Consider the following 263,746-nt stretch of genomic DNA (forward strand, 5'->3'; position numbering starts at 1 on the left):
AAAAGCTCTGAGATGAATGAAAATGAAGATAAAACATATGAAAACATATTGGACAAAGCTAAAGCAATGCTTAGAGTGAAACTTAATAGTTGTAAATGCCTCCATTTAAAGAGAAGAAAGATCTCAAGTCAATAATCTAATTTTCTACCTTAAGACAATGGAAAAAGAAGATCAAACTAAACCGAACCCAGAATTTGAGTAGAAACGAATGAAACAGAGAATTGAAAAATAAGGAAAAAAATCAATGAAGCCAAAAATTTGTTCTCTGAAAGATCAACCATATTGACAAACCTGTAGCTAGACTAATGAAGAAAAAAAGAGAAAAGACTCAAATTATTAAAGGCGGTATTGAAAGACAGAACATTAACACTGACTTCACAACAAGGATTATTAGGGAATGCTGTGAGCAACTGCACGCCTACTCATTAGATAATTTAGAGTAAATGAGCAAATTCCTAAAAAAGACATAAACTACTGAAAACTGACTCAAGAGGAAATAGAAAATCTGAATAGACACACCTTACAAGTAGAGTAAGGCATTAAATAACTAATTACAAATTAGCACTTTGAAAGGGAGAGGGAAGTGGCAACCCACTCCAGTGTTCTTGCCTGGAGAATTCCGTGGACAGAGGAGCCTGGTGGGCTGCCGTCCATGGGGTCACACAGAGTTGGACACGCCCGAAGCAACTTAGCATGCATGCATGCATTGGAGAAGGAAACAGCAACCCACTCCAGTATTCTTGCCTGGAGAATCCCAGGGACAAAGGAGCCTGGTGGGCTGCCGTCTATGGGGTTGCACAGAGTTGGACACGACTGACGCGACTTAGCAGCAGCAGCAGCAGCAGTATTTTGAAAACTACCCACAAGGAAAGGTTAAGGCTGATGGCTTCACTGATGAATTTACCAAACATTTAGAGAAGAATTAACACCAATCGTTCTCGCCCTTCCAAAAAATAAAAGAGGAAGGAACACTTTCTAACTCATCTTTGGAAGTCTGTGTTACCCTAATGCCAGAGTCAAAGAACCACAGCAAAATCACAAACTAATATCCCTTGCAAAATGTAGATATAAAAATCCTCAGCAAATGCCAAAAAGGCAAATCCAATCACATATTTAAAAAATTATGCACAATGGTCAAGTGAGATGGTTCTACATAAGAAAATCAATTAATACACCCCCTTAACAAAATGAAGGAAATGGAAAAAAAAATCAAGATGCACATAGCGTATCTGTGGCAAAAATGGACCCAGCTGGTCAGTCTGACACCAAGCTATACCTCTTGACCACCACAGTACTCTTGGCGTACTTGAGTTGCTGAAATGAATAAATGGCCCAGCAAGAGTGCTGGCTTGAAGCTATTCTTGTGGAAAGGGAAGCCTTGGAGGCAGGCAAACCTTGCTGGGCTCGCACCTTGGGTGGGCAGTTAAAGAACCCTGTGAGCAACGGACAAGCATTTGACCCTCTGAGCCTGTTTCCTAACACTTGTAAACATGTAGGCAACGTGAACCCTTGGCCATGTGTTGTAATTAAACAGGACAGTGAATGTAAAATCATAATTAGCACAGGGCCTGACACAAAGTAGATGCCTGACACCTCTTTGATCTCAACAGAGAGGCTGCTGAATACCATGGAAAGGCCAGAGCTGGGGCTACGCAGACAGGGAGGAAAGTTCCTTTGGAAGCCTAGGCAGCTCTGCTTCATTCTATGGATAAGGTTTTTAGCTTTGTGATCAGCAGGAATGCTCTTAAAACAAAAGGGGTCTTTGGAGTATTTGCTGAGAAAATAATTGGCAGGGAACAAGCTTGGAAAAAGGGACAAGAGAGACTAGGAGATACTGAGAAAGCAAGAATATGGGTAGCAGCTTTAAAAAGGCAAGGACCCTGGGCTGAGACCAAGGTGTAGAAGGAAGACAGAAAGGGGCTGCTGTATGGGATGTGGTCCAGCGAAGCTCAAGGCCAAGAAGGAAGCTTTGAGGTCCTCCCAAGCCAGGCCCCTTCCCCCTAATCTGCCCACTGGAGATACAAATGGCTTGGTTCAGTAGCTCAAAGGAGCTGGATTGTCTTGGGCTTCTCGCTAGTTTTAGAACCCTAGTTCTTAAGGCCAAAGGATTCTTTTGTTCAGTTTGCTCCCTTGAAGAGGGGAAAACCTCTTCTAGAGGGTGACTGGCTCTGACATCTTCTGCTCAGGAAGCAGAGCCTCCTCCCAGCCTTCACAGGCTGTCTCTGCAACCTTGTCCCAGCTCTCAAGAGCCGAGCTTATGTGCTGAGTCAGTCTGGCCGCCTTCCAGTCAAGAACAGAGTGGAGGCTGCAATGCAGGGGCCATCAAAGGAACTATTTTTAGGCCCCATTTCAATCTTATTCAGCACAGGCAGTGAGATGCAAGGCTTGAAGGTGGCCAGACCAAGGGGGATGCCGGCAGAAATCGTCTCAGGCAAGTAGGTCAGGGAAAAGACAAAGAAATCTCAGTACAGGAGAGAAAGAAGTGCCCGGAGGTTCAGGCAAGAGATACAAGAGGGGTGCTTCTTACAGGGAATCATTACTGCATTACTGGAGGAGTCACGAGAAAAAATGCGGAAAGTGCAGTGACTTCCAAAAAGAGGCTAGGACAAAGTGTACCTGGGGAGCTCGTTAAAAATACACTTCCCTGGCCCATCTGAGGTCGACCGAGTCCAAATATTAGAGTGGGGCGTGGGAACGTGTTTCTAATCGCTCCCAGGGTGGGTGATTCTCACACACAATACAGTTTGAGGACCCGTTGGCTGGAGAGCATCTACCTCTGGAATTTAAAGGAATGATCCAGGCCGAGGGGAGGGAGAAGCCCCGGAGGAGCCTTCTCTCCTCACTGGGCTCAGGCTTCTGTCAGTAAAAAGCAGGGCCCTGGGGAGGCCAAGAACCTCCTAGGTTATGCCTCAGAAAATCCTTGTCACAGGGATACTCAGAAATCAGCTGAGAAGATAGGAGCAAACAGCTCTTATACCAGAGGCCCACAGTACCCAAGGGTAACCGGTAAAATTCCATTTACAGGGGCCCTTCCTGGCGGTCCAGTGGTTAAGCCTTCACCTTCCAATGCAGGGGGTGCGGGTTCAACCCCTGGTTTGGGAGCGAAGATCCCATTTGCCTTGTGGCCAAAAAGCCAGAACATAAAATAGAAGTTAAGATTGTAATAAAATCAACAAAGACTTTAAAAATGGTCCATAATGGGAAAAAAAAAAATCTAAAAAAATTCCATTTATAGTAGAAACCAAACTTCACCAAACTTCAAAGTGTGTTATGGGAAGGAAAAAATCCATGTGATTGGTAATATCATGGTAAATAAGATTTAAGTATATTATATCAATTTTGTTGTTGTTAGATTTATGTATGTTGAAAACTGCTAAGAGAATAGATCTCCAAAGTTCTTAGCCCCACACCAATCTCCTCCCTGCCCCATCTATGTAAGGTGATGGATGTGTTAACCTTATTGCAATAATCATTTCTCAATGTATCATGTATCATGATCCCTCTGTACAACTTAAACTTACAGTTATATGTCAATTATATCTCAATAAAGCTGGAAAAATAAAACTTTATTTCATTTTCTAATTAGTGAACTTTATACCTGCAACTCTGTAATAATGCTTCAATATTTTTTACATCTTTGTATCTTATTTCTTAAAATAAACCAGGAGTTGAGTATTGATTTTTTGGTGGGGGGATGGGGCATAATTTTTCTGACAAAACTGTTTAAGAGCACTGTATGCTATCCTCTGTTTCTGTCTGACTTTTGCAGAATTATAAAGGAGATTTTAGAGGGCGTTACCTATTTCCTCAGGGCTTCTCTTAATCCTCTGAGAATCAAGCCAGTATTTCCTGAGGTTCCTATCGTGCCATCACCCTGAAGGCCCTCCTCTGGAGTCACCTGCTCTCACGCTGCCAGAGCATCACTGGACAGCAGCCCTGCCTGAGATCCTCCGGCGTCACTCGCATCAACTCCACGGCACCTGCAAGATCCACACTTGTTCTCTGGGACGTATTTGTCTGTTTTCGTTGCAGGTGTTCGTCAGATATTTGTAACATCCACCAGCCAGGGGAATTTGGCCGCTGGAGACACTGACAGGGTCAAAGAGTGAGGGGACGGGGGAAGAAGAGCTTTTGGTTTTTCTACTAGGCTGAGTTTGGCTTCCCCTGCCACCCGCTAACAGCGGGGACTTGGATGACGAACGTGAAGACAGTGAGGGTCTGCTACAGAGCTGGAACAGTTCTCTCTGCTGTTCTCAGCCAGCCAGGGAAAGCTATCCACACGTGCGCTTTCACGCCGTGCCTCGCTCCCACCTGCCCTCTCGGACTGCAAAGCCACCCCCTCTCCCCAAGGAGCCGCAGACAAAGGCCACTTGGTCAGGTGACATTTTAATAGGCTACAAATAGAAAACCTGTCCTGGGAGACTATCAAGAGCCACGTGTGTGCCCGAACCGGAAGCAGAGGCACAGCACTCAGGGTCTGCGGCGAAACAGGCCGAGAGCAACGTCAACGATGGCTGAAGAATCCTTGAGGGTGGTTATATTTAAATGGCTTTATCCTGCTGGGACCCCTAGAGAAATAGAGGAGAAGGGAGGCCAGTTAACACCATAACCTTTGGGCTGATATAACGAATGTATCCACACAAGGGACTACTATGAAGCTGTGAAGGAAAAAAATAAAAGACTGGTGTAAGGAAAGCAGACCACAGAACAGCATGAAAGATATGACAGCAGTTCTGAAAAAACGTCTTCATGTGCCCCCGAAGGCATGAAGCGCCCACACGAGCCCGGAAGTGCCCACTGACGACGGGCACTTCAGGGGGCAGGGGGCGTGGGCACCCTCACTGTTCAGTGTTTTTATGCAAGTTTGTTGCTGTTTTTATGTTTAACAATAAGCATGTTTTATTCACGTCTATGATTAAAAAAATATAAATTTAAAATCCTCCTTTGTAGGGAGATTCCCATGCAGGTAGGAGTTTACGTGAGAAAAGAATCTGTACTAAGCGCCTGCCAAGGGCCTTGTGTTTATACTTGCTACTTCAGAGATGCTATTTCTTTCATTTCAAAGATTTTAAATGAATGCAGGCTTAGGGATGTGAACCACCTGATATTAGATAGTCAGAGAGTCTCACAGACCAAATTCAAAACCAGGTCTGATGCTACAGCCTGCTGGCACAAGAGGCTAACAATCACAGCCAAAGCCTGGACCCTGTGACATTTAGGTGCTTCAGCTCAAGTCTTGGGCCCCTGGGCAAAAACTTCACGCAGGGTTCTTTTCCACACGACGCCACGGTGAACAATGTCCCGCTAAAGGGCCTCTTTCATTCTTCTGCCTGTGACTGACTTTCAGTGGCAACCAGAAGGTGACACCTTGGATCTTGGTCTGAGGGAGGGAGGGTGAGAGGTAGTGTGGGTGTTTGCCGGAGGGAGAAGATTGTATATCATTTTTGCCACACTGCACAGAATGGACTTAAAGGAGGGCTTATTCTGCCTGGACCGTGCTTGGCACTTGACAGGCTCCCCTGGTTTAATTTCATGCTACCAACACCACCTGAGTGGATACAGTTTTACTGATGAGGAATCTGAAGCTCAAGAGCTTCAGACCCAGATCACACAGGCAGCAGCTGCAATCAACCCAGGCTTTTCTGGCCCCAAAGTCTTTTCTTAAAATGATGTCATGAACCTTCCCAACACTAGAAGGGTACAGAGTCAAGTCAGGTAAATTGAGGCATACAGCTGATGGAGACCCCACAGCCTGCGGGTAGCCAGCCCCGGGCAGAGCCAGACCTCGAGTGTCCTGCGGCCCAGGCCAGCCCTTTGCAGCCCAGGCCCTTGACCTGATCCCAGGGGTCAGGGAGACTCCAACCAAGAATCTCACATCCCACATCTCATCAGTCATGGAATTAACTGGATCTGGGTAGCCAAAGGAGCACCTTCCCAGAACACATTGACAGACGAGCACAGCCTGGAGAACAAAGCAGTTCAGGAAACGGGTCCTATGGGAACCACCAGACAGCAAAGAACAGACACTGGCCGTGTGAGAATTTCCACCTTGGAAACGAGCTACAGCAGGCGGGCGCGGGGAAGAGCTGAGGTCTCACATAGACAGACCAGGGACAGCAAGTCCCAGAACACAGCACCACCTAGCCGTCAGCTCCACCTCGCAGCCACGGCGGCGCTGGAGCTGGCTATTATCAGCTAGCACAAGAAGCCAGGCCAGGTGGAGGTGCCAGACGGAGGCGGGAGGACGTGGGACAGCCTCCAGGGGCAGAGGCCGGCTGTGTGAGAAGGTGAAGGCGGGCAAGGCACCTTCCAGACTGTCAGAGAACACAGCAATATCCTCATTGGATACAGACTATAGCCCTTTGTGACACCATTCCTCCCCAGACCCCTGCCCCAAAGGGAAGGGATGCCTGAGGAGTGTGGGCTCCGGGGTTCTGAAATGGACTCGAAGAACAAGACCATGAATTAAGGGATGAAAGGGAAGGAAAGGACCCGATACCAAAGTGGAAGGAAAAGCAGCCAGAAGTGCGGGGCCTGCAGACACACTAAATACCAAGCCACCAGGGCCTGCGGGCATTTTCGGAGGCTCCGTCCGTGCCAAGATCCATTCTGGAAGGTCTATGTGAACTACCTCTGCTTCGTCATGAGTTAGAAGGTAAAGCTTCCATTTCAGCCTTTGGGAAAGGCTCAGAGCTGAGCTGAAGTGGCTCTTTCAGTCACCCAGCTGGTGAGCGGGACAGCGGAGGTCTGCAGTGTGTGTGTGTGATTTCACAGCTGGCTCCTCTGTGACGCCCCACTGCCTATAGCTGTGATCCTCCTGGATGTGGGAGCACCGCAGGGAGTACGGCAGACTCTGGGGACTGGGGGGAGGCATGTCTAGTCTGTATACAGGGCTACAGCCTGCATCTATTGAGGACATCCCTGTGTTCTCTGTAGTTTACAAAGTTCATTTGAATCATAAAAAACCTACTGGCTCCCACAGAAAGCAGAGAAAGGGAAGTGTAGTCAAGTCCTCTTGCTCATGCAGCATGAGGCCCACCTCTGGGGTATATGCGCGATGAACTAACTGGACTGGGCTGGGCTGATAGGACAGGGGCCACAGGCAAGTTTTAGGAAGGAGGAAGTGAGCTCTCTCCGGGAAATCTGGCAGCAAGATGTTAATTTCCACAGTGAAAGGACATCAGAGCACCCGAGGACACGTGTGCCCTCTGTGCCAGGCTCACTCTGCCCCACGTCCCTGTGAGAGGCAGGGCTGGAGGTCCCGGGGCCCTGTCCCTCACCTGAAAAGCCGCAGACACATCTTCTCCTGGGGAAATTCCTTGGGCCCCTCCACACTGTCGTCATGGCTCTCTGTCTCCAGGTAGACGTCCAGCAGCACGCACAGGCGCTGCAGCTGGTTGGTCAGAAGCTGGTGGCCGGGCCGCGGGCCGCACAGCTCCTTGTAGCACACGTTGACCTCGCTCTCCATGGCCTATGGCGGGGGTGGCGGGGGGGCGGGCAGGGAGGGTAAGCCAGAAACTCAGCACCACTTGCAGGCCAGCTGGGTCTCATGGTTTCACAAGAACCGAGCCTGGGCCTCTGCAGATCAAGCCAGGCTGGCTTGTCCTGAGGCGCCCGCTCCTCAAGACATTGGAGTCTTCCTGATCTGACCTGGAACATTTCCTGCCCTGCATGTCCACAGCCAAAAAGAGCAAGATGGACAGAGGAAGAATCTCAAGATCAGATCCAAATGGGAAAGTGTTAGGGTTCAAAGTGTGCTCCTTGGCTATGGAGTCAGATCCATGGCCATAACAGTAATTAACACGGGCAACGATTTCACAGTCTCGTTCTTGTTCATTTTACATTTCCACATAAGCCTGAAATGACCTTTCAAGGCTGGTCTTTGTATTAGCCCTGTTTTATAAGCAGGGTGAACCTGTGGATCCCAGGCTAGTAAGGGGCTGACAGGGGTCTGAGCACTTCACTACACCTTGCAGCCTCTAGCACATTCTACAATCCCAGCAGCATCTGCCCTGGAACTGCGCCAGTGCCCAAGATCCCAGCTACTACTGGTTCTGCCCCACCGGCCCCCACCCCGGCCCAAGGAGGCTCTCCCTGCTCCTCCCATCACCCTCTGAGGACCTTACCCGAATATTGTCATCGTTGTTGTTGGTTTTCTCCCCTTTCCAGTTCAGACAGAGCTGGAAAATGGGTGGGATGGAGGAGTAGCCAGGGTTCAGCACCACAGCGGCCTGAAGCTTAGCTGGGAAAGGTGGGGAGAGGAGGAAAACGCAGTTGAGAGCCGGCTTGCCAGCCATGACCACCTCCCTGCTGGAACCCTGAGGCCAGCTCTGTGTCTCACATTAGTCCAGGTGCTCAGAGCACACTCTGCTACCAACTTTTACTTTCCGCCTGCTGCTGCTAAGTCGCTTCAGTCGTGTCCGACTCGGTGCGACCCCGTAGACGGCAGCCCACCAGGCTCCCCTGTCCCTGGGATTCTCCAGGCAAGAACACTGGAGTGGGTTGCCATTTCCTTCTCCAATGCATGAAAGTGAAAGATGAAAGTGAAGTCGCTCAGTCGTGTCTGACTCTTCGCGACCCCATGGACTGCAGCCTACCAGGCTCCTCTGTCCATGGGATTTTCCAGACAAGAGTACTGGAGTGGGGTGCCACTGCCTTCTCCGTCACTTTCCGCCTAGAAACTCCAAAGTGGTATTGTCAGGCTGCAGAAGGGGAGGTCCTGTGACTGGGCCTCAGGACACAGAGATGTGGGGAATCCTGAGTCTGGTTTGCCCAGTTCTATTTACTACTTTGACAGAAGTCTGTTTTAACTGGCATTTATTTGCCAGCAGGTTAAGGATTTTCCCAGTGAAGGCGCCCTATCTGTTTTTCTTTTCAACAGTATTGTATACCAGACGTCACATTATAGTCAAATATATTTTCTCTATTCTGTTCTTTATCTATTTTGTTACGTGAAGCTTTTTGATAACCAGCATTTACCGAGCACCTACCGTTTTCCGAGCACAGTGCTGAGCCCTTTTGCCCACATTTTATTTCATTCTGATAACCATTCTCATCCCATTTCACAGTTAAAGAAACGGAGGCTCTCACAGAAACTTCCTAAAAATCATCAAACAGCCACAAAACAGCAGTGCTGAGTTTAACCAGAGCTACCTGGTGCCAAAGCTGTGTTCATAATCATTAAATGAGATACTTGTATTTTTTAACGTACTTATTTTTTCTCTGGTGACGGCCTTTGTCTTTTTCAATACGATAACCTCTCCATCAATGAGCTAAGTGCTTAGTCACCCTTTTTCATTATTTATGGGGGCGGAGGGAATGAACTCTCATTCACTAGTAATTCAAATAAATTAACAGAGAACAAGAGAGTGTAGGTTAAGATAACTCTACCCTGACAGTCACAACATTTACTGAAAAGTGACATTTTACTATTGTTTCTGTCATAATAGTTTTGAATGTATTTCTGGGTTTATCTCTCGTCCACCAATTTTTTTGTTTTTAATCCATACTATGAAATTATTGTCCACTTATTCATTTAAAGTTCACTCTTTAGTTTTCAAATTCTATTACAACACATCTAATAAAAATTTAAATGATCACACTCATCCTTTGTATGAAAACAGGATATTTGTTATTTTTCCAAGCTCTGTTCCCCTCATCCAGGAAGCAAAAGTGATGTCTTCCAATGATTTCCCACTCTTGGGGCTTTGGAAATTTCTTGGATGCATAGTTTTCTGTGCCCTTTCAAAACAGCACTCTGCGTTGTTTAGGGATGAGGTTTGAGTATTTTTTAAAAGGAGAGAAGACAGAAAGAAACGCAAAATTCCAAACAGCAGTCACCCATCATGAGGGTGAGAATGAAGTGGGATCAAGGAGCCTCCACTGTATCTGAAGTTATCTAATTTCCTCAGAATATTTCTAAAAACATGCAAAGTGAAGAAACAGGGGTAGACAAACGTGAACATCAAAGAGTGTAACCTTTCATTTCTCACACTATCTTGAAACTACAGACAACTCCCTCCGCCCTGCAGCCTCAGCACCGAGCCTCTGGGGTGGGATCCAGCAGGCTGAGCCAGACCCGCAGAGGCTGGGGCTGGACGACAGCCCCACAGGCACCATCAGGGTGGGTCCAGCTGGAAGCTTTGGCCGATCAGATGCCAGGACAGCGGTGAGGAGTCAGAGCTCTCAATGCCTCCCCAAGTGAGTGCAGGGACTGCAAAGAGGGAGTAGAGTCCTGTGCTTCACAGCCTGAGAGTGACAGCCCTACCTTGAAGAGAGGACGAGCAGGTCTCTGATTCTAAAGGGTGATGAAGCAAAGGGGCTCAGAACTCAGGCTCAGAGATTTGACTGGGTGTGTGACTCAGCATCACCTACAGAGCGGGAACGTCACCAGCGCCGGGACCGTGGTGACGATTAGCTGAGGTGGGACTGTTGCAGAACAAGTCCTGGCCGAACGCTGCCTCTCGTAGCCGAGCCTACTAAGTCCCCGAGGCAGGAGCTCAGGTCTTTAGCTTCCGTGGGCCAGCTCCCAGGAAGGTTTGCTTCTCAGCGGCTCCCCTCACCTAGAGCCACTGCCATCAGCAGAGCGGTTACCTGTGCCCCTCTCCACGAGTGCCATGTAGTAGAGGTTGGTGTCCCCGGCCAGTCCCGCCTCCACGATGTCTTTGGTGAAGTGCAGCTCCTGAAAGTCACCAAGGACAGGGGGGTGAGCTGTTGGCGCCTCCTGTCAGACTGCCCCGCCCTTCGGGAGGAGCAGCAGCAGAAAGGAGACACGGGTCTGCTGTCCCCAGGACAGCAACGGTGGCCTGTCGCCCCCCCAACACCTACCGTGTAGTCCTCATGGGCAATTGTCACCCACTTCACCAGGCGAGAGACGACCTTTGCAGGGAACAGGTAGTGGCAGTCGCTGGTGACCGGGACAATGCCATGCTCTAAGAGAGAGCAGGACAGGGGGCGTCACAGGTGGAAATCGGCCGCCACAGCTGGGTAACCGGCACCCTCTGAAGGGCTCAGATGGCCCTGCCGGCTGTCCAGTTACACTCGGTACTCAGGTTAACATGGGCCAGGAACGGAGGCACGTCAACCTGACCTTCGCCCAGTGCTTGTGCTTGCGGCAGGACCCAGCCCCAGCACTCACAGCGCTTCATCCTTAATGCAAACGAAAACCCCCTGCAGCCAGAACCAACGAGGTGCCTCCGTGGCAGTGAGTGTTAATTAGATCAAATAGCCGAGAGGGCTGTTCTCGCAGCTGACCTTGTACGAGGAAGGACTAAAGTCTTCTGTGCCGGTTCCTCTAGAGGAGAAGAGCAGGAGGGCTGCTCCAGGGCAAATTCCTGCTGGTGTTTCAATAAGCAAATATGCTAACATGGTACAGGCTATCCAGGATGACAATCATCCAACCTTGGGACAAAACAAACTCCACAATGCTGACGGGGAGCCTGGAGAAACCAGAGTCCACGTGGGGCCTCCAGACGGGTGCTGGGAACTCAAAGCCTTTCCTGACAGTGGCTCTTTTTTTTGACGTGGACCACTTTTAAGGTCCTTATTGAATTTGTTATAATATGGCTTCTGTTTTGTTTTGGATTTTTGGCTGCAAGGCATGCGGGATCTTAGCTCCCCAGTCAGAGATAGAACCTGCACCCTCTGCGATGGAAGGCAAAGTCTTAACCACTGGACCACCAGGGAAGCCCTGAGTGGCTTTTTTCAGATTGGAAAGATCTTAACCCTCCTTCACTCGAGCCTTGCACCTGACAGGCTGTGACAAGTGTTTACAGAATGAATAAATGAGAAGCCCCCACATGGCCACCATCTTGGTCAAGGATCAGAATCACTTGGGAGCTTACGGTGAACCCTGGGGTCAGCCCCGGCCTGGAGGATGTCAGCTCAGGAGTCAGTGGAGGGAGGAGGCATGGGTCACGGAACAGCTGTATTCAAGTAAGCTGAGCCCAAGCTCTGCAGAAGCAGGGCTCTGTCTTGTGCTCGTGGCTCCTTCCCCAGCACTATACTGGCGACCCCAAATGAATGAGGTTCCTGTTAAAATGCACAGCAAAGTCTGCCATGTGCTGACCTAGCATGAGTGCTCCCGACCAGTGCTCCAGACCAATCCAATAAGATGGACTCCCAAAAGGCTCTGGGAGGGCCGAGACGGCCTTGTAGCCCTGCGGGGAGCTCACACCTCTGCTTGGCGGCCTAGAGTTCTCCCCAGTGGCCCAGCTAACACCTCTCTTCAGCAAGAGCCAGGGAGCCAGCCGACTCTGTCATCAGGATTCAAGACGTCTGAGCACGGGGCTCCGTGGTCTTTGTCCTTGTGCTGAGTGGCTCAGGCCACAACCCTGACTAACACCGCTTACCCAGGGAGGCAAACTGCTTGTGGAGGGCCAGGCGGGACTGCACCCTGGTCTTCAGCAGTTTCATGGTGGTCTCCATGTGACTGGCGCTCAGAGAGTGGTCTGTGATCACAGTGTGCTGTGGGTGACAGAGCACAGCACACACGTGAGTGCTCCCTGTGCCTTCCTCCTGCCACCCCTCTCTCCCAGGGCCTGCCTGCCTGTGGCGGCCAGGACCACCCACGTCCTGGCGTAGATGTCTTCTGGGGATAGCAGGGTCTCCCTGAAGTGGGGGCCAGAAACCGAGTCCCAGCAGGAATGATACAAGCTGCTGGGATCTTAAGAGGCTGGGGGAAAGGAAGGCTTCTGCTGAGGTGCCAGTTGCCCTGGGGTTCATTTCTGGCACCTTTGTACATAAGACCAAGGGGAAGGAGCACCAGGAGCCATGGGACATGCAGGGCAAGGATCCAAGTTACTTTGACCTGGGGGGTAATAGGCTCAGGGTGAAAGCAAAAGATACCTAAATGCTTGGAGGCCTTGGACACTTTAGAGTGAAGGGAGGACAGGTCACAGCCCAGAGGGCTGGCATTCTGCTAGTTTCAAGTCCCAGAGGCCATCAGAAGCCCTTCTGGAGTCTGCAGAGAAGGAGAGGAACAGGGCTCCTCAGCCAAGGGGACTCAATCAGTGGACACACCTGAGGCTGCTCTTTGGGGAAGTGAAGGCCACCCAGCTTCTGCACCCACAAGTAGGGGTGACCGAGGTCAAGTACGTAGTCCCTCAAAGTCAGGATGCTGCAGAGAAAAACAAAGAATGGAATGAGTTTAGAAGTCACTTCCGCAGTGGTCCCAAGGCATATGCCTCATCCCACCCTTTCACCTCCCTTAAACAGAACGGTCCTGCAGGCTCAGCGCACTCATGGCCAGGCCGCCAGCAAGGCCACTCAAGTTCATCAGTTCCCTGCTGTGAATTTTCTCTCTCCCACAGCCAATTTTCTTCTTTTCCCTGGCAGTCTTCAACTCATTAGCAAATCTCAATGAAAAGGCAGTGTACTTTTACCTTTTCATCAGTCTGGCAATTTATAAAGTATTTTCTAAATTTTAGTCCTCAAGAGAACTAAAACGTTAAACACACCTCTTACCACATTCCCAGAGTTTTGACCCTTCCACCCTTCCCCATCCTTCTCCAGGGCCTCATGAGCAAGAAAGGACAGGTGTCCCCTTCTCTGGATGGAGCACTCCCTCTTGCTCCACCATTTCTCCACCCCCCACCCCCACCCCCAGAAGACCTCTGCTCCTAACAGGTCTCCTGCTTTGGGTTTGAGTCACCGGAGAAACTCTGAAGTGGACAGGCTGGAAGAGGAGGAAATGCTGCTGACTCACCCAACTTTATCGAATTGATACTGATTGGCTGGATTTGGAGTCTTCTTTCCATGATCCCCAGGGTACAAGCAGCTCAGGACTGAGTCAGGAGACAGCAAGTCACTGGAGGAGGGAAAAGACTGCAATGAGAACACCGGCCAAGCCCTTGGCTCAATGCAGATGTGGCCATCTGGGGGTGGTAATGCCCTCTCCCACTGATGAGAAACGCCACCTTTTACTGAATGCTTCCTGCAGTCCAGACCCTGTATATGCCTGCGGTCATCAGATCCTCACAACCCTATGAAGTAGGGAGGATTAGCATTTCATTCTATGGAGGAGAAACTTGAGGCTATGAAAGATTCAGCAAGCCCAAGCTGACACTGCTAGTAAGCGCTGGAGCCAGGATTTACACTGTTCCATCAAAGACAGTAATACTATTAATCACCATTTTTGTTTGTTTGTTTTTGGTGCAGATCCCATCTCTGGTTGAGGAACTGCGGCCCCTGCCTTGGAAGCATGGAGTCTTAACCACTGGACCACCAAGGTAGTCCTTTAATCACCAATTTCTAAAAAAACCTATCCCTTCAAGAAGTATACAGTGACCAGAGCCTTTCCTCAAGGGAGCAAAACCCTGTGACACCAGAAATAGGAACACTCAGAACTTTCATAGGAGCAGAACAGATTTCTACCCCAAAGAGATCCAGTGTGCAGCTCTGATGCTCTGTCTATCTCACACTTCACCTCATCTCATGCTGCCACAGAAAGAGCTCCCCTTGAACATTCCCAGAAAAGATACATCACACAGACCGGAGACAAGGTGACCTAGTGCTGTAAGCAGAAAGACAGTGACGCCAATGCCACCTACTCACAACGGTTAAACATGTAATTGAGAGTGACGATCAGAGAAGAGACAGCACAGGCGCAGAATGGAGTAATTTGATCACAAAGGCCAACAGGGCCCAATCTTTCCCTTCATCCGTGGGAGCTCCCCTTCACCTTCCCAGGACAGCATTAGGAGCGACTCAGGCAGACGGCGGATCCTGCTGCTCTGAGCCCGGCAGGCCTCCGGGAACTCGGCCCAGGAGAGTGGCAGTTTGTGGCTCTGCACTGCTCTGTCCTGCCAGAGTCTCCCTGCATCACCCCCACCCCCAAGGGTCTCTGTCCCCTTCACTGCTACAGAGAACTAGCTATAAAATCAGTAACCATCACTCTTTTAGCCAATATTCAGTGACTGATACTAATATACTGAATCAACCAAAATAAAACAGTAAAACTGCACAAGATTAGGACTTGAAATTGGCAAAACCTGATGGAATGATCAAATTCTGACAAATTTCCACCCACAACATGTGGCTCAGGACAACTGAATTTGGTGAAAACAATGGACATTAAAGAGCAGGTGACTGCATGTGCAGAGGCTGGTGAGGAGAGGGCTTCAGGGTTCAGTGGAGCCAGCCTGCAGCCCCAGGGCTTAGCAGGTGGGCATCTGAGAAGGGAGCAGGCAGAATGCTCACCACAAGGAGCTCCACCCGGCCCTCTGGCTGCGCAGCGCGACTGGGAGGTCTGGAGAAGCCAGCCCCGGCTCCCCCTGCTGGCTTGAGGTGGGAACGGGACGACAGCACCCACAGTGCTCGGGATGACCCAGCATCTCTCAAGCACAGGGACAAGAATGCAGCCAGGAGCTGGCACGGACGCTAAGCACAGGGTGGACGGCAGCCACCCTCGGGCAGCCCCTCGAAGAGCCCTGCCCCACCAGGCACCAGCCCTGCGCCTCCCGGTCTATCTACACCTGACGTGAGGACTCAGTGGGGGCAGGGTTGGGAGGCGAGCCAGGCCAGGCGAGCCTCCTTCACCCCCAGGCCCTCTTGGTCCTCTTCCCTTCCTCCCACGACCAGCGGCCACGGTCAGGGCCTTTCTGGGGATGCTGCCCCTGTGGCTGCCTCTATGTGCCTCTGCTCACCCTTCTCAAAACCCACCCACCAGTCTTCTTCCCACTGCCCCTGCCAGGTAAGGACAACCTGGGATTGAGCTGAGCTGCAGAGTAAAATCCCAGGCCCTTGGGACAGAAAAAGACAAGAGAAAGAGAGGCTTACATCTGTCAACCTGGTAAAGTCTGCCAAGTCTCACGTTCACACTCTTTCCACTGGTGTAAAAGCTGGAGCCCACCCACTCCATTTACAACAGGCTGCAGCCGTTTCTGTCATCGGCTGTGTAGCAAGAAGGCTGCACGGATTCCAGTCAGTGAGTGCTTTCTAAATATACCCTCAGTGAGCCAGGACTTCTGGGCTGTGTGGACGGACGCGACAGCAGAAGCCAGTGAGGTGGTGAAGCCCCTCCAAGTCAGGTGAGAGAGGATCCGGGAACAGCCCAGCAGGCAGGTGCCCATCACACCCCCGCCCACACCGCAGCCCCGCAGCGATACCCTGCACTGATGGGGGTGATCAGCTCCGTGGCGGTGGTCACTTTGGCTTTCACTGTCATGATGTTGAGGTTCATGAGGTAGTAGAAAGTCAGGTGCAGCACACTGTCATCTGGAGGGGAGGACGAAAAGAGACATCCTTTATGAGCTGACATTAGAAGGGAGTCAACAGAATCAGAGAAAATCAACGACATTTAAGATCTTTCACACAAAAACAACGGCAACTTAATATTGAGTTTAAAAAAGTCTCTACAAGTTCTTTACTACTCCTCCCTCCAAGAGGGGGAGCTTCATTTTCCTCCCTTCAGAGTGGATTGGACATAGAGACTGCTTCCAACTAAAACAACAAGGAAAAGAAGCGATCAAGTGATCACCAGGTCAGCAAGTGATCTGGGTTAACATCACTAGTACCAAGACGCAGTGATTCCATGGATCCCTAGTAATACAGGACGGTGAATACCCCATCTGTGGTGTGCTTTCTCCAAAACCCACAACCTCAGTCTAATCAGAAAACATCAGACAAGGCCAAACTGAGAGTCTTTCTACATGATACATAAACCTCATCTTCCAAAGTGTCAAGGTCACAAAAAACAAGCAAAGACTTGAGGAGATTAAGGGGCACAATGACCAAATGCACGTGAGATCCTGGATTGAATCTGGGAACAGGAAAAGGGCATTAGGGGAAAAACCAGGGGCATCTGAGTAAGTTCTATAGTTAACAGTATAGTACCAATGAAACTAACTCTGATTTTGAAAACTGCACTCCAGTTAAGTAATCATGTACAGATGTGAGAGCTGGACCATAAAGACGGCTGAGCACTGAAGAACTGATGCTTTCAAATTGTGGTGCTGGAGAAGACTCTCGAGAGTCCCTTGGACAGCAAGGAGATCAAACCAGTCAATCCTAAAGGAAATCAACCCTGAATATTCATTGGAAGGACTGATGCTAAAGCTGAAGCTCCAATACTTTGGCCATCTGATGTCAAGAACTGACTATTGCATAGACTATTTCTTGAAAATACACAGAAAACCATCATAATGGCTGCCCTTGGAACTCAGACCTAGGTCCAGGGTCTGGGAGGCTGGGGTGAGAAGGAAGCTTATGTCTGACCATTAACTCTTATCATGCTAGGATGCTTTATCACGTGCTCCAGTATCCATATGAAGCCAGTTTCAAAACCCACATTCTCTGCAGAATACAAAGTTCTACTTGTATGTATTAAGCAAGTTGATTATGTTGTATGTCAAGAGTATGTCAAAAGCTGCATACTCTTGGTGACTTGCTGTTTATCTGACCTGTCAAATTCAGGAAGATGGTAGCTTCATCAAGTGTCCCTGATGTGTCTAATGGTTTTGCTATGTTTTTAGGGTTATGATTCAGGAAGGGAAAATAAAGTCAAACTCCATGAAGAACAATAAAGGAAAACAGAAATATGAAACCAGAATCTTCCCATAGCCAAGGGGGCGTTGGTTTGCCAGACCCTGCGTGGCTGCAGCTGGCCGCACTCCTTGGTGTTAGGAGATGCCCCAGACCACAGGGAGCCAGACCTTTGCACTTCAGGTCCAGCAGCACAGACAGCGGGTGCCTCTTCAGCATCTCCTTGCGCTTGTCGTCTAGCTGAACTCCCAGTGTGGGTCGCCGGCGTTTCTGGACAAAGGAGGGAGTTGAGCAGGTTATGCACACGTCACAGGAACCCCCCTTTCCCTCTCCCTGCCACCCAGGGCTTCAGCACTGGGACCTGTGCTTCAGCTCTCAGGCTGCCAGGATCCCAGCCGCCCTCTCTTTCACATCTCTCTCTTCTGCTTCCAGGGAGGATGGCACCTGGCAGCTAGTGGGCCCCACGCTCTCACCGTGGTCTGCTCCTCCTCGGCGTCCGAGTCGCTCTCATCGTCTGCAGTGACAGAAAGAAAGCAGCTGGGGGATGAGGGGACTCCCCCAATTCTCCCCAGAGCACCTCCTCATGGCATGTAAAAGGGCTCAGGCTTTTGTCAATGAATTTCCTTAGAATAAATAATAAATCGCTGTTTCTCACTCGGTACAGTACAGCGATGCAAGGAAAAGGATAATGACCTATAATCCCATCACTCCTGAGTTCTTTCAGTGCTTTTTAATGCTGTCCTAGGGACATCCTAAGGTCCTCCGCTGGTGATGGAAGCAATAACAGTAACATAAACAGCAGCAGCAGCTCATGCATCTGACGATTACATGCCATGTGCTGAGGGTAACGCTGAGGGATCTACATGCCCGACCTCCTTTAACCCACATCACAATCCTAGATACACAAGCTATCACTACCTTGCTTTGACAGGTGAGTGAACTGAGGCTCCAAATGTTGAAGAGTTTCCCCAGCACAGTGAGCTAGTGAGAAGCAAGGCTGAAATCCAAAGGGAGGGCTTTTCCCTGTTTACCCCAAGCACTGAGACACTGAATCCAAGCTCCCTGCCACTCAGAACCAGTACGGCTCATTTCCACAAGACGAGAGATGGCCCTGGGTGGGGACCTGGCGTCCCCGGAATCAGCAGAGGAGGACGTGGGGGAGGACCCTGAGCACCACTTACCCTGGGAGTCCTCGGGAGGCTTGAACAGAGCCTTGGCCTCATCCACGCTGCCTTCAATCGCCACAGACAACATCTTATCTGGGAGCAAGAAAGAACCGCCTGTGACAGCTGCTGAGGGAAGGAGCTCACCACACAAGCAGGCCCGCCCTGGGGCCGCACTGCCCGCACCTGCCACAGCTACTTACTGACCGGGGCTGGGAGGCCAAACGCCCTTTCTCCAGATGCAGAGCAGCAAGGCAGGAAACCCAAGTCTTTTGTCCATCATTTACTGAAAACAAGGACTCAAAGTGCAGATTCCTGGCCAAGCATCACCTGAGACTAGATGTGAATTCTCTTTTCAGGTTTACACCAAGGCACAGAAATCCAAACCAATGGCCCAGAGCCACATGGCACAATTCTGCCAACTATCATAAAAGCTCTCATCTGGACCCTGTAACTGTCCACATCTTAGGAACGACAGCTCTCCCCTCAGTTCTTATTCTCTCTTCTGTGCTACACCAAACACCCAGCACCTGCCTGTCACATTTAATTGGAAGAAGGACAGTGGGGAGGAAGATGGAACCTGCAGTCTACTCTCGGGCCTCAGTCTCTACCCAACCAACTCCCAAACTCACAACCTGGGAAGTTATGTCACTGCTCAGAGCCTCAGTTTCGGCACCTGTGAAATGGGGATTTGATAGATGGGAGCTGCCCAGCTGGCTGATGAGGACTGAATGAGCTAATACCTGTAACTTTAATTTTAAAATTACTTAAAAAAATTCACTTTGAATCCTCACAACAACCCTACAGGAGAAATACTATTACTCTAGCCATTTACAGATGAGAAAATTAAGGCTAGGGATGTTAGATACAACAGCCAAGTAGACAAACTAGGATTCAAGATCAAGTCTATTCAACCTGAGCTTGGTCCTTCTGCTGCTGCTGCTAAGTTGCTTCAGTCGTGTCCGACTCTGTGTGACCCCATAGATGGCAGCTCACCAGGCTCCCCCATCCCTGGGGTTCTCCAGGCAAGAACACTGGAGTGGGTTGCCAATTCCTTCTCCAATGCATGAAAGTGAAAAGTGAAAGTGAAGTCGCTCAGTCGGGTCCGACACTCAGCAACCCCATGGACTGCACCCTACCAGGCTCCTCCGTCCATGGGATTTTCTTCCCTCTACCACAAAACTAAGCAGCCTGATCCCTGCACCAGGCCTGACACCTCACCGAGTGATGCCTGGATCTGCCTTTGTGGAACTCTGTGCGTCTGGTGCTGGGAGGTCAGAGAGGCTATAGCCCTTCTTGCTCCATTCAAAGCGGTGTACAGAGATGCACATAGTCATGGGGGCCGAAAAGAGTTTGCCCAAGAGTGTAAAGAAGGATGACAGACTTCCCCCAAGGGGCAGGCCACTGACGTATTCCCAGGTGGCTGACCACTGCTTATCACTGACAACCCTGCACGAACCATCATAGCTCGTTCCAAAGAAACTGGCCGCCCCCACCAAACATAGGCAAATGCCAGACTGTTCTTTTGACTGGTTTACTCCTGGAATTCCACAGTAAAATGGGTTGGATTTCAAACACAAAAGAAAAGAAAATTACTCACCCTGTCTAGGGGGCTGGGAAGATTTCCTATGAGCTGATGATGAAAACAGGAGGGAGAACAGAGGGGAGGGAGAGGATCAAAGGGACCGGGAAGACACAAGAAGAGAGACAGTAATGTGTGGATGCCGCGGCTGGGAGGACAGGCATGCACCGATGCAGCGTGGGTCTGAGGTGGTGGGGTGGGGAGGGGAGAAAAGTTTAGGTGCTGGGGGAAAGCTGCAGGAAGGCAAGAGGTAGAATCTCCAGAAATGTCCCCAATTCTACTGGAGTCACTGGCTGCCTTCAAGCTTAATAAGGACACCTCCTCTCCCCTGGTAATTCACTGTGACAACATGCGGCCTGTCCCAGGGCACGGCGGTGAAAGCCTGGGAGAGCTGGCTGGGACCTGTGTTCACCGAGCTTCTCCCTCAAGCGAGCTGAAGGCACCGATCCACCTGCCAAGCGTGCCTTGATGGGGGAAGCGCTTGGGAGCCTGGAGAGGCTGCCTGGGCACTGAACCCAACAGTCGACCAGCCAGGCTCATCAGAGATTCAAAGCCATCCATCCTGGAGTGCCCATCAGGTTAGTCCAGCCTCAGGCCAGCTGGTCAAAGCAGCCATGCTGGGCGGTGCAGAGGGGAGGCAGTGTCTGTCACCTGAGGGCTTCTGGGCAGGGCCCGGGAGCTTTCCTCGGCAGGCGGTGCTTCCAGTGCCTCCCTGGCCTCAGCCGCTGCTCCCACAGCCCCTCTTCCCCGCCCGCCCCACACTCACCACAGGCCTGCCCGTACGCAGTGGCTTGGACAAAGAGCACATAGAGGGGAGGCGGCAGGTGTCTGGCTGTCTCGTACTGCTTGTGAGCCTGGTCGAAGGGCATGAACAGGTACTCCTGCACCGGGAGGGAGGCCTACAAGCAACGGAAGAAGGGATTTTGTTTCTCTTTGGTAGGCAGTTCACACAGGAACCTTATCAAGGTGACAGCAACAGCAAACAATAAGAAAATGCACTTTAAACAAAGATACCCAAGGAGCTCAGCTCAGCGCTCCGTGATGACCGAGAGGCATGGGATGGGGGGATGGGTGGGAGGGAGACTCGTGAGGGAGGGATATATGTATACTTATAGCCGATTCACGTTGTACAGCAGAAACTGACACAATATTATAAAACAATTACATTCCAATTTTTTTTTAAAGGAAAAAAAAAAAGATACCAATTCCACTAGCTTCAGGAAAATATCAAGTACCTAAACATCAAGTGTGTAAACTTCTACACAAACACCTGAGAAATGAAAGGTCTAAATGAATGGAGATATACGCCACGTGTACACAGTGGCAGTCACTGTCTCCCCAGACTGTGAGAGGAATAAAGTAACTTCTGGAAAACTGGTAATGTTCTTCTCAATTCTGAGTGTTGATTACACAGATATGTTAAAAAATGTGCACACGGTGAAAATTCATTGACCTGCATGTACATTTACAAGCTGTATGGTTTTATGTAAAATTATTTTTTTAAAGTAATACGAGTATTTCTTTTTTAAAAGGTTGTATTCAAGTTTATAAGGCAAAAGTTCCCAGTTCCCAGCCACCAAAGGTAACCATTAATGGTCTGGTGTGAAAACATACTTTTCTAAGCACACAGATGACTTAACACAAACACGCATGCATTCAATACTCTGTAAATGAAGGCGCGTGTACAAGAGATTATACTACATGTTCTCCAACTTGCATTTGTTTCATAATTTTACAGGCAGTAATAGGCTGTTCCACACTTCCATCACAACTGTTAAGACTGAACCGTACAAGAATTTATTTACCCTACACCCTACTTAGGAGCATTTGGAGTGCTTCCAGTTAACAGGAAAAATTTAAGTACAACCAAAACTTTAAGTTTCTGACTTCTGTCCTATATGAGTATCTGTTAATTCTATACCTAGGGTTGAAGAGAGGAAACACAGATCTTGCCAAATCCTACAAAACTGAATTTTTAATTTCTCTAGGGTCCTTTTACAGAGTTCCTCCATATTAGCCATATACTCTGCTTTATAAAACTATAAAGATTTAAATCAAATCTGACTTCACAAACAAAAATAAGGTCACCCATAAAGAAAGACATTGCATTTTACAGGTAAAAAGTGGGGACTTTCCCTCCCGAGGTACCTCATGGCTTTCAGTACTAGTGAAGTTCTTTTCAGAGTGAGAGCTCTACTAAGCAGCTGGCCCCTGAGGTGCAGTCAGGGGACCGAGCATCCACAAGCGTGGGTCCTCGCGGACCACAGGCTGGTGGAGGTCATGCGAGGGTAAACTCTGCTTACAGTCTGTGACAGTGTTTTACCTGGAAGAGGCGCTGGTGAAAACACCCAGGTAGATGTGTATATGCGTTCCTGAGCCCATCCTGCCTGCATTTCCTCCACAAAGGACACAACCTTCCTATGCCAGCTGTGCGCCTGCAGACGGGACCATCCTCGCATTGTGCTCTAGGCTCACAGACCCGACAAAACCCACAGGGCGATGCGTCTGCTGGTGGCCTGAGGTCACTGGATGGTGAAGGCCAAGTAAAAGCCAAGGAGGTGGCGGGCTGTGGGGAGACTCTCACCTGCATGATGCTGTTGAGACGAGGCTGGAGGCTGCTCAGGTACTCCTTCTTCACCTCAATCTCCTTGAGGATCTTCTCCTTGTTGGACAGGCACTCTCGGTACTTCTCCGCCAGCCTGTTGAGGGAGGACAGAGCACTGTCCTGGGATGCTCTCCAGGGACAGCCCAACACACCTGTTCACCACCAGACTCTACCTAATGACCGCAGTCATGATGAACTGCTAACGTTTACCTAGCATTTACTACGTGCCAGGCACTATGGAGAACCTTTATAAACATTATGGCATTTAATCCTTTATAAAATCGCTGGAAGATGGGGACTTTTCTTATCCCTGAAGAAGGAAACCAAAGCTCAGGCAGGTGGGTAACTTGTCCAAAGTCGTCCAGCTAAGAGCAAGCACAGAGTTGGGCTCTGAATCCAGGCCTGTTTGCTCCAGAGGCCATGCTCTTAACCACTAGGGAATACTCCCATGTCACCTCCTGCTTCATTTTTTGCCTCAGAGGCTAGACCCAAAACTTTCACAAACATACGGACCCAGCAGTTACAGAACCTAAATGAGGCCCACAGACTGGCCTGAGTGGGGATGGATTCCAGGCCAGAGCCACAGGAAAGGAACTCTCATGGCTTAGCCAAGGGCAGGCTACATACTGGACAGGGGTGTGACAGGCCAGTCCCATGTGCTAAAAAGCTGAAACCAACTCCCTAAGATCCAGACTCTGTATTTAATAAATTTATAATGTAGACCAAAGGCACAAAATACACTCAACAACAGAAGAATGCAAGGGATTAAAAACACCACCTTTTCTGACAGAAAACAAAGCAAATGTGCCACACAAAAGCCCCAGAATTCCTGTACACATGGAAACAGGAAAAAGTCACCATGGTGGAAGGGATACAACCATAAAACGTCTAGGGTGAAAAATGTATATACATACCATATCCTAAGAAAACTCTTGATTAAATTACAAAGTATAGACATTCTATTTACACTTAATAAAGAAAAGCTCTTTATTAGTACAAAAAGTTTCATATGTAAAGGGGTGCCTCAATGCATTATTTACAATAGCAAAAAAATGCAAACAACTTAAAAGTCCAATCCACTATAGAAACAATTATGTGACAATTTACAATGGAATGCTGTATAGCCTTCTGAAATAATGTTTGCAAAGCTTTGCAATACCATATGAATATGCTTATGGGTGGGGGAAAAGGCAAAAAAAATTGAATTTATAGTACAAAAGGTATTTAAGTCTTAGGCATTAAAATTTTCAAGGAAAGGTTACCTCAACTTTCTTGTAACAGCCTTAAGCAATTCGAACCCCACTTACGGTACAGCCGGTCAAGTGTGAAATGCTAAGTGTGACTTAAAAAAAACGCAATTTGGTCTTAGAGGCCATTCTGCTGGTCCCACTGTGCTTTACTATTGACCCTGGGACAGGACAAAGCACTGGCCCTGGTGAATACAGGTTCATGTCTGTACAGGTGAACAGGTCAGGAAGGAGGAAACGCTACCTTTTCCGCTGCTCCAGCTCCCAGTCCAGACGTGCAAGGGTTTGCTGGTGAGGGTCTCCCATGGTGACTTCTGCCTTGCTGATATCTGGAGGAGCCTCCTTATAAAACTCCTCTAAGCTGACCAGATCAATTTCTTCGTGCTTTGACCTGTAGTCAAAAACTCAACGTCAAGCTGCTGTTCTCAGAAACACTGGCTCAAGCGGGCCCCCAGTTCCCCAGGTATGTGTACTCTGGCCTGGTCTACAGCCACTCAGGAGCCTGGAATCCAGGCTTCTCAGCAAATGCTCATTAGTAGGTATTTCAGTGTGAAGAGAGGTAGTTGGTGACATGCCACAGGATCCTTACCCACGGTGCCCAAGCTTTATACCCATGATTTAACTAAAGACCTAGAAAGCAGGCTTATGAAACGTATAGACCTCTCCAAGCTCTGCAAGAGAGCTAAGAGATTAAAGAATCAAATAAAAACATCATAGTTGGGCTTCCCTGGTGGCTCAGTGGTAAAGAATCCACCTGGCAATGTAGGAGACATGGGTGCAATCCCTGATTTGGGAAGATCCTACAGGCTGTGGGGCAACTAAGCCCAAGCTCTCTAGAGCCAGGGAGCAAGAATTACTGAGTCTGGGCTCCCCAGAACCCATGCTCAGCAACAACAGAAGCCACCACAATGAGAAAACCCCCCTACTGCAATTACAGAGTAGCTCCCACTTGCTGCAACTAGAGAAAAGCCTGTGCAACAACAAAGACCCAGCACAATCATAATTATATAAATAAAAAGAAAATAGCTTATCAAACAATGTATTCATGGTCATAAGGAAAATGAATTAAAAAAAAAAACAAAACAACCCATTATGGTCTAGGCCTAGAATGTCAGGTTCAAACCAAGAAATGCAATTTAGCGGGAATAAACATAAAGGTCTACATTTAAGTTTAAATTATTAACTATCTAAGCTTAACATGAGGAAGATTCAACATGGTAGGACTGATGTGAAAAGATCTAGAGGCTTTAACTATTACATGTATAGTGGCACATGTGTATAAAAGAAATCCAATCCCTTTTGCTACATGAACACAGTAGTGCTCAGGTTGTATAGCAGTGATAACAGGAGCTGCCATGTATTACGTACCCACTGTATACCATCCTTCAGTTCAGTTCAACTGCTCAGTTGTGTCCGACTCTTTGTGACCCCATGGACTGCAGCACGCCAGGCCTCCCTGTCCATCACCAACTCCCGGAGCTTGTTCAAATTCATGTCCATTGAGTCGGTGATGCCACCCAACTATCTTATCCTCTGTCATCCCCTTCTCTTCCTGCCTTCAATCTTTCCCAGCATCAGTATCTTTCCCAAGGAGTCAGTTCTTCACATCAGGTGGCCAAAGTATTGAAATTTCAGCTTCAGCATCCTTCCAATGAATATTCAGGACTGATTTCCTTTAAGATGTACTGGTTTGATCTCCCTGCAGTTCAAGGGACTCTCAAGACTTTTCTCCAACACTACAGTTCAAAGGCATCAATTCTTCGGTGCTCAGGTTTCTTTATAGTCCAACTCTCACATCCATGCACGACTACTGGAAATACCATTCTTATCTCACTTAATTCTTACAATAACTGAGACAGGGATCATTACTTCCATTTTTCAAATGAAACGGAGGCTACCATCAGTAAGCAGCTTGCCCAAGGCCACAGAACTAAGGAGGGGCAGAGCTGGGAGCTGAACCCAGGCTGTCCAGGGTCCCTGGTCCTTCCACATGGCCACTGCTTCGCCACAAGATTGCATTCGGCTGCATTCTGTGTTTGTTGGCTTTCATCTGAACAAGAGTAACAGGTGGAGCATCATACCCTTGGTGTTTTTATACCTTTCTTATTTTTAAATAGCAATATTTTAAAAACTTCTTGTGAATCTTAAACTAAAGAGTTTATTTCCTCCATGTACCCTTCTCCCAGGTTAGCTTAATATCTAAGCATGATAGTCAAAACCAGGAAACTGTCAACTTTACAACACTGTTAACTCAGTTACCTGATGTGGATTTTACTTCTGTATTTCAGCATAATTATGGGATAAATTTGTGGAGCAGAGAAAGACGCCTCTCAAAAATCAGCACACACCAGACCCAATGTCTAACGTGAGATGGCTGGATGACATCACTGACTCAATGGACATGAGTTTGAGCAAACAGGGAAGCCTGGTGTGCTGCAGTCCAAAGGTTTGGAGAGATCAGACACAACTTAGCAACTGAACAACAACAACAATGTCTAACGTGGTCTCCCTCATCTCAAGTTTATTACAAATAAAACCTGACTCCTTTCAGTTTACACAAATAGGTCTGACCAAGCAAGAACATGCTGCCCTCTCTTATTCTGTCTATTCCTTCCTCTTTCTGATCTTTCACCTTGGACTTACCAAGAGGCATCACAGTTTAAGAAGGACACTGACAAACTGTGGTTTGTTCACCTAGAGGAAGCCAGGCAACAAGGGGTTCAGGTTCCAAAGAATGAAATCCATTTGCAAAAATGAACTGCTGGAACTTCAGAGGGAAAAGCTGGGCCAAAAGGTTAAAAAGATGTAACTGGAAGTGAGCTGCTCACATACAGTGCTCAGGAATCAAACTGATAATGCGAAGACTCTCCCTGCTGGGGAGAGACAACTGCTTTTCACCACGGTCAGAGCTAAAAACTCCAAAGGGTCAGACAGGCTTCTGAGGTTCTTTGTGCAGCCTGGAACTGCTGCTTCCGATTTTCCCATTCAGAAGTGATTTATTCATCCTTTCCCCAGATCCTGCAGTCTCCAAGTGCATCTGACTCCTTTTTAAAGAAACTGGCTCACACTGAGCTACGAAGGAAAAGGCAGTTACCAGCAGATCACCATGCCAAAGCCCTGTGCTCCAAAACTCACTTAAACTCCAGACACTTGGTGATCTCCTTCTGCAGGTGCATCACCTCATACAACAGGTTCTGGAGCTGCAGGTGATAGGCGTCCACTTTCTGCTTGGCCTGCAAGGAGGACAAGGTCAGAGGGGAATGGGACAAGGTGGGGTGGGGAAGGGCAAAGCACAGCAGGCTGCAAACTCAGAAAAAGGGAAAGGGGATTAGGGAGGGGGTGAGAGGGAGGAAGGAGCAGGGTTAAATCTCTCAGCTCCTACCTCATGGGTCTGATCTCTTCCTTTCTTCAACCTGATGTGGGCTAATCGATTAAGCTTCTTTAGAGTCATGAAATGCACACAGCTCTGGATCCTCCGATCTTCTATCTCAACTGCCTGCTGGCCGAGAAAACTGATAAAGACCTTGACAAATGGAGCTGGCTCAGCTTCCTTCAGCCCCTCACTGCTGACCCAACCTCATCTAGAGTTAAGAACAGACACTGGAAGGAGCTCAGAACCATGAGCAGTGTCAGGGGGAGATGGAAGAATAACTGTATAAGGGAAATGCTTACAGTTTCCAGGCCAAAAAAAAAAAATTTCTGCTTGGACCAAAGTAACAGGAATCAAAGATGGAACAAATGCAGCCAACACACAAACCAAAGCTGTCTCTACATAATGTACACAGAGATCCAAATAGCGCCACTGCACTCCATAAATGACCTCTATAAACGCTACAGAATTAATTTGAACAAAAATGGTAGAACTATAGCTGTAAAACTTGACTACAGTCAAACAGATAGGCTGTAATAATCTTAACAATATTGGCCAGGATAAGCACAAATAAGTGAGATTCCTGAAAAAATATGGATTGTTTTGAACTTCTTACCCATTGAGTTTTCAGTCACACTGTTTTGTTACTCTGCCCTGAAACCTGTTTTTTTTTTTAAATTTAATATTAACAGTTTTTGGTCTCTATGACTTACTTGTATACATCTGGTCTTATATGTGCAAGGGTGACTGATGGTATTATTCATTTACTCCACACCTAGGAAAATGCCCAGCACTTAATAAATATTGTTTCAACGAATTATCAAATTACAGTTATGGAAAAAAAATGATTAATCCTATACTTTCATGACTGTTGTTGGTGACCATGCGGTGATGTTACAATAAACTAATAGGCAGATCTCTAGAGCCCTCAGGGTCTAATCCCCTGATGATGGCAGGACACAAGACCAAAATCAGGAAGGGCTGTGACAGGTGCAAAACAGATCCATCCATGCAGACCCACGTCCGCCCACGCCCGCTCCTTACCGCGTCCTTGCCGCCCCTGCTCTTCAGGTCCTGAATCTCGGCCATGAGCCTCTGCAGCTCCTGGCACGTGTACTTGTACAGCTCATAGTCTCTGCCAGGGTCTCGCAGGTCCACCTCAGCCTCCTCACTGTAGTATTTACCTTCCTGTGGAGGCAAGGATCAGGCCTTGTGGTGTGGGAAGTAAAAGTCTCTCCAGTGGAACAAGGGACACTTAGCTGAGATCAGTGATTATGAAGCCCCCCAAATCAGGTCTCTAAACAATCTGGTCCTCAAATCAAATGCTTTTCTTTCTTCCTCTTTCTGATTGTAAAGTAATGCATGCTTGGTGTTAAGAGATTCAGAGATTCAGAGTGAAGACTATCAAAACGAAAGTGAATAATTGCCTATAATCTCACCTCCCAGCCTGAAATAACTCATTGTTAATACTGTGGATAAATGCATCAAAATAAAATAAAATGGGATCATACTGTTCATACTATTTAGTACAATTTCTCATCACAATAAAGATCTCCAGTAAAATGGCTACACACAGATGAACCAGAATTCATTTAACCAAATTCCTTCTGATGGGTGTTTAGATGGTTGAGACAAGCTTTGGCAGAAACTAAAATATCCTAATTGGTCTCCTAGCCTTTGGAATAAACAAACACATCTCTTTCAGAGAGAGTCAGTTAACAGTTAAAAATATTGCATCTGTGTGTTTCAAAGTTGCTGAGAGTAGATCTTAAAAGTTCTCATCACAAGAAAAAAAAATTTGTAACTATGTAACATGATGGATATTAACTAGACATTTTGGTGATCATTTCACAAAATATACAAATTATGTTGTACACTTGAAATTGATATGTTGTGTCAATTATACTTCAATTTAATTATAAAAAAAAAAAAAGAGTGAATGGGAATCAATGCCTCTCAAAGGATAAAGTTCTTCAGTTCAGTTCGGTTCATTCGCTCACTAGTGTCCGACTCTTTGCAACCCCATGAATTGCAGCACGCCAGGCCTCCCTGTCCATCACCAACTCCCGGAGTTCACCCAAACTCATGTCCATCAAGTCGGTGATGCCATCCAGCCATCTCATCCTCTGTCATCCCCTTCTCCTCCTGCCCCCATTCCCTCCCAGCATCAGAGTCTTTTCCAATGAGTCAACTCTTCACATGAGGTGGCCAAAGTACTGGAGTTTCAGCTTTAGCATCAGTCCTTCCAAAGAACACCCAGGACTGATCTCCTTTAGGATGGACTGGTTGGATCTCCTTGCAGTCCAAGGGACTCTCAAGAGTCTTCTCCAACACCACAGTTCAAAAGCATCAATTCTTTGGTGCTCAGCTTTCTTCACAGTCCAACTTTCACATCCATACACGACCACTGGAAAAACTATAGCCTTGACTAGACGGACCTTTGTTGGCAAAGTAATGTCTCTGCTTTTGAATATGCTATCTAGGTTGGTCATAACTTTCCTTCCAAGGAGTAAGCATCTTTTAATTTCATGGCTGCAATCACCATCTGCAGTGATATTGGAACCCCAAAAAATAAAGTCTGACACTGTTTCCACTGTTTCCCCATCTATTTCCCATGAAGTGATGGGACCGGATGCCATGATCTTCGTTTTCTGAATGTTGAGCTTTAAGCCAACTTTTTCACTCTCCTCTTTCACTTTCATCAAGGGGTTTTTGAGTTCCTCTTCACTTTCTGCCATAAGGGTGGTGTCATCTGCATATCTGAGGTTACTGATATTTCTCCCGACAATCTTGATTCCAGCTTGTGCTTCTTCCAGACCAGCATTTCTCATGATGTACTCTGCATAGGAGTTAAATAAGCAGGGTGACAATATACAGCCTTGACGTACTCCTTTTCCTATTTGGAACCAGTCTGTTGTTCCATGTCCCGTTCTAACTGTTGCTTCCTGACCTGCATATAAGTTTCTCAAAAGGCAGGTCAGGTGGTCTGGTATTCCCATCTCTTTCAGAATTTCCCACAGTTCATAGTGATCCACACAGTCAATGGCTTTGGCATAGTCAATAAAGCAGAAATAGATGTTTTTCTGGAACTCTTTTGCTTTTTCGATGATCTGACGGATATTGGCAATTTGATCTCTGGTTCCTCTGCCTGTTCTAAAACCAGCTTGAACATCTGGAAGTTCACGGTTCACGTATTGCTGAAGCCTGGCTTGGAGAATTTTGAGCATTACTTTACTAGCATGTGAGATGAGTGCAATTGTGCGGTAGTTTGAGCATTCTTTGGCATTGCCTTTCTTTGGGACTGGAATGAAAACTGACCTTTTCCAGTCCTGTGGCCACTGCTGAGTCTTCCAAATTTGCTGGCATATTGAGTGCAGCACTTTCAGAGCATCATCTTTCAGGATTTGAAATAGCTCAACTGGAATTCCAACACCTCCACTAGCTTTGTTCGTAGTGATGCTTCCTAAGGACCACTTGACTTCACATTCCAGGATGTCTGGCTCTAGGTGAGTGACCACATCATTGTGATTATCTTGGTTGTGAAGATACTTTTTGTACAGTTCTTCTGTGTATTCTCGCCACCTCTTCTTAATATCTTCTGCTTTTGTTAGGTCCATACCATTTCTGTCCTTTATTGAGCCCATCTTTGCATGAAATGTTCCCTTGGTGTCTCTAAAAGTTCTTAATTTTAATTTCCTAAATCTGAAGAAAGCATCATCTTCTATTTAAACTGAAGCTGGTATGTTTTACTCTAGTTTAAAAAAAAGCCCACAATCAATCAATATAGTTAAGTCACACAACCTATGGACTGGGAGAAAATATTTGCAAACACTGCAATTAACAAAGGCTTAGTTTCCAAAATATATATTAGCTCATACAACTCAGTAACAACAACAAAAGACCCAATCAAAAAATGGGCAGAAGACTTGCACAGATATTTCTCCAAAGAAGACATACAGATGGTCAATAGGCACGTGAAAAGATGCTCAACACTGCTAATTATTAGAAAAATGCATATGAAAACTACAATGAGGCATGACCTCACATGGGTCGTAACAGATATCCTTAAAAGGTCTACAAATAAGAGATGCCAGAGTGTGGAGAAATATACTGTTGGTGGAATGTAATCTAGTGCAGCCACTATGGAAAACAGTATGGAGGTTCCTCCAAAAACTAAAAATAGGGTTGTCACATGATCCAGCAACTCTACTTCTGGGCATGCATGTATTGGGACAAAACTCTTAACTAGAAAAGATACATGCACTTCAATGTTCACAGCAGCACTATTTACAATAGTCAAGACATGGAGGCAACCTAAGAGTCCCTCAACAGATGAATGGATAAAGAAGATGTGGTGTGTGTCTAAATATACATACACACACATATATACATACATACACATATACACTGGCTTCTCTGGTGGCTCAGACAGTAAAGAATCTCCCTGCAATTCAGGAGACCTGGGAAGATCCCTTGGAGAGGGAATGGCTACTCACTCCAGTATTTTTGCCTGGAGAATCCGACGGACAGAGGAGCCTGACGGGATATAGTCTATGGTTGCAAAGAGTTGGCCATGACTACGCGAGCATGCATGCATACATATACACACATACATACACTTACACACAATGGAACAGTACCTAGCTTAAGAAAGAATGTAGATCGGCAGCAACCAGGATGGACCTAGAGACTGTCATGCCCAATGAAGTAGGTCAGAAAAAGACAAGTACCATATGATATCACTTATGTATGGAATCTAAAATATGAGACAAAAGAACTTACAATTCACAGACACAAAGTACAGATTTGTGTTGCCACGGCGAAAGATGGATTGGGATTAGCAGATACAAACTATTATACACAGAATGGATAAAACAACAAGGTGCTACTGTATAGCGCAGGAAACTATATTTAACATCCTGTAATAAATCATAATGGGAAAGAAAAACTTAAAGTTAAGTCATAAATCAGCTTGACAGATTCAAGGATAGAGAAACAGCAAAAGAAGAACCTTGCTGACCACAAGAGCACTCAGGCCATAAAAGGTTCTTTGGGGACATGGTTCTGGTACCATCTCAGGAACAGACGAGGACTGCACATCTCCCAAGCCCTAGGGGCATGCTGTGGATGGACTGTCTTCATCTGACCATCAGGAAAGCTGGAGACGCACACTATACTAGAATATTCATTCTCTGTCCAACCACTAATCATGTCTTATATAGGCTTGTTGGTTCTTGGGATACTGCAGCCAAATCTGACATGGATACTTAAGTCTTGAAGAGCCAAGGGAATTCCAGGCACATGATCAAGCAGAGGCCACCTGGGAGGCTGTGCCCATGACCCTCAGCTGCTGCAAACCCACAGCCAGGTGCTTGGCCCCAAGCTGCAAATTTCTCAGCAGTACAGCAGCCCTGGCTGATCTCACCTGCTCAGTGTCAGAACGAGTACGCTTCCCTTCAGCTGGAGCTCCATCACTTCGGATCACTTTGGGCTTTCGTTTTTTGCTTGATTCTGATGACATGGTTGTTTGGTAAAGTCAGGAGGGAACAGCAGAGACCTGTTAAGAGAAAGCTTTCAAGCTTTTCTGGAGTTGTACTTGGAGATTTTCCTGGAGTCAGAATACTGAAGTCTGTCTAGCAGTTCTGGCCGCTTATACTCTCGGTAAATCAAGAAAAGTCATCAACCCTCTAAAGCTCTGTAAAAAGGGGAATCATCCCTGTCTGTTCAAAATGAACTCGTCTTCCTCATCACCACCCCACTGACCAAACTCCTCAGCCAGGCACATAAGCCTCTTCGCAGTACTACTGACTGATCACTGTGCTCTGGACCTTCAGCTAAGCACTTTAAGGGTATGTTCTCATTTGGTTCTTAAAACAAGGATTCTCTCAGACACGAACAAGCATCTCACTTACAGGTGAGAACACTGAGGGTCAGGAAGGTGAATGACTTGCCCAGGATCACACAGCTAGTATGCTAAAGCTTGGATCCACCCCACGCCACAGCAGTGCTCTGGGTAACTACATTATTGTGTCTTGTTGTCTTGCCACCGTGTCATCTGGTGATGCCCTCAACTCCCTGGTTGGCCCGAAAATTTAAAAGAACGGAACGGACATTTCATGGGGCTCTAGCACAAAGCATCCTCACTCTGCTACCTCTATTGACTGTCACCAGAGACCCCTGAGGTGGGAAGCCCTATCCCCCAAATCCCAGTAAATCTGTCACCAACACTTAATGAGGGAGCCAAGATCTCCCGAGAGTCCAGTCACAGAAGCCCCAAGTTGAGTCTCAACTCCTCTATCTCATGACTGTGAGTTCTGGGACAAGTCACTTCCTTTTTCTCTGCATCTGTTTCCTCATAGATCAAATGAGAACAACAGTCCCTACCTCCAGGGTGGTAGTGGACATTAAAGCAGGAGGCGTTGCACTGGGGAAGGCAATGAAGATGATCTGGGAGCTGGGCATCAGATGGTACCCGAGTGGTTAATAATGTTGAATACCTATGGAGAAAGTTAATTCCTGTCAGTTCTCTTTAGAAACTTCTAAACTGCCTCACAGAGAACGTCTCATTTCTTTGGTTGGCCTTTAACATCTACAAATGCCAATGTCCCTTTATTAAAGAAAGGACTCTATCTCAGATCCTTAGATACCTGAAATCTAGTCACAGTCACTAATTTTTTCATGTTCAATACATTAATCTTTTTTTATCATTACATCCTGCATAGGACAGTGAAAGAAGTGTTCTATTTGTGGTAGAGATTAAAATTTTTCTTTCAAAGTAAATTTAAATTTAAACAATGACTCATTTAAAAATAAGTTAATTTTCCACAGAGAAGGGGCCCGAACGGCGTCAAGTGTGGGAAAGCCTGACTTTGACCGCACAGTCAAGAGTGCCTGGCACAGGCACGCGCATAATACAAGTGAGTTGGTACCACCACCACCTTCGGGGTCGTTTTCTAGAGGCTGCACTGTGGGGCCTGACGATGCTGCGGCCAACATTCTCCACAGGAGGAAACTGAGACCGCGGCGCCCAGCGGCTCGGGTCCCTTGGGAATGACGGCGGAGAACCAGGCTTAGACCCGAGCCCGGGCACGTCCTCGCGCGGCCCACTCCCCAGTTCCAGCGCGCCCGGCACCACCCCGCCCCGGCCCCCTCCTCACCACACGGCGCCCGGACGCGTCCCGGAGAGCGCGCCACTTCCGGCGTCGGGACTCTGGGGCTTGAGCACCATAGAGAAGCAGAAGGAAGGAGCGGCCGACCGGAAGTCTTCTGCGGAGGCCGGAAGCGGACCGCGAAGGAGCCCTACACAGCCGGCGGGCGGTGCAGGCGGCTGCTGGGCTGTAAGGGACAAGGTGGTGGCGGCAACTGGGTGGTCTGGGCGGGTCCCAGCCGGCTACCCGCCTCACGTTATCCACTGAAACCAGGAAACCGAGGCTCTACGGAGAGACTTGCACTTTGAACTTTTTAAGTTCAAATAAGGGCTCGTTCATTCTGTCCCCAGCGCCTAAAGTAATGCCCAGCAACTAGTAGGCGCTCTGCCAAGTATTTGTCAAATGAATTTGTCGTGTGCCCAAGGTAACACAAGAATGTAGTAGTGCCATGATCTGAACATTTGTGAATTTGCCTCCCTAACCTGGATTCTTCGGAGAAGGCAATGGCACCCCACTCCAGTACTCTTGCCTGGAAAATCCCATGGATGGAGGAGCCTGGTGGGCTGCAGTCCATGGGGTTGCAGAGTCGGACACGACTGAGCGACTTCACTTTCACTTTTCACTTTCATGCATTGGAGAAATAAATGGCAACCCACTCCAGTGTTCTTGCTTGGAGAATCCCAGGGACAGGGGAGCCTGGTGGGCTGCTGTCTATGGGGACGCATAGAGTCGGACACGACTTAAGCGACTTAGCAGCAGCAGCAACCTGGATTCTTAACTACTGTCATAGTTACAGTAGAACATCCCACAATAGCGAGGGCAGCAAGTCGGGGAGGGCATTAACCCCATCTTAACCTGCCCTTTCCCCCGATTTTTTGACCAAGGCAAATCTAATGCAGCATTTGACAGCTTCAAGTATTTTCTACTCCTGGTATGAATCGTACAGATGGGGTTCAGTACATTCTACTTAAGGTAGAAACCGAACCCCTGGTTATGCAGTGCAGTTCCTTCTGCCCCAGTGGGAGAAGTATCTCCAGGAATACTTCTCAGGAATACTCCGGAATTCCAACAGTATCTCAGGAAACACAATACCCACCAGTGGGACAGATGAGCCAGGTGGACCTGAGAGGCTGACCCTGCCTGAGGGGTCACCTGCCAAATTTCCTTGTAGATGAAGAAAAGACATCACGGTTTATAGTAAATATTTAATTGGTTCCATCAGCAACTCCAGCACAAGTTTTCCTTGAAAGGGAGGCAGAATCAAGCTACCCAGAGGTTTGTGAGGTGTGGGGATCACTGAGAAGGCCTCCAAAGTCACTGACCCCACTCCACACACCCATGGCCCAGGAGAATGAGGGTAGGGCTGATAGGCTGTGAAGAGGGAGAAAAGGAATTCGGGGTGAGGGAAATGCAAGACCTAGCCTGTAGCTCTGCCAGTAGGAGAGCAGTTGGGAGAGGAGGAGGCTTTCCCTACACAGAAGGGCTGGAACAACTCACTCAAGATCTCAACCTCTTTACGTGGGGAGCATGAGGTGCACCTCTCTCCAACAGTCTTGTATTAGAAGCCCCTCCCCAAGTGGTCGTGTGTCACCTCTGTTCTATCTTCCCCATTCTGTATTCCAAATTCTTCAGTTCAAACCCAAGTTTTGAGTTCTAAGTTCTGCCTTCTGGGTTTCTGTTCCATTCTGTTTCCCTCCCGCAGATTCTTCTCAGCTCCCATTCCTTTTCTCAGCCTTTTTGGGTGGAATATGTGGACATCCTGCCGACTTAGCTAATTTGAGGGCTTTCCCTTTTGCTTCTTGAGGCAGTTCTAGGCTTTTTTCCAGCAGGAGGGTCTTGGCTCAGACTGTCCAGCAAGTGGGTGGCCCAGTGGAGACCAGGGAATTTCTGAGAGCCTGGCCTAGCCTAACCTCCTCCCAGACCACCTTTAATCACTGGACACACTACCTTTTGTGCAACTTAAGCTAATCTAAGGATTTCCAGAGTGATGATTATGAACTGGTGACCTTGAGATGGGGAATCTGAGGAGGAACCTAGACAGCATATTAAAAAGCAGAGACATTACTTTACCAAAAAAAGTCTGTCTAGTCAAGGCTATGATTTTTCCAGTAGTCATGTATGGATGTGAGAGTTGGACTATAAAGAAAGCTGAGTGCCAAAGAATTGATGCTTTTGAACTGTGGTGTTGGAGAAGACACTTGAGAGTCCCTTGAACTGCAAGGAGACCCAACCAGTCCATCCTAAAGGAGATCAGTCCTGGGTATTCATTGGAAGGACTGATGTTGAAGCTGAGACTCCAATACTTTGGCCACCTGATGCGAAGGGCTGACTCATTTGAAAAGACCCTGATGCTGGCAAAGATTGAGGGCAGGAGAAGGGGACAACAGAGGATGAGATGGTTGGATGGCATAACTGAATCAATAGACATGAGTTTGGGTAAACTCCGGGAGTTGGTGATGGACAGGGAGGCCTGGTGTGCTGCAGTCCATGGGGTTGCAAACAGTTGGACACGACTGAGTGACTGAACTGAAATGAACTGAGGAGGAAATGTGAGAAGACATAAAAGGTTGCTGTTCCATTCAGAGAAATTAAAAACTGCTTCCTGCACAGGGGAAAGGGTGGGCAGGAAAGGCGGGAAGGGTCTGGGCAGGGCTGCAAGTTTTCATAACCCCATCATCCTTCAGCTCCCCCTTGTCTGACCTGAGCACTAACCCCCTAGAGTCCATAGGGTAGGAGAGAAAACCAAGACAGCAGAACTGGGAGCTCCTCTGTTCATGGCTACCCTGAGGGAGAGTGGGGAGGAGATGGAGGCAGCAGCAGCATCACTGGAGAGGTGAGATCTTCAAAGGGATCATGATCCGAGACTCCATGTGTCGCACCAGGGGGACTGCAGAGAGAGAGGCAGAGATCATGAAGGGGCTGGAGGTGAGCCAATCCCCCCAAACTGTCCCTTGAAGAAGGAGGCGGAAGCCTGGGATGCTGAGATAGCTAAAGCCCCCCGCTCTCCTGGAGTGGCCTACGGAGACAGCCACATCTCCCAAGTTATAGGATATGAGGGGACTGAAGTTATGACAAAATGCAGCTTTCAAAATTTGAAGAAAAAAAAAAAACGAGCATTGTTTATTAGTAAAAGTGACTTCACAGATATTATTGCTTAGCACAAAGCTAGGCAAAGAACAGGGTTGCTGCTGCTGCTGCCGCTAAGTCGCTTCAGTCATGTCCGACTCTGTGTGACCCTATAGACGGCAGCCCATCAGGCTCCACCGTCCCTGGGATTCTCCAGGCAAGAACACTGGAGCGGGTTGCCATTTCTTTCTCCAATGCATTTAAGTGAAAAGTGAAAGTGAAGTCACTCAGTCGTGTCCGACTCTTAGTGACCCCATGGACTGCAGCCCACCAGGCTCCTCCATCCATGGGATTTTCCAGGCAAGAGTACTGGAGTGAGGTGCCATTGCCTTCTCCGAAAGAACAGGGTAGGGGGATTCAAAGAAAGAGATCAAGAAAATAATTTCAGCAGAAGGAAACGGGCAGGACACAAGCTGTGAGGGTGTCCCCCAAGGGGCTGAAGTTTGAAAAACACTGATTTAGTTCAACTGACTCATGTTACAGGTGGGGATGCTGCAGTCCAGAGAGGGTCAGCCTCACCCAGGTAGTCAGACTCTTTCTTCCTGCTCAGTGCTGTTAAACTTGACCATGCTTCCAAATTTCCTACAGTTCTTGTTCAAGTGCAGATCCTGATTCAGTGTGTATGGGGTGGGGGGGGCGGATTGAGCTTGGGCATTTGTAACAAGCTTTAAGGGGAGGATGAGACTGTCATCTGGGACCACACTGAGTAGAAGGAGGCTCCCGCTTACTGATCAGGAGATGCATCTACCAGCTGATAAGTGTGCAAGCTCAACTATAAGTTCCTTCAGGAGAAAACAGGCTCCTGTTCTTTCTGCACTTCCTGACCCCCTCCCACCACGGCACACAGTGAGGGCTCAATGAGCATGTACTGGTTCCAGGTGGTTCTCAAGAGTCCCAGCAAAGTGGCAAATGCCATAAGCAAAAAACTTGCTTGAAAAAAATTGTGCTTCCTCTGTGCTGGAATCTGGGCTATAATTTTATAAATTAGCTCCTGGAACACTTCGAGCGAGGCACCATCACCATCGGCATCCTACAGCCAGGGAAAGCATCAGTGAGGTGAAAAACCAGGCCCAAGGTCACACTGTGTGGTCAACCACAACACTTCTCTGAGGCAGAGACCACCTGGCTGGGTTACTGCCCCTTCAAGGACTCACCTAGGACAGCCTGCATCCTGTAGAGCATGCCACCAGGACAGGAACCTATGAACTCACTGTCCTAAAAGTGAGTTCTCCATCAGGAGAGGTAATCAAGTGAAGCTAGATCTCCTTACAGAGGGGATTCCATTCTCAGATGGAGCTCTTGGCAGATGACTTCCTAAGAGGTGCTCACCTGTGTAGTAGACATTTTCGTCCCAGCCCCTCTTCCTCCAGGCAGCATTTCTGGTCTCCTCCCGAGACTGCAGGTCTTTATAGGCTGTGGGATAAGGCTTAGGCTCGTTTCTGGGGCAGAGAGGACCTGAGCCTGTCCCCAGCACGAGGCCCTCCTCCCATTGCCCCAAACCCTGCCCTGCTGTCTCTTCCTCCCCAGATGCTTCTGCTGTCTGCTTTGACAATCAGTACATTTGCCGACAACTCCCAAATGTATATCTCCAGCCCAGAACTCTCCCTCAGGTTCTGGACTCAAATATCCAGTGTCCACTTGATGTATCCACTTGACAGTGTATCTGCTGTCCACTTAGATGTGTCAGTGTCTCAAAGGTAACACTTCCAAGGACCAAATGTACACTCCTGACCCCTCCAACCTACCCTCCAGGGGTCTCACTAAGCAACACACAGCTGCTCAAGCAGGAGTCCGGGAGTCCTGGAGTCTCCTGTCTTTCCCCGCCCCACGCAGACAATTCATCCACGGGTCCCATTGGATCCACCTCCAGACCACTGAGTCTGTGGACCTCTCAGCATCTTCACTGTCCAGGCCAGCCTCCTCTCCCACCTGAGCTAGTGTAACCATCTCCTGATGCCCCACATCCTCTTTTGCTCCCCTACAAAGTGCTCTCAACGTAGCACATGGCAGCCAGAACAATCATTGGAATGCAAATTGGGCCATATCACGCTGCTTAAAATGCTGCAGCGGTCTCCTGTTGCATTTAGAATAAGTCCCAGCTCATCTTCATGGCCTGCAAGACCCAGTGCAATCCGGCCAATCCCCATCTTCCCACTCTCTTCCCCACTCCCTCCACCCTGGGCTCCTATGCATGCCTCAAAACCCTGAAGGCCTTGCCCTGCCACAGGGCCTTTGCACACATTGTTCCACTTGGATTACCATTCTCTGACAGCTCGCAGCTGACTCCTCATTCTGTAGCTAAGCTTACATTCACCTCCTTAGAAAGATGTTCTAGTCTATTCAAGCCAGTGAAGCTTCCCATGTTTGTCTTCCTTATTTCTCCCTGTCCCTTGATGATTTGTAAACATCCAAAATTATCCTTTTTGTTAGTTTATGTCTGAGGTGGTGCCTCCCCCTGCTAGAACGTAAGCTCCACAAGGACACTAATGTATTCGCAGTGTTGACACAGAGTGACAGTGGAGAAAGGAGGGGGCCACGGAGGGCTCCTGGGGGGTCCCCAGCCTACCCCAGAGATGGTGCACGACGTAGAGCTCTCCTATCTGCGAGAAGAAGCCGCCCACCGCCTCCTGGTTCTCCTGCCGGTACTTGATGGCCCGAGCCCTGGGGATGGCAGAAGAGTGTGGGGCCGAGGCCAGGGCAGGTGCAGAGGGCCCTCTGCGGGGACCCCAGGCTGGTTTCTCAGTCACACATTGAGGGAGGAGCCCAGGGTAGAGCCCTTGGCTCTCAGAGACGATCGGGGACTTGGGTGACGGAGATGCGGCTGCTGGCTGTGTGTTCCGCCCCAATCTTCTAGAAGATCCTCACCCCTTGGTTGGATCATTGCCTGCTCCTGGAGCCACAAGGCACAGAGGATGCCATGTTCTCTGCCACAGCACCCAGAAAAGGAGGCCCACCAGGTGATCAGGGTCCCCCCAACCCCCTGGCACGACCACTCACCAGTTGTTCCCCCACTCGATCATGGTTCCTGGCTGAAAGAGAACCAGAGCAGAGGGTGGGAATGAGCCCCTACCTGGGATTTCAAGCCTCACTGTTGGGTGGGGCTGGGAAACTGTCTCTCCAGCTCCAGGGGCCGCCTGGCCTCCTGCAGGGGCCCTGACTCACACCTGAGCATGCATGTACGCACATATGCGTACACACCTCTTCTGAGGCCAGAAGCCCCAGTCCAGGTGCTGGGGCACTGGGCCCACCCCCCACCTCTCAGGCTCCCTGGACAGCACACTGCTGCAGGGAGTGGGAGGCACCTTGAGCTTGTACGTCCTCAGCTCGTAGATGTTGGGGCCGGCTCTAGGCTGTGGCTCGTTCCAGAAGCTGAACTCAAGGAGCAGCTGGTTTCTCCTGGACAGCAGCATCTGGCTCCGCTCCTTTCGGAACTCCAGGTACTCCTGCGGGTGGGGTGGGGCCAGGCGATCTGGGCACAGCAGCCAGGAAGTGCCCCACCCCCCAGGGGTGTGCCCCAGGGGGTGGTGGAGGCAGCCCCCAACACAGGGCTGAGTCAGAACCAGCATCCAGAGAGGTGTGCCGAGTGGATGCCCACGTACCTTGTTGTTCTTGAGCTTGTTCATGCAGTCCATGAGGGCTGGGTAGCCCCCTGAGAATCGCCATAGGTGTACTGTTTGTGGGGACAGGGAGGAAGGCACAGGTCAGGGGGCTGCGGGGACCCTGCCCTGCTCTGCCCCCAGCAAGCTCCATGTGTATGTAATGGGAGGAGCCTCCAGCTAGTTCTCTGTAGCATCAAGACTCTCTGAGTTCCTCTGCCTTGCCAGGGGCAGTGCTGGGCAGGGGAAACCCCAGACACAAGCCTAGGAGACTAGGGTTTGAGCTGCAGCTCTGCCAAGTGGCCTTTGACCCCTCTAGGCCTCAGTGTCCTCATCTTGAGAATAATGCACCCACTCAATCTTCCTTAAAGAGCAACAAGAGGATCAGAATGAACTTGTACCCTAGGAGCTGCGGCATGTGTAAAGCTGACCTCATAGCAGGTCTGTGAGGGGTAGGCTGGGTCAAAGGAAGGGGCGGGTAGGCTGAGATGGATTACTCCAGGACAGTGAATTGAAAGTGAAACCAAGGAACAGAACAGCAGGTGCGGTGTGCTACCATGTGTGTTTAGGCAGGGAGGGACATATCCAGAGATGCTGGGCTGTGCACCGTCTCTCAGTGGAGACCCGAGAGACTGTGACAGGAGATGCCCTTGGGCCAGAGAACTGAGGCTTCAGGATCTCGAGCAGGAGGAAGGCTTACTTTCCAATGAAAATTCTTTGCGCCATTTGCATTTTTTTTATCACAGCCTCTGTACTGGGTTCTTACAAATTCATTAAAATGTGGATTCCTCAGGGAGTCTGCTCCCCACCTGATTCTACAAGGTGCACAACCCTTCAAGACACCCAAAATATAGACATGCTTTAAAATTCAAGCTCTCATTACTCAAAGTTCATTTCTCAATTAGCAAATACTTAGGAGAATCCAAGAAGTACTGCAGAAACTGATTAAGTTGTACCTAAAGATGGGAAAACTGTAAGGGGTGCAATGGAAGACAGTCGGCTTTTTCTTACCCCACTATCAATGTGTCAATGATTACTGAAACAGAATAAATGATTAAGAGAATCTACCTAACTGCAGATCACAGATTAAAAAAAAAAATCCTATTATCAGGGCAATTGAAGGATGAGATAGGTTGGCTTGTGAGATAGTGAGCTCCCCGTTGCTGGGAGCATTCAAGGGAAGCATAGAGGACCTTCTGTCAGGGCCAGAGGAGCTCCCTGTGCTATCTGCAGTCTAATCAGCACTGTCTGAAAGGACTCTCGACTATGATGGAAAAGTTCCACAGCTGTGCCGACCAAGGTGGTAGCCATGAGTCACATATTTCTATCAATGAGCACTTGAAATGTGGCTTCTGTTGACTGGGGAACTGAATTTTTCTTATTTAACTTTACCCAATTTAAACTTAAATAGCTGCATGTGGTTAGTGGTTACCTCCCGGGACAGCACAGATCTAAACGCCAAGGCCCCTCGGAGTGGCTGGGACGCTGTGAGTGAACCAAATTCATGTGTGGGTCCTCACAGCTGGTGCCAACCGACATGGGATGGGGCCTGCTGGGGTATTCCTGAAGCTGCACGGAACCAGCTCAGACAAGAGGCCCTGTTCATTCCATAAGTATGCATGGCATCCTGGGGATTCTGCGGTGAAGACAGACAGGCAGGGGCCCTGTCCGCTGGGAGGCAGACACAACAGGGCACGTGGTCAAGGCTGTGGAGAGGCAAGTCCTGGGGGCTGGGGAGACGGGAGAGCTGCCTCACCCAGCTCGGGTGGAGGGAATCAGGGGAGGCCTCCAGGAGGAGGTGATATTTACATCGAAATAAAAGGTGAGTAGAGGAGTGAGCCAAGAAAAGGAGGCCAGGGAGAAAGAGCTTCAGGCTGATGAAACAGGGGGAACAACAGCCTGGAACTAGAGGGAAAACCTGTCCACTTGAAGAACGGAAAGGAGTCCGGGGTGGGATGATGCAGTGAGCAGGAAGACGTGGTGAGAGGAGACCCGAGGCAGGGCAAGGAAGGGCTCAAGAGCCTCATGGGCCACCCCAAGGGCAGAGGGAGCCATCACAGATGTGAGCAGGGGAGGAAGCCCATAAGGACTGCACTGAGAAGGACCCCCCTGGGCACCACTGTATGGGGGGCGTGGAGGGCAGCCATCTGTGCTGGGGGGTGGGCAGCTCACCTGCCTGGTCCTGCTCCCCATACCACGTGTTCCAGTTGCCCACGAGCGAGCAGGGGTAGTCCTCATCCAGGTGCAGCTTGGGCAGCACGGCCTCCCTGTGGGTGGTGGGGGCACAGAGAGGGAGAGGGCTCACACCAGCCCCCAGAGCCCCTGGGTTAAGGCTTCCCACTCAGGCCCTCAGGACACTAACATGCAGAGGCCGCACAGGACGTGTGGCTCTGAAGTCTACAGCCCCCGGATTTGTGCACGGAGAACAGGGCTGGGACAGAGTCCCCCATCCAGGCAGGGGCGGGGACGGGAGGGTTAGGCTCACTCACGTCAGGCTGTTGTAGGCGTCCAGACACTCGGGCTTCACATTGTGAACTGTGACAGAGGACAGAGAACGGGAGGTGAAGTGACGGGGAGGGGGTGTCTGTGGGAAGCTGGGATGGGGGTAGCCCCACAGGGCCTGGGCTCCCAGCACAGCTCAGATGTCCCAGACCCTCTTCAAGTCCCCAGCAGGAGCCTTGCAGGCCCCTGGGAAGGCACGTCGGCCAACTCAGCAGCCACTCACACTGGATCTTATAGAGGTTGCTGGTCTCCTTCTTGGACAGCAGCGTGGAGTGGGCGTCCTTCCGGGGGTCCACCTTGTGTACGAAGAGGGACCGGAACCAGCTGCCTTCATTGTCCTTGGAATAGAAGCTGCGGGACAGAAGAGTTCAAGGGGGACCTGCTTCCATCTGCCCAGAAGCCTTGCTCACCGAGGCTGGTGACCCACTTTTCTGGGAATGGGGCCATGGAATCCCATGGCAGCTCCAGCGGATTTCATGTCATTGGAGCCAGCCACGGGGATCCTGGCTGCCCAGTTCGCTTCTTGAAACTCTGCAGAGCCTCAGGAGGCCAGGGGAGGCAGCCCCACTCCCGCCTCTCTCTCCAGCCTCCCTGCCTCCCCTTCACCCCCTTCCAAGAGGTCCTCCACTTGGACCCTGCAACTGTATCCCTTGCCAAAAGGGTGAACCCCAAACACATCTTGCCTGATGTCCAAAATCTGTGACAGCCCAACCTACCCTGGCAGCCTCCCCTCTGGTCCACCCCTACCTGTGTATCCTGCTCTCCAAGTGTGCCTCTCCCTGAACACACCAGATTCTTTCACTCTGTGCTTTCTTTGCAATTTCTGTCCCCTCTGACGAGAAGTCTGCACCCACGGTCCTCCCCAGTGCTCACACTACACCTGGCCCGTGCCTGATGCCAGCCCCCACAAATGGAGCGCCTGAGACACGCATGCCCTGCCCTTGAGGAGGTCACAGTCCGCTGAAAGAAGTGGACCTTGGAACACAGTTACACCCAGAGGTCTCTGGGAGAGCCCAGATGAGTGAGCCTGAACTTGGCCCCTGGAAGTCTGGGTGAGCTCTCCAATGGAGGTGATCTGGACAGTTTCCAAATCTCCAGGGCTGGTTTGGCAGATAAAGGCAGATAGAGGGGGTCAAAGGCATCAGAAGGCAAGGTTTCATTCATTCATTCGGCCAACACTTAATTGACAAATTCCTGCCCTGTGCACGTTGCTGAATGAATGAATGACATGCCTTGTTCAGAGCAGGGGGACCAATCACCAGGTCCTGCCAGATTATAACTGTACTCCCCCACACAAGGTCCCAGTGTGGGTGGGGTTATATTTAGGCTGCCAGAGGTGATAAATCATCTTACTTAGCAGCAGTGGTGAGGCTTGTAGCCAGGCCTGAAACGCCAGCCTCCTGCTAGATGAGTTCCAGCCCAGGAGCCTGGCTGTGGGGGCCCCATCAGCAAATTCTCTTCTTTTTCGAGCCTTTTCTGTGGCTAGAATAAATGTCTTGCAAATCAAAGTATTGCTTTTCTGCAAAATATGAATTGAGCACTGGGACTGATAAAATCTGAACAGCATCTTAAAAATGACGATATATTTGTATGAGCACAGAGGAAAGATAAGTAAGGATTTGTTCCAAACTGTTTTTTTGTTGGTTTGTTTGGTTTTGGCCATGCCAGACGGCCTGCAGGATCCTAATTCCTTGACCAGGGAATGAACCTGGGTCACAGCAGTGAAAGCATCAAGTCCTAACCAGGCCACTGGGGAACTCTCAGCCCCACGCCGTTAATACTGCTTACCTGGGAGAGGGAAGAGGAAGATGGTTAAACTCTTCGTTATTCATGATAATTTTTTGTAAAGCTAAAAGAAAAAACTTTTAAATATTTCTGAATTCATAGGCTTTCTATTGTTGTGTGTACTGCTTCATCAAAAACAAAAAGACACGAACTTCCCTGGTGGTCCAGTGGTTAAGACTCTGAACTTCCACTTCAGGGGGCTAGGGTTTGATCCCTGGTCAGGGAACTAAGACCCCGTATACCAGGCAGTCAAAAAAAAAAAAAAAAGAATATATATATATAAAGCCATTAAAAGTGTATATATATATATATATATATGTAAAGCCATTAAAAGTATATATATATATATAAAGCCATTAAGAGTGTGTGTATATATATATATATATATATATATATATAAAGCCATTCCTTTTTCCAGGGGATCTTCCTGACCCAGTGACTGAACCTGGGTCTCATGCATTGCAGGCAGATTCTTTACCATCTGAGCCACCAGGCAAACTCTACACTTCAATGTTTTAAAATTTTTAATTAAAAAAAAAAAAAAAAAAAAGACAGTTGTCATCAGATGGCCAATGTGGTCTGTGGAAACTGGGGACCAGAATAAGGGAGCCTCACTATGGCTCACACTGGCTGAGGATAGCCTCTGCCAGGGACCCGTGATCAGCTTGTCAGTACCAGGATCCCGCTGAATCTACACAACGAGAGTATAACGTTAATACTATTCATATCCCCATTTTTGAGATAAGAAAATAGAAGGTCCTGGGTGGGAGGGTTAGGAAACTTGTCCCAGACCACACAGCAAATTGGGGCAGAGAGCTCTGGCAAGAGCCCAGAGCTCTTTCCTCTAAAGCCAGCTCCACCCTCAGGTCAGGTACCAACCGGGGGAACTAGCATCAGGGAGATACTATAAAGAAGAGGTATTTTTTAGCAAAGCCACTGGTAGAGGGACCTGACCTTTGGTTTGAATGTAGAGAGGCTGTGTCCCCTGGAAGGGGTGGTGACAGAGAGGACAGCAACTCCTACTCTTTGTCAATCAAGACCTTTGCTCCAGGACTGGGCCTTGAGTAATTTATTAGCATCAGCATTGACCAGGATAAACAGCCAAGCGGCCAGCCCTGGAGAGAGAGCCTGGAACCTGGGTGCTGGGGAGTGTCCCGGAGTTCCCAACTCTTCCCACCTCCTCTTTCCTGCCTCCACATCTCAGTTTCCCCACGTGTCAAAAGAGCAGGGCGGCGCAGCCTATGTCCAAAGATCTTTTCTGCAGGTCCCAAGAAGATTCCAGAGCAGGGTCTGAACTTGAAGCTAGCATCTGTAGGTTCACATTTCAAGAGTTCAAATTTCACTTTTTCAATGAAATCACAACATCCTCCTGTCCTTGAGCTCCCCAACCCTTCTCACCCTGCTCCCTATTTTTTCCACAGCTCCTTCTAACACACTGCAGAATTTGGGGGTTTAGTACGTGCTGTTTGCCGTCTCCCACTGGCAGCAGCCCCATGTAGCCTGCGATGCTCTCTCTCCTGTGCATCCCTGCTGTCTCCCCAGGGCCTGGAAGAGTGCTGGGCACGTGGCACACGCTCAGCCCACGCCGGGGGAAAGAGTGAAGGAGTGTGGGGGAGCTAAGACAGAGATGCATGAAAATGATGACATCTGGGAGGTAGGAAAGCAGAGAGAGGGTGGACCTGGGCTCCATGTGGACTCAGGGTGCAGGGCCCCTTTGCATCCCCACCACCACCAGCAGAGTTACTGCTTAAGAGCACAGGTTCTGGACACACCCAGGACTAGTCCCAGCTCAGTGTCAGCTCGCTGAGCCTCACGTGCCTTGCAGAGGAAAGGGCAGACACAGCAGCGCAGCTAGCATCACTGTTCCTACCTACCTGATCTCCTAGCTCCCACTTGTCCTCTTTTTTCCTAACCTGCCCGTGGGTTTGGTGAAGTACCACGGTTGTGATGCTATCTGTCCACTTGAAAATCTTCTATCGCTCCCTACTGCCCGTAAACCAAGGCTAGATGTCTCCACTTGCTCTAATCTATTTTGCCAAGCTTTCAAGTCAATTTCCTCTTTTAAAAAACATTTTTCTTTTTTATTTGTTTTTGGCTGCCCCACTCAGCTTGTGGGTTCTCAGATCCCCAGCCAAGGATTGAACCCAAGCCTCCAGCAGTGGATGTGTGGAGTCTTCATCACTGGACCGCCAGGAAGTCCCCACTTCCCTTCTAAATTTGGTGACCACCAATCCAAGATTCCCTATCATTAGCATCACCTAAGAACTTGTTAGCCGTCTACGGGGTCGCACAGAGTCAGACATGACTGAAGTGACTTAGCAGCAGCAGTAGCAGCAGCAAGAACTTGTTAAAGCTTTTCCAGCTCCACCCAGAACCACTGCAACAGAAACTTCCGGGGGCAGGCATAGCAATCTGGGTTTTAACAAGTCTGCCAGGGGATTCTGACGCATGCTCAGGCTTAAGGATCACTGCTCTAAGGTAGTCCCAATTTCTTTCTTTTTTCATGTAATCTCAGTAAATTATCCCAGAAACACCAAAGATTCTGCTATCTAAACTATATTAAGAATGCTCCTTAGGCCCAGAAAAACCAATTCAACCCCTTCCATAAAAACACCTCTCCTGGGACTTCCAGCAGTGCAGGGGGTGCGGGTTAGATCCCTGGGTAACTAAGTTCCCACACGCTGCGTGGCCAAAAAACAAACAAAAAGCCCACCTCTCCTATTTCCCCCTCAGCCTGGAGCGGACATTCTCTACCCCCTAGGGCACCCAGCACAACGCTTTTAGCCTGGGAGCTGTTCAACAAATGTCTGCCCCAGATGAGAACTTTAGAGACACTGGCACTCTCAACAGGGATCAGTGGTCTGGTGCCACCCCACATGAAACTGCTCCGCAACGTCCTGGATTGATACGCTAGGAAGTTTGGCTCTACGCACATTCTCAAACACTCTTCTGTCTGGAGTCGGCTGACTTTACAAAGGGGCCACGTTTCAGTTTACTGCTCCACAAGCATGTTTTCGGGCTTCCCTGGGGGCTCTGACAGTGACGAGTCTGCCTGCAATGCAGGAGACCTGGGTTCGATCCCTGGGTCGGGAAGATCCCTGAGAAGGGAATGACTACCCATTCCAGTATTCTTGCCTGGAAATTCCATGGACAGGGGAGCCTGGTGGGCTACAGTCCATGGGGTCACAAAGAGTTGGACACAACTGAGTAACTCACTCATTCACACACACACACACACACACACACACACACAATTATGTCTTTAGAAGACATACAGGAAGAACTAAAGTCCTTTTAACAACAGGACTACTGATGTAGCAGTAACAACTGCTGCGTATTGAGCACTTACTATGTGCTGAGAACTGATCTTCACAATATGTTTTTGAGAAAAATGAGGCTCAAAAACAAACAAAACCAAAAGCAAAATAGAGAAAAATGAGGCCCAGAGATGTACCAGGCCTTATTCAGGGACAATTAACCAATGGCCAAGAGGATTCCAATCCAGGTCCATCTGACTTCAAAGCCCCACTCTGAGCTCAAGAGGCCAGAGGGCCCCTCTAAGGGACTCCAGAGAGATGAGGCAGACAGAGGTTGGCAGGAGGGGATGTTCCCAGGTATCCAAGCTGGGGACCAGGGCACAGGTAACTTCGCAGCAGTCCTTGAGACACTGCAAGTATGAATCCAAGCACCGGCACAGCAGCCCTGCAAAAAACACCTGGCAAGGACCTCCAGTCCTCCTTCAGAGAGAAGGAGACCAAAGGCCCTAGAGGTTCAGCACCTCGTCCAAGATTACTGAGCGGCAGGCTGCCTACACAGCCTATGTTCCTCCTGTGGCCTCCTGATGTTCTGGCTCTACCACCACCAGTTCTGTAAGGCTAGGGAAGTGAGGTCCTGCCCCCAGCTTGGATTTCCTCATCTGGAAAATGAGGGGATCATAGAACATGACCTTCCCAGAGCCCCTTCAGCCCTGACATTATAAGGGACTCATGAAGACATTGCTTGAGACATAGGCTTGGGCAAGGGGCAACATTTGTTACAAGTTCACCAAGCGCTGGGTTCCTTACACACATGACTGCTAATCCTCAACAACTCTGTGAAATCATTCTACTTTCTCACCCCCATTTTACAGATGAGGAATCTGAGACTTCAAGAGGCCAAATAATTCATGCAAGGTCACCTCACTGGAAAAGGCTGAGTTGGCTGTGTAGGTTCTCTCCATGTCATGAGCTTTCTCCCCAGTTACTGAGCCGTCAAACCAGTCAATCAACCCTGAATATTCACTGGAAGGACTGATGCTAAAGCTGAAGCTCCAATACTTTGGCCGTCTGATGTGAAGAGCTGACTCACTGGAAAAGACCCTGATGCTGGGAAGAACTGAGGGCCAGAGGAGAAGGGGGTGACAGAGAATGAGATGGTTGGATGGCATCACTTACGCAATGGATATGAGTTTGAGCAAACTCTGGGAGATAGTGAAGTACAGGGAGGCCTGGCGTCTCGCAGTCCATGGGGTCTCAGAGTCGTGCACAACTTAGCGACTGAACAATAACAGCAGGGTGGGTGGGGAAGCTGGAGAAGGAAATGGCAACCCACTCCAGTATTCTTGCCTGGATAACCCCATGAACAGAAGGGCCTGGTGGGCTCAATCCAAGAGGTTGCAACAGAGCTGGACACAACTTAGCAACTAAACACCGGAGTGAAGGCACGCGCCTGGCTCCTCTTCTCCAGCCTCCCCGACCCCACGGCACAACACTCTGTATCGTCTCACAACAAGGTCTAACAGAACTCACAGCTTCACACCTAGGCTGCTGGGCAGGACAGACCCCTGCCTCCTTTCCACAGGTGGGGGGACAGGTGTCCTCACTTCTTTGGCAAATCTTCCTGAGCACACACTGTCCTGAACCCTGAGCCAAGGGCTGCGGAAACAGAAAGATCAGGTGATGGTCCAGTGGGAGGGACAGGCAACTGTTTAGAGGGTGGGAAGAGCAGAGATGGGGGAAGAACAGGGCGCCAGAGGGAGGAGGGCGGGGCCGCCCAGGGCCAGTCAGGGAGGCCCAGAGGAGGGACCAAACAAAAGACCAGGCTCTGGGCCGGGTCCAACCAGCCTCCCTCCCCCAGAAGGCCACCAGTTGTGGCGCAAGGACCACAGGGGTGTCAGGAGGCCTGGGTCCAGACTCGGTGCTGCCACTGGACGGCAGGGGGAGTGACCTTGGGAACTCCCACCCTTTCTCAGGCTTCCTTTGCTTCCCTCGTGCTGTTTATGGTTGGGGAGCCAAGGATCTGTGCAGCCATGGCCCTTGGGAATCTCCATTGCTCCCCATGCCTCTGACCCCCAGAACTAACCGAGGGAGGAGCTGCCTGTCGTGGAAGTCCCCCGGCGTGCCCATCTCACAATCACCGCAAAGGCCAGGGAAAGGGCCACTGCTCCCGCCCTCTGCCAGTTCCCACTCTCCACGCCCCACGGCCTGCCCCTCCCATTCACCCAGTCCTTCAGTCTCTGCCCAGAGCCAAGTACCCAGCAGGGCAAAGACCCTGCGCCCACCTTTCACACCTCCCCCATTCTTTGCCCAGACCTCCTCCTCAGGCTTGGAGATTCGCCCTCGGCCTCTAACCATTAGACTGCAAGCCCGAGTCTCTGCCCATCCCCCAGGCCCAGACCCTGGCTCTCACTCTTGCAGCCCCCAGGCGCACCGCTCCGCCCCAGGCCTAGCCCGGTTCTTACCGCGCCGCAGCCACAGCCGCAACGTCCCGGGGGCCCGAGCCCGGGCCCCCCAGCAGCCGCCGCGTCGCCGCAGAGATGCTGCATAGACGGGGAGCCATGTTGGAGCGGTGCAGGTTGGAGGGAGGCCCCGCCCCCGAACCCGGCAGCGGAGGCGGGACTCGGGTAAGCCCCGCCCCACCGGGCCGCCCGCCTCCCTCGCCAGCTGGGCAGGTGGGCGTTGTCCCCTCTCTTCCCGCAACGCAGATGCAGGGCAGAGGTCCGGTTTCTTGTCCTTGAGCCTCGGCAGCTCTGCTACAGACTTGCTCTGTGGCCTGGAGCAAACCCTTCGCCCAGTCTGGGCCTCAGTTTCCACCCCGTAAAATGGGAGCATTGAACAATAACACCAGGGGTTCTTAAAGGGGACCTCCAGGGTGAGTGGCAGAGGGTCAGTAACCCCGCTTGAAATGGTATACAGTTCTGTGCGCCTGTGCCTTCCTGCGGGGATGGGGCACAGGTACCGTTTATCATAGTCTGAAAGGAACAAACCCCCTAACAACTTAAGACAGATGGACAAGGCTCTGGGTTGCAGGGACACTTTCTCTCCATCATCTCCTTTTCCCTTTCCATCCCCCTCTACCATCTCTGCCTGGGCCTCCTGGAGCTCCATGCCCTTCTCCTGCTCTGCCCAGGTCTTGTGCCTACCTTCCAAACTAGTCCTCTCCCAGCCCACAGTCCCCCAGGTCACAGACCTCAGTGGTAGCAGAGGGCCTGCAGACCCTATGGGGGGGCAGCAGGAGCCTAATAACTTCCAGAGAATATGTGCGTACACACCCCCCAAAAGACTGTCCACCCACTGAGGCTGAGGCTGATGGTAGTGCCCTCCCTATATGCTTGGGGTGGAGGAGTGCCCTGGCAGGCTTTAATTTTGTGATTCCTTCAGCAAATGTTGAATCCACGTGGCTAGACCATGTGCTGAGCCCTGAGACACCAAACGTGGCCAGAACGACAAGCCCCCAGCCCTCTTGGAATTTAAGGCCTGGCCTGGCTGGGGAGACAAAATCAAACTGGTGACCCCCCTGGGGCAGAGACCTTAGACCTAACCCCTCTCCCCTCTCTTGCCTGACATGCTAAAAATATTGGCTGCAAAAGTGAAAAATATACACAAAAATATTTTTTGCCAATTGTGATACAGGCTATGAAAAAATATGGAGAGCTATGAGGACTTATATTGGGGAGGGGGAAAGAGAAAATGTGAGGTTCTATATAGACTTTGAGGGTCAATGACAATTTCTATAAGGAAGTGAGGCCTGTACTATTTTTTTTCCCCTTGTGTTTTCTGAAGCTGCTACAATGAATATGTATTCTTTGCAGGATTTATTTTAAAAGGATACTGTATATCATCATGATAAACAAAAAACCTAAATCAACTGTGATACACAGGCAGAACCATCAGAATAAATGCAATGAAGATATTGTATCGCTGGTGCTTTATAGCTAAGGCCGAAGGTTACTCTATGTTAAAACACAGCTGAGCCCAGTTGCTCCTTGGGTTATCAGAAGAACCAAAAGGGACCATGACTGAAGTGTTCCCAGACACAGTCAGTCACTGAGGAAAAGCTCAGATGGGGAGATGGAGGTGCAGCAAGTAACGTGTCACTGGTGTCCTGCGGTGGAGGAACCAAGTGTGGCAGGTGTGGAGAGGCAGGCGTGACAACTCACTGGGCCTCACAGGTGGCCTGGTGTTAGACCTAGGCTGGGCTTCCCTGGTGGCTCAGACATTAAAGACTCTGCCTGCAATGCAGGAGACCAGGTTTGATTCCTGGGTCGAGAAGACCCCCTGGAGAAGGGAATGGCAACCCATTCCAGTATTCTTGCTGGAGAATCCCATGGACAGAGGAGCTGGGCGGGCTACAGTCCATGGGGTCGCAAAGAGTCAGACATGACTGAGTGCCTAACACTTTAAAGGTTCAGCAGAGAGAGTCTGCCAGCAGGGAGCAGGGCAAGGAGAGCCTTGGGCAGAGGAAGCAGTGTGTGCACAGTATGTGAAAGGGCCTCCAGGAAGGAATGGGTTCGGACTGTTCAGCATGATCGGATGTTATCAGAGGCTGGAGATGACGTGGAGGCATCTTCTCACTCAGTACAAGGAGTGCTTTTCTAACAATGAAGTGGATGGCTTTGGTGACCCATCACTGGTCTGTGACCACAGAGGCTGCACAGCAACTAACTGGTCATTTGGTTATCAAGCCATGGGGAGCCAGGACCCCTGGACAGGGAAGGGCTTATCCTCCAAGTCTAGTGTGAGAGTCCTCACCAAACTCTTGGTGTTCCTGGCCATCTCTGCTGGGGAAAATGAGGAAGGGCTGGCCCAAAGCCTCCTTCTGCTGGTCTAGGCATTTCTTTGAAATGTACTCATTTTTGACCGCACTGGGTCTTTGTTGCTGCACTCAGGCCTTCCCTAGCTGCAGTGAGCGGGTGCTACTCTCTAGTCGGGGTGCACGGGCTTCTCACTGCCGGCACTTCTCTTGATTCAGAGCAGAGGCTCTAGGGGGAGAGGGCTCAGTTGTCCCAAAGCAGGTGGAATCCTCCTGGACCAAGGATCGAAGCCTTATACCCTGCACTGGAATACAGATTCTTAACCATTGGACCACCAGGGAAGTCCTAGTCTAGGCATTTGTAAGGCCATCTTCCCATCTCCCTCTGTTTGAGTGGGATAGGAAGATCAAACTAGGCCTGCCATGAGCACGTTCTCACCCCCGACCAGATCAGATGGACAAGTCTCCATATCCAGGCCAAGGGAACCAGTCTGGCCGGCTCACTGGAAGTGCAGCTTTGAGACCTCCATTCCCACCCCAGCTAGGGAGACCAGCTCACTCCAGTTTACCCCAGACTGTCCCCGTTTGGACACTAAATGTCCCCTATCCCAGGAAACCCCTCTATCCTGGGCAAATTGGGACGTATGATCATCCTAACCGTGGCCCTTTCCCTCTCCCTGGCTCACACATCCACTCCACCCCCAGAATCTTTTCCTCACTTAACTAACCCCATTGGCTCTGCTGGAAGGAGCAGGGCAGGGGGGCTGACTGCATGGCACTCAGTGACATGTAATGCCTGTTAACTCGGCACCTGGTGGGAATGGGTCCCTGACCCATGGACCGTGCATTCTGGGCAGTAAACCAGATGGATGTTGGAAGACAATTCTGCAAGTAAGGAGTAATACAATTAGACCATTTCCAATTACTGTGGAATAAATTATCCCAAAATTTAGCAGCTTGAAACAATGAACATTTATGAGCTCACACGGTTCCAAATGGGTCAGGAATTCACGAACGAGTGGCTGGCTGGGCTTCTTCTGGCTCAGGGTCTTTCACCACATTGCAGTCAAGATGTTGGCTTGGGCTGTGGTCATCTGAAGGCCTGATGGAGGCTGTGGGATCTGCTTCCGAGGTGGGCCGCTCACACACCTAGCAAGTCAGTGCTGGTTGTTGGGGGCTCTTGGCCGGCGACCTCAGTTCTTTGCCACATGGGCCTCTCCAAGTGCTGCGTGGGTGTCTTCACCACATGGCAGGTGACTTCCCCCAGAGTGAGTGATCCAGGAGAGAGTAAGAGGGAACCTTCAAGGACTTTGTGAATTGACCTTGGAAATCATACCCTGTCATTTCTGAATATCTCTTTGGTGACACAGGTCAGCCCTGCTCAGTGTGGGAGGGGGCCTTACAAGGATGTCAATACCAACATGTAAGATTCTTGGGAGGAATCTTCCCTGGTGGTCCAGTGGTTAAGAATCAATCTGTCTTGCAATGCAGGGGATATGGAGAGGTTTGATCCCTTCCTGGTACGGGAAGATCCCACAGGCTGAGGAGCAACTAAGCCCGTGCACTACAACTACTGAACCCCGTGTGCTCTAGGGCCTGCATGCCAACAAGCCAAGCCACTGAAGTGAGAAACCCGCGCTCTGCTACTAGAGGGCAGCACCCGCTCACCACAAGCAGAGAAAGCCCACACGTAGCAATGAAGACCCAGGACATCCAGAAATTAATTTAAAGAAAAAAAAGATTCTTGACAGCTGGGTCCTATAGTTAGGTTGTGCACTGGGCCCAGCTTAATTACTGGGATTGGACTCAGACGTCCACGCCATCTTCTATGAGCACATTTCCCCAGCATCACTGTTTTTTCCGTCCTAGGGTCTCTCCCTCCCCTACCTCTCCAAGGTCCCCACCCGCCCACCGGAGTCTGTGACATCTCTTTCTCCTGAACCTGTTCATCCTCCCCTCTTGGCAGGGAGCTGACCCATTTTTTCTCCCTCCCTCCCTCCTTTCCCAAAGCCGCCCTCATGGAATCTGCCTTCATAACTCGTTGCCAAGCCCTGCTGCCCAGTCTGTGAAATGAAAAGACAGGAACCGGGGACAAAGACAGATGGAGCAAAAAGGAGCAGGCAGGTTCATAAGTGTAAAATATGGACAAACCTGCCATCGTCTGTTCCCTGGGACAAATGGATCATCACGGAGCGGGCTGCAGAAGAGCAGAGAGACAGAGCAGCCCGCTCTGGCAGTGTCGCCAGCTCCTTACTGATGGGCTTTCATGCCCGGGCCCGACTGCTCTCTGAGAATTGCATCCTCCAGCCATGAGACCCCCAAACGGGAGCGACAGGACAAGAACGCTTTTATGTCTCAGCTCGGGCGTGAGCCACACTGCCAAGTCCCAGCCTTTCTGCAGGATAAGTCATATGCAGACATGAATTGTGGGACTTTGACATAGTGCCACATAAAAACACGATCAAAGTGCCATTTCATGTATACATATTGGAAATCATACAAAGGCCAGAGAAAGAAAACATTTTCACTTGTTAAATACCAAACCATTTCAAGGCGGTTAGCGTGGAATGAATGATAAACTGCGTTCACTCTGCTGCCACCGGGCAGCGCTGAGAAACAACCACATTCTGTGTCAATTGGGAGCAAAGCACACCGCTGTTAGTGTGCTTTGGACTCCAGCGCCTGCTTTTTGTGCACTGAGCTGTTATTTTGCCGTTCACTGTCATTATAAACCCACTTTAAAAAGCTATAAAAATGTCATTTGACAACATCACTCACAAAGTAGGTACGCCAATGCTGAAAATCACGCCCCCAAATCAATAGTTTGGAGCAGCTATTGGATGTAATAACACAGCACAGAGAAGACTGAACCAGCTCTGTGACAGGTGCTGCTGTAAATGTAGGACAGTGGCCACAGGTAGAGATAATGCTGCAAAGATACAAAGCAAAAATGTGGGGGACTTCCCTGGTGGTCCAGTGGCTAAGACTCTGAGCTCCCAATGCAGGGGCCCCGTGCTCAATCCCTGGTCAGGGAACTGGATGCTACACGCCACAACTAAGAATTCACAAGCTGAAACTAAAGATCCCACGTGCCACAGCTAAGACCTGGTGCAGCCAAATAAACAATAAATTTTTTTATAAAAGCAAAAATATGGTAAGATGGGCTGTTGATTCACGAGCTGTATGTGCGCGTGTTTTATTGCCTCCTTCACATTCATTATACAGGGAAACATGAGTTTTTGAATACAACATTTTGAATCATGTGAAGCTTATAGAAGGCATCCTTCCTGAAAAATGTGACTTCTCTGGACCTCCCCAGATATCCTGGCATATATACAGCTCCTGGAGCCCACCCCTAGAAGGGAAATGTTATGGGTTGAATTGTGTCCTGTGAAATAACAGAAAATCTTTAGTCTCTGCCTCCAGTTCCCAGCACTGAGCTCCTAAAGCTCCTGTAATTTTCTAAGTGATAAAAGCACCAGGAGCCCTTCCTGTTCAGATATTTGGTCTTGGACCCTGGTTTCTGATACAGAGCCTCTAAATCACTGGGAACTGCCTGGGTGATGGGAACATCCTTTGCTCTAATGAGGTAATGCTTTGTGGGCTCCTGCATGGGGTGCTTGCTGTCATTTAGTCGCTAAGTCATGTCTGACTCTTTGCAACCCCATGGACTGCAGCCCACTAGTCTCCTCTGTCCATGGGATTTTCCAGGCAAGAACACTGGAGTGGGTTGTCATTTCCTTCTCCAGGGTATCTTCCTCACCCAGGAATTGAACCTGGGTCTCCTGCATTGCAGGCAGATTCTTTACCACTGACCACCAGGGAAGCCCCCTGAACGGGGGCTAGACTAGAAAGATTAAGCCATTGTTAGAAGTATGCAGCTTTTAGCTTTTCCAGCCCACATCCTCCTGGAAGGGGAAGAAAGCTGGAAACTGAGCTGATAATGGATCATGCCTACATGAGGAAGCCTCCATAAAAATCCCAAAAGTATGGGTGGGGTTTAGGGGGCTTCCAGGCTGGTGAACACATTCACATGCATAAGTATGAATAAGCATAAGCATGAATTTTAGGCAGTTGCTTTTCAGCGCCTGCTGTAGACAGGACCCCTTGTAACCTGCAGCACGCTGTCCTTGGAAGTCTATGGGCCCAGGCTAAAAACCTGGGTTTGGGATCCAGGTGGTTTCTCTGTTTGGTTGTGTAGTCTTTGGCCAATCACTCAGCTTTGGGTCCCTCTGTTTTCTTAACAGTCAAATGGGCATAATAACCTACATAATCATGAGAATTAAATCAAATGCATGCATACGAAAATGAACCCCAGTTAAAGTTCCACTTATGTGTGCTGTGAGGCTTTGCTATTTGCAATCCCATTTCCTATTCTCCTCATTAAAAAATAAAAAATTATTTATTTATTTGGCTATGTTGGGTCTTAGCTGATGTAGGCTCCAGGGCACACAGGCTCAATAGTTGTGGCGTGTGGGCTCAGTTGCCCGTGGCCTGTGGGATCTTAGTTGCCCAGCCAGGGGTTGAACCCACTTCCCCTGCATTGCAAGGCAGATTCTTAACCACTGAACCACTGGTAAGTCCCCTTATTCTCCCCATTTTAAGTGTGGATAAAATGGAGGTCCAGAAATGGTAAAGACCTTTTCAAGGTTACACAGCACGTTAGACACAGAGGGCACTCAATAAATATTAATTTGCATTTAAGAGAGGCTTTTAAACATGTCATATTATTATGCCCATTTTTACAGATGAGGTAACTGAGGCTCAGAGAAACTAAATTATGCCCAAGGTCAAGGTAAGGTAGAAATTCCTACTCAGGTCGGCTTGCTTCCAACACTGCAGGTGACAGCCTGGGCAAATTCAAGGATCTTCAACCCCAGGCCCAAAATGAAGAGAGAGAGCACCACTGAGCTCTCTACAAGGGTCCTGAGGCCTTGTAGGCTCTCACTCACCCTTATTCAGGTGGGAGCTGTTATCTGCAGATGCTTTCATCCAGGCTCAGTGCTTCAGGGAGGCACGTTGGAATATCCCAGCTATGACCTCAGAAGTCTTAGGTCCCAGGTTGCACAACCTTGACCTTCCCATATAGGGGACAGTCAGCACCTCCTGGTTGTCACAGCCAAAAAAAAAAATCTCCAGACACTGCCAAATGCCCTCTTGGAGGGAAAAGATGTCACTTGGAACACCACTGATCTTCTGAAAGAATGAAGGAACAAAATGTAAGTCAGGTGAGATCTGGATTAAAACAGTCCTATATGCACATTGCAAATCTACCAATCATGCTTTGGGGTAAATTACTTCATTTCACCCTTATCCAGTTTCCCTACATATAAACAAGGGATATATACCTACCAAGCTGGGTTTTGATAAAGATCAGAAGTAAAGAATTCATAGCACTTTGCAAAGTACCTTATGTAAGCACTTAAATATATGCCAGCTATTAACATTGTTCCCATAGTTTGAGACTGTATTTCCTCATGTCCGTCCCTTATTCATCCAACAGATATTTAGTAACTGGTGTCTGTATGTCAGGTCTTTCTTAGTGAGCCCTACCTAAGTTTTTCCTTCTCAAAACCTTATCTGCTACCTGCTATTACCGTCTCTATTTATTCTTTGTGAACAGCACTTTTAATGCCAGCATAATATTCTACCACATCTATTTTGACTCATGGCCCTGGCCTTCCTTCTGAGGTCCAGACCCACACATCTGCCTGGAGGTCCCCCAGGAATCTCAATGGTATGTTTGGCCAATTAGCCCAGCGCTTAGCTCCTAGTACGCCTTCCATAAAAATAAGCTATTACTGGCCATTACTGTCATCTTTAGTCCCTGCTCTCTGATCTACCTCCTCATGCTACTTCTCAGTGGGTTCCCAAAGTCACTTATTTTCTGCCAGCAATCTTGGCCCTGGGTTAAAGCCCTGATTAGTCGTCCCTATGGGGAGCCTATAGGAGAATCCAGCCTGGTTTTCCCACCTACAGGGATGAACCAAAGCAATGAAAATAAAGACACTCCCACGCTAAGCCCACAGTGCCCTAAACAATCAGTTTGGTGGGGAAATTTGCTAGCAGTTGGCAGGACATAAAGTTCCCCCAAAGCAGCCTGGCAGCCTTGCCGGGTGTGCCAGCCAATGATTCCTGTGGCCTGGCGGGTGCTTCACAGGCACCACAGGGGCCCACAGGGAAGAGCAAAGTTATGCTATTAGTATAGTTAGAGCAACAGCCTTCGCTAAGTGCTCTAGAACTGTAGTTCACCATCTCAGGGCTGAAACAGGCAATTTATAAGCCACCAATGGTTTTTCCAGGAGTCATGCACAGATGTCAGAGTTGGACCATAAAGAAAGCTGAGTGCCGAAGAATTGATGCTTTAGAGCTGTGGTGCTGGAGAAGACTCTTGAGAGTCAGTCCCTTGGACAGCAAGGAGATCAAACCAGTCAATCCTAAAAGAAATTGACCCTGAATAGTCATTGGGGAAACTGATGCTGAAGCACCAATACTTTGGCCATCTGATGCGAACAGCCAACTCATTGGAAAAGACCCCGATGCTGGGAAAGGTTGAGGGCAGGAGGAGGAGGCAGCAGAGGATGAGATGGATGGCATCACTGACTCAAGGGATGTGAATCTGAGCAAATTCTAGGACATGGTGAAGGACAGGGAAGCCTGGTGTGCTGCAGTCCATGGGGTCGCAGAGTTGGATACGACTTAGCGCCTGAACAACCAGGGGAGGAGAGCAGAGTAAAAGACCAGCAGCCTCTGGTGGGACAGGCTTGGGTTGGAGTCCCAGCTTTGCCTCTCACTATGTGTATAATAGCCAGCAAGTAACTCTGTCATGCTGACTTTCTGTTTCTTCACCTGTAGGAGGGGGTGATGCTAACGGCTAACATTTGTGGAATGTGTTTCGTTCAGCCATTCAGGTATTCAACCATTAAGTCTCATTTAAAATTGAACATTGTTTTAAATAAAGAAAACTATATTCCCCCATCTCTCTCTCTCTCTCACACACACACACACATCCATATAACTCTTGATGACAGTAAAACATATGTTTATGGTCCCAAACTGGGAATCACAGAGTAAAAAGTGAAAAATGCTTTCTTCTTTCCTTTTGTTTGGCTACGCCCCAGCAGCCTGCAGGATATTAGTTCCCTGACCAGGTACTGAACTCCCACAGTGAAAGCCCATAATCCTAACCACTAGACTGCCAAGGAATTCCCCCAGAATACTTTCATGGGGCGGGGGTGGAGGGGGTGGGGAAAGTATCTACAAAAAGAGCAATTTCATAGGATTCGACCTAAAATGACCAGCCACGTCCTAAAGCTTTATACGCCTCAACAATCCCGTGGGGTAGGTACAATTATTACCCACCTCCCTCCTTGGGATCTCAAAGACTCCGACACGACTTAGCGACTGAAGAACAACAATAACCCTCGGTAATAATTAAAATTTCTCCCTAAAAAGAAGCAGAAGGATTCCGGTGGAGGGCGATAAGTGCTGGCTACCTAAACGGCCTCCACAAGTGATTGAGTTTGAGAAACACAGAGGTCAGCACACGTAACTAATTTTAGGTGTTCAACAGGCTTATCCACCCGGTGTCCGAAACACGATCCCCTGGGGCGCCACACCTGGCGCCGACTTGGTCCGAAGGGCAGTCCCTCACGGGAACAGGGGGTGAGCGCCTCCCGCGCCCGGGTACCAGCCTCTACGTGTTTCCCCGGGAAAGGGTCGGCGGGGCTCAGACACCTCAACCAGTCTTGCTAGAGTAGGCGTACCCCTTAGAAAACAAAAGCGTTCGGAGTGACTGCCACCGCAGCCACTCAACGGCGAGCCAAGGCCCGCGCCTCCAGTTTAGATCTGAACTTCCGATTGGTGAAGTGATGCTGAAGAGGGTGGGACACAGCGGGAAAGTCCCGTCTCCTTCGGAGCGCTCAGCCAACCGCGGTATCCGGCGGCAGCAACCGGGTTTGGTTGCGTCGTGTGTAGTGATCTTGGGGGCCGGAGGGCGGGGCGGGGAGCAGGCCGAGGGCTGCGGGGAGGGGACGCTTCCCGCGGGCGCGCGGAGCGAGGACGGTGACAGCCACGCGCGCACGTGCGCGCCCGGCTGCAGCGCGGCCCTGAGACCTCCGTCGGCCGCTGAGAGGCGCGCGGGCTCTGGGAAGCCGCCGTCTAGGGGCCCCGTCCGCGGGCGTTCCCAGCGTCCCCGGCCCGAGTCCCGGAGAGCCGGGCCGTGCCCTCCCCGTCGGTCCTCGGTCGCGATCCTTGCCCGGGGCCGTCAGAGTCCGCCTCCGGGACTCCCCTTTCCGTTCCTGGGCAGGGTCCTCGCGGCCCATGCTGGCCGCTGGGGGCCCGCGCCGCTCAGACAGCTCTCGGGCCGGCCGGCCGGCCACCATGGTGGCCCTGAGGCCTGTGCGCCTCCTCCAGGGAGGCTAAAAGGTCCCGAGTGCAGGCTTCGGGGCGCGAGGGTCCTGCGCCTAAGCCCCGCGCCATGGCCGGGGCCATCGCTTCCCGAATGAGCTTCAGCTCGCTCAAGAGGAAGCAGCCTAAGACATTCACCGTGCGGATCGTCACCATGGACGCGGAGATGGAGTTCAATTGCGAGGTAAGTCTCCTGCAGCCCCGACGGGCTGCGGCGAAGGCGAGCCCTTTGGGATCCGGCCCTGGTTTGGGTCCGGCACCGACCCGGGCGCCCTTGCCGCGGTGACAGTCAAGGTGGAAGCTTCGGGATTCTGTTTATATCATCTCTGGGCAAAGATAGAGTCGGCCAGATCCGGAAGGGGCCATCTAGGCCCAAATCCTCACGTTAAAGATAATTACTGCTTTTTTTCAATGGGGCTTTCGGGTTTGGAAGCACTTCCTGAAGGTTTTCATTCATTGTTACAGCATAAGTCTAAAGCATCCGTGGTAGCGAATTCTAGTTCTCAGTGTCACGCTTAAGCTCCGGCTCTTTAGAGTTTCAACTTTATAAGATGATATAATAAATCATAGGTGTTAAAAGTTGCATCTCGTTGGGAAAGTCTATATTGTTTCCCTTTTTCACAGCCTAACTTTTCTAGAGAAAATTCTTTGAGGAAAGTGATGGTATCTTAAACTTTCCATACAGTTTCTGTCCTGTAATAGGTATCATTTATTGAATACTTAAGTATCTGACATTCATTCACTTAATTCTCCAAACAACTCAGATTAACCCCTCTGGAAATTGTCCTAAGGGCAAGCATCAGGTGAAAAAACATCTACTCAAGAAAATCTATGAAAATTCGGTAAGAAAGGCAAGAGTTTGGTATTTGTTTTTGTTTTGGCCGCGAGGCATGCCTTATCTTAGTTCCCCAACCGGGAATCCACGCCCCCTGCAGTAAAAGAGCAGAGTCTTAACCATTGGGCCACAGGGAAAGTCCCAGGAGTTTGCGGTATTAATATATGAACCAAGACCACTGCCACCTTCCTGCTTTCAGCTCTGGACGGCTGCAACCCAGGACACTGAGCTCCCTCCCCTCCCTAGCTCCCAGTCGGACAGCTTTCTTCCGAGAAGGAGCATTACTTTAGGGCTTCTCCTGCCCAAGGCTGCTTGATACTGAGGCTCAGTCCTGTGTACTCTGGGTGTTGCTTACCAAGAATACTGGATTCCCAGTGTAGTATCCCCATCTTCAGTTTGTGAGATGGGTGGTACCAACCCAGAGAGACAAACTGAGACGACTTCAAACTGACACCCCCCGCCCGCCCCCCACACCCCACCCCACCCCCACCCCAACTTCTATCTAGAGCTCAGAGATTTTGCCTGGAGGGAGAAGCAGGCTTTAAAACCCTTAGCTTCTAATCTCTTCCCAAAATCATCGACTTCATTTGCAGTAGTGAAAATCAGGTCTGACTCTGCGACCCCATGGACTGTAGCCTACCAGGCTCCTCCGTCCATGGGATTTTCCAGGCAATAATACTGGAGTGGGGTGCCATCTCCTTCTCCAGGGGATCTTCCCAACCCAGGGATCGAACCCAGGTCTCCTGCATTGCAGACAGATGCTTTATCCTCTGAGCCATCAGGGAAGTCCTATTTGCAGTAGAGACTGGAGAAATTTACGCCTAAGGGTGCTCTCCAGAACTGTGAAGGTTTTGGTGAAAGGCAATTGGAAGGAGATCTGTGGATTTAATGAAGATACTACTGTAGGCAGCTAGTTTGCAGGAGAGTAAGACAGCTGGAAAGAGCCCTCCTCATCAGGAAAAAAAAAATATCTCAGAAATGGTTCTTTCAGAAGAGCCACCTTTTGATTGGATTACTTTGTAGAACAAGTTATGCTCTAGGGTATTGTTGGAAATAATAGAGCAATATATCACAATAGTGGAGTGTAACAGTTGGGTGCTTCCCTGGTGACTCAGATGGTAAAGAATCTGCTTGCAGTGAGGGAGACCTGGATTTGATCCCAGGATTGGGAAGATATCCTGGAGAAGGGAATGGATACCCAGTCCAGTATTCTTGCCTGGAGAATCTCATGAACAGAGAACCCTGGCGGTCCTAGGGGTCATAAGGAGTTGGACATCCACTAACACTTTCACTTTCAACAGTTTGGTGTGATCAGGGAAAGAGAGGAAGAGTGTCCTACTAAGACCATTGTTATTATGGGTGACTTTCAGTTCAGTTCAGTTCAGTTTATTCGCTCAGTCGTGTCCGTCTCTTTGTGACCCTATGAATCTCAGCATGCCAGGCCTCCCTGTCCATCACCAGCTCCCGGAGTTCACTCAGACTCACGTCCATCGAGTCAGTGATGCCATCCAGCCATCTCATCCTCTGTCGTCCCCTTCTCCTCCTGCCCCCAAACCCTCCAGCATCAGAGTCTTTTCCAATGAGTCAACTCTTTGCATGAGGTGGCCAAAGTACTGGAGTTTCAGCTTCAGAATCATTCCCTCCAAAGAAATCCCAGGGCTGATCTCCTTCAGATTGTACTGGTTGGATCTCCTTGCAGTCCAAGGGACTCTCAAGAGTCTTCTCCAACACCACAGTTCATAAGCATCAATTCTTTGGTGCTCAGCCTTCTTCACAGTCCAACTCTCACATCCATACATGACCACAGGAAAAACTATAGCCTTGACTAGACGGACCTTTGTTGGCAAAGTAATGTCTCTGCTTTTGAATATGCTATCTAGGTTGGTCATAACTTTCCTTCCAAGGAGTAAGCGTCTTTTAATTTCATGGCTGCAGTCACCATCTGCAGTGATTTTGGAGCCCAGAAAAATAAAGTCTGACACTGTTTCCACTGTTTCCCCATCTATTTCCCATGAAGTGGTGGGACTGGATGCCATGATCTTCGTTTTCTGAATGTTGAGCTTTAAGCCAACTTTTTCACTCTCCTCTTTCACTTTCATCAAGAGGCTTTTGAGTTCCTCTTCACTTTCTGCCATAAGGGTGGTGTCATCTGCATATCTGAGGTTATTGATATGTCTCCTGGCAATCTTGATTCCAGCTAGTGCTTCTTCCAATCCAGCGTTTCTCATGATGTACTCTGCATATAAGTTAAATAAGCAGGGTGACAATATACAGCCTTGACGTACTCCCTTTCCTATCTGGAACCAGTCTGTTGTTCCATGTCCAGTTCTAACTGTTGATTCCTGACCTGCATATAGGTTTCTCAAGAGGCAGGTCAGCTGGTCTGGTATTCCCATCTCTTTCAGAATTGTCCACAGTTTATTGTGATCCACACAGTCAAAGGCTTTGGCATAGTCAATAAAGCAGAAATAGATGTTTTTCTGGAACTCTCTTGTTTTTTCCATGATCCAGCAGATGTTGGCAATTTGATCTCTGGTTCCTCTGCCTTTTCTAAAACCAGCTGGAACATCAGGAAGTTCATGGTTCACGTACTGCTGAAGCCTGGCTTGGAGAATTTTGAACATTACTTTGCTAGCGTGTGAGATGAGTGCAATTGTGCGGTAGGTTGAGCATTGCCTTTCTTTGGAATTGGAATGAAAACTGACCTTTTCCAGTCCTGTGGCCACTGCTGAGTCTTCCAAATTTGCTGGCATATTGAGTGCAGCACTTTCACAGCATCATCTTTCAGGATTTGAAATAGCTCAACTGGAATTCCATCAGCTCCACTAGCTTTGTTCGTAGTGATGCTTTCTAAGGCCCACTTGACTTCACATTCCAGGATGTCTGGCTCTAGGTCAGTGATCACACCATCGTGATTATCTGGGTCATGAAGATCTTTTTTGTACAGTTCTCCTGTGTATTCTTGCCACCTCTTCCTGATATCTTCTGCTTCTGTTAGGTCCATACCATTTCTGTCCTTTATCGAGCCCATCTTTGCATGAAATGTTACCTTGGTATCTCTGATTTTCTTGAAGAGATCTCTAGTCTTTCCCATTCTGTTGTTTTCCTCTATCTCTTTGCATTGATCACTGAGGAAGGCTTTCTTATCTCTTCTTGCTATTCTTTGCAACTCTGCATTCAGATGCTTATATCTTTCCTTTTCTCCTTTACTTTTCGCTTCTCTTCTTTTCACAGCTCTTTGTAAGGCCCCTTCAGACAGCCATTTTGCTTTTTTGCATTTCTTTTCCATGGGGATGGTCTTGATCCCTGTCTCCTGTACAAAGTCACGAACCTCCATCCATAGTTCATGAGGCACTCTATCTATCAGATCTAGTTCCTTAAATCTATTTCTCACTTCCACTGTATAATCATAAGGGATTTGATTTAGGTCATACCTGAATGGTCTAGTGGTTTTCCCTACTTTCTTCAATTTCAGTCTGAATTTGGCAATAAGTTGAACTTTAAGCCAACTTTTTCACTCTCCTCTTTCACTTTCATCAAGAGGCTTTTGAGTTCCTCTTCACTTTCTGCCATAAGGGTGGTGTCATCTGCATATCTGAGGTTATTGATATTTCTCCCAGCAATCTTGATTCCAGCTTGTGCTTCTTCCAGCCCAGTATTTCTCATGATGTACTCTGCATATACGTTAAATAAGCAGGGTGACAATATACAGCCTTGACGTACTCCTTTTCCTATTCGGAACCAGTCTGTTGTTCCATGTCCAGTTCTAACTGTTGCTTCCTGACCTGCATACAAATTTCTCAAGAGGCAGGTCAGGTGGTCTGGTATTCCCAATCTCTTTCAGAATTGTCCACAGTTTATTGTGATCCACACAGTCAAAGACTTTGGCATAATCAATAAAGCAGAAATAGATGTTTTTCTGGAACTCTCTTGCTTTTTCCATGATCCAGCAGATGTTGGCAATTTGATCTCTGGTTCCTCTGCCTTTTCTAAATCCAGCTTGAACATCAGGAAGTTCATGGTTCACGTATTGCTGAAGCCTGGCTTGGAGAATTTTGAGCATTACTTTACTAGCATGTGAGATGAGTGCAATTGTGCGGTAGTTTGAACATTGCCTTTCTTTGGGATTGGAATGAAAACTGACCTTTTCCAGTCCTGTAGCCACTGCTGAGTTTCCCAAATTTGCTGGCATATTGAGTGCAGCACTTTCACAGCATCATCTTTCAGGATTTGAAATAGCTCAACTGGAATTCCATCAGTTCCACTAGCTTTGTTCGTAGTGATGCTTTCTAAGGCCCACTTGACTTCACATTCCAGGATGTCTGGCTCTAGGTCAGTGATCACACCATCGTGATTATCTGGGTCATGAAGATCTTTTTTGTACAGTTCTTCTGTGTATTCTTGCCACCTCTTCTTAATATCTTCTGCTTCTGTTAGGTCCATACTATTCCTGTTCTTTATCGAGCCCATCTTTGCATGAAATGTTACCTTGGTAGCTCTAATTTTCTTGAAGAGATCTCTAGTCTTTCCCATTCTGTTGTTTTCATCTATTTCTTTGCATTGATCGCTGAGGAAGGCTTTCTTATCTCTCCTTGCTATTCTTTGGAACCCTGTATTCAGATGCTTATATCTTTCCTTTTCTCCTTTGCTTTTCGCTTCTCTTCTTTTCACAGCTCTTTGTAAGGCCCCTTCAGACAGCCATTTTGCTTTTTTGTATTTCTTTTCCTTGGGGATGGTCATGATCCCTGTCTCCTGTACAATGTTTCGAACCTCCGTTCATAGTTCATCAGGCACTCTGTCTATCAGATCTAGTCCCTTAAGTCTATTTCTGACTTCCACTGTATAATCATAAGGGATTTGATTTAGGTCATACCTGAATGGTCTAGTGGTTTTCCCTACTTTCTTCAATTTCAGTCTGAATTTGGCAATAAGGAGTTCATGATCTAAGCCACAGTCAGCTCCCGGTCTTGTTTTTGGTGACTTTGGGCAAACCCAAAGATATGGCTCCCTGAGGAGCAACAATATAGGCCTTAACACCATGAGAGGGAAATAGATTTCACTAGAACAGTCCAGACTGTTACTCAACAGCAAGCAAATAACAACATGCCCAGGGTGAGGGTGGAGAACCACTCCCTAGAGTTGCTATAAATATGTTCACAGAACTAAAGGAAAACATGATTAAAGGTAAAATGATACTTTTGCATCAACTAGAGAATATTAATAGATTGTTGTTCTTGTTTAGTGGCTCATTTGTGACTGACTCTTTTTGCGACTCCGTGGACTGTAGCCCACCAGGCTCCTCTGTCCATGGGATTTCCCAGGCAAGAATACTGGAGTGGGTTGCCATTTCCTTCTCCAGGGGATCTTCCCGGCCCAGGGATTTCAAACCCAGGTCTCCTGCATTGCAGGCAGATTCTTTACCACTGAGCCACCAGGGAAGCCCAATAAGAGAGATAGGAATTATGAAAAGAGCCAAATTAAAATTCTGGAGTTGGGAAATATAATGACTGAAATAAATTAATTAGAGGGGCTCAAAGTACATTCCAACTGGCAGAGGAAATAATTAGTATACTTGAAGATTGATTGATGGAGATTATGGAAGCTGAAGAGTAAAGAGAAAAAGAACGAAGAAAAATGTCCTGAGCCTCAGAGAAACGTGAGGATCATTCAGTGCATCAACATATATGTAATGCAACTACCAGAAGGAGAGGAGTGAGAAAAAATATCCCCCCCAAATTGGCCGAAACTTCCTAAATTAATTGAAAAAGAATAACCAGTATTTTCAGGAAGCTCAGTTACTTCCAAGGACAAACACAGAGATTCACAGACACATCATGGTAAAAATGCTGAAAGTTAGACAAGGAGAAAATCCTGAAAGCAGCAAGAGAAAAACGACGTGGCAATTTTAAGGGAACCCAGTAAGATTAAGAGCTGACTTCTCAGCAGAAGCTAGGGAGGGCAGAGGTGGTGGTATAACGTTCCAAGCACTCAAAGAAAAAAGCTTGTAAACTAGGAATTCTATATCCAACATAGCTGGCTATAAATGAAATGGACCTTTCAAAAATAAAGTTAAAATAAAGACTTTTCCAGATAAACAAAACCAGAATTTGTTGTTTTGAGACCCACCTTACAAGAAATATTAAAGGAAGTTTTTCAGGATGAAAGCAAGTGACCCCAGATAGTAATTCAAATCCAAATGAAAGAAATCAAGGAACACCCCTAAAGGTAATTAAAGAATTATAAAAGACAGTATAAATATATTTTTCTCCCTTCTACTTTTAAGTGACATAAGATGCAATCGTATAAAGTAATGTTGTATATGATATACAATGCTATTTGTATATAATGTACTGTTGGACCTATAACATAGAAATGCATGGCACAACAAGAGCCCACGTGCTGCAAGTAAGACCCAATGTAGCCAAATAAATTAATTAATTGAAAAATAAAGTAAAAATGATATGGGAAGTCTGCATTTGAAAAATTAAATGTAATTCTGTATGTCTGCAATGAACAATCTGAAAATGAAATTGAGAAATGGTATTTATAATAGCATCAAAAAGTATGAAATAGGGACTCCCTGGTGGCCAGTGGCTAAGACAGCACGCTCCCAGCGTAGGAGCCCGGGCTCGATCCATGCTCAGGGAACTAGATCCCACGTGCCACAGCAAAGACTAGGTACAGCCAAAGAAATAAATGTATATTTTTAAGTATAAAATATTTAGGAATAAATATAACAAAAGAAGTGTAAAACTGATACTCTGGGACTTCCCTGGTGGTCCAGTGATTAAGACTTCCAGCTTCCACTGCAGGGGACACAGGTTTGATCCCTGGTTGGGGAACTAAGCTCCTGCGTGCCATGCTGAGCAGCGTGGTGGGGGAAGAAAAAAAAAAAGCGCCTTTCTTGAAATGAAAAATAATGGATATGGCTTTTTTCCAGTAAAATTGTCTTTATGGATGTTGAGATTTTCGTTTCATATCATTTTCCCAAGTGAGGAAATGTTATTACTTTTTTTTTCAGTCACTTAAAAATGTAAAACTCATTCTTAGCTCTCAGACTGCACAGAAACAGGCAGTGAGTTGGACTTGTCATATGAGCCATAGTTTACTGACCCCTGATTGAAGTTAAATCCTGAAAGATGATGCTGTGAAAGTGCTGCACTCAATATGCCAGCAAATTTGGAAAACTCAGCAGTGGCCACAGGACTGGAAAAGGTCAGTTTTCATTCCAATTCCAAAGAAAGGCAATGCCAAAGAATGCTCAAACTACCGCACAATTGCACTCATCTCACATGCTAGTAAAGTAATGCTCAAAATTCTCCAAGCCAGGCTTCAGCAATATGTGAACCGTGAGCTTCCTGATGTTCCAGCTGGTTTTAGAAAAGGCAGAGGAACCAGAGATCAAATTGCCAACATCCACTGGATCATGGAAAAAGCAAGAGAGTTCCAGAAACACATCTATTTCTGCTTTATTGACTATGCCAAAGCCTTTGACTGTGTGGATCACAATAAACTGTGGACAATTCTGAAAGAGATGGGAATACCAGACCACCTGACCTGCCTCTTGAGAAATTTGTATGCAGGTCAGGAAGCAACAGTTAGAACTGGACATGGAACAACAGACTGGTTCCGAATAGGAAAAGCAATACATCAAGGCTGTACATTATCACCCTGCTTATTTAACTTATATGCGGAGTACATCATGAGAAACGCCAGACTGGAAGAAACACAAGGTGGAATCAAGATTGCTGGGAGACATATCAATAACCTCAGATATGCAGATGACACCACCCTTATGGCAGAAAGTGAAGAGGAACTCAAAAGCCTCTTGATGAAAGTGAAAGAGGAGAGTGAAAAAGTTGGCTTAAAGCTCAACATTCAGAAAACGAAGATCATGGCATCCAATCCCATCACTTCATGGGAAACAGATGGGGAAACAGTGTCAGACTTTATTTTCCTGGGCTCCAAAATCACTGCAGATGGTGACTGCAGCCATGAAATTAAAAGACGCTTACTCCTTGGAAGGAAAGTTATGACCAACCTAGATAGCATATTCAAAAGCAGAGACATTACTTTGCCAACAAAGGTCCGTCTAGTCAAGGCTATGGTTTTTCCTGTGGTCATGTATGGATGTGAGAGTTGGGCTGTGAATAAAGCTGAGTGCCGAAGAATGGATGCTTTTGAACTGTGGTGTTGGAGAAGATTCTTGAGAGTCCCTTGGACTGCAAGGAAATCCAACCAGTCCAACCTAAAGGAGATCAGCCCTGGGTGTTCATTGGAAGGAATGATGCTGAAGCTGAAACTCCAGTACTTTGGCCACCTCATGCGAAGAGTTGACTCATTGGAAAAGACTCTGATGCTGGGAGGGATTGGGGGCAAGAGGAGAAGGGGACGACAGAGGATGAGATGGCTGGATGGCATCACTGACTTGATGGACGTGAGTCTGAGTGAACTCCGGGTGATGGACAGGGAGGCCTGGTGTGCTGCGATTCATGGGGTCACAAAGAGTCGAACACGACCAAGTGACTGAACTGAACTGATGAGAGACTGACCCACAGGGACAGAAATTTTTAGTGACATTCCTTCAGCCATAATTTTGCAGTGAAAAGCTGTTAGTTTTTCTTCTTTAAACAAACCCCAGCCCCAAAGAGGATGGACAATACTTTCAGCAATACCAGGGTTTCTCAACCTTGTCACTATTGGCATTTTGGCTGGAGAGTTCTTTGTGGCGGGGCGTGCCCCGTGTACCGCAAGGTATGTCGGTAGCATGTCTGGCTTCTACCCGCCAGGTGACAGCAGCACACTTGCCTTGCCCCAGTTGTGACAACATAAAATCTTCAGGGACTTCCTGGTGGTCCAGTGGTTAAGAATCCACCGTCCAGTCCAGGGGACACAGGTTCGAATCCTGGCCCTGGAACTAAGATCCCACATGACACCAGGTAACTAAGCCCGAGCGCTACAATTACTGGGCCTGTGAGCCCTAGAACCTGTGCTGTACAACAAGAGAAGCCACGACACTGAGAAGCCTGCAGAGTTTTAGCCATTGGACCCCCGGGAAGTCCTGAGAATTATGCATTTTAAACAAACTGTCAAGTGTTGCCAATGCTACTGGTCCAATTAGTGTTAGTCACTCAGTCACGTCTAACTCTTTGTGACCCCATGGATTGTACAGCCCGCCAGGCTCCTCTGTCCAGGGAATTCTTCAGGCAAGAATACTGGAGTGCATTGCCATTTCGTTCTCCAGGGGATCTTCCCGACCCCGGGATCAAACCTGGGTTCCCGCATTGCAGGCAGATTCTTTACTGTCTGAGCCACCAGGGAAGCCACACTAAATGAACAAAGCAGCCGTAGAAAGTGCACGGACTTTGAAATAAGACACACACGGACTTTAATTCCAGCTGAACTGTTTATAGCTTGGATAAGATACTCAAGCTCTCCAAACCTCAGTTTGCACATCGGTACAATGGAACTAATATTACTGACCCCGCGAGATTGTTGTAAGGACTCATGAAATGCTTAGTGCTGGGCAGGAAGGACAGGACTCTAGTCAGCCTAAAACAGGAGGCTTGGGTCACCGTGGGCACCGACTGCCGTGACTCCCGATGCAGGGGGCCCGGGGTTCAATCCCTTTTCAGGGAACTAGATCCTAACTTGGCCACAACTAAGAGTTCACAGGCTACAGCTAAAGATCCTGCGTGCTGCAAGGAAGACTTGGTGCAGCCAGAAACATTTCTTTTAAATGCTTAAAAAAAAAAAAAAAGCAATATTCTGTTGAAAGTAACAATTGTTTGATTTATGGTGATACCGAGAACTCAGAAGTGTCTGGTCTTACTCTCCTACTCTATTTTTATGCTAATTCAGGGAGCCTGTAGATGTACTTTGAATCAAAGGAGAGATGGTACTTGAGTTCTTAGCTTCACTGAGGTCAGATGTAGGTGGCTTTCTAAGAAGGACTCAATGTCACAACCAGTTGGTAGTTAACATATGAATTGCGATGCCTTCTGCTAATCAGTTCAGACTTTTTTGCAGCAGAGATGGGGGGGCAAAAATCTCTTTCTTGCACCATTTGCTGCATTGCACAATTGGCTTGATGCTTTGGAGAATTTTTCCACTTGAAAGACTTGATATTTGTCATTTTGAAAAACTGGGTGCTGAACATAGTTTGCCAGGAGGCTAAACGGTTCTGTTATTTCTTATCTAGACTGGAATTTTACTCTAGTAATTCAATCTATCAGTAAGCAGAGTCAAATATGAAAAATTTCTCGAAATTGAGTTGTGAGAGAGCCTAATATCTTATATTGAAAACAAAGCTTCCTTCTCCTGTTGATTGGCTTCCGAAACGTTTTCACATACCCATGTGGAATTACATTTGGGTTAGATACCAACATTACAGATCATCCCAGCATACAAGTGGACATACACCTGACAGGTGGAACTTTCAAAAGGGGAAAGCAGAAATAACAACTCTGGTGAGTCCAGTAAGATGTTAAATCCTAGACACCCCAAGATTGAGGCCAGTGATTGTCTTCCAGGAGGGAGTTCAAACTGGTGTCTGAACCCTGGCTTCTCTGCGGAGCTCTTCTGTGACCTTGGGTACATCTCTCTCTCTCTCTTTTTTTTCTCCCAGGCTTCAGTTCTTCAGCTATAAAACAGGGAGGAACTCAATTTCCAAGGCCCTCAGCTGCACATCCTATTTTAGGTGATGTGGGCAGAAGCAGCTTATCACACAACTCTCTTTTCATATTTCCTTCCTAGGTAGGAAGTCATGTCAGGATTTGAGCATGCAGGTATGAGAAAAATCTGCCAGAGGGCCGGACAGATACCGCTCAGGGAAAAGAGCCAGCATCCTGGTAGAAGTGGCAAGTTGGCTCGGGTGGGAGGAAGCCCTGCCACTGCCCCCTACTCCCTGAGTGATTTTGGATTTACCGCTCTAAACCTCGGTTGTAAGATGAGAATAATAGTGTTTTCTTATAGGATTATTTTAAGGCATGAATAAGGTAGACCTTCATGGGCATTCAGCCCAGGCACTGACCATAGTAAGTACTTGGTAAACATTAGCCTCTTCTGCTTTTTTTTTTTTTTTTAATATAACTTTCCTACATATATGTATTTTTTATTTTACATATTCTTGGCTGTGCTGGGTCGTCACTGGCGCTCTGGCTTTTCTCCGGTTGTGGTGAACAGGGGTTGCTCTCCAGTTGCACTCTGGTTGAGCTGACTCCTCTTGCTGCAGAGCTGGGCTCTGTGCACGGGCTTCAGTAGTCGCAGCTCTAGAGCGCAGGCTCAGTAGTGGTGCATGGGCACCAAGTTTTCTGAGGCATGTGGGGTCTTCCCGGATCAGGGATCAAATCCGTGTCTCCCGCATTGGCTGGCGGATTCTTTACCACTGAGCCAGCAGGGAAGCCCAAACATTAGCTTTTTCTGTTATCTCGAGTCAGCAGAGTGGGAATAAAGAGGAAAGGTCTCATGCTAGAGGCACTGTGAATTTTCTCCTTGAATCACCTCCTTCATTTTCTCTGAATCTTCTTCAGGTTATCCATGCCTTGGTAATTGTAGACCTTCTAGACTCTACAGTTAGTCTAAATATAGTGAGCTTTATGCCATGTACTTAAGGATCTTTTTTTGTAATGTGCTCTATGATTGGCCTCTGTTTAGCTTGATGTCCGCAATGACAGCAGGACTCTTTTCTGCCATGCTTAATTATCCTCCATTCCTTTGTTCCCCGTGTGTCATCTTGGAATTTTTCTCTTTTGTTTTTCTCCAGTTATTCATGCTAGTTTTGCATTTTTACCCAAGAACATTTTTGGTACTTGTTTATTCCTAATTTCATAAGTTAATGCATTTGCTCTCTTAAAAACCCAGAATTGAGTTTTCTGCGAGCTGCTAATCATTTTTTTAGCCAGCTGGTGACGGGGCTTCTCTGGTTTGTTACAGGATGATGTGTTCCATCCTCCTGTCTGTGCTTTGTCTGAGTTAGATTCTGAGTCCACATGTTTTAGTACATTTTTAGCAAGCAAAAATTTATTACCAATTTAGTGCTGACCAAAGGGGAAAAGAAGCTTTTAATCAGATCTTCAGTCACCTGTGCCGCATTGAGGCGCTTAGGAATCTAGTTCAGGAATCCTTGGGCCCCACTAGGTGGAGTCAGAGCACATCATTTCCAAAGGAGTGGGGCCTTTTTCCTCTTCCCGAGTCTCCCTACTGTTCTTTTCTGCTGCTTTGTCAAATTTGAACCTCGCTTGGAAAATTCACAACTTTCTGTTAGTGAGTTACATTACTTTTGGCTTTCCCATCCACTTTGCCAGCTTTAGTCTCCTGGTTTTAGTAGTTTTGATAATTTGTTGTTGTTTTGTTCAGTCGCTAAGGCATGTCTGGCTCTTTGCAACCCCATGGACTGCAGCACCCCAGTTTCCCTGTCCTCCACTGTCTCTCAGAGTTTGCTCAAACTTATGTCCGTTGAGTCGGTGATGACATCCAACCATCTCATCCTCTGTCCCCTTCTCCTGCCTTCAGTCTTTCCCAGCATCAGGGTCTTTTCCAGTGAGTCAGTTCTTCCCATCAGGTGGCCAAAGTATTAAAGCTTCAGCATCAGTCCTTCCAATGACTATTCAGGGTTGATTCTTTAGGACTGACTGGTTTGATCTCCTTGCTGTCCGAGAGACTCTCCAGAGGCTTCTCCAGCACCACAGTTCGAAATTTGACTTTCAAGTAAAATTTAAAACCGAAGCCTGGAATCATTACTAAACTTATCTGAATTGATCTGTGGTTTTAAATTCACCAATCGTGTATCTATCTAGTATCCTACTCCTATTGATCTGTGATTAAATCAGTCTCATAAATAAGTTTAAAAAGACTTCAGCCTACAGTAGTTCTCATCTACCTGCAGAGTTTTTTTTTAAACAGTCCTACTCACTTGCACCTATGCCTCCCACCCTTGTTAAAATCAGTGTCATTCTCATTGATGACTGTGCGAGCATGCTAAGTCGCTTCAGTTGTGTCTGACTCTTTGCAACCCCATGGACTATAGCCCTCTAGGCTCCTCTCTCCATGGAATTCTCCAGGCAAGAATACTGGAGTGGGTTGCCATTTCCTTCTCCAGGATTGATGACTGTGAACCTTAATCAAAAGGTCAAGCCAGAAACAGAATGTTTAAATGTTCTTTCCAGGCTAGTGTCTGGGTTCTACTTGAGATGGTTTGCATAAACACATAATGCTTTAGCTCTCTTGTGTTGATAGCTTTTTTTTTTTTTTTTTGAAGAAGCACACTTTTAAATATAAACTACAGTTTTTGCAGAGACCAGGGCATGAGTTGAGTAACACTTGGTCATGGGCGATGTCTAAGTCTGTTCATCTCACTTCATGTTTAGGCATTTGAAATTGAGCTTTGTGCCACTGGCATTGGATTTCCTATTCATAGCTCTCCATGCTTCTGCTGTCGCTTGCCATGTCTGACTCTGTGCGACCCCATAGATGGCAGCCCACCAGGCTCCCCTATCCCTGGGATTCTCCAGGCAAGAACACTGGAGTGGGTTGCCATTTCCTTCTCCAATGCATGAAAGTGAAAAGTGAAAGTGAAGTTGCTCAGTCGTGTCCGACTCTGTGTGACCCCATAGACAGCAGCCCACCAGGTTCCCTGTCCCTGGGATTCTCCAGGCAAGAACACTGGAGTGGGGTGCCATTGCCTTCTCCGTAGCTCTCCATAGAGTTCTTATTCTCGGTTGTTGGAAACATTTGTAATTGTTGATAATTGCTGAATATCAACGGCAAGCTTGGTGCTAAAAAGCTTCTATTTTTCATTAGCATGATAAATGACAATTTTTGTTACACTAGCAAGTTCATTATTATAAGACAGCCCCTGATTATTAGGAGTAAAGAACATGATCGCAATGACAGAACCTGAGTAAGGGAAAAGAATGTAGCAAGAGCACAGAAATTAAGTGTTAAGTGTCATTGACATCCCCGAAAATGATTTTAAGATACAGAATGGAAAGTTAAAGGATTAAAAGAAAATTTATTATAGTAGCGAAAAAAGTACTCCATGGTTTATACAAAACCATCTGAATCTCATAGACTTGGGGGGTGTTAATCCTGAAAGCCCACTTGATGATTGTGGAAGCCGAGACCCAGAGTTTAAGTGGCCTTCCCAGCACAGCAGGTTGGGAGTTTTATAGTTGTTTGACAAGGCTGTGATTGCCCTCATGTTGTGAGCTAAATTCCAAAGACAGAGACGGTCTTCTTTGCTTTGGGAGGACTGTCCTGCTTTTATAGCATATAAATTACTGATTCTTTTTGCTTTGTCATCTGTCAGCTGGCTTTCAAAGCTTCAAACCCTCTTTTTTCATGGCGTCATGAAATCTAAGCCTTGCATGGGGGCCATGAGAGATTGACAGATGAAGAAATCAAGGCCCAGTTGAGCCGAGTGGCTCACCCATGGTTGTGGGTTGTTGAGGGCAGAGTTTGGGTTTGTTTTTGTTTTAAATATCTTTTGGCTGGGCTGCACAGCGTGTGGGATCCTAGTTCCCTGACCAGGGATCGAACCTGTACCCACTGCATTAGCAGCTCAGAGTCTTAACCACTGGACCGCTAGGAGGTCTTCCAGAGAGGGCAGTTTAGGACTTGGCTTCCCTTTCTGGGCTCACGGTTGCTGCCAGAACCTGTCTCCACTAAAGCAGGAAGCATGCCAGAAGCTGCAAACTTAAGGACTGTTCTCCCTGCACACCCCCCCACCCCACCCCTGCAAAAAAAAAAAAAAAAAAAAACGGCAACTACAATTCGTTTTGTTTTGAAAGAGTCCTTAGAGTTTAAAGCCTCCTTTTTGTGGCTCCCTAAGGTGATGCGATCTGTTTTCTACTGATCTCTTGTTCTGAGGAAATTTTTATTGGTTGGCTCTTTGAGATTTAGATTTCCTTGGCAAGGTATTTTTAGAGAGAGGAGATCAGTATGTGTCACCAAAGGCGGGCGGAGGGATATATACCTTCAGGCCCAATTATGCAATTAGAATTTTATTAAGGAGCACCATACATTCTTGCTCCATTGCCGTCATTACCTAGAAGATCGTTCTGCTCAGAAGCCTGATCCAGGTGTCGTCACCATTATATCAACATCATCAGCCCACCACAAGCGTTTGTGAAGTGGCCACAAATCGAGTATGCAGTACGTGCTTGGGTCCCAGGAGATTTAGAGAGAGAAGAGAGAAGAGAGAGAACGTGTATGTGTGTGTGTTAGCTGTTGCCTTCAAGGAGTTTATGATCTGCAGAACTACAGGAAAAGCAGGAATCTTGGGGAAAGACAGATAACCCAATTTTTCCATGTATGTAAGTACAAGAAGAGATAAGAAAGCCTTCTTCAGCGATCAATGCAAAGAAATAGAGGAAAACAACAGAATGGGAAAAACTAGAGATCTCTTCAAGAAAATTAGAGATACCAAAGCAACATTTCATGCAAAGATGGGCTCGATAAAGGACAGAAATGCTATGGACCTAACAGAAGCAGAAGATATCAAGAAGAGGTGGCAAGAATACACAGAAGAACTGTACAAAAAAGATCTTCACGACCCAGATAATCACAATGGGGTGATCACCCATCTAGAGCCAGACATCCTGGAATGTGAAGTCAAGTGGGCCTTAGAAAGCATTACTATGAACAAAGCTAGTGGAGGTGATGGAATTCCAGTTGAGCTATTCCAAATCCTGAAAGATGATGCTGTGAAAGTGCTGCACTCAATATGCCAGCAAATTTGGAAAACTCAGCAGTGGCCACAGGACTGGAAAAGGTCAGTTTTCATTCCAGTGCCTAAGAAAGGCAATGCCAAAGAATGCTCAAACTACTGCACAATTGCACTCATCTCACGTGCTAGTAAAGTAATGCTCAAAATTCTCCAAGCCAGGCTTCAGCAGTACGTGAACCGTGAACTTCCTGATGTTCAAGCTGGATTTAGAAAAGGCAGAGGAACCAGAGATCAAATTGCCAACATCCGCTGGATCATGGAAAAAGCAAGAGAGTTCCAGAAAAACATCTATTTCTGCTTTATTGACTATGCCAAAGCCTTTGACTGTGTGGATCACAATAAACTGGACAATTCTGAAAGAGATGGGAATACCAGACCACCTGATCTGCCTCTTGAGAAATTTGTATGCAGGTCAGGAAGCAACAGTTAGAACTGGGCATGGAACAACAGACTGGTTCCAAATAGGAAAAGGAGTACATCAAGGCTGTATATTGTCACCCTGTTTATTTAACTTATATGCAGAGTACATCATGAGAAACGCCGGACTGGAAGAAACACAAACTGGAATCAAGATTGCCGGGAGACATATCAATAACCTCAGATATGCAGATGACACCACCCTTATGGCAGAAAGTGAAGAGGAACTCAAAAGCCTCTTGATGAAAGTGAAAGAGGAGAGTGAAAAAGTTGGCTTAAAGCTCAACATTCAGAAAACGAAGATCATGGCATCCGGTCCCATCACTTCATGGGAAATAGATGGGGAAACAGTGGAAACAGTGTCAGACTTTATTTTTCTGGGCTCCAAAATCACTGCAGATGGTGACTGCAGCCATGAAATTAAAAGACGCTTACTCCTTGGAAGGAAAGTTATGACCAACCTAGATAGCATATTCAAAAGCAGAGACATTACTTTGCCAACAAAGGTCCGTCTAGTCAAGGCTATGGTTTTTCCTGTGGTCATGTATGGATGTGAGAGTTGGACTGTGAAGAAGGCTGAGCACCGAAGAATTGATGCTTATGAACTGTGGTGCTGGAGAAGACTCTTGAGAGTCCCTTGGACTGCAAGGAGATCCAACCAGTCCATTCTGAAGGAGATCAGCCCTGGGATTTCTTTGGAGGGAATGATTCTGAAGCTGAAACTCCAGTACTTTGGCCACCTCATGCAAAGAGTTGACTCATTGGAAAAGACTCTGATGCTGGGAGGGATTGGGGGCAAGAGGAGAAGGGGACGACAGAGGATGAGATGGCTGGATGGCATCACTGACTCGATGGACGTGAGTCTGAGTGAACTCCGGGAGTTGGCGATGGACAGGGAGGCCTGGCGTGCTGTGATTCATGGGGTCTCGAAGAGACGGACACAACTGAGCGACTGATCTGATCTGATCTGAAGTGCATATTGGATTTCCCAAGTGGCTTAGTGGTAAAGAATCTACCTGCAATGTAGGAGACACACGTTCCATCCCTGATCCAGGAAGATATCCTGGAGAAGGAAATGGCAACCCATCCTGGTATTTTTTTTTTTTCTACACCACGGACAGAGGAGCATGACGGGCTACAGTCCACACAGTCTCAAAAGAGTCGGACACAACTTCGGGACTAAAACAACAAAAGTGCATATTAACTCACATGTCTGGTGTTATATGCTGGGGAAGGAGACTGATGAGATAAGGAAGGGACCTGAGAAAGGGCTGACTGTGGGAAAATGAAAGCATATAGGTTGTGCTGAGCTGGGAGAACACAGGCTGCCTTGTCACAAGGCGGTGCAGTTGGTTGGAAGAGAGAGGAGGTAATTGGTGGAGGGCCTTGAAACCAATAATTTAGATAGAATGAGCATATTAACAGCAATGATTGGAGGACCGGGAGAGGAAGATTACTTGCTGTGGTTGATTATGGCAGAAACTGACAGGGCAAGATTATAGCTAAAATGTTTGTTTTGCATAAGGGCGGTTTCAGGTTTGTGTAATTTTGCACAGATCAAGATAAGGGATTCGGGGGTCATGATTGGTACGGAGCAGAGATACGATTCTTTTTTGGCTAAAATCCTGTTTCCCCTTTTCCCTCAGAAATAATGGCTGAGTAGGGGTGGTGTGTCCTAGCCAACTCATTGGAAAAGACCCTGCTGCTTGGAAAGATGAAAGGCAAAAGGAGAAGGGGACAGCAGAGGATGAGATGGTTAGATAGCATCACTAACTCAAAGGACATGAAGTTCAGCAAACCCTGGGAGATAGTGGAGGACAAAGGAATTTGGCGTGCTATAGTCCCTGGGGTTGGAAAGAGTCAGACGTGACTCAGTGACTGAACAACAACAAGTGGAAAATATCATAGTTGAGGATGCATTTAATTAACCTAGCCCAGGGAATCGTAGCTTAGCCTGGCCTAGCTTTGTTGTTGTTTATCACTAAGTCATGTCTGACTCTTTCGTGACACCATGTACTATATAGCCTGCCAGGCTCCTCTGTCCATGGGATTTTCCAGCCAAGAATACTGGAGTGGGTTGCCATTTCTTCCTCCAGGGGATCTTCCTGACCCTGGGACTGAACCCAGGTCCCTTGAGTCTCCTGCATTGGCAGGTGGATTCTTTACCACTGAGCCACTAGGGAAGCCCAGCTTAGATCTGCTCAAAACACATTAGTCTACAGTTGAGCAAAATCATCTCTTTAAAAATAAAGTGTTTTTTGAGACATCTCAAAAAAAAGGGGGAGTGATGTGTCCTCACCATGATAGGGAACACAGACATGAGACACCAGCCTGGTGGTTTTTTTTGTTGTTGTTGTTTTGCCAGACCATATGGCATATGGGGGTCTTGGTTCCCTGACCAGGGATTAAACCTATGCCCCCTGCATTGGGAGCATGGAGTCTTAACCACTGGACCATCAGGGAAGTCTGCAAACCAGAATAGATTTTAATGGAACTCATTATTCACTACTGCGCAGCAAAATCATCTTTACAGCTCTTCCCACTGTGTACATCTGCTAAATGGAGGTGTTGGGCTTTTTAAATTTTAATATTTATTTATTTGGCGATGCTGGGTCCTAGTTGCTCCATGCAAACTCTTGGTTGCAGCGTGTGGGATCTAGTTCCATGACCAGGGATCGAACCCAAACCCTCTGCATTGGGAGCTCAGAGTCTTAACCACTAGACCAGCAGGGAAGTCCCTGGCATCTGTTTATTTTTGTTTTTTTCAAAACAGACAAATAAAAGTCGTACTTAGGTTTGGATCTGGTACGGCAACGTCTTAAATTGTCAACTGTTCTCTGCCTCGGTTCTTGTAGGGCAGCTGTCATTTAGGGCAGAGGTCATTTAGGGATGAGCATTGAGAGAGGTCACAGCCCTTCTGGCTCTGTGTTCCTGAAACCATGGCAAACATGTGGCATGTGTCCTGAGCCCTGAGAGGTGCCGTTCCTTCTGTTGCTCTATCTGTAAAGGATCTGACCTTTCGACAGTTTTTACAGCAAATGCTGGGGCAGCTTGTGAGCTAATTAGGAGAAACCCTGATAAGTGAATGCCAGGTCCCTTGGTTCTCTGTCGTCTTCTGTGGAGTAGACAGCCAGTCGAATAGCCTCCCTCGGGTGGCTGATCACTCTGTCCCCTGACATCTATGAAACGGGGTGTCACCTCTCTGTCAGCTTCTCCAGGCTTGAGTCTTTTCTGTAAAGCTGAAGTGTCTTCTGATTCCCAGACATCTCACCCACGGCAGTCAAACTCAGTTCTGTTTCTTTGGGAAAGTCTGCCCTTTTCTGTCTGTGGCCTCTTCCTGTGTCGTGTCTGGCTTTCCACGCACCCTGCATGGTTGTCTGCAGCAGGCACAAGGGATTAAAGAGAGCAGTGGGAGAAAGACGACTCCATGTCTGCCAAAGCCCAGAAACCAAGCGGTCGTTTTAGGACTGTGAGTCTAAACCTGGCCCGTTGTAAGAAGAGGTCGTGGATTTGTGTTAATGTTTCCCCAGTTAATAGACCCCGATCAGCCCCATAGATTATTGGTGCCAGTTGCTTCCAACAGCAGGAAAAGTGCTGCATTCCTGCTACGTCCTCCGCCACAGAGCCGTAAGTGCTTAGCACTATTTCCTTAAACCATTCGAGGTTGATAAATGACAAGCACTTCACTCTGGGTAGAGCTCATAAATTCAGCCCCTACCAAAAATAACAAGCTGACAGCACTTAGTCCTGTTTATAAAGTTCATACATATCCATCTCTGATGGAGGTGCGGGGTGGATCTGGGAAATACCACTGCAGCCCGTTAAAGTAATGTGAGCTCGCGGCCAGGACGCAGCACGACGCACCGGGCACCCTGGCTCCCTGCCAGCTGCCCTGCTCACCACGGGCACCTGAAGGATAAGGCTGGAGCCCACACGCCGTGGAGTCCAGAGCCCTGCTCCTTCCCACAAACGGCCTTTCTCACTCCCTCCACCGCCCCTCTTCTTTCTGCAAGTGAGCCCCTGCCTCCTCTTCCCTGGGCTGAGGGGAGGCAGTGGGACACGTCCCTTCGGGGGGAAGAGATTTCTCTTTCTGGCAATCTGTTTGGGAAAAATGGCAAACCCTCCCAAAAGAAGGGCCCATAAGTGCAAAGCCTGAAAGACTTATGTTCTGGCAGGTGTCAGAAGAGGAAATGTTTTAATAAAAAAAAAGGGACTTCCCTGATGGCCCAGTGGCTAAGACTTGGCACTCCCAAGGCAGGGGGCCTGGGTTTGATCCCTGGTTGGAGAATTAGACCCTACATGCCACAACTAAGAGTTTGCATGCTGCAGCCAAGTAAATATTAAAATAAATGAATAAACAAGAGACTCATCCAACTGGTCGTGGCTCCTTAGAGACCTGGCAGGTCTTGCTGGGGGGAGGCTGGGAAACAGTGACCCAGCCCCGGTGGGCTGAGGAGGGCGTGAGCCATCACAGGCGGGGCTGCAGCCACGTGCTCAGTACCGCACTGAACATTCAGTACTGCAGACAGGACAGCCATGCTGCCTCTCAGACACCAGAAGAGCGCAGAGAACATTCCTTCCCTTTGCAACAGCTTGGACCCGAACCACAGACGTGCTGTTCCCTCCGGTTGGCACGACCCCACCCCCCCCATTCCTGTATCAGAGGACCAACTACCGCCTGGCTTTGGAGACCCAGCTCAGACCCAGCATCTTCCCCGGGAGGCCCCTCTCTCCCCACCAGACCCCCAGGCCTGAGCTGTGTTCCCTCGAGTCCTCGGTTCTGTGAGCATTGCCAGGTTGCTCTTTCCTCCTCCATTCACCTGTCTTCCCCGTCAGCCGTGAGCAGGGACAGCGTCTTGTCCCGGATCCCTCATTCATCCCTGGGGCCGAGCGCAGTGACGAGGACGTAGTGGGTGCTCAATAAATGTTTGTCAAGTGAGTGATGGCATGGTTAGCGCGATGAGAATTGATGGTGCCCTTCCTGATCTGCCATCCATCACCCGTGGAGTGGAACACGACTGGGAGGCTTTAAACGATGCCACTTTCGAATGTAAGGAGAAGAGGCGGGGTTAGAATGAGTAATCACCCCCTTTTATTGAGTATTTACTGCAGCGCCTTCTCAGGCTTTTAAAATGTATCAGTGCACTTAATCCTGAGATCAATCTGCTAAGACAGGTTCTGTTCATTATCCCCATTGCAGAGCACAGGGAAGTTCAATAACTTGCCGAAGGTCACACGGTGGCAGCGAAGAGATTCATACCGAGGTTAGATAACCATGGTTTCTCTCTGCCTTGGAGGCTGGTTCCTGGAAAGAATTAAGCTCGAATCTCCAGAGGCATCCATCTTATGTAATGGTTTAATTTCTCTCCTGTGCATGAAGAATGGGTACAAGTCATGTTCCATTACAGGGAGAAACCAGAAAACAGCCCCTCGGATAACTTTCTGTGGTTCACGAGACAGGCAGGGTTAGGTGACAGAGAATTGGTTTGTTTATTTATTAAAGTCTTCATCGAATTTGTGACAATATTACTTATGTTACAATATCATGTTCCAATTTTTCGGCCTCGAGCCGTGTGGGATCTTACCTCCCCAACCAGGGATCAAACCCACACCCTCTGCACTGGAAGGGGAAGTCTTAACCACTGGCCCACCAGGGAAGTCCCTGAAGAATTGGTTTTAGATGGTGGTTGAAAGTATGGCATCGCAAGTGTTCCCCAGCCACACTGAACTACAATACTGTCGTTTCCTGCAAGGACCGTCTAAGCTGTTTGGCCTCTAGACCCGATTCGCATGTGCTCTTCCCTCTGCCTGTCACACACTTCCCTGCTCACTCCTCCTTCCCCAAGTCTGGTCCTCACTTGGCTTCCCTTTTCCACCTGCTCAGATGCAGTTTCTCAGCCCTCCCAGGTAGAGGGTCCCTTCCTGCCCCCGATGTCCCTGTCATGGGCCCTCACAGTGCGGTAGCGCTGACAGGTACACCGGGAGCTGACCTGTGTGTGGGCTGAGAGGAATGATCACCCGTTCCTGACAGGTTCCCGCTCCGGGCCCGTTCTCTGAGAGCAGAGACTGTCTTCTGTTCCTCATTAACCTCCTGTACCTCATCTGGTGCTTGGACACAACTTGTGTTCTCTAAATGTTTGTTGAAGGAGTGGATGAACAGTTCATTTTTGCTTTACACTTTTGAGCCTCAGGTGCTTTTTTGGCCACACCATAGGGCGTGTGGGATCTTAGTTTCCCAACCAGGGATCAAACCCACATCCACTGCCTTAGAAACATGGAGTCTTAACCACCAGAGAAGTCCAGAGTCAAGGGCTTTTCCTTTTTTTTGGAGCCAAGGGTTTTTTAAGTGGTCAAGTGTGTTCTGTCGCGCAGCCATCATTTGCCACGTCTTGTGTGTACACACTCGGCGGGCGCCATGGGGAGTGGAGAGATGACCTGTGTCGCTCCTGTTCCGAGGTGCCCACCAGCTCTGTGGACCGGCAACAGAACTAGAGGCAGGTGTGGTCACGTGCTGGCGAGTCCAAGGACGCCCCATCACAACCCAAGACCTCCCTTCTGCAGGGTGTCCTCAGAACCCCTGGGAGCAACTGTGAGCAATGATTCTTGTCTGTGAAGAAGTAGAAACCCACATTGGGAGGACTCAGCGGGCTGCCCGCCAACTTTGGGGGAAGGCATGTTGAAAAGTGCAACCTCATGTGGGTAACAGCACGCTGGAGGTTAGGTGTAACCCAAGAGAGACTCTTAATGACTTAAGGATAGAACACTTTATTTTATAAATAGAGCGGAGACAAAATCGGATGTATTTAGGACACCTCCACCTGGTTTCCTTGGGCATCTTAGTTGAGCTTTACTTTGTCTAGAACTTAATTACTCATCTGTTTCGCTCAAAATTGGCTGCTCCTGCTTCTCCCATCTTCCAGCCCTCCTTTCCTGGAACCACCTGATGCTCAAACCCAGAAATTCAGGTGTTTCTCTCAACGCTTCTCCAGTTTTCAGCCTTCCTCTCCTTCCCACTTGCCTTCCTCTAGGTGGGAATTGTCCTCCCTTCTGGCTTTCTTGATTCCAGTCTCCTTTGGGCTTCCCTGGTGGCTCAGACAGTAAAGACTCTGCCTGCAATGCGGGAAACCCAGGTTCGATCCCTGGGTCGGGAAGATCCCCTGGAGAGGGAATGGCCATCCACTCCAATGTTCTTGCCTGGAGAATCCCATTGACAGAGGAGCCTGCTGGGCTATAGTCTGTGGGGTCTGAAAAGAGTCAGACACGACTGAGAGACTCACACTTGCTCCAACCCATTCTCCCCCATATTGTCAGTGTGCATTCTAGAATGCAAATCCGACCCCGTTATCTGTCTGCCTGAGGGTCTTTGGGTGGTCCCCTCCACACCCCCCCCCAAGTTCAGGCTGTCTTGTCTCACCTCTGCCAGATGACCTGCATTTCTTTGTAGAGATCAGGACATTTGTTTGTTTTAAGATGTATCTCCTTTCCTCCTTTACCTAATTCTCCTCTGTTCTTTAACGCTTTTCCCCGTGGGTCCCGGCTTGAGTCTCTGGTGGGGAGCATGCCTCCAGCATTTTGAGTGTCTAATGTTGCTGGACACATAGAATGCTCTGTGGTGCCTGCTGAAAGATCAGCTCAGAGGACGGGGGGGTTCACTGCTGGCCTAGTTAGGTTAGGATTCTGGGCTTTCGCTGCCATGGCCTAGGTTCGATCCCAGGTCCAAGAGCTGAGAAACCATGAGCCGCGTGGTGCCGCCAAAAAAAAAAGATTAGATAAGAGGAAGCAGAGACTTTAATTTACCTTGAGCTATAAAGGAATAATATCTGGCCCTTCCAAGAACAGGTTTTATTTTAAGGTGGGAGAAGAGTGTTAAGACCCCAGTCATTTATTGGGAAAGATGGCTGGGGAGTGCTGGTAAGAGAGCAAGCCAAAAGGAAACCCCACAGAGCAGAAAAAGAGGTGATCTGGGGGCGGTTTGCCTACCTTAGACCATTAAGAAAACAGCCCATGTCTGCTGTAGCAGGCTGCCAAGGAAGGTCTCCTTATTTATACAAGAAGGGGACAGGTCTGCAGTAGGTAATTAATGACTCAGACTCGTTTCCAATTTGACATCCTACAGTTTGTTCTTAGAGTCAAAGTTGAAAATCCAAGACAGGCATTCTGAGTCGGTGTGAGAACCACCCCTCCCCCCACCCCCACACCTCATTGCAAGCCCCATGGGAACAAAGACATTGTCTCTGCCTTCAGCGGAGATAGTTTTGCATTTCGGAAACAAAGAGGTAGAAAGGAATACCTTGATAGGAGATTGTGTTTGAGGATTTAAGCTCCCAAGTCAGGAAATCCAGTCAGCATCCTCTCGGGAGTTAGGACGCACCGCACACCCTGCAGCAGACAGCCCCTGCCTGCCAGAGCCCTCCCTGCCGCGGCCATGAGTTATGGCAGATGGGGAGCCTTCACCTTGATCTTCTGGGCCGCCGGGTGTTTCACTTCTCCAAGTTAATGTCGGCTCTTAAGCGTTACATTATCTGGTAGCAAGGTAGTCATTTATAATTTATATACTATGTGCCGGCTTAAAATAGAGACAAGAGGATCATCGGTGTTCTGAAGCTCCTAGTTTTCCAAAATAACATTTCTTCGGTGAAGTCTGCCGGTAGGAATTAGAAAAACCTGCCGTGAATTAAAAAGCCCTTTGTCCTGAAGTCAGGCTGGGATACAGATGTGCCAACAAGCATTACTAGTAAAGACCTCCACATCTGGGGTGGCGCTGGGGCCCCACTGAATTCCCAGAGTGGGGGCAGGGGCAGAGCTAGAGGGACATTTAGAGAAACGGCCCCCCTGAGGGACAGAAGCCAACCCGCATCTCCACCCCTTGTCTGCTGAGTATTTATTTATCTGGCTGCATCAGGTCGTAGTTGCGGAAAGCGGGATCTTTTGTTATGGCGACAGGGCTCAGGTGCTCTGTGGCATGTGGGATCTTAGTTCCCGGACCAGGGTTCGAACCCACATCCCCTGCATTTCAAGGCGGATTCTTAACCACTGGACCACCAGGAAATCCCTGTGCTGCCGCCTTTGGTGTCCTTCCGTGTGGGCTGCTCCTTTGCTCTATTGATGTTGACAGTACAGACCAGGATGTACCGTTGAGTTCCTTGTAGGGAACACACTGTCCACTCACATACATTAAAAATAGAAAAATCCTGCTTGAAAAGCCCTCTGTAGAGTCAGGTCTTAGCAGAAACGAATTGAATCTTAGAGGTCTTGCTTGTTTTTTTCTTTTTTTCCTTCTTTTATAAGAAGTCTCTGAACCTGAAATTTTCCCCAATGCTTTTTCATCATACATCTGGAATATGCCAGGACCTTGGGTGGAGATTTCTTTCATGAGGGCAGGAGAAGAACAGACGCCCCTCTGAAGTCTGGTGTCCTTGCTCTTCTGATGTTTGGTGACCTCGTAGTATTTGAATCCACCATCTGTGACCATTGATCTCCATGATATGGCTTACGCTCATCCATGTACCTGGGTATCCATTCAAATGCCCACCTGATACTTGGGGGCCGCTGGGGTTGGGGCGAGGGGCTGCTAAGGAGTAATGTGGGAACATCCTGGGTGATATAACTGGAGAGCCACAAGGTGGCCACATTTACTAAGCTGCTGGGCATTTTCTTCCCCTATTATGATATTGAACCTACTTTTCCAGCCATAAGACTGAAGAGCAGAGAAAAAGGGTTTAGCAGCCACTGCTTCAGGTCCTTCTAAGGGGACACTGTGGAATTAGCACACGGCAGTGTATTCCTGTCTGTTCGTCCCCTGGGTTTCCTGTGAAGTTGCTGTGTGAGCTACAGCCTCCGTTACACATCGTTACGGGGGGAGACTGTGATTTTGCTGGCTGGTCTCTGATGGTGCCTTTTCCTCCTGATTTGTGACTTTGATTATAACTTCCTCCCCTATATTGCTTTTAAAAATATCTAGTAAAACTTATCTTTACATTTTAAAAAGCTAGCCTTGTATCGAAGGGCAGAGTCGGGATTAAAAAGAAGATCGACAGTAAAATATCGAGGAAATGGATGTCCCTGGGAGCTCACCCCAGGTTAACTGGAGAAGCTCGACTCTCCTAAATGAGGATGCTGTTTACCAGCTTTCCAAAATTAGCAGCTTTGGGGATATTAAGATCTGAAAGGAATTGTCCAAGGGAGGTATTGTGTATGCTTTGCAGCGATTAAGCCATTAAGCTCTAATTGGTATTTTCCCACTCATGGTTTTGTGTAGGAAGCTTCACAATTATTTAGGAATTCTGTGCTCATCAGCCATCTCAGCGTCGTCCCCACCTTTCGGAACCTGAGAGCGGGGGGCACAGAGGAAAGGGTTTTTCCTGTGAGCGGACTGCGACTTAGGCTCAGCCAGCTTCCCCTGTGGGTTTCTTCCCTTGCAGATGAAGTGGAAGGGGAAGGACCTGTTTGACTTGGTGTGCCGGACCCTGGGGCTTCGCGAAACCTGGTTCTTCGGCCTGCAGTACACAATCAAGGACACCGTGGCCTGGCTCAAGATGGACAAGAAGGTGGGCCTGGACCCCGAGGACACTAGTGGGGCTGGCGTGGGCTCCGAATTTCCCCTGAGTGTGTGTCTAGCCTGCTGCTCATCATGGAACATTACAGGTGCACTGTAGAGAGGGGGCGGGTCGCAGAGGAAGTCACGTGGGACGTGGGTCTGGGGAGGCCCCTCCTCTGCTCTCCAGGCCCGAGAATCCCCCAGGACTGACCTGCCACCATTCCTGGCTTCTTCATTTGTCATTGGATGTCACCTGTTTGCTCCAGGCTTTATGCCGTTCAGTAGACTGAGCCTGGAGTCAGGCTTTGTGAATAAAAATTACTATTGTATTATCTCTCTCCCCACCCCCACCCCCAATTTATGTCTTTGAAAGATTTTCTCAGGGCTCGTGTTCTTTAGGGAATTTTTTTCGAGTCTTTTTGAGAAACACCAAGGCCCAACTCAATTTACTCATTACTATGATCTAAGGAATAAAGAGTGCCCTGGTCCCCACGGTGAAGGAAGAATGTCTCTTTTGTTCTCGTGTTTCCTGGGGCCTCTGAGGCCTGGTGGACGAGTCTGGGCTCCCAGCAGTTCTAATGTGGCTCAGAAATGGATATTGCCTCTGGGAACAGCACTCTGCGTGGGTTCTTATATGCGCATAGAGACACTGTCACCTACTTACCTGCCTACCTACCCGCGGAGATGCTGAGAGCAGGGCCATACATATTTGTCAGTAACTCCTAAAAGACCCCCGAATCTCAGAGTGAGTCAGTGTCAAATTCTTAGCCCAGATTACTCCCTGCAATTGCTTACCCGATCTTATTATCTGCTGCTTGGCATGATAAACAGTGCAGGCCTTCTGTCTTTCACCAGTTTGACGCTGAACCCAAGTGTTCAAATTGTGTTTACGTACGTAAATCCGAATCTTCACATTGGGATGGCTGCCAGTTATAAATTTCACGTGGAAATTCCCAACAATCATGAACGTCCCCAATCAGGTTTATTTTTAATTTCTCAGGCACCAAGGCCAGGAATTTGGGCAGGAGCCTGGAGGGTTACCCACCAAAGGCAGCAGAACCACCGGTATCATTTTATGGCTGTCGGCAAAGTAAATTTGCAATCGTACCTGAGTGTCGGCCAAATGGATATTAGATTGGGGGGCCTCAGGAGCCATGGAGCCTGCTGCTCAAAAGAAATAAATTATGACACATGTTAATGGAGCCTTGTAGCCTGTCACATGGCATGTTTATGTCCTGAGATGAAATTCATTCTGGAGAGCAGATGGCTCAAGCTTTCCAGTGGGTGGATGGAATTGTTAGACGATTAAAGGCCGCGTGGTTTACTGGCTGTGCTCAAGTAGTTCATGGGGGCCTCTCTCGAGGTTCCTTGAAACACAGGGTTGCCCCGATGGACAGGTTTCACCTCTTGTTGCTCAGTTAATGATGAGATGATTCGACAGAGGTCTAGTTTATCATCTCTAAGCTCCATTCCACTGTGGACTTAAATGCTGGAGGTAGGCAGTCAGACCAAACAGTAAAGGAAGATTCCACGACTTGAGAAAATTAAAAAACCTTCAGCCTACCATAAAGGATAGTGCCCAAGACCCTCAGGTTATAAATTTCTAGTTGTTAGCTATCTCTGCAGCCTTGAAAACATTGGTGCCTTAATATTCTTAGCTCCACTCACCACTTGGGGGTATTGATTCATTTGGTTCAGAGACGCCATGTGAGTGAACATCACCTCCTGTTATAGGTGGCTCTGTGAATGCTTCAAACTGTAGAATCACAACCCTTGGGGAATGTGACGAATTTAGAAGGGAGAAGGATGTTTATACACTCCCTGCAGAAGGTTCTTTGATGGTGGCCCCGGGAGGGAGAGGGCCCAATCTAGCTTGTTTTCCTTTCACTCTGCGATCCCACAGGTGCTGGATCATGATGTCTCAAAGGAAGAGCCTGTCACCTTTCACTTTCTGGCCAAATTTTACCCTGAGAATGCCGAGGAAGAGCTGGTTCAGGAGATCACGCAACACTTATTCTTCCTGCAGGTACCCCTTTCCATGCTACCCACCGATCCTAAAAGTACCCACTCCGCCCACCCCCCCAGAGGCGTGGCCACAGAGGCAGTCTGGACTGACCCCTGTGTGTTGACCACGCATGCCTCCACGTCCTGAAAACTCTTTCTCCCTCTGGAAAGCCAGTCCCTCTGGTTCTGTAATGAAAAAACAAGCTTCAGGACAGAACTCTGCTTGAGCGATGAGAATTGATATCAGATGAAATTGCAGAAGTGTGATGGCAAAAGAACCCACGCTGGTAGCAGCTTCCTCACTAGATCCATCTCTTTGGAGAGGGATCCCGTTTTCTTCCCCACTAACTTAAAAGTACTAGGTAGTTGCCCTGGAAGTCTGAACAGAGAGTCTTGCAAACAGGAGTTCTACCAAAAGTTCAAAATTCACTCTCATGAAGGTGGGACTTCAGCATTCCACCGACACTTGAGATTCATCAGGCTTTAAGCCGCTGTTTGTCCAGGGTTGTCTTATTTTCCACTCCAAGATTGTGAGCCTCTTTAAGGCAAGGCTCACCGAGTGCACGGTGGCCATCCCGTAAGTTGCTGTTCCATTGAACTGAAGAAATCAGGAGATCCATAATTGGAGGTTCAGAGACCGCTGGAGCTGGCCCCCTGGAGGGGCAGCCAGGGGACAGGAGCGAGGGTGAGAACGCTTAGTTTTGTTTGTGTTCCTGCTGCTTGGGCAGAGTGCTTCCCCAGTTCCAGGGTTAGTTTTTGTTTGTTTGTTTTTTGCTGTATCTTGAGGTATTTGGCATCTTAGTTCCCCAACCAGGGGTCGAACCCATACCCCCTGCAGTGGAAGCTCGGAGTCTTAACTGCTAGACCACCAGGGAAGTCCCTCGTGGTTGGTGCCAGGCTCTGGGAGATCAGCGACAGAAAAAACCCTGCAGGGGCATTAGCTATATGAGTCCCTGGGGGCTCGGACGGTGAAGCGTCTGCCTGCAGCGCGGGAGACCAGGTTCAGTCGCTGGGTCCAGGAGATCTGGAGAAGGAAATGGAAGCCCACTGCAGTGTTGCCTGGAAAATCCCATGGACAGAGGAGCCTGGTAGGCTGCAGTCCATGGGGTCGTAAAGAGTCGGACACGGCTGAGCAACTTCACTCTCACTTTTCCCAGAAGCAGGCATATAGGTAATCACCCAGTCCTCCTACAGGGCTTTCCAGGTGGCTCAGTGGTAAAGAATCCACCTGCCAGTGGAGGAGATGCTGGTTTGATTCCTGGGTGGGGAAGATCCCCTGGAGAAGGAAATGGCCACCCACTCCAGTATTCTTGCCTGGGAAATCCCAGGGACAGAGGAGCCTGGCGGGCTACAGTCCATGGGGTTGCAAAGAGTCAGACATGGTTTAGCAACTGAACAACAAAGCAACAAAGTTTACCCCCCCAAAAAAAGTGTATGTGTATATGCACATGTATATATATTCCCTCTACAACATTCTCATGTCAGACGGAAGCCCTCTCAGCTTTTCTGTGCTGCTGCTGCTGTTAAGTCGCTTCAGTCGTATTTGACTCTGTGCAACCCCATAGACGGCAGCCCACCAGGCTCCCCCATCCCTGGGATTCTCCAGGCAAGAACACTGGAGTGGGTTGCCATTTCCTTCTCCAATGCATGAAAGTGAAAAGTGAAAGTGAAGTCGCTCAGTCATGTCCGACCCTCTGTGACCCCATGGACTGCAGCCTACCAGGCTCCTCAGTCCATGGGATTTTCCAGGCAAGAGTACTGGAGTGGGGTGCCATTGCCTTCTCCAGCTTTTCTGTAGTGTGGCTTAAAAACCCAAGGGTTAGAGAGTTGCCCTGCTTTAAATGAAGCCACACAATGACCTTCTGGGCCCCAGAATGTCCCAGCCTTATAGAGATGGCTTTCTTGGAAGCAGTGCCTACTCTCCATTTGACTTTGGCTCAATTTCCCCTCCCACTGAAATGCTGGAGCACTCTCACGGCTGAGCAAGGCAAAATTTACTACTTTTATGAATCTGGTGACTGTTGACGTCTGTGAAAGAGAATTGGCTTTCCTGTTGTGTTTATTTCATCCTGCTCCCACTTGAGGAGGCCCTCCTGCCTCTCTGTCTGGAACATCCCCCCACCCCACCAGGCTAAGAAATTAAATGCCATGAGATATGTTAATTCAACATTATGGCTTAAGAATTATATTTCCTGGACCTCACGTGGACTTAAAGGTTTAATCGATCAAGCTTTTATTGCTTCCTTTTTTCCTTAGAGCAGGCATATTGAAAACGATGGTTTTCTCCCTGCAGTCATAACTCAGTGGCCTCGCTGACTTTGGGCTCGTGTTAAGACTTCAAAAAACAGACTCCATTTGGTCTGGTTGTGCGTGTGCTCAGCAGGGGCCAAGGCTGCAGTCTTGGCCTGTTCTTGACACCCCCTCAAGTTCACAGCTCTCCTCCGTCACAGCCCAGTCAGTCTCTTTCTTAACCACCACAAAGATTGTTTTCTTCTTCAGCATTTGATCATGAACAGAAGAGATAAGATATGGATTTTTTTTTTTTAATGCCTAGCCATCTTACCAGTATTCTCAGGGCTGAACTCCCAACTTGTCAGCAGCATTAAAAAAATTTTTAAAAATCATACCCTTTGTCAGAAAATCATTAGCAGGCAGGTGTGGCAGGGCTCGTTAGAACACTCTGTGGCACCGGCTGCAAGCCGCCCTCACGGCTTCCCTCCGCTTGCACATTGTCATGCCTCCCCTTTCACCCCCTGCAGGTGAAGAAGCAGATCTTGGATGAAAAGATCTACTGCCCTCCGGAGGCGTCTGTGCTCCTGGCTTCTTACGCCGTCCAGGCCAAGGTAGGCTCAGAGAAGACACAGGCATTCTTTCTGAATGTTAATGCATGTCACGGGATCATGCCAGACATCCACTTCTCTGGACTCTGTGGGCTTCAGAGAGACTTGCCCCGGAAAGCGGGATGCTCTGGGACGTGTGGGCTTGGGGACCACTCTCTCTGTCCCACTTTGGTACCATCTTGTGAGTGTGTGTGTGTGTGTGTGTGCGCGCGCCTACAAATGATAAGTGTACAGCTTGATGGATTTTCTTTGTAATCCTGTTTGCACATGTGGTTAATTATATTCGCCGCGCCAACCTCTCTTTTCATTAACTGGGAAAAATGAGTTTATCATCTCCAGTTTTGGCCAGACATGGCCTTGAGGTCAGAAAGGCTCAGGTCCTCACTGCAAACTCATCTTCTGAGGACCAGCAACCCTGTGTGACGGGACCACACCCTAGAGAATGTTCTGTTTCATGCCCCCGACGGGCGTGCTGGCTCTGCTTATGGTGGGCACTGCAGGCCCTCGGGCCCACTGAGCCCAGCGGAGCTGTCTGGTGACCTGAGTCTTTCAGAGAAATGGCTGCAGTTTGGGAATGGTGGGGCCGGGAGCAGTGTTCCCATCCGCTCTGTTTTTATAAGATGAACCGTAGGGTCTACCCAGGATGCTTCATGCCCCTCAGGTTTCCTGCTTTAGTCACATGCCACTTGCTCTTTTGTTTTTTCGCTTTTTAACTTACCTTGGAGTACAGCTAATTAACAACGTTGTGATAGTTTCAGGTGGATACCTGAAACGCAAAGGGACTCAGGCATGCATACACATATGTCCATTCTCCCCCAAACTCCCCTCCATCGAGGCTGCCTGTTCACATTGAGTAGAGTTCCTTGCTGTGCACACCAGGACCTTATTGGTTCCATTTAAAATACAGCAGATCATGGATGCACGTCCATCCCAAACTCCCTATCCCTTCCCCTCATCGTTTCCCCCTACATGCCTTTTGCCCTTGGTCCCTTCGCTACCCCCTTTCACTGCAGCATGGGAAGATGACCTCAGAACTGGGTCACTTGCGTTAGCTTTGTAATTTTGCACAATCTTTTTGGTTATCATTTTTCTTTTTTAATTAGAGGTCTCCATAAAGCCATTTCCCTGAAACGTTCCAGAAATTAATAAGACCCTCAACTTCTTAGCCCACTTTTTAAGGGGAGCTTAAGATAATTTCAGATCAAAGCCAGGAAGGAAAAAAACTGGTTCACCATTTGGAGGAGAAAAGGGTCTGTACATGTTCGTCACACCAACAGAAGCATCCGGGTCGCCGGATGACTTGTCTAATATTTGCTGAGTATTTGCCGGCCGGAGAGGAGGCTGTTGACTCTGTCATGGATACAGACACGAAGCAAGCATCTCTGCCCTCAGCGGTTTGTTCAAGGTCGTTCCGGCAACCTTGGGTAAAGCTCAGGGCAGAACCCACGGCCTTGGGATTACATCTTGTGCCTTGCCTATCCCGCTGCCCTGACAAATGAGTAATTGAGAAAACAGAATGGGCCTGGATTCAACTAAAACATATGCTTCCTTTTCTGCTTTGATTAAGAATATTAATAACAGGGGGAAAAAAACGTGTCCTTTCAGTCAGTAGCGCCCTGACAGTGATGAAGCGGTTGTTGTCACTTTCATTAAATCCGAGCACTTCCTGGCCCGGAACCGAGCTCCTCTCCCGCCCGCTTTCTCCCCAGCCAAGAGGAGGCCCAGGCTCCCAAGGATACCACCTCCCTCTGAAGGACTTCAGTTCTCAAAGGCCACACTGTCTTTGCACAAATTGGGGGAGCCCCCAAATTCAAAGGCCACTTGTGGAAAAAAATAACTTTTCAGGGAACCAGCAGATGTTTGCTTAAACAGGTTTCACCGTAGGAAAGCCCTCCTGATTTGGATCCTCCTAATTTAGAGATGAAAGTGATGCACAGACAGCATGTGTGGCTCATATGGAGAAGTGTGTTCTAGCTGTTTTTCCTGGTGTAAATTGTCACAATCGTACAAACAACGGTGATCTATGGCTTTGAGTCTGCATCTGGGAAGCTAAGGATTACTGGACCATACTTCCAGTTTCTAGGACAGCTGTTGATATGAATAAGGTGCCTCTGGTTATAATGTTGATCTGATCTTATACGTCTGTAACATTTTACTGTTTTACACAGTGTTATAACATGAATATTTCTTGAGATTCCTCAGAGGAGTCTTTTCCGGAAGCTAAGGATCAAGAAAGGTTAATAATTTGTCTCACAATACTTGATGTTAATTCTGTTTTAATTGGAATTTATAGCCCACTATTTTTTTGAGTTTTTTTTTTTAATGTGTGTACCATTTTTAAAGTCTTTATTGAATTTGTTACAGTACTGCTTCTCTTGTTTATGTTCTGTTTTTTATTTATTTTTTTTGCCCAAGAGGCATGTGGTATTCTAGCTCGCTGACCAGGGTTCAAACACATGCCCCCTGCATTGGAAGGCAAAGTCTTACCACTGGTCCACCAGGGAAGTCCCTCTATAGCTCACTGCCTGATGGACAGGATTTGAAGGAAAAAGGAGCTAGAGAATGGAGCCAGGATGAGAACCCTAGAGTCTGATTGTCTCACTTAGCTTTTGCTCATACCATGAGAGGGATTTCTGGGTACCACACTGGTACCACCCCTTTCACTAAATCCCAGGTTCATTTATATGGTCACACCCCTCCAAACTTTTCAATAAATTGTACCCGTTTCTTCCATTATATTCCATTTCTTCTCTTCCACAACCTTTCTGAGACAGACAGGAACTGTAAAAGTGTGGTGGGGAAAGTGAATTTGAGTGCATTAACACATGGGCTGTAATTACGCACCAATGTGTTCATTACAGTGTTTCAGCTGTTCAGCTGATATCGACACAGTTCATTCTAAAGCATAAACAATTACCCTTAAAGCATAAATACAAATATTAATCACATGGTTCAGTTAACAAGAACCATATTTCATAGTTGGAGTTTAGGTTATATTTCAATTAAAAACATGGGCTGTTTTTTTTTTCTTTTGGCCTAGTCATGTGACATACCAAACCATCTTGCAATGTTTTAAGCCACCTGTTGGATTTCATATTGACAGTTTGAAAATGTGTTCTTATTAAAAATGACTTGGAGAGGGAATGGTGTATAATTCCCCAGTCTTGCAGGGCTGGCCAGCAAATTCCTAGTGCTCAAAGAGAGGAAGGGCTGGTGGGAGGGAGAGGAGGCTTGTTGTTTCTTAGTGCGCTCTGATGCCAATCGGGCAGAGTGCCAAAAGCAACTCAGAAGTTGGGTATCTGTAAAGTGTAGGTAGAGCGAGTGTAAGAGTTGAGGCTGGAGAGGTCTGCTGGGATCAGATCATAAAGAGTCTTAACTTCATCCTGTGGGTGATGCAGAGCCAGGGAAGGGTTTATATTTTAGACAGATCCTTTGGTGGCTGTGTGAAGGACAGAATGGAGGAATACCAGTCTGGAAGCAAGGAGACCTGGTAGAAGGCTGCGGTGGTCATCCAGACAAGACTGTGGGATTCACGCCTTGGGCAGTGGTCAGCTGGATGGGAGGAGACTGACTTTAAAATATCCAGGTAAAAAGGACTTCCTTGGTAGCCCAGTGGCAGAGAGTCCATCTGCCAGTACAGGGAACATGGGTTCAATCTGTGGTCCGGCAGGATTCCACATACCAAGAAGCAGTTGGGCGGGTGTGCCACAGTTACTGAGCCTGAGCTCTCGAGCCCTTCAGGCCACAACTAATGAAGCCCTTATGCCTAGAACCTGTGCTTCTCAACAAGAGAAGCCACCACAATGAGCAGCCCGTGCGTCGCAACTGGAGAGTAGCCCCCATTTGCTGCAACTAGGCTTCCCTGGTGGCTCAGAGGTTAAAGTGTCTGCCAGCAATGTGGGACACCTGGGTTCGATCCCTGGGTTGGGAAGATCCCCTGGAGAAGGAAATGGCAACCCACTCCAGTATTCTTGCCTGGAGAATCCCATGGACGGGGGAGCCTGGTGGGCTACCGTCCACAGCGTCGCAAAGAGTTGGACACAACTGAGCATGACACATGAGAAAGCCTGTGGGCACCAATGAAGACCCAGCACAGCCAAAATAATAGTAAAATTAAAAAAATAAAACAAAAAAATATCCAGGAAAGAAATATAATATCTAGGAAAAAAAAAATTCAGAAGGCAAAACTTGGTATAAGTGGTGCTGTCCTCTGCATAGCTCCATTTTGGAGGGACTTATCATTTTACAAATGGCTGTTTTCTCTCTCTCAATGTTGATTTTGAGATATGTCATGTTGGACGTGTTGATGTAGTTCATTGATTCTAACTGCTGTGTCGTAGCCATTGATGAGTAAGCCTAATTTATTTTTCCATCCTCCTGAGGATGAGGTAGGTTTAGTTTCTGCTGTTTCCCTATTATAAGTAGTGTTTTACTGAAAACTCTTTATATGCTTCCTTGTGTACATGTGCTAAAGCTTTTTCCCCTTAAGGTACATCTCTAGAAGTAGAATTGCAGACACATCCTTGAATATAAAGAACTCATAAGTTTCTAAGAAAAAAGATAGCAGGAAAATGGGAGCAGAGGGTATGAATAACAGGCAGTTTATAGAACATGAGAAGAATCTGTAAATACAAAAAGACGCTCAATGTCACCAGTAACCAAGAAAAATAAGAATTAAATGTGGCGCTGGTGGTAAAGAACCCGCCTGGGAATGCAGAAGACCTAAAAATCCAGGGTTTGATCTCTGGGTCAGGAAGATTCCCTGAAGGAGAGCATGGCAACTCACTTCAGTATTTTTGCCTGGAGAATCCCATGGACAGAGGAGCCTGGCAGGCCATCATCCATAGGGTCGCAAAGAGTCAGACATGACGAAAGTGACTTAGCACGCACACACGCATGGAAATACTTCAAACCCATGAAATTGTCAAAGAATTGATGCTTTTGAACTGTGATGTTGGAGAAGACTCTTGAGAGTCCCTTGGACTACAAGGATATCAAATCAGTCAATCCTAAAGGAAATCAGTCCTGAATATTCATTGGAAGGACTGATGCTGAAGCTCCAATACTTTGGCCACCTTATGCGAAGAACTGACTCATTGAAAAAGACCGTGATGCTGGGAAAGATTGAAAGCAGGAGGAGAAGGGGACAACAGAGGATGAGATGGTTGGATGGCATCACAGACTTGATGGAGATGAGTTTGAGCAAGGTCCAGGAGTTGGTGAAGGACAGAGAAGCCTGGCGTGCTGCAGTCCATGGGGTCACAAAGAGTCGGACACGACTGACTGGACTGAGCTGAAACAACAAGGTTGTACCATATAGCACAGGGATTTGTTGTTGTTTGGCCCCTAAGTCATCAACTCGATGGACATGACTTTGAGCAAACTCCAGGAGATAGTGAAGGACAAGGAAGCCTGGTGTGCTGCAGTCTGTGGGGTGGCGAAGAGTCAGACACGACTGAGCAACTGAACAGCAGCTGATTTACAGGAGCTCCATATATTATGAATATTAATCTTTTGTCTTTTTTTACATGTCAGTCTTATCAGTCCTTTTCTTTTTATGTTTTAAGTGACTTTTAATTTCAAATGATTTCATCAACCTTAATATACACATGTTCTTCAATATTTTATCCTGATGTTTTTATGGATTTCTGTTTATGAGTTTAAGTCTTTAATCCATCCGGAATTTAGTGACTGGTGTATGGTAGGGATCTGACTACTTATTCTATATATGTATCGATTAGACCTTTGTGTTTTGTGAAATCCTGTTCAGAGCGTTTGGCCTCATTTTTCATATATAGAAGCAGAGGAAAGTATGGGTTTCTGCTTAAGAAGTGACTCTGAGAGTCCTATAAAAGGTGGGCTGCTTTCTTTTTTTCTCATTTCTTTTATTGTGAATAAATCTGTCGCAATTTACCCCAATGAAAAGAGGATACCTTCAGACTCTCTTTAAACCATACATTAGGGATGGAAACATGCTATTTATAGCAACAGAGACATTTTCTTTTTAAACTCTGAAGTCGGGGATGGGGGGCCAGGAGGCTACCTCAAACCTCTAAACTTCTCACAAGTGGCCAGAAGTGGTAAAGTAAAACTAATGAAAACAAAGAGCTTCCAGGAGAGAAGTTTAAGATGCCAAGATCCACATATCATTAAACTCTTGACTTCCCTCATCATTCACTGGCAAATTGGTTTCTTAAAATTTAATTTGGTCTCAACGTGAACCGATCCCTCTCTCCCTGCCCTAAGCGTGGACAACATCACCCCGAGCGTCCTGGGTCTTCCCCACGTGTGCTGTCTACCCTGCGCTTAGGTTTTTACGCTCACCTGACACCACCTCTTGACATGTCTTTAAAATTCACTGAACGGCCAGCCGCCCATCATCTCCCCTTGGAGCCTAGAACACCTCTGCTGCTCTGCTTGCTTTTCCTCCCAGGAGGCCGGTGAACTACCTTCTTGAATTTAAATTCCATTGGTTTATATCAGGGGTGGACCCAGGTTTTGTGGGGCCAGAAGCTTCTATAATTTAGGGGGTTCTTTTAATGCAAGAACACCAAATTATGAATATAAAATTAGGTCAAGGCCCATGCAGGTGCAGAAGCCCGAAACCCAAGCCTCATTATAGCTTCCCAGCAGATTCACTCCTGCTTGTTTTATCAGGGAGCCTCTGTACATGAAAGACGGGGGAACAGCCATCTGCATCCATGGGGTGGTGTGACTCTCCTTTATATTCACCAGCTGCCACAACTTGAGGATCTTCTTCTTTTGTTTTGTTCTAAAGACATTTAAGAGCAGACCCATACCTCAAGGTGGCTTTAATGTCCGAAGTGGAATTAGTCCAGGGGAGAAGTTCCTTCAGCAGCGTCCCTGCCACCTCCCTGGTGCTCGGATGTAATGTTTGATCATTTGATCAGTGCGGTAGCTGGGAGCTCAGTATGATAATGTGGGTCATTACTCTTGCAAGCCTTTGGAACCTGAATTTACAACTCTCACTTTGCATATCTGTTTGCAGAAGCACTCAGAGAGGTTTGCAAGTGCAGCGAGGGCTTTGTTTATCATTCTGTCCCTCCAAAAATTAGAGAAGCCAAGAGTGACCAGCGTCTTTATAAATAACACAGGGCACACCTGACGTCTTATGAGCCGGGCACCGTGCAGATGCTTCCCTGACTCTTCATCCTTGTCACACACACACACACACACACACCCCAGGGCACCGTGCAGAATGCTTCCCTGACTCTTCATCCTTGTCACACACACACACACACACACACACACACACACTCACACTCACACTCCCTGACTCTTCATCCTTGTCACACACACACACACACACACACACACACTCACACTCCCTGACTCTTCATCCTTGTCACACACACACGCGCACACACACACACACGCACACACACCCCAGGAGGCAGGCACCTCCTTGCTTTCCAGACAGGGAAGCTGAACTTTAGAGACAGGGTTCCCCACTCAAGGCCTCGGGACAGTCCAGAGCTCCCCTTCAGAACCCTCCAAGACAAACGCTCTCCTTTGACAATTTGGAAGCGGGCTTGGAGAGGTGGCATGAGCTGAGTTTTTATCTTTTGACATCAGATTGTATTGAATGCTGTGTGTTAGTCATAGTTTAAAAAAAAAATGTATGGGTATTCCATTTGATCCCCCAGGGGAGTCCTGTAAGATACGTACTGGTATTATCCCCATTTTACAGATGAGAAAACTGGAGCGCAAAATGTCCAAGGTCACTGCTAAGAAGTGAAGAAGCTGAGATTGAATTTTTTTTAACTGAAAAAACAATGCAGTACAATTCTGCTATTTGCACAATAATTATGAGATTCCTAAGAGATATTGATCCTTGGAGCTTCTACAGAAGAGTGATATGGGAAGAAGGCATGTTTTCCAGTTGATGATAAACATCTTTTTTCAATCCCCTGAGTGTCTATTGAAAAACACACCAGAAATCTAAACTTGAGATTCTTGGAAAGAGAGGGGTGGACCATGTCCTAATCCAATTTGGTGGGATGTAGAACCAACAGCCAAACTTTTTTTTTTTGCCAGTGTTGGTAGTGAAAAGCATAAATGTTTATAGAAGATTATACTAAAACACTGAGCTTTGTTGTTTTGGATCAAGAGGTAAACCACTGAATACTAATTGACAAGAGACAGGGTTTGATGTTCTATATATTTTATGGTTAGTTTCTTTTTTAAAAAAACTCCTTCATTTCTGATTATTTCCTGGTCAGACTAACTTTCTAGGAAAGAAAGAGATATTTGTTTGAAATCAGGAGGTTCCAAGTTATTGTCCCCTGTGGGTACATGAAAATGCAGGGCCTATTTCTGGCCCTCCTAGTGATTCTCTCGGAGAAGGCAATGGCACCCCACTCCAGTACTCTTGCCTGGAAAATCCCGTGGACTGAGGAGCCTGGTAGGCAGCAGTCAATGGGGTCGCTAAGAGACACGACTGAGCGGCTTCACTTTCACTTTTCCCTTTGATGCATTGGAGAAGGAAATGGCAACCCACTCCAGTGTTCTCGCCTGGAGAATCCCAGGGATGGGGGAGCCTGGTGGGCTGCCGTCTATGGGGTCACACAGAGTCAGACACGACTGAAGCGACTTAGCAGCAGCAGTAGTGATTCTCTCTGCAAATTTAGGAAAATCAGTTAACCTTTTATTTGTTTTTTTGTTTGTTTGTTTTTGTCTGTACAGTAAGGATGACAGTGTTGGCATCAGATTTTTCCAAAACATTTTCAGAGCCTTGAATGAAAGCTATTAAAAATATTGCCAGCACTGTCCCCAGCTCCCACCTAGCACTTGGCTCCAATTACCAGCCACTTAGAAGTATGTGTTGGTAAGACTTTTATCACCCGATGCTAATCACATCTCACACCCAGTTGTGTTGTCTCTTCAAATCCTAATGTTTTGGTAGCAGTGGCTTCTTTCAGGAGTTAGAAAATGTAGCCACATTTCTCTACAAATGTCACATTCTTATTAGCACGTCACCCATCCATCCCGTATGGGATTATGCGACTGTTCACAGGTATAATCAGCTTTGTATCTTCATCCGAGGATAACAAACTAGCAAGGTTGAAATCTTGACTTGTCATCGGAATTGCATTGCTTCCCGGGAGCTGGGAGGGACGGAGGCCGAGTCGACCTGTTCAGAAATGCAGCTGTCTCTAGAATCTCAATCTCTCGTTCACCTTCTCTTCTCCTTCCAGTACGGCGACTATGACCCCTCTGTTCACAAGCGGGGATTTCTGGCCCAAGAGGAATTGCTTCCAAAAAGGGTAAGACGTCAAATTTCCCGTTTGGGAAGACATAACCGAAGGACCTGCAGGAATACACGATGGCTGTATCGAGAACGTTTTCATAAATGTTTTGTCATCAGTCTTGGGTAAAGATTTGTGGAATTCCTTTGGGGTTGTCAGGACAGGCTTGGCCTGTAGTTGGTCCTTTGTTTAGAGGTGGGTGAGCAACACTGGTTCCCAGGGAGGGGTATGGAGCAACCTGAGTTCAGCCCAGCAAAGTGAGCTGTTTGTAGCTGCAGGGGGCAGGTGGATGGGTGGGCGCTGTAGCTTTTAATCCCTGGTGTCTTTGGTCTGGTTGATTATCCACAGAAGCAGGCCTGCCCTCTCTTTAACCACTTCTGATTCTCTAGCTCCACTCAGCTGTCGTGTGTGATAAAGGCCTGCTCCCCCCTTTCCCCTGGTTTGACCTGTGCCCCTGATGGCTTCTATAAGAGTCAAAGGCAGCTCTCAGGCCAGGGAGTCCTGCTTATGAGCAAGGTCCTGCCTCTGGGCTGGACGGCCCAGGAGAGAGGGGCCACTGCTAGCCCAAGGAATGGTGCAGCCTTCTGAGTTGTGACTCAAATTGAACGATGCTCATTTACTCACCCACCTCTGCTTGTGACTGGTCCCCTGTATGCGGCTTTTGGGGCTCCCCTCGTGGCCCAGATGGTAAAGAATCTGCCTGTGATGTGGGAAACCCAGGTTAAATCTCTGAGTGGGGAAGATCCCCAGGAGAAGGGAATAGCTACCCACTCCAGTATCCTTGCCTGGAGAATTTCATGGACAGAGGAGCCTGGAGGGCTACAGTCCATGAGGTCACAAGGGGTCAGACACAACTGAGCGGCTAACACACACACACACACACACACACACACACACGCCTTGCTATTTTGTAAAAATGATGCGTAATTATCAAAAAGGCGCACAGTACTCAAACTTCCTTTGTGTGTGGGTTTTTTGTTTTGCTCTCTTCCCCGCCAGGTAATAAATCTGTATCAGATGACTCCGGAAATGTGGGAGGAGAGGATCACAGCCTGGTACGCGGAGCACCGAGGCCGAGCCAGGTGAGGCTGCTCCTCGCTGGTGGACGTTTCCCCGTGGGCCTCTTTTTTCTTTTTTAAGGAACTGCAAAACTGGGATGTGCTTGTTGAACAAAATGCAGTACCGGAGTACACAAAAGGCAAAGGGAGCGCTGGCAGCCACTCCGGCAGCGCTTTGTGTCTTGAAAAAGCGCTGGCAGCGTTTTGTGTCTTGAAAGGTGCCTCCCAAATCATCCTGCAAAAAGTCTGTACCTGTTTACATGCCCGTGGGCAGAGTGTGAAAGGGCCCCACCTCCCTCCCCCATCCAATCCCCAACAATTACCAGTCTAATTTTTGTGATCTCAAAGGTGAAATTTTGTATCTCAAGTATCGTTAGCTTTTCCCCAATCACTTTGCGAATTAATCATCTTCTCATTAGCCTTTAACATGTTTTTTTTCCTGTTTTTCAAACCAACTTCCTATGACATTTTTTTTAACTCTTAAAAAAAGTGTACCAGAATGTGGACAAGTCATAAATGTAACACTTGATGGACTCTTACCAAGTGAAAACACCAGATGATCCCCCTTCATTCCTCCCCAGAGCTGACCACTCTCCTACACCCGACTCCATGGGTTAGTGTGGTCAGTTTTAAAGATTATATAAGTTCGATCAGTTTCTGTTATCTGGGCCTCACTTCTTTTACTCAGGGTATTGTATGATTTGGGCTTGTGGCCTGTAGCGGTGGCCCCCCTTTCTTTTTCATTGCTGTGTAGTATTCCACTGTGTTAATAGCCCACACACCATTTATCCACCCTGCTGTTGACAGGCATTTAGATTGCTGGGTTGTTTCCTGGTATTTGTTGTTATGAATAACATCAAACAATCTTCCAAACAATGGTACATCAACAATACATGTGTGATTTCAAGTTACTTCAGCTTGTCACCACGGTGTCCCCTTGGGGTTGAATTTTAATTTGAGGCCATTTTCAGACTGGAGAAGAGAAGAAGGCAGGTCATAGACTTAAGATGTTTCAACATTCTACCTGTCTGAGAGCTTTTTGCAAGTCATCACTACTTCAGGAGCTGCCTTAAAGTCTGCCTCATAACTTAGAAGTGGACGTCCTGGCTGGGGTTCTACAGCCTGGATTGCTCTCACCCCAACCTCCAGCAACACCCAAAGGAATCAGATCAGGAAGGGAGCTCTCAGGTTGCTTCCAGACAGAGATGCTTTGTTACCAAAACCTTCTAGGTGAAGAAATCACGCAGTTGGATAAAGCAACAGCTGAAATAAAATTGTGAACATCCAGATCCATTTGAGGGAGCAGATACACCACGTGCTCATCTCGAATTACTTGAGATGGGTGTCACTGTTTACCAAGGGCAAAGCGTGAAATTGAAGCCAAGAGACACGCTAATGAATCTGTTCTCTTGTTTTCACGGGGATGGGAAGTTCTGCCTGACCTCAGTGTGGTTAATAGACTCAGGGTTGGGCAGAGCCGAGCTGGGAGCTGCCGGGCTCACGTCTTCACACGGGTTCGAGGCTCAGCTTGGCGCCCGCCACCCTCCAGTGACAGAGTCTTTGCTTCTCTTCGCAGGGACGAAGCGGAGATGGAGTATTTAAAGATAGCTCAGGACCTGGAGATGTACGGTGTGAACTACTTCACAATCCGGGTATGTGGAAGCCCCTGAGAGTTCCCGGGGCGTAGAGGGAGGCGGAGTCAGGGGCAGACTGTTAAAACAGGTCCTTCCTGGTCCCAGGGTGCAGACACCTGGCCGGTTCAGTGGCCAACACGGGAAGAGGCAGGGGAGAGGGTCTGAGCGCCTCAGTTTCTATTCCGGCCCTTCAATTAGATGCTAGGTAATGAAGTGTTGGTGGAGCCTGGGGGGCCCGTCTGAATGCTCTGGTGGAACATTCGATTATTTCTGGCTCTGTGAGATCCAGGCCCACGGGGATCACCTGTAAATACTTTCTCCCCTCAGGACACTAGGAGAGTAAAGCTGCTTTTACAGATTACTGATTTGTTTGGGTGGGAACTCTCCCTGGCAGGCTAATTGGTTTTCTACTCAGACCATTAATACTCCGCTGTCCTCTGGGAACCTGTGGCTTGTACACTGGAGAAGCGTTTGTTTTCAACCCCCCCGTCCATCCCTTAGAGCATCTTTTTAAATTTTTTTTTAGCACCCTGAGCATTTTTCTCCCAAGGTTCTGTTGCTGGATGCAGTGCCTTCCAAAGAATTCATGCGATTTGCTGACCTATTTCATAGCCGGTTCCAAACTGTAAATGAGCAGACAGTTAAAAAAAAAAACCATCCGCACTGGGCCACCTTAGTCATTACAGTTAAGGCTTGCTTTCCTTTTTGGAGTGTCCATAAATTTTGCATTTGTTGTTGTTTAATCACTAAGTCATGTCCTACTCTTTGAGACCCCATGGACTGTAGCCTGCCAGGCTCCTCTGTGCATGTAATTTCCCAGGCAAGAATACTGGAGTGGGTTGCCATTTCCTTCTCCAAAATTTTGTATTACGTTTAGGTAAATTGAAACACATTTAAAATACCCTCGGGATAGCTTTCTACTTTGTTTTCTAAATACAGATCTTTAATGGATCATTTGCATAAAATAAGGTGCACTGACAAATCATGTCACTTTGTACGAGTACACATGCCTAAAAGGTTTTCCATGATGATGCTGAAGGTTGTTCTCTAAAATGTAATCGATTCGTATTTGCTGATCATTTGGTTTCTTTAAGGGCAGACTCCTTTGACACATTTCTGTGGTTTTGTCCATACAGCTTCTCTTGCCCCACCACCTACATTGTAGAGAACTAGATCTTTATAATTCTTTAAAAAAAAAAAAAAAGTTTCTTTGGGGGCACTAATTCTACAGCAGCAGTCAGACTACATTATACTATTCTGTGCATATATGTCTCATAGTGCATGACAGATGAGGGTAAGGAATATTTTAGTGTCTTAGCGTTAACGTTCCTAAAATTTCTCCATCATCTAGGGAAGCTGTGTGCTTGAAACAATTTAAAAGGGGCCTCTTCAGTCCTCGCCTCTCTCTGTTTATTCTCTAAAAGTCTTAGAATCATCATGATAGGAGACAAGAGGGTGGGATCCATTTTTTTTTCCCTCTAAAAATTTAAGTTAGAAACATAATGAAATATCTTGTCTTCCAAAATGTAGATTTTGAAAGCACAAAGCCTCACTTGTGTTAATGCAGTAGTTTTAAGAGCCCTGCAGACGAGCTCATGACTCCCTCACGCTTTGGTGATCGCACCTGACTCCAGGGTGTTAGATGGAGTAAAAAGATTTTCTCCTCCACCTGCTGTTACTTGGTACTTCTCCTCACAGTCGGGACACGTCCTTCGCTTGCCGACCTGTTTTCCTGCCCTGGAGTCTTGGTTCCTTTTTCTTGTTGTCAGCAAGGGAGTCAGACGCAGGGAGCTGGCCACCACCGCTGTTCGAGGGCCAGTGTGCACAGGGCAGGGGCCCGCACCCGGACCCGAGGAGGTGCGCACTGGTCCGCAACGTGAGGGCCCAGGGCATCGCCCTCCAGTGTGCTGGGTGGGCTGGGCTGCCATTAGACGCATAGCCTGCATGCAACCTGTCAATTTTCAAACAGCTTTATTGGAGTGTAATTTACTTTCAGTTCATTTTGATATTTTTTTCTCCCCAATATCTTACAATAAAAAATTTCCAACATACGGGGAAGTTGGAAGACTTGTGAGTGAGGACCTGTGCACACCCGCTGCCTGGATTCCAGTGGACAGTTTACTGTAGCACACTTGCTTCATCACGTTGAAACTGCATTTTAAAGTAAAATAAGGCCACCTGATCACAGCTCGTAGAATTTCCTTTCTGGTAGTACAACCAGCTCTTCTTTTAACATGAGGGGTGTTTAACCCTACAGGTTTTTATTCTACATCTATGATAAGCCGGCTATGTAATTAGCAGTAACAACACTTCCATTACCGCTGTGTTAGCCGCTGACACTTCCCAGGTGGCTCAGTGATATAGACTCACCTGCCAATGCAGGAGTCGTGGATTTGATCCCTGGGTTGAAAGATCCCCTGGAGAAGGAAATGGCAACCCACTTGAGTATTCTTGCCTGGAAAATAACATGGACAAAGGAGCCTGGCGGGCTCCTATCCATGGGGTTGCAAAGAGCTGGACACATCTTAGGACTGAGCATGCACACTCACACTTTGTCTCTTGCTGGCAAAGGTGCAAGGTACCTGAGGCGGTGATGGGCGCCCCCAGTGACCCATCCATGGGACACAGCAGTTGTAAGAACCGTCTCATGTTGCCTCCCTTGCCCCAGTGCAGAAGGCTGGAGGCCCCTCCAGGTTCGAGGACAGTGGCGATTTCTGTCAGGAGCTGTTGAAACTTGTCACATGTAATGGTCTATGTCCATGCTGAGCAAGACCTCAAGCCTCAGCTGGAGCTGACGGTGGCTATTCTCTGTCGAATCTACAGAATAAAAAGGGCACAGAGCTGCTGCTTGGAGTGGATGCTTTGGGGCTTCACATTTATGACCCTGAGAACAAGCTGACCCCCAAGATCTCCTTCCCGTGGAACGAAATCCGGAACATCTCCTATAGCGACAAGGAGGTAGGTCGAGTCTGCACAGCAGACACCCCAGCAGCCCAGCGGAACCTTCTCTGTCTCTCCTTCCGGAGCAGCCCAGGCCAGCCTGCTCCTTGTTAGCAGCAAGATCCTTTAATTCCCAGGCTTTGGGTTTTTGCTTGTTGATTTTTATTGCATTTACAGAACAATATTGGCATCCTGTTTTCAAATAGTATCACTAAACCCTCCCTACTGACTAACAAGAGACCAGGAAGATCAACTTGTCAGGACTAAGCCCCAGAGAACTGTAAACAAACCAGAAAGTAACCCTTTCTTATTCCTTGGCTTTCTATTTCTGGTGAGAATTCTGTTTGTCTCTTAAGTGTGGTGTTTATTAAACTCTCTCTGTGTCCAGAGCTTGATTCAATGTGATGCAGATATTTATATATACATAAATCTTCGTAGGGCTTCCCTTGTGGCTCAGCTGGTAAAGAATCCACCTGCAATGCAGGAGACCTGGGTTCGACCCCTGAGTTGGGAAGATCTCCTGGAAAAGGGAAAGGCTACCACTCCAGTATTCTTGCCTGGAGAATTCCATGGATTATATAGTTCATGGCCTTGTAAAGAGTCAGACACGACTGAGAGAGACTTGTACTCATTCACTCAAATCTCCATGATACATACATGAATTGTGCATATTATATACACTATACAAATAATATATACATACCAGCAATGATATAAACAAGGATATCAGACTAACTTGCTTATAAGAATTCAAGAATAAGGAACTTCAGATAACTTGGATGAACACCCTAACGTAAAATTCAAGTATTACTGTATAGGATGGTCCTATATAGTAATAAGGAGTCCATGGGGTTGCAAAGAGTGAGTGACTGAGCTGACTGACACAGGATGGTGACTTTTCCCAAATGCTGTAATCCTGTGTTCATTCACTCATTCATGCATTCATGGTTAAGTTTTTTAAATCGTTTTATTTAATTAATTGATTTATTTGTGGCTGTGCTGGGTCTTCGTTGCAGTGTGTGGGCTCTCTCTAGCAGCAGTGCGAGGGCTTCTCATTGTGGTGGCTTCTCTTGTTGGGGAGCACAGGCTTTAGGGCGCTCAGGCCTCAGCAGTTGTGACTCCCAGGCTGTAGAGCACGGGCTCAATAGTGCTCAGGCTTAATTGCCCCAAGACATGAGGAATTTTAGTTCCTGGACCAGGGGTCAAATTCGTGTCCTCTGCCTTGGCAGGCAGATTCTTAACCACTGGGCCAGCAGGGAAGTCCCCCTCCCTGGTTAATTTTCAAGGAATTTTCGAGCATCTGCTTGGTGTCAGGCTTCGTGAGGGAAACAAAGACGGAGTGAATGCAATCTCAGCCCTCAAGGAAGTTCTAGTCAAGTGGTGACTCAGCTGCCATGACATATAACTGCAGTGCGAAGGGCCGGTGACAAAGAGGGTGGCGATCTGGCACGTCCCTGCCAGCCAGCAGCTTCGCCCCGGCTCTGATTCAGCCCTCACAGGAACACCGCCACGGGAGGAGGGGCTGTGTTCTGGCTGCTCCGCACCCCCTCGGAAAGCAGGGACCCAGAGGGAGCAGGGGAGCTGTGTCTGGCAGGGGGGACTCCAGCAGAAGCCACGTCCTCTGTGGTTCCCTAGGAGACACAGAGGACGAGCCCCGAGACTCAGGACATAGGGCCCAGGAATGCAGGCCCGGGCAGTGCCCCGTGACGGCTGGTACCCGCACAGCCAGGCCCAAGTGCGGAGGGAGTAAGAGATGGCTCACGTGGTCGCCTGCAGGGCCCCCACCTCCAAGCTGGTTTCCTGTTTTTGCCCTTCCCTCGTGTAGCAACTCTGAGGAGAGGAACACCGGGCCCCCGGTTGCCAATATGTGGCTGAGCTCCCCTCGGCCACGCTTGACGAGACAGATTGAGCCTCTTAACTCAAAACATTCAGGCTTTCAGATTTTTTGCACGTAGCCCAAGAGATGAGCCTTTAAGGTATTTCTTTTTTTTTAAGGCCCTGAAATGGAAAGTTCCACGTGACTCGAAGCAGCAGTAGGGTACGCGGGTAGTTTTTCATCTCTAATTTCATAAAAGTCTGTTTACGGCACATCCGCACACTTGGCGTGCTAAAAGGTCCCGAGATGCTCGTCCTTCACAGAAGCCAGGCAGCGAAGGCTCCCCTCGTACAGCCCGACACGAACTCTAATGTTTCCCTCCCGGGGCGGGGCGCCATCGCCTGCCATCACGTCAGGAACTCAGGCAGCGCGGGTGACGTGATGGGAAGGAGCCTGGGGCTCTCCCGCGTGCTGTGACGACACAAGTCCTGGTTTATCCCGGGTGAGCCGTGGATGCCGCGCGCGAGCCCCACAGTGGCACAGAGCCCGTGGCGTCCCCGCTCCTTGAGGCCTCCCACTGGCAGCCCTGGGGTTTGGCAGCCAGGCCAAAAATAAGCTCTCGAAATTCATAAATAGCAGCCTGCACAAAAGCAGCACTGCTTCTCAGCTCACCTGACCAAAAGCCACACAAAGGATCGTTCCTCTGTCCTCCGTGTGCTCCCCCCTTGTTGGACAGCATAGCGTGGGAAGGAAATATGTAAGAATCGAGCTTCCCCAATGCCTTTATCTGCTTGGCAAGTCTTTCGTGGGAGTGGGCTTTTCACGTCTGAAGTGCAGCCTTGGAATCTGGGCTCTGTCCGATCTTATCGGACCAGCTGGTGTTTTCTTTTTATGCGGCCCAGCCCCCAGTCTGGCCCTCGGGTCTCCTCCTGATTTCTCCTCCATCCCCATCCTTATTCATCTTCCTCTCCCCTTTCATTGTGAGGGTTATGTCTTCCTTCTCTACTCCAGTCCATTCTTCATCGCTCATGACTGCGTTCCTTCTCTTAACAGCATCATCAAGCCATCCTTGTGTTGGGAAGTCTGGGGTGACTCCCTGACCGCTGTCACATCGAATCTAAGCCTTGCTGATTGTCTGTCCCCAGCCCACCTCACCACCCCCAGCTCCTGCCTTCCTCCCAGTTTAGGCCCCTGGTTTTCTCTTATATATATATACCTATAACTTTATTTATTTATCTATTTGAGTGTGCTGGGTCGTCATCGCAGCACAGGCTTTTCTCTAGTTTCTGGGAGCAGGTGCTGCTCTCCAGTTGACGTGCGCAGGCTTCTCATTACAGCGGCATTTTTTTTCTTGTTGGGAAGCACAGGCTTTAGGGCACGCCGGCTTCAGTAGTCACGCCATGTGGGCTCAGTACTTATGGCTCCCAGGCTCTAGAACACAGGCTCAATGTTTGTGACGCGTGGGTTTAGTTGCTTCAAGGCATGTGCGATCTTCCCGGATCAGGGATTGAACCCGTGTCTCCTGCATTGGCAGGCGGATTCTCTACCACTGAGCCACCAGGGAAGCCCCTCCCATGGTTTTCTCTTAGTCATCAAAGAGCTAATGCTGTGTGTGTCTCTCTCTCACATGCACATACAAACACACACATGCACACACATTCCCATACGGTGCTCATTTCCCCGTCTCTGCTTTATTTCTATTGCTCGCCCTGTCCAGAATGCTCCTCCCGCCTACCTTTTAGCTTCTCTGTCATGTTCTTTGTCTAAGACCAGCAGGTCCCTCCTACTCTGAGGATTTGAGATCTGTGCCACCCAGCAAGGTAGTGATGATTGATGTTACCTGTCGAGCTGTTGATGGTGGTTGGTTTAGTTCTGGCCAGGTTGAGAGCCTCCTTAAGTCTGCCTTAGACTGTGGGGTGGCCCATCCAGCATTGGCCTCAAGGTCGGGCCCACCTAAGGTTTAACTTCAGGTTTCCAAGCCCAAGATGGTGCTAAGAACCCAGCTTCCAGGATCCTGAACCTCCTGGGATGAGGATCTTTGCCAGGGGGTCGCCACCTTTGTGGCATTGCCCAGTTGGTGGTAGCGCTCTAGGCTGTCGGAAACTGAAGCTGTTTTCTGCTTTTTCCTTTCAGTTTACCATTAAGCCTTTGGATAAGAAAATCGATGTCTTCAAATTTAACTCCTCAAAGCTTCGTGTCAATAAGCTGGTAAGTTAAGATCCTGGTTTTTATTATGGACTGTAGTTTTTCTGTGAAACTGAAAGCCTTTTTTGAACCAGTATCAGAGCAACATGTTGTGAGGTGTAAAATGATAACCCGCTTGGTATGTGCTCTCCTGATCAGCCTTGAAAGACTTCTCTTTAGCTTCACCGAAGAGTCACACTTATGGGCTTCCCTGGTGGCTCAGTTGGTAAAGAATCTGCCTATAATGCAGGAGATTTGGATTCTATCCATGGGTCAGAAAGATCCCGTGGAGAAGGAAATGGCAACCCATCCAAGTATTCTTGCCTGGAAAATCCCATGGACAGAAGAGCCAGAGTTGAACTTGACTTAGCCAGTAAACCACCACAGCAAAGAGTCAAATCTACATTTTGTGATGAGGAACTTTTTTTTTTAAGTTATTTTTATTTAAGTACTTCATACATATGAAAGGATAAGTATAATGTATCTGTGAGGTGTAAAGAATGACAGGAATAAACAACTCCTTAGCCACCACCCAGCTTTAAGAAATGCCACACTCCCGGACCTCCCTGGTGGCCCAGTGCTTGACTGAGGCTCTGTGCTCGCACTGCAGGAGACATGGGTTCAGTCTCTGGTTGGAGAAGTTCCGCCCACCATGCAGTCTGGCAGAACAAAAAGGAAAAAAGAAACAGCACACTCCCATCACTGTGGGAACCCCCTCCCACACAGGCACCCTGCCAGCCCCCTGCTTCCCAAGGGTGACCCGTGTTCTCAGCTCTGTGCTAAGCATCCCCCCCGATAATCAAGAACTTTTATTTAAAGTAGGGCAAAACAAGGATACTAGCAAATTTTGTATGTTCTTAAAATGTATATATGTGCTGTCAGCTGTATTCCTCTGTTACTTGCCTTTTTTACCTTTTCTTTTTTTTTTTTGAGATTTATCCATGTTGATGCTTAAAAATATGGTCCTGAGTGACTGAGCACACACACACTTCACTGCTGTATAGTATTCCATTGTGTATTATATGAAACATATATTTTTTTTTCCTCCACGCTCCTGTTAGTAGACAGTCAAGTGCTTTCTGCGTCTTGTGTCTGCCCACTGGTGTGCACGGGCAGTCGCTGCCCGGGAGTTCAGAGCACGTCTCCGTGTAGCTCTGCATGCAGCCCGTGTCCGGGTGTTCATACGTCCCCTGCTTTCCTGGCCGCAGATTCTCCAGCTGTGTATTGGGAATCACGACCTGTTTATGAGGAGAAGGAAGGCCGATTCTTTGGAAGTCCAACAGATGAAAGCCCAGGCCAGGGAGGAGAAGGCCAGAAAGCAGGTGAGCAGGTGTTGCAGCTGCTGCTGGTGCCCCGTGGGGGCCTCTGCCTGGAGGTAAGGGGTGGCCGTCCTCTGATCATGAAAGTGCCTATGCTATGCTATGCTAAGTCACTTCAGTCGTGTCCGACTCTGTGTGACCCCATAGACGGCAGCCACCAGGCTCCCCCGTCCCTGGGATTCTCCAGGCAAGAACACTGGAGTGGGTTGCCATTTCCTTCTCCAATGTATGAAAGTGAAAAGTGAAAGCGAAGTCGCTCAGTCGTGTCCGACTCTTAGTGACCGCATGGACTGCAGCCTACCAGGCTCCTCCATCCATGGGATTTTCCAGGCAAGAGTACTGGAGTGGGGTGCCATTGCCTTCTCCACTCTCATGCTATCCCTGTTGGATCTTTCTGGCCGATGAATAAATGATGGTGGGAGTCAGCTCTGGAAATGAGGAATAAACTGTAACAGGTATCTCAAAGACACGTCCCTGGTTATTTCTCCAGTGAAGTGAGTGAAGCGTGGTCAGCGCAGGTTCGGGCAGAGACAGCCAAGCCCACACGCATCTATCCGTCCATCTTTCTTTCCATCCATCTACGCATCCATCCATCTCTGGTCCGTGCAGCTAAGCTTTCGTTCTTTCTGCCTGCCCGTCTCCTGTGCCCAGCCTTGTTCTTTTCTAATTAGCTGATGATGGAATACAGGGCACACCCAGCAGCCCGCTGACAGAATGCTAATTAGACCCCGGCCGCACTTCCCCGGTGCAGGTCAGGCCGGGCAGCGCAGGGGCCGCACTGGGAGGCGCCGGGAGCCTCCGTTAGCATCCGTTATCATTAGCCCGGACCACCCGCATCATTGTTTTCCGCTCGTAGACCTTTCCGACTCACCGAAACCCACACGGCCTATGTGAGCCTCACTGCTGCAAATGTCAGTCGAGGTTGTGTGTGAACCAACAGACAGGAGCAGCAGCTGCAATCAGCTGCCCTCGGATGTGCAGGCTCAGAGGGTGATGATCAGTCTGTGTGCAGCTCTCTACTTCGGATCCTCCAAAGAGGCTGGCTCCCGGCCCCGGGATTTAGGATGAAATGCCCAGTTGGATCCATTGTGCTCCCGGCTCTCCATCTCTTGAGACGCTCTCTTGAGACGTCAGGCCACAGACGTACTCACTGGGATGCTTTGTGTGTGTGTGTGTGTGTGTGTGAGGTGGGGTGGGGGAGGGCAGTGGAATGGGTTTTGTTGGACAAGAAATGCTCATGGGTCAGCGCAGGGTCATAGAGGCAACTTCAAAAAGAGCCCTCTCTGCCCTCCTTATCAGCAGAGCAGAGCTTAGAAGCGAGAGATCTGAACAGGGCAAGGAAGCGTATAAGCCTCCACGCTGTGCAGAGACTAACATGAACACACTCCTGATCCACGCTGCTGGGAGGACGGCAGATGCACGTTCCTGACATTTGGCAGCCGCGGGTCAGGGGCTCCGTGGCCCAGCAGGACAGACGTTGACCTTGGTGCCACACGTGGGACTTAGTCTGAGACCCCGGTGAATGACTTAACCTGCCAGGTCTCCATTTTCTCATCTGTCAAGTGGAGCTGAGAATCTGTCTTCTGCGTCTCACATCAAAGGATACGCTGTACCTGCGGGTCTTTGTGGCCAAAACCGCTTTGCAAACGGGGACATTCCTTATGATTGGGGTGGAGGTCTCAGGGAAGGTGCAGTGCTGGGAGCAGAAGGGATTGTAGGCATTTTTCAAGCAGATGATAATGGGGATCTAGTCATCCACCTAATGGAAATTCTAACATGGTAGAAATCGAGAACAAATTGGCCAAGTTTTTCATTGACCTGGAAGAGGAAAATTGGAGAAGAATTTACAGGATTTTATTGCTTGTCTTTGCATTATTCTTTTGATGCCCAATGCCTTTTTTTTTTTTTTTTTTTTGCTTAGTATTTAGAAAAAGCATCAGTCTTAAATCTTGAGTTGGGGAGAAGGTTAAAGCAAGAAATAAGTTATTAGATGTGCTTTAATTATTTAAGAAAGAAAATAGTGCAGTGGTCACTTCTGGCTCCTGTTTTCTGAACTCAGCTAGGGCCCTAAGATCACAGAGAATAGCGCTTGTCCTCTACTTGTTCCCCTTATTAAGCTCAGCATGTGGCCCAATTAATTCAGCGATCCAGAAGGCCAGTGGTGGTGGCTTAGCGCTGGTGCCGCAAGGAGCGGGCCCCGTCCCCTCCCGGCTCCTTCCTGTCGCAGGCCTGGCTCGGGAGTTGCCTCCGCATGAGGCTGTGGGGTCTGTACCTCGGCTGCTGCCACCTCCCCTGTAAAGTACAGCATTTGAACTGTTGATGCATCACACGGACGACTTCATCTCCGAGGGTCAGAGGCGAGAGTGGAGCCGTTGCCGATGAGACTAGGGGTATGGGAGGGGTCCGTGGGTGCAGGGGAGAAAGCAGTCTGTCTCTGCAGCTGCCCCTTGGGAGGAGGAGCCTGCATTGCATCCTTTGAGCTGCAGAGCAGGGCCACCAGGGTCTCCCTGCACAAGCGCTGCGCTGGCCAAGTAGCTGCTTCCGCACCCACCATGCACGAACGCGCCTGTCCATCCCAGTGGAGGCTGGCTCAGCATTCCACTGTTTGTTCATTTACCGCTTGATGATTTTTCAAGGAGCACGGCTTGCCACTCAACAAGCTGGTTCAGAAGGATGGAGGGTGGTGGGCGAGGGGAGTCACGCTGGGTCCCTAAAGTGCAGGGAGGAAAAGGGTTCTCAGAGGGAGACCCTGGCACTGGCGTGCCGCAGGTTGCGGGCCCCCGTGACCAGTGGCCGCACCTCCCCCACAGATGGAGCGGCAGCGCCTCGCTCGGGAGAAGCAGATGCGAGAGGAGGCTGAACGCACGCGGGACGAGCTGGAGAGGCGGCTGCTGCAGATGAAGGAAGAGGCGACGATGGCCAACGAAGCCCTGGTGACGTCTGCGGGGCTGGGTCCCGGGAGGCCTCCCTCGGGCTCAGGGTTAGGCCCCAAAGACCATGGGGTAGCCACTTGCTTTGATGTTTTGGCTTAAAAGAAAAATTGCTTTCTTTCCACCTGTGTTTGCAGGAGCAGATTTAGGCTGAGTTCAGCCTCCCAAGGCAGGCAAACTTCACTCACCATAGGTCACCTTTCCCTGGGGGAGTCTCAGCCTCGGCCCCCCGCTCATCGGGCCAGTTGGTCCCCTGGTGGGGGCCGTCCTGTCCACTGAGGGCTGATTTGCCATGTCCCTGACCTCTGCCCGCTGGATTCCCCATTTGTGACAATCAAAGTCATTTCTAGACACTGTGACGTGTCCCATGAGGGGACAGTCGCCCCGCTTTCGAACCACTTATTTAAAGAGAGAGAAGGACAGAGTTAAGCTGGTTTTCTCCCTCATAAAGTGTGTCCTCAGCTCAAATGGGACCCTGTGGATGGACCCCCTGAAGGGCCTTCTCAGCAGTTGAAGGGTGTGGCTTGGGGACCAGCAGGGCCCCAGGGTGTCCAAGACACTGGTTCTTGCTGACCTGGGTGTCTGAGGCCTGAGCAGGGTGGGAGGACAGGAACGGGACCACCCCCCACACACACATTCCCGCTGAACTGCGCTCCTCTCTGCAGATGCGGTCGGAGGAGACGGCCGACCTGTTGGCCGAAAAGGCCCAGATCACGGAGGAGGAGGCGAAGCTCCTGGCCCAGAAGGCGGCAGAGGCTGAACAGGAGATGCAGCGCATCAAGGCCACAGCCATCCGGACGGAGGAGGAGAAGCGCCTGATGGAGCAGAAGGTGCTGGAGGCTGAGGTGCTGGCGCTGAAGATGGCTGAGGAGTCAGAGAGGAGGTGAGCGGGTCCCCCCACCACCGGTCCATCTCCCGGGCCGGCCAAAGGCCTCTTCCCGCACAGCCAGAGGGACTGGAGCCGGGCGAGTGCAGGGATGCAGTTCTCTGGTTCCACGGACCGCAGCCTGGCCATGCCTTTGCACTGAGCCCCTGTGCCTCGGATGGTCGTGTTTGCAGGAAAACTGCCGAGCTTATCCACAGGCTGCTTTTAGCTGAGGAGACATGAGACTTTTCTTACATTTACACAATACGCTTCTTCTCCCTTTTTTTTTGAGAGGCATGTGGGGAGACAGCAGTATTCACCATGCCCTACACGGGGGAGCGGGGCTGGACAGGCCACCCCAGCTCATGGCCAGGTCCAAGGATGGGACTGTGGTCTGTGTTTTGCAAAGACAATTCGAGGCTCTGGGTTGTCCTTGTCCCGCAGCCATCAGATGAACACTGGCTCGTTCCTAGTCTGAACTTCCTAGAGGGGTTCCGCTTTCGTGTACCTCCAGCTCCTCCTGTGTCTTCTGTGGAGCTGACGGCCCCTCCTCTCCTTGCAGGGCCAAGGAGGCCGATCAGCTGAAGCAGGACCTGCAGGAAGCCCGCGAGGCAGAGCGAAGAGCCAAGCAGAAGCTGCTGGAAATCACCACCAAGCCCACATACCCGGTGAGCCTGGGCTGCAGCCACCCTGCTTCTAGCCTCATAGATTCCCTGCCCTCCCAGCCCTCAGGTTCCCTTGCGGGGCCCTCAGGGCGACTGTTAAGCAAATGCATGGCAGAGTGAGCAGTGCAGAACATTCTAGGGCCTCGAAAGTGAGATGGGGTGTAGGGAGGCAACATGGTTTAAGCAGAGGGACAGAGCAGGAAGTACAAAAGAGTGGTCCAAAAGACTAACAAACAATACTGTTTACAGCCTTGTAGGGCAGGTGGTGGGAGAGGTCTGTTGGGGCCGTATTTCAGGTGACCATCTGATCTGGGAGGAGAAAGTCATCCAATCTCGTTGCCTCGCCTCCATCCACTTTAGGGGTGGGCGTGCTGGGCCCAGGGCCTCTGTGGCCTCTGGAGGGTCAATGGGTGACACGGCAGTGCCCTCTGTTCTTGGGGAACCAACCCTTCTGATGATCAGGTTTCTCCTTCGCAGCCCATGAACCCACTCCCAGCACCGCTGCCTCCCGACATGGCAAGCTTCAGCCTCACCGGCGACAGCCTGTCTTTCGACTTCAAGGACACCGACATGAAGCGGCTTTCCATGGAGATAGAGAAAGAGAAGTACGGAGTCCCTGGCCTTCCTGGGGCCCCACGTGGGCAGCCTGTCCCTAACCCCATGAAAGTTTACTCTGTCCTTGCCCACCGGACACTCAAGCACTCTTGCCTGTCTCTCCCGGCTGCTCCCCTCTTTGTGGGCTTCCCTGGTGGCTCAGGCGGTAAAGAATCCACCTGCAGTGCAGGAGACCTGGGTTCCATCCCTGGGTCGGGAAGACCCCCTGGAGAAGGGCACCCACTCCAATATTCTGGCCTGAAGAATCCCGTGGATAGAGGAGCCTGACGGGCTACAGTCCCCAGGGTCACAAAGAGGCGGACACGACTGGGTGACTAACGCTTTCACAGTTGTCCACCGGAGAGGAGCTTCCTGATTGGAAATGAAGGGCAATAGACGAGCATTCCATCTTCCAGGATAAAAATGACACCTGACGGGTGACCCGGAGTTTACAGTGGCTTCAGAGCTCACCCACAGTCTAGGACTGGTTGTTAGGGGTCTCCCAGCCAGTCAGACCCTGTTCAGGTGGTGGTTGTGCTCTGACCTGGTGGTGGAACATGTTTCCTAGTGTGTTCTCTGGCGGCCGAGCTCAGCCCGCCCTGAGCTGACCTTCTCGTTTACTTTATGGTTGGGGGCCATGGCCCTGAGATGGAAGGGAGCCTCCCCCCTACAAAGGACATCTAACCGGGGTCCCCTGCTCTGAGCCGTAGGTGAATCAGCCAGCCGCCACCCCAGCCAGGGGACTGTCACGGCAGCTACCTGGCATGGGGCGCCTGGTGACACAGTTCTTTAGTGTTCATTTCATTACCACCAACTGACTTCAGAGGCAGGCCTAGTGTTCCTGTTATCAACAGGAGCCCAGACTTGGAGCGCCTAGGAAGTCACCCAGCACCACACTGTGGATGAGGGACAAATCGGTGGTTCAGCCCCTCGCCCTCCTGACTCTGTAGGGCAGGTGCCTTCACCTTGCTCGGTGTCCTCAGGTAACCGGCTTGGTGCCCAGCATGGGCAGCCCCGGGCCGGGCAGTGTGTCCTGGGGACAGAGGGCCCCAGCGTCTCTGACTGTGGCGCCCGTGGTGTGAGTTCCCCTCCCCCTTCCCCACATCCTAGGCATGTTCAGCGTCGATCCTGGTCACGATCGGGATGAGCTGAGTCCTGTGCATTCCCTGCTCTTTTACAGTTTATGTTTCCTTACTCAGTCCCCGTGAGGATCTGGGCAGAGTCCATAACCAGCCCTGGGAATCCCTGCAGAATGTCCCCTTGGGTCTGGGAGGGCCCAGTCTGCCTGGCTGCGCCCAAGCAGTCAGACACCCCGAGCAGCGTGTCTGCCTGCAGATGGTGGCGGGCGTCTTTCTCTTCCCGGTGTTGGCTGTGTGAGCATCTGTGTCGTTAGGAGATGATGGCCCAGAGCAAGTAGGGATGGGGCCATGGCCTGTCCGAGAGGTCCACCAGAATGGAGTCACTTCTCCAAGAAGGGCGTGGCTTCCCTGGTGGCTCAGACGGTAAAGCGTCTGCCTGCAATGCAGGAGACCCAGGTTGGATCCCTGGGTCTGGGAGATCCCCTGGAGAAGGAAAAGGCAAACCCAGGATTTTCTTGCCTGGAAAATCCCATGGACAGAGGAACCTGGTAGGTTATACAGTCCATGGGGTCACAAAGAGTCGGACGTGACTGTGCAACTTCCGTTTTGAGACGAGGACATTGTTCTGGGTTCTGGGAGGCTAGCTTCTCGTGTTGTTTCTTGGACAGAAATTAGAAGCTCTCTGTTAGCCGTTACTACTGGTAGGATAGCTTACTGAGGCTCTCCTCTGCTCCCTTCTGCTTAATCCTGACCTTGGCTCTGTGATCGTCATCCCTACTTCATGGACGAGAAACAGATGCAGAGCAGTTAAGGGACCGGCCCAAGATCCCCTGGCCCGTGAACGGCCAAGCAGAGACCTGAACCCCCCTAGCTCAGGCTCCGGGTCCCCGGGCCGAGCCGCTCGTGGGTCTGTGGCCTCTGAGCCACAGTGGGTCTCGCCCTCTGCCAGCCCCTCGACACGCTTGTCCTCTTGCTGGCAGAGTGGAGTACATGGAGAAGAGCAAGCACCTGCAGGAGCAGCTCAACGAGCTCAAGACCGAGATCGAGGCCCTGAGACTCAAAGAGCGGGAAACAGCCTTGGACATGCTGCACAATGAGAACTCCGACCGGGGTGGCGGCGGCAGCAAGCACAACACCATCAAAAAGGTACCGGCTCGCCCATCTTCTGCGCTCAGGACGGCCGCTCGCCAAGTGTGGGGTCGGCATATGCTCCCTCCGCAGCCGAGTCATCACACTGGTGTCGTTTTTTTTTTTAACATGTACTTAGTTGAGGGAATTTTTTTTTTGACTCACGCCGGGAAGGGAAGTTACTCTGCCGATGACTGGGAACCCACTGGCTTGATGGAAGGGGAGCTTGTGTTAAGAGCTCTGATGAAATGAATCATGGTTCCAGGACAGGTTTTGATCCATCGTTTAGCAGTAAAGCAGTTCTGTCTTTCAAGCCGAGGGGAGTTCTGCCCAGGGAGCTGCCTTACTTAATGAGAAAGCAAAATGAAAGGGAGGCTGTCGAGACTGGCCTCTCCCTCGGCTTTTTGTGTGTCTAAACAGCGTAGGACTGTAAAATTCCGTTCTTGATTCAAAACCAAATTCTGAATGTTAAGCTTTCGTCCAGACTTGAAAAGAAATGTCTGGAAGAACCTTAATGTTTTAAAAGATGAGACTTCCCATTTATGTTGCTAACGAGTTTCATGTCTTTTTCTCCATGGATGTTTTGAGCTTTCAGCCCTTGGGAGGAAGTTAAATCCCATACTGTCAGCCCAAGAGTATACTTGTCTTCCGCTGGGCAGGGCAGAAAGGTCCTCTCCCGCCAGGTGATGTCAGCTCCTGACACTTTCCCCTAGAACCAGGAACACCTGTCACACAGGGGTCAGTACGACAAGGCTCTTCAGTGAGCTTAGATGGTGATAGATGTGTTTAATTTTGTACCCTTTACCCGAGTCTTTAAAATTAGTCTCCCAGGTGGAGGACTGTTTTCAGTGGTTAAGCTGTATCTGAAAACCCTAAGAGATGTGTGTACCTGCCATCACTGAGGGGGACAGTCGGGAGTCCCGAATCCTTCCTCCTGACTCCAGTTAGCACTGGCACCAAGTAGAGAATCCCTTTTAATAGCGTGAGCTGGAAGAAGAGACCTCACCACCATCCACGTTCCTCTTTCCCCCAGCTTCTGTAACTTAACGGGTTTCCCTCCTGGACCCACGTCTGAAACTCTGAGCAGAGAGGGGAGCTAGAGCGAGGCCTCAGCCTGTGGGCAGAGAGGGGGAAGGACCAGCTGGCCAGGGAGCCAGCCCCACAGCCCCCGGGGTGCTGAAAGCTGTAGAGATCCCCGATTCCAAGCCATAAAAACAAAACAAGTCAAGTCGCCAGTCACAGTTTCACACCCGGTCTGAAAGCATTTTGCAAATGGCACAATGACGCGTGACATTGTTGATATCACAGGGTGTGTTTTCTGTTTTTCTTCGTTTTTATCTTGCTGGTTTAGCCTCAAGCCCAAGGCAGAAGACCTATCTGCATTTGAGCCCTCACAGTAGGTTATGCCCAGGTACTCTGTATGTGGTGATGGGACCGCCCTCTGTGGTACTAACCCCTGCATGAGCTTGCCTGTCTGTGTCCCCGGGGCCGCGCCCAGCCCTCCCGGGGGGGGCAGGCGGCACCTGGGGCCTGGCCGCAGCATGCTTGAGTCTGAGAGCAGGCATCCCCCCTGCGGGGCCAGGCCGACCTCCAGGGCATGTCCCGGGGTTGTCGGACCAGCCGTCCTTCCTTCACGTGTGTCGTTGTTGGGCTGGGGAAGGTCATGGCTTCTTGTCCAGTCAGGTGTGTCTCAAGTCCTTCGTCTTGGTGGCCCCCCCTCCGATAAATAACCCTAGCATGGGAACGGGGTCTGTTTGGGTGTCTTTTTAACTCGAGGTCATGACCTTTTGCGTGGTGACATCCTCTGAAGACCCGTCCGTGGTCACACCTGGCAGCTCCTGGTCGTGGGACCGGGATGGGGCGGGGAGAGCTGCCCGTGCTGCTTTGCCTTCCTCTAGAGCCGGCCCCCAACCCCCACTTTCTGTCCACATCTATTCTCTTTTCAAGTAAAGCAAAGCGCTAGCACAGGGGTCTCAGCCGCGGTCAGGCTCCGCGGACCGTCTGTCCACCAGCGAGTGTGCTGACGGCCGCCTTGGCGGGAACTCCCGTCGGGACAGTGCAGTCCTGGCTGACGGGCGGTCAGCGCTCGCCAAGTGAATTAATTGAATGATTGCTGCTTTCCTTCTGCGACAGTTCATTATTCTCCCCACAGGCCTAGGCAGTGGAGAGAATTTATTACACACAATAATAAAATGACACTCTCCCCTGCTCCTCGCCCAAGCCCCAGCAGCACCCATGCCAGTGAGCCCGCCGACACCCACGGTCACGTGTGGACATGTTCTTTGCTATCCTCACCATGGTTTCTGCTCCCAGAATAAAACAAGCCCATTGGAAGCTTTGTATCCAAAAGTGCGATCTGGCACAGGATGGATCCTATTTGTGGTTGCCATCCAAGGGGGAGAGGTTAGCTATTAAAGTCCCAGATGGGTCTCATTATAAGATGGATTCGGTCTGTCAGTGGTTCCAGGAACCCCTGGCGTGAACCACAATTTGTGTGTGACACTTTTATTTAGCGGGCTCCTGTTTCTCGAGCTTTCACGCCACGTGCTGGCATTGAACACCCCGTCACCAAGCGGTGCATGCTCTGTGCTGGGCAGGAGTGAGAACCATGAAATGAGTGGGCTAGGCGGCACAGCACCCAAGGTGGGCCCACTGCGGCTTCCTGGGCCCCGTGGCGAGCACAGGGGCCCACAGAAAGCCCATTTTGTGTTTCAGTCTGTGCTGGCAGATATTCTCTGTGACCGTACTCTTCTACGTTGGGATGATTTCATCTCTCTTCTTTCTGTAATGATTCAGAACGTTTCAATTCTTCAGGGGCCCGGTTCTGACCGTCAGTCCTCACTGAGCTGTGATTACAGACAAATGAGGTTTGATTTGTAGTCAAACGTCTGCTGCTCCTAGGACATGCACAGATGCTTTTTTTTTTTTTTTTTTTAATGTCTTGATGTGAACTTGTTTTCAAGGTAGGCTGGCTGCAAGCTCCAGTTAACTCAGAATTCAGATTAATCGAGGGTTAATAAAATGGAGTTGGCTCTCAACACAGCTGGACTTAATCTCAGCATCACAGATCAAGCAGTGGTAGCTTTTGCTACATATGAAGTTGGAGGGGAGGCACATTCTGGACTTTGGTGGTTCCAGCAGCCAGTAACCAAGCCTGCCGGCCAGCCACCTGCTATGCCAGGGTGGCTCTGGCCTTGTGCCTGGTCTGGGCCAGAGTGAGCCTAGATGACGAGAAATACCACCACAGGCTCTGAGATGTGGGCACCCAGACTGTCAAGGGCACAGCTCCATCTAGAAAGTCCAGGGTGAGAAATGCAGATCGGTGGTGAACCAAAGAGTTTCCATTGTCCTGAAGCTCGTCATTAATCTTGGTTCAAACCAGCCTGCATCGATTTTGTTTTGTTTCATTTTTCGTGTCTTCTGATCACAGATTCCTTCGAGGAAAGACTGGTTCCCCTCCCTCTGGCCGTCCGGGTGTATTCCTCCCCCTTTGCTCTCCGGCGTCCCCCTCGAGGCCTGTGTCTGACCCGGGCCCTCTGGGCCTGGTGACACTTAGGCTAAATCCCAAGGGTTTACCCGGGGCAGGGTTCCCACGCTCCTGTGGCGGTGCCGAGCGGTCCAGTCCGCCTCACAGGGGCAGCTGCTGTGCCACTTCCTTCCTCTATAATTCCTACCTTCTGCTAAGGGTCAGTGTCCTCACCTATAAAAGGGGAATAAAACAGTTCATGCCCCTCAGGATTTTTATGAGGATTCAGTGAGTTCCCTGTGGGTTTCCCAAGTGGTGCAGTGGTAAAGAATCCGCCTGCTGATGCAGGAGACGCACGCACACAGGAGACATGGGTTCGATCCCTGAGTCAGGAAGATCCCCTGGAGAAGGACATGGCAACCCACTCCAGTATTCTTGCCTGGGAAATCCCATGGACAGAGGAGCCTGGCGGGCTACAGTCCACAGAGTCGCAAGAAGTCGGATACGACTGACCGCAGCATGGCAAGCAGTTCCGTACAAAAGCTTAGCGAGGGCTTGAACTTGTATAAAGAAACAAACCTGCTTGGGAGCCTGGCCTGGGAAGTGCCACACTTGCGTGCACAGCTCAAGACACGTGTATCCAGTGGTGTTTTAGCTTCCACGTGTTTGGAGGTAAAAGCTTTTAAAAAGCCAGAATGAATCACACCAATGGTGCTATGTGATCTGGATTCGCAAGGGTGTATTTTTCTGCTCCCACGGATCTTCGCTGCACATTTCCATCTTCTCCCGATCGATAATCAGCACAACTGGTTTGACATTTGCATCCGAGTCTGAGCGGCACTAGCGATCAAAGGCTGCCCTTGGGAACGTAGACCCATGGCAGTCTCGGGGTGGCGGAGGGGAGGTGGGGAGGAGAGCGACAGCGGCACGCGTTCCTGGCCTCTGGGTCTTCTGAACGAGGGCGTGGGGTCCGGCAGTGAGGCTGCGGGAGGGGGAAACGGTGTCCCGGGCTCGAGCTTCTCGCCTTCAGAGCCACCGTGCCGATGAGCTGCGCAGTGGCCGCGTGGGATTTAGCTGCACAGCGACTGTGGAGGTGACACTGTGGTCGCGCCCTTCACCCCTGCCCTTCTCGAAGGGCGGCGTCATTCTGGGCTGGTCTGAGCGCCAGCAAGCTTGTCCTCGTGTCTCATACCCGTGCTCTCTGAAGAAGCACAGGATCTCAAAGGCAGTCGACAGATGAGAAATCCTGGAGGTCAGAGAGCTTAGAAAGCTTACTTCCTTCATAAGTGGTGTGAACCACCGAGGCCCTGCTGTGGTTTCTGCTGGTGGGGAGGCATCAGTGAGGAGCCTCAGCATGTCTCTGAAGCCCAGCTGCCGCTCTCAGATCAGGAAGACATAAAAGACCAATGACATCTTCAATTTGCGGGGACTCCCTCTGGAGCTGCAGGGCTGGAAGTCAAGTACAGCACTTACAACACCAGGGACGTGAGCAACCCCGGGGCGAGGGTGGACTCGCGTGAGAGGCGTCCCTCCTGGTTAAAGCCACCGGCCCGGCCTCCCTCCTGAGTGACCTCCATCTGCATTGCCCGCCGGGACCCAGGACCCTTCACAGGCTGTGCTGCTGGTGTGGTTGACACGCTCAGTGCCCCCAGACCCAGCTCAGGGACCCACTTGGCTCAGCCTCTTTGCCAAAAGACTGCGATCCAGCCCCTCCCTTGGGTGGGTGGGCTTTACCTGGGTGAGCCCATTCCCTATGGGAGGTGTCGAGGAGCCTACAAAGCCTGCCTTGCCCTCCAAGGATATCTTGCCCCCGTTTGGAAGTGCCCGAGGGCACCAGCGGGATTTATTTGATGTTTGAGTCAAACATCTCATCTGGTCCCTCCGCACGGACCATACGTGTCCATGCTGCTTCCCTGCAGCACCTGATCCATCACCGCAACCACAGGAGGGACGAATCCGGCTGTAAACTCATTCTGCGGGCGCAAGGTTCTGTTCTGACAATCCCTGCCGTGATTTCCCTTCTGATGTTGGCGATTTGAAAAGACATGGGTCTGTCTGCACCGTTTCCCCCATGTGCCCGTGCTGAGCGCTCTGTGCCCATCCGTCAGCCTCCCCGTGGCCAGCGAGGTGAAGCGGGCCGATTAGTCCATTTTCCAGGTGGAGGAGCCGAGCATCACCCGGGCAGCCGGAGATGCCGGCAGACGCCGGTTTCCAGGTGCCGTTCAGCCTAAAGGATGCATAAACCAAAGGCACCCTCCGGGTTTTCCCAGGCAGATTTCTCCCAGAAGCAGATAAAGTAGCTGATGCCAAAGTGGATTTGTTCATGGCGGTGGACTCGGCCCCTCGGCCCACCTCCGTTTCGGGATAAGCATGTAGACAAGCTCTCTGCCCCTGTACACATCACCAGATGACATTCGGGTGCAAGTTGTCAGCTAGCAAGATGACAGAATTGCTTAATCCGGCCAGTTCCCATTCGCCGTCCCCCTCCGCTGGCCCTGCCCCTTCAGCTTCTCTTCCGGAAAGGGAATGTTGATCACACCCCAAACCAGAGATTATGTAGGAATTCGCTGCTGCTTCTGAATTTGGCATTCACCTTCCTGCTCCCAGTGGTGGAGAAGCTGCTTGTCCTTTTGTATCTGTGCTGCCCCCGCCACCCCCGCTCCCCCCCCAGCTCCTCTGTTCTCAATATGTAGTGGCGGAGAGAAAGTGTAACATGATTTTAGGGCTTGCATTTCGATTCCCCTGCATTTTTATGGGAAGAGCAGGGTCTCGACCCCTGGAGTTCTTAGGGTAGTGTCTGAAACAGGTTCAGCCTTGTGGGTCTCCTTGTCTAAAATGAATAAGACTCCCCCACTACCCACCCCCACCGCCTTTCTCTCTTACCCCCCAGGGATGAGTGGATTGAGGCGAGGCCCCCAGAGACTAGTTGGAGGACTCCTGGCTCTCTGATTAGTTTTGTTCTCCCAGCTTAATTGTAGAGCTTCTTCTTGCTGTCTCGTCACTGATCGCCGAAGTGGCTCTGTGTCCTGCCCACCCCCACCCCAACGCCACCCCCTTTTCTTTAGAAGCCAGATTATCACAGTGTGGCCTTGTGAATCAATTTTCTCTATGCGCTGATGAAAGTGTAATTCATCCTTAATCAGGCAGCCTTGCCGCTTCAGGCCCGTGCCGGAATACATCTAGTTCTTCTCCCTTCACTTTGGGAAGCAGTGCCCCCCCACCCCACCCCCACCCCACCAAAAGGACTTTTAGAGGAGAGCCGGGGAGGAGGGAGCTGGCAGCCACCAGGGTGGGGGGCTGTGTTCCTCCAGCAGGGGGCACTCCTGGGAATGAATGAGGCTGGAGGAGCCTGGGAGCTGGAAGCCTTCCCTGCAGGGAGGGAGGGCCCCTCGCTGAGCCTGGTGCTTGTCTCGAGGCCTCCGGGCTTGCTATCTCTAGACCCCCAGGGGCCCTCTCTCAGGAGTGGGCAGCAGCAGGGGGCTGCCTGAAGTCCTCATCCAGTAAGCTGGAGGCCCCTGAGTCTGTCTTTTCTACGCGTGCCTGAGTCCGGGAAAGGCGGCTAGCTACCAGGTCCTTCCCAGGGCCGGGGGAGCCAGCCTCCCATCTTTTTAAGGGCACAGATGCGGCTCCCGAATCTGAACTCGTTTATTAGCTGGTTGGAGGTATCTGTTCGGTCACACTGCACACAGCTTGGGTGGTGTGAAGAGGTCTCGGCCCTGCCAGGTGACCCCACCCAGGTGACCCCACCCCCACCCCGTCCTGCCCTTGCCCAGCCTGGTGGCAGTCACAGACAACGGGCAGTGCCATGGGGAGGTGGGTGGGAGCGGGAGGCGACTCTGCCGGGCTTGTGTGTGTCAGGGCTGGGCAGGAAGAAGGGGCCAGGCCACAGGTGGACCAGATGCCCGTCCCCCCCAACACACACACACACACACACACACACACCCCGAAGATGAAAACCACGCTGTCCAGCTCTGCAGCTGGCAGAGAAAAGGAAGTTTGTCTGCTCGGAATGGAGCTTGGATTAGTGACAGACTTGAACAGCCGGTTCAGTCGAGAAAGAGAGAACTTAATTCCTTCTGTATTATTCACATGGCTGATCTGAATCAGGTATTAGGAGACAGCTGGAAGAGAGGCACGGTCAGCCCTGAGCCTGGTGAGGAGACGTTCATGGTCTTCTGTCATCCTCGGGGCGCCGGCGAGCGGACCCGCTAAGGCTGCGCGTCCTCAGAAGGCTTCAGAGAAGGTGGAGCGGACCCCGTGGGTCCTGGATGAGGTAGCCTGTGTGCGCGAGGCCCCACTTCTCCGTCCATGTCCCCAGGCCTTTCTGCTCCTCCATCTACTGAAATGGGGGGTCCTCCCCCAGCCCCAAGCAGTCCTTCTGGGGGTGATGACACGTGTTGCTGGATCACCAAGGGGCTGCAGGGTGGGGGGTGGGCTCACGGGACAAGCTTCGGCTCTCCCGTGCGACACGGCAGGACGCAGGCCTCGGTCGGATCATCGCCCCTGTGGTCCCTTGCCTGCTAGGCGGAGAGCCAGGAAGGTGGATGGAACACTGAGTGGCTTGTACACCTTGGAGGGTGAGATGGTGGCCGGGATCCCGGCCTCTGTGAGCCCATCTTCCAGAGTCTATGGAGACGACCACGGGGGCAGTTCACGCTATGAAGGGCCAGCTCTGTGCTGTTTCTGCCAGGGCTTCCCCTCCTTGGTTAGGAACACATCCTGCCTGAGGCTGCACGGTCAGTGTGACAGTCAGGGAGCTTTCTAGAAAGAGCTGGCGGTCAGGGATCCCACAGGTGAGGGGCATGATCTCAAGCCCAGGGGCCGGGAGCATGGCTGGCAGACCCCGAGGGCGCATCTCCCAGCCCCTGGGCTCGAGTCCCCACGTGAAGGAAAGAAGCCCAGGCTTCTCCCTGCAGACCCGCCCCCCGCCCGCCTCCCCAGCTTGCTCTCCAGCACGACCACGATCACAGAGTGATGCCTGAGATGAAGGATGCTGTTGAGTTGGGGCAGGCGGGGGCCGCCGTGGCCACTGGGAGGGTTCCAGCGGTGCCAGTCAGTTCGTGTGGGATTTTCCTCTGATGATGGGCTTCCTGTGGAAATTGGAACTGCCATGGCTTCCCTGGTGGCTCAGATGGTAAAGAATCTTCCCTGCAATGTGGGAGAGCCAGGTTCCATCCCTGGTTGGGGAAGATCCTGGAGAAGGAAATGGCAAACCACTCCAGTGTTCTTGCCTGGGAAATCCCGTGGACAGAGGAGCCTGGCGGGCTACAGTCCATGGGGTCACAAAGAGCTACTGAAGGACTCACACAGGATTTACATTTACATGAACTGTGCAGAAAGAGTGAGCGATGGGGGCAGGTCTGCCTGTGGGCCAGGCCTGGAATCCCAGGGCCCTTGGTGTCAGCAGCCACGTCGGCCACCTCAGTCTGGTGGCCCCACCCGTCCGTCCAGCAGCCCAGAGACCACAGTACTGTCTTCTTGCCGAGGCTGTGCGTCTGGGGTGCCTCCCTGCTTCCGCATGGCCAGGGCATTGGGTCTGTCCCCGCACCTCTCCTTGGACTGGGGCTCAACTGCTGCTCTTGCGAGATAAGAGGTCAGTGTGGGCTGGGGTCCAGGGATGCGTGCTGCCCACCCGAAGAGGGCTTCGCCTCCTGACAAGCTCACACTGGAGTAGGTAGCTGGAATCTGGTGCTGGCACCTCGAGGGGACAGCCGGCACACAGCTCACGTAGACAACCCAGGAATTCTTGGCTCCACCATCGTACAAACGGGCAGCAGGCTCTCGGAGGCCTGCACAGGCCGGGCTCCCCTCCTCGGGGGCCTCTGCTTGCCCCACCTCAGTGGTCGTGAGCCTTCCCCTTTGCCTGCATCCCTTCTAACCTGTGCTGTGCCCTGCTTCCTGATCCCTGGAAGGCCAGGAGCCACCGCTGCGGGAGGAGGGACGTGATCTCTTAGTATCACCAGCCGTAGCGTGTCATCGGGCATTTCTGATCACCCTGTGAGGAAGGGACTGTCAGGACCACCCCGCGGCTCAGCAGCCATGTGGGCTTTGGGTCAGGCGGTCTGGCTGTGCTTATGAGTGAGTGGGTCTGTGGAAAGAAGGGCTGTGGCAAATGTGTCTCCTGCGGGTCCCCTGTCCCCGGAGGAGCTGACCTGAGGTCCCCCGGGCATGTTGGAGGAACCAGAGTGGTACACGGGCTTCCACCCCTTTCGGTTCATTCTCTCCCAGGATGATTTTTGTCCCAGCGGCTCTCTGGCTCTCTCTTCCGCATCCTGGTTCCCATTATCACCGAGCGTGTCCTTCCCGGTCCTTCTCCTCTGTTATGTTTAGGGAGAAGCCCGTCCTTCTAGAGGGAGTTCCGTCTCAGCAAAGAAATGAAAGCTCTCTGCATTCCCGTTAGAGCTGGGCTTTCCAAAGGGCTTCAGAAATTGGTTCCACTGAAGGAAACAGCTCAGATGCCTCCCTGCATTTAGCTTGTTAGTCGGGAACTTCAAGGCCAAAAGATTTGGCAGGATTTAAAGAGCCGGCTCTCAAGCTGTCTCATTTCGAGTGCACTGATGCTGTGCATCTTTGATGGTGAAGTGGTTGGGTTGGAGCCTTCCTCCCCCGCCCTTCACAGAGCCAAGCTCTTTGGATTCAGAGGCTGCCAGAGGTCTCTGAATGAGGGAATGGGCCAGGCCATCTAGCCTGCCCCTGTGGTTGAACTCCAGAAAAAAGGGGTTCAGAGAGGTCAAGCGTGTCTCTTGAGGCTACACAGTGAGCTGGTGATGGAGAATTAGCACCTGGGCCTCTCCAGCCTGGTGGGGAACTCTCGAATTTCCCCTGCATCTCACCATTCGTTGCAGTTACCACCTGCATTTTGCTCACTCGACAAGCGGAGCTCCCACTGTATGCACAGCACTAAGCCAAGAGGCTTGAGGGTATGAAGGTGGACGGACTGGACTGTGCGTGCTCTGTGTCCCCATCCCCGGAAACTCTCCTTAGCAAAGTCCCAGAGCTGGACGTGGCGTGCAGTCTCACCGGTGGGGTTGCTTTCAGGAGCAGAGCTGGGCGCTGGGAGGATGCCCACGCCAGATGCTTCTGCTTGGGGAGCCCCTGGCAAGGGGCCTGCTGGGTTGGGGAATTGAGGTTTGGCAGCCCCGAGAGGTCGCAAACCCTAGTTCGGGCCTTATCTGCCAGCCAAGAGCTCCTCCCCCGGCCCTCCCCTTCCCTTCCACCTCGTCCCCGAGCTCCTGCCTCTTAGGAAAGGCCTCAGGCCCAGAGCACCCCACCACCACCACGTGCTGCACCCTCCCTGCCTGAACCAGCCCCACCTAGAAAGCCTGAGCCCTCCATCCCAGTTTGTGGATGGAAACGCCCTCTCAGCTGCCAGGTCACGGGCAAGTCGGCTGTGGGGTCCCCTGGGGAACTAGGAGCAGAAGAGACGAGCTTGTCCTCACATGACGCAGGCCTGCCCTGCCCGAGGCCCATCACCTTGCCCTAGCGGCATGCCCAGGGCCTGAGGACTGAGACGTCGGTGCTGCCGAGCTGACCCTCGCGCCCTGGTGTGGACAGCACGCCCTGTAGACGGGGATGGAGGAGTCTCTTCAAATGCCCCGGGCTCTTCTGCCCGCCAGCCATCCCTCCCTCCTGGCGTGTCCTCACTGGCCACCTCCCAATCCGAGTCCTTGGACGACTCTGGAAACTTGCTTGGGGCTGACCACCGGCTTCCGTCTTCCCTTTCATTCCAAACCCACTTCGAGCTTAGTCCCCGAGGCAGGAGGGTGTCCTGTCGTGAAAGGGCAAGAAGCCAGCCCCGCCTTCACCATCTTCTCTGCTTCCTTGCAGCTCACCCTGCAGAGCGCCAAGTCCCGAGTGGCCTTCTTTGAAGAGCTCTAGCAGGTGACCCGGCCACCCCAGGATCGGCTGCTGCTGCCCACCTGCCCCGGCACCGACAGGATGGGCCCTACACCGCGGGAGCCGTCCGAAGGCAGGCCGAGCGGAGAGCCCAGGCCTTTCATGTGCAATTGCCTTGAACTATGACCCCGCAGAGGGTTCTCTCGTGGGGTTCTAGTTCTCCTGACCTGAGTCTTTAGGTCTTTTTTAAGAAGTATTTGTCTCTCCTTGTCTGATGTGGGATCCTATACTTCCTTCGTCCAAAGCACCCTGGAGTGTGTGTCTTACTGTCCCCCCCTCCCCGGCCCCAGCTGACCGCCCCGGTCCCCCGGCTGGGAAGTGGCTGCGGGGAGGGGAGTACACAAACCCCCTGGAGACCCGGAGGCTGGTGCCATCCCCCACCCCTGCCCCCAGGGTTCCAGAACGTTCATCTCCTTCCCTGGTGAGGAGCTAGCGTGGGGAGAAGGTGGCCCAGAGTGGCCCGCCTGCTCCACGTCGTCGGAGAGCTCAGCCATGATGAGCTGGGAGGAGATGGGCGCCCGGCCCAGGTACCCCCAGCGGGCAGCGCTCTGGCTGCCCGTGGTGGGGAGTGGAAACACAGCTGCGCCCGGGGAAAACCCGGCCCAAGCTGTGGTGAAGGACTGGCTGCTGGCAAAGGGCCTGGGAGGCCAGCCAAGCCTGCACCTGGAACTTGCACCCTATGAAGCTCTCACTGCCTCTCTTCTGCCCACTCAGACCCAGGTCTGAGAGGCAGGCGTAGGCGGGGTGGGCCTCTCCAGCTGGAGGCTCTCCTGCAGGTGGCAGGGGTGTGAGGGGGATCCCCATCGCTGTGGTCAGCCCAGCCACGACCAGGGTCTCCGCAGGGCTCTTGAGGCCCCACAGGGATGTCTCACTGGCCGTGGCCCGTCTTGTCGATCTGAACCATCCTTCCTCCTGGCCACGTGCCGGCACAGCCCCCCACCCTTGATGGTGCCAGGGCCTCCTTTCCTGCTGCCCTTGTCTCCCTAGAGCCTTCACTTTACATTCTCCCTGGGCCGTGGGGGGAGGGGTGCAGGTGACCCCTGGGCCGGGTGGGGGCAGGGAGGCATAGTCAGTGCTTGGCGCTTGCTGGCACGTGGCCCCCCCCACCGTGCGCCCACCCAGGGCCCACAGTCACTCCTCGGTCTGGGGCCACTCTCCCGCCCTTCCTCCATGGCCTGCTGGACCCCCCAGCCTGTTTACATCCTTCCCACGGGGCTCTTGCGCAGAGCGGCAGGAGGGAAGTCTCATCCAGTGAGAAGACGCTTCCCACGTGAAGACCTGTGAGGGCCCGGAGATTTCCCGGGGGCAGAGGTGGTCTCTGGCCATCCTAAGTGGTTTTGAGAGACTGAGACGCTCACAGATCCTGCCAGATTCCACGGTCAAGCTGCCCCAGCGGTTGTCCTGGGCTGGCCGCCACTGCCTTGGGCCACCCTGCCCGCAGGCAGCCAGCCCCTCGGGCCGTGCAGGGTGGGACTCTGAACACTAGGCACGAATGGCTGTTGCTGGGAGGTTCCCCTCCGTCTCCCCTGTCCCTCCAAGGCCTCTTACCCTGAGACAAGGTTCCCGGTGGGGGTCCTCTAGCGTCTGCCTGGCTGTCTACTCAGGCTCACCACCCACCCCTGACCTGTAGATTTAGTCTGTAACAGTGGCTGTGGGCCCAGAGCATGGTGGTCATTTATAAAAACGTTGTGGGGTTTTTATTATTATTATTATTATTTAACTGCTGCTTGTGTGTCTGAAGTCTGTGGCCACAGGGGAGCGGGCTGGCATCTGAGCCGTGTAGGGGAGCTGCCTCGGGGTGGGAGTGGGAACATCTCAGTTTTCCTCGGGGACGAGAGTGGGTGGGTACCTCCCGGAGATGGACAGGCGGAGAGGACGGGGCCCTCCTAAGGGTCTTGAGCCCGAGTGGAAGAAGGACTTGGAAAGAGGAGCTCCGTTCTCAGGTCGCATGCCCACAGCGGAGGCGACTGTGATGTGTCAGTGGGCGAGCTGAGGGCTTGTCCAGTTAAGGAAGCCCCTGACCTCCACCAAGAGCAGGGCCCTGCCTGGGATCGTCGGGTTAGAAGCGCCCCTGATGGTCACTGGGCGGAAGCACCGGGCTAGTGACCCTCAGCGGGGCTGCACCCGCGGCTCTTGGTGGGAGCACGCAGACCACCTCGCTGACGTGCTCGCCGCCCCTGCTGGGCCCCGGGGCCTCTGCCGTGTGCGGTCCCTGCTGGACGGCCCCCGCGGCCTCACATAACGCTTCCTGAGCGACTGCCTTCTGAGTCTTGGGGACAGGCTTCTCTCTCTCCCTCTCTTTTTTGAATCCAAACAGCACGTCCTGAGGCTGACAACCGGCCACAGCGACTGAGCGTCCCCCGCTGACAGGGCTGAGACCCGGCGGCCCCTGGAGGGGGCGGCCTTGGTGGGGAGACAGCCGCTGCCCCAGGGCCAGGCCGGCCCCTCTGGGCTTCCAGGGAAACTCCCTCGGTTTTCAAAGACATCAAACCACCCTCCCCCATCCCATGGGGCCTCCTGTCAGAGCCGGACCAGGGAAGGCTATTTTCTATTCTGGTGGACTGTTGTAATTTAAATGTTTGTTTTAATAAAAATTCTAAACTGTAAAAAGTTGGTCTTGGGCCTCCTCAGTTTGCTTGTCGCTCCAGCTCCCGCAGTGGTGGGCGCTGGGGGCCCCAGGAGGAAACAGGCCTCTGCCCCCACTGATGTCGAGGACCTCAGCCCTATCCCTATGTCGGAGGGGAAAGGACCCCCCTTTTCCGGGCTGATGGCAGCACCCCTGACTGCACCTTCATCTGGGCACCCCCCCTCGTGCTTCCCATGAAGCAGGCTGTGTACGGGGTCTCCATCGCCCAGTGACCTTCCCACACCCCTTGCCTGCCCTCAGTTCCAGACCTGGAAACCAGGGTGCCATACTGGACGGTCACTCCAGGCACTTCTGCTTCCGGGGTCCCCGTTTCTGGCTCTGGAAGCAGAGTGGTGGGCAGCATGTGGAGCCGCCGGGAGCCCAGGTGCTGCCTATGGGACAGAGGTGGCCCCGTGTGGTCACAGGGCCGCGTGCCATTCACCCTTGGGGTTGAGAACTACCCTTCTGAGCTTAGGGGGTTTTGTTTAAAGTCACTCAATCATGTTTTTGGACTCTCTGCAACCCCGTGGACTATACAGTCTGTGGAATCCTCCAGGCCAGATTACTGGAGTCAGTAGCTGTTCCCTTCTCCAGGGAATCTTCCCAACCCAGGGACTGAACCCAGGTCTCCCGCATTGCAGGCAGATTCTTTACCATCTGAGCCACCAGGGAAGCCCAAGGATACTGGAGTGGGTAGCATATCCCTTCTCCAGAGGATCTTCCCGATGCAGGTATTGAACCAGGATCTGCTGCATTGCAGGTGAACTTTTTACCAGCTGAGCTACCAAGGAAGCCATACATATATATATATATAAAACCAGCTTTATATATATATATTGGAAAGATATATATGAAGTTGGAAAGCTAGAGAATTATGAAGTTTTTAAACACTTCACTATTTTGTTCATTTTACATGTATAGAGTTAGTAACCAATTCAACTATTTTTGTTCAATAAATAATAAGAAATTGCTGTGTTTTTTTTTAATTGATGTATAATTGATTTACAACGTTGTTTTAGTTTCGGGTGTGCAGAAACTGCCACATTTCATTTGCAGTGATTGGAAATAGTCTGATTTCCTACCTAGTCCCAAGCTAGAGAAAGAACCTTATGAATACCGGTCAGACAATATTTTTACCATTTTTTTTTTAAGCCAATCCCTGACCCCAAAAAGATAACAATACGCTCTCACAGATGTCAAGATCACCATTCAGTGGGGTTGGAATTAACCGGGGAGACAGGTTGAAATCTCCTCTGCTTTTTTTTCGGTGTCGTTTTTCGTTTGCTTTGACCACGCTATAAACCCAAAGCTGCCACAGGATCCGGGGGTTTCCCTGTGGTATTTGCAGCCCGGCCCCACGAGGGTCCCTGAGTGGCTCCTTCTGGCATCCCTGCCAGCACTTCGTCCTTCTCTGTGGTCCTCGCCTGAGCTGAGTGCCTTCCAGCCATCCCCAGGGCTGGCCACCCCAGAAGCCTTCGCTTTGGAGGAGTGGGTTGGGAGCCACCCACGGATGTAACGACGAGTTGGCAGCAGGACTCCAGGGGGAAAGGTACTGGTGAGACGGTTGCTGCAACTGTGTCTAATCCAATTTCTGTTGCGCGTCTGGGGAAGAGACAGTCGAGCCATCCGCATTTCTCCGTCGTCTCCCTCTCAGACAGCCCAAGCGGCTGAGAGGGAGGCCAAGGGCTCCTTTCCCCTCCCGGGCCGCGCGGGGCTCCCTGGCAGCCTGTCATTACTGCATTATGGCAGCATGCTGCAGCCGCAATCCTGGCACCGCTAGGGAGGCCGGAGCCGGCTCGGGGCCACTGAGCAGCGCCAGGACCTGAGCCTTCACAGAGGAACCCCCACGGTGTCCCCTCCCGGCTCCCACGTGATGCCTATTCCCTGCTGGAGTAGTAGCCCCAGAATAGCACCTGGTACGTTGCCTCTGAGCTGAAGAAATCGAGACACCTCCCAGTGAGGTCGCTCGCTGCATACCCGCTCCCTGCCTCCTGGCTCCCCTCTGCAAAGAGGGCTGGGAGTGATGCCTCTGGGCACCTCTGAGATGCTGTCAGGCTAACATGAAGATGAGACCCCCCAAAAATACTCAGATTTCTAAGGGAAAGGGGATTGCGGGTGTGTAGTGGTAGCACCGTTTCCTTACAAGTGCCAGGAGCTGTACACACGAAGAAACGTGGCATCTTTTCCTTTCACATAACCGTGGGGAGGGCCAAAGGACATCACACGGCCGAGGGGCTCAAAGCTCCCGACCTGGAACTCAGAGAAGACCCAGGTTTCAGCCACTTAGCAGCCATGTGGTCGAGACAAGTTACCTAAGTTTTGGGCACAGCAGTTTCCTCATCGAAAAGGGAGTTTTGTCGGGGTTTGTGGGAGCTGATCATGCCCAGGGAAGCTCTAAGCCCAGTGACTGTCTCTGGAGGCTTCCTTTGAGGATGGGGCAGGGGGAGTTGCAGGAGGAAGCAGAGGAAAGGGCAGTAGGTGACCCAGAGGAAACCCCAGCCCAAGAGCGACCAGGCCCACCTGTGGCCCCCACCTGGGCCCTCACTCCACCTGCACCCGGAGCTTAATGACCTGCATCTGGCCTCTCTGTCCTCGCTGTGTTTGCCCAGTGCCAGCTGCAAAGCCCAGGGAGATGATGGATCACCCAGGCTGGGGGCTGCCTGGAGAGGATGTTCTGGCTCCGTCACATTAATACCTGCTGCTCCGGTCAATAATTTACTGGAGGCTCAGGGTAAGCGTGTGTGGGTGGGCAGCCCTCGACCCACCCAGCACCTGGAGCAGCCCACCCTGAGCCCGTGGGTACCCACTGCAGATGCCGGGGTGGAGGCGGTGGGGGGGGGTGACGGGCACGCAGCGACCTCATTTTCTCTTATCAGCCATGAGGAAGAAGTCCCCGTGGAGTTCTTACCCATTTTCAATATAAATAATGTAATTCCCCCGCCTGCTTGCTCAGGGAGGAAGGGGCAGCCTTTGATCTGGAGGAATTAAGTCAGTAAACAAAAGGGAAGAAGGCTGCGGAGGTGTCTCCTTGTAGGCACCTGCTGTGCCATTTACCCAGGAGATGGAGCTAAACCCAGAACTGGGGGGAAGTGGACAGCCTCTCTCCTGCCCAACCTCCCCCCGGACCTCTCTGAAGTCTCCCTTCCTCCAGAGCTGCCTTTCCTGGGCCACCAGGCAGCCTGGCCTCTGAAGCCCCCACCCTCCCAGCAGTGGCCCAGCCTGGTCCTGCGCGGTTCCCAGGGGAGGGTGACTCGGAGATGTGTGCAGAGTAGTCTGGGGTGGTCTCGGCTGGAGGCGCCCGTGACTGGCAGAGCCACTCAGACGGACAGTCCCGCCCTGGCCTCTCGGGGTCCAGCCTGTGCCTCCAGAGAACAGCTCTCTGCTTGCAGCTGTGCGGCCAAGAAGGTCCCTTCCCCAATTCTCCAGGCTCCCTTGTCCTGGAGTGCAGGTCCAATTTTGGATGAGAGGAACCCAGGCCCCTTCCTGTTGCAGGCATCTATGAATGCAGGTGTTTCTAACAGAATTCCGCAGGCTGGTCTCTTATACCTCCCTTTTGCCTCCGGGGAGCAGAATAAAGACAGACCCAGGGTCCCATGGGGTGGGGCTGGGGAGAGGGGTCTGGTGGGGTGGGCTATGGTCTAGAACCAGGCACCCTGCAGGGTCAGCCTACCTCACCCCACTCTCTCTCCCAGCCCCATCCTCCTCTGGCACAAACTGGGGAGTGGGCAGTTCTGGGGCCAGCCCCCACGCTAGCATGAAGGGCAGTGGGCAACAGAGCAGGGGGCCTGGCACCGCCTTGTCTCCAGCCACGTGTCCGGCTCCTGACAGCCCAAGTGGCAGCCGGGGCGGTGCGTCAGCCAGGCCTGCTGCCACAGGTGCTCTGCCCTAAAACCCTTGGGGACCCCCCAACCCCCAGCTTCTTTGCCCACGCCCGGGTCCCTCCCCCAGCCTTCCGCTTCCAGCCGAGTCCCTCAAGCAGAATCTATTAAGTCCTTCATATTAGCCGGCAAAGGGGAAACAACCCTCTTTCATCTTAACTGGAGTGAATTTGCATTAACACCTGGGGAGTTCTGTTTGCCTTGAGAAAGCACATTGCTATTCTGAGCTGCACACGCTGGGCGGCCGTCTCAGTGTCCTATTCTTTTATTAATACGGCTTTTCTCTCCTCCCCAGTTTCCCCATGGAATAGAGGGGGAGCAGCTGGGGATACCAGGGCTCCCTGCCCCACGTAGAAGGGTCCCCGGAAGTGCCGAGAAGGGAGAGCGGGGAGCAGCTCTCAGATGGAGCGGGCATGTATGTCCCCACCAGGGACATCCCTGGGCCGCATCCTCACCCCACTCCCGGCTCCAGGAGGCCCTCGGGCTCCAGGGGCAGCCCCCACCCCAGCATCCCCATCTGCCAAGCTCTGCTGTGACCAATCGGTACTGGGTGTCAGGTGGAGAGGCCCAGCAAGGCAGTGATCAGGGAGCCGGGGCCCGACCTGGAGGGGCTCCTTAGGTGGGGAAGGTGGTCGGAAGGTGTGGAGGACTCAGGGATGGCTCCCACTGGCCCAGGGGCCCCGGCTGTGACAAGGACACGCAAGTCACGGCATGACAGGTGGGTCTGACCCTCTGCCTGCAGAGCCCGCATCAGCAACTGTCCCATCCTGTCACCGATGCAACGTCAGGAGTGTCTGCAGGAAATGTGGGGTCGAAGGTGGGCAGAGCTTGGTTGTCAGGTCTCAGACCCGGAGATGGAGGCTCCCAAAGGAGACAGACAATGGAGAAGGAAGGGTGCACAGGGACACCCCTTCCCCGCCCCCTGCTCCTCTTGCTTCTAGTCCTCCAGGAAGCCCAGTACCTCCCCAAGTTCAAACCTGGAAGGGACGAGCCTCCTGTCTCCCCTACTCCGGCTCCCGCGGGCCAGGAAGCTGGAGTGGCGGGTGGGTGGGGGCGCGCGGAGTGTCCACTAGGAGCAGTGGAAAAGCAATGCCTGTCAGGGCACCCCACCCCACCTCCCACCTCCTGGGGATCCCAGATGATGGGAGGAAGACGCAGGGCAGACAGGGGGGCCGGGCACCATCTCCTCTGGCCAGGCAGAGAAGGGTCCCATGAGGACTAGGGGTGGCACCGCGGGGCTGGGTGGGGGGCAGCGCTGCTCAGAAGAGAGGGCTCGGCCTCTGGAGCCCCGCACCCGTCTTCCGCGGGACAGAGTTAGTTCCCAGCCAGCCGCAGGGTCATCGCGGATCCCAGGTCTGAGCCAACACCTGCCACAGCGAGACTTTATTAAGCGGGGCCTGCTGCTGTGTGGTTATGGCTGTTCACTATTAGCTCGTCCTGGCTCAGGTGTCAGAGACAGCTCAGGGCGGCAGGAGCCGCGAGGGCGGGGGAAGGAGGCGGTTCTTTCTTGGCTTTGCTCCCGCGACCTGGGCAGACCACCCCAAACTGCGCCCCCCATCAAGAAAGGGGGGCAGGATGTGGGCAGTTGGGGCCCCTGAGCTCGGGCCCCCTGGGTTCACACAGGAGAGGGGCTGGTGGTCACATATGTCTGTGAGTAGGTGACCCTGGAGCAACCTGGGCTCAGCCCCAGGGACTTGGAGAGGAGCCCCGAGGGTCCAGGAGCCCGGCGCTGGTGGCAGCATTCCACAGGGATCTGTGGACCCCACCCTGCCACCGCAGACTGCCCACCTCCATCCCTCCGGAGACTGGGTCCGTGCCAGGGGCCACAGCTCCTCTCTCGGTGACATTTACCGGCTGGGAAGTGGCCACCGAGTCGTGAAATCAGTACCAGCCTGGGGCTAGCCCACTTCATTAGACCCGGCTCTGCTTCGCTGGGTAGGTCGGCACAGGCCAGGCCCAGCACCCCTCTACACACCCAGCCCCACAGCTCCTCCGGGCTGTCCCAGCCCCGCTGCCTGCCTCAGGGGAGCAGGCCCGACCATCCCACCCCAGCACTGACCCAGGGTCCCCTGAGTACCTGCTCAGGCCCCGAGGGGGAGATTACAATGAGTGATCGTGTACGCCTCAGCGCTGCTGGTCCCAGCAGGACCACGCTCATCGCCCTGCACGCGGGCCCAGCTCGTGGCAGTGGCTCCCACTTCAGTCCTGGCTGCATCTTAAGGCCCCCGGGGGGCCCTGTGCCGTCACCACTGTGGGACGGGACGGGGGGCAGAGTGAGGCTCAGAGAGGCCACCTGACTTCTTGAAGCTGGGGTGCGAGCCCCATCCTACCTCCGCCTCCGCTCTGGACTGTTCTGCCCTCAAATGAGCTGGGTGTGGCCATCGGCCCCCTAAGGGGGCTCCCAGTGAGGACAAGCTGGGGTGGGGGGCAGGATATGTGGGAGGGGCTCTCTGGGGTGCTGTCGGATGCTGGGAGGTGAGATCCCATCCTGGCCTTCACCCCCACAGCAGGGGAGGCGTTGGGGAGGCTAGGCTGAGCGCAGTGCTCTTGGAGTGTGTGGGGTTCATTCATGAGCCCCCCACTCTGAGGAAAGGTGTGGCTCTGGCCCCAGGGAGCGAGCGAAGGTCTGCGGTGGGCATGTAGGCACCTCTCATCACCTCCCAGCTGAGGGACCCCAAGCAACTCAGATCACCCCCCACTTTGAGCTCCAGTTTTCGAAGCTGGAAAACGGGGTCACCGATATCCGCCTTGGATGACTAAATGAGAACGCACTTTAAGTGCAGACTGTGCCTGGCACCGAGGCCGCCATCACTGCCAGGGAGCACGCGCCAGGCAGGATGCTGTCTGCCTGCCACACTCCCAGCACTGAGCGTGATGGATGCAAAACCCAGTCCCACATCGTCCAGGGTGCCCGGGGAAGGCAGGCAGGCGGCCGAAGCCTTCTCGTCCGATGCCCTGGGTGCTCAGTCCTGTGGGTACTCAGTACTCAATAGCTGAGTGAATGAGTCCCCCCTATTTGTGGAGTGGGGAGCCCCCCCACCTGTGGGGTGAGGCTCTTCAATCCGACTCCCCGGGGCCATTGTGCAATTCAGGTGAAATGATGGCTCAGAAAGCATTTGTTTTGATCATTGAAATACGGAGGAGGAGGGAGACGGTGACTTCGCAGCAAACCGGGTGGGGCTGGGAGAGGTTCCAGGCCACGATGTCCCCCTGGCCCCGCTGGTCGGGTCAGCCGAGCTGTACTTACCACGGGGCCTGGTCATCACTCAGCCACCCCTTCCCGCAGCCCTTCTGGCCCAGAGGAGCATCCATCAACGTCTCCTTCCCTCTGACAGCCCAGACAATTAGCTAGTCCCGCCTGAATCTGATGGCCCTGCCACTCACAGCCACCATCTTTGCTTCCCCCTCCTCGGCCGGGGGCCAGGCCAGGGGGTGGGGTGGGGGGTAGGGGCACAAGGCAGGCACAGCGTGAATCCCCTCTTCTGGGCACCGCCGTGTCCCCATTTTACAGACGAGGACCTTGGCTCCTAGAGGCCAGAGACCTGCCCAGCATCACACGAGTGAGGCCCAGAGCTGTCACTCAAACACAGATTGGTCTGGCTGCGGGGTCCACACTCTTTTTCTGTCGCCCTTGTTCCGGCCTCGGTCTCCCCTGTGCTAAGAGAGCTGCAGATTTCCTCCAGGCCCCCCACCCAGAGCCCGGCGGAGGGGCCACTGCCTGCTCACCCCACCCCAGCATCCCAGGGACAGTGTGATGGATGCGGGTCCCGTGGGGGGCAGGAGCAACACGCCCACACACCCGCGGACCGACCCCCGGCTGATGGAGCTCCCCCTCGGGGGCGCGGCTCCATCTGGTCAGGCGCGGCGCCAGGCTGATGGATGGGCCACCCGCCCGGCCACCCGCACCCTCACAGCTGTGCTCCAGGGTCAGCAGGGCAGGCTCTGGGGCCCCTCATTCAGTCATTCAACAAACACAGGCTTAGCAGGGGGGCCCACCGTGTGCCGGAACTCAGAGCAGACAAGACGGGCTAGGAAACCAGCTGTCACTCTTCCGTGTGACGGGCGTGGTCACGGGGCAGTTGTGGGAGTCGGAGGGGGCCTCTGACCCGAGGGACCAGGTTGATGGATATGATGATGGCAGAGGGAGCAGCTGGTGGGACGGGTCAGAAGTGAGGAAGGCGAGGGGTGGTCACATGGCTGTGATAGATTCAGGATGACCGAGGCGTGGGGAAGGCATGGGGTGGGGGCCCGGGCAGGCTGGGGAGTGGGGCAAGGCCAGCTCGGCTCGCCTCTGGGTGGAGGGGAGTGAAAGCTAGGTCGGCGCTTCCAAAAGACGCCGCTGCAAGAGCGGGATGAATCGAGAGACTGGCATTGACATATATATATATACACGCCCATGTGTAAAACAGACAGCTAATGGGAAGCTGCTGAACAGCACGGGGAGCTCAGCCCAGCCCTCTGCGATGACCTGGATGGGTGGGGTGCGGGGGAAGGCTCAAGAGGGAGAGGATAGGTGTATCCTTAGGGCTGATTCACGTTGTCGTGCGGCAGAAACCCACACAACATTGTAAAGCAATTATCTTCCAGCTGAAAAATAGAAAGACCCCACTGCTGCCAGGGGGAGAGCGGCCTGCCCAGGGTCTGCAAAAATGAGGGGTGCAGATGTGGCCCTGGCCAGTGGGACTGCAGGGGACCACGAAGCGGAGGGAGTGAAAGATTCTAGAGCCAACAGTGGGTGAGCGGCAGAAGCCGGGGGTGGGGTGTGATGGTCTGAGCCCCACTTTATAGATGAGGAAACCAAGCCTTGCAGACCAGGCAGCACCAGCCCAAGGTCACACAGATGGAGCGGCAGGGCTGGGCTGGGGGTGACGCTGCACGGGAGCCGCACAGGGACCGACCCCCGGCTGATGGAGCTCCCCCTGCCAGCCCTGGCCTCCAAACCTTGACCCTGGCCCCAGCCTGGCCGGGCGAGGGAGTCCGAGAGCAGCCTCTGCTGCCGCCTCACTCAGGGAGGCAGCTGGCCCCTTGGTGCTGCCGCGGACAGGAGCCGGGCAAGAAATATCACATCATTAAAATGACAAATCCCTTCACTAACTGAACTGGAAGGCCTGCCTCCCTGCCTCAGATCACTCAGCCCCCTCCTCCCCAGGCCCCGGCTCATCCCCCCACTCCCAGTCCAGCAGGAGAGCGTGGCGGGACCACTGCCTCGTCCCTGAGATGACCTTGGGTCTCCAGCCCTCCAGCGGGGACCGGGGAGGAGGGGGGACTCTCTGTTCTACAGGTGAGGAAACAGAGGCTCGGAGAGGAGACGAGACCCTCCAGTGGGGGCTCCCTCCTCTGCAAGAATCCCCACCCCAAAGTAGTGGCCAGGGCTCCCTGGGTGATCTCGAAGCCCACATCCAACCGCAGAATTCCACGGCTGTGCCCTGCCCCTGCTCAGAAGAACAAGGCCACAGCAAGACTCTGTTCCAAGACTCTATTCCAGAACGCTGCCGTGATCTGTCGCGGCACCTTTCCCAGGGCCCATCCTTGTCTCTCTCCTTGGCTGGGGGGCGGGGGGACACTTGTCTGAGCCCCATGTTGTGAGAAGGACGGGGCAGAGCTGGTTCTCCTGGATTTACAGGCAGAAGCCCCCCCCCGGGGCGGGGCGGGCTGAGGCAGGCTGCTGCCCTTGGTTTCCCCATTTGACAGCAGGTCCTCTGGACCAAAGCTGAGGCCGCGCCACGTGGGGCCTGGTGAGTACTGAGCGAGCGCCTGTCTCTGCCCGCGCCCACCTGTGCACGCCCACGTCTCATCCACACCCGCCCACACGGGCCAAGCGCCCTGCACACCCAGACACATGGGATGTGGGCCCAGCCCTGGGCTCTGGGGTCCCGGGCGCTCAGACCTATCCACCCCCGCACACGTGTATGCACACACTTGGCCACAGCCGCACACGCCCTCGCCCACCCCTCAGGCGCCCACCAGCCCCGTCCACGTACATCTGTGTCCCGTGCCCACAGCCGTCAGGAGCCCCACATGGAGTCCGGGCTCCTCCAGGGAGCAGGGCAGGTGAACAGATGCCGGGAGAGGCCGCCCGGCCCCACAGGCAGCCTGATTCCCAGAATGACCCCCCCACTCCGCGGCCCTCCTCCAGGCCCAGCCAGCAAGGACACACCGTCTGCCCGCCCGCTGTCCTGGTCTCCTTGGACGCAGACAGATCCCACGGAGGCGTCTGGCGCATCCTGACTCGGCCGCAGCCACCACACCAGCCGACAGGCCCCTTCCCCGTGCCCAGCGCCGTTCTGCCGTCCTCCCCCACCTGCAGGGTGGCCGCGCCGGCGCCCCCGTATCCCACCCTCCCGGGGTGGAGAGGCAGCTTCTTTCAGGAATCACCACGAGGTGGTCTCCCAAGCCTTCCCACCTGACCTTGGGCCGGTACTGCCTCCCTCAAGACCTCCATTTTCCTGTCTGGAAAATTGAGAAGGAGTTTTGACTAGAAATCTGCCAAGGTCTTGCCCGTCTCTGGCTGGGCGATTCTCCCAAAGGGTGGGAGAGGGGGGTTAGGGGAGATACAGGGAAGAGGAAGCAGATTCAGGTGGGGACGGCCCCTCCCTGGCCCAGCACCAGGCCTAAGATGCTTCGGGGCTGGAATACCCCAGGGTCTGTGCGTGGTGAGCATGCTCTCGGGCGATCCGGCCCCCTCCCAGTGGGCACTTCATTACCATCTCACAGATGAGGAAACTGAGGCCTGGAGAGAGGCCACGGGGAGCCTAGAGCCCCCCGCCCCGGGTCCCTGCACTTGGCCTCCCCCGAGGGCCACAGTGTGGGAGCCGGGCGAGAGACTGCTCCCTGTCCTGCCAGCGGTCAGGAAGGGTGGTGTTCCGGGAACGGCTTTCTCCAGCGCCAGGCGGCTCCCGACTCCCCGCTCCCGCTCCTGGCTCCAAGCCCACCCCTCGGCACTGCCCATCCATCCGCTGTCACTTCCTGGCAGGGCCAGCAGGCCATACATCACCCGACGACAACGACGAAGCCTGAGGCAGCCTGGCTAGGCGGGTGGGCCGGTGCCCGCCCCTGCGGGACCCACCCTGAGGCTGAGGGTGGGATTTCAGGCACGGACTCCTGCCTGTGAACAGGGAGCTGGGGCCGGCAGAGGAGGGGTCTCCTTGGAGTCCCAAAGCCCACCCCAGGAGATGGCCACTCCCTGTGTGGGGGGAGACACAAGAGGCAGTTGTGGGCCATGGGGTGACCCGAAGTAGAGTGCGGGTCAGCCGACAGCCCTCAGGCAGAGGGCACTTGGCACTTGGTCTGTGGAGCACTTGGCAGGAAGACAAAGATTCTTGTCTCCCCGGCCCCACCTGCCGAGTCATTTGCTGATGTAGGTCGCAGTCTCCTGATGGAGCAATGCTGGAGGGGGGCAGGGGGAAGGCTCACACTTGCCAGCGGGGAGGGGTCCTCAGTCACCACCCTACCCCACGTCCGCCTCCTGCCGCCCTCAACCCGCACACCCCCACACCTCCTGCCCTCACCTCCCAGGGCTGCCTCTGCGGGGAGCCTCCAATTCTGCATTCATTCATTCCCTCATTCATTCAACAGCCCCGTATGAGCATCTGCTCTGTGTCACAGTACTGGGATGCGGCCACCAACAAATCCAGCAACGGGCACAGACAGAAAGTCCACGGCATGTTAGGCTGTGGTTTAGGGGCAGGCCAGGGCGGTAAAGCAGGACAGTGGGAGAACAGGTGTGGCTTGTCTTTGTGTGTCTTCTTTTAAAGCAAGGATGTGGCCAAGGAAAGCCCATCAGGAAGGTGACCTTTGAGTAAAGACCTGAAGGAGTGAGCAGTGAGGGTGTCCAGGGAGAGAGGCTTTCTGGCAGACAACAGAGCAAGTGCAAAGGCCCTGAGGCAGCAGGAGCAGGTGAGCAAGGGGGAGAGTGGAGGGCAGACAGGTGCAGAGAGGTTCACTGGGCTCCTTCGGGAGTAGGTGGATGCCGTTGGAAGGCTGGTAGGGGAACCACGCTTGGTCAGGAGAGTGGCCAGGGCTTGCTTCGGGGACCGGTGTGAGGGCATCTGGAAGAGGCCCTCTGTCTGTGGTCTACCTGTCCTCCTTCCCTCCTTTTTCTTTTTTCCTTTTTCTTTCCTTCATTAGTTAATCCAGCAAATATTTTTTGAAGGCCAGAAATAGATGGAGCCTCTTGTTAACTCAATCCAAAGGACACTCCCCTCTGCCCACACCCATCAGATGGCACCTCACAGTGTCTTCCCCGAGTGCCTAGGGTGGGGCTGGACCCCCTCGGCCCCCCTCCATGCTCCGGTTGTCAGCCCACCTGTCCCTTCACATAGATGCAGGGTGACAGGGTGAGAAAAGCCACCGACTGCTGGTATCCAGGGCCGGTGAGTCTCAGACGCACACACGAGGCTGGTGTGGAGCACACATGAGGCTGTCCCCTCCCCTCCCTGGGCCTCAGTTACCCCACCTGTGAATTGAGCAGGGCCAGAGGACCGACAACCTCTTTCTAGTCTAAAATGCAGACACTTCATGATTCTCTCCCCAACCCAGAGCCCTGGGAGCCCAGGGAGGGCCTGGGCTTGATGGAGTCGCTCCACCCCATCTACAGGGAACTGAGCTTTGAGCTCGGAGGGTCCTCCTTTCCTCTAGATTCGGTGGAACCCCAGGTCTGGGAGGGGCACGCACAGACCCCGACTGGCACCCCCCACCCCACTCAGCTGCCCCAGGAGCCCTGCTCAGGAGGCGCCAAAGAAGAGCAAGAGGTCTCAGTGGTGACCGAGCCCCAGCTGGGGACGGAGCCCTGCTGGCTGCTCCCTGCCCCTGGCCCTGCATGGCACCCCAATTCACCCCGACCCCCCATAGCTCCTCTAATTACATAGCCATAAAGCACAAATCTCTAACGATCCAATTAGTAACGCCATTACTCCTCTGTCCAGGATTAAAATTACCAATTAAACTGCTGTCAATCGTATCATCACTTAGGCTCGACACGACCGGGGCACTTCAGGCCACAGAGGCCCATTAGCAGGCCCTCGAGCGGGGCCCTGGCTGGGGCCAGGGCTACAGGCCTAACTCAGCAGCTCAGAAGGAAGTCCCGCCACCTACCGCCCCCAGAGCCCTGGCGCACTGCCCCGGTCCTGTCCCCCAACATCGGGGACTCCAAAAAGATCACAGCCCAGTTCCCGATGGAACCGGAAGAGGCCAGGGGAGGAGGGACTTCAGCAAAACCAGCCTCTGTCTGGGCAGCGCCTCCGGCCTGGGCATTCCCCCATGTTCCCCTTGTCAGATTCACTGTTTCATGGCCCAGCATCTCAGTGCCAGGCCAGCCTGCACAGCTGAGTCCTAGGATGAAGGGTTGGAAGCACTCCTGTGAAACTTGGCCCCCACAACCCCGGCTCCCTCTCTCTGCTTCCATGGTGCCCTCTGCCCCCAGCCTCGAGGTACCATCCTTACACCATGTCCCTGCTATCTGATGAGCTGCTCACAGATCAGGACAGCCCATCTTCCAGGTGACAAGCAGGTGCTCCTTTTGGGGAGGGGCCTCAGTGTCTTGTCTCAGCACAGGGGAGATCTTGGAGCACAAAGTCAGAGCCCAGGGAACAGGCAAGTGTTGGCCCTGCCTGGGGGTGGAGGTGAAGTGAGCTCCCCATCCCTGGAGGTATGCAAGCACAGGCTGGACCCAGGCCACGTGGTGGTAGGTGGAGGCAGCAGCTCACACATGCATGGCATGGCATGTGAGCTTAGTCGTGTCTGATTCTTTGCGACTCCATAGACTATAGCCCACAAGGCTCTTCTGTCCGTGGGATTTCCCAGGCAAGAATCCTGGAATGGGTTGCTATGCCCTCCACCAGGATATCTTCCTGACCCAGGAATCGAACCCTTGTCTCTTGCCTCTCCAACATTGGCAGGCGGCTTCTTTACCAGCTGAGCCACCGGGGAAGCCCCCAGCTCACACATGGAGAAGCATAAACGCTGGGCTGGATGATTGAAGTTGGGGAATGAATCTGGTTCTCCTGAGAAAGAATTTGAGATGTCAGGATCTGAGAACGCCCTTGGAGGAACCAGAGGGTTCAGTCTTCTGATGTCCAGCCCTTGCTCTGGAGGTGTTTCTGCAACAGGAGGGGGCAGGGGCTGGGGTGGGGGTGCTGTGGGAAGGGCCCAGCCAGCTGGAGACAGGGAGGCAGGCGCCAGCCTGAGAACTCAGCCCCGGGGGGGTATGCTAAACGCTGCTGGTCCCCAGCATCACAAGGACCGCTCTGAGACAGCAGCGGAGCGGTAAGAGCGAACCGTGCGCTCTGCCCCGGACCGCAGCTCAGCGCTGTCCAAGCCATCCTCCTGGGTTCGTCCTGGGATGCAGCTGCCCTTATTCCCAACAGCTGGCACGAGGTCACACCGTCTCTCTCTCTCTCTCTCGGGTCTGATCCTAGAGGACAGGTCACGGCCCCCTGGCAGGGGCAGGGTGTGCCAGGTGAGGCCACAGAGCCCACCCACAGTGTCTGCCATTTCACACTGTTTGAACAGCCCCTCGTTCAAATGGAAGTTGACACACAAGCTCTTTTATGTCACAGTGAGAAAAGCGGAAAGGACCTCGCCCTGTCCAGAGGTGGCCATACCCTGCAAGGAGGGGAAGCCTCCCCCTCCCCACCTCTCCCACCCCTGGGCCGGTGCCCAGGCGGGCCAGACGTGGGGTCTCTTCTAGAGGAGCGGCCGCCCTGGGCAGATCTGTCGAGTGTCTCATCAGAGGCTGCAGGCTGAGGCAGGGATCCGGGAGCGCAGAGCAGTTGGGAGCGGCCTCGTCCTGTCTCCCGCCAGCCCACCACAGCTGTCAGTCAGGAAGCAGGCCTGGAGTGGGCGCTGGGCCCCTGATGCCCCAGCCAGCCAGCAGTTTGCCCCAAGGGGGAGACCACAGCCCAAGGGGACCAGGGGCAGGGAGCGCTGTCCCACCCTGGGCAGGGACATCATCCAATTCCTCTGGCCCCAGCCCAGACTCAGTTTCCAGACCAGACCTTCCTCTGTGGAGCTCTAAGAGCTCTAAGAGTTCTCACTCTTGGAAGCTCCTGGGAAGCTTTTTAAAAGCATTCCCTTGGACTTCCCTGGTGGTCTTCCCAGTGGCTAAGACTCCACTCTCCCAATACAGAAAGCCCGGGTTCAATCCCTGGTCATGCAACTAGATTCCACATGCTGCAACTAAGACCCAGCATGGTCAAATAAAGAAAGAAATATTTTTAAAAACTAAAAGTACCCTCGCGCAGGGCCCAGCCAAGCAGACTCTCTGGGGGAGAGTGAGGTGGGGAGTAGGGCTAGGAAGTGCCTGTGTCCGTCTCTCCCCAGTCAGGTTTTTGCGTGTTTTTTACATCAAACCCAGTCCCGAGGACTAGAAGCTTCTCTGCTCTTGTGGCCTGCCTCCCTCTGCCTCTAAGACTTCTCCTGGGCTCAGAGGGGTGTGACAGCTGGAAAAGGGGGCTCTCAGGGTCCCGCCTCTCAGCATGTCCCAGTGCCGTGTGTGCCAGGACCAAGGCGCCAGGCACTGTCACCTGGTAACCGGGTGTCACACCCCGGGCACAGAACGGCAGCCAGGTTTCACCCCAGCCACGCTAGACTCTAAGTCCAGTCCTCTTTTTTTCCGTCATCGAGTTGATTCTCAAGAAGTAACAATTTTAAAGAACTGTCCCTTCCCCTCTGTTTCCCTCTCATGGACTCTGACTCCTGCTCTGTCCTGTACACCTTTGTCACCTGCAGGAGCTGGCCTCTGGGGGCTCAAAGAGGGTGTCCAGGCCTGCATGCCCCACGTGGCTGGGTGTGCCTCTGCAGGTCTATAAATTCCATTATTCATCAAGTGACCGTGTGAGTTTGCCCGGACGATGAATATTTTATTCACCTCTACACACTGTCCCCAGCGGATTCTTGGAACAATATTGTTCCCTAGCCAAGGAGCAGAGGCCAGGGCCTCTGCCCTCCCTGGAGCGCCCCTCCCCGACCAGCGTCCCCCAGAAGGTCCCGAGTTTGGGCAGGGCTGTGGTCAGAGGTCCAGGCAAAACCCTGCATGTGATGCTTGCCCTCCGTCCACTTTGATATTGCCCTGGACAATGGGTTCACGTCTTGTCAGGGCCTCCCAGATCCCTGCACAACTCCACCCCGTGTGGTGGAGCTCTCCCTGGTGCTGAATGTGGGTGGAGACAGGATGCCGGGGAGCATGCCGGCTTTGAGAGGAGAGGGCTCCAGTCTCCGGGTTGGCAGGGGAAGCCTCCAGCTTCTGCACGGGGAAGTCCCCAGTTCTCTCATCTTGCCTCCCTGCCTGGTGGATCCTTCCAGAGTCTTGGGGGTGTGGGGGAGGGGTCACCTCTCCCAGGGTCTCCAGGACGCTGAGCCAAGGACTAGCGGGGGAAGTCCCTGGAGACTCCTCTCTGGAAGGCCCACGAGTCTCCGGGTAGCACCCCAGGGAGTGCGGTGTGATGACAGTGGCACCTTCCCAGATGGGGAGCGACAGACACAATTCACACCCTGCGATCTCGCCATCTGCTCCCCCGTGACGTGCAGAGGAGAGGACGGGGCTGCAGCGCCGCAGGGCGGGTGGGCTGGAGTGCGATGGCTCGTTCATTCATTCATGCCCTCATTCATCCTCTAAGCAGACCTTCACCCAGCCCCTGCCACCTTCCCAGCCTAGCCCTGTATCAGGCACTCAGATCTGGGGTGTGCAGACCCCCGGATTCTGCCCTCCAGAGCTGAGTGGGGGAGTGGTCCTCTCATGTGTCTGAGCTTCTGCCCACCCTGGCTCCTCCTCCTGGAGTTCCTTTGGCTTGTACTAAGCCACCATGTTCCATCCTCAGCCACCATGTTCAGCACTTCACGTGCAGGAACTAAGCATTCACTCTGCGGGCTGGATGTGTTCCTATTTAATAGGTGTGTAAGCTGAGGCTCAGATACCCAGAGGCACAGGTCCAGCTCTGGGGTCTCCATGTGGAGCTCTTACTTCTCTTGGCACTGCTTGCCCCCCACCATATCAGGAAAATTTCAAGCCCTGTTTCTATGACCTTCTTCTGCAAAAAAACCCTTCTTCCCCCACTCCAACTACCACACCTGCCTTCCAGCAGGCAGTGAGCTTTGTCCTTGGGGGCTTGCTCTCAGAGCCCCCTCTCTGAGGCCCCTCTCCCTCATCCTCTGACTCCCAGCCTGGCTTGCTCGCAGGACCTGGCACCCAGGGGCTGCCCCACGAAAGGCTGAGAAGGTCAAGGAAGCTTCCTAAAGGAGGCAGCTTTCCTCTGAGGCTGGAAGGGCAGAGACAGCAGATGACCCAGAGCCTGACTCCCCATCCCATTCCCTACCCAGCTCCTGCCTTGAACTTGAACCCCAGCCCTGCCACCCCAGCATGACCCAACCTGGTCCCTTCGGCTCCCTGAATGGGGTGCCCTTGACCATGAGTTGGGGGCATGGCCAAACTGCCTTCAGAGTCTTAGAGGACTCCGTGCAGGTCCTAGGCACAGCCAAAGTGCAGCCCAGCTGCAGCTTGTGGCATGTGGAAGACTCTCTGGACACACAGCCGGCTCCATGGGCTGTGACTTTGCAGCAGGGGAGAGGACAGTGACTGGCCTGAGGTCAGGGATGACCCTGGCAGAGGGGTGCTCCACGACCTTGCTGCTATAATCCCTTGGTGATATAAACCAGGTGAACCCTGTCCCTTTGGCCAGGTGGGATCCTGCCCCAGGGAGCAGCCTGGCCAAGAGATGGTCACAGACCAAGGCTGAGGCCTGGAGGGAGGCCCATGTCTCCAGTGGACACCCACACCGTCCCTCAGCGCAGGCCCGCAGGTAGTGCAGGGCAGGCCCCCCCACTGGTTTTTGTCTGATTTACTTAGGGATGGCTTCTGCCAGTCCTTGGAAGCTCCTTGGCCTGGGAATCAGGGGGGATGCCGTGGGAGCTCTGTCAGGCCAGCACCAACATGCCCTGTGACGGCCTCTTGGAAAGTCACCGAGAGCCAGTTTCCCACCAGCCCCTTGGCAGGCTCCAGCCCACCCTCCCTCAGCGCGGGGTCCCCAGGAGCCAGCTGGCCACTCAGTAGACACCAAAGGAGAGAGCCGCTGCCACTCAGCCTCCCGATCAGTAAGTCAAAGCTCTAATTATTATTATTTCATATTGCTCGGGGTAGGGGGGTAGTTTTCATGCTAATAGGAAATCCTAAGAGACACAGGGAGGCCCAGCCAGACACCACTCACACGTTAACGTCTCTGCATCCTCGCCACTGCCCTGGAGGTAGCACCGCCACCGTCACTGCATAAGGGAAACCGAGGCCCCAGGAGGTTAGAGGAGATGACTAAGTGGTAGACGCGGCAGCCCCAGATCTGTCTGGCTCCGAGGGCCGGGTTCTTTCTTCCCAGTTCCTCTGCTCCAGCAGAAGAACCGAGGGAGCGCAGAAACTCGGCTCTAAGGGTGGGATGTCGGACCCAAGACAGGTGGACGAAGAGGGCTTCAGCGGGGGCTTTTCTGGAGACTCTCACACCCCCAGCCCCAGGTCCTAACGGGCACCTGCTGGTCCATAGAGGCTGGGAAGACAGCTCAAGAGCTGAGGTCCTGCCTGGCTCCTCTGCAGGCTGTAGATGCTCCTGGGAGCCTTGTCCACAGCCAGGCGCGAGAAGTGCGGGGGCCCAGGCCTGGCCCGGGCCAGCTCAGCCAGGGTTGGCATCGCTCCCTGAGCCCCTCTCCCCAGGCTGTGATTAATCAGCGACAAAACGCAGTAAAATGTAATCAGACTGGGGAGGGCAGGGCCGGCAGGGCCATGGCAATCAGCTTTCCCCCTGGGGCCGAAGGCTGATTGGACCAAAGAGGGGAGGGAGGTGGTTCCAATGGGGCCTCTATGGAAGGACTGATGCTGAAGCTGAAGCTCCAATACTTTGGCCACCTGATGCAAAGAGCCAACTCACTGGAAAAGACCCCGATGCTGGGAAAGATTGAGGGCAGGAGAAGGGGATGACAGAGGATGAGATGGTTGGATGGCATCATCGACTCACTGGACATGAATCTGAGCAAACTCCAGGAGATAGTGAAGGACAGGGAAGCCGGGCATGCTACAGTCCATGGGGTCGCAAAGAGTCGAACACAACTGAGCGACTGGACAACAACAGGGGCAGGGTCTGCATCTGGAGCCATGGTGAGGCCTGGGGGCCAAGCCCTCCCCCATAAATATGCATGGACATCTGTGAACACAGGCCCGCACCCAAGGGCTGCACACTGCCTCCCACCTGCCTACTGGCCCCTGCCCTCATCTCCCAGCTCACAGCCTTGGCACACGCAGGTGGCCGCACACCCTCCCAGCACGCGACCATCTCCATGTGGACTTGAAAACACACGTACACACCCTGTGGATAACAGGGTGTAACATGCACACACACGTGCTGTCCCCTCACTCCACAGGCACACGTGCCCTGGGGCCTGGGACAGCCCTGCACAAGTACTGGGTCTAACTCAGAGCCATGTGAACTGACCAACCCTCCCAGCAGTCCCCACAGGCACCCAGCCACCTCTCTGTCCCCCACGGCCTCCCCCGCCTGGCTCCCTCTCTGCAGGCTTAGTGGTGATGAACGTCTGGGAAGGAGCCAGGATTGGGGCTCCACTGCTGGGGGGCAAGGTCAGGGGCCAGGTCTCAGCCACAGAGCAGGGGAGACTGCCCAAGACCTATCCCCAGCTCCTGCCAGCCGGCCCTGCCACATGACCTTGGTCAACGCCCTTCTTCCTCGGACTCAGTTTCCCCACTCTGGAGCCTCTCCTGGCACCAACACGGTGTGATTCTCTTCGAGGACTCAGGGGCCGCGGGGCCAGACCTCCGCTGACTGCCAGGTATCTGGTCCTCGACTCCCTGCTGTCTGTTCGAGGCGGGTGGGGGCCAGCCAAGGGGCTGGAAGGAAGGGCCCCACCCCCACCCCACCCCACCCCATCTTAATTTAATCCGGGTGGCTGCGGACTTGGTTTGTATGGGGGTGGGGGTGGGCGAGTGAGCCTCTGTAGGGAGAAAGAGGAGCCCGGACCAAAGGGGAGAAGGAACCCCCGGCCGGCTCGGGCGGCCACGCAGGGGCCGGCGGCGGGAAGGGGCGGGCGGGGTGGGGGGAAGCGCGGAGGGGGCGGGCGAGCGGCGGGCGGGGGAGGCGGGGAGCGCAGCCAGCGCGACACGGAGCGAGCGAGCGAGCGAGCAGGGGAGGCGGCGAGAGCCGGAGCGGCGGGCCGGGCGGCCGCGCCGGCGAGCGGACGAGCGGGCGGCCAGCAGCGCGGAGCGCGGAGCGCGCGGGGCACCGAGGAGCGGGAGCGGCGGGCGCAGCGCGCAGCGGCCCGAGCGGCGAGGCCCGAGCGGCGCCGCCCCCGCGGCCCTTGCGGGGCCCCGGCCGGGAGCCCGACGAGGGAGGGGGCGGCATGGACCGGCGGCCCGGGGCGCGGGGGCGCTAGGCCCCCGGAGGGGCGCCCCCCGCCTCGCCGCCCTCCGCAGCCGCGCGCCGCGCCCGCTCCAGCCGCCCCCGGGGCCGCCGCCGGCCCATGAGCCCCGACCTCAAAGTTTGCGGCGGGCGGGCGGGCGCGGAGCCTTCAAGATGCCGTTCCACCCGGTGACGGCGGCGTTGATGTACCGGGGCATCTACACCGTCCCCAACCTGCTGTCGGAGCAGCGCCCTGTGGACATCCCCGAGGACGAGCTGGAAGGTGAGTGCCCCGCCGGGACCCCCGCCGGCCTCCTACCTGTGCGCCCAGGTGAAACACGGTCTTAAGGGCGCGGGGGCTGGGGGGCTGTCTGCAGGTGCCGCCTGCCAGGTGGACGCTCCAGCGAACAGCTGCGCGGGGAGGCCGGACCCGGTCGCACCCCTGGGCGCCGCGGTGGGGGGTCGCGAAGCGGAGGGCCGGCCCAGCCTCAGCCGCGTGGTCCCCCGCGCTGCGGAAACTTGCCGGGCCCCGCAGCGGGGTCACGGGGCCGCGCAGTCCGCGGTGACGGTGCGGCAACGTGGCGGGTTGGGTTGGGGGTCTGAGCTGCGCACCCGCCCCACCAGCGCCGGCCCCCGGAGCACCCGCATCCTGATCCCCTCGGCGGCGCCCGCCCGCGGCTCTGCACTCGCATTGACATTCCGCTCGTGTCGCTTTTAAAATCCAATCTGCTCGGGCAGCCAGAGAAGGGGAGCGGGCGCCTGCCCTGCTCCCGCCGGCTGCCGGGCTGCCCCCAGCCCCTGTTGCAGGGCCCATAGCCCTTTCCCCACAGACCTGAGGAGACCCCCCAGCCCCGAGCGCCGGGAAGGCGGCCGGGGAGGTGGTGGCGACAACAAGTGGCCAGACTGGGCAGCTTGGTCGCGATAACCAAGCCTGATAGGGAAAGGCAGAGGGGGACGCGACCTGATCTGTTTCCCAAGTGCCTCCACCTCTGGACATGAATGGGGACCTTGGGCAACGGGCTGGGCAGGATCAGAGCAGATGGTAGAGCCCCGGGTCCTCAGACTGAGGATTCTGGGCAGCAGTGAGACCCCTGGGGCCTGCAGCTCTTTCCCTACAGGACCGGGGTCAGGGGCTCAGGTTTCCCCTCCCCCCAGACCTCCTGGGGGCCCTTCGCAGTGGAGTGAGGGGCTGTGGGCTGATGGGGGTCTCGGCCCCGTGGGATCTGCTTATCTGCTGTTGGGGGAGGGCCTGCGATCACCCAGAGGCTGGGCCTCTCTTCAGGTACCTTAGGGCCAAGGGTCTCTGAGATCTGGGGCTCAACAGGGCCTTTGCGGGGTACAGCTGAGACACCAGTGTAGTCAGGGGCGACGGTGGGAGCACAAGCCACGGAGAGAGGTCCAGCCGCACCCCCAAGCCCTGGAGGGAGCAGATCTTGAGGGAGTCAGAGGGGATGGGGGGAAGATCAAGGGGAGAAGGCGCCCCCATGCCAAGCCCGCACTGCACCACCGTGAGCCACCTGCTTCTCACCACGTCCCCCCGAAAGCCGCCAGAGGTTGGGAGAGCCGTGGAAATGGGGTCTGGTGTCTGACGAGGGCAGGACAGATGGATGGGTACCGCTACTGGGTCTCTGGCCTTGAACTCCAAAGCCCAAGTCCATGCCCTGTCTGCGCCAAAGCCCAGGAACCAGAGTTTCATCCAGGGCCTGGGAAAACAAGGGGGTCCAGTGAGGGCCAAGAGGGTGGGGGTGGGGCATTGGCCGTCCCTGCCCTAACACTGTCTGCTCCTGCCCTGGGCACCCTAAACCTCTTACAGTCCCCCCCGCCACAGGCCCTCATCCATCCCTTCCTCCTGGCCAGTCGGGCAGGGGTACACTTTGTCTCCCCTGCACCCCAGGCAGCTTTCATCTCATTCTTTCCTCTTGCTCTCAGCATCCCACCATGCCTCTGGCAGCCTTGCTGGGGCCTCACTGGCTCCTCTTCCCCTGATTTCCCAGCCCTGGAGTAGAGACCCCAAGGAAGGGGAGAGGTGGGAGGAGATTGGGATGCAGGGGTGAGCAGGGCACAGGGCGGGCAGTGCAGGGGCAAGGAGCCCGCAGGCTCCCCTTGGACCGCATGGTGGACATGCTGGCAGGAGCCCAGGAGTGTTAGTCACCAGCTACACCAAACGCACTGCCTGCTTCTTGCCCGTCCCCTTCTCCCAGGCCCTGTGGAGCAGGGGCCCCTAGCACAGGGGACATCTGAAGGGCAGGGCTCTCCCTGGGGGGGGGAGGCAGATGATGCCTGTAGATGCTTGGCGGTCCCCGCCTGTCTGGGACAGCATGTGGGCAGCCAAGGATGAGAACAGGAAGTCCTCTGTGATCGACCCCCTTCTTGGCTGCAGGCACTCTGGAAGCCCTCCTCCGAGGAGACCAGGTCTCTGCAGGCCCCAGTGGTCCTTGGATGCCAAGGGCTGGGTGGGAAGGGTGACCATCCATGGCACAGAGTCCCCCTCTGCCCCGTCCACCTCCCCAGTGGCCTGTCAGTGCTCCTGTCCCACCCAGGCCTTCGGTTGGGGGACGCCTGTCAGTGGGCGAGCCACGTGTGCCGAGGACAGTGATCCCAGCAGCTTGGGATGAGACACTGCAGACAGTACATGCCTGCCTGCAGAGATCCAGGGGGCGGTTAGGACGAGGGAGGTAGGTGGAGAGCGCTGGCTTAAGGTGGAGGGCTTCCTAGCCAAGCAAGGGGGGGTTTGAATCTCTGCTCCTCGATTTATGGAGTGACCTCGAGCAACCACTTGCTTTTTGCCTCGGTTTCTCCATCTGTAAAAAGGGGTTGGCCTTGCCCCTCCCCAGGGCCGCAAGTGACAGAGGACGTGATGGAAGTGCTCAGCACAGGGCTCAGTGGGGGCTTGGAGACCAGGGCAGCAGTGGGGGGGTTAAGGAGCAGGGAGAGGGAATCGGGGAAGGCCCATGAGGAGGCAACACGCGGTATGTGGGGGACTGGGCCAGAAAGGCAGGCTCGGGGAAGGGGTGGGTGGAAAGGGCCTTGAAGGTCTGCGGAGGCACTTGGAGACCCCTGGATGGGTAGACTTGGCTGGGCAGAGCTGGCCTGGGTCCCTGGCCCTCCTCAAGCGGAGGACAGAATCCCCCAGATTCTCCCTGAGATGCACACTGCACGGCCCCCCACCTGCCGGGCCTGTGGCTGACCCCAGTGGCATTGACAGACTTGAGCAGCTGAGGGTGGGAGCTGGGAAACGGCAGGCCCTCACCCAGCCCTCCCTCAGAGAGAGGAGGAGGCAGACAGATGGACAGGCGGACAGACAAGCAGACAGGCAGGCAGACAGCCACCAGGGCAAGGGTCTGGGCTTGGCACTTGACCTGCTCAGACAGACAGTAGAGTCTGCACTGCGTGGCCAAACGGGGCATTCTGGGTACAGAGGGGTCCCCTTTCCTGCCCCTCTTTCCCGCAAGCCCAGCAGCCATCTCTGTTCAGGCCAGAAACTCAGGGAGGCCAAAATGCTGGGGCGCAGGGCCAATGCCGCGGAGAGGAGCCGTCACCGCAGAGGACACATTCTGCCCCCTGAAAGTGACCTCCAGCCCACACACCCCTTCTCTGGACTCCGGCTCCCATCGGGCTGGCTGGGGACTCAGGCCCAGACGCAGCTCCCCAGGCCAGGGGAGGGATTGAGGGCAGAGGCTGGAGGCAGCAGGAAGGGACCCGTGTCGGCCTGGAAACTCAGAGGCCCTGCCAGCCCTTGCCCGGGCCAGGCGTCCCCATGCCAAGATGGAGCGCGGCAGTCTTCCCCCGGCCTCCTGGGCGGGAACAGAGCGAGGCTTTCGGGGAAACACGCCCAGCTGCGCTGTGTCGATGGCAGCAGCAGCAACAGGCAAGCTGTGACGCCCACCCTGCTCCGGGGGCCCCCAGCAGAGTCCAGGTCTCTGGGATGGGGCAAGAGTCACGCTCTCAGCTCACAGACAAGTCTGTGGAGGTTCAGAGAGGAAGGTGCTGTGTCCAGGTCTCTTGGCGGCTGAGCAGCAAGGCCAGACTCCAAGCCCTGGGCCTCTAGGTCCTAGTACCAGCAAACAGGAAGGCTGGCCTGGTGTCCGAAGCTCCCTGAGACCTCTCTTCTCCTTCCTGCTCTGCCGGAACATCTGGGATGTTCTGATTTATAGCATCCTGCTCTGAGCCAGGCCCGGCCCAGCCGAGTTCTCACATGGTTGATTTTCTTATTTGTTCATTTCTGTAGCCCCACTGTACAGGTGAGCAAACACCCACCCGAGGGCACCTGGCCAGGACGTGGGAGAGCTGGGATCTGACCCAAGTCTGCGTGACTTGGTGCTGATTCTCTGGCTGAGAAGGTGATCCCTGAACTTGGCCTCGGAGAATCAGCAGGGGCCGGGTCGTGGCTCTGAGCAAGGCCGAGGACACAGAGCAAGACTGAGTGTGAGGCGGGCGTGCCAGGGAGGAGTGGCTAAGGGGACACGTGGAAGGGGAGGTGGCAGTGTTTGGATTGATCCAGTGGTCTTGGGAGGTTCATCCTGCCTGAGAAAGGGACGCCTCTGGGACTGTCGCCTGCCTACATACCCCAGGATTCACCTGCCCTCCACTGCCCCTGTGTGTGTATCTTCTCAGGACTTTTAGGAGGTCAGGGGCTCTGACGGAAGCAGCCCTGTACTCTCAGGGGGCACACCTAGCCCCTGTCGGGGTGGGAGAGACAGCCTGGCCTCCAGCTCATTGCAGGGGAGGGAGCCAGCACCCACTGTACCACCACTGTGCTGAGGCTGCAGTTTTGCCATCCCACCCTGGGATCTCCCAGCTGAGGACCCAGAAAGATGGGGTCCCTTCCTTGGGTTCCCGCTTCCCTCAAACCAGCCCCTGACCTGGGCGTCTGAGGATGGTTCATCTGACGGTGATCCCCCTCTTCTGTGGTGGCCCCTGAGGTGAGGGGGTCCTTAGGGGCTGCACGAGAGGACAAGCAGCACCCCAGCCGCCCCCCGCCTCTGGCTAACACTTGCCCTTACTAAGATCATTTGTAAACTAAGAGTTAGTGGGTTCTGAGAGGTGGCCCCACACCACATGGACCATGAACTTCTGTTCAGCTCCTCTGTGTGCTCCAGATGTAGGAGGGGGGGTCCCTGAATCAGTCATTCATTTAACCATTTATTAGCAAATGGCTTGGTTTGGATGACTGCACCGTTCCAGTCACGGGACACAGCAGTGAACAAGACCCACCCGTCCCTGCTCTCATGGCATCTCATAGTTCACAATCCAGAGTGGTCAGGAAGGAATCCTCGGGGGAAGGGGTCTGTGGGAGCCAGAGGAGGGCCAGAGTCAGCTGCGGGGGAGTGGGCAGGAAGGGAGGTGATGCCGTCCATCCTTGCTGGGAACCAGGGATGTATCCGAGTTTGCCATGGAGAAGGGAAGAGCGTTGCAGGCAAAAGGAGCCTCCCGTTCAGAGGCCTGCAGGGGGAGCAGCCCTGGCACCCACCTGGACTGAAAGGGCCCCTGGGGCTGGAGTTCAGGACACGTAAGGTGGGCAGAGCCTGTGGCTAGGTCAGGAGGCCAACAGAGCCAGCGAAAACCTATGTGTGTGTGTGTGTGTGTGTGGTCAGGAGGCCAATAGAGCCAGCCAAAAACCTGTGTGTGTTTGTGTGTGTGTGTTTGTGTGTATGTGTGTGTGTAGGGTCAGGCACACAATGCCTGGCTGCAATGCCAGTGTCTTCCTCTCTTACCCAGGACTCCCAGGGGACTGGAACCCCCGCAGCAGCTCTGGAACTGCTGGTCCTCTGCTAACACTCTTCTGGAGGTGGGGGGCTCGTGACATTCTCGATGGCCCAGGGAAGCTCTAGATGGGCATTGGCCTGGAGTTCCCAGAGTCCAGGGTTTACAGGAGCCCTTGGCCTGGCCCAGCTCTCCCTTCCAAGCTGCTCCTCTGGCCAAGCGGCCACTGGTTAGGAGACTGGTTTCTCAGGCCCTACCTGGGATTGGGGAGGGGGGTGGCAGTCCAGAGTCAGAGGGTCTGGGGGCCTAGGCAGCTCAGGTGAGGCCTGTGGACACTGTCCTGGCCTGCGTGGCAACTGGAACCTTCAGGCCTTGGGTGTGGATGCCAGGTGGGATGAACCTGATGAAGTTTGGGGCTTTGGCCGCAGTCGCCTTGCTGTGTGGCTTGGGACACATGGCCACCCTCTCTGGGCTCTAGTGGGTCCTGCAGAATCAGGGACTGACCCCAAGGTGCAGGATCCCACGGTCAGTCTCAGGGGCTCACAGACCCCCACACTGGCCACCTAGCCTCCTAGACCTCACTTTCCAGGTATGCAGTACGCCTCTCCTTCCAAATATACTTGCACGCGTGAGCTCCCCTCCCCCTGCAAACTGAACAGGGGGACCCCCGGGAACCTGAGCCAAGGGGGTGAGAGTGGACTGAGAGACCCTCCCCACAACGGGAGGTGCTCTGTAGGACCCTTCTGGGGCTGAGTAACAATGGCGGGACAGCAAGCCCAGCGACAGAGGTGGAAGGCTGAACGGGGAGAGTTGAGAACCCTTCAACCCTCAACCGTGGATATCTTTGGTAAAACCTCACACCACGACTGCCCATTTTACTGTGGGTAAGACTGGGGCTGGTCCAAGGTCACTCGAGTTTCTGGTTCTCAGGCTTCCAGCCCCGTGCCTTGCTCTCCACCCCTGAGTCACCCAGGTTCCTCAGGCCTGTCTCCCTCTCCATACGATGTGGTGGTCGGGGGGAGTGACCCCCACACCTCAGCTGGCCTGGGCCTGCGGAGGCGCCTCCATCCATCCTGTCTTCCCCCAAATGTCGGGCTCCTGGAGGCAGTCTGTGCCCAGCTGTTAGCCCGGAGCTGCGGCTGCCTCTCGCAGCCGCCATTAACGAGTGCTGGCCGGTGTTAACGAGCTGAGCCTGGGGAGGAAGTGTGATGGGGATGGGTGGGGGAGGATGGGAGGAGCGGAGGTTGGGGGGGCGAGGATGGGAGGAGCGGGGGTGGGCGGGAAGCCTTCGGCCGCTCACGGAGGACCGGCTCCCCGCCCAAGTCTTCCCCTGCACAGCGGGCTCCGTGGTGCCGGCCACACGGGGTCGTTGTGAGCACGCCTGGAGAGGCTTGGGGGCCTGGCACGCCGAGCCCAAGACCCCAGGGCAGTCTCATCACTGCCGCCACCCGGCTCCACTGCTGCGAGCTTGGCCTGCCCCGAGCTCCAGGGAGGCAGCGCTGTAGTGGACTCTTGGGCCACCCGCTGGCTGTCTCTGACCAGACCTTCGGGGTCCCCAGAGGGTGGCGAGGGTCAGGGGTGGGGGGCACAGTCTCTATCCTGAGCGCAGGTGGTGGGGTCTGGGATTCCGGGGGCCTGAGGAAGGGGCTGTTGGGGACAGGGGTGAGGTCCTGACCGGCTCTGCCCCTCCCCCAGAGATCCGAGAGGCTTTCAAAGTCTTCGACCGTGATGGCAATGGCTTCATCTCCAAGCAGGAGCTGGGCACAGCCATGCGCTCCCTGGGCTACATGCCCAACGAGGTGGAGCTGGAGGTCATCATCCAGAGGCTGGACATGGACGGTGAGCCGCGCCCCTGCCTGTTTCCTCACCCCTCACCTGCGGCGGGGCTGGGGAGCCGAGTCTGGACCCTGAGCCCCCAGGGGTCTGGTCACTCTCACCACTCTGGGTCGGCCCCAAGCCCATGGCAGTTTGCAGCCAGGTCTGGCCCCACTTCTCAGCTGGACAACTGAGGTCAGACAGAGTGTGACAGCCCCAGCTATACCCGAGAAGTTGGAGACTCTGTACCTCTGTATTCCAAGAATTTTTCTTTTTTTGGCCGTGCTGTAGCTTGTGGGATCTCAGTTCCCCAACCGGGGGTTCAACCCGTCCCCCCTGCAGCGGAAGCAAGGAGTCCTAACCACTGGGAAGTCCCCAAGAAAATTTTAAAGTACAGAAAAGTAAGAATGTATCTACTAAATGGGCTTCCCTGGTGGCTCAGTGGTAAAGAATCCCCCTACAAGGCAGGAGATGGGGGTTCGATCCCTGGGTTGGGAAGATCCCCTGGAGAAGGGAATAGTAACCCACTCTGGTATTCTTGCCTGGGAAATCCCAGAGGAGCCTGGTGGGCTACAGTCCATGGGACTGCAAAGAGCGGGATACGACTGAGCGAGTAAACAATATATTAATACAAAATATTCCAGTTTCCATCACCAAAAAAAAAAATCATTAGTTGTATTTGCCATCTGGCTTTCAATGAAGAAAAAACTCATAAGCACCAGGAAGGCCCAGTCCTCTCCTCCCAGTCTTCTCCGGCCCCTCCCACATCCCCTCTCCACACGGACAGCAGTGCCCACCTGGGTGGGTGGTCCCCCATCCTGAGCTTCATTTCTTGTGTGTGGTGGGGAGGATGTTTGGCCCTACACCTGCTCCGGGCAGCAGGGTTTGGGGTGAAACGTGTCTCCCACGGGCGAGGCCACTCAGGGCCCGCCTGCTGCACCAACCCCACACACACACCTGTCAGGTGGGGCCTCTGCACACTCGGGGGCTTCAGTGTCAGCCCAGAGCCTGGCACGTGAGGCTCCGAGGAGGGGGCTTCCTGGGTCCCCTATTGGCCCGCGGCGCCCAGGTGCAGCCTCCCAGCTGACTGGAACTGTGCCCACTCCAGGTGACGGCCAAGTGGACTTTGAGGAGTTTGTGACCCTCCTGGGACCCAAGCTTTCCACTTCAGGGATCCCAGAGAAGTTCCACGGCACTGACTTTGACACCGTCTTCTGGAAGGTATGTCCTGGCTGACTGGAGGGCTGTACTGGGGCCATTGAAGGGTCGGGCCCACACTTCAAAGTGGGGGCGATGACGCCTCCAGGCTTCTGTCTGCTGGGCCAAGGGCTTCCCTGGGGAGGCCACTGTTGGTCGAGGACTCAAGGAGAGGGGTGAGTGGTTCCCAGCCCTCCGGGACCTAGAGGCTCGTTGCTGGTTTGTGTGGCCGCAGGGGCCGGGTGGGGACGGTTGGTGGTGGTGGCCGTGGCCAGAGCACCGTGTCTCCCCCCACCACCCAAGTGCGACATGCAGAAGCTGACCGTGGACGAGCTAAAGCGGCTGCTCTATGACACCTTCTGTGAGCACCTGTCCATGAAGGACATCGAGAACATCATCATGACAGAGGAGGAGAGCCACCTGGGCACGGCGGAGGAGTGCCCTGTGGACGTGGAGAGTGAGTGAACCCCCCAGGACCCCACGGGCGGGGTTAGGGGAGGAACCCCGGGTTGGGGGGAGCACTGGGGGGCCTCATCTGCTCCAGACCCCGCGTTTCCACGCGCCCGGTACGGGAGTGCAGGCGGCCCCTGAGTCCCTCGCTTGGCTGTCCCTTCTGTCTCTCTGCTGCTCCCCGGTGGCGGCGGCCGCAGCCTGCTCCAACCAGCAGATCCGCCAGACGTGCGTGAGGAAGAGCCTCATCTGCGCCTTCGCCATCGCCTTCATCATTAGCGTCATGCTCATCGCGGCCAACCAGGTGCTGCGCAGCGGCATGAAGTAGGCGCCTGGTGCGCAGGGCCGGGGGCCACTCCGCACCGACCGCCCCACAGCCCTCCCCCTCCGCTGCCCCCTGGGCCACCGCGTGTACTACAGGCCCTTGCATGGAGCCGTGGCCCCGGCCGTGGAGGGCCCGGCCCCGCCTGCACCCTGCGTGCCCCACCCTGGCCTGTTGTACCATAGCACCAACTCTTCCCGCTGTCCGGGGCGGTGGGGGCCTCCTGGGACATTGAAAGGAGGAATCTGTGCAGGGCCCGGTAGCTGCTGGGGTCCCGGAGGCAGGAGGAGGCACCGTGTGCCCAGCACCGCACAGCCAGACCCAGCCTGGTCCCCGAGGGGTGCCCAGGCCTGTGCAGGGGGTAGGCGGCCTCCTCCTGGAGTGGGACCAGACTGGGGTCTCCCGCGGTCCCTGGCACAGCCTGAGGAAGCCCCGCCCTCTGCTGAGTCCCTCCCTCTGACCTTCCCTAGACTCAAACCAGCCTTCGTCCTCACACTAGAGAATCAGCCCATTTCAAAGAGGAGTCTGAGGTCCAGAGGGCTCCCAGAATTGGCCTCAGCTCCCCCCAGCAATGGTGATTTTCAGGAAGGGCAGAAGCTCAAGAAAGGTGGAGCCGGTAGCCACCCCACCCATTGGGCACCCCCACCAGAGGTCCAGTGACCAGGGGGGTTCATTGCCCAACAGCGCCCAGCACAGCATCTTGACCTGGAGTGCAGGGCTGGGCCGCGGACCACCGGGGCCGCCTGTGTGGTCTCCCTACCCATCAGGGGGCTGGCTCCTCCAGGGTGGAACCACCACCCCCACCCCCACCCCCACCCAGTGTCGGTGCTGGGACGCTTAGCCAGGCCGCTCTCCCAGCCCAGGGCCTGCCCTCTGGGGGTCGCCCACTTCTCCACACCATCCAGGCCGGAGACCCGGCTCTGAGCGCTGCCCGAGCTGCGCCACCTGTGCTCTGCGCTGGTGGATGTGGGGGCCGGGCCGGCAGACCCGGTCCTCAGCTCTCCTCCCCAGATGCGGAGCCATGCCTGGCCTGGACCAGTCCCGCCCGGCCGCGGCCGCGCTGAGCCTCCGCCGGCCCCTGAGGGAAGAGAAGGGCGCCAAGCACCGGTCAGCCCAGGGGACCGCACCTCGCCCATCTCCCGACCCAGGGCCAGAGCGCGGAGCGGAGGGTGCCAGGCGAGCGGCAAGGGCAGCCACGTCGCTGTGGTGACAGACTTGCTTTATAAACATCTGGAAGGAAGTCCTCTGAGATGTCTCCTGAGGGGGTGGGCGTGGAACGGCCTGGCACGGAGTCAGGACCAGGGCTGCACCTGGCTAGGGACGGGCAGGGAGCACTCAGGCCTCAGAGAGGCCCAGGCTTGAGTTTCCGACGCTCCATGGGGTGCAGCAGGAGGGGGCCTCGGTGTCCGCCGTAGATGCCCTTCTCTTGGTTGTGGCAGTCTCGTGAGCTCGCCACGCAGGGAGGAGGGGCTCAGCCCCACTGGACGCTGGGCTGCAGGGGCCACCCCCCAGGAGGTGGTGCCCGCAGGGACGGAGGCAGCTCCTGGACTGGCGGCCAGCCCACGGGGTACTGGAACACGGTGGCTCTCACGGGCTCGGTCCTAGACCCAGAGGGAAGGATGGAGAATTAAGAGTGGGGCGCTGCGGGCCAGGCCGGGGCACTACCCGCCCCCGCCCAGCTCACCCTCCCCACCACCGCAGCTGTGGCGGCCGCCCCCCACCCCACCGCCCCGCCCCGCCTGAATCACCCGTTCAGGAAGGCAGAGCCTCAGAAACACGCGGGCCCTTTGAGCCTCCCCTCTAGGAATGCGCCCAAGGAAATAGTGGGGGTTAGGGGTAGAGACTGAGCTGTGAGAGATGGGAGGAACCTAAGGAGTCCACCTGTGGGGGAGGGAAAAATGGATAAATATATATGCACGTTCACGGCAGAGAATGCTATGCAACCTGTGTGAGAACGCGGGCAGACTTATATGCACTGATGGGGAAAGGTGTCATGATGTACTGTGTGAGGAGGGCAGAAAAAGCAGCTTATAAAATAATGTATATAGCATGATACTATTTTTGTTTAAAGATATATAACATATATAAATGCATAAAAAGAAAAATAACCTGGAAGACACAGCTAAATGTTAACAGTGGTTCTATCTGAGTGCTGCAATTATGGGTGATTTTTTTTCTACTTCTTTTATACTTTTCAAAGAAAAGTTTTACAAGCACGCAAGCCTTTGAAATCAGGAAAAAAAAATATTGTCTAAATTTTTTTTTTTTTTAAGCCTCATTTCTCACGCTATTCACTCTCCTCCCGCTTAAGGTCCACCATCCCGGGAGCCACCTCCTGGGGACCAGGGCCTGTTTGAAGCACGCACCCCCGTTGTGCCCAGCCTGGGGCAGCCCTCTCTCCTCAGGGAGCCTGCCCCACCTGCTGCCTTCCCACAACCGCTCGCTCCTTCTGGACTTGACCCACACACAGGCTGCTGCTTGTGCTTCAGCCCCTTGCTCAGCCCTCCCCTCAATCCCCCATCCCCGGGCCAGCATTCAGTGCAGGTGAGGTCCTGGCAGCTGTCGGCAGGCCTGGGGCCCCCGTGGCCAGCAGTCTGCAGGAGAGGCCTGGAGGTTCAGGCCTCTCTCAGACCTGGAGCAGGGCTTCAGGCAGCCTGGGGCCTCCCGTGGCGTGAGGACAGGGGAGTCCCTGCTCGGCTGTCTGCTGCCTGCTGGAAAGCACAGAGAGCGGCTCCCACCGTGATTTATGGCGTCGGGGAGAGTTCATAAACTCCAGCAGCCGCAGAGAAGGGTGGGAGTGAGCGGGGAGGCCCCGCGGCTGCTGGAAGGGACGCCTGGCTGCCGGCCAAGCACCGCTGCTCCACGGAGAGGGCATGACCCAGAGGGGAGCCCTGTCCTGCCTCTGGACCCCGGACAGACGCCCGGGCAGCCAAGGGCTCCCGCCAGGAGAAGGGCACGTTCCCCCGGCCTGCAGGCCGTCAGGGTGCACCCCTCCAGCCCGCACAGAGCAGACGGGGACACGGGTGCCCGGTCTGCCCGTCACGGGGACAGGGGCAGCTCTCTCTTCTCTCTTGCTGTCCCCCGCCCTGGGCCCAGTTAGAAAGAGAGTCTCAGGGAGGCGCCTGGGCTGAACAGGAGTGCCCGGCTTGGAGAGGGGTGCAGAGGGGAGATTAAGACGGATCAAGTCACAATCTGAAGTGCCAACAATGGAAAGCGCAATGAGCCCTGGCCTGGCCGGGGATTAGCCTGCTGGTCTGAGGCCGGCCCCCACGTCCCAGCACTGCCCGCTCTGGCAGGCCCCTCAGTGTCAGTCTGCCGGGGTGGGGGACGGGGGACACGCAAGCAGCCCCCTCCAGCCTGCATCTCCCCTTCACCAGGAGGGGTGGCCAAGCTCTGCTCGGCCTGGGGGGGTCAGAGCCCTCAGGGCTGGGTGGCCCCAGGTGGGCCAGGCAGCCATCTGGGCCCTGTGTGTCCCCGGAGAGGGGACACAGACACACCCCGAGAGGTAGAGGGGCCACCAGACCTGTCCCCACCAGGCGCCCGTGGCACAAACACCCAGGAATGATCCCCCGGGCCGGGCCCCTCTCCCCAAACGCTCTCCTCAGCCAGTGTGCTCGGGGCCGTGAGAGGGAGGCCCAGTGAGGGGGAGGCCCAGGGCGGGGCGGGCCAGGGGAGGGGAGACAGCTCAGCTAATGCTTGAAGGATGAGTCTGACTCTGCCAGGCAGACGTGGCGGGGGTGGGGGGCAGTTCCAGGCCGAGGAAATAGCACAAGGCACCCTGAAATCAGGAACGCCCACCACATCTAAGCAGCCGCCAAGCGTCCTGACAACTGAGGCCGGACGGGGGAGGTGAGAAGGCGACCCCCATGGGCCACAGAGGCAGCAGAGAAGTTAGCCAGGGCCCTTCGAGGTGGGCGGTGGAGTCCAGGCTCCCCTGAGGGGGAGGAGGCCCGGAGGGTTTCAGCAGGGGCCGGGCCGGGGAGCTCTCTAGAAGCTGGCTGGGGCAGCTGTGTGGAGGATGGACCGCCAAGGTCATAATGGCTCCTGACAGGACCAGAAGGAGGGGCCGTCACGCTCCAACATAAGAGTCATGGCTGCATTGTGTGTTTTCAAGGTTGGGGGCACAGATTTAAAAGCAGGATTAATTTTAAAACAGCTTAACAAGCTCTCCTCACTGGGGCATGGAGAAGGCAGGAGGCTTGGCCCTCACCCCCTGTTGGAGCCTCAAGGGGAGGCCTCACCCCACAGACTGTGCCGCCGGGCAGCAGACCACGAGGCCCCATCGCAGACATCACCAATTCTGCAGCCCCAGTGCAGCCAGGCGCGGGCGACCTCACCACGTCGGGCAGCTCCTGAGCACACCCCTTAGTCCTCTTCCTCCCTTCTCTCTCAATACCTGGTGAAAGGCCCCAGGAGCCCTGGCTCTGGCCTTGGCCGTGACCTTGAAGGGCAGAACCTGGGTTCCTAACCCAGGCTGCCCCCCATATAAGGGGTGAAGGGCACCCCGTCTACTCCTGGGCCTCCTGAGTGCTGGGCCCAGGCAGCAGCCGGGCCAGCCCCACCCCAGCCCCCTCCTCAAGGTCAACGGCGAGGAGTCTGTCACCCCCCTGTGCCATCCCAGTTCTGCCCGCTCAGAGCTGTGTGCCCCTGACAAGTCACACCTCCCATGAGCCTCCCTTCCCCTTCTGTAGGGTCGGGGCAACCGTGGCCCTCTGGCAGGGTCTAGAGGGGACAGTGACCATGACCAGGCCCCTCCCTCTGGGAAGGGACACTTAGTGATGTGGACTCAAGCTGGCTTGGGCACCTGCCCACCTTCAGCCTGTGCAGACTGCTATAAGGGGGGAGCCACCAAGGCTGGGCACGGGAGCCTACAAGTGAGTGCCCATCAGCCTCTGGCTAGGGCCTGGGGACCGAGAGCCCCGACGTGGGCCCCCTACGGAGTCCTATGTGGGCATCCATGTCTGGTCCCTGGGCAGTTGGTGGCAACAAGGGTGAGCTGGCTGGGGTCCTGCTCCTGGAGGGCACGGAGCGGGGACCCCGGGGCCTGTACCTGCTGCTTGGGGCGGAGCTCAGCCGCTTGGCTCGCTTCTCCAGCCAGTCCTCCAGGCGGACCTCGGGAAGCTCAGCAATGTCCAGCGGCCACTCCCTGGCCCGCCTCTCCTCTGGGGGGACAGATAGACAGGCCCGTGAGGGGCATACTCACCCCCATGCTCCCACACGGCAGGTGGGAACTTCTGGGGTGGGGGGCACAGGCTGGGAGGCCAGGAGCAGAGCCTCTGGCCTGTCTCCACCTGCAGACACCTGCCTCCCCAGGCAGCTCCCCCGGGCCTCCCCCTGCTTCCTCATCAAACGGAGAGCAAACCCTGGCTGCCCCCCAGCTTTCTGGAGGTGGACACGGGATAATGCGTGTTGAGAGCCTGGTCTTCAGGAGGGCCCAAACCCTCCCGGGGTCGGGGAGACAGCGTAGGCTGAAGAACAGGGCAGAGCCTGTGCACGCCCCACTCCACGGGCCTCCGGTTCTGAGAGATGGTGGTGGGAAGGGGCTGCAGATACAGCTGGCTGCTGGGTGCACTGGTCCAGCCCATGGGCCTCAGTTCTGCCCTGGAAAAGTGCTGAGAGACCTCTGTCTGTGCCAGGGCTGCAGCCACACTACCACCAGCCCCCCAGGGCAGGCACTGCCCACGGGGTCTGACTGGTCAGAGGGGAGCGAGGCCCATCAGGGGATGAGGGCGAAGGCCAGGCCACCCCAGACGCTCACTGGCCACGTGGACGGAGGCACCGTGCTCGCCAGGGGCTCACGTGAGGCTGCTTCTCCATGGGTTCAGTGAGGGGCAGCAGAAGATTGACAAAGACCACCTAAGAGGGAATTCCCTTTTCTCTAATTGCAGTGGTAAGAAGTGAATGGGGGACAAAGGTGGACAGGCCAGTCTCCAGGCGGACGCTGACCTCGCCTTTCCATAGAGCACCCTGAGGTCAGGGAAGGTGCTCTCTTCATCTCCGCGGACCCAGAGCAGCGACAGGGGATCTGCCAGGGGCCAAGGAGGGACCCCAAACACGTGGCCTGACTGAGGAAGGGTGGGTGGGTGTACAAGAATGAAGGGCAGGCTAGCAGGGCCCCAGCGGGGCTGAGGCACACCCTCAGGACGCCTGGGCAGGAAGCCATGCATCTCACTGTAAACCCAGCCAGGGACGCGGACGGGAGCTCCTGGCTCCTTCCCCACTCGTGCCCGGGGTGAACTGAAGGCGGCTCCTGATGCCACGGGCTACCGGACGTGGTGATCACAAAAGAGGGGGTGGGGGAGGCGCAGGGCAGCAACGCCCTCAGCACCCCTGCCCCCAGCCCACGGCCCCCCGGAGACGCACCCTCCACCTGGACGCTCAGCTCCTGCAGGTCTCGCTCTGACATGTGGGAGAAGCGGCAGTTGGAGCCAAAGTCGCACTGGCCTACAACGGGAGGACAGAGTTAGTCACTGCTGGAACAGACTCCCCCACGGGCTGAGGGCAGCCTGAGGAGGGGCCAGCTAGCGTCAGGGACTGAGTGGCCACTCCAGCCCTGAAGAAGTAGCTGCACTCTCTCTGGCCTGGCCACAGGGGCTGCCAGAACCGCCTGTCTGGTCCCCCAGGCCCTGCTCACAACCCTTCCCTAGCTGGAGACCAAAGTCCACTGTAGTGGACTTTCACTCTGAGTGAAAGTAGCTCAGTCGTGTCCGACTCTTTGCGATCCCATAGAGTGTACGGTCTGTGGAATTCTCCAGGCCAGAATACTAGAGTGGGTAGTCTTTCCCTTCTCCAGGGGATCTTCCCAACTCAGGGATTGAACCCAAGTCTCTCGCATTGCAGGTGGATTCTTTACCAGCTGAGCCACAAGGGAAGCCCAAGAATACTGGAATGGGTAGCCTATCCCATCTCCAGTGGATCTTCCCGACCCAGGAATTGAACTGGTGTCTCCTGCATTGCAGGTGGATTCTTTACCAACTGAGCTATGAGGGAAGCCCCAGGGAAGCCCCTCTAGTGACTGGGTTCCATTAAGCCTCTGGAGGCTTGTACCCTGTCAACTCCCCCTACCCCAGTCCCATCAAACTATGGTAGGACCCTGTGAGGGTCCTGCCTCCTCGTGCCCACCCCCCTGGCGGCCCCTGCCCATGGCTCATGGTTGGGGGTGGGGCACAAGTAGCTGGACTGCTTCCCCAGAAAGGCTTTCACAGCAGCATTGTCAAGGAGGTACCAAAGTCCAGGGTGGCTTTCCGAATCCCAACTGTGGAGACTAAAAAGTATCTCAAACTAAGAGACTGTGGGGCTGGGGGAGGGATAAACTGAGACTGACATATACACCCTCCTGTATATAAAATAGATAACCAATAAGAATCTGCTGTATAGCACGGGGAACTCTACTCAATACTCTGTAATGGCCTACATGAGAAAAGAATCTAAAACAAACAAACAGTGGATATAAATACAAGTGTAACTGAACCACTCTGCCATATAAATACACGTGTAACTGAACCACTCTGCCATACACCCGAAACTAGCATAACACTGTAAACCAACTGGACTCCAATAAAAATTAGGAAAAAAACAAACACAGGGGACAGAGGTGTCCTAAGACAGCCTCACGGACCACACCTGTTCAGGGGACACTGGGGGCTGCGCCGTCTTCTGAGGGGAGCGTAGCTGTTCACCCCGCTTTCCGAGGCCAACAGCAGTACTGTCCAGGTGCCAAGCTCCCTCTTACACCTTGCTAACCACCATGCTGTTGCTCTTTGCTTTGGCTGCGAGGAAACTCAGGGCCAGACCCTTAGTGAGCACACAGGACCTCGGGATCAGCCTGGAGGAGACGAACCGCTCTCCGGCCTTGCCCTGTTCTTCCTAGCCTTGTTTTCACCTGCCTTTGGCTCCTTCGCTTGCTGAGGTTTCTGTCTCTTGGAACTACATGCATCTTTATTAGCTGGGTACAGAGCAGTGAAAGCGACACCCAGCATCCTTTGTTCGAACTCTGAAGCTTCTCGCTGTTGTTGACCTGTTAGCGTCTCCAGCTGTGCCTACCAGGAGGGAGGGCGCGGTGAAGGTCGGGCTCCCAGGCTAACTTAATCAGCCAGTCTATTACACCCATCGGTGTCTCCTGGATTGACTCACAGGCTCTTGCCAACCCAGCGCTTGCTTGTCCTGGGTGACCTGATAAAATCACATGCTGAGGTCTGAAGAGCTGAGGACCAAGCCCTGGCTGTCATAAGGCACAAGCCCCCGGTGACTGAGATCATGAAGCAGGCTCAGGGTGGTGGCTGGGGTGAGGGCAGGGGGCGCGCTGTGCAGAGGTCCAGGCAGGCCAGATGGGTCCCAGGCAGGCGGGGGGGCAGGGAGGGACCTGGACCGAGCAGGGCACCTTACCTGTCAGTAGAAACTTCCGGCAGGGCCTCTTGTTCTGCTCATCCAGCAAGATGGCAGCTGCGTCTGCAAGGAGACGGGAGCTGGGCTCAGACTGTGACTACGGACGGGCACTTCCCACCACTGACACCAGGGAAGGGGAGAGCGCCTCACCCAGTGAGAAGGGTAAGGGGATGACCACGGGCAGAGACTCGGGGAGAGGGAGCCGAGCCTCAGGAGACCTCAGCCCCACCCAGCCCAAAGCCAGGACAGGTGTGAGGTCAGGTCTCTCAACCATGCACGGCGGATCACCTGGGGAGTTTTTTTTAAGTCCTGTTATCAGATGGTTTCAAAGAAGGCAATGGCACCCCACTCCAGTACTCTTGCCTGGAGAGTTCCATGGATGGAGGAGCCTGGTGGGCTGCAGTCCATGGGGTCGCTAGGACACAACTGAGTGACTTCGCTTTCACTTTTCACTTTCATGCATTGGAGAAGGAAATGGCAACCCACTCCAGTGTTCTTGCCTGGAGAATCTCAGGGACGGGGGAGCCTGGTGGGCTGACGTCTATGGGGTCGCACAGAGTCGGACACGACTGAAGCGACTTAGCATAGCATAGCATAGCATAGCATAGCATAGCATCAGATGGTTTAGTTGTTAAGCTATGTCCGACTCTTTTGCGACCCTATGGACTGTAGTCTGCCAGGCTCCTCTGTCCATGGGATTTTCCAGGCAAGAATACTGGAGTGGGTTGCCATTTCCTTCTCCAGAGGATCTTCCTGACCCAGGGATCAGACCTGCATCTCCTGTGTCTCTTGCACTGCAGGCGGATTCTTTACTGACCGAGTCACCAGGGAAGTGGGCTTCCCGGGCTTCCCTGGTGGCTCAGACCGTAAAGAATTGGCCCGCAGTGCGGGAGACCCGGGTCAACCGGAAGAAGACTTCTGCATGCTGTCACTGCGACTTCCCGAGACTCTCTCCCATCCCTTCTCCAGGGGATCTCCCCAACCCAGGGAGTGAACCTGGGTCTCCGGCATTGCAGACCGATGCCTTACCATCGAGCCATCAGGGAATCCCATATTGAATATTAAATCTTACATGTTAGAATTTAAATTCTGTTTGGAGTTTAAACCTTGTGTGCTCCTTGGTGGGCAAGGAATCAGTTGGTCAAAATCTGTGAGTGAGCGAGCCGCACGAGGACAGTGCCCTGACTCAGAGCCCTCACGTTGCCCTGGAGGAGGGCGTGGCCAGGCCTGGGCTGTGCACTTTCCCTGTCTGTCCACCACCTTTTCCAGAGGCCACTGGGGTAAAGGAAAGACCAGGGGCTTCAGGGCCTAGGTTCACAGGACCCCAGGCAAACTGCTTAATCTCTCCAAGTCTTGGGTTCCCTACGTGTCAAATGGGAGAACGCTCACCTGGCAGGGCTGCTGTGAACATTTAATAAGTTAATGGATGGACAGCGCTTGGCAGAGGATGTCACACATTAGAATTTTGCCAGGAAAGTGCAGCTGGGAGCAGCCTCAGCACCAGTGTCCCGGTGATGCCAACGTGCAGCCAGAAGTGGCAGCTCAAACAACAGGAGCAGTTCTTACTCCATGACCTCCCCATAAACCCATCATATATGCAAATAGGCCCATTTTACAGATGGGAATACTGAGGTTCACACAAGGAAAAGGGGCACACAGACAGGAACTGGCAGTGCCAAGTTTGAACCCCAGCTGTGAATCTCAAGCCCCTGCCCTTTCCCGTGTGGCTGCTGATTCCCTGGTGTTGGGCTTCTCTGATGGATCAGCGGGTAAAGAACCTGCCTGTAATGCAGGAGACACAGAAGGTGCGGGTTCAATTCCTGGGTCAGGAAGATCCCCTGGAGGAGGAAATGGCAATCCACTCTAGTTCTTGTCTGGGAAATCCCTTGGACAGAGGAGCCTGGAGGGCTACAGTCCATAGGGTCGCAAAGAGTTGGACACGACTGAGCAGCTGAGCACCAGCAGTGAGTAGCTGACTCTGATGGGGGCTCCTCACCTCCTCAGGTGGGCCAGCTGGTGGCCTGGGGCGGGGCTGGGCTGCTGAGGTCCGCAGTTAGTTATCAGAGGACTCACTCCCGCCTGCCTGCCGGAGCGTGGGTGGGGCTGGCAGCGTGGGGCAGGGTCCATCTGTCAGTACTAGGCCTGTTACTCAGCCCACCCCGCTGGTGCCAGAGGCTTCCCCTGGGGAGGTGGGCCCGTGGAAGGCATCTGGACACTGCTCAGAGCCTCCCCTGCCACCCATCTCGCAGGCAGGACAGCAAAACTGGAAGAGGGGCTGAGTCTGAGTCTTGACAAGGTTGTCAAGACAACCCCATGGGGAAGGGCTCTAGGCTGCCCAGCATCTGGCTGCTGGCTCCAACTCCTGCCACACGGCAGAAGCTCCAGGCAGCTTTTCAAGTCTACTGAGCCCCAGCCTGTCTTTCCCAGCTTCTGTTTTATTTCATCTGAGGGGAGGGCTTGAAAACTGTTAAAATGCTCCTCAGTGATGCTGAAGTACACCCAGGGTTGAGAACCCCCAGCCCAGGCCCCGCCCCTCTGCCCTGCATTCAAGGCTCCTCGCGGTCTGACCCCATTGGTCCTTCTCGCTTCAGCTCTCCAGATGAACGACTGCCCCGCTGCCCTGGGTCTGTTTGCTCGTTCATTGAGACATTTGCCCGGCAAACATTTCCCGAGCACGTCCTGGGCGCCAGGCGCCGTGCCAGGATGAGGATTTAGCAGAGGACAAGTCAGACCTGGTCCTTCCTTCCACTCCGACAGTCACACTAATCCATGCGGCTATAAGCGAGGTAAACAGCCAGCACGCGGCCAGATGACCTGCCCTGACCCAGGGGTCGGAGAGGGCGTCCCGGAGGACTCTCTGGGGGAGGGCAGGACAGCACGAAAGGCCTAGCAGCAGAGGGGACAGTACTGGCCGTGGCCAGTGTGGCTGGAGCTTGGAGGGAAAGGTCAGCAGGGCACGGAGGCCTGGACAGGACAGGGTTCTGCCCTGACCACGCTGTCATAACGGGGCATGAGGTCATGGAGCAGAGGGGCCCTGTTTTATTCACCTTTCAGTCTTCAGAGCCTCTTGGGCAGCCAGGCACGCGCCAAGTGCTCCCCAGCCCCGTGGCCAGCTTCAGCCCCTCCTCCTCACCCTCTCTCCTGCGACAAGAACACCTGCTCAGGATGGAGCACGGGCTTGTCCCTAAGCTGTGGGCTGGAACACCAGCTCCTCAGAGAGGCCCTCTCCCTGTCCCCGGTGTCCCCCAGAGCCTAGCAAGGGGTCTGAGAACGGAGCCTCCAGTCAGGACTGTGGGGAGAGGCGCGCGCCTGCCACGTGCTCCTGCGAGGGACTGTCTGCCCCAGGGGCCAGCAGCCCAGGCCTCTCTCTCTGGCTCTTCAGAGAGCCCAGGCCAGGATGGTCGCTGGCCCACGGCGCTTCTCCAGGGATGATCAGAGCGATCGGAGACCAGGGTCCCCGCAGGGCCGCCCGGCCTGCAACACTCACCTCGGAACATGTCGTACCAGAGCTTCTTGGCCTTGAGGTGCTGCAGCCCGTTCAGGTGCTTCTTGCGGTTGTGGAGGTTGTCCTGGAAGGACCGGTCGCAGTAGTCGCAGAAGTAACGCTTCCCCATGGTGACCCGCGCTGGGGGCTGCCACTGCCTGCAGGTCAGGGCGCTGGGTCAGAACGTGGAGGACATGCCACCAACCCACCTGGAGTGCAGAGGGGCACGCCCGGGGCCTGGCCTGTGCCTGGGGAGGAAGGCTCCCAGACAGTCTGGGAGGAACCACAGGGGCAGATACTCAGAGCCTGCCTGCGATGCCACATTCCGGGGGGACTGTTTGACAATTCCTTTTTTTCCCCCCTCAATTTTATTTCATTTTTTCAATTTTGTTATTTCTTTGGCCCTGCCACATAGCATGTGGGATCTTAGTTCCCCAACCAGGGATGGAAACTGTACCCCCTGCGCTGGAAGTGTGGAGTCTTAACCACTGGGCCGCCAGGGAAGTCTCTCTTTTAACAATGCTGATGCCCAGCTTCTACCCCAGGCCGGCGAGAGCAGAGCCACCGTGGGTGAGGCTGGGGGCATCAGCCTGTTTCAATGCTCCCGGGGGTTCTCATCTGCAGCCAGGCTGGAGAAGGCTGCCTGCCTGCCACTGGCCGGCCCCCCGCAGGACCCCCCACACCTCTCATCTCCCCTCTCAGAGCTGTGCTCCTTCCATCTTTGCTCAAACACTACCTTCTCAGTAATCTCCCAGACTACTTCATTGAAAATGGCAGAAACTCCGCTTGGCTTTTCCCATTCCCTGCTCCACTTTACCACCTTTGAAGTAATGTTATTTGTTATGTTTATTATATTGTTTCTTCAAGAGGAATATACATGCCTGCGGGCTGGGATATTTTTGTTTTGTGTGTTGCTGCAGCCCACAAAGTGGTGCACAGTACAGAGAAGGCAACCAAATGTGTGTTGAACAAATGAATTAATTCCCATTTTCCTTATGGGAACAACAGGTTCAGAGAGAGGATGTGACTTGCCCAAGGTCACACTCTGGTACGTGGAAGGCAACCCCCAGTGCCCGACGATCCCGCCGCTGGTGTCCGCCCTTCCACAGCCAGCTCAAGGCTTAGAGAAGCCAGAGGGCTCGGGCGGACACACAGGCACTGAAGGCTCAGGTGGTGATCATGGAGGAAAACGAGAACAGTTCAGGGTCTTCAGACCCATAAGACCCCTCACTGGTGGTAACCACCGCAGCCAGAGGCAGGTGGCAACTCTGTGGCTCATGGCCAGCCCTTGGGTCCCCGTTTGGTGTCACGAGACGCAAGGACAGACAGGTCCACTCGGGGCCATCAAGTGGGATCGGCAAAGGGCTGAGCCCAGAATCGTCCCACACCTTTCAGGTCCTACAGTCTGAACCCTCCTTTCTCAGAGCGGGTGCCTGAGGCCCCGAGGACAAGAGGGAAAGTGACTTCCCCAAGGGTCACCAGGTAACAGCCCAGGCCAGCAGCAGAAACCCCCACCTCCCAGGGCCCGGAGAATACAGTTAAAGCTGAGAGCCGATCCACAGGGCAGCCAGAGGGGGATAGATACATCTTGGGATGTATCCCTCCTGATAATGGGGAGGGACACAGAGACAAACAAACCCCCTGGAGAAGGCCGCTCCTGTGGCAGACAGCAGCCATTAAGTCAAGGGCAGTAATGGGATTGGGAACAGACAGTCACTCAAAATGAAAACGTATAAAACCTCTCTTCTCCTATTACTGCTGAGAAACCACATCCCAGACACACGGACTTGATATATTAAATTTGGCAGCTCTAATACACCCTGTCTTGCCAATAAACTTATAGGAATTGGATTGAAATTGTAAGAGATGAACGTTTAACGGCCGAGTGCTTAACCAAGCCGTTCACGAGCCTGAAGCAGCTCAGAGGAGAGGAACGGGCAGGGGGAAGGGCCAGGGGAGGGGCGTCCCTCGGGAGGCTGTGATGGAACGGGGCTCTTGGCAGACTCCGCTGAGCAAAACCCCCCAGGGCACTGGGAAGCCAGCTGTGTGACACCAGACCCCTCCAGGCCTCTACGTTCAAGCTAGGAATACGGGGCAATGGGTCTGACTGGCTGGCTAATTGCTTAGAGAGCAGCACACAGAAGTTTGCTTATCCAAATGAATTATTAGTAAAAGAGAAATAGCAATAGAGGGCTTCCCTGGTGGGCTCAGTGGTAAAGAACCCGCCTGCCAATGCAGGAGACGGGGGCTCGACCCGTCGGTTGGGAAGATACCCTGGGAAGGAAATGGCTACCCACTCCATTATTTTTGCCTTGAGAATCCCATGGACAAAAGAGCCTGGTGGGCTATAGTCCACGGGGTCGCAAAAGAGTCGGGTGCGAGTTAGCAACGTAAATGACGCTAACAATGTCTGGCATTGCGCAAGCGCACGATAAATGTCATGTAGTATGTGGTTCCACTGAGCACCTACCACAGGCCAGCACTGGGCTCAAAGCTCTAGAAGGCGTCCTCTCTCTGAATCCTCAGGACAACCGGTGAGGTTTCAGATGAGGGCTCTGAGACTCCCAAAGGGAAATGACTGAGCCAAGATCATGCTGCTGGAGAGCAGCCAGGCCCGGCTGAGAACACAGCGGGGATGGCTCTGGAGCCCACACTCCCCACGGCTAAGAGAGTCTCCTCCCAACAGATCACACCGATGACAGCTTTCCTCTGCTGTTTACTCACAACACCCCCAGGACCACATGGCCCCTTCAAGTCCCAGGAGGTATGTATCATGATCCCATTTACAAAGGAGGAAACTGAGGCTCAGAGAGGGGCTGGGGTGCTCCAGATCACACCTCCAGGAAGAATAGCAGGTCTCGTCACGCCCAGGGCTCAGGTCTGCTGGGAAAGCGACCCACCAACCCACCAGGAAATGAAGATTACAACCCCTCCCTCAACCTACCCGGTGACACCGGTTCAAATGTTGAGCCCTTCGGGCTGGGCTGCGTGTGCTGTGTTTTCCCGTCTCTCACATGCACAAACCTCGGGGGACACACCAGTCTCAGCTGAGGGCTGCCGCAGCAGCAACACCCACCCATGCCTCCTCCCCGCTGCCCACCCGAGCCACCCCTCATCGGGCAGGGGAAGTGCTCAGCTGTCCAGGAAAGGTCAACGGGCCATGCATCCCATCCCGGCTCTGCCAGGCTGTGGCTCTGTCCCATGCCCTCTCCAGGCCTCAGTCTCCCCACATGGAAAGCAGGAGGTAGGCAGCTAGGCCAGGAGATCTCTAAAAGCACACAGACAGACAGACAGACAGACACACACACACACACACACACACACACACACATAACAGAGAGCCTGGCCCACAGCAGGCCCTCAAGAGACACTGCCGTCATCACCATCATTGCTGGCCTCCAAAAAGCCAGGGTATCAGTGCCCAAGTGACCTCTGTGATCAGCTGCTCCATAATACAGATGAGGAAAGCGAGGCCAGGAGCGGGGAAGTGAGCCATCCGCAGCACCCAGCACAAGGCGGCACGAGACTAGTTCGCAGCCCCGTGGCAGCCTAAGCCCCCGCCTGCACTGCAGCTGTGCGGGCCCCACGCCCGGGAATGCGGCTGGGGAGTGGAGCGACTTTACAGGGGCCAGCCCTTCCTGCCGCCTTCACAGGCCTGACCCCAGGAGGCAGAGGCCCTGTCCCTGGGCAGAAGCTGGCCCCCAGCTAGGTGACCTTGGCCAGGCACCGCCCAGGTGTGAACCTCCAGGGCTCCCGACCTCCCGCTCCAGTGTCCTGGCGCACATTAGGAGGGGCTGCGGCTGCAGAGCCCTCTGGACAGACACACAACTCGGCAGGCGGAGCGTGCCAGGCGTCCTTGCACAGGGCACAGCCTGCACCACCGCACTTGGCAGTCCTGAGCAGGAGGCCAGGGCAGGGGTGGGGGTGGGGACAGCCGGCCATCTCCAGGCGCCCAGATGCCAGCATGGGGTGCTGAGTAAGCGGGCCCTCTCCGCAGCCGTGATTCATCCCCGTCCTCCGAGGACGCTCTGCACCATGTGAGCACAGCACCGTCCGGGAACACAGGCCCATCCGGCTCCGCTCCCTCGCCGGGAACACAGGCGGCACTGCCCGCCCACTCCTGGAGACCAGGTCTGCGGTGGCAACAGCATCTGCTGGCTCCCTGGACCTGTGCCAGGTGACAGAGTGGCTCCTTGTGACCACTGGCAGAGGGCAAGGCTGGGGGGGACCACCTTCTGGGGTCACACAGGCCTGGGTTTGAGTTCCAGCTCTACCACTTATCAGCTGGGTGACCTCTGGAAAGTCCTTTTCATCTCCCAGGGTCTGTCCTCAGCTAGAAAACGGGAACCCCGCCGCTGCTGTGAATTTACCACCGCGGAGAGTGGAGGCTGTGGCTGCTGCTGCCATCGTCACCCGGGGGCTCACTCCTCCCCCCCAAACCTGATCAAAACTGCAGCCAAAGTCTCAGCAGCAGACACGTCTGTCCCTCTCGCCACCTGCTCTGTTTTCCAGAACTTGCCTCACACACTGATTTACTGTCAAACGGGCTGCGTCCCCGCTAGAACACAGCTTCACCAGGGCAGAGAGCACTGTCTGTCCGTCCGGAGGCTGCACCTGGTCAAACGCAGAGCGGCTGCTGGGACGACTGAGGGGCCTGCCCCCCTGCCTGAGGCCTCGCGCCACCTGCTCACCAGCTCACCCACCCTCTTCTCCATAAGCTTGAATATGGGGACGAGCATGAGGACTAGAAGAGAGACACGAGCCCCCCAGGGCGAGTCTGCCACCATCCCCATAGGGCTTCTGTCCCCAGCAGAGCCCCTCGGCCCACTTAGCCCACACCTAGCGGGCTCGAGGAAAGGATGACCAGCGAGCTGAGATGCGGAGAGGAGGAGAAGGGAAGAAAAGAGAGTCAGATTTGCCTCGCGAGGCATTCTCTTGCCTGATCCTCACAGACCCCCTGAGCAGACACCGGACGTCCATTTCACAGGTAGGGACACACATTCAGAAACACTCACTTCCTAATTTGCTCAAAGCCGCGACTGGAAGAGACCCTGATGGCCTCTCATCAACCCGAGCGCTGCGGGTGGGCCGGCGGGCGCACCCCAGGCACCTGCTGCAGCCGCGGGGCCGCCTCTTGCCCAGGGCCCAGCGCCCCCTTCCCCAGCGCCCCACCCCGAGGCTGCGCTACTGATATTCTCAGTTCCTTTTATCGCGAGCAGCTTGGGTCCAGAGCTGGCTTTGGCACAAGGCTAAAATAAGCCAACAGCTCGGCTGCAGGGGCTGGGAGGCAGCCTGTAATGATCCAGGCTCGTGCTCTCCACACACTGCCCTCGGGCTCACCTGTCATTTCTTCTGATTACGGCACCGCCAGACCCCAGGTAAACAGCAAACCTCGGCCAGAGGGCGGCTCTGTGGCGCACTCACTAGGAGCACGGCAACATTCCAGCATCGCATATGCCTGCCGTCTGGAGTCGGTGGCATCGGACCTGCCCCACATGGGAGGCCTGCAGACTGCCTGCTTGGGACCCAGCCCCAACAGCAGTGCCTAGGAGGCCCAAATGTCTCCCCTGATGGGACCCCCGAGATGCTAAGGGTCTCCCTCAGATGCCCTCGGGGTCTTGTAGCAACCACGCAGCTCTCTCATCCTGACCTCCTGAAACGACAGAGGTCCAAACAGGAGAGGTAAAAAATCACCCGAAGGAGGCTCTTGAACCACACACCCCAATTCCAAAACATCTCTGCCCTTCCCTTCTCCACCCTCCCCCCACCACCCGCAAGCCTGGGCTCCCAATACCACGGGACTCTCTGCCACCGCTGCCCAAGTCACATCTCACCCTTTTACACGGAGACCAGCCTCCCCCTGCCCTTTATTTCCTTTTTCTCATATTTTTATTTCAATAACATCTGGTTTGTCGTCGTTATTTAGTTGCTAAGTCATGTCTGACTCGGAGATCCCATGGACTGTAGCCCGCCAGGCTCTTCTGTCCATGGAATTTTCCAGACAAGAATACCAGAGTGGGTAGCCATTCCGTTCTCCAAGGGATCTTCCCAGACCAGGAATCGAACCCATGTCTCCTGCATTGGCAGGCGGGTTCTGGACCAGCCTCCTTAGTTCAGCCCACCCTGGGCAGCATCAGATCAACCCTCTGAAAACAACTCCTCAAATTTTTCCATTGCTCCTGATGAGGAGCTTATTAAAAATGAAGCCTCCAGGAGGGAGGAGGGAGGAGGGTTCAGGATGGGGAACACATGTATACCTGTGGCGGATTCATTTTGATATTTGGCAAAACTAATACAATTATGTAAAGTTTAAAAATAAAATTAAATTAAAAAAAAAAAAAATGAAGCCTCCTGAATCGGATCCTCAGGAATTCTGACTCAGCAGATCTGGAGAAATTTGCATTCTAACCAGTGAGTCTAGCAGCCCCCTAGCAGATACCATCTATGGGGTTGCACAGAGTCGGACACGACTGAAGTGACTTAGCAGCAGCAGCAGCAGCAGATACCCCCCAAGAAATAAAATCCTGGAGAACTGAGGTTCCACTGTTCATCAACCTTCTCTTCCCCTGCATGCCACCGGCAGCCTCTGCTGAAGGCAGTCACTCTGGGTGGACACAGCCCCCAAATTCGTGTCCCAATTGGAAATCTGCTGGTCTACAAACACCCTCAGTGTGCTGAAACCCCGACTTGACCGGAAAGCAAAGCATAACTCAGAAAAGTGGATAAAACACTTTTATTACTGGCTAAGTCTCCTGTCACACTACAGGAGAGTTTAAAATTGAAAATAGAGGACTTCCCCAGTGGTCCAGCGGTTAAGAATCCACCTGCCAATGCAGGGGACACAGGTTTGGTCCCAGGTTCAGGAAGATTCCACAAGCTATGGGAGCAATTAAGCCCGTGTGCCACAACTACCGGGCCTGCGCTCTAGAGCCTGGGCGCCTCAAGAAAGAGAAGCCCCACCCTCCACAAGGAGTGAGAGCCTGCGCAGAGCAATGAAGACCCAGCACGGTAAAAAATAAAGAACAAATGAATACATCTTTTTTTTCTTTTTTAAAGACATATGTAAGGAATTTGACTGGGATTCCCTGATAGCTCTGTTGGTAAAGAATCCGCCTGCAATTCAGGAGACCCTGGTTTGATTCCCGGGTCGGGAAGATCTGCTGGAGAAGGGATAGGCTACCCATTCCAGTATTCTTGGGCTTCCCTTGTGGCTCAGCTGGTAAAGAATCCACCTGCAATGTGGGAGAACTGGGCTCGATCCCTGAGTTGGGAAGATCCCCTGGAGAAGGGAAAGGCTACCCACTCCAGTATTCTGGCCTGAAGAATTTCATGGACTGTAGAGTCCATAGGGTCGCAAAGAATCTGACGCGACTTTCACTTTTCATGGAATTTGATTAATGTAGACAATCATTTTTTAGAAAAGAAAACAGAGGTAGAAGAGCAAATAATTTGCTCAAATAATCTGAGTTAAGCAAAGCATAACTCAGAAAAGTGGAGAAAACACTTTTCTTTGACTGGATTTCAAACACTTTTCTGCTAGGGGGTGCCAGACTTGCTGGTTAGAATGCAAATTTCTCTCGATTACTGTATTAATGTTCTTGTCCTAAGTTTATTAATAATCAGTGTATACTTGGTATTTAAAAGTATCTCACTGAAAAGAATTTCTATTGAGTATACAAGAGAAAAGCATGGATTTTCAGGAATTGATTAAATTGATTCCAATTTAAAATATATAAAAATTAAAACTTGTAGTTAGATAATTGATAAAATGGGCTTCCCAGTGGGTGCAGTGGTAGACAATCTGCCTGCCAATGCAGGAGATGTGGACTCAATCCCTGGGTCAGGAAGATCCTCTGGAGGAGGAAATGGCAAGCCATTCCAGTATTCTTGCCTAGAAAATCCCATGATCAGAAGAGCCCGGCGGGCTACAGTTCATGGGGTCACAAAGAGTCTGACATGACTGAGTGGCCGAGCACAAGCACACGACTGATAAATTACCTGTCAGTGATTTATATGAGACTTGTTATTCTAAGTTGAGGAGTTAGCAATGGTTGGAAACGCTGGCTGCGTATTAAACACCTGCACGTAACACCTGAGGCGCTAGAAAAGCTTCTAATGAGTGCTCCCCATGTTCTCATTTCATGACAGAGATGGAACCAGTATTTTTTGAATCCCCAGAATGAGAAAATGTGACATAAGAGAACATGACTAAGTCTGTTTAAAGTATCAAACTGTTTACAAGAACTTAAAATTTATCACATTTATAAGTTTAATTTATTGGCTTTTCTAGTTAATTGTTTAAGTATTCTGGGGATATTATACTTGTTAGGTTATATCTCTGAAGTACTTAAAAGGAAAATCAAATATATTAAATGTATAAGTGGAATTAAATGTGTAAGGGAATGTAATTGGGCTAAAGATAGGGCTGAATGTTTAAAGGAATTTTGTTTGCTCAACTTGAGTTCAAATATTAATCAAAGGGAAAGTTAAGGTTATTTTTCTTATTTTTTTAGGTTTACACATAGAATAATAATTTCTAAACTAAAAGCGATAGCTTAAAGAAAATTCGATTTTTTTTTATAAAGTCTTGCTCCAAAATGAGAATTAACTAAAAAGGCAAAAAAAAAAATAAAAATAAGCCACACCTTAACTCCCTGTGGTCCCTACCCATCTCACCTAAAATAATTCCTCCCTCCTCTTAACTCACCATCAGCCAGACTAGCTGTCAGCAAGATACAAGTGTTCTTTCCCAGAAGCTTCACAACCTCCTGCCCCAACGGGCTACCAAGATGCTTTGCAAATAGAAAATAACTGGTCATGGTTATAGAGCATTTCACATTTTCCCTCCCCATCCCCTAATAAGGCATTACAGTTGCTTTTACAAGTCAGAGGTAGATCCAGGTTTCCAGTCCGGTCCCTGCTGTTCAATGCCACACCTACACAAATGACTTATCTCTGGCTCAGACCTCTCCTTTGAACTCCAGATTCATATCGCCAGTACCCTCTGCACAGACGCAGTGGCAGATTTTACTTTCTTGGGCTCCAAAATCACTGTGGACAGTGACTGAAGCCATGAAATTAAAAGATGCTTGCTCCTTGGAAGGAAAGCTATGACAAACCTAGACAACGTATTACAAAACAGAAACATCACTTTGCCGACAAAGGTCCACGTGGTCAAAGCTATGGTTTCTCCAGTAGTCATGTATGGATATGAGTTGGACCATAAAGAAGGTTGAGCACCGAAGAACTGAAGCTTTTGAATTGTGGTGCTGGAGAAGACTCCTCAGAGTCCCTTGGACTGCAAGGAAATCAAACCAGTCAAGGAAAGGAAATCAACCTTGAATGTTCCTTGGAAGGACTGATGATGAAGCTAAAGCTGCAATACTTTGGCTACTTGATGCAAAAAGCTGTCTCACTGGAAAAGACCTGATGCTGGGAGAGATCAAAGGCAAAAGGAGAAGAGGGCGGCAGAGGATGAGATGGTTAGACAGCATCACCCACTAAATGGACATGCATATGAGCAAACTCTGGGAGATAGTGGAGGACAGAGGAGCCTGGTGTGCTGCAGTCCATGGGGTCACAGAGTCAGACACCATTTAGCAACTGAACAACCACCACCTCCACTTGACATCTAACAGCAGTTCAAGCTTAACATGGCCAAACAGAAGCTAAAGTCATTCCTTTGATTTTAAGTTGCTGAAGTCAAAACTTTGATGTCATCCTCGATTTCTCTTTCTGGTACCCCCTACATCACTCACCTAGAGCCAGACATCCTGGAATGTGAAGTCAAGTGGGCCTTAGGAAGCATCACTACGAACAAAGCTAGCGGAGGTGATAGAATTCCATTGAATTCTATTTCAAATCCTAAAAGATGATGCTGTGAAAGTGCTGCACTCAATATGCCAGCAAATTTGGAAAACTCAGCAGTGGCACAGGACTGGAAAAGGTCAGTTTTCATTCCAATCCCAGAGAAAGGCAATGCCAAAGAATGCTCAAACTACCGCACAATTGCACTCATCTTACATGCTAGTAAAGTAATGCTCAAAATTCTCCAAGCCAGGCTTCAACAATACATGAACCGTGAACTTCCAGATGTTCAAGCTGGATTTAGAAAAGGCAGAGGAACCAGAGATCAAATTGCCAACATCCGCTGGATCATGGAAAAAGCAAGAGAGTTCCAGAAACACATCTATTTCTGCTTTATTGACTATGCCAAAGCCTTTGACTGTGTGGATCACAATAAACTGTGGAAAATTCTGAAAGAGATGGGAATACCAGACCACCTGACCTGCCTCCTCAGAAATCTGTATGCAGGTCAGGAAGCAACAGTTACAACTAGACATGGAACAACAGACTGGTTCCAAATAGGAAAAGGAGTACATCAAGGCTGTATATTGTCACCCTGCTTATTTAACTTATATGCAGAGTACATCATGAGAAATGCTGGGCTGGAGGAAGCACAAGCTGGAATCAAGACTGCCAGGAGAAATATCAATAACCTCAGACATGCAGATGACACCACCCTTATGGCAGAAAGTGAAGAGGAAGTAAAGAGCCTCTTGATGAAAGTGAAAGAGGAGAGTGAAAAAGTTGTCTTAAAGCTCAACATTCAGAAAACTAAGATCATGGCATCCGGTCCCATCACTTCATGGCAAATACATGGGGGAAACAGTGGAAACAGTGGCAGACTTTATTATTTGGGGCTCCAAAATCACTGTAGATGGTGTAGCTGGCAGCCATGAAATTAACAGATGCTTACTCCTTAGAAGGAAAGTTATGACCAACCTAGATAGCATATTCAAAAGCAGAGACATTACTTTACCAACAAAGATCCGTCTAGGCAAGACTATGGTTTTTCCAGTAGTAATGTATGGATGTGAGAGTTGGACTATAAAGAAAGCTGAGCGCCAAAGAATTGATGCTTTTGAACTGTGGTGTTGGAGAAGGCTCTTGAGAGCCCCCTGGACTACAAGGAGATCCAACCAGTCCATCCTAAAAGAGATCGATCAGTCCTGGGTGTTCATTGGAAGGACTGATGTTGAAGCTGAAACTCCAATGTTTTGGCCACCTGATTGGAAGAGCTGACTCATTGGAAAAAACCCTGATTCTGGGAAAGACTGAGGGCAGGAGGAGAAGGGGACGACAGAGGATGAGATGGTTGGATGGCATCACTGACTCAGTGGACCTGAGTTTGAGTAAACTCCGAGAGTTGGTGATGGACAGGGAGGCCCGGCGTGCAAAGGGTCAGACACAAATGAGCAACTGAACTGAACCCCCAAAATGCATCTGTCAGCTTGTTCTGTTTGACCCACCCTCTAAATACATTCCAAATCTGATCATTACTCTAATCCACACCCTAATCTAAATTACCATCCAGCCTCCACTCCCACCACAGCAACTTCACCTCTTCAGTCTGATCCCTGGAGAGCAGCCAGAAATGACCTTGAAAGTAAATCAGATCATGTCACACCCCAGCTGCTTCCTAGTGCAATAAGGAAAAATAAGACTCTTTACTGTGGGTTACAAGGCCAGATATGAGCTGATCTGAGCTACTTCACTGGAGAAGGCAATGGCACTCCACTCCAGTACTCTTGCCTGGAAAATCCCATGGATGGAGGAGCCTGGTGGGCTGCACTCCATGGAGTCGCTAAGAGTTGGACAGGACTGAGCAACTTCACTTTCACTTTTTCACTTTCATGCATTGGAGAAGGAAATGGCAACCCACTCCAGTGTTCTTGCCTGGAGAATCCCAGGGGCAGGAGAACCTGGTGGGCTGACATCTATGGGGTCACACAGAGTCAGACACGACTGAAGTGACTTAGCAGCAGTAGTAGCAGAGCTACTTCACAGTCTATTCTACTTTTTCCCCAGGACAGAGCAGTCTCAAGGCCTTTGCACCAATGTTTTCCTGTTTGAACTGCTACTATTCATTCACTCAGGTCTTTAAGTGTCTTCCTGGGCACCCTGGCTAAAATATTACCACCACTCCCTCCCCAATCAACCTGTCTTCTGCTCTTCTAAGTATTACTTGTTATTACTGCCCCTCCCCACACACATTAGAAGGAGCGCTTCATGAGGGCAGGGACTTGTTCACCGCTGGATCCGCAGCGTTGTGCCCAGGGCCTCTTAGAAAATATTTACTGGATCGCCCTCGTCCTCCGAAGTTCTTGCTATTTTTATTCCCCAGAAGGAATAAGGGGATCTAGGTCTCCCGTCTTCCAAGCCAGGTTGTCAGCTTGCGAAACCCAGGAATGAGGATTATAGGAAGCAGGGGCAGAATCGCCTCTTCCCCGGGGGTCGGGCAGAGGGATTCAGCCCCCTGGACCCGACTTGTTGCCATAGGTTCCAACTCTAGACCTGGACTTGGGGCTGACAGAGGCGTGGGGACAAGCTTGAGATAGGGCGCCCAGGCCTCGCCTATGTATCCAGTCCACTTCGTGTAAAATTGCGCGGCCCGCCGCGGGGCTCGCCGATCTAGTTGGAAGAGCCCAAGTCCTCCCGCGGGGAGGTGAGAAGAAACTCTCCCTCGATGTCCCCTTCACAGAACATACCTGGTTCGGCGGGGCCCGACGGCTCCGAGCTCCTCCTCCGGCGCCCTCACGCCGTGAACTGCTTGCTGGGATTCGTAGTCCTCCCGTTGGGGAGCGGCCCGCCCTTCCCAGAAACCCTTGTGAATCAAAGCGGAAACAGAGCGGAAGTTGGAGGAAGCGCGAGGGCTTCTGGGTGTTGTAGTGAAAATATTAAATCATTTTTAAAAATGCTTAAGAAGAAGAATTCAGTAATACGTTTCACCAAGCTGTTTTGGATTCCATGATCTGGATTTTAGGAGACCTTAATCCCGCGTAAACTCCATAGGTCAAAACGACGAGCGCCGAGATTCAGGAGAACTACAAATCCCATAAAGCATTACACGCGGAGGCCCTTTGGGGAGAAAGGTCGTCGCGGCGCCGGCGCTCGTTCTGCAGCGGACAAACATGGCGGCCCCGACGTTGACTGCGAGGTTGTACTCCTTGCTGTTCCGCAGGACCTCTACCTTCGCCCTCACCATCGTCGTGGGCGCCCTGTTCTTCGAGCGCGCCTTCGATCAAGGCGCAGACGCTATCTACGAACACATCAACGAGGGGGTGAGGGCCTGGACCGTCCCTGACCTTGGGCCCTTCTGAGGGGTGACAGTGCGAGTGGAGGTGGGGCAGGACTCAGTCTACCTTTACGAGTAGCGGGGGAACCCTGGATGTCTTCTATCTGTAGACTGCCGTCTGTCCGTTCCCCGCCGGTATGAATCCTAAAATATTCAACGGGATCAATAGCTCCCACCGTGCAGGGGTTGTTGGTATCGCTGTCTCCCACCCCACACACCCAATTGTCCATTGGCAGAAGCGAAAACTAAAGCCTAGTGAGAGCAAAGGATTATTAGGGCCACACCACCAGGAGGCCAGTGGCAAGTCAGGGCTGGACCCAGGACCCCCTGTTTCGTCGGAGGGTTTCAAGGGCACATTTAAGCGGGCGACGGCCATGAATATAAGACATCTTCTTAGACACAGGGGCTGGCCTTTTTAGACAGCACTTTTCAGTTCCGAAGCCTTGCTATGCTGGCAGCGATGGATTAATAGTGGTTAAGGGGGTGAGGGGGATCGAGAGGGTATACAAGCGGAGATCCCTGGGTGGGAATACCGGGCCTTACCACTTAATAACTTGTGTAAGTTAGCCTCTCTGAGCTTCACTCTTTTCTGTGAAATAGAAATGATAGTAGCTATCTCAGGGAATTATTGTGAGGATTCCATGAGATGCTGGCAGGGTGTCGCAGTAGGTGGTAGGTGAAGTGAAGTCGCTCAGTCGTGTCCGACTCTTTGCGACCTCATGGACTGTAGCCTACCGGACTCCTCCGTCCATGGGATTTTCCAGGCAAGAAGACTGGAGTGGGGTGCCGTTTCCTTCTCCAGGGGAACTTCCCGACCCACGGATCAAACCTGGGTCTCCCACATTTGTAGGCAGACACTTTACCATCTCAGCCACAAGGGAAGCCCACAGGTGGTAGGTGGTACCACTCAAAAACTAGCACTTTTTACAATCCCAGGGAGAAAGTGGAAGCATAAGATAGAGAATAACAACACCTTTTAAAGTCACTGTGTACCAGACACTGTGCTGGGTACTCTGCGTACTTTATATCGTTAAAGTATTTAATTTATGGCTCATACTAAGGAATGTCCTGGACAAATAAGCTGTGTTCCACCACTCTGTTAATAATCTGAAATTGTCTGGCCCTACATCCCAGGCAGGTTGTGTCTCCTGATGTACAGCCTGTGGCCAGGGTAGCTTTCTGTCCTTATGAAAGTGCTGCTCCTGTTCATTTGTAAGCTGTTCCCCTGGCCATTTCAGTATGTGGGGAAGGCATCTCAGAACGTTGTCATAGTCCACCCATTCTTGGTGCTTTTAGGAATGAGAATACAGCTAGTTCCTGACCCAGGGATCATAAGTCTGATGAGGTTAAAATATGGCTCAATGTGAAGTATTTGGGGACCAGGCTCTTAGGACCTCTGGAGTAATACCTGGGAGTTGAAGAAATGAGACATTTTCCAGCCTCTGTTCCTTAATAATTGTGTGCTTTGGGGGCCCAGGTCCCTTAGTGTCTCCACCTCAGTTACCTGTAGGGTGAGGTCATGCGTTCCCCCTTCCTTCACATACTGGGAGCATTCTGTAAATGCTAGGAGTGTGTGTCAGGCCTAGCATTGCTTCCAGACTGCCCACTGCAAGCTGTCTGGATGTGGTACACGTTTCTCTCAGGCTTGTTTTAAGTCCGGGGCTGTGGGAGGCGTTGTTCAATGTGAGAAGCAAAACTCCGTTTGTGGCTCTTGCGTTTAAAATGCAGAAGCTGTGGAAGCACATCAAGCAGAAGTATGAGAACAAGGAGTAGCCCCTGGGAGGCCCCCGTCCAGGCCAGAAGGACCAGGTCCAGCACCAGCTGTTTGCCCAGAGCCGCGGCCTCAGCTTGAAGACACGCTCGCGTCACTCTCCACGGACCACCTTTAGCTGTCGACAGGAGATGGTGTCCCCTGACAGACTCTTTAACTTCTGCTATGTTTGAAGTATGTTTAGTCAGAGTCATCAGCAAATAAATGTAAATTGTCCTTGAGACCTGCTTCTGCATCTTCTTAACTAGCTGCTCTTCACTTAACCGGTTATTTGACACCACTTCAAAGTCCTCTGCAGACATCTGAAGGGCAGATTCCATTATTCTGGATCTCCCATTAACTTGCAGAGAATTCTAGTTTTCACACCGTGAGCTAAAGCTGGAGGTGTTAACCTTCAACTTTGGCCTCTAAACCAATAGCTCCATTCTTGAGTCACGCAGAGGACAGTTAACTGGCTTGGCCATAGGGAAGCGCTGTGGATCCAGCTGGGGGACAAATGTTTATTCTCCATTCTGCCTTTAAGTTGCCGAAGATCTTTGGGGAAGCTGGCATACCTCTCTGGACCACAGCTCATCTTCTCATGGCTGTAAGGCATATCGGAAAACACGCAGCATGGCTGGGAGCAGCCATGGAGAGCGCAGAGATGTGCTAAACAGTAGAGCGCTTGGTTGTGTTTGGTGACTGGCTGGGAAGATGAGTGACTCACTTGCCCACCATCTTTTACCTGGAGCCTGGAGTGATGGGGCCAGAGCTAGAACAACCACTAGCAGCTGAGGGGGGAAGAGTCAGTTGGGAAACTCATGCGGGGGTTGGAGAGACCCTACGAACTGCCCAGTTTGCCCTACCTGAGGCATATCCTCATGAAGGTGAAGTCCAGGCCTGGAGAAATCATGACCTGACCAAGGTACAGCTCTAGGGGCCAGATCAAGACCTGAGCCAGAGTAGAGGCTATTCTTTTTAAGAATGATTTCACCATGAAGTAAAGAATAGTTCTGGGGGTTGAAGATTTGCCATTTACATTACACTATACTTTCCCCAACAATTTGAGGGTAGTGTGCTGGCGGAAAACAGTAAAATGGAGCATTCTTGAAAAGTTACTCTACAATATCCTTGAGCACCTGATGGTGCTCCTGATGGGCACCTGATGGGCACCTGATGATGCCCACCTCAGGGCAGTGGGGTTAGAACGAGCTTAATTGATCACCTATCTCAAGTGACATATTCAGCCCAAGCAGCAAGAGTATCTCTAAGCCATTCTACATTAAGATGCCCCGTTATTTGTCATTGGCACTTCTGGACTGTTGAGGTTGTATGTCTGTTTTCAATTAAGAGACAAATATTAACCCCATTTTACCTATTTTATGGGAGTGAATATTATCCACCCAGAACCTCAACATGAGCCTATTTGGAGTTAGGGTCTTTGCAGATGTAATCAGTTAAATGAAGATGAGGTTGTGGGACTCCCCTGGCGGTCCAGTGACAGACTGTGCTCTGAATACCCGGGGCCCAGTTTTGATCTCTGGTCAGGGAACTAGATCCCGCGTGCTGCAACTAAGAGTTCACATTGCCCCAACTGAAAGATCCTGCATGCCACAACGAGACCTGGAGCAGTCACATTATAAAATACACATTTTTAAAAAAAGAGATGGGGTAATGGGTTGGGCACCCGTCATTCTAAATCCAATGACAGGTGTCCTGAGAAGACCGAGACAGAGATTGAAAGATGAGAATTTCAGAGGTCAAGGAATGCCAGAGATTGCCAGCAACCAGAAGCAAGGACAAGGATTCTTCCCCCTCAAAACTTTAGAGGGATCTTGATTAAACCTTGATTTTAGAGTAATACCCTCCACAACGTGGAGAAAATAGATTTCTGTTGTTTTCAGTCACTCAGTTTGCAGTCATCTGTCATGGCAGCTCTGGGTAATACCTGTCATATTGGCCAAGTTGGGCTTCCCTGATGGCTCAGCCGTAATCCGCCTGCCAATGCAGGAGACACGAGTTCGATCCCTGGGTGGGATAGATCCCATGGAGAAGGAAATGGCAACCCATTCCGGTATTCTTGCCTGAAAAAAATCCCATGGACAGAGGAGCCTGGTGAGCTACACAGTCCATGGGGTTGCAAAAAAGTCAGACATAACTTGGCACACACTGGCCAAGCTAAAGAACATCACCTAATCTTGTCAAGGATAAGGAAAAATGACGCAGATGGACTATTGCAAGAGGATGTGAAGTGGTACCATCTTCCTGGAGGATATTTTGTACTTATGTATCAAGATCCTTAATACCAAACTCTTGACCCAGTAAATTCCACTTCTACCAAATTTTCCTAAAAAAAAAGTTAATGTCCACAAGATATGTTCATCATGATATTTATAATGGCTGGGGGGTGGGGAGGGGGTGGCAGGCAGGGATGAGATATCCAAAATAGGAATTACTATTAAGGTGAAACGGAGAAGGCAATGGCACCCCACTCCAGTACTCTTGCCTGGAAAATCCCACGAATGGAGGAGCCTGGTAGGCTGACATCTATGGGGCCACACAGAGTCGGACACGACTGAAGTGACTTAGCAGCAGCAGCATTAAGGTGAAATATTATGTAGCCATTTAAAACCAAGAGACTTGGGGGCTTAACATTTTTTAAAATAAAGTTTTATTTCTTTTATTTTTGGCTGTGCTGGGTCTTTGTTGCTGCCTGGACTTTTCTCTAGTTGCAACAAGTGGGGCTACTCTCCACTGTGGTGTGTAAGCTTTTCACTGTGGGGGCTTTTCTTTTTCTTCTTCTGTGGAGCACAATCTCCGGTGGTTTCGGCTCCCAGGCTCTGGAGCACAGGCTCAGTAGTTGTGCACACGGGCTTAGTTGCTCCACGGCATGTGGGGTCTTCCTGGACTAGGGATCAAACCCGTGTCCCCTGCATCAGCAGACGAATCCTTACCATTGAGCCCCCAGGGAAGCCTGAAGCATGCATCTTAAATACTGGACCACCAGGAAAGTCCTAAAATTAAGTGTTAACTGGGAGAAAATATCCAACAAGCGTGGCAATGTACCAGCTTCACTAATATATGAAACAGTCTTTCAAATGCATAAGAAAAAAGTGACTAACACAGTAGAGGTTAGGGTGGATGACAAGAATAGGCAATTAAAATAGGAAATACAAATGGCCACAAACATGACAAGATGCCCAGTTTCACTAATAAGCAAAATGAAATACCATTTTTTTGCACAGCCCATGAACAAAAATGGAGAGGATCAGCAAAACCAGTGTTTCAGTGAAGAAGCAGGTACTGCCCACGGGCCCTGAAGCAGTGATACTGGAGGGGACTTTGCCAGTATCTATTTTTAAATATTCGTCCCATTTTAAAATATATATATATATTTATTTATTTATTTATTTGGCTGAGCTGGGTCTTAGTTGCAGCACTCGGGACCAATCTTCGTTTCAGCATGCAGGATCTTTTATTTTTTCAGTTGTAGCACGTGGGATCCTAGTTCCCTGGCCAGGGATTGAACCTGGGACCCCTGCACTGGGAGCTTGAAGTCTTAGCCACTGGACCACCAGGAGAGTCCCTGTTTGTTCCTTTTATTCCTGAACTTTCATGATGAGCAAAGTATCTACAGGATTCCACGTGCATATGCACACACACAAAAAGTCACTGGAGGCTTGTTTGGAATTTAAAAAAGCAGAAAAATGCCTTTCAGTGGGGGAGTGGTTAAATAAAAGGTAGCTTCATACCATAGAAATCTTTGCAGACAATAAAAAGAATGGGGTGACTCAGCCTGCAGTTGAAAAGAAAGACAAAGTGAAAACAAAACCAAGCTGCACAATGGCATGTTGAGTTGTTTAGTTCAATCCACTTAAGGACACACATGCCTGTTGACAAGGCTGCACACAGAACCCTGCAGGATCTGCACCAAGATTTCCTGGGAAAACACACACCTGAGGGCTAGGATTTCAAAGATATACCTTCACTTGGTGCAACAGTGATTGACTTTTTCTCGAAACAAGCTGATATTGACATTCTAGTAAAAAATATTTTATAGGAAAGAAAGCAATTCATTAAAAAAATAGTTAATGCACGTGCTCAGATAGAACAGTCACAGTATAAAGCTAAGTGAAAAAAGCAGGTCACAAATTCCTATAAAGTGTGATACCTTTTATGTTTTTGGTAAACATGTATAAGAAAAAAAATTGGAAATGCTTACACGAAATTCCTCACAGTAGTTAATTGGCTGAGCCATTTTCTTTTCTCTTGTATTTTTCCCCCGATTTCTAAGTTTTCTACAATCAAGCCTGTATTCTCTTTAGTCGGGGAATGGAAGTGAATTAAAAGGGGGCTGCCCAGGGAGAACATGAAGACAGAGAGTCAAGAAATGTGAGCCGCCAGCCCTGGAACCCAGCTGCTGGGCCGTCCATGGTGCCTCTTCCTGAAGTCCTGACGAGAACTTGTTCTTTTAAAAAAAAATTTTTTTTTCTTTTTAAATTTATGGCATGCAGGATCTTACTCCAACCAGGGGGTGAACCCATGCCCCCTACAGTGGAAGCACGGAATCTTTTTTTTAATTATTAATTATTTTGGCTGCCTAGGTTCTTAGCTGTGGCACACAGGCTTAGTTCCCCGACCAGGGATTGAACCTGCGCCCCCTGCAGTGGAAGCACAGAGTCTTAACCACGATGTCAGGAAAGTCCCGGGAACTTGTTCTTGATTGGCCCTGCTGAATGGGAGCTGGGCCTCCCCAGGGTTCCCTGGGTGAATCTGCCCACAGGTGGGGGAAGTGAGGATTAGCACCCTTCTCAGACTGACACAGAGAAGTTATTACTGGGAAAAAGGTCCGCCTCTGTCCCAAGCTCAGCCCACGGCATTTTCTGAGGTCAAGAGCTAAGACAGTCTTGACAGGTCAAAAGCCCCAAGGACTCTGCACCTGCTCCACTCGTACACGTGTCAGGAAAAGCCACCTGCTTAGGCGCCTCGTCAAGCAAGTTCCAGAAGGTCTCTGAAACTCTTTTCTGAGAAGTTGGCCTCTGGTATGTCAGCTCTGAGCAAGTAAGACCTTTCTCTGGGCAAAGAGTTTTATGCTGATGCCCTATTCCCCTAGCTTCTCTCTTGCATCCAGGAACATCTCTCCAAATGGGTAGAAACTATTCACTCATTCATTCAAGCAGTATATCTCTGCTGCTGCTGCTGCTAAGTCGCTTCAGTCGTGTCTGACTCTGTGGGACCCCATAGATGGCAGCCCACCAGGCTCCCCCGTCCCTGGGATTCTCCAGGCAAGAACACGGGAGTGGGTTGCCATTTCCTTCTCCAATGCATGAAAGTGAAAAGTGAAAGTGAAATCATTCAGTTGTGTCTGACTCTTAGCGACCCCATGGACTGCAGCTTACCAGGCTCCTCCATCCATGGGATTTTCCAGGCAAGAGTACTGGAGTGGGGTGCCAGTGCCTTCTCCCAGTATATCTCTAAGGAGTGCCTATTATTCCTGTCACTGTCCTAAACCTTGGGCAAATAGTGGAGAACCAGAAAGACCCCCAGCCTCTTGGAGCTAAAGCATTCTAGTAGGTGAGACAGACAGTAAATGAGAAAGGAAATAAGGATTTCAGCTCATGTTGAAGGCTATGAAGAAAATAAAACTGGATAACCTATAGGGAGTGACTCAGGTTTGAAGAACAAACTTTGATGGTCAGGGAAGTCTTCTCCAGGGAGACGACATTTGAGCTGAGATGTGAGTAGAAATCTAGTGAGGTAAGGACCCAGAATAAGAGTGTTCCAGGAAATGAACACCGCAAGTGCAAAGACACTAGGGCAGATGTGAGTTTGGTTCAGTTACTGAACTGAAGGAAGAGAAGGAGTGAAAGACAGGGTCAGATACGGTGTAGTCTTGTATAGGTCACACCAAGAGTTTGGATTTCATTCTTTATTTTTTTTTAATCTTTTTTTTTTTAAATAGGTATTTATTTGTGGCTGTGTTGGTCTTAGTTTTGGCTCACAGGATCTCCCCTGTGGCATGCGGGATCTTTTGTTGTGGGGTGCACACAGTCTGTAGTTACTGTTGCCCGGGTTTAGTTGCCCCATGGCAAGTGGGATCTTAGTTCCCTGACCAGGGGTTGAATCTTCACTCCCTGCATTAGAAGGCAGATTCTTAACCACTGGACCACCAGGGAAGTCCCTGGTTTTTATACTACAAAGAAAGGGATGCTCCTGGGGAGTTTTCTGAGTAATGATGTACTTTATAAACCATTTACTATGAGCCAAGCATTGTACCAAGTGTTAGCGGTTCACGTCATTTAATTTGAATAATCGCAACGATCCGAAAGGTGACATCATTATTCCTATTGAATAGCTCTAGTGAAGGATGAAGAGCACAAATATTTTAACAGTCCTGGGGTAGAATTCAAGCCCCACCACTCACTGGCTGTGCAAACTCAACCAGTTTATTCACCCTCTCTGAGCCGATTTCCTCATCTGTAAAATACCCACCGTGCTATTCACAATGACAGCTATATGATTCTTGTTCTTTTTGGAGATGCTGTCGTCTTGGAGGGGTGTCCAGGGGAGTGAAGATTACTGTATAGTAAATTCTCACCCAACTGTCTGCTTGATTAACCCAGCCGGGGCTACCCGGGAAACTTCTGGCATTTCAGGGCTGCCGGCCAAGGCTCAAAACTTTTCGGCTTTGGGTGGAGTCCAGTTTGTCCTGGCAGCTCAAAGAAAGAAGGAAGGCCCAGCTCTCAGAACATTCTAGTCTAGTCCCTGGTAGACACAAGAGGTTGCCTATCACAGGCGGGGTTCCCTGGGATGCAGACTCTGTGCAGGAGGTTTACTGATGAGTGCTTTTGGGGTCAATGGGCTTCCCTGGTGGCTCAGGCGGTGAGCCTGCAATGCAGGAGACCTTGGTTCGATCCCTGGGTTGGGAAGATCCACTGGAGAAGGGAATGGCACCCCACTCCAGTATGCCTGGAGAAGTCCATGGACAGAGAAGCCTGGTGGGCTACAGTCAATGGGATCGCAAAGATTCAGACACAACTGAGCGACTCAACAGCAAGGCATGCTTTTACCCATTAAAGGATGCAAATGAGACATGGAAAAATGTTCACAATGTCTTATTAACTGAAAAGAATAGTGAGAACAGCCTGTGTTGAATGATCTCAGTTTTGAAGAAAACCAATGTTTATATTTCTTTTTCTAAAATAATGCTGGAAAGAAGAACTAAAATCCTAACGGTGATTCTTTCTGGTGGTTTTTCTTTCTTTGCTTATTCCTGTGACCCACGGCAAGCATGTTACTGGTTTTGTAATGACCTGGGGGTGGGGAGCAACGTAAGTTAATTACAAAGAAAGAGATTCCATCCGGTAACTCAGCCAGCCCTTCCAGCAACAGGGCACATGGACTGTCCTGCAGATGAGTTTGAAGTCTCCCGAGGAAGGGACAGAAATTCATGATTTTAAAATGTCTGAGTCACGTGTAGTGTTGGAGGGAATACAAATTCCTCGGGCAAGATGGAGGCGATGGCAGCTTCTTGAGTGTGAGCAAAAGATGAACACTCTGTACTGGGGGCGGGCAGTGGCTCACGCAGTACATATCACACACACACACACACACACACACACACACACACACACACACACACTCACGCACACAGAGCTGCTTTCTCCAGGCATTCACCCAGGACCAGGCCATTAACATACCCTGTACCACTGGATCCTCAATCCGAGGCGGGCACTGCTCTCCACCCCATTTTACAGGTGGAAATGGGGAGAGGTCAGAGAGAGGTCAAATGTCTTTCCTAGGCTAACACCAGCTAGTGAGAGTGGAGCAGAGGTTCAGAGACAGGATGCTTGGCTCAGAGCTCAGATCCACTACTCTGCACCGCGTACAAATCATTTCTCATTGGGGCCTTGGCCTGATACGCTTGGATTTATGCAGAGACTGGGAGCCAAGGGCAGGCTCCAGCCGGCATCAAGGACAAGGCGGCGACGGAATGCAGAGAGTGCTGGCCCGGAGCCGTGCCGTCCACAGTTCCCCAGCACAAGGGTGCCGACTGCCTTCCTGCTGCCCCAGGCTTGTCCCCCCTTCAGGCCTCCTGCACACCCTCTTGCTCTGGACTCTTCCTCTCCACTGAACCCTCAGAAGCCTGCCATGTCCACTCCTCCGCTCACACGCCATCAAGAGCTCCCCACTACCTATAAGATCAAATTCCCTAGCCTGACAATTTCAGATCCAGGCTACCTCAAATCTCACTTTATTCACCTTCTAAATAGGGGGCCCTTGCTGGGGGTTCCCATGGCTCTCTCATCTTGTGATTCAACATAGATTATGGGGGGACTTCCCTGGTGGTTCAATGGTTAGGACTCCACGCTTCCACTTCAGGGGACACAATCCTTGGCTGGGGAACTAAGATCCTTCAGGCCATGCAGCATGGCCAAAAAATGAACAAGGATAAAAACTGATGCCAAAATAAATCCATTATGAACAACAACAAAAAACTCCTCTCAAAGCAACAACAACCGAAAATTCCCAACGTGGATTAAGGGGGAACGTCTCAGCTGGGCCAGTGGTTTAGACTCCATGCTTCCACCACAGGGGTCACAGTTCAATCCCTGGTCAGGGAGCTAAGAACCCACAAGCCATGCGGCGCAACCACCAATAACAACACAACAACCACAAAAACACACAGATTCTAGAAACAAAGGCCAGCTCTGCTCGCCTCCAGCTAGGTGACCTTGTTGGGGCGGGAGTGCAGGGTTGGGTCGAGTTGCATCTCCACTATGATCTTCAGTTTCCTCATGTGGAAAATGGGATGACAATATTAATAATAATAATAATGCCTAGGGGTGCTTGGAAAGAAGTGAGAAGATGCTTGTGCCGTGCCTAGCACAGGTCTATGGGGAAGTTTTGTTACATTGCTTTAATGAGGAAGTTAATGGGGTGGGGGGGGAAGCTGGCACAGTTTGCAGGGATCAGCGCCTAATTAGCATATTCAATCCACAAAATGCAGGCTGAGAGCTTTGGGCACGAGTGTACAGCTGAATCGTCCAAGTGACCCCCTCCCCCCACAGCACTGCTGTCTCAGCTGCTTTAAAAGGAGGTGTTCCCTACCTCCTTTGCATCCCTCGGAGGTCGGCACTTTCTCCTGTTCCCTTCTGTCCCCCTTGTCTTGTTCCTGGCGTCTTTAACACTGTTGCAAACCCCAGCTGCCTCGTGCCTTCCTGAGACAGACCTTATCTCCTCCCCACACCTTTCTCCATGTAACACAGTCCTGTCTGCTTCCGACCACCTTCCTTCCTTCCTGACGACTTAGCAGACTTCTGTCTCCCTCCCCTGTAGGCCTTCCAACAGAGAAGCCGCTTCCCGCCCTAGAGCTGCAATTCTGTGGGATGCCTTATCTTTTTGGTTCGCTAAGCTTTCCTAATGAAACCCATCCTTCAAACTGCAACCTCCAATGGGTATCCTTTCCTTCTGCTAGAAGACTGTGGCAGAGTGGAAATTTGCAAAATATGTCCTGTCTGACTTGCTACTCTCCTTTCTGTTCTCCAGCCCCTCTGTCAATGCAATGACTTGACTAGAGGGGTTGTATCAACAGAAGTATGGAGTGTAGAATGAGGGAGGTGATAGGTTTTCTTTTTCATGCTGAGCCAATCACATGTGGAGTATTGTGGCGGCTGGTTTAAGCGCCAAGCTATACTGAGGTGGGAAAACCAAGGGGCTGCAACTATGGACTTTGGAGGCTGGCATATCTGGGTTTGAATCCTGACTCAGCCATGAGCAAGTGACTACCTTGCTAAATGAGGCTTATAATAACACGTACCACCTGGCTTTGTTTCAAGGATTCAGTGAGGTAGTTAACGTCCAGCAAGGCTGAGCGGGGCGCCCAGGGCACCCAGCACACACCTATAGGCTGGCTTGTGCCTATCTCCTCTCCCTCTGCTCCTGTGTGTCCAGGCCATCCTGAGCCCTGGCAGGACTTCTGGGAGGACTGCCCTGGAGCACTGGCGGGAGGCACCCATCACCCCTCGCCTGGGGCCCTGTGAGCAGGGCTCTGCTAGGTCGCTGGCCACCTCACAGCAGGCCAGGACTTTACACACCTTATGCCAGCCATCCTGCCAACATCTCCGATCTACAGACAAGACAGCTCTGGCTTAGAGAGGAAAGGCCACCTTGCTCAGAGTCACAGGGTCGGGGAGTGGCTGAGGCCAGCTGCGTCCTGATCCCAGAGCCTGGCTCCTTCTCTGAATGGCAAAAGCAATATAGGCTGCTGGCCATTCAGAGGCCCCTGATCCCTGGTGGGACGTTCTGGCCTTGCCCTTGCTGCTACTCTGAGTTTACAGCTTCGGGGGTGGGGGGACCAGTGCTTTTGTGTGCGGACCCCTCCTGGGCGGGGGAGTCTGGTTTTCCAGGTGGGACAAGCACATGCCTTCCCTTTAGCAGGTCACCCACTGGTCCTCACGATGTCACTCCTCTCCTGGGACCTGGGGGCGGGGCTCCGCCCATTGGCACGTGGATCCGGTGAGCCTGGCACAGGAGCGGGCAGTGGCCTTCCCCTTCTCTAATCAGACTCCCCACCAAAGGGGTCTCAGCTCCATGGTTCCCCGGCTCCCTAGAGGCAGGGGCCTGGGGGAGGCTGTTTCATGACAAAACTTGCCCACAAAGGCAAAAGCCTTCCCCTCATTTTCTGTCCTTCTGCTGGGAACTGTTGGCAAAAACGCAGACGCTGGCAGCTCTGGAACTATTCATGCCCCTGGCACCCCAGAAGTCCATGTTGACTAATGCGCCCTGACCCAGAAATAACAGGTAATTTGGGCAAAGAGGTTTCCGGCAGGGTGATTAAAAGAGAGCAGAGGATGGGACTCCTCTGGCCATCCAGTGGTTAAAACTCTATGCTCCTAGTGCAAAGGGCACAGGTTCAATCCCTGGTAAGGGAACTAAGATCCCACCAATGAGGCAATTAAAAAAGAGAGAGAGAGAGAAAGCAGAGGAGGAAACTGCCCCAAATGCAGAGTGAAGGGCTGCCCATGACAGTTTTTTTCTCTCAGCTGAACGAGGTTCACTGCTCTGAGTGTCCCCCAATCATGATCCAATCTGACCCCTCCAGTTACTGGCCCCCACGAGGTAAGAGGGCTTGGAGGATGATCATCCCCATTCTGCGCAAAAAGAAATAGAAGCCCAGAGAGTGACTGACCTAAGGTCACACAGCTTATTGAAAGCTAGGGCCTGGGCCTCAGCCTCCTGCTTCTTCATCCAGTGCCTTTTTTCATCACCTCTGGCCACCTGTATGAGCAAAGTAACAATAAAAAGGGTGGACAAATAAGGCCTGGGGGTGTCTATGTGAAAGAACGCTGAGTAGACCAGATGGGAGACAGGGTGGGCGCCTGCATGTGATCTCTGTAAATAAAATTCCTAAGTGCACAGGAATGGTGGGTGCTCGTCCCATTGGAGGCTCTTTTTCTGCCAGGCTCTTCTATGAAAACCACTTTAAAGAGGAGAAAACCACAATTACCCCTTGGGATGGCAGAGCACTTAAGGGACATGTCAGGTGGCGGAGGGTGGGATCATGCCGCCAGAAAAAGCATATTCTGTCACAATTTCATCTTTGGAGAGCTAGAATTAAGAACCTCTTGTTTTTATAATTCAGACCAAGTCGAGTGAAAGAAAGCTCCATACCACCTCCAGGGCTGGGAAAGACCCATGGAAGCCTAGTAAATTCTTGAACAGGGTACACCTCCCCATCCCCAGGGGAGGCGCTGGAATCTGAAATCCCAGGGGCCTGAGATTGGGGCGAGTTGGGGGTTTTAAATAGGTTGAAAAACTCTGGACTCTGCGCCCTTTAAGGCTCCCTGAGTTCTGCCAGTCTGTGTAAAATTCTGTTGATGATTATCGACTGCTGGAAGAGAATTTCTCTTACGATGTGAAGTTGGAATTTAACGCTCATTTAAAGATGTCCCCAGCCCCCATCTCTCTCCCTCTCTCTCTCTCTCTCTCTCTCTCTCTCTCTCACACACACACACACACACACACGTAGGGCTGGAGATGGTAAATTTTAGACAGATTTTTTTACCTTGGTTCAGCCAGTGGAATTGCAAGAGCTTCTGACCACAGCCAAGGCCCCTCCCTGCTGTCCCAGCACGGAGAACTAGATTAGAGTTGGTGCCAGGTTGCCCCTGGTTCTACTGGGCTGCTCTGAGAGCTCCAGGGGGGTCCTGGCTCCCCGCTTCCCCTCCCTGAGGACCAGCCGCCCTGGCTCCTTCTAAAGACCCCATAAACACGCTCTAAGTGCTAATACGCCTTCCTCACCGCTGAGCCCTCACTTCCTTCTCTTTGATGTCATTCCTTTAAAAAAAAATTTTTTTTTAATATTTATTTCTTTGGCTGTGCAGGTCTTAGTTGCTGTTCATGGGATCTTTAGTTGTAGCATGTGAGCTCTTAGTTGCGGTATATGGGATCTAGATTCCCCAACCAGGGATTGAACCCAGGCCCCTGGCATTGGGAGTGAGGAATCTTAGCCACAGGACCATGATGAAGGTCCCTCAAGTGCCTTTTACATGGGCTCACTCTCCTGCCTACCTGGTGGCTCAGACGGTAAAGTGTCTGCCTACAATGTGGGAGACTCGGGTTCAATCCTTGGGTCAGGAAGATCTCCTGGAGAAGGAAATGGCAACTCACTCCAGTACTCTTGTCTGAAAAATCCCATGGACGGAGGAGCCTGGTAGGCTCCAGTCCATGGGGTCGCAAAGTCCAACACGACTGAGCGACTTCACTTTCTTTCTACTCTCCTGCCTCTTCTTCCTCATGTCCCATGCTTCCCATTGGCTATTTCTCCATCACTTCCTGGCAAAGCTGGGCATTGAGCCCCACTCCCTTAGCCTGCTTGACCTCGAGGCTGCAGCCTGACCTGGCATTCCCTCGCCCCTGTCCCCTCCCACTTTCACCCTGATCCTTGACTTTCCTGCCTCTTGGCCCCCTCCAGGGCCTCCATGCCCCCCAGCCTCTGCATTCCCATCTTAGCCTCCAGCCTTTCCCTCACTTCCCCTGGAAAGAGTCTCAGTGCAAAAACGAAGAACCATTCAGTAGGCTGAATGGCAAGGCTGGACACACAGAGTTGAAAGGATACATGAATTTGAAAATAGAAAAAGAGAAAGTGAAGAAATGGAACAGAGCGCCTGAGCTCTGGGGACACAGTGGCAAACGGTCCAACACACGCGCGATCGATCGGGGTCCTGTCAGCCTGGCCTGAGGAAATGGCATTTCCTGTCCTCTTGTTCTATAGCTGTTGGACTTGTATTTTTTTTTTACTTTGTAAGAAAGGTAGTACAAGCATTCGGGGGTAGGGGGAAGAGGGATGGCAGGAGACTTCAGGGTTAAGAGTCGGCTTTAGGGGACACTTCTGAGACCAAAGCCTCTCTTGGTCATTTGCTAAACGTGTGGCTTCAGGCAGGCCACCTACCCGCTGGGTTCCTCAGTCTCCTCATCTATACCTATAGGGTGAGGATTAAGCAAAAATGAGCCAAGCAGAAACTCTGGCCAAGGCAAGTGCACAGTAAGCGCTTTTTATTCTAATAATGAATAATTGTGGTTTCACCACCACCATCATCCATGCTCTTATCATCATTTCTCATTATGTATATTCCCTTCCAGACTTGGAAAAATGAAAAAAAACAAAAACAAAACAAAACCTTTTTTCTAACATTTTCACAATCACAGTGTATTATCATGTAGTCTGCTTTCAATTTTTTTTTTAAATTTTACTTGGCCTTGCTGCTTGGCATGTGGGCTCTTAGTTCCCCGACGAGGGATTAAACACCCGCCCTCTGTACTGGAAACATGGTCTTAACCATTGGACTGCCAGGCAAGTCCCTTAAATTTATTCTTAAAAAAAAAAATTCTTGCATTTTTGGTTTCTCATGTTGCTGCTAAGTGTTCATTGACATCATGTTTAAGGGCTATGCAAGAGCCCCCTGCATTTTTGGTGGGCTTAACTTTTGTTTGTTCTCTCCCTGTGTTATTTAACCCAAGCTTCTGGTGTGGCCGGGACAGGCGGGTTCTTGCCAAGCATTTAACTCTTCCAGCCTGTGCCTGGACGTCTCAGGGGGCCACTCAGATAGGATCTGCGTTCAAGCTCTACTGTTGTCTTAACATGGGCTCTGGGCAAGTTACTAGGACTCTTGAGCCCCCCCGCTTTTTACTCACAATGACAGGCTCTGCCCACCCACCTCACAGAAGCACAGGTGTACTTGTTCAAACTAACACGTCCACCATCACTGCCCTTCGTGGACTAGAAACAAAGACACTCTGGTCTTCAGTCCTTTTGGAGGTGCAAGATCTTAAAAGCTTCCTGGGAGATGCCTCTGATAGTGGGGTTCTCTGCCAGGGTACAGAGAGGGCACTTACAAGATTCCTGCTTAGGAGCAGTCATGGGGGTGGCAGAGCCATTGAGCCGGTGGGCAGGGTTCCAGACCCCACTTCATTTATAACGCTGCCCATCTTACACCCTGGGGCTTTCTCGGAGGATCTAATTGGCACCAAATGGAAACCATTCATCTGGTCCAATGTACCCACTTTATAGATAGGAAAACTGAGTCCCCAAGAGGTGAAGGGGTATGCCTACCAGCACTATTCTGGGGAGTGGTTTTCTTTTTTTTTTTTTTTAGTTCTACCAGTTTATTGCTACCAACCCATCACCCTCCACCCTCATGCACACATGCTCAGTCATGTAACCCCATGGACTGCAGCCAGCCAGGCTCCTCTGTCCATGGACTTTTCCAGGCAAGAATACTGGAGTGGGTTGCCATTTCCTTCTCCATCTGGTGACCCCTGAGTGGTTTTCTTTCGAAGCACCCCTGAAAGGGGGCCCTCGTGGTCTGAAATGGAAAATCACCATGAAGTGATGCCTCCAGGGAGACAAAGTTGGACCTGGAACTTCATTCTGGAAAATTTCAAAAGTGATCTGTCTTCTCATGTCCTTTACACCAGGATGCCAACGTGAAGCCGGAACTCCAGGTGGTCAGGAGGAGATGATCACGTGCAGGTGTGAGGGTTTGTGTAAACAGTGAGGCAGGTATGGCCAGGGAGCCCCCCGCCCCACCTCACTTCACTCCAGGGCCAAGAGATGGGCTTGAGCAGTTGAGAGAAAGAAAGAGAGAAAAAAATGGGCCTGACCCTGATCTGGGTCCCTGGGAAATGCCTCCAGGAGGAAACAGAGTCTTCCCACTGCCTGTCAGGACGGCTGACCCGGGGCCTGATCTCAGCTAACTTGACATTTCGAGGGGAGCACACCCCCACCCCCGTATCTGCTCTGCATCTCAAACACGCTGAGAGAACTGGTGCCACAGAGGAATTGCTATTGATTTCCACTTGTGTGGGCCGGCCTAACAAAACCAATGCGTCGAGTGCCTGTCTGCCTCACTGCTTCAGACACTCATCCCAACCATGTGCAAATAAATGGCACCAGCATCTGGGGTGATTTGTCAAGGTCCAGCTGGGCAGGGGCCCTGGCTTCCGCCGACGGACTCCGGGCCAGGCCAAATGCGGGGGCTCAGCCCAGCAAATGCCCCGCCGCTGATCCGTCACCGATCGGCCACGTTCTGGGCGGCCCAGGAATTGGGAAGTCTGGCAGCCACGGCCATGCTGGGAGCTGGTTGGCCCTGGCTGGGAGGGGGCTTTTGAGGAACAAGGCCTGAGGCCCACTTGCGTCAATGCAACAGGGCCCGGTAGTGGCATTATCACTTGTTTCTTCCTGTCTGTGATCCCTTGATTTCGGAAGATTTAATGGAATGTATGTGTGACCAAGAGCCACTGAGTTCTGGCTCTGGTGTGGCCACTGGCCGGCCATCCTTGGGCAGCTGTGAGATGGAGAAAACACCCCTGTTGGGACCAAGGACCCTGTGAAGGCCAGGGCTCAGCCTGCGTGTCCAATCCCTGGTCGCCCACCTCCCAGCTGTGGCCTGGGCAGCCACCTTTAGGTCTCAGTGCCTGGCCGCCCTCCCTGGCACTATGGGACTGGAAATTGTACCTGCCCACTCCCTAGGGTGGCGGCTGTGGGGGCTGCGTGAGCTCACGGTAGGGGCTGGACAGCAGGGCCTCACACTGGCCCCTCCTTCCACAGGCAGGGAGTGGAGGCTCAGAGAGCGGGGTGATGGTCTCCGGCCACACAGCGAGGTAGAGCAAGATCAGGAGGGCTTAAAGTGGGAGGCAAGCACGAAAGGCTGATGGACAGAGCACCGTCCTGCCCTCTTCCTCTCCTGATGGTGGCCATCGCTGGACTAGGACGGCGGGGCTGGGTGGGGGCTAGGGACGGGGAGGGGAAGAGGTCACAGGCCGGGCACGGATCCTTTCTTGAAAGGGTCAAAAATTTTATTCGAGGGCCTTTTTTGTTTTCTGTTTGTGAATATACAAGCTTCCCACTGTCCGGGAGAAAGCGAGGTGGTGTCTGGCTGCACAAGGTTTGGGAGGCTGGCCCTGGGGCTCCGTTCCCGTCCCTTCGCCTGCTCGCTGGCCTCGTGGTTCTTCGGCCGCGGGCTAAGGCACTGTGTGTTCTGCAGGAAGGCGCTCACGGCTGGCTGGTGGATGACGAATGAGGTGGCCTTCTCAGGGGCTGCGAAGCTGAGGCTGTCGAGGGGTAGACTTGAACTTGGGGCCCTGGCAGGGGGCCGACTGGCGAGGAGGCCCGGACCTCCCGCTGGTCCCGGCGCAGCGGTCTCACGATGGAATCATGCCTTTGCTTCTCTTGCGGTCGGCCATGGTCCTCCGGTTGTGGTTGGCTCGGGTGGCCTTGCTGGCTTCCTTCTTCCTGCGTTCCTGCATGGTCTCTCGGCTCTGCCCGTGGCCCCGGGGGCTGCCGGCCACCGCTGTGGAGCTGTCCTGCCGGTACCTGAGGGAGGAACAACCCACCCCCAGAAGAATCCATCAGCCAAAGGAGGTGGCCCTGACCAGAAGGGGAAGAGCCCGCTGCCTTCCTCCGAGATCCCCAGGAGCAGACACCAAGCTTGGGCCAAGACACCCCCGTGCCAGCTTGAGGTCGGAGGAGAAATGGAGTCTGCCACCCACTGGCTGTGTGACCTTTGGCAGATTACTTAACACGTCTGGGCCTCAGTTCCTTCATCTATAAAATAAGGACAATGACAAGACTAGCTACTTCCTAGATCTGTTGCCAGAGCAACATGTTAACACATGTAAAGCACTTGGGGGGGTGTGTGTGGGCTTCCTGGGTGGTGGGCTGGGGCTTCCCCTGCCCACCGATAATGGCGCCGTAAGCGCTCACCCCTTCCTGGCCAGGAAGGCCATGCGTCTGGCTTCCGCTTTCTCTCGCAGCACCGCAGGGTCCTGCACAAAGTGGTCGGGCTGTGGAGAAGAAGGGAGAAAAGATCACGAGCTGCCCCCTTTCCCGAAGCTGGGCTATATCTAGCCCCATCTTGGAGATGCCCCCCATGCCAGGAGCCGGGGGGCAGCCACAGCGCAGCAGGGCAATGCCCCAGAACCCGGCTGGTTGTTCTGGTCCAAGGTCTCCACCTGAAGCCCCCTCCTCTGACCCTTGGCCTTCCTTGTGCCCATTCGCGGCAGAGGTGGCTGACAGGTGGTCACAGCCGGAGCCGGATGATGACAAGGGGGACTGAAGGGGTAGGCCAGGAGTGGGACCTCTAGAGACCACAGGGAGCCTGGAACCCAGCAGAGCCGCCCGGACACTGGCGCTTCCCCTCGCTGGCACCAAGGCTGGGGGAGACCGGGACCCAAGGACCACAGACAGACTGTGGAGGCCTGGGCTGTGTCAAAAACACAACACAACAAGGGGAATCAGTAATCTGTGGAAACGGCAGGATTTGACATAAAAACCTGGGCTGACCCCTTGCCTGGAAGGAGGGAATGCTCTGGAAGGTCCAGGCCTCCGCCCTGCCGAGGAGCCCCCGGGCAGGGGTGCCTGCTGGCCCAGGCCTCAGTGCCCATCAGGCCCTGCCACTCACTGACGTTGGCGGCCCGGCCCCGGACACAACTGAACCTGTCACCCTGGTGGGAGGACGCTGTGGCGGGGTTGGGGAGGGAAGGATCCAGGCCTCCAGGCTGCAGCCCTGCTCACCCCGAGCAGTGTGGCTCTCATCTGTTTTTCATGAGGCATTAAGATTTCAGTAGAAGAAAAAGTTTAGTGGCTAAAAAATAGAAAATGTTCAAACCCATCATCACAGATGACCTTGGGCTCTAACGCCTCTCTGATGTCAAGAACTGCCAATCTGGGCATGGAGGCTGGCCCCCAGGTTCCTGGGCCTAATGAACCCAGCAGCTCAAAGGCCTAGCCTCTGATCCTTCCCCTGGGCCCTTGAGGGGCCTCGGAAGAGGCTTCTAAGCCGACAGCTCTTCAAGCAGACATCCTGGGCTCAAAGGGACCCCCTTTCCGGGCAGTGATGCTGAGGATGCCTCAGGGCCAGGCTCTGGGAAGTGGGGTGCAGCCCCTGGCTCACCCCTCAGAACTGTACCCTCCCCTCCACCTGCTAGTTGTCAACCAGGTACCTTGGGGGCTTCAACTGTAGCCTCCTCCTCCTCTTCCTCCTCGTCCTCCTGCCCTTCACCGGGCACTCTGGTTCTCAGCACCTGAGGGATGGTGAAGGGCCTGAGGGTTGAGACAGAAAGGGAGATCAAAGACTAGATTAAACCTGGAGAGTGGAGCCTCCAAGGGAGGAGGGGGTCCTGCTGAGAGGGCCCACCAGGACTGGAAACCAAAGCGCCTTTGAAGTCAGCTTTGCTCCCGCCCTTGGACTCTGTGTGGGTACCAAGGTCTGAGGTGTGGGCTTCGGGGAGGCTGAGCTGAGTCCTGGGGCAGGGGTGGTCTCCAGTCCTCTCTTGTCAGGGCGGCACTGCCTTTACTGGGGGAACTGGGGAACCTCCCTAAGATCCCACTGGGGAAAGTTTTCTGCAGTTAAGAAGAAAAATGGAAAACTGCACGAGACCCAGTTGATGGCTCCTCACTCAGGGTGGGCTGGACCAACCGGCCAGGGGGCTGGCTAGGGGCTGGAGGGAGCACTGGACCAGGAGTAGGGAGGCTGGGGTTCAGGCCCCGGTTTGGTCACTGACTTGCTCGCGAGATCTGTATAAACCAGAGGCTGGGGGAGGGCCGCCCACACCCCCGACGTCGACAGCCTCACCTGCGGCTGATGAGCTCGTCATCCGAGTCAGCATCGTTGGCGCCCACCTGGTTGCCATCGTATGTGTCGTCGTACTCATCCTCGTAGTCGTCCCCGCGGTAGGGCGAGCCCTCCCCGGGCTGCAGCGGCACCTGCGACGGCCGAAGCGTGGGTCCGCGGGGCCCGGGCTGGCGGCCGGGACGCCTACCCCACGCCCGCCCCGCCCCGCCCCTCCCCTCGCCAGCCCCGCCCACCTCCTCCACCACCACGCTGTACTGCTCATAGCGCTGCCGCTGCGCCTGCACCTCCCGCTTGTCGTTCAGCAGGCTCCGCGCGCTCTCTTCCTTCCTGACGTCGAGAGGGAACAGCGGGGAGACACGAAGGAAAACCATCAGGCTTCGAGGGCAGCGGGAGGGGGCCGTAGCGCGAGGGTCCAGGCAGACCACCGCTCACTTCTCCCGCCTCTGGCCGCCGCATACTGAGATCAAGCACCGGCGGGGGGCGGGGGGCTCACCGTCCAGCCACTTCCGAGGCCCCCCTCCCCAAGGAGCAGCTGTTAGAGTGTAACACCTGTCCCCCCCTTTCAGCCGGGAGACTCCCCTTCCAGGCGTCCACCCTGGAGAAACGTCGGCCCCCGGCGCAGAGAGGTCTAATTGGGGATTTTCTTTTCAGCACTGTGTGTAACAATGAAAAACGAGAGCAACTCATGTCCATCATGGCCCAAGGACAGGGGCCACATGACGCTGGGTGGCAGTTCTCAAGAGCGACAATTTGTGCTGATGGAGACAGAATTCTAAGACATCCTCCAGGGGAAAAAAGCAAGCGCAGAGAAACACACAGTGTGATCTCATCTGTGTGAAAAGCAGAGAGCAGACCAGACCTGTCCTCTCCTGCGAGGACGTCCTTATCTATGCCCAGGAATAGAGACAGAGGGCTGGTAGGGCCCCACCCCCAACCTGGGCTGCTCTGAGGAGGGGCCTGGGGTCACCGGAATCATTTCAAAGGAACAAAACCTGAAGAAACAGCAAACCCACGGGTGGCTTTCATAATCAGCTTGGGGAGCCCCAGCCCCTCCCTCTCACCCCGCTTTTCAGCCCAGGGACCCTGTCTGGCCTGCGGTTCAATCTCCCATGTCAGATGGCACGGCGAGAAAAGTCTGGAAGTTTGACTCCCGTCCTGTCACAGGGGAGGCCAGTCGGGGGCGGGGAGGAACATGTTTGGGAACACAGCGAGCTGCAGCACAGCCGCGGGGACTCGGGACTCTGGACTCGAGGCTTTGCAAATCTGTAGAAGAACCTGGTTTGTCGGACACACAGGCCTGTGCAGTGTAGTTTCTAGCCCTGCAGGGGAAAGTCAACATGAGGTGCCAGGCAAGAAAATCCAGCTTAGCTGTGAAACCGGGCCTCTGGAATGTATCAGGGGTAGGGGGAAAAAAAAAGAAGAGGCACAAAGCCCGCAGCGTCCATAAAAATCTTCTATTAACAGGCTTTTAGTGCAGGGAGGGCCAGGCGCCTGAGTCTGGCGGGCTGTGTCTGGCCTGGGAGCCTGGGGCAGATCAGAACTGGGGTCGCCAGCACGGTGGGTTAGGACCTGCTTCCTTCAACTTTTTTTTAGTTTTCTGTTTTTATTTGGTTGCGCTGGGTCTTAGTTGCAACATGTGGTATCTAGTTCTCTGACCAAGGATCGAACCCAGGCCCCCTGCATTGGGAGCACAGAGTCTTAGCCACTGGACCACCAGGGAAGGCCCCCTTCAACAGTTTTTAATAAGGGGTTACTATGAGCTGGGCTGGGGAGAGATTCAGAAGAGTTAAGATCTGGATTTGCCCTCATGGAACTCAGTCTAGTGGCAAAGAGCAGAAGTGTGCTAGATGAAGGCACATACGTTCTGGAAACACAAGGAAAGTAGAAATGGATGGGGGTGCAGGGGGCTGAGTCAGGGGGTCGGGGGAGGCGCTGGAGAAGGAGTCTTGGAAGCTCCGTGATGTGGAGATGTTTGGTCTGGACCAGGGAACCATCTCGGGCCACAGGAATCTGTCACCTCATGCCAGAAGAGGGAGCCTGTGACCGTGGCCTCGGCCCTTAGCAGGCACTCTCTCTGCCAAGCTGAGGGGTGGAGAGGAGAGAGGCAGAGAGGAAGTGAAGGGGCCAAGCTCGTTCAGGTGGAGCTTTCAGGTGAAAGCGCACCCATTCAATCAACAGAGGCTTCCTGAGGTCCTGCCAGGTGCCGGGCCCCGCGCTGGGCCAGGGGACCCAGGATGAATGAGCACTGTCACATTCTCTCTGCCCCATCCCACGGCCCCTGGTCCACCCGGTCCCCAGTGCGGACAGAGGGAGGTTCTTTCACACTGCGTGGCCTCTGGTTATGTGGCTCCCCGGTAGGACCACAGAGAAGGCTGGCAAAGTGCCCCTGCCTCAGCTGGGTCCTAGGAGAGGACACAGGTAAGGACAGGGTACCTCGTCCAGGAAGGCTCTGGGCCCATGACCTCATATGAAGCCAGAGAAGGAAAGAAAGAAAGAAAGGGGCAAAAGCAGCCAGGAGCAGACACACCCGAGGGCCAGGTCAGCCAAGACGCGGGAGCGCCAGAGCCTGTCTGGAGCAGGGCGCGTCCTCTGCCTCCCTCAAGTCCAGGTACATGCGGGCTCCCCTGAGGCTCAACCACCTTTCTCCTCCTCACCTCCTCCAGCCTGTCCTTCAAGATTGGCCCTCAAATTGGCCCTTAGAGGGGTGACACTCTCCTTTGAATTTCTAAAGGGTCTGCAGAGACAGTAAAGCCCTCATATTCCAGGTGAGGAATCAGGGAATCCAGAGAGGCCAAGTAACCCTCCCAAGGTCACACAGCTTCCACCAGCATAGTCGGGGCCAGAATATAGGTCTCCTGACTCAAGTCTGCTCGGCTATTTCCTGAGCGGTGTGATCACAGGCCGGCCCCTTATCCTTGCTGAGACTTGATCTTGCCTCCAGGGATGATGCAAGGATGAAATCAGATGATGCCCAGAAGTGGACCTGGCACCTGCTGAGCTTCACAAAGGAAATCCAGTCCTTCTGACTACAGGACTTGTCAGAGCCTTTAATGGGCTAAGGTGCTCTGTGACTCTCCAGTGAGGCACACAGGGTGCCTAAGCATTTTTGGCAACAGAACTAATCTGAAAGAGAATGCCTTATATTCTGGGGCACCACTGTGGAAAGGAGTCAGGGGACCCCGCGTTACCCTCACCGCCTCCTTCCCTAGCTACGATACACCTGCAGCACGTGTGCTTAGCGCCGACCTAACAAGCCCCTCACCTCACCCCCATTCCTAGCAGCTCCTCGTTTTGCTCAGGCCCTTCCTCTCCCCTCTTCTCCAGGAGCGCTGGAGCCCAGATCCCCAGTGAGACGTGAGGAGGCTTGGGGGGCCGCTGGGAAAGGTCTCCTGGTCTCTAAGAGAGGTGCAGAAAGACTTGACCCTGACTTCCTGGTGGCCTGGTCATTTCTGGACGTCACACTGCGGCCACCCAGGGGCCACGAGAAAGCAAGATGCAGCCTTGAAGACGTGCCTGCACCACAGGTCAACCGTGCTCAACTGCCCTACCCTGCGCCCGCCTGTCCCACACAGGGACAGAGTTCCTCATTTCTTGAGCCATTTAGGGCTCAAGTATCTGGTTTAACGAAGCACATACGTTTTAACTTGAGGGTGATCTGCCTTGTGCTGCTTGATTTCTCACGTGTTCTGTGAAGACAGGGCCTAGGCCCTAAGCTCCCCGCCCTGCCCACATCAGGACGGGTGACCCCACTGAGGCCTGTACGTGCACCTCCCAGCACCTCTGCACTCTGTCGCATCTTGATTGATGGTCTAAGTCATTCCCAACGTCTCTGTGCCATGGGAGGGCGAGGCCTGGGTGCCCCGTTCCCCGTGGGAGGGCGAGGCCTGGGTGCCCCGTTCCCCGTGTCTCCCAGTGTGTCGAGCACAGGATCTGGCCATAGTCAATCACTTAATAAATATTTGCTGAGTGGATAAATAAATAATGCGCATATGAACAGAGCCCCTGCCTCTCTGTAAACCCCAACCCCTGGGCTGCCCAGCACGAGGCCAGGAAACGTCTGCCGCGGTTTCTGCCTCGACAGCCCTCGCCACGTGCCCCTCTCCTGCAGCAGGGCCTGGAAGGGCGGCCACTGAGGCGGGACAACATGGCCAGCCCTGGATCTGGGGATGTCGCAACGTGCGTGACTAAGCAGTTTGCAATAGCTTCCTGTCCAGCCAGCCAGATGGCTTTAGAGTTGCTCTGTGCCAGGTCCCTGAGCCCTCAGACAGCCACTCTACCAGCGCTGGACGGTCCTGGGAGCAGGGAACAGCTTGTGCTTCTAGCACTGGGGCTCCTGTCCCAAGAATTGGACAGGGCCCTCTCCCCTCTCTGCCCCTCACTGCCTCCATCTACGTGATAAGCGAGAAGGCGCACTGGACTTGCCCAGTGGCCCCCAACTTTGTAGATTCCATGAAATGGTTCCATTAACACTGCAGGGCTGGCACCGGGCTGTCAGCATCTGATCCTGCCACCATGCCATGGGGCTGCTGACTCTCAGTCCCTCCAAGGGGTCCCGAATCCAAAGCCAGGGGATCCTTCCAGAACATACACTGTACTGGTGAAGGGGACCCTTGCCATGCTCCCCATGGCCTTGGGGCCACCGCCCCTGCTGTTCGGTCCGCCTGGAAAGCTTCTCCTGCCCGCTCTGCACAACTGACCCTCCCTCGTCCTTCCACCGTCCGCCCCAAGGCATTGTCTCCGAGAAGCCTTTCTGCCTGAACTAAAGCCCCAACTAGAGGCTTGGGAGTCTGCGCGCCTCCACCTTGGAGAATCTGTTTCATCTGTGAGTTCACGGGGCTTGTTTGCCAAGCTGATCAGTACAAACGCCACGTGGGCAGGGGCTGTGTCTGTTCCACCCCCCACCATGTCCCCAGCACCTCATAAATCCAGGGCCTAGAAGCACCAGGCAAATATTTGTTGAATAAATGAATAAATCATGAATGGACTTTTCAATGCCAAAAAAGTACGAAAGACATAGAGCAAAAATAAGTAGAAAGGCCTTCAAATGTAATATACTCATTTGGGCAGAGGCCTTCGTTCTCCCGTTGTGTCCCTGGGTGGAGAGGCGCCAGTCAGGGAGCACCGCTGAGGAGCACTCACCAGCTCTCCCACCCGGGGACTCCTCCTAACATGGGACAAGGGAAGAGGGGCTGGTTTGGCCCTGCTGGCCTTTTGCTGTCAAGGAGGACTCACTAACTCTGCGCACAGGGTTGGAGCCTAAAGCCAGACTGTTAGAGGCCCGGAGCCCGGCTGCAGGGAGCATACTTATCTGGGGTATGGGGGAGCCCCAGGCGGAAGCTCTGTGATCACTTCCATCAAGATGATGGCCCTGGGTTTCTCTCGTCCTCTCTGCACTTGCAGAGTTGGGGTTTTTGGGGCCCCACGGCCCACCGGACTCACCTCCTGCCCTTGTGCACCCGGCTCAGGTCCACCGAGTCCCTGCTGAACACATCAAACTCGTCATTCTGGAAGACGTTGTGACGAGACGTCAGCAGGGGCGTCGGGTCTGGCTTCACCTGTCTGGGGGGTGGCACAGAAATCCATTTCGGGGGGATGCTCCCGCTCCCACATGCGGTCCGTCAGAGCCTCCACTCCCCAGCAACAGCCACACCTGGGACACAGGCTAAAAACCTGCCCAAGCCTGCCCTGGCCTGGGAAGGTGGCCACCCTGCACACGTGCCACTCACACAGGTGTGTTCCCGACAGCCCTGCAAGACAGAGGTCACTTGAGCTGGGTTTTTTTTCTTTTTGCCTCGGTGCCTTCACTGTAAAATGGGCACATGGAGGCTGAGGAGTTGGTTCAAAGGCAGAGCTAGCTTTATTCACTCATTCATTCAACAAACAACATTTATTCATGGAAGAAACATCCATTTACACTCATTCCTGTTGCCCCTGGGGGCTTCAGGGAAGCAGTGGGCCCAACTCAGGAAGGGTGGGTGTGGGGGAATTCCCTGATAGTCAAAGGGTTGGGACTCCACACTCTCACTGCCAAGGGTCCTGGTTCAATCCCTGCTCAGGGAACCAAGATACTACAAGCTGCGGTCAAAAAAGCCCCAAAAAACAAAGGAAAAGAAGCATGGGTATGAAGGAAGTGAGAAGCTTGGCTGTGCTCCCTCAGTGACCAGGCAGGCAGCAACATCAGAGCTCAGAGGGCTGTAACCCCTCAGTCGCCCCCCGTACCCCATCTCCCAGGAGGTGGAGCAGGGAGGCCCAGCGGTGCCCACTCTGCGCTGCAGGGGGCATGTGAGGACCTCTGGGGGCCTGAGGTTTCTGTTTCCCCAAAGAGGACGTCAGCTTCCGTGGCTGGGAACTGCCACTGTGGGGAAGTACCGAGTACGGGACACAGGAGAAAGAGGAGTGGGAGGCAGAGGAGATGGCAAGGGCCCTGACGAGGACCCCGGGGCAGTCTGGGCACCGCGAGCTTCCTCCCACCCACTGCTCCTACCTGTCCAGGCCGCGGTCCAGTTGGCCGAGGGCGGGGGCCAGCCGCCCTTCCAGGATGTTGTTGATCACCTGCTCGGGGTCGTAGCTGTAGTGCTCCAGGCAGGCCAGGATGAAGCCCTCGCCGAGGTCCGGCAGCAGGTCCTTCACTTGGGAGATGAGCGAGTCCAGCTCCACACCGCACACAGTGGGGCCCGGGGCTGCAGCCGCCCCCAGGCACTGCGGAAGAGACAGAGGGGATGCCTGGGCTGGGCCGGGGACAAGTCCCAAACAGCACTGGTCTCGGAGTCAGGCGACCTGGTCTGAGTCCCAGCCCTGCCCCTCCTGGCTGAGGGACCTTAGCCAAGTCTCTTAAGTCTCTCTGAGCCTCCATGTCCTCCTGTGTGAAGGGTGAGCTACGGCTTAACAGCTGAGCTGCTGCTTCTGGCTGTGTGACCTTGGGCAGGGCACTTAACCTCTCTGAACCTCAGTTTCCTCCTCATAAAGCCCCCAGACTACACCTACTTCATGGGGTTGTTTTCAAATGGTTCAAAGAGACGATACACAAAAAGTGCAGCACCCAGAACCTGGTGTGGACGAGGCTGTCCACAAGCGGCCGTGGCTTCTGGGAGCCAGCTCCTTTCCCCCTCTGACAGCCTGACGACTGAGGTCGGAGGGGAACAGCAACCGCTGGAGCTGGCTGATGTGGAGAAGTGCCCCTTTGGCTCGGAATGGGTTAATTTTTTCAGCTTTTCAATTAAGGAAATTCACAAATCAAAAAAACAATAATAAAACTCCTCTGTGTCTGAGGCAAGAAGCCAAATGGGGAAAAGGTTGTGGGGAGGGAACCACCAATCTCCAAGGGCCTGGGACAGTGGGCATGGGGCCTGGGGCCTAACAGAAGGACAGCAGCGTCTGGCAGCGGGGCACGGGGGCCGATCACTCACTCCTCGCGGCAGCTCTGAGCACCCACGTGGAGACAGGGACCCTGCCACCCCCCCTTTACAGGGGAGGAACCAGGGCTCACGTGAGGGACATGCCTAAGGGCTCAGAGCTGGCAGGTGGCAGAATCAGGGTACACCCCTGAGCGGCCTGACCCCAGAGACTGTGTCATCTTAATCCCCACGTCACGCTGCCTCCCGACACGCAGGAGAGAGCGCTGGGTCAGCGGCCAATCAGGAGGATCACAGAGGTGGCGATGCTGGGCTCTGGCCACGTCCGGAGCGACAGCACCAGCTCCGCGGCTTCCCCTGTTCAGAGGTGCGCGCCGATGGAGAGCTCATGTGGAAAAAGCTCCCGTGCTTCACCTTGTGGGGGGAACTGAGGACCTGACGGCTAAGCGCCTTGCCTTGCCTACCTCACAGGCCGTCCAGCTCGCCCTCGGCTCAGAACCCTCGAAGGGCAGCGTGGAGCAGGCTGGCGGCTCAGAAGCTGTCAACCCCAAAACAAACCCTTTTCCTCGCAGGAACACAGAAGGGAGGTCTCCCGCTGCCCTGGCCAGTCCCATCCATCACACACCTCCTCCTCCTGGGGGAGTGAGGACGGCCCGCTGAGCACCTCTGCCTCCTCCCCGATCCCGTTAGGGTTCTCGGCTGTGGCTGAGTCTCTGGCACCCGTGGCTTTTTTCCGGTCCACCCCTTCCCAGGCACTCTCCACCGCCTGGAGGATGTAGGTGGTCCGTGTCTCGTCCCTGGGAGGACGGGTTAAGGAGTCTCTCTTCACAGCCCTCTCTCCACCCCTCACTGCATGGCTGAGGCTAGGGGCTGCCTGGGCTGCACCCCACGGGCACCACGGGCTCCTGGGCTGCCTGGGGAAACGGGCCAGCCCATGGCCGCACGAGCCTCAAAACCCAGTACCCACGCTCAGCAGAGAGCAGCTCTGCGTAAGGGCAGGGCCAGGGTCTGGCAGTCGGGGGTCCTGGGACAAGGACCCCCCAGTAGGAGGGCCCGGCGGGGGCACTGCCACCAGGCATCCTGTGCAACCCGTTGTGGGCTTTCTGCAAAAGCTGGGGGCCCAGAGGGTGTCCCTGAGGCCGGACTGAGCAACCTACCCCAGCTGTCCAAATGGCCCGCAGGCCCATTCCTCCCGGCCCCTTGTCCCTCTCCAGTACCCCGGGGGCTGCCAAGTCAGACGCTGGGTAGTTGCTCTAGACTCTTTCACTCTACTTTCTTAAAAAAAAAAAAAAAAAATTAATTAATTAGGCTCTGCCAGGTCTTAGTTGCAGCACTCGGGATCTTTGGTCTTTAGTTACCGTGTGTGGGATCTAGCTCCCTGACCAGGGATCGAACCTGGGTCCCCTGCATTGGGACCACGGAGTCTTAACCACTGGGCCACCAGGCAAGTCCCTCCCTCAGGCTGCTTCTAACCCAAGCGCCCACCACCCGAAGTCTGAGACTGACAAGGTCAACCTCCGCTTCACATCCTTCCAGGTCTCCCAGCACCTGCAGGGCTCACCCCAAACTCCTCAGCAAGGGCCACCCCAGGGCTCATCTGCCACGGCCAAACCCAGCCCCCACCAGACCCCTGCACCTCAGCGCCTGCAGGCTGCACACAACGTCTGTGGGCTCAACACTGTGCCCCGGGGAACACTTAGTTCAGGGCTGGCCATCTCCTATTCCTTGCGCTACTCTCAACTTGGGTTTCGCTTCTGTATGGCACCCCCTCCTCCCCTTGACTCCCCTGCCTCTGAGTGACACTCTCGCTGCCTGTTTACTTATCTGTCTCCCATCCTGCGTGAGGTCCCCGAGGGCAGGGCTGAGTCCCTCTTGGTCACACAGGCCCAGACGCTCAGCAAAGACCAGGGAAAGGAGGGCTATGTGTACCCTGAGGATCAGAGCAGTCTTCTCCCAAAACAGGGAAAGCTGGCTCCCACGTGTTCTGGGGCTAAACGGTCCTTCCACATCTCTGGGTCCAATCCGGTCAGGACCCAGGACCCAGGACCCAGAGCCGGGCCCACCCCGGGGGCCGCGGTGGAAGGATACAGGGCGGAGGAGGCCTGCTCCAGAAGGCTGACATCATCGGCCACGGGGAAGAGTGCATCGTAGTCCCGCAGGAACCTGGAGGGGGGCGGGAGTCAGAGGTGTGGTGCCGCGGGGTGTGGGGGAGCGGGAGTCAGAAGGGTGGTGTGGCAGGAGGGGGGCGGGAGTCAGAGAGGCGGTGCGGAGGCGGGGGCGGGAGTCAGAGGGGTGATGAGGCGGGGGCGGGACTTAGGGTAGCGGGGACACCAGGCTGGTTTGCCACTCCCCGTGTCTGCTGCCCAACCACAAACACCAAAAGCTTAGCTCGTGGTGAGCACAAGGCAGGGGCTCTATTACGGAAGGCTTCTCCTGGGGCTGGTGGGAGGACCGGGTGCCCTCCCGCTGCTACTCCCAGCTCACCTCTTCTCCTGCAGCAAGGAGCTGAAGATCTGAAGGAAGTCTTCGATGAAGCCCTGAATGTTGTCACAGCTGGAACGGGACACAGAGAAGAGGATGAGCTCACTCCCTGCAGACAGGCTTGGCTCCTTCCCCACCCGCCCCACCCCTCTGCGGCCTCCCTCTGCCACTCGAGGAAAGAGGCATTCTTCCCGGTTTCCCATCTTTGCTGGGCAACCCTGGGGCAGGGGAGGGAGCCCTGTGCAATGAGGCCAGCGCCCCGGCGGGGCTTGGGGAGGGGGCTCTCCTGCCTGGGTGGGCAGAGGATCCCAAACGCCCACCTGTTTTCCAGGACTGGGAGGAGGCAGGTCTGATTCAGGAGGATGTGGAGAATCTCCAGTAGCTTCTTCTTGGAATGGGAGAGCCTCTGCCACAGATCACCTAGCAGCCTTGGAGGCCAGAGAGAAAGAAAAGTAGATCTGAGAGGCAGAAAGGCGCCAGGGGAGCTTCTTCACAGCCTTTGCAGGTGCCCCCCACCCCACCCTCCATCCCTGGAGGGCTGAGAAAGCCTCAGTTCGCTGCTGATAGCAGCTGGCAAAGGGCGACAGGCTCTGAGAGGCTGGCTGGTTCCAGGGCCACCTGTCAGCTCAGATGGTGGCTCAGGAACCAGAGGGTTCATAAGAGTCTGGAGCAACAGCTGAGGGGGAAAGGCTTCCTTGCTGCCAGGAGGCTGCTAGGTAGGGAGGGAAGCACTAGCTGAATTTGCGGGGCCTCTCGTCCCTGGCCCTTGACCCTTGACATAGAGAAGGGGGTGCCGATGCCCAGGATGGGTGGGCTGGGGCTCTCCCACAACAGCCCTCAGTTTTGTCCCCGCCTCACTTGCTGTCTTCAAGCCTCCTCTTCTTAATTGCAGACTCCAGTTCGGGAATGGCTATTTCGTAAAAGGAAGCTAGCCTGCAATGACACACACAGGGTAAAAGGCTGGATTAGTTCAGAAATCTCACACTTAGAAAAATCAAAGCACGCTCAAGGGAGCAGGAGGGCACATTTCTTCCTGCCAGGTTGTCCCCAAGACAAGTTTCTCCCTCAGCCTGGATTGCTCCCCTGTGGCTGGTCCTAGGAATAGCCTGGTGGGCAGTGACCTGGAGCTCGCCCCCTGCTCAGATGGGAATCCAAGATCCAGAGGGGCTCGTTCTCACAGAGCAATGAGCAGGCCACCTAGGACGCAGCAAGCTTTGAGGAATAGGTACAAGGTGACTTTCTTCTTGCTCAGAAACTGCCAGCAGCTCCCTACCTCCTATGATATCAGAGTGAAACTCCTCTCTCTGGTGCATCTGTACCCGGTACAGCCCAGCCAAGCTGGCTTCTCACCTCAGTAACCTTACAGCCACCTGTCCTCAACTCAGACTTAAACTCTCCATCCCCTAAATTAGGAGATTGAGATTAACATATACATACTATTACACGTGAAAGAGGTAACTAATAATGACCTACTGTACAGCACAGGGAGCCCTACCCAATGTTCTGTAACAACCTATATGAGAAAAGAATCTGAAAAAGAATGGACACACTTATATTTTGTTGTTGTTGTTTAGTTGCTAAGTTGTCCGACTCTTTGCGACCCCATGGCCCATTGCCTGCCAGGCTCCTCTGTCCATGGGATTTTCCAGGCAAGAATACTGGAGTGGGTTGCAATTTCCTTCTCCAGGAAATCTTCCCAACCACTTGTGTCTCCTTCATTGGCAGGCAGATTCTTCCCTGCTGAGCCACCAGGGAAGCCTATATATATATATGTATGTATGTATATGTATGTGTGTGTGTGTGTGTGTGTATGTGTATATATATATGTATGTGTATGTATATATATCTGATTCACTTTGCTGTACACTTGACACTAACAGACCACTGTAAATCAACTATACTCCAATAAAAAAAAAGCACACAAAACCCAACTCTCCATCCTAGCCACATGTTTCCTGACCATAAGCTCACCCTGTGACCTTTCCTCTCTGGAACCAGACACACAGCACTCAGAAGATGCTGTTCTTACACCTTAAAATGCAGCTACCTCTCTTCATGGCGTAAGTCTATCTCTGAACATCTTAAGTTCCCAAAGCCAGAAAAGCAGCTGATTTCCTAGGACTGAGCTGAATCTGCAGCAGCAGATGTAATGTACCCCGTAAATATTCGTCTGTCGATCGCTGGCTCCTGGCAACTTTTTCCTGGTGTGGGGCTGTCCGTAGACATGGGTAGGCAGGCCAAAAGAGGCGGGGCTTTTGAGGCCCACAGCGTGGCACCCAGAAGACAGAGAGGACAGTCTGGCTCAAACAGAGGCAGGCGTTGCCATGATACACTGCTGGTGAAAGGGTAAATTGAAACAGCCCCTGTGGAGGGTGATTTGGCGAAATCCGTGAAAATTTCAAATGCATGTACCATCTGTTCCTGCAATTCTACTTCTAGGAATTTATTCCTCAGATATAGTTGTAAAGGTACACAATGACCTAGGTGCAAAGTTAGCCTTCATGGCAATGTTTTTTTTTTGGTAATAGCAAACAGTTGGAAAAAACCTAAAGTGCCATCTCTGGGGTCTGGGGTCCCCCACAATGGAGTTCTACACAGAGATACCAAAGACTGAAGGGGGTTCATGCACAGATATGCATTAAATTTAAAAGTAAAATGCCTACAGTACATATAGCATTCATAATATACCAGTATGTATGCCTGCACAGTCATGTTCAACTCTGCAATCGCAGGAACTGTAGCCTGCCAGGCTCCTCTGTCCATGGGATTTTTCAGGCAAGACGCTGGAGTGGATTGCCATTTCCTCCTCCAGGGGATCTTCCTGACCCAGGGATTTAGCCCGCATCTCCTGAGTTTCTGGCACTGGCAGGTGGATTCTTTACCACTGAGTCATCTGGGATGCCCAATATGCCAGTATATGAAATATTAAAAAGAGGGTGGAGGTAGATAATGTGTTTATTTGCTTATATGTGCATATTTACATGCATGTCTTTGGAAAATTCCACAAAAAAACTAACCCAATGGTTGTGTGTGAGGAACAGAAGTGGAGAAGGGGGAGAGGGAGACTTTTCAAATGTGTGTTTTATACACCCTGTGAATATATTATTGGTTCATAAAATTAAAGGACAGAAAGAGAGGAAGGCGGAGAAGGCTGCTCAGAGAGCTTAGCTGGGGGTGCTTGGTGAGGCACCCCGCCTGGAGCCCGGGGGCCACGGCCTCCGCTCAGCGCCTTCCTGCCTCCAGCACAGAAAGAGAGGAAGGCGGAGAAGGCTGCTCAGAGAGCTTAGCTGGGGGTGCTTGGTGAGGCACCTGCCTGGAGCCCGGGGGCCACGGCCTCCGCGCGGCGCCTTGCTGCCTCCAGCACAGTTGGAACCGGCTGAGCCGGCCTCAGGCTACATGTGGGTCTGAGGCAGCATCTCTTGCCAAAGGCAGGGTCACTCGCAGTCAAGTGTTTTCCTTTCTTGCTCCTCACCCTGAGGTGGCTGGAGCTGTGGCCCTGCCTCCAGGGGTGGTTGTTGTTCAGTCCCTAAGTCGAGTCCGACTGTTTGTGACCCCATGGACTGCAGCACACCAGGCTCCCCTGTCCTTCACCGTCTCCTGGAGTTTACTCAAACTCATGTCCATTGTGATGCCTTCCAGGTACCTCTTGGGAAACTCAGCTCTTCCGGCAAGGACCCTCCCACCATCTCCAGAGACCCTTTCCAAGGCCATCTGTGCCCCATTTGGGAAGATGCTTTCGCAAAATGGGAAAGTGCTCATGGTGAATGAAAATAAGCCTAAGAACAGCCTGATTGTTCAGAGTGATTTTCATTTCCTACCTCTGGGGAGTTCCCAGGTTTCCAGTTTGCCATGAGGTAAATACCTTTTAAAAAATTGTGACAACATTTTTAAAAGTCCTATCCCCACCCTTTTCTTCTGGGGACAGTGTGGATTGGCGCTTTTTTCTAACATTCTCCGGGAGGCTGAGCAATCCTCACGTCTGATTTTCAAGAGCTCAGGGGACTCGGTGGGCTCAGGGCGCCAGCTGCCATCTCTGGCACGTGTCTGCGCTAGATAAATGTTTTGTGGACTAGCTGGGCAAATGACCCAATGGACAGAGGGCTGGGGGGATGGAGTTGGATAGCTCCCAGAATGGTGGGGGGAGATGCCTGGCAAGAACAGCTGGAGGCCACTGAGAGCAGGACAGGCCCCCAACCCCCACAGTTGCCGGGCAACAAGCCAGTTACCAGCTCCCGTCCCGGCACCCCTTTCTCACTGCCCAAGGAACGGATGCCCACGTGGCTAAGTGGGCAAAGAGGGCCTTTCTCCCTCCCCTGTATCCCCCTCCTGGTCTTTCTCCATCACAGCAGGATCTTTCTATGACTTCTTTGGATAGAAGCCTCCAGGGTCCCTCCTGCCTCCACGATAAAGGCCCCACTCCCTGCCAACACACAGCAGACAGCAGGTCTGACTTCCCTGGGGCCACATCTTGTGGTCGCCTGCTCCCCAAGCCCACTCCCCCACTCACACCCCCCATCATACTGCACTGCTCGGCTTTCTCCACCATCTGGGCCACCGCAGGCTTTCTCTGCCAGGCAGGTTGCTGTTCATTCTTAAGTTCTCATCTAAGTGTCACCCTGAAATCGTCTCTTATTCCTCCAGACAGAGCAGTGTTCCCTCGTCTGCATTCCTGGTGCGGCCCCACCAGCTGGCCCCATGTGGACGCACCTCTGCTCGCGTGTGCGCCTCCCCACACTGGAGGCCGAAATCCGTAGCCTGAGCCTCCTCAGCCTCTGGCACTCCCGTGCCCACCCATGCTGGGGGCTCTGCAGCAGACTGGGTCTGAACGGAAACTGCCCCACCCTTGGCTGGCGTTTTTCTCCCTCCCCTCCCCTGCTCTTAGCCCCTCCAGTAAAAGTCATTCTCAAATGCAGCCTCCACGCAGGTGGGTGCTGGAAGAGGGGGCCCGGCAGGTTCTGAGCGTCCAGTAAATACTGGCTGAATGTGGATGTGAATAACTGCAACCGCTGTACCTGTAACAGAAGTCGTGTTTCTGGAAGGTCGGACAAGCCAGAGGGAAGATGTCCAGAAAGGCCCAGAGGGTGGTGCACGTGTCACAAAGGTAGAGGACGGCGTCCTTTAACTCCTGTCAGGCAGAGGAAAAACACCGCATTAGTCTCCCCCAGGGACAGCCCTGCAGAGGGTCTGAGGCAAAGCGGACAGAGCCCAGGGTCCCCCTCGGGTCCGCCTGCCGCAGCTCCAGAGGACGCATGCCCAGGGAGGTCTAGGGTGACCTCTCGCTCCAGGTTAATACGATTCTTTCTTTGAAGCTGAAGGAGAACCCATCCCTGAATCTGAGAACAGTGCCGGAGGTCCCACACAGAAATTACACCCCAGGGAGGCCAGGACACCCAGCCCCCACGCGCCGTCGGGTCTGGAGAACGTGTTGGACTCCCTGATTCTCCCAACAACTCAAACAAAAGGCTGGGCCGCAGGTCAGATCTCCACTTTACAGATAAGGGAACTTATCTGAGGTTCACGGGGCAACATGCCCTGTTCCCACGGCACTCGCTGTGCCCTTTTCTGGAATGCTTGTTTAAGGCCTGCTTTCCCACGACCGCGCAAGCTTCAGGAGGGCAGCCCACCGCACCCTCGCCCCTGCTCTAACTCCCGTGCTAACACAGGCGTCTGCTTCTGTAACCACTTGGGCCTCACAGCCCAGCCTGGGGGCCTGGCATGTGCTGGGGGCTCCTCGGGGCATGCTGGTGCCATGGATGAATGGCCCCATGAGTAATGCACCCAAGAACCCGTCCAGCTGAACTAAGCGAAGGCTAAACCTCCATGCTGTTCCCTCCGCAACTCCATAAATGAAGCGAGAAAGCCTGCTGAAATGTCCTAAAGCCTGTGTGACGGGACGACCTGCCTGCGGGGTGGGGTGAGGGGCTGTGAGCAGGGGGGAAGCTCCAGGCCTTCTCTTGGCCAGAAAGAAGCCGGGCTGAAGGGCAAGCTCACCGGGAGAGGCATGTCGCTGGGGGTGAGCCGGCCTCTCTCCTCGAGCTTCTGGGGTGTGGCGCTGGCCCCGTCCCCACGCAGACCGCAGTGCTGGAGGATATTGCTGAAGACCTGTGAACACAAGAGGTGACTCTCTCACATCCTATTGAACCGGCAGCGGGGACCCCCGTCCTGCAGTGAGGGACTGGTGACCCCAACACTGCCTTGGAATCTTCAGGATATATGCCGGTGTCCCTGGGACACCAGGTGAGACAGTGACCTTCTCAGTGACCATCTCAGAATGGAAGCTGTGTCAAAAGGGAATCATGGGGACATCCTTCCCACGGGACTGTGGTGAGGATGATGACGAAATGTATGTAAACCCTGTGGATGTGACCCGGATCGGCTGGACAAGTGTATGGGGATGGATATTTAAGAGATACAGTCAGCAACATGTATTTTTGGATGCCCAGGGCAAGGCGATTTATAGGAACTGTACTGAACAAAAGACAAATCAATAGTGAGGGGAAAACAGAGCCCATTGTGGGTTGCACCACGTTTAAGCTGGAGGAGGAAATGGCAACCCACTCCAGTATTCTTGCCTAGGAAATCCCATGGACAGAGTCTGAGCCTGGTGGGCTACAGTCCATGGTGTTGCAAAGAGTCGGACATGACTTAGCAACTGAGCACCACATTTAAGTACACTACCAGTAAAATTCTAGGAGGTACTGTGAACAGTGCTTATCTCCTGGTGGCCGGATTACGGAGGAAGATTAACCTTCTTCTACTTATTTATTTATTTTTTGGAATTTTCCAAAGTTTCTACAATGAGCATTATTTCATAAAAATGATTCTATGAGGCTTTAGAGCTCAGACTTGAGAAACGTACAGGGGTATCCTCAGGGGCAGATAGCTGTTGACAGACAACACAGAATGCACCCCAAGCTCCTTCCATATGAGTGCTGGACGGCCCTTAGATTTCAGTCCTGTTCGAGAGGGGAAAGGACAAATTTGAAGGAATGAAGTGAGGGGGACAGAACACAGCGATGGTCTCGGGATGTGTCTGGTGTGGAGAGGCGGGGAGAGTTCTCCCAGACTCTTGCAGGAAAGAAGAGCAACATCTCCAGGTAGGAAAAGGGCCTGCCTGCCCCCATCCCCCCACCCTCCCCAAGGCAGGGCGAAGAGCTGGTACCTGAAGGATGGTGGGCATGGTTTCGTCCAGGTCATTGTAGTAACTTGGCTGCTGGATAAAGATGTTCCCTGAAAAGAGAAGAGAAAGGTAGAAATTGGGGAAAGACGTGGGGGTGGACAGGATGGAAGACAAGTTCCACATGGCTGCCAGCATGTTCTGTGACCTTTCGCCCCTCTCCTGAGCTTGCCTGCACCAGAGCAGTCCTGGCCCCGGGCCCTGCTGGCACAGAGCTCTGGCCCAGCCTAGAAACTTCCCCAGGGTGAGGGAAGGGCCTCGCCTCAGTACAATTTAACCTTTTAAGCACCTCTGCCGTGGTGAATTACGTAAAAGACCCACCCGCCCTGGTCAAACCAGCTCACCCTGCCGTCCCTGGGGAATGATCACACTTGGGCACCGTGCCTTGTATGACTGTGTTGGCTTTGTAAATGGGAATGAGTCATCCAGGAAAGCTAGGAGACGTGATCTCTTTGGCCAAGAAACCTGGGTGCTACAGTCCAGGGGTCCTGCAAGGCCAATTCTGGAGAAATTCTCTAGAAAATCTCTCACCCTCTGCTTTTGAACCTGCTGGCCATACACAGCCCTCCTCCACGGTGAGAGAGAAGCTGGCCAAAGACCTTGGGGGGAGGTTTACCACACACGTGCAGTTATTCCCAGAAAACGAAGCCCCTCCCCAAGTGTGCGTTGCTGTTGAGTCGCTCAGTCATGCAATCCCATGGACTGTAGCCCTCCAGGCTCCTCTGTCCATGGGATTTCCCAGGCAAGAATACTGGAGTGGGTTGCCATTCCCTTCTCCAGGGGATCTTCCTGCCCCAGGGATCGAACCCCTGTCTCCTGCGTTGCTGGCGGACCCTTTACCATAGAGCCGCCAGGGAAGTCCCGAGTGTTTACTGCTGCCGTGAGTGTGGTGGTTAGAGTACACGGTCACTGGGACAGAAACCAAGTGTTCCGGCTGCCCAACGCGGAGGGGGAGAGGATCACTGCTCGTGAGGGGCAGGACTGTGCAAAATGGCACCGCCTCAAAAAGGGGCCTGGCTTCCTCATCCCACTGTGATCCTGGCACCGAAGGCTGGCTGGCTGTCAGGACGTTCTGAGTCCTAGGTGTCCTCTGTCCTTGGGCGGGGCTGTCCTTGGCTGCCTTCAACATAACCCTGCAGCCCTCAACCCATCCTGGAGGGCTTGAAAATGAATGAGATCAGAGGCCATATGGGGCTGGGTGAGTAAGTGAGTCACTAGGTGGCTGGACTTTCTCTAAATGCTTTTCTGCAGGCCACTTGGTCCTGGGATTCCAGAAAGTGTTACTGGCAGGAGCTTGCTTGGTGTCTCCCACTCCAGATGGGTGCTGACCCCTCAGCCTGTGAAGGAAGTTCTCCCTGACCATCTGCGCCCACCTCCTGCTCCTGACGAGCAGGGAGTGAGTGACTGAGCTGTCTTCCTCTGCTCTTCCTCATTGAACCTTCCTAGCAACATCCTGAAGGTCAAGTTCAAACTCCTGACCGTGGCATGAAGGGCCTGCAAGATCTGGCTTCTACTGGCATCTCCCGCCACCCTCTCCCATCCCTTGAATTGCATTCTTCCCTCACACCATCCTCAGCCTCACAGAATGAAACTGCCCCTCCCCTCTGCCTGCAGTGACCTCCCAGCGCCGAGTCCACCAGAAGGCAGGTGTCCCAGTTGTCGGGAGCAGGCCTCCTCCCACAATCCCCAGGCCACACGGTGGTGCCCACCACACCCGGAGTGCTAGGCATGGGGGAAGGCACTGTCTCAGGATCCTCCTCACTCTGAGGCCTGAGTAACAGGGATGCTCTATGAGCGTCAAAATAGATCACATTTCACAGTCTACCCTTGGGCTCTTTGGAGCCTCTTTCTTCTCCTTTATCTGATCCCAATGACAGGGAAGATCTGACTTTTGATCTCCTAAAGAAATAATTAAAAAGCCAAAGCAATGGCACCTGTCCTCAGACTGAAGTAGTTCAGAAACCCAGGGTGGATGCGAGGTATGGCTAAAGAGACCAGGGCTATCCTCTGCAGGGTCAAGGTCTCACAGCCTAACTGAAAGGCCCAGCTTTCACAATTACACTCACTGATTCACAACACCAGCCTTGGGGTTAAAAATAAAAGTGGGAGGTGGGGACAGGGGCCTGGGCTTCTGCCCGAAGGACAGTTGGCCAGTTCCTGTGCTCCGCCCCCTGTCTCCTTTGTCAACCCTCTTCTTCCAGCTGATTTGCCTTGCTCAAGAGCTTCTGGGGCAGAGAAAGCAGAGGCTGCCCTACACTGTGTCTCCTGTCTTCTGCTCAAGGGGTTGGGAAGAGAGCTAATGCATGTGTTGGAGGGTGTGGAGAAGGGGCCTGCAGACTGACAGGCAGACAGACAGACACGCACGCAATCAGAAGGGGCGCCTGATGCCTGATCCTGCCATCTTGTCTGTGAACCAGCTTCCGTGAGCCAAAGACAGTGCTTCCCTTGGTAAACTGATTTCAGATTCTTAATCTGGGGATGAGAACATTCTTAAACAGCTCAAAATCTATGAGGGGCTATGTCTTCCTGGAGACAAGCTTTCGTCTGATTCTCAGAGGAGTCAAGTGACCCGAAAGATTGGAACCCCGGCAGCAGGCGGAGCTCTCTTGCTCCAGCCTCACCTGTCTGCCGCCAGACGGCCTCTTCTCCTGGATCCTTGGAGCGGTTGACGGCCTCCAGACCCAACGCTGACCTTGCCTCTACTCACAGCACACACCCCCTGCCTCCTGCTTCCCGACCCCAGTTCACTCCCTCCAGCCGACCTCATGAAGCCCCATCGACTCTCCTCTCGGATGTCCTTTTCCACCCAGGCTCTCCCCTTCCAGCCCACGCTGAAGCCCGGCCTCCTCCATGGCCTCCTATCACCACCCTCCCCACCTGCACGCTGCCAGATTGACCGTGTCAGCAGATGGCTCCCCGCCCTGCTCCGTGCCCCCAGAGGCTCCCACGGCCTCATCACAATACGAGCTCACACTTACCAAGTGTCTGTAACTTGCCAGGCTCTGTGCTGCGCCCCACCTCATATTCACAACCTACAACCATCCTACAGGCTGGATGGATCATCAGTCTTCCCTTTCTTCAGATGAGAAGACTCAGGCTTAGAGCGGCCAACTGCCCGAGTCAAAGGGACACAGCCCAGAATACAGCTGTGGACTGGGGAGTTCGACTCCAGGGCCTTCCCTTTTAGCCACCGAGCAATGTACCCTTCCTCAGGTCCCTGGCTCGGAGCTCTCCCCACACCCCCAACCATCTGATGCCAGCTTCTTCCCCTGACCCCACGCTCCCTCCCAGAATGCCCTGCTCCAACTAGACTGGCCTGATAATTGTTTCTCTAACCGTGCTGCTTCTGTGTACACACCCCATCCTCTCATTCTAGAGTATAATTATTAAGGGTCTTTTCCCTTAACTGATGATCAGGCCAATGATTAGACCTGAATGAGAAACCAGAGATTGTGCCAGTGAAAAAGCTGGATGTGAAATTTCATATGCATTAGGCCCTAAATACATTTTTCAAAAATACGCAGAGAAAAGACTAGAAGGGAATAATCACCAAATGATCGTCTCTGGGGGTGGGGGTGGGGCACGAATTTGATAACTGCTTTCCTGCTTCTTTATACTCTTCCAGAATTTTCTAAATTAACCTATATTACCTTTATCACTGGGGTTAGAGGGGAAAGGGAGGAAGGAAACCATTTCAAGGGGTGACCGAGCTCTGTAACTGGGCATTAGGAAGACCGTCTCCTACAGTCTCAGGGTGAGGAGGGCTGACGGAGTGTCCAGGGTGACCAGCTGGGCCAGTTGCCACAAGTTCCTCTTCCAAGGCAAACCCCTGGGGCCACTGTCCCCTCTGGAGCTTCCCAACAAAGCTTCTGCGTGAACCTTCCAGCACCCGCGCCTCCCGACAGGCTCCAACTGCTGATGTCCGTCCCTCCACAACCCCAGGGGATTCCTTCTAACCCCTGGCCCTGTCCATTCGCAGAAGCAACTCAAATCTCAACATTTCTGAGGTGGCCATGTCACCCGTAAGGCGGGGAGTGACTGAGGCCCAGAGTGTGAGCCTCAGGCCCACGTGACTTCAACCCCAGCTTGGCCACTCATCAGTCATGACCCTGCAGGCAAGTCCCGAACATTCGACCTCAGTTTCCTTAACCGTAAATGGGGGTGGCACCGCTAACGTCACAGGGCGGCTGCGAGGATCGCCTGAGGGGACACGGGGGGGCGTGGGCGGAGTCACCAGTGCATACTCAGGCAGACGGTTAGCTGTCACCGCGGAAGCCAACGCCCCCCTCCTTGGGCCAGGACACCCAGCCTGACGCTGGGGCTCCGAGATCCTGGAGGAGCTCTCTTCTGCCCTTGTCTGTCGCCCCTCCCCCACAGCCACTGAGTCACGTCTTTCGGAGCTGACACACACATCTGGTAGGTCACTTCCAAGCACCGCCCGGTGCTATTGCTCTGATCCCCCTGTGGACACGTGGGAGTCATCTCTGCACCACCCACGCCCCACCCCAGGCCCTGGGCCCCACATCCTACTCACCTATCATCTTTTGCAGCAGCGGAGAGTTGCCTTTTCCAAAAAGCACGCAGAGGTCCAGGATCTTTGGGATGTCGAACAGGAAGTTGTTGTAGAGGATTTCTCCGAAAGCAGAGGGTGAAATGAAGTGATCCTAAGGAACAGCAAAGAGAGGATGAGCGACCTCCCTAAACACGTGCATGGCAGTGTAATAGCAGGCTCACAGGAAATAACCTTCGGGTCCATTGAGGGGGCCTCGCTAATAGAAGCAGCTCCGTCCACACCAAGGATGCGTCCAAGCCAAGGGGACTGACCTGGAGCGACAGTCACTCACCCTAACGTAAAACAAAGCAGACGCTCCCTATGAAACACATCAGCTGGGGATTCATTCTAAAGTTATTTACAGGTAAACTACCATGATGTCTGGGACTGCTTTAAAATACTCCAAGACTGGACTTCCCTGGTAGTCCAGAGGTTGAAACTCTGCGCTCCCAATGGAGGGAGGCTCAGGTTCCATCCCTGGTCAGGGAACTAAGATCCTGCATGCCACATGGCACAGCTTCAAAAGGACAAAAATAAAATACTCCAAGAAAAACAGAAAACTCAGTGGGGGAGAGAAAACAAGATAGGCAAGATGCTAACTGTTGAAGCCAGGTAATGGGCACGTGGGAGTCATGAAACTTTTGTGTATATTTAACAGTTTCCATGCTAACAAGCTAAAAAAACAGAAAAGATACTATTTTTAAAGTAAATATGTGGGCACCACACACACAGAGACACAAACTCATTGAAAGGAAAAAAGTTCCCTGAAGGAACAGGCACCTTAACAGTGGTTATTTTGAGGGAAGGAAATTTTGTGGGCGACTCTCACTATCTGCAAAATATTTTTGTTACATTTGTTTAAGGGCAGCATTATTATTTTTAAAATTTGGGGGAAGGACTTCCCTGGCAGTCCAGTCAGTGGCTAGGACTCCACACTTCCACTGCAGGGAGCAAAGTTTCAATCCCTGGTTGGGGAACAGCCTGATTGCACATGCCACACGATTTGGCCAAATAAATAAATAAAATTAACAAAAATAAACCCGGGGTGGGGGAGTAAAGGCTTTTAGAAAGCACATCCAAGGTCTTCTAAAAAAAATCAGAATCGATGCTTCGCCCTCTGACGCGCAAGGAAAGGCAGAGTCACGCGTCCCTGGCACAGGGCCCTCGGCTCCCCAGTGATGGAAACACTGGGTATAGCGCAGGCGACCTGGCGGCTCAGAGGACGAGGGAGGTGGCACAGGCTTCTTCCCCAGCGGCAGGAGTGAAAGCGGAGGGGAGACAAAGGGGACACTCGATACTTCCAGAGCTTGCATTCCCAGGGGTGTGGGGGTGTCAGCTGGCGGGGGCGACCTGTCACAGGGCCCGGGGCTCACTTTGGATTCCTTGTGCGTGGACATACGGAGGAAGGTAAGAAAAACGCTGCGGTGGAGGCGCCTCTGCATGTCAACGACCTCGGGGGCCGGGGCCACCCACTCGTCGAACTTCCGGGGCACATAGCGCAGGTAGGAGTCCAGGCACTTCTGCAGGGTCTCGTCGAAGATGACCTAAGCCAGGTGACAGGGGAACAGCCAGGCTGCGTCACTGAGGCCCGAGGGCCTGTGGGTGGACGGTGCGGGGCTCACAGCCAGTCAGCTCTGGCCTGGGGCTAACACGCCAACCAACCCCAAGGGACCGAAGAGGCATAAATGAGCCGAGGGCTAAACCCGAGTTTCTAAAAATGCCATGGTGGAAGGCATTTGTGTAAACATCATTAAGATGGTGATAACGAAACAGTAATTCCAATCACAATTTGCTCTTAGGGATCCAGTGTAAGAAGCAGAGGAAGAAAAAGCATCTCCTGGGGAGAAAAACAACAGCACCCAACCAACGGCATGGCATGTGCCTGGTCTTAGCGGGAATGGTGAAGAGTGTTACCTGGCACCAGAATTTATCATGCGGCAGGGCCAGGAGCCAGTCCAGGTCATTGGCTACGAAGGTGGCGCGTTCCAGGTACTCCTCCACTAGGGCGGGAATGTTGTCTTTAGGGGGCGGTTTGTATAACACAAAATACCGGTCTGCCTTCTGCTCGGGGTGCTACGGATCCAAAAACCACGTGTTAACGTGGCAGAGGTTAGTCAGCGAGGGCCCCTCTGCCAACCCACAGCAACAGCCCTGGGCTCTTCCAACCGGTGACCCTCAGGCATAAAGAACCGAGTGTCTCTGACAGAGGGAGGCTTGGCCGCAGTCAGGGAGCGCCAGGCGAGCATTAAATACCATGTTTTCTGGAGAATATTTAATGACACAGGGAAAGGTTAAGGGAAGAAAGACACAAACCCCTCTATTTATACAACCATTTTGGGGATTAAAAAAAAAAAAGCACCATATTTAACACATTTACACACTGGTACGGACTTTATTTTTTAAAAGAGCGTGGGGCCGGGGGTTGGGGGACACCTCAAGCTAACAGTGGCTATCTCTAATAGAAAGGATTAGGACCTGACTCTCTTTTCCAATTTAAAACAGAACATGTATTAGTTTTTTTTAATTACACCAGTGAGGCAGGAGGGTGTTTTCTTTCAAAAACTCACAACAGTACAGAAAGATAAGTCGCCTGGGACCACCACCCCGGGTCTAGCGTCAACCCAGAGGGAACCCCTCCCCATCCTGTGGGCATCCGCACTGCCCTTTTCTAGGCGTTTACATTAAAATGTAGCCACACGAGGCATTTGTTTGGGCCCATTTTCATCTTTCTGACACAATGTCGTACTGTACATATCACTGTGCTGTTCCCTTTGTAATAATCAGAGAAAAACCTCAGTAATTTTTTGGTATAAGATGCTAATCAAGTAATTGCAGGTCTCGGCTTAGCCTCACAAGTTCTCTCTTCTAACCCTTACCTTGCCGGGAACAAATCTTACTTTGTTCGCCATAAAGAAAGGATGAGCTCGGTTTTCTCCTCTGACTACACAAGGGCTGCTTTCTGCGGGGGAGGCGGTGACAGGAAGTAGGCCGCCTGTTTTCGTCTCAGCTGTTATCAACCACAGTCCACCCACTTCCAGGTCTCTCAGCCCAGCGGGGACAGGGATGCCACGGCTGACGGGTCAGTTTCTTCGAGAACCACCTAAGCCTCCTGACCGCAAACTGCTGAGTTTTTGAGTTCCACAGGGCTCCTTGGGGGCTTGAGGAAGGTCCCCCGCCCATTTAAATCACAATTTATACAAAAGGAATCCTGCTGATTGAAACAAGTTCAAAGCTACTCTCAAGGGCCTAAATTCATCTCTGTGGTTTCTAAGTTCCCCTCCTCTACCGGTTGATGCCTCACCTCTCACTTAGGTCACTTCTCAGGCCAGGCTGCTCACCGACCCCCACTTGCCCAAATGACACACACATGCGCACACCCCTGAGATTTGACCTTCCTGCGATCCATCCTGTGAACATCTACTGGCACCCTGCTCTGCCAGGTGTGGGGGCACACAGGAGAAGGGGGTCTGCGTGCTCCCAGAGCCCACTCTGCAGAGGGGATGATGCACGGCTGTCATCAGACGAGCACAACACAGACAGCTCAAACCTGGCAGAGGCACTGTGGGAGCGCCTGGGGGGTAAGGGGCCGCTTCCCAGGCCAGGCAGCATCCAGAACTGGACCTTGGAGGTGGAGCAGAATTTTTAGATGGAAGACAGAGTCCAATGGGCCATTAAAAAAAAAAATGGGATGGAGGCACAGATTGCACTGGGCAGTGGGAGATGGAGTTGGAGGGAGAGATGCTGGAAAGATAGAAAACAGCCACCACTCACCAAGGACTGCCCTGTGTGGGCTGCTGAGCAGGCCAGTCCCACAGCCCATTTCCTTTAAACTCACAACAACTGTCTCAGAGGGAGAGAGTATTCTCCCCATTTTACAGAGAAGGAAACCAAGACTTGGTGAGATTTAGGAACTCAGCTAAGGTCACAGGGCTAAGGAAGCAGCTGAGGCAGGATTTGAACCAAAGCTGACACTGCATACCTATTAAGTGACATATGATACCACAGGCCACCCTGGTCTCACTGCTCGTCCTTCTGACCCCAGCTCTGACCTCACTTCCTCCAGGAAGTCTCCCAAGCCCCACCCCAATTAGGTGAGGGGTTCACCCTGGCTCCCCCAACACCTGCATTCTATGCTTTCCTGACTGCAACACTTGCTGAACTGTATCAGAAGTGCCTGCAGATCTGTGGTTGTGGTGGAGGGGGACAGAGAAAGGGGTAGATTATAATAGGGGGTGGGGGGTGGGGCACCAGGACACTTCTGGGAGTGGCAGAAATGTTCATTATCTTACTTACGGTAATGGTTTCATGTGGGTTTACAGATGTCAAAACCAACCAAACTGTGTACCATAAATATATGCAGTTTATTGCCCTCCAATGACACCTCAACAAAGTTAGATTGAAAGGGAGGGCCTGCCTTCTGTCTTCCCCGCAACCCTGCAGGTCTCTGGAGGGGGTCTGAGTCTTGCTCACACAGCAGTCCCAGCCCCTAGAGCCAGGCTGGCATCAAGAACTCCCTCCATACACACCTGCAGGTTGAACGGAGGAATGCATGGAGGTAATGAAGGACCAGGTCCTGCCAAGGTCTTTGAAGCACCTCCGACACCACGCCCAAGAACAGGGGCCACGGAGGATCCCAGGGAGAGGAGCTGCAGGCTCTCGCTGTGTCTCTCACCCTTCAGGCCTGGCCTAGATCCCACTAGCCCCACGAAGCTTCCTGAACATGCCCTGCCCATCAAACTTGTGCCCTGTTCATCTTGATAAGAAACTATTCTGTACTGTTCTCCAAATGCTCCCCTTAAATGATCCTTATCTTTCTCAAGAGCCCATTCAACCACTTGGGTGCCAAACTTGATTTCTTTACAAGGCCGGGCTCCTTAACTCTGTGATACCGCTTCCACCCCCAGGGGCTGGTGTAAGAATCAGGCTCTCAGGACTCCGGGACAATATACCCAGGTGCTCCTGCCAGGCCCGCCCTTCTCCATTGCTCTGCCCGGCTGGTGCTTATTCACCCTTCCACACGCAGTTTAGGATCTCCCTCCTACAGCAGGGCATCCCTGGTGGCGTGAGCCCTCCCACCACCCCAAGACGTCTGTGCACCCCTCCCTGGTCTCGATCAGCAGCGTGGACTTCCTTTCATCACGTCCGCATCGTGTGTGCTGCAGAGAATCCACCAGTCTGCTTCCTCTCCGTCTGTGGGCCCCACCAGGGCAGTCTCTTCTCTCTGTAGCTCCAGGGCCTGTCCCAAAGTGTGGCAAGGGTCCTTGACTCATTTACTGGCTGTCTCCTGAGAACCCATGATGCACCTGGCACTGGAAAACCAGAGTAAAGGGAAGGGACCAGTCCCTGCTCCCAGAGGGCCCGAAGTCTATCAGCCTGGTGTCCAGGACATGGGGAAGGGCCTACGGAACCAGTCTCCACCGGCGCTGTCCAACAGAACCTTGGAAGAGATGGAACCGCTCCAGACCTGTCCCATGCTGGCCAAGACAGCAGATTCTCACCACATGGGACTATTTTAATTTAAACGAACTAAAACTAAAAATACAGTCCCTTGGTTGAATCGCCCACAATTTCAAGAGCTCCATAGCCACATGTGGTGAACGGCTAACGTACTGTACAGAACAGTTCCTGATTTTCTAATCAATATCCTCCTTACCTAAAAGAGTTATGAACATGAGGATATATTCAGGGAACATGGCTAACATTTTATAATAATTATAAGTGGAATATAACCTTTAAGGTTGTGAATCTCTATGTCATACACCTGAAACACATAATGTTGGATATCAACACTACCTCGATTTTTAAAAAAAGTTACAAAAAAGAAACAAGAGGCTATATAGCAGGAAGGTGAAGAAAATATAGACTCCAGGGACAGTTTAGCTGGGGTCCTCTTCTGACTCCCCTAGTGTTCTAGTTCTGTGACCTTAAACTCTGAGTTTCCTCATCTGTAAAATGGGGACGACCAAAATGCCTACTCAGAGGGCTCTGGTTCGGCTTCCATAAGATAATCCAGGTGAAAGGTTTGGCCCAGAGCAAGTGGTCTATAAATATCAAGCACTATTATTAGAGAGTAGTCAGGAAGCAATAGGAAGCCATCCAGAAAGCAGGAAATAAAACACCAAGCTCTTGTTTCCCATGACTTTACTCAAGCACCCAGAAAATACTTCCTCCCACCTTGTTCAAGTAAGCTAATGTTCTTGGGAACACAGCAAGGGGTTATGGGGTCTCCGGTCCCCGCATCTGTCTCCTCCTGGCACCTCTCCACAGCTCTAATCTCTCCCACAGCTGGTCATCAGCATGCTCACTTCCATTCTCAGTCTCACCAACCCTGCTGGGTCTGCACATAGTGCTTCTTAGCCCGTTCAGACCTGACCTCTGACATTATTAGTGTCCCCCTCCTCCGTCCCCCACCGCCAAGTAGACCACAGCTGGGACAGCTCTGAAAAAGGCCCATCTGAAATCTGAGCGCCTCCTGCAGGGTCCAATCCCCAGATCTGGCTTTGGGCCAGCCCTGCTGCCCGGCCAGCTCGGGCTGAGTCAGAACTGCCATCAGACTTTGATTCAAAATGAAATGCTTTGCAGGGAAGGTATGGGGTGGTATGGGAAACATGGGACATGGGAAATACCACTCAAACTCAAGCTACTGCTGGGAAAGAAAACTCCTGCACTGGGGCTTGGAAAGACCTAGCAGCATCCTGGCTCCTGAAACGTAGACTGTGGCCCTCAGGTCATTCATAGAACCGTAGAACCGATAAAGAAGGAATTTAATTTTTTGCTTCTGGATTGATTGCAAGTGCGATAGTATCAATATCGGGCTGAACAGCCTCAAGGCACCGGCTCACCAGCGCAGGCGAAGTCCTCAGCTTTCCTGTCTTCAGGTCCTCGTGGGTAATTTGGAGTTGGTCCAGGGGCAAGGCGGGCATTGTGCTGCGTGGCCCTCCTGAAAGGAATACGGACGGGAGGAAGATAGCAGACACAGAGGCTCCAGGGGCAGAGGCCTGCTCTGGGACTCACCCCAGAGCCAGGAGAGAAGCTTCAACCTCTGGCCTCAGGGGGCTCCTGGCAGGCCTCAAAGGCCTGGTTCCCACAACTACTCACCTAGACCAGTGACTTTTTTGCCTGAAGTGGCAGTTCTCAGCTAAGGAGGAAAACACTCCCCAGGTGACACCTGATACGGTGGTGGTTTGGTCACTAAGTCATGTCTGATTCTTGCAACCCCATGGACTGTAGCCCACCACGCTCCTCTGTCTATAGGATTATCCAGGTGAGAATACTGGAGTCGGTTGCAGTTCCTTCTCCAATTCCCACCCAATTCATGAAGTACTTGGCCTGGGAGCTCTGGGGAGCCGGTGCCTGGGTTCTCCTTCTCTTGCTACCTTTGCTGTGACCAACACGGGCCTGGTCCAGAGGTGGCTTCATGAAATAGTTGATGAACAACTGAATATGATAACACTTTTCTTACCATTTTAACCAGATTTGGGGGGTTGAAGCCATGGGACTTTCCTCCCTTGCAGAGGGTGTTAAGATTTTACAAACTTTCTAGGCTTCAGGGAAGAAGGATATGGATAAACAGAAGGGCCAGAAGGTTTTCACAGAGAATTCATGGAAACCTGCCAGAGTGACCTCCTCTCTTAAGAGAGGCCCAAACTGGCCACAGAGTCAGTGAGGGGCAGACCCCACGTCTCCTGTCTTCTGGTCCAACACTCATTTCTCAATGCCACTTGGCCTGATCCACAGGAGGGATGTGCATATTGGCTGAATCATGGAACAGAAGTGACTCTGGGCTCTTAAGAAGACATGCCACAAAAGCCTGGCACATCTCAATGACGACATGAAGATGTATGAAGGGTAGGATGAGGAAACCGTCACCTCCTGAGCCCTCCCTGAGGTGCTGAGGGACATGGCCAGCCACGAGTCACTGCAGTCCTGGCTCTCAGATAGCAGGCCAGGCCCTAGTGTTACAAAGACAGACTGATAAGGCCCGGGCTCTGCTCTGTGGGAGCTCCGATCCAGTAATAACGATGCCAATAATAGCAGCAGAAACACGCCTCTCAGGCGCTGCTGCTCTTCTGAGCCATTTTCTCAGCGTGAACTCGCTTGTAGACACCTTAACTGGCTTCACGTGTACGAATGCTTGTAACAAGTCCAGGGTTGGTGCTGTTAATCTCATTCCCTTCATTTTACCGATGAGCTTCCCTAATGGCTCCGACGGTAAAGAATCTGCCTGCAGTGCAGGAGACCCTGGTTCGGTCCCTGGGTTGAGAAGATCCCCTGGAGAAGGGAATGGCAACCCACTCCAGTATTCTTACCTGGAGAATCCCATGGACAGAGGAGCCTGGCGGGTTACACTCCATGGGATTGCAAAGAGTCAGACGTGATTAAGCAACTAACACTTTACCAATGAGGAAGTAGAGGCTCAGAGAAGATAAAAAAAAGCTTCCCCTAGGTCTCAGAGCTAATGGCTGGTGAAGCAGGCTGGCTTTTAACCATTTGCTGTGCTGAGTCTAGGGCAGTTGAGCTGGGGGCAGGGGCTTGTGGCTGTAGGGACAGCATTTCTAGAGGAGCGCCTAAAGGCTCAGGAGAGCCTGAGTTGAGGCTTGATAGTGGAGACTGGGAAGAAGGGTGTCCCAGGTGGAGGAAACAGCAGGAATGAAGGTAAGGAGGTGGGAAGCAGCTTGGTGCACAAGGAACCTTGGTTCAGGGGCTACTTTAAAGACTGAAGATACCCATCTTCACGTGGGATGTAAAGAGAAGGAACTAGTCCCTAGTCTAGTCTGCCCCGTCCCTGAGGCCCACTCTAGCACTAGGATCTCAGTGGATAGTGGTTCAAACACATGGTCCCTGTGACTGAGCTTTCATCTTTCACGTCTGCAAAATGTAGATCATCTGCTGTATATTTGTTGTTGCTGTTCAGTCGCTCAGTCGTGTCTGACTCTTTGTGACCCCATCGACAGCAGCACACCAGGCTTCCCTGTCCTTCACTATCTGCCAGAGTTTGCTCAAACTCATGTTCATTGAGTCAACACACGATTTCTAATTGAGCTACTATCTTACTGGCCTTTCACAACAGCCCAGTTAAGAACGACAAGGATTATTATGCTCAGATGTCCAAAGAGGGGCCCTGATTTGCTCAGGCAAATACCTGAGTAGCCAAGTTGAAACTGAAGCCCAACTCTTGTGCCTTGGCACCTGGGTCTCTGGTGCTGAGTATGCTAAAAATACTTCTTTCCTAATCCCTGAGAGATGCTGGGAGGACAGCTGGAAACATCAGTGCTCAGCTCACCAGTGCAGAAGTCTAAATGAAGCCCAGGCCCAGTCCTTTCTATGCTCACCTTCCAAAGACTGGAGGAGGAGTGTCCAGCGTGGGGACCTAGGATGGGGAAAGAGTCATAAGGAGGAGGCGGCTCTCCACCCTTAAAATTCTAGTTCCCAGAGTCCAGGTCTAGACAGGTACAGACAGCAACTTACTTTTAGAAGAAATCTACTCCTACAGGCCAGAGCCTGTCAGGGCAATTTAGACTCAGGCTGGTATGATGGTCAAAAGAGAAGTTTATAGTTCCACAGCCTGGGTTCAAGTCTCAGCTCCATCCTACCCATATTGAGACCTAGCAGTTCCTTAACTTCTTTACGCTCTGATCTCCTCATCTGTAAAATCGGGATGAGAACAGTACATAATCTCATAATCTCTCAGGGTTGACATGAGAAGTAACCAATACTAAGTGGTCAGCACAGCACTCGGCACATAATAAGCGGTAGGTAAAGTTTGTTGTTGTTTAGTCACTAAGTCATGTCTGACTCTTCTGTGACCCCATGGACCATAGCCTGCCAGGCTCCTCTGTCCACAGGATTTCCCAGGCAAGAATACTGGAGTGGGTTGCCATTTCCTTCTTCAGGGGATCTTCCCAACCCAGGGTTTGAACCCATGTCTCCTGCATTGGCAGGCAGGTTCTTTACCACTGAGCCACCAAGGAAGCCCCCAGTTAAGTTTACTTGTTATTATTATTCAAGTCCCAATCATAAGCCAAGCATTTGGGCTTCCTCAATTACTCAGCAAATACTTACTGAATATCTTCTGGGACCTAGGCATGTAAATGACTATTAATCCGTGTAGTTAGAGCTGTAACTGGAAATTTCCAAAACAAGCACAGCACAGAAAAGGAAGACTGGCACAGAAAAGGTGACCTACAACCTGGCTGTTGAAGGACAGGAGAAAAAGATGGAAAGGAAGGACATTCTAAGCAGAGAGCAAGCATGAGCAAAGGCTCAGAGCCTGTGGCTTTGAAGGATGAGGGAGACATTTGGTGTGGCTGAAAACACAAGAAGTGGAGAGAAGAGGTTGGATAGAAAAGATGGAGCCACTTTAAAAGGAGCCTCAAATACTGTGCTAAAGATTTGGCTTTTCATCTGAAGACGAAGAGAGGAGTCATGTAAGGAGAGGAGAGACATAATCAGAAAGAGAAGGTAACAGCCTGGTGGCGGGAGAGGCCTTTTATGAACCACTGGACAGCAGAAAGTGTTAATAACCTTACTTGTCCCTTCAAATAGTTTTTGAGTACCTACTATGTGCCAGGCACTGAAGCCTGGAGAATCCTAAGGCGGGCAAATAACAGACCCAATTCTGCCCTTCACAGAGTTTACTGTCTTGATGGTTAACAAGACATATATGAACCAAACAGCCACATGAACAAGGAAAATTCAATACTGTGAGTATGCTTTGCAGGCAAGGCCCATGAGGCTATGCCAGCATTTAACAAGGAGAACTGACTCGACAGAGAGAGGATGTCAAGGAATATTTGCGTTTTCGTCTACAGTATGAGTAGAAATTAACTAGTCAATAACTGGACTCTAAAAATGACAAGGTCAATGATCATGATGATATCTGTGCCCCACCCCACAGTGGATCCTCAGTGTCAAGCAGGGCAGCAGAAGTTAAAAATTTAGGAAAGGGCTTTCTTTTGAAGGGGAGCTTGGAGTAAATGCAAGAAGGCCTGGGAGCATCCCCAAGGCTACTCCTGTCTCAGTTTCTCTGTCTTAACCCTTCTGGTCTCGCTTCAATATTACCCTCCTCCGAGATTGTACCAGATTGCCCTATCTAAAGTATTCACTCCTCCGGTTGCAGTCATATCTTTAATTACCTAGTGCATTTCTTTGTCGTCGACTGTCCCCGCCCACTAGACTGTAAGCTCTATGAGGGCGGGAACTTCCTCTGTGGCTCTGTTTATATCCCCAGTGCCTAGCTAGATCTGTGCCCACGTAGGAGGCGCTGGACATAACATTTGTTGAACGAATGAATGAACCCCGAGGAAACTGAAGCTCGAGGTGAAGGTAGGAGGACAGCGTCTCGCTCAAGGCCAATGTCATTCTGGGGCCGATCCTCGAACCCAAGACTCTAAGCTCTGGCGGCCTGACTCCGGGTCGGGGTGGAGAGATAGGAGGAACGGGGCGATTCATGGCCCCTGGGGCAGCCTCAGCCTTGGCCCTGCCATCGAGGCGGGAGGCCCGAGGCCGCGAGAGGAACGGCTACAGCCCCTCCCAGGTCCGATGCCCCACATCCGCAAGGATCAGCCACGCACTCACCTTGACGGCTCTTATGCCGGCGATGTGCCGCCGCCGCCGCCGCCTCTGCCACCGCGGTCCACGGTGACAGTTCGCAGAGCGCAGGCACTTCCGGGGTCAAACAGCTATTCCGCAGGCGCAGACAGGAAGCCTCGGCCCGCCCCCGCCCCCGGAGCCAACTGCCGCCGAGAAGCCGGGCCCGGGGCCACGCCCCCAAGCCAAGACTCCGCCCCCTGTAGGTACAGGAGTGGCTGTACTCACACTTTCCGCTCCTAGCACCCTTGCTGCTTTAGCAGAGATGGTGGGAGGTCGGCGGAGAGCAGGTGTGGTTCCACCTCTTGGAAAAACCAAGTGTGCTACCTGGGTTCCTCAAGTCCAGGAGGAATTCTGCAGCTAAATGCTATAAACTGTGTCAGGACAGGGGATGCGTTCTTTTATTGACATCAATTTTTTTCAGGTAAACTTGTCATCCAGTGATCTAAAAGGGACAGAAAAAAACGTCCTGATCACTCTATTTTTTTCCCCTCCTGCATCACACCCATTTGATGGCATCACACAGGCAATTTAATTTGTATCTTGGTGGTTGATTGTAAGAACACACGTGGCAGTCTTTGATACAAATAAAGCTTAAAGTAGGACTTCTGGCAGAATGTATGGATTGGTTTCATTATTTCCAATGGTATTAATGTCACTGAAGTTTTAAAGCTAATTAACTTGACTATGGGCTTCCCTGGTAGCTCAGCTGGTAAAGAATCTGCCTGCAATGCAGGAGACCCAGGTTCAATTCCTGGGTGGAGAAGAGCCTCTGGAGAAGGGATAGACTACCCACCCCAGTATTCTTGGGCTTCCCTGGTGGCTCAGTCAGTAAAAAAATCCGCCTGCGATGCGGGACACCTGGGTAAGGAATATTCCCTGAAGAAGGGCATGGCAACCCACTCCAGTATTCTTGCCTGGAGAATCCCAGAGGAGCCTGGTGGCTGCCATCCATGGAATCACAGAGTCAGACACGATTAAGCACAGCACAGCATGACTTATAAAAAGACAAGTTCCAACAAGACACCTGACTTCTCTGAACATGTCTCAGTTTCCTCATCTGTCAAAAGGGGATCATTGATACCCACTTCGTCATTTGGAGGCTAAATGAGATAGCACAGACAATACCAAGCACATAGTAGGTGCTCAAGAAATGTTAGTGGAGGGAAAGGAAGGAAGAAAGAAAATGAGGAACAGAGAGAGGGAGGAAGGAGGCTCCTTATCCATTGGAGTGATTTAAAAAAAAATTATTTGTTTATTTTTGGCTGTTCTGGGTCCTTGTTGCAGTATGCGAGGGCTACTCTTTGTTGCGGTGCTCAGGCTTCTCATCGTGGTTGGTTTCTCTTGTTGGAGAGCAAGGGCTTTAGGGCACACAGGCTCAGTAGCTATGGCTCATGAGCTTAGCTGCTCCGTGGCTTGTGGAATCTTCCCAGACCAGGAATCAAACCTGTGTCTCCTGCACCGGCAAGCAGATTCTTAACCAGTAGACCACCAGGGAAGCCCTTCCTTTGAAATGTTAACCCTTATATTTATTTCATCTTTGTTTTCTCTCATTTTCCAGAAGAGATTAATGAGAAATGTGAGGTTCCAAAGGAGACATCCTTGTCTGAGCTGTCATATGTCCAAATGAAATGGAATTTAAAAACCACATTAACAGGAGAAGCCTCAAACCATGTATCAGTTACACACAAGTATGGAGGAATTGGTGGGGGGGGCTGTGTTTTCTATATTAAAAGAAACACAACCACAACTAACTTAATTTAATGGCAATTATTTGGATTGGCAATGGAGGCAAGTGTCTGTGGTGCTCAGAATCAGTCAACTCTAGGAATAAAAAGAAATACTGTCAGTAGTTGGAGCTAGAAAATCAGCACTGAAATATCTGGGTCTGAGTCCCACCCAGCCCAGATGCTCTGAGTCACCTAAAATGAATCAGTATTGCCTTTGTGCTTCAATCCTCCAACCAGCTTGTGTTTGCAGAGTGCCATTGTTGAGGTGAGCTGTTGCATGGCCTGCACAATGTTCATTTCCTCTATTTTCCCACTAATGGCAGCTTGACCACTCCTCATGTAACCAAATTGGGGTCTGGCTGCTCGCTGCTCAAAAACCAATAGAGAGGCCAGGTTAGTGGAAAGGAAAAATAAAACAAAATAAAGTTTGCTTTATTTTGGATGCCAGCATTGGGGTGGAGTGGGTGGGCTTCGCTGATGGCTCAACAGTAAAGAATCCACCTTCCAGTGCAGGAGACATGGATTTGATCCCTGGGTGGAGAAGATCTCTTGGAGAAGGAATTGGCAACCCACTCCAGTATTCTTGCCTGGGAAATCCCACAGACAGAGGAGCCTGGTGGGCTACAGTCCATGGGGTCTCAAAAGAGTCAGACACGACTGAGCGACTAAAACAACAACAGCAACAATGAGGCAGCAGGGTGGGGAGGGGACAGATTCCTGTCCAAAGGCTGACTCCCCCACTGACAATCAGGGGGCAAGGGCTTTTACAAGCGGGGGTGGGGGCCACATGCAGAAACAGCACAGTCAGCTCTGACAGCCATCCTGAATTTGGTCATCGGTGGTCTGCCTAGCGTCATCCTGAATATTTGAGGTACAGCTCATCTGCAGTTCCATGGCCAGTTTGTTCCCATGCCCTGGAGGCCAGTTCTCAGCATTGTGGCAGTTTATTGTTGGCTGCAGTCTGGTCATCATGTATCTATCAGACAGCTCCTAGGATGATTCAGAATATTATCTATAGCCCTTGAGAAGGAATGAGAGGTCCTTGACTATGCTTACTGACTAAACTATCCTTATTTGGTCTCCTTTGATAGTTTTCCTTCTCATCTCCCATTGAACATTCTTTGGCTAAAGTTTTTCCACAGACAAAAAGGCAGGATGAGGATAGGGGAGAAGGACCGTAGAGTCCTACTGCATTTCACGCAGAGAACCATCCTTCCCAGTTCAGTCCACGTGGAGTAGGAGTGACTCTTTACCCAGATTTGAAGGGTGAACCACTGTATTAGTTATCTACTGTTGTGCAATGAATTGCCCCAAAACTCTGACATGGTTTCTGCGGGTTAAGGATTCCAAAGTGACTCAGCTGGGTGCATCTGGCTCAGGGTCTCTCACGAAGATGCAATCAGATGTAAGCTGGGACTGCGCTCCCCTGAAGCCTTGATCAGAGCTGGAGAATCCACTTCCAGGTGATCCACTCCTAGGGCTGGCAAGGTGGTACCGACTGTTGGCAAGAAGCCACGGTTGCTCTCTACAGGGCTGCTTGCACATCCCTGCAACGCGGTCCCTGGCTTCCTTCAGAAGGAGTAATCAAAGAGCTCAAAGCAGAAGCACCTATGCCTCTGTGGTCTAGCTTTAGAAGTCACACGCCACGACTTCAGTCATATATAGGGTCTGATACAACATCACCTCTTCCACGTTGCATTGGTCAAAGCAAGTTGCAAGGCCAGCTTTGATTCAAGGGGGGAAAGAACTAGCCCTCCTCTCCACCCACTGTTGTTGTTTCGTTGCTAAGTCATGTGCAACTCTTTGTGACCCTAAGGACTGTAGCCTGCCAGGCTCCTGTCTCCATGGGATTTCTCAGGTGAGAATACTGGAGTGGGTTGCCATTTCTTTCTCCAGTGGACTCTTTCCCACCCAGGGATCAAACCCAAGTCTCCTGCATTGGCAGGCTCTTTCTTTACCACTGCACCACAACAGGCAACCACTAATCTACTTTCTATGGATTTCTGATGGCCGTTTTTATAGGCAACCTGCAACAGCTGGGGAGACTGTTCAATGAGAGAGACTTGTGTGGAAGATGATAGTGGTTTGAACTCAGGCAGAGGCAAAGAATCCTCATGAGAAAATGAAACAATGGCAATGAAATCTCTTTGCAAAGTGTTACATAAAAATACGAATTTCATAATCCATGCTGTTGCCAGCCAGGAACTGCTGTCCCCAGCAGCTTTCTGTTAAGCCAGGCTTTCTCTCGATAGGCCGTGTCTGTCCGATCCCCCTGCCCTCTGTTGAGTTCATCAAAGCTTCTGCTGACTCAAGAGTAATCTGGAGAATGATCACGGCAGTGGAAGTATCAGATCATCCCCCAGGGCCCCTAATAACAAAACATCTGCTTGTCATTCTTCCCTTTCCCTCTGGGTTGTGGTGAGAAAACAGCGTTAAAGGATGATAATGATAAACAACTTAAAAAACTAAGCCTCCTGGCTTCCAAGAAGGGAGGCTTAATTTGAAGGCAGCTAATTATCTACTCATTATAATTTACAGATAGTGGTGGTGATTTCGCCTTCTGTCACTGGCCTATGAATAGTTGTTGGAAAGATTTTGAAAATGTCCGGGTTCATGCCTTTTAGAAAGAAGAGGGCAGAGAATCCCCAAGTCAAAGAAAAGAACCTTATCAAACATGTAGTCCCAATCTCTCCTTTGTCGGATAAGGAAATTGAGGCCCAGAGAGGGCATGAGATTTGCCCAGAGATGTCCAGCAGCTGGCGGGGGGCAGAAGGGGCCCCAGAACTGAAGCCTCCGTGCTGGCTCCAGCCTAAAGCTCCACCCAGGGAGATGAAAGGGTAGCTCTGTCTGCCCCGTGCAGCTTGGCGACACTGCTCTCAGACCACCCATCAAAGTGGCAATTGGTACATCCAGGCTTTCGGTAATCATCAGTGTGGGGCCATGGAGCCACAGAACCAGGAGGTACAAATAATTCCTCTGGGGTTGGGAAATAGTTTAAATTGCAGCGAGGGCTGGGCTGGGGTATTTTTGCTTCGCTTTAAGATTAAATGTTTTTGGGGGGTTCTCTGGCAGTCCAATGGTTAGGACTCCATGCTTCCACTGCAAGGGCATGGGTTCGGTTCATGGCACGTATGCCATGGCATGGCCAAAAAATAAATAAATAAAACATTTTTTATTTGGTAGCATCTATTACTTTTAATGTAAGATATGAGACAAAGGGCTTTCAAAAGACACCTTAAGTTACTCTGGTGATGGGAAAGTTTAGTACTTGATGTTTTTAACCAATAAACCTTAAGTTTCAATGCAGTGAAATAGTGCCAGCTCGTTAGCTGTCCTTGGGAGAGCATCAAAAGAAGTTACTGGAAGATATGCCTTGGCTATCATGAAAAGAGAGGGACTCTGCCTTCTCATGTTCCTGGATGTTTACTCCCTGGGCTGCATAGTCCCCAGCAGACTCCAGAATGAAGCCATTCAGAGCTTCTAATTTCTTTTTTTTTTTCCAAATTTTTATTGGCATATAGCTGCTTTATAATATTGTGTTAATTTCTACCATATAGCATAGTAAGTCATATATGTGTGTGTGTGTGTGTGTGTGTGTATATATATAAAATATACCTTCTCTTTTTTTGGATTTCTTTCCCACTTAGGTCACCACAGAGCATTGTTCGGCATAGTTCTCTGAGCTATACAGTAGGTTCTCATTAGTTATCTATTTCACACAGACTAAACAGTGTGAACTCGTGCGTGCTCAGTCATGTCCTACTCTTTGCCATCCAGGGCCTGCCACCCCATGGACTGCAGCCCACCAGGCTCCTCTGTTCATGGGATTTCCCAGGGGCAAGAATACTGGAGTGGGTTGCCATTTCCTCCTCCAGGGGGATCTTCTCAACCCAGGGATTGAACCCTTGTCTCCTGAGTCTCTTACAATGGCAGGAGGATTCTTTACCACTGAGCCAGCTGGGAAGCCCATCAATAGTGTATATCTGTCAAAAATATGGAGCACTTCATGAATTTGCACATCATCCCTGCACAGGGGCCAGGCTAACTTTCTCTGTATGGTTTCAATTTTAGTATATGTGCTGCTGAAGTGAGCACCTGATCTTCCAACTCCTTAAGTGCCCCGGCCACCTCACACTTCAGGGCCCTATCCATGCTGGTTCCTCAGCCTGAACTACCCCCAATGCTCTCCTCATCAAGGTGAAGTCTTCATCTCTTCTTTCTCCAAGTTCTAATCATTCCCCTGACATATACACTCCTACCTAGCTCCCTGCACTTCCCCTGTGTAGCACTGATCACAACTCATCACCTTTTATTTTTTTGTGTGATCATTTAATCAGTGACTGCCTCCTCATTAGACTATGTGTCTTGACAAGTTAGGAACTTCATCTGTTTGTTCGCTAACCTTATTCCCAGTTCTCAGCTAGGTACCTGGCACCTAATAGCACTTAATAAATATTTGTTTGATAAATGACTGAATCAGAGCGCCAAGATAATCTAGACCGACTCTTCTAATTCCAAGTAAACAAACTGTGGCTCAGAGATGGGCAATGACTTGCCCAGTGTCACACTCAAGCTTCTAATAGCTCCTTGTTGATTATTCACTCTCTTCAAATACCTTGGCACGTGGGACATGGCCATTTCAAGGCACTGCAAGGCTGGGGGACTCTGCTGTGTTCCACATTCTGGACAATTATAGCCCCTCCTTCAGGGAAGGCTCCTTGTGAGGCAGGAATTCTAAACCTGAGTCAGTGAAGGGGCTCCAGGACCTCTGCATTCCCTGAAATGTCTGTGGATATATTGGGGAGGTGTTTTTTTTTTTTTTTCAGTAGAAGGGCTGCCAGGTTTTATCCTCAAATGAGCACAATCCTGAAATGCTAAGAGTCAGTCACACTAGCTCTCTGTTGAACCTCTTTTTTCCTTCACACTAGAAAACCCATTCCATGCCTCTAGAATCTCTGGCAGCAGAAAGATGGTTTAGTGCAAGACTGTGAGGTTAGTAGAGGTCAGGGCTAAGTAACTAACATATGGGATCAGAGAGAAATGCATTTTTGCTTCAGTTGGTTGAGGGTATCATGGAAGGTTTCCTGGAATAGGTGCCAATGAAGCTGGGCTGTAATGAGCCATAAAGGTTTAAGAGGCTGGAAGTGATCGAGGGAGAAGGATAGGATCCCAAATTCCCTTCTGGGAGCCCCACTGTCCTCATCATTTCCACACACCTCCAAGGAGGGCTCATTTCAGTTGTCTAGCATCAGAGTCACTTGGGTCCAGACACCAGCTTGGCTGTAGAATCTCCTTTTCCTTCTCCCTTTTGAAGGCAATACAGTCTGTTTCTGTGATGCCAAACATTGCCGGCAACACTTTGTCCCCTCTGTTGAATTATTCATCCTGTGAGATGAATTATTAATTTCCAATTTTGTACAGCAAATGCCAGACAAACAGGTAGAAATGGAGTTGGGACCCTGGGCATGGAGCCACAGACCTCCCCAGGTCCCCTGAAGCACAGGCCACCAGGGCCAAGAAATTATGCAGGAATCTGCAAGGGGCTCACCCTGGAACGCATCTGACCGAGCGTGAAGCTGGTACAAGTTCATGGTGCCCTCAGAAGTGGCTGGGCTCCGCTTGCCTCTGGCTCTCAGGCCCCTCGATCTCCCGTGTCTTCCCTGTGGCGAACCTGACAGGCTCCAGGACTGGGCTGCACTGCACGTCCACGGTGGGCCTGGCTGCATTTGGTGCAGCCCCTTAGATTTGATTCTGAGTCTAGCACCTAGATGGCCCTCAGTTAATCAAGCAGTATTTCTCGACCTCAGCCCTATTGACATTTTGGCCCAGAGACCTCTGTGTTGTGGACTCTTGTGTGCGTTGTAGGCTGTGGCGTGGCATTCCTGGCCTCTGCCCACTAGATGCCAGTGCATATCTCCCCCTGCCCCCAGTTGTGGCAACTAAAAAGTCTCTAGTCATTAAGTGTCCCCCGGGGGGCAAAGCTGCTCCCATTAAAAAGCCACTTTTAAGTTAGTGCTTTTACTTGAGTTTTTTTGTTGTTTTTTTTTTTTTTTTTAATTCAGTGGGGATTCTGGTAATAGTTACCAGGATGAAATATGACGGTCAAACGAGACGACAGGTGTGAAGTCTCCACTTGTTCAGGGTGTCTCTACCCTGGGACTTTACTGTTTCAAAAACCGACAGTTCTCTTTCATGCCTGAGTCCGGGTTTCGGCTGAGTGCTTCCCAGCTGGCTCAGTCAGTAAAGAATCTGTCTGCAATGCAGGAGACGCAGGTTTGATCCCTGGGTTGGGAAGATCCCCTGGAGACAGAAATGGCAACTGCCTCCAGTGTTCTTGCCTGGGCAGTCTCACAGACAGAAGAGCCTGGTGGGCTACAGTCCAGGGGGTCACAGAGTTGGACACAACTGAAGTGACTAAACCACCACCACTCTTGGTCTCAGGATTGTGTTCAGCTGCAGGGAACAAAACATCCACCTTAACCAGACTTGAACAGTGAAGAGGAGTGACTGGTTCCCATAACTGGAATCCCATAAGGAGGCTGATTTTCAGGTTCAGTTGATTCCACAACTCACCCATGTCCTCATTCTCAGGGACCAGTTCTGTCTGTCTTTTTGCTCTGCCATGTACTGTGAGGACTTCTTCTGATATGGGTTCACCTTTGCACCCTAGGAAGACTTTCAGCAGTCATCAGCATCACGGTCCTCTTTTTTTTTTACAATTGGCAAAACCACGTGGCCTGTGGGATCTTAGTTCCCCTCCTACGGATCGAACCCATGACCCCTGCGGTGGAAGCACAGAGTCCCAGACACTGGACTGCCAGGGAAGTCCTGGGCCTTCTTATACACTTCCCATCTGAAAGGACACATCTGTTTCTGCATTCCAAGCCAGAGTACTGAGATCCAGCCTGTCTGGGCCACTTAGGTTACAAGCATACTCTGAAATTAGCATCTACATCCAGTAGACTGTGTGTGCTGGTTGGTATAAGCTCATCACGTCCCATGCCGGAAACTTGGAATGTAATCACCTTTCCTAGTGTTAATATATGGCTGTGGAGATATCCAAATGAAGAAAGGAAGATCTTGTACCAACCGGATCCAGGGAACCTTCCAGAACCGGTCATGCTAGTGGACGGGGGAACAGATTATCTGATTGGCTGGATCTGGGACTTGGCCAACCCTTGGAGTTGAGGGCATGGGGAGGGAGGGGAAGTCAGTCTCACCCAACTACAGGGACTGAAATTGGGGGAAGCTTGGTTTCCTAATGCCCAAAGAGGGGTGCAACGACTAGGTTAGAAATGGATGCTAGGCAGGCAAGAATGAAAGATGTCTATTGCATGAGGTCAAGAGAGGGCCATGGGGGTGGACAGGGGCATGTTAGAACGTCTAGAGTGTATCATACACCTCTGTGTAGCACTTCGGTTACACAGAGCTCGCCCTTTTTTAAAATACTTATTTAATTTTTGGCTGGGCTGGGTCTTAATTGCTGCACATGACTTTCTCTAGATGCAGTGAGCAGGGGCTACTCTCTATTTGTAGTGTGCGGCTTCTCACTGTGGTGGCTTCTTTGTCATGGAGCACAGGCTCTAGGTGCTTCGGGCTTCAGTAGCTGAGATGCATAGGCTTAGTTGCTCCTAGGCACGTGAAATCTTCCCAGACCAAGGATCAAACCAGTGTCTCCTGCACAGGCAGGAGGATTCCACCAGTGAAGTCCCAGAACTGACCGTTTATTCCAACTAGCGCTAGGTGGTCTCAGGTGAGAGTTGACAATGCCCCACCTCTCCCTGGGCCGCCAGGGACGGGTTACCTCTCAGGCCCAGTGTTCACCCTGTGTAACCAGGAAGTGTAGAATGTTAATGCTTGTGAGGCAATCCTTGACCAATGGGACTCAGAGCTGATGATCAGATACTTCCCCCTTTATTCCTCAGAAGGATTGTTTCCCAGATATATTTCCTAAGGTATCTCTGACGATCCCAAGGAGTCATGAATCACCCACATCAGGTCCACCCTTGGCCCACCTCCCTCTGGCTCCTGCTCCTTGCCTGGCCTTCTCTCTTGCTCCCTGGGGCCACATCCTAAATAAACTCTCCATACAGAAGCCTTTATATCAAACTCTATCTTGGGGGAACCCAGGATAAAGATTTTAGTTAGCCTGAGATGTAGCTATAAGTCTTTATACTTTTTTAGACAGCATGTGAAAATGAAAGCAAGTTTTTGTATCTTTAAATTGCCCTGCCATCTGTTGATCGGGGGCCGTGCTCAGAGGACACTGCTCTCGAGGCTGAAAGTCAAGCCTCTTGAGACCTAGTGAGTTCCAGGCCTTTCTTGGCAGGAGGCTGTGGTCTGCCAGCTGCTGTGCCCTGAGTGGGCAGGCAGGTGCAGGAGTGGCCCAGATGAACCCCTGCCCAGAGAATCTGTTAGGGGCTGACCGCAGACTTGAGAACTTGATCAAGATGTCATCAGCCAAACTGGGAAGGCTGCCCCGCTTCCAGCTGCACCCTGGGATTCTGACAGACATGCCCTCAGCTCCACTGGGGATTGAGTGCTCAGTTGAGGCGGCCCGCCAGTGACAAGGCATAAAGGAGCCTTTGCAGAGATGGTGAGAGGGACCCGGGGAAAGGGCTGTCTCCTTTCCTCTAGCAGCCTGCCCCCTGTCCCTCCTGGCTATAGACAACATGCCACAGTGGGTCTCTGCTCCCTGCTCTCTGGGCCTGGTTTCCACCACTGATGCCCACCGACACTCCCTGACTCTGTTGGGATGAATTCCTCATTCTCTCACCCTTCTGGCCACCACCCACACACCTACTGTGCATCCCTCCTGGCAGGGCCCTCAGCCACCTCTCCAGGGCTCAAACATTGCTCTTGGTTGTCAAAAAGGCCCGCAGGCCCCATATGACTTGCTTTTTGACAAGTCTTCTAGCTCCCTGACCAAAACCCAGAGCAATGCCGGCAGGGCACGGAGGCAGCCCAGTTTATACACATCTGGCGATATCTCAGTTTACGGTCAGGTATACCAGGGGACTTGGGGACAGGGCTGAACAGTTACAGGTTAGCCCCCATCTGACTGTGTCACTCCTCGGCTTCTTTCTCTCTCTCTCTCTCTCTTTTTTTTTTTGGCTGCATTGCAAGACTTGTGAGATCCTAGTTCTCCAAGCAGGGATCGAACTGGGCTCAGCAGCGAGAGCACGGAATCCTAACTACTGGACCATCAGGGAAGTCCCTTGGCTTCGTATTTTTCAGGCGCTTCTCCTGGCAGTTCAAGGACCCCTGTGGGGAATTCAAGCCTCTTCACCCTTGTCTCACTGTGTCCCACGACCCCTCACCACTAAGACTCCTGCAGCTCCATGGTGCTCCCACGCCTATGCTCCAGCTGGCCCCCGCTTCTGTTTCCCTATTACCTGGCTTACTTTAAATCATCTTTCAGATGTCAGCTGAGGGTCATCTCCTCCAGGAAGCTTTCTTTAGTTGCCCAAACCTAGTGAGAGAAGTAAGCTCACAAGTTGCCTAAAATAAACCTTAGCACATGGCCCGGTTCCCATTTGTTTACGGGCTTGTTCCTGCAGCAGGTGGTAAATTCCTAGACATTAAAGACCATCTCTAGTTCATCCCTGTTCATTCCCTCAGGGCAAAGCACTGTGCCTGGCACACAGAAGGTGCTCAGTAAGTATTTGTTAAATAAATATTATGAGACTTCAAAGTGTCTAATAAATTTGAGTCTAGAATTTATTCAGAGGGAATGAAGCCTCGGTTCTTATATAATATCTAAAAGGAGAAAAACAATTCATGTATTAATATGAGATATTAATAACATTGTCAAGTACTGTTAATATGTCACATATATTTGTATAGATGAATATTTTTAATAGATGAATATTAAAAAACCCATACAGCTGCAAAATTTTTTAAATACTGTTAAAAACAGAAAAATAAATATGCCACAACCTAACAATGTAAGCATTGTATATTTTTCTCCAGTCTATGCCTTTGGGAAAGTATACTTTCCCCAGTCACGGAGCGTGCTATTTCTGCCTTTTCACTAAACATTACAGCATCAACATTTTTTCATCTTGGAATCACTGCCTTTGAAGCGAAAAGAAACTTTAGAAATGGTCCCATCCATCTGCTTCACTTCCAGAGAGAGGAACTGAGGTCCAGAGGGGTGACTGACTCAAAGTCACCCAAGGAGATGACGACTGTGGTTACTAAACTTCCTGACGTGACGTCATGTTCCTGTCCAACAGCCTTTGAGACTCTTTTAGACGCTTTCTCTACTTCTGGATTGGAACCGGAAAACACTTTGAAATGAGGATCCTGAAGCATGGACAGATCTTAGCTGGACTTGCATGCCATCACTTTTTAGAATTTAGTGACATATAGGGACCCCCTTGGTGGCTCAGTGGTAAAGAATCCACCTGCTGATGCAGGAGACACGGGTTTGATCCCTGGTCCAGGAAGATCCCACATGCCATGGAGAAACGAAGCCTGTGCGTCACAACCACTGGGCTTGTGCTCTAGAGCCCTGGAACTGCAACTGCTGAGCCCTCGCCCCACAACTCCTGAAGCTCTTGCACCCTCAGAGACAGCACTCCACAACAAGAGAAACCACTGCAATGAGAAGCTCACACATCACAGCTGGAGAGTAGGCCCTTCTTGCCGCAACTACAGAAAAGTCCGCACAGCAACAAAGACCCAGCACAGCCAATAAAGAAATGAATAAAATTTTCAAGAAGAATTCAGTGACATATAAAATTTTATACTTCTGCTGGGACTCTCTCACACACTGGTAAGTAAGTTGATTATAGCAACCACTTTGGAAAACTTGCTGGGAATATCTCCCCAAAGCCAAACATTCGATTACCCTATGACCAAAACTCTTCTCCTCCATGTTTTAGTTGTTATTGTTTGGCCAATAAATCGTGTCTGACTCGTTGCAACTTTGTAGCCCACCAGGCTCCTTTGTCCATGGGATTTCCCAGGCAAGAATAGTGGAGTGGGTTGCCATTTCCTTCTCCAGGAGATCTTCTGGAACCAGGGATCGAACCCATAGCTCCTGCATTGGCAGGCAGATTCTTTACTGCTGAGCCACCAGGGAAGCCCATATACTCGCATAGAAATAAATGCTTAGGTCCACCAAACAACATGTACAAGACGGTTCATAGTAGCCAAAAACCGGACACAGGGACTTACCTGGTGTTCAAGGGGCTAAGACTGGTCTCCCAGTGCCTGGGTTCAATACCTAGTCAGGGAACTATATCCCACATTTTAATCACACTCTTCTTTACCTTCATGTTTTACGGATCAAACACATTTATTTTCTTTTCTAAGTAGTTTTTTTTTTTGGCTCTGCCACGTGGCATGCAGGATGTCAGCTCCCCCCACCGGGATTAAACCTGCATGGCTTGCAGTACAAGCTCAGAGTCTTAACCACTGGACTGCCAGGGAATGGTTTTAAATCCTCCCTGCCGCCCCCCCGCCCCCCCCCCCACTTCATTTTCTTAAGCATCATTGAATCTGCCCTGTTCTTCCACTGGGCACTGAGAGGGCATCTCCACAGCCTCTTACTCTGCACACCTTGTTGAATCTAAGATCTGAGAGGCCTGGAATTCTTAATTTTGTTCTCATCTCTATTTCTATCCCTGGTGACCCATGGCCAGACCTCTAATTTGTAACTCTGGGTTTACCTGTTTGGAAAGTGGGTGGAATAATTAATGCCTCCTTCACCAGGGTGTTGAAGTTTAATTACTGTTTGCAACATTGCTCAAGATGTCGAGATGAAAGGCAGTTTTAAAAGTCCATGTTATTGGCATTAGTAATAAGGCTGAGGAATTTGTTTGTGAGTTTTCAAAGTTGTCATAACTGGGAAAAGGGGGGGGTGGGGAAGGTTGATTTTATGTGGAAAAACCTTGCCCAAAAAACAGCCACAGATCCTGGTTGGTATAAATAGCAAGAACATCCTGTACCTCAAAGGGCTTTGCAAATTTCACATTCTTCCATGCCCCTAAAAAGATAGAACCCACACTTCCAAAACTGAAAACAAAGAGTTACCTGGGGTTTTAAGGCAGGATATTCAGAAGCCAGTTTTTCTATTCTCTATACTCTTCACAATTTATAAGAAGAGTGCAGTTAAAGAACAGGGTTCTTCATTTTTACCCTCAATTTGTCACTTTTCATTTTGCATTCTGATCACATTTCTACCGACATAGCCATTAACAAGGATTTTTAGAAACCTGCTATTTTTGTGAGCACTTTATAAGGGGAGGTTAGGAGAAAATAAAAGTTAAAACTCAGCCTGTGCCCTCAGAACATTTACTGTCAAGCCAGAAGATAAATATGAGCAAGTGGCCTATATTTAGAATTTATTTCATGGTGCCCTGTTATTAATAATAACTGCCCCCTTTGGAGTGGCCCAAGCCCTTTGAAATGTATTACTTCATTTGATCCACCGACAGGGCTGGAATTACAAGCTCTGATTTGAGGGGGAGGAACCTCAGACCCAAGCGACGTTTCTAAGGCCATGCGGCATGCAAGTGATGGTATTGGGACTGAGACTCAGTCTTGGGAAGTGGAATGGTCTCAGGGAATCTAGTGGAAGGATCTCGTGTTCCTTCCACTGTAGTACTGCCATGCCCGGAAGCTACTCAAAGGAAAGATCTAGCCTTTTGTCCCAGGTTGAAGGTCAGATCAAGCCAAAGACCAGTGCCACGTGGCATCTAATCAAAGAGGACTTGTGCAGAGGTTGAGGGTGTGGGTCTTGGACTCAGAGGCTCTGATTTTGCTCCTGGCTCTTAATCACTATATGTATGAGTGAAAGTTGCTCAGCTGTGTCCAACTCTTCTTGACCCCATGAACTATACAGTCCATGTAATTCTCCAGGCCAAAATACTGGAGTGGGTTGCCTATCCCTTCTTTAGTGGATCTTTCCAACTCAGGAATCAAACTGGGGTCTCCTGCATTGCAGGTGGATTCTTTTTTTTTTTTTTTTTTTTTAATGATGCTTTCTTGTTTTTATTATATATTGAATTTGTTTTTTGTCCTTCACAGGGAAATTGAGATATGCCAACAACAGCAATTACAAAAATGATGTCATGATCAGAAAAGAGGTAATGAATTGTCTGAGGGCCTTTCATTCACTACCATTTAGCTTTGTGTCCTGTTTTTATTCTTTCTGGGAGTAATGAAAGTGAAGTCGCTCAGTCGCATCCGACTCTTTGCGACCCCATGGACTGTAGCCTACCAGGCTCCTCCATCCGTGGGATTTTCCAGGCAAGAGTACTGGAGTGGGTTGCCATTTCCTTCTCCATGCAGGTGGATTCTTTACCAGCTGAGTTACTAGGGAAGCCTAATCACCATATAGATTGAGGCAAATAACTTGACTTTGATAAGCCACAGTTTCCTCATCTAATAAATGAAGATATGGTAACAGTGTTTCTGACTTCATCAGGTTCTTTTTTTTTTTCTTAACTATTTATTTATTTGCCTTCTTAGTTGTGGCAGGCAAGTTCTTTTAGTTGCAGCATGTGAACTCTAGTTCCCTGACCAGAGATCAAACCTGGGCACCCTACATTGGGAGTGCAGAGTCTTAGCCACTGGCTCACCAGGGAAGGTTCTATTAAAAGAGATCATCTATGGAGAGCACTTAGCCCAGTACCTGAAATACAGGCCCTGCTAAAGGTTATCTGGTAGGCAAATGAAAGCTAAATGTACCATTACCCCTCAAAAGAACCATCTTGGGCCAAGAACTCAAAGGAATTAAAAAAAAAAAACCCACCACATTTATTTTGAGGTAATTGCAGATTCACATGCAGTTGTAAGAAATGGCCCCTTGTCTTTTGCCAATTTTCCCTATATAATTATAGTGCCATATCTCAACCAGGAAATCAACATTGATATAGTCCACCCACTTATCTAAATTTCATGTTTTACACACATTTGTGTGTGTGTGTGTGTGTGTGTGTGTGTGTGTATGTATGTCAGTTCAGTTCAGTTCAATCGCTCAGTTGTGTCTGACTCTTTGCAACTCCGTGAATTGCAGCACGCCAGGCCTCCCTGTCCATCACCAACTCCCAGAGTTTACCCAAACTCACGTCCATCGAGTCAGTGATGCCATCCAGCCATCTCATCCTCTGTCGTCCCCTTCTCTACCTGCCCCCAATCCCTCCCAGCATCAGGGTCTTTTCCAATGAGTCAACTCTTCGTGTGAGGTGGCCAAAGTATTGGAGTTTCAGCTTTAGCATCGTTCCTTCCAAAGAACACCCAGGACTGATCTCCTTCAGAATGGACTGGTTGGATCTCCTTGCAGTCCAAGGGACTCTCAAGAGTCTTCTCCAGCACCACAATTCCAAAGCATCAATTCTTCGGCACACAGCTTTCTTTATAGTCCAACTCCCACATCCATACATGACTATCTATACATAGCCTTGACTAGACGGATCTTTGTTGGCAAAGTAATATCTCTGCTTTTTAATATGCTGTCTAGGTTGGTCATAACTTTTCTTCCAAAGAGTAAGCATCTGTGTAGATTTGTTTGATTACCATTACCGTCAAGATATAGAAGAGTGGAACTTGGTGGTATAGTGGCTACGATTCTGTGCTCCCAAAGCAGGAGGCCGGGGTTTGATCCCTGCTCAGGGAACTAGATCCTACATGGCACAAAGAAGATCAAAGATTCTCAACTAAAGATCCTGTGTGCTACAACTAAGACCCAGTGCAGCCAAATAAATAAATAAAATAAATATTAAAAACATTTTCTTAAATAATTTTTTGTTTCCCTAACCCCTGCCAACCACTAATGTATTCTCCATTTCTACAATTTTGTTACTGCAAGAATGTTTTATATATATATATATATATATATATATATATATATATCATCCTGTAAGTAGCCTTTTAAGGTTGGCTTTTTTCATTCATCATTATTCCCTTGACATCCCATGAAGTTGTTGCAGGTGTCAATAGCTCCTCCCTTTTTTTTTTACTAAATAGTATTCCATGGTATGGATGTGCCAAAGTTTGTTTTACATTCAGCCACTGAAGGACACTGGCTTGTTTCCAGTTTGGGTCTACTGTGAATAAAGCTGTTATGGACAATCAAGTAGAGGTTTTTGTGTGAACATAAGTTTTCAGTTCTCTACAACAAATGCCCAAGAACACATCTGTGGGGTATTGGTAAGTGTACACATGGTTTTGTAAGAAATTGCCATACTTTTTTCCCAGAGTGACTTTGATTTTACACTCCCACCAGCAGTGTATAAGTGATACAGTCCCTCTGCTTCCTCACCACCCCTTGGTGTTATTGTTATTTTTTATTTTAGCCATCCTGGTAGGTTTATTGTTATACCTTATATGGTTTCAATTTGCATTTCCATAGTGACTAACAATGTTGGACATCTTTTCATGTGCTTATTTGCCATCTCTGTACTCTCTTCAGTGAAGTGTCTGTTCATGTCCTTAGCCCATTTTCTAATTGAATTATTTGATTTTTACTGCTGAGTTGTTGGGTTTTTTTGCCGTGCCATGTGGCATGTGGGATCTTAGTTCCTGGACCTAGAAGTAACCAGAGCCCCTGCAGTGAGACCACAGAGTCTTAACCACTGGACCACCAGAGAAGTCCCAGGGTCTTTCACAGAGTCTAAGGTTTTAGTTCTGAGGTGGTCCAACTTATCAACTTTTCATATCATGCATGGTGTGTCATGATGCTTGGGGTGTCAAGTTTAAAAAACATTTTGCCTAACCCTAGATCTCTTTTTTTTTTCCCTAAAAATTTTATGGTCTTGTATGTTATATTTAAATCCTTGATCAATTTTGAGTTAATTTTTATATATGGTGTATGGCTTAGGCCAATGTTCTTTTTTTTGTCTATGGATGTCCAATTGCTCTAGCAACATTTGTTTAAAAGACTATGTTTCTCCTACTGAATTGCTTTTATACCTCTGGTAAGAATCAGTTGGGTGTATCTGATGGATCTGTTTCTGAGCCAAGAACCCAAAACAATTTTTAAAATATTTATTTATTTATTTGGCTGTGCCGGGTCTTCCATCTTTGTCATACTATATGGGATCTTATTTAGCTGTGGCATGTGGGATCTAGTTCCCTGAATTAGGGATCAAACCCAGGTGCCCTGCAACGGGAGTGTGGAATCTTAGCCACTGGACCAACAGGGAAGTCCCTCCATCAATACATTTAAAAGGGTTGGTCAAAGAAAGGAAAAAAGATAAAAGGAGAGAATATGCCACAGAGATGTATGTGGTTTACAAAGCCTAAGATATTTTCAATCTGGTCCTTTTCAGAAAAAGTTTGCTGGCTCCTGTTGTAGAGGATAAAATTAAGACTCAAAGAAGGGGAGGATGTCATACACTTGAGGTCACACAACAAGGAAATGGTCGAGCTATCCATCCATTCACCCATCCAAAATGTAGAGATTGGACTTCCTTATATGTGAGGACAAAACACTATATGAGCATGAGATAGTTAATGCAGTATTTCCCGTAGTGAATTCCAGGGCACCTAGCTCCCAGAAACAGGGAAATGTGTCCTCAGAAACATGTCCTCAGCTCAAAAGAGTTCTGGAAACTCTGAAAACTCCATAATAATCTCTTCTTAAAAGACCACTATGTATATCAGCATATCAAGGCCCTGTAAAGTTCTGCAGTAAAGAAAATAACCTGGCTACCTTAGTTGAACTCAGCATGTCCCAAATTTATTCAGTTGGGAAACTTTGGTTTTGTTCCGTTTACTTTGATGATAGCTACATAATACCATTTCTCAGAAACACTTGGGAAATTCGGAAGCTAAACGCCAATCACTTGGGGTTGACAGCTGACCTGGACACTAAGTCACCCAGCCTCATTGGTGGAAAGCAAAGACTCATTCTAGCTGCACCTCTGATCTTCTGTTTTCTGCCTTTAGAATCACATTTCCCAGAGAGGTGTTTGCTGGCAATCTTCCATGCTGTTGGACTAGGGGTGCAGGATGATTTTTTTTTTTCTCTCTGATTGGTTATAAGTCTGTAATTTCCCTGTAAGACCAAGGCCCCCAGATCACACCGGCTGGCCTTTTATGCCGTGTATGCCCTGATGAAGAAGGATGGAGTGGGTCACGTCCTGGAAGACTCAACCTTAAAAAGTCAAGAATGTAGGGCTTGGAGAGACAGATGGCATACATCCAATGAAAGGGTTTGTGAGCATTCAGAGACTTGTTGGAACAGGGTTGATTATTTCCTAGAGGTGCTGATGAAGGAATTTGTAATATCAAAAGAATTCAACCATTAAGGAATCTAGTCTGCAATCTGTTATTAACACAACATGAAGTCATAGAGCTTCGGCATGATTTTAATCTTAAAAGGGTAAGCCTGCCACACAGAAAGATGCCCAAATAAA

At 51.9% G+C, this 263,746-nt stretch overlaps 7 protein-coding genes, 2 long non-coding RNA genes and 1 other non-coding gene across 21 annotated transcripts; 4 read left to right on the plus strand and 6 right to left on the minus strand.

Annotated features, from left to right (window-relative positions):
- Positions 1-4,368: 4,368 nt before the first annotated feature.
- THOC5 (THO complex subunit 5) lies at positions 4,369-34,715 on the minus strand. Of its 4 annotated transcripts, none has more exons than XM_055549981.1 (22): positions 34,606-34,715; positions 33,833-33,945; positions 32,874-33,005; positions 28,493-28,636; positions 27,461-27,574; positions 27,214-27,311; positions 24,323-24,469; positions 22,811-22,925; positions 20,993-21,125; positions 20,245-20,277; positions 18,663-18,740; positions 17,955-17,995; positions 17,652-17,751; positions 16,107-16,215; positions 13,706-13,807; positions 13,021-13,117; positions 12,351-12,465; positions 10,828-10,931; positions 10,594-10,681; positions 8,127-8,242; positions 7,281-7,471; positions 4,369-4,568 (listed from the first exon to the last, which is right to left on the minus strand). In XM_055549981.1, exons 3-22 carry the CDS (start codon positions 32,967-32,969, stop codon positions 4,505-4,507), a joined length of 2,085 nt encoding a protein of 694 aa, XP_055405956.1. In that variant the 5' UTR covers positions 32,970-33,005; positions 33,833-33,945; positions 34,606-34,715; the 3' UTR covers positions 4,369-4,504. The 4 variants fall into 4 exon arrangements, with proteins under 4 accessions (XP_055405956.1, XP_055405955.1, XP_055405958.1 ...); XM_055549980.1 differs by having other exon boundaries at positions 27,461-27,577; XM_055549983.1 differs by lacking the exon at positions 20,245-20,277.
- Positions 33,192-33,940, plus strand: LOC129629817 (uncharacterized). Its single transcript, XR_008703333.1, has 3 exons — positions 33,192-33,297; positions 33,363-33,461; positions 33,808-33,940. It is a non-coding gene; the product is annotated as an uncharacterized LOC129629817 (long non-coding RNA).
- Positions 34,716-35,787: 1,072 nt separating the features above from the next.
- On the minus strand, positions 35,788-51,459 carry NIPSNAP1 (nipsnap homolog 1). 2 transcript variants are annotated; one of them, XM_055550213.1, is made up of 11 exons: positions 51,325-51,459; positions 50,393-50,518; positions 44,044-44,171; positions 43,808-43,853; positions 43,491-43,585; positions 41,322-41,392; positions 41,025-41,165; positions 40,720-40,751; positions 40,289-40,383; positions 39,052-39,135; positions 35,788-37,483 (listed from the first exon to the last, which is right to left on the minus strand). In XM_055550213.1, exons 1-11 carry the CDS (start codon positions 51,420-51,422, stop codon positions 37,419-37,421), a joined length of 981 nt encoding a protein of 326 aa, XP_055406188.1. In that variant the 5' UTR covers positions 51,423-51,459; the 3' UTR covers positions 35,788-37,418. The 2 variants fall into 2 exon arrangements, with proteins under 2 accessions (XP_055406188.1, XP_055406190.1); XM_055550215.1 differs by lacking the exon at positions 50,393-50,518.
- Positions 51,460-58,291: 6,832 nt separating this feature from the next.
- LOC129629931 (uncharacterized) lies at positions 58,292-61,380 on the minus strand. The gene is made up of 2 exons (XR_008703393.1): positions 60,978-61,380; positions 58,292-58,811 (listed from the first exon to the last, which is right to left on the minus strand). It is a non-coding gene; the product is annotated as an uncharacterized LOC129629931 (long non-coding RNA).
- A 233-nt stretch (positions 61,381-61,613) lies between these two features.
- On the plus strand, positions 61,614-134,952 carry NF2 (NF2, moesin-ezrin-radixin like (MERLIN) tumor suppressor). 5 transcript variants are annotated; one of them, XM_055549440.1, is made up of 17 exons: positions 61,614-62,208; positions 89,425-89,550; positions 91,444-91,566; positions 94,304-94,387; positions 103,603-103,671; positions 104,653-104,735; positions 106,288-106,363; positions 109,169-109,303; positions 113,235-113,309; positions 114,494-114,607; positions 117,415-117,537; positions 118,200-118,417; positions 118,962-119,067; positions 119,542-119,669; positions 121,718-121,883; positions 123,217-123,276; positions 133,159-134,952. In XM_055549440.1, the coding sequence occupies exons 1-16, from the start codon at positions 62,095-62,097 to the stop codon at positions 123,250-123,252; spliced, it is 1,776 nt and encodes a 591-aa protein (XP_055405415.1). In that variant the 5' UTR covers positions 61,614-62,094; the 3' UTR covers positions 123,253-123,276; positions 133,159-134,952. The 5 variants fall into 5 exon arrangements, with proteins under 5 accessions (XP_055405415.1, XP_055405417.1, XP_055405414.1 ...); XM_055549442.1 differs by having other exon boundaries at positions 123,217-123,261; XM_055549439.1 differs by lacking the exon at positions 123,217-123,276.
- Positions 134,953-162,575: 27,623 nt separating this feature from the next.
- On the plus strand, positions 162,576-165,757 carry CABP7 (calcium binding protein 7). The gene is made up of 6 exons (XM_055549963.1): positions 162,576-162,663; positions 162,790-162,981; positions 163,512-163,655; positions 164,740-164,852; positions 165,132-165,285; positions 165,479-165,757. Exons 1-6 carry the CDS (start codon positions 162,576-162,578, stop codon positions 165,604-165,606), a joined length of 819 nt encoding a protein of 272 aa, XP_055405938.1. The 3' UTR covers positions 165,607-165,757.
- Positions 165,758-166,802: 1,045 nt separating this feature from the next.
- Positions 166,803-190,143, minus strand: ZMAT5 (zinc finger matrin-type 5). Its single transcript, XM_055549736.1, has 6 exons — positions 190,021-190,143; positions 177,473-177,627; positions 173,986-174,048; positions 171,964-172,044; positions 170,651-170,762; positions 166,803-167,201 (listed from the first exon to the last, which is right to left on the minus strand). Exons 2-6 carry the CDS (start codon positions 177,597-177,599, stop codon positions 167,072-167,074), a joined length of 513 nt encoding a protein of 170 aa, XP_055405711.1. The 5' UTR covers positions 177,600-177,627; positions 190,021-190,143; the 3' UTR covers positions 166,803-167,071.
- A 158-nt stretch (positions 190,144-190,301) lies between these two features.
- On the plus strand, positions 190,302-192,599 carry LOC129629634 (cytochrome b-c1 complex subunit 9). 2 transcript variants are annotated; one of them, XM_055549738.1, is made up of 2 exons: positions 190,302-190,653; positions 192,336-192,599. In XM_055549738.1, the coding sequence occupies exon 1, from the start codon at positions 190,444-190,446 to the stop codon at positions 190,630-190,632; it is 189 nt and encodes a 62-aa protein (XP_055405713.1). In that variant the 5' UTR covers positions 190,302-190,443; the 3' UTR covers positions 190,633-190,653; positions 192,336-192,599. The 2 variants fall into 2 exon arrangements, with proteins under 2 accessions (XP_055405713.1, XP_055405712.1); XM_055549737.1 differs by having other exon boundaries at positions 190,343-190,593.
- Positions 192,600-208,693: 16,094 nt separating this feature from the next.
- On the minus strand, positions 208,694-245,226 carry ASCC2 (activating signal cointegrator 1 complex subunit 2). 3 transcript variants are annotated; one of them, XM_055549821.1, is made up of 21 exons: positions 244,633-245,226; positions 242,388-242,425; positions 239,898-239,995; positions 234,970-235,128; positions 234,429-234,599; positions 233,038-233,167; positions 228,489-228,556; positions 227,318-227,428; positions 226,339-226,451; positions 222,185-222,259; positions 221,647-221,754; positions 221,330-221,398; positions 220,934-221,008; positions 219,471-219,642; positions 217,978-218,192; positions 216,933-217,052; positions 211,727-211,820; positions 211,494-211,624; positions 210,862-210,961; positions 209,624-209,703; positions 208,694-209,233 (listed from the first exon to the last, which is right to left on the minus strand). In XM_055549821.1, exons 3-21 carry the CDS (start codon positions 239,976-239,978, stop codon positions 209,062-209,064), a joined length of 2,244 nt encoding a protein of 747 aa, XP_055405796.1. In that variant the 5' UTR covers positions 239,979-239,995; positions 242,388-242,425; positions 244,633-245,226; the 3' UTR covers positions 208,694-209,061. The 3 variants fall into 3 exon arrangements, with proteins under 3 accessions (XP_055405796.1, XP_055405797.1, XP_055405795.1); XM_055549822.1 differs by having other exon boundaries at positions 234,970-235,055; positions 244,633-244,699; XM_055549820.1 differs by lacking the exon at positions 242,388-242,425.
- A 5,136-nt stretch (positions 245,227-250,362) lies between these two features.
- LOC129630474 (U6 spliceosomal RNA) lies at positions 250,363-250,469 on the minus strand. The gene has a single exon (XR_008703728.1). It is a non-coding gene; the product is annotated as a U6 spliceosomal RNA (small nuclear RNA).
- Positions 250,470-263,746: the final 13,277 nt, after the last annotated feature.

The sequence above is a fragment of the Bubalus kerabau genome, chromosome 16 (assembly GCF_029407905.1).
Source record: "Bubalus kerabau isolate K-KA32 ecotype Philippines breed swamp buffalo chromosome 16, PCC_UOA_SB_1v2, whole genome shotgun sequence".
Classification (NCBI taxonomy): domain Eukaryota; kingdom Metazoa; phylum Chordata; class Mammalia; order Artiodactyla; family Bovidae; genus Bubalus; species Bubalus kerabau.

What these genes read in the sequence shown, in the direction of transcription:
- THOC5 (XM_055549980.1), bottom strand. Translation starts at nt 32,969, where the DNA reads ATGTCATCAGAATCAAGCAAAAAACGAAAGCCCAAAGTGATCCGAAGT. An exon ending in TTGCCCATGAGGACTACACG is followed by an intron (nt 10,682 to 10,827) that starts GTAGGTGTTGGG and finishes GGTGACTTTCAG; the next exon opens with GAGCTGCACTTCACCAAAGA. An exon ending in ACTCGTGGAGAGGGGCACAG is followed by an intron (nt 8,243 to 10,593) that starts GTAACCGCTCTG and finishes CACCTTTCCCAG; the next exon opens with CTAAGCTTCAGGCCGCTGTG.
- NIPSNAP1 (XM_055550213.1), bottom strand. Translation starts at nt 51,422, where the DNA reads ATGGCTCCCCGTCTATGCAGCATCTCTGCGGCGACGCGGCGGCTGCTG. An exon ending in TGGGGAGCAGGACCAGGCAG is followed by an intron (nt 41,393 to 43,490) that starts GTGAGCTGCCCA and finishes CCCCACAAACAG; the next exon opens with TACACCTATGGCGATTCTCA. An exon ending in ACAAGCTCAAGAACAACAAG is followed by an intron (nt 41,166 to 41,321) that starts GTACGTGGGCAT and finishes CCCCACCCGCAG; the next exon opens with GAGTACCTGGAGTTCCGAAA.
- NF2 (XM_055549443.1), top strand. Translation starts at nt 62,095, where the DNA reads ATGGCCGGGGCCATCGCTTCCCGAATGAGCTTCAGCTCGCTCAAGAGG. An exon ending in AGGAATTGCTTCCAAAAAGG is followed by an intron (nt 103,672 to 104,652) that starts GTAAGACGTCAA and finishes CTTCCCCGCCAG; the next exon opens with GTAATAAATCTGTATCAGAT. An exon ending in AGGAGAAGGCCAGAAAGCAG is followed by an intron (nt 114,608 to 117,414) that starts GTGAGCAGGTGT and finishes CCTCCCCCACAG; the next exon opens with ATGGAGCGGCAGCGCCTCGC.
- CABP7 (XM_055549963.1), top strand. Translation starts at nt 162,576, where the DNA reads ATGGCGGGACAGCAAGCCCAGCGACAGAGGTGGAAGGCTGAACGGGGA. An exon ending in TTGACACCGTCTTCTGGAAG is followed by an intron (nt 164,853 to 165,131) that starts GTATGTCCTGGC and finishes CCACCACCCAAG; the next exon opens with TGCGACATGCAGAAGCTGAC. An exon ending in GTGCCCTGTGGACGTGGAGA is followed by an intron (nt 165,286 to 165,478) that starts GTGAGTGAACCC and finishes CGGCGGCCGCAG; the next exon opens with CCTGCTCCAACCAGCAGATC.
- ZMAT5 (XM_055549736.1), bottom strand. Translation starts at nt 177,599, where the DNA reads ATGGGGAAGCGTTACTTCTGCGACTACTGCGACCGGTCCTTCCAGGAC. An exon ending in CTGGTACGACATGTTCCGAG is followed by an intron (nt 174,049 to 177,472) that starts GTGAGTGTTGCA and finishes GTCTCCTTGCAG; the next exon opens with ACGCAGCTGCCATCTTGCTG. An exon ending in GCTGAGCGTCCAGGTGGAGG is followed by an intron (nt 170,763 to 171,963) that starts GTGCGTCTCCGG and finishes CTGTCCCCCCAG; the next exon opens with AGGAGAGGCGGGCCAGGGAG.
- LOC129629634 (XM_055549737.1), top strand. Translation starts at nt 190,444, where the DNA reads ATGGCGGCCCCGACGTTGACTGCGAGGTTGTACTCCTTGCTGTTCCGC. An exon ending in ACGAACACATCAACGAGGGG is followed by an intron (nt 190,594 to 192,335) that starts GTGAGGGCCTGG and finishes TTTAAAATGCAG; the next exon opens with AAGCTGTGGAAGCACATCAA.
- ASCC2 (XM_055549820.1), bottom strand. Translation starts at nt 239,978, where the DNA reads ATGCCCGCCTTGCCCCTGGACCAACTCCAAATTACCCACGAGGACCTG. An exon ending in GCTGCTGCAAAAGATGATAG is followed by an intron (nt 228,557 to 233,037) that starts GTGAGTAGGATG and finishes TTCTCTTTTCAG; the next exon opens with GGAACATCTTTATCCAGCAG. An exon ending in GAGCAGGCCTCCTCCGCCCT is followed by an intron (nt 219,643 to 220,933) that starts GTATCCTTCCAC and finishes CCGTCCTCCCAG; the next exon opens with GGACGAGACACGGACCACCT.